Below are 238105 nucleotides of genomic sequence, written 5' to 3'. Positions count from 1 at the left end.
GCCTTCCACATATTTGTTAGACCTTGAGAATGAATGTAAAGTTGTTTGTTCAGATTTAAACTCCACAGTTACCTTTTAATGTAGGGCCCATGATGTCCATTTTATTTCCCCCTAAATACTGTTTTTTATGTATATACTAAAAATGTAGTTAAAATTACGTTTTGTTGTAATTTGTTACATTTTAATTTGATTTCATTTGTTTTATTTTGTCAAGTAAGATGATGCGCAGCAGAACTATATAATTTTTTAAACGTGGGTAAAAAATATATATTGCATGATATTCCTTAGAAATAATATTATTACTTTGAAAAGTTTTAGTAAACAGTAGTGGATATATTTGTCATAATTTCTTCAAGCTAAACCAGACTTTTATTTTGACGGGTTGTCGGGAAAAAGTTTCAGTGCGAATTTGACCCGTTTACTGTCTATGAATTTGACAGTAGTTTTTCTAAAATGGTGAAAAGCTCTTGAACTCATTTCCAGAGCGGCTTTGAGTCACTTCATGTCCACATATTGAGACGCAGATGCTGAAAAGTGAAAACACTTCGAGCGCCATGTGTGTGTGAGCTTGTGTATCGGAGGAAACCGTGCTGTTCGCAGAAATATTTGAATAATTATTAGCGACATGCAAGTTACTGACTAGCTGTTGTCATATTTATTTTTGCTGTGTGATAGATTAATCCATATCGAGTAAAAATATCCAGAGCCTATCATTGTTATCGACGTACATCGATCGTTTATCGCCCAACACTACATTTACGACAACTAACTTTACTTACTAGCCTAAATCTTAATATTTATTTAACAGAATTGACTTAATGAAATATCAATAAACAAAACTTTAAAACATCAAATAGTAGAAATGTAACATTAATTTTATGTGTGAATTATTAAAGGTATAGCGGAGGATCTTTCCAAATTTTAGATAAGACCCGCCTCTCCACTTTTTTAAAAGTTTGATTGATTCACCAGAATGATTGACAATTAGGAGGACCAATAGTATAGGTTACCCACCAGGAAGTAAAACATCCTCCGCTATACCTTTAAACATTTGTATCTATTAGGCGAGTCACAATATATCACAATGCAAAAATGCAACAGTATCGTGGATAGTGACAATCTGTATTGTGAAAAAATTCGGGTTTACAGAGTTTTAGTGCCAGTAGGCTACTATATTAAACTACTATATATATATATATATATATATATATATATATATATAATGTTGATTATAATCTATAATAGTGCAATGGGGGAATATTTGTGGATCCTGATAATGCCAAATGTCTTATGTTACCAATAAAAGGTGGCATACATTATTTTAAAAATATCTAGTCAGTGTCAGAGTGGGACAAATAGTTTAAGTTAAGGACCCAGAAATCTGCAATTTTTTTTACATTTTATATATGTTTTGTACTATTTCTTCTAGGTTTTCTACTATTAAAACATAGGTCAGCCTAACTTGATTCCAGAGCCCCTTCTTTAAGTTATTTTTTTATCTAGAGTTTATGCAACTGGTTCTGCGTCAGAACAAAGGCTTAAACTTTTCGAAGTTGATTGTTAGTTTTGAAGACATTTTGCTGATATTTTTTGAAACGCTTCCCTAACCTCTTCCTCTTCATGAATGAAGTGTGAGAGTCGGCGGACACATCTGCAGAATACTGCATTAACACAGCAGGAAAAACAAGAGACAACCCCACATTTCTCTCTCTCTCTCTCTCTCTCTCGCCAGCTCTGCTGTAAGTTTAATAAGTTTATCAGAGGTCTATGACAGATTGTGACTTTAATGTGTGCTGATGAAAGAGGCTCATGGGTATGTCCTTACATTAGCTCAGAGAGGAGCTGTAAATGCTGATTCACCTCTGATAAATGTAATGCTGCCCTGGGGAGGGTGTCTAAAACACTGCTCATACTTCAGCAATGAGAAATTAAATAATATAATGCTTAGAACCACACACACCCCACTTTCACCTCTAAGTGTCTTCTTGAATCATGGTTTCTATTCATTAATTAAAAATATGCAGTTTTTAAAAAAATCATTTCATGGTCTGCATTAGGATCTAACGATGGAATATTTTCCCATTAGTCTTTGAATGCAAAATATATCCGGTAGCAAATATAATAATTATTATTTTTTAACTCTTTCCCTGCCAGCGCTTTTGAAAGAATTTGCTAGCCAGCACCCCAAAGTTTCATGGCCCCCAGAATATTTTGTTGTATGAGTATCTGAACATGCTATATATCAAAAGAAAGAACAGACCCTCTGCTTAAAAAAAATTAACACCCATCCATAACACCCCCAAAGCTTCACAGTCCTATACCTCGTCCTGGGTCGACATTTTATACAGTAACATTTGGCAGTTTTGATTTATATGCAGTTTTAATGTTGATGATCGTGTTATTTTACATATGCATCTGCTTACATATGCTATCCCTCGTTTCTGCTTCGTCTTTTGATCTGGAGATTCAGAACTCTTTCAGAAGATGCCTATAGCATCTTAATGCCTATGCCTATTGTATGACAGTGAAAACACGGAAAGCCGGAAATTTCCGTCAATGGCAAGGAAAGAGTTAAGTTTTATTTATTATTTTGTCCTCTAATTACATGGCTTATTTGAACATAAGTTCTGATTGGATGAGCTGCATTCAACGTCATTGTAAAATGCTGATTAACACATATGTTAGCATACATGCTATATTAAGAAGTTAGCCTACATAAGCCTACAGGTAAAGGAATAGTTCACTTCAAAATGAAAAATGGAAAAGAAGGTCTTGATGAATGTCGGTAACCAGAAAGTTGATGGCACCCATTGACTTCCATAGTAGGAAAACAAATACTATGGAAGTCAATGGGGTCCATCAACTGTCTGGTTACCAACATTCTTTAAAATATTTTCTTTTATGTTCAGCAGAAGAAAGAAATTCCTACAGGTTTGAAATAATAAAATGATGACAGAATTTTCATTTTGAAGTGAACTAATCCTTTAATGAATTATAATTAATAGATCTATTGACTATATAATTATCTTGAATAAAGTGTTTAGTGAACATTGGGGTGATCTTGTAAACAACATTTTGTGTGCCCAAGTATTTATTAGTGTACACAAGACACTATTTTTGGTTGGAAGAATTTAAGCCATTAAACATCCTCAAACCCACTTATATTATTAAATAACACACATAAATGCACCATAAATTCAGTACTGCAAAATGGTTTAATAGTATCATTCTTTCAGCATCACTCTTATAAAGTCATTTAACAATGAGATTTTCAAAATAATGCGGTTTATAGTACAATGGAAATTGCTTGGATGCCAATAATTCAGTTGTGAAGTGGAGACTGGGACACAGAGACCTTTGAAAACAGGAGTGCAAAATAGGGAGCTTATTGCTTAAGAAGTGATGATGAATGTTTTAAAAATCAAAGTTGAAATATATCATATGAATCATCTGAGTAAGTCCCAACATTCATTTCAGATAGGAACTCATGGCACTCGAGGATGACCTCTCACTGTGGTTTTTACATGCCATAGTTACATTCTAGTGTATGAAGAATTGTGCATCCAACTCCAAAACTTGCAAACAGCAAGATATAAATAGAAGATAACAAGCTCTGTCTGGATGTTGAGTTGAAGGTGGGCACAGAAGGGCTGAATGCACGAGCACTAGCATGCTTGTTATCAGATGTGCCTTCCGAAGTAGTTGATCCTTAAATGATTAATTAAACCCCATGTGGAGTGTAACATGAGGGGACGTTACTGCTGTTTCGGCATGGCAAAGTCCCAGGCAGTATCCTGGGCACACTTCCACATGGCGCGCACCAGCCGGGTGAAACCCATATCCTTGGGCTTCTCCAGCCCACGCATCAGCCGCTGTTTCATGATGGCAATAAACTCCTTATTACTCAGCTCCCCATTTCCTAAAAAAAAAGTGCAAATGAAATAGAGTGTGAGAGAGAAATATGATGGGTAATTATCACAGTCAGTGCCACCCAACTCCATATGCTTCTCAACCCTCAGCACAATTCAAAAGTACTGATTCAGCGGCTCCGATGCTGTGCACATACATTTGTTCAAATACTCCCATACTAAGATATGATACTGTAAAACTCATTTACAACATTTGTTGCATAAATACCACTACACAAAGAAACACAGAGTGGTCCACATTGGAGATATTTCATGGTTAAAGACAAAAAATAAATAAATATATAAATAAAAATGAGTTAGCAAAATCTAAAACTATAAATATGCATTAAAGTATCAATGAAAACTCGATTTTTTTTGTAATCTGTCCGTATCAGTATATTCTGTTTAACAAAACATCAAAAAATAAAGTGAAAACCAATCACAAAAGCAAAACACAACAAAACAAACAAAATAAAAACAAAACAAAAGCAAAACACAACAAAACAAACAAAATGAAAACACAAAACAAAAGCAAAACACAACAAAACAAACAAAATGAAAACACAAAACAAAAGCAAACAAAGCAAAACAAAAACTAACACAAAACGCAACCAACCAAAGCACAAAAACAAAATTTAAAAACAAAACCAAACACAAAACAATACCAAACAGAAACCATAACAACAAAACAAAACACAAAGCAAAAGCAAAACAAACCAAATGAAAAAAAAAAAAATCGAACACGCACCCCCCCACAACTGAAACTGAAAATCAAACACACTGATATATGATATGATGACTAATATGATTGTAATATTTTAAATATTGATGACTAATATGATTGTAATATTTTAAATATTGAAGATTAAATAATGTATTTTGTTTTAATAATACTGAGGTGATTAAACAGTGTGATGTTATTACTAGCATTTTATAGTATATCAGTAAAGAAGGTACTAGTACTCGTCCTCAGTCTCAAGAAATGATCGAGGAACCTGATTAACACACACACACACACTCACCGTCACAGTCGAACAGTGCAAACACCACGTCACACACATGGTCGGACAGCTCCACCTTGGCCACAGTGCGGGCTACCTGCTTCATGGTGGCTGAAGAGAGAGTGAGAGAACAGGGATGAATGAAGACAGAACTGTGTGTCTGAGCTTGATTACTGGTGTCTCGATCAATACTGGACACTCATTCCCTGCTGAGGACATCTCACCAAATAGGAAAAGAAAAAGATGGACAGAAACAGAAGAGGAGGGTGAACTGGAGGCGTGTCCACCCCTAATTAATGTCATTTAGAGATTGAGGAGGGGAAGATTATCAGATGAATCATGTCATTATTTACTCACATCATAATGATAATTACTAAGACTGTCAAGAATTACTGTTAGCGCACATAATTAATTAAATAAAAAACCTCCACCCATCCTCCAAAGACGTCAGCCAATATGAGCCAAAAATGACTGACAGACAGTGTTTCTTATTCAAGCCTTTTTGACCTTTTCTTTTTGCTGTTGACAGAGTCTAGCGCTGTCACTGAGACAGGAGTGATTTCTCACGACACATATTTCACTGATATCTGTCAGGATGCAGGGACATTTGAGCTCTCTTCCAAAACCTGAGCTGCCTTCATAAGCAGCATTTTAAGGCATCATAAGCTGTTTCCATCCACCTATTTTTATGTGCATTTTGGGATTTCGTATAAAAAGTTCTAAAATGCACTCTGAGATGCAAGTCATTTATGATGTAGGATAAAAGAGCGACAGTGGCTTCCCTGATTGCAGCAACTTCCATTTTTATTACAGATATTTTGTGCCAATTTCTAAGGAAGTGACCATTTTGTTCTCTTGAACACATGAGATGGAAACGCTGCTTTATTTGCAAATGTTTTATGCAACATTCCAATTTTGATATTTGACAAAGTTAAATTAGCAATTTTAGATATAAACATTCTAAGACATCATCATATATAATGATATAATTCATTCAATACCAAGAACGATGGGAAAATATATATTATATATATTTAATTTTCATTAAATAATTAAATAAATAAATAAATATAAAAGCTAATTTAAAATATGAATACATACCATAACACTATGTAAACAATATAACAAACTAAAATAACACTGATTAAATTGGACTGTGTGCCAAGTAAATTTTTGAGTGTCATGTCATTCCTTTAGTGTTTCTTGTATTGAATTTCCTGTATTGTTTTTATGCACTTACACGTTACCTGTTCGGATATAGCAAATCAGTTACTTATGAGTTTCCAATTGAATTAGAATAAAAAGGTTGAAGAGCAAGTCTGCTTACTTAGGAAAAAAGTTGTGTAATTTTTCAACCAAATAATATAAAATTATCATCAAAGCCCAGTATATATATATATAGAGACGACCATCACTGGTATAAACATGAATGACAAGTGTCCAGAGCATGTCATTTACACAATCTACCAGCAGGGGCTAAATAATGAACAATTATTTTCATTAAATAAATAATGAATATAATATAAATATTATATAAAAAACTTGCCAAATGCTACCTTCGCAGGTAACTAACTGCTTTAACACACCTAAATGTGATTTTTTTTTGCCTGTTGAAGACGTGGACTAGTCAACTAATCAAACAGACAATCTACTATTAAAGGCACACTATGCAGTTTCCATTTTTCTCAAACAGCGACCCCTAGAGTCGCTGTGGAGTACTTGTATTTAAAGTTACTGTCGTAAACACCACTCAAGCAGAGCCATCTCTGCGCTCTTCCGACCACGCTTTCTTCATTTTCTTCATCGACTCTGCCACGATTCATGTCTGAAATGCGTGCTAGTGTCTTCCATAGAGGCTGCTTCATATGTTGTTGATGTATGTGACGTCGTGCCGTAAAGCAAGTCGTGATTCTCGTGAGATTTGGTGGGGCGCCACCTCTCAAACTTGCATTGCTGGTTTTTGCTAGAGGGATGATTCGCCCCACTACGAGTTCGTTTACCATCGACATGACTTTGAAGCTGTTATATTAAGGTACAAATCTTGCATAGTGTGCCTTTAATAAACAATTCTGTTCATAATTATGAATATGTTGTTTTGCACATCCTAGTGGAAGAGTGAGAAAATGGCCAGCTGGGAACATAAGAGAAGGACATTAGTGGACCCAGGACCAGGAAGTTTGAAGTTTGAACTAGACAAGGCAAAAGACATCCATCAGAGTCAGGCTTACAGTAACCAGCCTTCCAGACACAGCCTTGGCATCAAAATACAGAAGAGAAAAGAGCCATTCTGAAGATGACAACCTCATAAAAGCCTCTTTTGTCTTCATAAGGATCAGTGATTCAGAGTATCTGAGTGTCAGGGGCAAGAGTTCAGAGAAATGTAAGAGAGGTTATCGAGAGACATCATTCTGCAAGAGAGGAATCAATCCTGAGATAAAGACTGTGAGGAAGTGTGCGAGTGTACGGAGGGAAGTGATGTGCTGAAGAGCAGAGACACTGCAGTACTGGATGTTTATTAAACTCAGCATTACGGGTCTTATTGAGACGGATTCATTTGTGCATATATATAAAAAATTTTAAATACATTTTTTAATCAAAATGTCTTAAATTACTCTTCCTGTGATTTAACTGACTCCTCTCTGGTGAAGTATGCAAGGTCATGCAGCAGTTAAGCCACATCACATTCAGATCTGCCTCCATTCCAGTATGCACCGCTCACTTTTCACGATTGACTGACATGTAACGTAACCAATCTGCAACAATGGAGCCACGAATTTCACATACTTTTGCAAATCCAGTGTTTAGTTGATCCTTGTAAGCGCTCATTGTCACAGTTGTAATTACGATGGCGTTCTTCTTCAACGAGGGGGTTTGAGCATCACAGCATTTGTTTCCAGGCGGACCGATAAAGAACGCAACACACACGTCTCCTGGACATCCGGTAGAATTCAAGATATCAGATGACAACTTTGAAACTCCTGAAGTGTTTCCAGAAAAGCTGTATGGATCAGACGTTCAGCCAACGGTCCGAGACGTCTGAGGCTGAGACTACTCTAAGGCCAGCATCACTACTGCTCATGCTTAAAGAAATGGTTTAAAAAGATTTTAAATGAAAATTGTGTCAGATAAGAATTTAATATTGTGATGAAACGGAATTTACAACAGATCTTTTCGTCCATATTGTGAACCATAGAACCAATTCTTTTTTGATAATCTGATGTACAGCCAAGTGTAACAGATTATCAAAAAATAATTGGTTCTATGGTTGCTGGTTGGATCTTGATATGTAGATGTAACACTCAAATTATAAATGGAAAAGTCGGCGCCGATAGCCTCGTGGGCAGCGCCCCGACATATAGCGCTGTTTGTGCATCGTGTGACCCGAGTTTCAATCCCGGCTCGTGGATCTTTCCTGATCCCGTCCCCCATCTCCTTCCCACTCTATACTTTCCTATCTCAATAAAGGCAAAAACCACCAAAAATACATCTTAAAAAAAAAAAATGGAAAAGACAAAATCGCCAATTCCTGATAAATTGCTGATAAATATCACTAAGAAAAATGGAAGTTGATGCAGGAGAAGCCACTGTTTATAATCATTTTCATATAAATATATTACTACTCAGAGCGCGCAGACGAAACACAATAAACATGGTCATGTTATCTTTCTTTCTGAGGCGGATGCCTGGTGTTTGGAACGTTCAGCTCTGGGGGGTAATTATACCGAACCACTTTGACTACAGACTTTGCTCAGGCATTTCAGAACAACCAAAACAGCTTTTCAGATGCTGGTTAGTCCAGTTATGTCATCCCATCGCAGTCACATGTCTTTTTTGATGCGCATCAAGTAAATGTGTTTCCATGGTGGTTTATGCATACGTTTCCTTATTGGATATACAATTTACCCGACTCAGTTGAGCCGAGCGCATATGTTTTTATGCACATTTTTAAAAGAATTTATGCACATCTTGGCGTTTCCATCCAGCATTTTTTTTATGCAATATCTGTGCATAAAAATAGGAGGATGAAACAGCTAGTGAGTACAGTTAAATGGAAAGACTAATGATACCTTAGAGACTTTTTTGGATTGCCTGAAAATCCAGGTAATGTGTGCATGTGAAGAGTCGGTGAGAGAGAAGATTATTAAAGGAAGAGCACCAGCTGCAGTGAAATGGGACGCATCTGGCTGAGTGGCTCTGCTAATGGTAGGAATGAGCGAGAGGGAGGAGACCAGGATGAGCTGATGCAATATGGAAATTACAAATGGGAATTTTTGCATTGCAAAGTAGTCTTGTAGTAGACTCAGAGTCAGCAACATGACCACAAACTGACCCTCTGGAAATCGCAAGCTGCATTTGATTGCTTCAGTCAACTTCTGTCCGCTTCCAAACTAAAGGATTACAAGGAATTGCCTGAGGGATCATGTATTTATGTGTGTGTATGTTTGTACCTTTATCTATAGAGGCGCCCGCCATGTGGTAGAAACTCAATGCAGTGTCGACATCATTGACGTTCTTCAGGAAGGTAAAGAAGTTCTCCACTTCCTCAAACGTGATGCCCTGTGTGCGAGAGAGAAATAGAGAATGCCAAAATGACTCCCACGACTAAAGTAATTCATTACATTGAATTCTTTTATGACAAATCTGGCTATGCAGCTCAGTTAGTAAAGACTGTTGAGAGAGTGAAATAAAAGTGAAATGACATTAGCTCTCTCAAATAGAGCTGAGGAAAACATGCTGTGTTAGCAATGAGCACATAGCCTGTACATATTGTTTTAATATCCTTTTAATAAGAGCATAAAATGACAAAATGAGAGCATTTGAGCGACACATAAACATAAAACAGCTCTACGGAGAGAAAGCTCTTCATATTCCAGCGTGCCGAAGTGCTCTCATGATAATGTATGTCCTGACGAAACAACAATCATACTGAAGACAGACCAACATTTCAGAGAGTATGATGATGCATTTAAACTGTATCCCAATGCATTCTTACTCGCTTTACCAAGTATTCAACTCTGAGCTAAAAATCAGTCTATGGGGTTAATTATATCAAATTATCCATGTGATTGATCCATTTACCTCTGTGAACATCTAAAGACATTGATTAAGCAGAAAAAATCTAAATTAACCCTGGGGCATAGGAAAATTAAAACGGCACTTCAGGTCAAAAAGGCTACTGACCTCTGATGCATATTCATATCATATAATGAGGAATCAAACTTTACTTCAGCCTTGAAATGGTGGGGAGGTCGTTGTCTACTATTAAAAAAAGTACTATAAAACATACTGTAATTTTTCGAACACCAAACTATGGAAGTTTCCCCATGGAATAAAAAATTAAAAAGGTAATTGCGACTTTTTATCTTACTCACAATTGCAAGAAATTAAGTCTGAATTATGAGATAAAAAGTCACAGTTACCTTGTTTAATGGCGAGTTTATATCTCGCAATTCAGACTTTATTTCTCGCAGTTTTAAGGGGGCAGTGATGTGACCAGCTGGACAGAAAAGGAACGGAATAGCATACAGGGGTCTGGAAGCATGTTTTTAAATATTATTATTTTATAATAAGAAGTTATTTTTCATTTTAAAAGCTGTGTTAAAAACACAACACCATGGCAGGACGTTCAAAAAACATCACAAAGGATGATGCAATGCCCAGACACGTCTGTCTGAATGTGTTTGTAGTGGCTGTGCTTTAAACTGGACAAAATGTAAAAACAGAATTTTTCAGGGAATTGTTTTTTGAGAGAGATTCATACTTTTCTTCAGCAAGGATGCATTAAATTGATTTAAAAAAATGAGTTAAGACTTTATATTGAAATTTTACTTTCATCAAAGAATCCTGAAACTTCCAAGTTCCCACAAAAATACTAAGCAGCACAATAATACAACATTTTATTAGTATATTAGAATGATTTCTGAAGATCTTGTGACACTGAAGACTGGTAGCCTGGTTGACACCAGACCCTTCTCAGTCGTAACTGAGAGTGGGTCTGGGTAAGAGCTTCATTCACATCCCATTTCCAAAGGGGCCAACGGACGTCGCTCAAATGCCTCTAGGTGCAATTGGATAGACCTAAAACCAATCAGAGCGATCGTCATCGTGTAAAGCCCGCCTCAACGTTTGTGATTGGTGCCAAGATTTGGAAAGATTGGAAATGGGCTTGAATGGGCTCTTGGCCAGACTGACTAGCAGAGCAAATCTAAATTTGCCAGAAGTTCGTCTAGGTTTTCCCAGGCTAGAAGACTGGAGTAAAGATGCTAAAAATTCAGCTTTGTAATCACAGAAATAAATTACATTTAAAAATATATTCAAATAATAAACAGTTATTTTAAATTGTAATAATATTTCACAATATTACTGTATTTTTTACCAAATATTTTCAAATTGGCTGTAATTTTGTTAATTCTTTCTTCTCTCAGCATACCAGGTTAGGATGCGCATATATTTTAAAAAGAGAGAATGGGAAAAAGAAGAGAAAATATCGCAGACACAGGCACTCAGACACATTGACAGTTGAAAGAGAGAATGAGGACCCACTGTGCTCTTCTTACAGTGACACATCACAAACGCACACAACTTTTTCAGACTGGCGTCTCGCCCACCTGAGCATCCTTGAACATTCTTTTGAGGTTCTTCTGCATCAGTTTGAGTTTGCGAGACTGAACTCCACTGTAGGCCAGCAGCATCCCTCCAAACTGCTTCTCTGTGATCCTGCCGTCCACCGGATCATTCCTCTCAAACTACACACACACAGAGGGGGAATGCTGAGTAATGGGTTCAGAAGGGAATCTTGTGTTCAGCTAGTCAATATCATTTACAATTCATGTTCGGCTGAATACTTAAGCGTGGGCACAGCTGTGCCAGGTCACGAGTCGGAGGATTTAGAGTAGCTGACAGCAAAAGTTGAACAGCTCTCTCTGGTTGGAATGCAATAGGGTTTGACCATTACATTCATTTAAATAAAAGTTTGGCTATTATCTACACAACCATCATGAATGTGAACATGCTGCTATCAATTTCTACAACTGATAACAGTGAACACTCGTTAGAAAACATAAGAAATATAACTTTCCAAAACTGGATCGGCTCCCATTTCAACACGCATGAAAAAAAGAACAGCTGCTAAATATTTCTTTAAAAGGCACACACAGCAAAAATACTTTTCACTTCAATATTAGTGATTGTCAGGACTGTGAGATAGAAAAGTCTCATCTCTGCTTTCTGTAATCTTGGATTTAAATGCTCAGTCCACTGAGGTGAGGCTGCCCTGTGGGTGGGAGCTGTTAACATATAGAGCAGAACAGAGAGCTGCAGCCTCAGCACATCTCAAAGACCAGATAACGAGAGAGAGAGAGAGAGAGAGAGAGAGAGAGAGAGAGAGAGAGAGAGAGAGAGAGAGAGAGAGAGAGAGAGAGAGAGAGAGAGAGAGAGAGAGAGAGAGAGAGAGAGAGAGAGAGAGAGAGAGAGAGAGAGAGAGAGAGATCTAAAGGTGTCTGTGACAGAGGCTGCCTGACACACTGACACTCCGTCAGACCCTAAGGAGGTTACATCACATTCAGTGTCACTCACGCCACACTGCTGCCAACTGCTCTCAAGCCCTCACTGACTCCTATATTACAGGTCGTCTTTCTTTTTTTTATCAAGCAAGTTTTTTTGGACATCTACCATGGTAGTATTATAGTTTACTCTAAAGTACCTCTAAGAGTGGTTGACCTGGTTTTTCCATTGACCAATATCCAAAGAGCAGTGTGGCAGATGACTCATATAATGAGAATATGTTATAAATAAGTCAGATATAAGTGAAATATATCAAACATTTTTATCTAGATCCTTTTATCACTACCTTTGGGTATCTTGTGAGTATTGTTTTCTTTCTTTCTATCGTTTGTTCGTTTGTTCTTTCTTTCTTTTAGTAGTAACTTATGCAGGAGTCTAAGCTTCCATCGGTGACATTGGCTGACAACTTTCAAATTCAATTTATTTCCCTGTCATCTCTCATATGTAATCTGCACTTCTCCATCTTCCTCGAATTCTGTGCCATACCTCGAGTTTAAGCACATCGTGCTGTAATTTCCTCTGGAACTCCAGAAAACTGCCGATGGTGAGTTTGCCCTTCAGGTCAGCCCCGAAAAAGTATGTGGTGAGAGCTGAACTGCAGCCTCCTGTTTTCAGAGTGTTTCCTGTGGTGGAGCGATCTCGGTGTCTCATGCCCATACTGGTCTGAGAACGAATGATACTCTGAACCTGAAAAAAAAAGAAATAATAATTCATGTGAGTGAGTAATTCATTACATTTACAGAGCATTTTTGCCACTCCTCGCATAACACTTGAGGAAAATCTCCTTATCCACCAATGCGCAGCATCCACCCGTATGATACACTGATGGCCAGAGCACACCAGAACACACACCACACTGACTATCAGTAGAGAGAAGAGAGAGAGAGTGATGCAGCCGACTCAGAAGGAGATGGAGAAGCAGAGGAAGGAGAAGGATGTGAAGGACAAAGAAGAGGAGGAGAATGAGAAAAAGAATGAGGAGGAGGAAGGGTAGGAGAACAAGAAGAAAAAGGAGAAAGAGGTGGAGATGGAGAGACGAGGATGAGGAGGAGGAAAAAAAGGAAGGGAAGGAGGAGGAAAAGGACAAGGAGCAGGAGGAGGAGAAAGAGGTGGAAAAGGAGAAGGAGAAGAGGAGAAAATTGAGAATTAGGTGGAGAAGAAGGACAAAAAGGAGGAGAAGATAAAGGAGGAGGAGGAGAAAAGGAGGGGGAGATGGAGACATAAGATGAGGAGGATGAGTAGAAAAAGGAGAAGGGGTGGTAAAGAAGGAGGAGAAAAGGAGGAGGTGGAGAATAAGGACAAATAGAAGCAGAAGAAAAAGGAGGAGAAGACAGAGAAGGAGGAAGAGGAGAAAAAGGAGGTGGGAAGAAGGACAAGGAGGAGGAGAACAGAGAAAGAGGAGTAGGAAGAGGACCTGGATGATTAGGAGGAGAAGCAGGTGGAAGGAGAAAAAGGTAAAAAGAAGGAAGAGGAGGAATGAGGATGGAAGAGGAGAAAAAGGGGAGGTGGAGAAGGACAAGGAGGAGGAGCAAGTGACTATGGAGAAGAAGGAGGAGATGACAAAGGAGGTGGGAAAGAAGGAGAAGGAGGAGGAGAAGAAAATGGAGTTGGAGAAAAAAGGGGGAGGTAGAGACCAAAGGAGGTGGAGAAAAAGGAGGAGGTGGAAAAGAAGGACAAGGAGAAGGAGGAGGAAAATAAAAAGGAGTTGAAGAAAAAGGGGGACATGGAGATCAAAGGCAAGAAGGTGGAGAAAAGGGAGAAGGAGGTGGAGAAGAAAAAGGTGGAGATGGACAAGGCAGAGAAGAAGAAAGGAAGAGGAGGAGGAGGAGGATGGGGACGGGGACGATTAGAAGGAGAAGCAGGTGGAAGGAGAAAAGGGTAAAAAGAAAGAAGAGGAGGAAGGAGGATGGAAGAGGAGAATATGGGGAGAATGAGCACAAGGATATACAGAAGATTACCCTTTTTCTTCTACTGCCTGTCTCTTCTTTTTCTCCTTCTCCACAAAGATATTGAGAAGGAGAATGATGAGTATGAGGAGGAGGAGGACACAGAAAGAATGTCTTCTCTTTCTTTTTCTAAATATCATTCACTGATGGACACTGAACTCCAAAGAAAATTGAAAACCGTGAAGACGACGACGAGCACTGGGAGGAAATCAAGGACTCTTCTCAGGATGACGGTGTAAATGTTCAGTTGTTGAGGGACTGGTGGAGGTTCAGAATAAACTAGGACACTGTCTATTACATCAAGGGTGTTAGTACCAGATGTTTTCTGGGAATAAGGGCAGTGTAGCGTTTAGCAGTGATGTATGTGAGGTTCTGGGACAGCAGATAAACATAAGCATCAATACATCAATAAATGACAGCATAAATACTTCTGCTTAAATCTGTCATTCCAAAAGAGCTGAAATGCTCCTAAAGATCAATCAGTTTTAGACTGATATATCCCCTTAGCATATTAAAAGACTGTAATTGATGTTATGAAAGTTAGAAGAATTTGTTCCCTAAAAATGAATAGCTCTAACCTGGATGATCTGTGATGAACACACATGTGACTGCACATTCTATATTAATTGCCAACATTTAAATAGCCTACATTTAGGATAACGAGCTCCATTTGATGACATAATCAAATTTTGACAATACCATTTTGTGAAGCAACTTCATGAAAAAGAAAATCACTTCAGTTCCTTTTTTATCCATTCCTAACTAAGCTTCTTGAAACACGGGCTGACAAACAAGCAAATATGCAATTCTCTGACCTATTGCATCTGTTGTGGTTTGAATGTCACCCTCTTGCCTGATCTCAGATGTAGATCAATGGACTGATTACTGGAGGTCCCCATCCATGGACAGCAAGTCTATTCCCTGTGATGCGGCTAGTATATTTGCTCGGTATATTTACAGTGTGTTTACCAACGGGTCACTGCATGTACTCCGAATGCTTTGGGAAACTGAAAGACCTGATCCTACCAGGTGAATGACTCATAGTGACTTTGCAAATGAAAGGCAAATGTAGCCTGAGGGTCAAGCACAAACGAAATAAACAGCTGAAAACTGCAACCAAAATACACAAACGGTCTTTACACTGTCAAAAAAATATGTGCAAAAAACCTTTAGGGGTACAACAGCTTGTCACTGAGGCAGTACACTTAAAGGAACAACTTTGCCAACCTTATCAACCTCTAAAAGGTACATATTAGTACCTTAGAGTAGTAATATGTACCTCTACAGTACTGCAATGAACATTTAGGGGTAAAAAAGGTAAAAAGTTGTACCCCTGTGACAAGTGTTACAAAACACTCCTGTGTTTTGCAAAATTCGATAAAAACTAAAGGTGAAATTTCGAATATTCGTCAAATTTAAAATAAAATCCACATTCAAATACAAAAACGGTGCATTCGAATTTTAGGATATGTAAGGCAGCCGTATCAATGGCACACAAGATGACATGATCAAGTAAGAGTTGTTGAGTTTTAATGTTTTTCTTAGCCTATCCAGTTGAACCCACTTGATGCGCCGCTGCTGCGTGCGTTGTTCATTCAAAACATCTATATTTAGAAAGCCATGTAAAGTTAAAAGAAGTTCAACTTTTTTTTTTATTCCATTGCATTTCATGTTTTTAAACACCAAACAGTACGGCTCTTTGTATTAAACTATGCATAAATAAATGATGCCGTTTTGTTCACAATTATTTATGCAATTTACAAAATTATATTTTATTTACAAATGTTAATTTAAATGTTATGCACTTTTTTTGTACAGACAGGCAAGTTATTTCATTGTTTTGAATAAATTTAATGCATTCATTATTATTTTTCCCATTAAGCCCTCTTGTGGCCTCAAGAGACCAGCTAAAAGCTTTTTCAATCTATATGAAATTATGCCTGTTAAATTCTAGCATAATTCTCATATTAGTCAAAATTCGAATTGAGTTTTTCAGCCATTTTGACAGCCCTACTACTTCACAACATGACCTTGTTTCTGCAACGACTTTCTGCAAGTTTCCTACAACGTCTCACAAGTTGAATAGGAATTCAAACCACATATGGATGTAGGTTGACACAGATTTGTAAAAATCACAGTTAACACTTGCTAAATATGATCAGATTCCAAAGGATATGCACAAAAATTTGGTCGGATTTGGTCTGTCTTTTGTGTTCACTTACTTGCTCAAACTCCTCAAGGTCGACTTCTCCGTCTCCATTCAAGTCAAACATCTTGAAAGCAATTTCAAAGTTCCTCTGAGGAGCTGCAGAGAGAAGAAACAGAGGATTGGCAACCCAAAGGTATGACACCACGTACTTTTCACTGACACATCCTCATGGTGGCTGCCATGTTGAAATCACAATGATCAATCAAATTCTGCTCACTTTATCTTTGTAACTAGTTGTCTTTCTAGTTGCGGAATGAACTACTAGTTGACAAATACGCCTGTTAATACTTCTATAATAAAATCAGTAAGTGGACACTTTTGCTTAAATGTGTAAAGATACATCCACACCAATAGGTGTCAGTATTAATTCCAAAAACATTGTATTGGTTAGGCCTGAGACACACTAAATCTTAACCGATTTTAAAACCGTGGGAGACCATAGACACAAGGACAGTTTCAACTGACTGACACACTAGACGATTTGTCCAGACCGAGAGACCACACACCTGCCGATTGTAGAAACGATTTCAGTTCCACAGACACGAGATCTCACAGAAAACTTGTGTGATCAAACGTGACTTCAGAAGAAAAACAAATGAGGAGGACTCGCTTGTTTCATCCAACTCCATTGCAAAATGGGCCCATGCCTTTTCTTTGTTGGCCCTGTTGTGATAGTTCTTGCACTACACATTATACAGGCACTCGTACTCTTGCCATATATGTAAAAGTCGATCTTCTTTCTCAATTTTCCACTTTCGTGACATGTTTGTGGCTGCCATGTTTCAGCTATAGAAGCACGCAACATCCAGAGCCATAGAGAGAGAGAGTTGCGACACTCTTTGATGTCGCCGCTATGGCTGTCACGTGGTTCATGTAAGCCCCAATAGTTCCAAAACGTACGCTGGCTGTCATGTTCTTCTATGGGACAGACAGCAGCGATTGCATTATTGAACGGTAAATATAAAATAAAACACACACCCAAGTACTTTTTCAGCTGTTATTGCATTATTGCATTTTGTTAATGTCAGTTTTGCATTTGGAGATAAGTTTTAGGCTATATTTTTGGAGGGAAAAGCTTAGTGTTCATGTTCGCATGGGTAGTAGCACTGGCTTTAGCGGCTCTAACTTAACTTTTCCATATCATTCATCTGATGATGGACGTCTCATGATATTTATTTTAGCACAACTGGGCTGTATTAGGCTATTGATTCCCGTGATTTTGCTTATACATTTTGATTCAGCCATTAGCCTACCTTCGTGATCACGCAAAGAGGTCTGCCGTGGCGGTCCGTTCAGAATTCGCTTAGAAGCTAGCTCACTCCTTCTGATGAAAGTGGCCACCCCCAGGACCACAACGTGAAACATGATCATGTTAAGACTAAGAATATTATTTTAAGATTAAGGCCATACACATTATCAAAACTATAACAGATTAAAAACGAATTTAAGCATGGCTGATACAAATGAAGGTTTTCAAATAAAATATTTTTTATTAAACAATGACAGACAACAAAAATGTGTGCTTGTGTGTGTGAACAAGAAAAACAAAAACCAGGGGCAGGTGATCCATGAAACAGACAGGACTGGTGATGGCCATAACAATCCTAAAGGTCCAGCATTGTTCTCACAAGCCGCTTCACTCAAGACAATAATAACATAATGAAAAGTTAGTATATCCCAAAAAATTAAATTAAATAAAAGTTGCTATAAAGGTGCAGCGATTCATTACCGAACTCTTACTGTCACAGCTGACGAAGTCGCGCTAGCTAGCAGGCAGTGCTTGAAAATTGGTTGAAACAACCAACATAAAATATAAATAATTACGCTGTGCATATACAAATGAAGACCAGTATAAGCATCGCAAAGGGCCTCTGATACAATATAGACAGTTGACAATTCAAAAGAGGTCGATATTTCAGCAACTTAACTCTGGAACAACTCGACTCGCAGCAATGTAAGTGAATGGTGTCCAACGCCCAAATGACAGTGTTTGGAACTATTCCGATCTTCAAATCCCGGAAGTAGGCGGTTAAAAGCGCCGCCATTATTTACAACGGAGGTCTATGGGAGTGTCGCAACTCTCTCTCTCTATGGCTCTGGCAACATCCAATTGGTGAAGCTTGCTCGCTCTCATTGGCTATTGTGGGTATCCCGTCGAAGGCAGTCTGATCAAGAGTCGTAAATATCAAACATGGGATCGGGGAGGATCCGACTCAATCGGGAGCAGTGAAATAATATTAATGACACCACACAATTGAGGATTTTTGGGACAAAAAGTTAGTTGCGACAAGTCTCGAATCGGGCCACACCCCCTGATCGTTTGGGGGGTGCAAATCAGTCCCAATATCAGGCTTAAAATTCTTCAGGTGTGTGGCCAGTATTAGCAAAACAAAAAGTGATACAAAAGAGATACAGACAGAGAATCAGAGACTTACTGGAGAGGACGGTTGTGAGGAAGATGTAGTCAGAGAAAGAGATGAGTCCACACTCCCCCAGTGTGTAGAAAATGCTGTCCTCGTCTGCAAACTTCTCCCTGTCCTGAGAGATCTTCTGTAGGTGCCCAGAGACAAACAGAGGAGGGAGAGTCAGCAATGCTTCTGTGGAGCACCATATAGTGCATCTGAGTCAGAGAAGCGGATACAAGGGAACTAGCATGCTAACACTGACACTGCACAGTACAATCATGCAAGTGATGCAGAGTCATACAAGACACAAGCAAAAGAGATAACCACATGAAAAGATCATTAAAGCAGACATTTCATAAGTGTCACTTATAGAACAGCACATGAGATAGGCTGTTTCAAAACCTAGAGAGCTGCCTACCTAGACTGCATTTTTTGGCATGGTCAAACAATCAAATCAAGGGGGTCGCCATCGTAGATCTCTCTCAATGTTTAAAACAAGTGGATTGCCTAGTTTAAACAACATATTTGAGGCCAAATGTTTGACCAAAGTAGATTTCCTACCTAAATAGCATTTTTGGTCATTGGAGAAACATTTGAATCAAGGGGTTATGCACATTTTCATAATCACAAATGTTCAAAATTAAGAGAGTTGACCATCTAAAGTGCAGTTCTTAACATCGTAGGTTCATACCTAACAACATGTGATAATGGTGCCTATGATGCTCAACAATGTTGTCTAGGTAACCAGCTCTGATATGATTGAACAACAACACAGTAAACCACTGATTTGGCTTCACAAATCGCAAGATCACACTGTATTTGTCATTTCTGCAGTAAACTGGTTCACATTTTATGAGCATGTGCGAAGGTGACTCCACAGTGGTGTGAACACAGTTTTCTACCTGTTTTTGACATAGAAAGACACAGAAAATGTACTCATTAGGACCCTCAAGTGTGAAAGTACAAACACAAATACTATACGAACACATACAAATAGCATGCCAGAGTTCAGCTTTCTGCCGATTTATTGTTACCTCTGTCTGGGGTGGTTCCCATCAGTGTGTTGTGGGGAAGAGAGAACGGATTAAAACAACCTGACCATTGCGCAGACAATCAGGCCCACCACACACCATATGTGTACCAACACACCATAACATACATCCAATTCCAGCCATTTTCACTTCATGCTAACACACATTTATGCAGCGTCCCACACATACTTCCCACTCTTCCTCTGTGGTAACATGATACATGCCTCCATATTCACCGCAGCATCAGTAATCAAAAACAGAAAATTAGATTTCCCTCTGAAACTCTTATTAGCGGTGTTCGCTAATGCTAGCATTGCTACTGCTAGCATTGCTACTGCTATTACTTAAACCCCTTCACTGAATTTTTGCATGTCTTTGAAATACCATTTCTGAATCGCTAATTTCAACATTATACAAAAATGTTTGACAGATATTTGCAGAATGACACTGTGCTAGTTGTCATTCGTATCACTCTTTCTCACCAAATAATATAATAATTTGAACTCAACTGTTGAAATCACATGACCAACCAAATACCACTCACTTTATCCTAATAAATAAATAGTTATTTTGACCAAAATATTTTAAATGATTTCCACTCACATCAAGCGAATATTCCAGTAATATATCATTGGCCTAATAAAAGCTGTATAATCCTACATAAGGGTGGTCCATCCTCATGGTGGCCGCCATGTTGAAATCACATGACACACCAACCACTGCTGACTTCATCTTTGTAACCCCCCTATTACCGGATTCTTCTAGGTTGCAGAATAAACTACTGGGTGACAAACACACCTGTGAAGAATAAGGTTTTTGCGTGATGCTGCATCCACACCAATATGTCTTAGTATTAAGTCTATTTGAATCAGTATTTCATGTTCATTTGACCTCTTGGAAGGTCAAGCGTGTGCATTGGGGACAAGGAAAACACAGGTTATTTTTGTAACGGCTCTGAAACTAGTCAGAGTGGGAATACGCTCAAGCAGCTAGCAGGTGTGGCGGTTGACGCTGACAAAAGCAAATGTGTGTGTGTGTGTGTGTTTGTGTGGGCTAATAAGCTCCGGGCACACTGTAGGTTGCAGAATAAACTACTGGGTGACAAACACACCTGTGAAGAATAAGGTTTTTGCGTGATGCTGCATCCACACCAATATGTCTTAGTATTAAGTCTATTTGAATCAGTATTTCATGTTCATTTGACCTCTTGGAAGGTCAAGCGTGTGCATTGGGGACAAGGAAAACACAGGTTATTTTTGTAACGGCTCTGAAACTAGTCAGAGTGGGAATACGCTCAAGCAGCTAGCAGGTGTGGCGGTTGACGCTGACAAAAGCAAATGTGTGTGTGTGTGTGTGTTTGTGTGGGCTAATAAGCTCCGGGCACACTGTGTCCCTGCTGTCACCTTCAGAGACACTCAAGAGACGCAGTCTTACCCAACATTAGTAGCGCGGGTGTCAAACACACTGGCACTTCAGTACAAAACTATAACAGCCTTTCTACAGTGTCTGTAATCCACGATCTCAATGTAGACATATTGTCAACATATGAAGAGTTCAGATGCAAAAGCCTCTAAATGCCATCTGAAATTTTCTTCTAGAATGATCATTTTTATCAAGCTTGTATATTTAAGTTCAGTAATTTCATTTAAATGACAATTAATAGGTAATCTTCATTGCCATTTAAGTGAAATTACTGAACTTAAATATACGTGCTTGATAAAAAAAAAGATCATTCTAGAAGAAAATTTCAGATGGCATTTAGAGGCTTTTGCATCTGAACTCTTCATATGTTGATAATGTTTTTTTTTTTTTTGATTGATTTATCTTTTATCCATGATGCCAATGACGTAATTTTCTGGATTTCTGTGTTTCCACTGTTATATGGTAGAGAGCGCTATTATACATCTTCTGAAAGAGTACAGAATCTCTCGATCAAAACATAGGCACAAAAAAACAACAACCCAGAAACAAGTGATAGCAAATGTAAGCAGATGCATGAGTAAAAAAAAAAACCTGCCTAATGTTACTGAATGAAATGTCGACCCAGGATGAGCTATAGGACTTTGGTGGTGTTATGGACTTGATCTACTCCATCTATGTTTTGATCATCATTCTGAATCCGATCTTGATGTAGTATTTGACAAACACGTGATTTTCTCAGCTTTTTGCTCAAAATGTTGCTTTTTTCAAAATGTGATGACTAAAAAATAATACATGAACTTAGAATAAAACGTAAAAAAAAAAAAAAATTTAGTGTTAGTGAGTTCTAACTTACTAGTTTTAACTTAAGTTCTTTCTTTTGATATTTTGCATGTTCAGATACTCGTACAACAAATTATTCTGGGGGCCATGAAACTTTTGTGGAAAAAATCTAAAATGCTGGCTGAAAACTTTTTTGGGAAAAAGTGTTCAATTCCATATTCATTTTTACTGTGATATCAAAAATCGGTATCATGCATGGTGAAATTTCATTGGAATTTCTCCATATTTTTTCAGAATATCATCTGAAATTCTATGGTATCATAACACTATGAAAGGGCGCTCAGCAGGACGCGTGTTTACATCACGCCGAACTCTATGTGCAGAGATGCTATGAGCATGGAGAGGAGAACTGTGAGGTGAACCTTCTCACAGTCGTCTGAATGAAAGAAAGGATGTGGGTGGTGAAGCAAACAAGAGAAAGAAACAGAGCTGTGAAAAGCTTTTAAGCAGTCATCTCCAGCTAGAGAAACAGGAGACATATTCAGAGCTCACATACCTCTCATTGGTGCTCATATCAAACTGGGCATGAAAGGTTTTGTCTAGGCTGCTTCACACCTGATCTGAATTCTTAAATTAACTTGAAGAATTTAAATTAAGGGGCTTAAATTAAAGGGCTTTTTATTAAGGGGCAATAGCTGACACCTAAAGCTAATTTTTATGAGATTTTTGTTTAAGCAATTCTCACCCCTGAGACAGTAAATACAGATATCTGACAGCTGAAGGTCACTGCAGAAGCAAACTAAACGCATAACTAGATTAGAATAGAACATCATGCTATTTTATATGTCAAATATAGCTAACACAAAAACATCAACAACACAGGAATTCACTGCTGGCCTAGGGGATTTTTTGCTCCATATTTTTCCCTAGTTCTTTTAAACAAAGGAGATATTGCCATTATGGAAAGAATTGACTTATTACACTGATTTATTCAAGTTTGTTCTCCAGGTTTAACTACCTAAATAACACTTGATTCGGGTTTTGAGATGCAAAGTATGTGAGCTTTCCAAAGGCCACTTCTGCTAAGACAAGTAACATTTGCTGTTAATCTTATATTGAAATTACAGAAAAGAGTGTGGATGAAGTTTAAATTTTTTTTTTTATCATCAATGATAATAAAGAGGGGTTGCTTTAAGATAAATGAAAGTGCCTATTATGCTCATTTACAGGTTCATAATTCTACTAGAACAGTGGATCCCAACCCTGGTCACGGAGTACCCCCCAACAGTACACATTTTTTACACAACATTTCAGGTCTTGAAGTCTCTAATAATGAGCTGATGAGTTGAATCGAGTGTGTTTGATCAGAGTTGGGGGTACTCCAGGACAAGGGTTGGGAAACACTGTCCTAGAATAGGTTTAAATGATTCAATGTTCAAAAAAACGTTAATTTTATTATGATTGCAGCACCTGTTTTCACCCTCTGTATTAATTTTGGTCTCTTTAAAACCCGCCTTCCGCCACTCCCAGTCAGCCAGCCCAAGTCTGTTGTAATTGGTCTACTACTTGTGAGTGTGCGTCGGGTTTGTAACGTCCATTACCATAACTGCTAAACATCAGGCCCGGATGCTTCATGAGGTGCTGTAAATGCTACTGTAACTACACTAACTGTGGCGTCAGTTTTGCTGTTTCAGTTTGAGCCTGAGTTCAATAATGACAGTCAAGAAGAACAAGCTGATCGACCCAAACCACCTTTGCAACAAAAGGTTGTGGTTATAATGCTGAGGAATAGCGTTTAAAATGTCAACGTAAATGTGGTTTTGGCACAGTGATAAACTCACAGTCAATCGCTGAAAATAAAGGCAGGACTACAGACAAGGCATTTAAAGCAGGTGTTTTCTGTTAGAGAGATTCACTCCGTTTGGCATGGACTTTCTGCTTTGTAACTTTGCAGATCGTTTAATTGCATAAACAGTTATATTACACAATAAAGCAAAGGAGAAAAATACACTATTCCCCTTTAAACAATTTTAATTAAACCATACTGTTGATGTAAATAAATGAAGAAAGTTATATATTAATTTACATGTTATATATTAATGTATAGGGGAGTTATATAATAAATTAATAATGAACTAATAATGTTTTTAGAGGAAAGAAAATCCAGAAAGAGTTGATTCAGCTGATCCAACAACAGTACGTTGGGCATTGATACACTTGAGCTGAAAGAGCTGAACAGCAGTTTGAACCACTTTGCTAATTAGGTTACTCGAATACATCTTATATGATATTAATCAGCCATATCCACAAAATAAATGTACTATTACGAATTGCATTTGCACCAATAATTCAGTGAAAAATGTGCTACACATATTGCAATATGCCAAACAGTCTTTAAAGTGTTAGGAAACTAGTACTAGAAACTTAAGTCTCTAGTAACTTAAAAATGCATGCTTGCAGGACATCACTTGTCCTCATAAATTGTGGTTCCCTTACAAGTGACGCTTGCAAGTTGAGCTGGATTACTTTCAATAGGGAATTGTTCAAAAATCCATATGAGAGTGTCAGGGTAACCAGACATGCCATAATAAGAGTCATCATAGCAAATAAATGTTCCAGTTTCTCCTCAATATGTCTGAGACTCTTGACCCGCCCCCAGCTGCTTCTGATTTGGCTGTCCCATAATTATGTGTCTGCAGTGTGTGTTTTTCTTTTGTTATTTGGTTCATATCAACAGCATTTACAGCGGTAGCTAGGCCTACTGTATATTACTCTGCTGTCACTTTAATACACAGATCTAATTGATCTTACATTCACAGACATAACCGACTGTGTTTATGTGAACTTTGTGTGTTTTTTACATAACCTTGTGTGTATTTGATAGTTTAAGTGCAATAAGACATGAAAGAGAACTTAGTTTAATACTCACAGGAAGCTCCAGCTAACATCCAGCTTTCTGTGTGGATGCTTCGGATGTGTGCGCTCAGAAAACCATATATCAGAAGTTTAAACTAATATGGCTTTAAAATGTTAGTTTTTGGCAGAATATCCAAGGCACGAGACGTAAAGGCTCCACCCTCTTCTGGGTAGTGTGTGGGGAGCAGCAGCTCATTTGAAGAAATGACGTCAGCAGCCATATCACCCTGTAGCCCAAGACTGGTTGCCCACTGAGGCTAAGCAGGGCTGAGCCTGGTTAGTACCTGGATGGGAGACCTTCTGAGAAAACCAGGTTGCTGCTGGAAGAGGTGTTAGTGAGGCCAGCAGGGGGCGCTCACCCTGTGGTCTGTGTGGGTCCTAACGCCCCAGTGTAGTGACGGGGACACTATACTGTCAAAGAGCACCGTCCTTCGGATGAGACGTAAAACCGAGGTCCTGACTCTCTGTGGTCATTAAAAATCCCATGGCACTTCTCGTAAAGAGTAGGGGTGTAACCCCGGTGTCCTGGCCACATTCCACTCATTGGCCCTTACCAATCATGGCCTCCTAATAATCCCCTTACAATGAATTGGCTCTATCACTCTCTCTCCTCTCTCCACCTATAGCTGGTGTGTGGTGAGCGCACTGGCGCCGTTGTACTGTGGCTGCCGTCGCATCATCCAAGTGGATGCTGCACACTGGTGGTGGTTGAGGAGAGATCCCCTGATATGATTGTAAAGCGCTTTGGGTGTACAGTAGTACATATGAAAGCGCTATATAAATGCCTCATTCTATTCTATTCTATTCTATTTGCATATAAAGATACATGCACAAAAACAGCATGTTTTTGCTTTAACTCAACATGGTATAATAAATAAAGCTAAATATTTTTAGCTTAAACCTCACAGACACATTCTGGGGAAGCCTAACACTTATATTACATCTTGTAAAAAGGGGCATAATAGGTCCGCTTTAAAAGGTTACAATCATTTCACTTCAGGCTTCTTTCTTGAAAAGACAGCCTGATTAATTTTCAGTGCCGCCGTTTATGTGGAAAGGACAGAGAGCATCCGAGCACTAGCAAGCAGGCCTGTGGAAAGACTGGGCAGGTCCTCGAGCACAGTCCTGTTAAGGCCCTGATTCACGTCAAGCGGAATCGAAGAACAAACTTCTATGAAGTCATTTTTAACAAAGCCAGGTCAAAACGAGTTTGTTTCAGGAGTTCAAAACAGCTTGCTTAAGTCAACTTTCCAGAAAAGTTTGATGTGGCTGGTAAACACCTTTGAACTAGGCTCCGCCTTTCTCTGATGTGGAAATCTTCTCTGGTTAATTTCTTCAGTTCAGTCCATCAAGATCAGACGTCCACGGGTAAAAACATTTGCTCAAAGTACTGAACACTGCTTCAAAGTATTGAATTGTAATTCTAATTGATAGAGACACAGAAACTATTTTTCATGTTTAATACTGCAAAGCTGCTGGCTTTTAAGCAATCTATTACATAAAGTTCTATATAAATAAATGTGACTTGACATGACTGGAGTTCCGGTGAATTGCAGAACTCATTCAAACACTTCCACATTGCACCTGATGCTTTCTTAACTGCTGTTTTCTCACCACTGTCATTTTTATTTTGTTATTGAGAGGAAATCATGTTACACATATTTACATAATCATCTAAACTGTGCTCTCAAGACGGTGAAGAATGAAAAAGAACTTTACTGTGAGTATATAACTGCTTGTTCCTTTCTTTTTGGAAAAGGCCGTTCTTTCCAAAAGAAAGTTTCACTGCAGAGCTTTAGAACGATTGAAATGTTAGTTGAAAGTAGAACTCATGATAGGGAACATTTCTACATCTTGTTTTTTCTCGCTAGACGGAGCACAACGGAATTGACTGGAGTACACAACGCAGGAGTCATGAGGATCATCAGTTATCCATGAAGTAGGCTAGAAGGAAATACAGTTAGCTCCTTTTTTGGCAGTTGCAGGTTTTAAAAACACTGTCAATGAAGCATAAGAATGGCCCATTACTATTGATTTTCTGGCTCTTGTATTCAACTTTTTTCCTTTCCTATTCCCCCTCTGACATTTTAATAGAGATGTGCATAGCAATTTGCTGTATGAATGTAGTGCTGGAAATAAGATCTTTCAGTGTCTCTGTGGGATTTTGGAATCACTTGACAGGTACCAGTTTCCTACAACACAGGGAAGCTTTGTACTGCCAACCACAGGGACTGAACCGAGTTATGCCACCAACATCCCACAGTACTTTGTGTTAGGTCCAGATATGCTGTGCTATGCACTTTCCTCTCAATGACAAAAACAAACAAAAATGAGAGCAGTGAGAAAACAGCAGTTTAGAAAGCATCTGATCATAGCAACGATGATATGTTTGCATGAGCGTTTATTTATATAGTACGTTTTGCCTTTAAGCAAGCAGAATTACAACTTCAGTTTCTACAGCTCTCCAGTGCTTTCATGTTTTTACTCACATTTGACCTCGACAGACTGAACTAAAGAAAGATATTTTGTACAATGTTAGTAACCAGACAGTTGATGGACCCCATTTACTTAAAAATACTATGGAAATCAATGGGGTACATCAACTGTCTGGTTATTGACATTCTTCAAATTTATCTTCCTTTGGATATTTTGGGGATATTTAATTTAATTTTATCAATCAATAAATTCCTCTTGAAATAAACTTTGTTGTATTATTTAAATTTAATACTGTGAAGCTGCTTTGATACAATCTGTATTGTGAAAAGCGCTATACAAATAAACTTGACTTTGTGCTCAGCAGAAGAAAGAAATTCATACAGGTTTAAAACAACTTGAGGGTGAGTAAATGATGAAAGAAGTTTCATTTTTAAGTGAACTAATCCTTTAAGACAGCTGTTTTGAACTCCTGAAACGAACTCCAAAATGAACTTCGTTTTGGCCTGATTTTGTCTGAAATGTCATCAGATTCTCATTCTTCGATTTTTCTTGAAGTATTATCAGGGCCTTTGGAATGCAATGTAGATAAATACAAGTGTGCACAAAGTTTCTGTGGTACATGTAAAAGGAATAACACAGTAAACTGTCTTCTCTTGAGACACCATTAGAAATGGACACATTCTGGGAAATAATAAAAAAAAAAGGGAAAGAAATGGCCTGAATTCTGAGTGAGTTTGATTCAAGCATTGCTAATTGGTCATCATGGTCATGAGATGATTCATTATGAACTGCTGCAGTTTAAACACAAACCACACTATGTTCATTTCTATCAACAATAAATTCGATTCCTTGCAAAATAAGAATGACATCATCTTTTTACTGATATACATCCGACTTCCCAAAAGTTATGGCCTGTCCTGCAGCCCATCAATCACATGACAGCAGCCAAGCAGGAACAGCCACTAAAACAAAGCCATTCAACAACCTCCTGAAGGGTTTAAAAAAAAAATTCACTCAGTTTACTCTTAAAAATAAAGCTTCTAAATAGGGGATTTTCGCAGCAATGCCACAGAAGAACCATTTTGGTTTCCTAAAATAACCTTTCAAAAATATCTTAAAAAAAACAATGTTCTTTGTGTGAAGAACATTTCAATAATCTGAAGAACCATTTTCCACTATTGTGAAATGGAATGGTTCCATTGATTTTAAAGGTTCTTCATGGAACCATAGATGCCAACAAAGAACCTTTATTTTTAAGAGTGTTGAATTCAAGAGTTCTTCCTATATAACAACAAAAAAAGAAAATATAGCATTTTAGTTAAGACCCAAAGTACCACACAAAACACCAGAGAGACTTCAGAAAAAGGTCACTGTCTACACACACTACACTCATTCATTCATAAATTGCACATGCCCCCCAAAAAGTTATATACTATGTCCAATGAATTAAAAATACACAATTAAATAAGGTAGCTGATCATTTAAATCCATCATGCCAGACTAGAGATGTAAAAACCACTGTGGTAAAAACAGAAATAAGAAAAGAAATGTAATAAATTATAGTCTGACTAAAGTATCTTTTTTCCATGGAACAGAAAAGTGAAGGGATGCTGTCGAGCAAGATTGCCCAGCAACATTGCTCAAAAAGTTGCCCTGTGTATCATCACCTTAAGTCTTCTGAAGTCGTAAGATAAATTGTGCGCCGTTCCTCATGCAAAGCTAAGTATTTTTCAAAAAAAATCCCCCCATCCTAGTTCTCAAATCCCACTTGCCACATGATCAAGACGCATCACTGCAGGTTTGACTGCAATGGCACTACTGATTCTTGCAAGTCTTGCAACTGCACAAGGTTTAAATGTTTGAAAGTACAAATGAGACCTGAGTGCTATGGTAAGCCTAACTTTTGATCTGTTCCTCACACAAATGCATCATACGGCTTCAGAGGACGTCACATGGACTACTTTTAGGAGTTTTTTTATGGTGCTATTTTACACCGTCATTTTATGGAAAAGAGCAACATGCACATTCTTCAAAAATTCTCCTTTTTGTGTTCCAGAGAAGAAGTAAAATGTTTGAGGGTGACTAAATGATCACATAATTTATTGTGTTAACTATCCATTTTAAATGGATCAAATTTAGAATAAAGCGTACATGTATTTACACTTCTTCAATATTGTTCATGGAAGACCCCTACTGAACCTAAAGGTCAAAATAGGGTCAACCACAAGACATCAGACTGGTTTCCATGGTGACAGCCCCATCAGCTTCCCTCACATAGCAGACTCCACGCCCTCCCACCCATCCGTCATGTTCACCATACCCACAAGTGTTTCAGGGATTGTCCAAAATAACATGATCTCTGTCCCAAAGTTAGTCAACTCATGCTGTGTGCTTGGTGTTCATGCAGTTATAGGCCCAGTGAGCAGAGATGTGCTGTGATGTGCTGAGAGAGCATGTGTTCCTGGATCCAGGGTAAAGTGTGGTGTCACCGAGTGCAGGCAGGGGGTGCTACATAATGCCAGCTGTACCCCGTCCCACTAGCAGCCTGTCCTGCAGCCAGTCAATCGCAGGCATTCAGCGCAGGGCATGCACAGAGATCTAAAGCACAGGCACAGGTCTCCGCTTCCATCAGACAGACAGACACAGAGAGAGAGAGAGAGAGAGAGAGGAGGAACATTCGTCTTTTTGAGTTGCCAGAGATAAGATACCGGTAACACTTCATTCCAGAATCAAAAGTAAAAGAAATTACACATACAACTTTTCATATTTTCTTTTTTATCATTATAATTTCTTTTTTTACTATTTTAAGAACCGTTGAGATTTATGAGAATAAAACATAATTTACACCTAAATGCAACCGGACATCACAGAGGGGATTTTTTTTTTTTTTTTTTGTAAAAAAAAAAAAAAAAAATGTTTTTATGTTTTTCTTAAAGTCAGCAAAAAGGCAGTGCAACAACCACGACAACATAATGAATAAATATGATACAAATAATAAGAAATTCTTCTTGTGAAAATTTCACAATCCAAACAAATCTTAATGGTCCTAAAAACGTTTTTATGCAGAATATTTATATATTGTTCAGTTGATTTTAAAATGAAAAACAACCCATACTTCTTGTCAAGTCTTGTGAGATCTACTTGATAACTCTTTCCTATGAGACAAAAAAAGATGTCTTCCTCTAGGGGGCGCATACTGACCGAGTCCAATCCTCAAATCTAAAGACATTTCTCATCTTATTGTCTATTAATTACAAGAATTATCATTCTGAAATCTTTATCAAATGATAAAAATTTTTTTTTTAAATCCTTGTTCAGTAATCACAAATGATTGTGATTGTTTCTTCTTGACTGTGCAAAGAAAAGTAACAGGTACTATGTAACTAGGCTGTCTATGTGATTCAACAGCAGCAATCATTTACTTCCAAATAATGATACTGAGGCAATTCAATTAGCCACTGAACTGAAACTATACAAATAAATTAGAATATTGATCATTTAAAGGGATACTTCACCGATTAGCATTAAGCTTTTTATCAGTAGAAACCCGGTAGTATTTTCGAATGGCCGTGCTTCCCTCCCTCATGTCCCCTGGAGACGAAAGATTTCTGTATTGTGTGTCTGGAAAAAAACCTCAGATCGGAGGCTTTTTTGTCCAGAGGCGAGAGACTACAGCCAGTAGTAGGAGCTCGTTCCGCATGTTTTCAACCCGCCCATAGGGGGATAGGGGGATCTCACGATAAAACGCCGTCTTTTCAGTTTCGAGTCAACTAGTAGCCTAGTTGTATCATTTCCTCCGATACTGCCCTCTGTAACCGGTAGGCGTGGCTTGGGAGTGGCCTCCTCATAGGGCAGCGAAGCAAGTGCATTCTGGGAGTTGTTGTCTTTCATCCACATGAGCCAAAAATACATTTTCTGGCTTTTCTTAGTCTAGAAGGCACCAACTTCTAAAATAATTTCACATTTCTACTCCATAAATGACCCAATTTAAATACACATTCATCTTTCCAGCGTTGAAATATCCCTTTAAACCTATTATTCCAGACTCCTGATGTAAACTGTATATAGTACTTCAGTGTCAGGTTAATATGTACAACAAATAAATTCTAGTCAGTCTACAGTACCAAGTCAATTCAAAACCTGAGTGCTAAATATATAAAGTTAAGTCAGCTGCCAAAAAACTGGTGTGTGCCTATAACAACAACAACAACAACAACTAGTAATCTCCAGAAAGATTGGCAAGCAAGTTAATAATTGGCAAGCAAGTAGGCTAGTTAATAAACTGTAAAATACAGATCATTATAACCTACTACATGCATCTGTGAATGCTCTATGTTTTAGATCCCTGTTTCTGTCATTTTTGTAAAATACAATATTTGTAATAACAAGAAGTTTTGCTAGAATTATTATAGTTTTTAATATATATATATATATATATATATGAAGAGTTCAGATGCAAAAGCCTTTAAGTGCCATCTGAAATTTTCTTCTAGAATGATCATTTTTATCAAGCTCGTATTTTTAAGTTCAGTAATTTCACTTAAATGGCAATGAAAATTACCTATTAATTGTCATTTAAGTGAAATTACTGAACTTAAAAATACGAGCTTGATAAAAATGATCAATCTAGAAGAAAATTTCAGATGGCACTTAAAGGCTTTTGCATCTGAACTCTTCATATATATATATATTTTACAGTGTCCTTATGTTAAATGTAGTTCTTAAAATGCAGTGTAACCTAATTTGAATATATAAGTGTAACTTATAATATAATTGTATCTTAATATTATTTATATATTTTTTTATGTTATCTAGTCAAATTTAGTTACGAAAATTTACGCCGATATTTTTATTATTATTATCTTATAAATTATATTGTACATAAAGAACATTATTTTTTTGTTCTCTTGATTTATTTCTTCTGATGCTTGAAACTAGTTTTGACTGTTTACTTTAATAAACTTTAATAATAATGTGAAAAACATATTTACTCTATTGCTTTCAATTGACTTTGTTCTTTACAATTTTATTATTAGCCGTTTACGTGATTAATAGTTAAACTATTTCAAGCAATATTTGTTTAAAAATTTAAATATTTAAAGGTTCTATACAAGCTTCATTTAATTAGTTAATATGTACTGTTTATAATCAAAGTTATATAGATTGGTTGGTTTATTATTTTTGCTGTGGTTTCCATTTGGGTATAAATTGTGAAGTTTACTGGTATTGTTTTTGATAACTGAAATGTTGGTATTATGACAACAACACTACACTTGACAAATTAACAGCAATGGCAAAATTTAGGCAAAGAAGAACGTAACTATGGGTGAATAACTGACTTGAATTGAACTGAATTGAAACAAACTTTGTTGTATTATTTTAATTTAATACTGTGAAGCTGCTTTGACACAATCTGTATTGTGAAAAGCGCTATACAAATAAACTTGACTTGACTTGAATAATCCCCTATTATACACACTTGCATGATATCTGAAGATCTGGATCTACCAACAGACCTGAGTCAGGGTGGACGGCATATTGAATTTTACACCGATGAAAACGAGGCTGTGAAAAATGTACAATGGCTTGCACTCTATAAAGATCGAATAACTTTCAAAACTCAAATTGTTTTATGGAGTTTTTGCCTAATGAACTTGAAAAATGTTTCTCAAGCTGAACAATTGCCATGCTGGTAGATAAAAGTACAATCCACTGAACACACTGTACTTCCAACCCTCACAGCCTCATTTTATTCCCGTTGGAAATCAAAAATGGCATTATCCTGACTAAGGTCTATGGCTGACTGGTCTGATCCCCAGTGCTGCATTATTCATGCACATGAGCATTTGCACATGCATGCACATAACACACTCTTGCTTTCTCTGTGCAGCACAAAGAAGAGTATCTACGCTCAATAATTCAGCAGGGAGAGACAGCTGGCCTCCCTCAATGCTATTCCATAACAGACTCTACTGCACATGTGCACACGCTAGACCTTGAGTGTGTGTGTGTGTGTGTGTGTGTGTGTGTGTGTGGTTGGGGGGTGGTATAAAGTGTGTGGGCGTCAGCAGAATGGAGTGGCAGAATCTTCTAGATCAATTCAGATTAATTCAAAGTCCTTTAGCACTGCCTTGATGTCCCAGGCAGGTCCTGTGCAAACTGGGGTGTGACGCATAGTGGTGTGTCAGTGTGCATATTTGTGTTTTCCTGTCTAGATTGGTCTGAACATGCTTTATGTGTGTGATCTAAACATTGAGCAATGGTCACCACCGCCCACTTTACAAATAACACAAAGTCTTAAAGGTGAAGCATGTCATTTGACAATGTGAAAATATCAGTTTAATATGCAGAGCATGTAAGTAAGCCATTGACTAATTGTGTAAATATTGTGGCGGTTGCTGGAGCGGTTTGCCATGCCGGCTTCTGGTTCAACCAGTGGACTGGGACTACCAGTTTGATCAAACAACGGCAGAGGAGGGGAGTGATTAGGAAAGTTGTTTGGAAACAGTCATTAGTAGTGTTCGCTAAAGCATGTGTACTCATGCTTGAGGTTAGACATTTGAATTTCCCTATGGTATAAAACTGGTGCAGAAGTGTTTGTGCTACAGACTTGAAAGATATCTTTAATTGTGTGGCTTAATGGGGAGAGGTGAGCTAATTCACTGATAAATGATTTTGTGGTGAAGTAAATACTACAGAAAAAAACAATGTAATTTACATTAAAAAGTTAGTTCAGGCAAGAATAAAAAAAAACCAAGTAAAAATCTATATTAGTACTCAATTCAAGCGTGTAGAAATGAAAGCGTAAATATCAACATAATAAAATTAATTAAAATTACTCAACTTTTCTGATACTGGTGCTCCCATCATGCACTGGGCCTTGAATAATTAATTAGGTTGATTTCTCACTGTTTTCCAGCTGTTTTTACACTGTTTCATCATTGCTTTTGTTGTTAGGATTAGTAACTTGCCATTTTGTGACATTTGGAGTTAATTTTCTACTCAAAATGACATATTCAAACACAAAAACGATCCATCAAATGTTACCGTCATTGTGTATTGTCTACCAAGTATTGTCGTTCACGTAACGCGTAACTTATGAAATGTAGATATTGTGTCTCACGCAATATCTATTATATTATTCACTTAGTTGTTTCTAAGTAAAGCATATACTTTAAAAGTGTGGTTTAATTCAATGTTATATTGTCTGAGTGAAATGTCTTGCAAAGGAAACTTCAACTATATAGATATTACTCAGCCTTTTACTAGCAAAGTTAAAATGACTTATTTTTTGTCACTTTCACTTAAAGGGATAGTTCACTTTGAAATAAATTTTTGGTATGTTTTAGCTTACCTCAAGGGCATCCAAGATGTAGGTGTCTTTTTTTCCGCAGTAGTTTCAATTTTGATATTTTTAGGTCAAACCGTTCTTGTCTGTCAGTCATATAATGCAGGTCTATGGTCATTATCTCAAAGAGCATGCACAGAGTCCAAATTAAAACAATTCCCCGTCGTCCAAATTAAACAATTCCCCATCGTAAGTACACATTGATGGCCTAAGACACGAAACGAGCGGTTTGTGTGAGAAAACTAACAGTATTTATATCGTTTTTACCTCTTATACGCAGCCATGTCCGAGTGATCTGATCTGACGTGTACGCAGACTGGTGCATAGATATATACACTAGATGTCGCCTTAAAGACATTCGTTCCAATGAACTGCCGTAGACAAGGCGACATCTAGTGTATATATCTATGCACCAGTCTGCGCACACGTCAGATCAGATCACTCGGACATGGCTGTGTATAAGAGGTAAAAACGATATAAATACTGTTCGTTTTCTCACACAAACCGCTCGTTTCGTGTCTTAGGCCATCAATGTGTACTTACGATGGGGAATTGTTTAATTTGGACGACGGGGAATTGTTTTAATTTGGACTCTGTGCTTGTGTTTTGAGACAGTGACCATCGACCTGCATTATATGACTGACAGACAAGAACGGTTTGACCTAAAAATATAAAAATTTAAACTACTGCGGAAAAAAAGACACCTAGATCTTGGATGCCCTTGAGGTAAGCTAAAACATAGCAAAAATTAATTTCAAAGTAAACTATCCCTTTAACTTAGTCAAGTAGAGTTTACTTAATTCCATATGTGAAATTTACTTTAAAAATATGCGTGTGAAATTTACTTAAAAAATATTCGTGCAAAAACTTGCCAAAGAAAAATTAAGTCATTTTTACTTATTGTTTTTCATGGTTTTCATCTGGCTGATGATAAACTGGCATTAAAATAGACATACACTGAGGGAGGGAGCTGAGCCAAATCTACATATCTGAATGTAATAAAGGGCTTTTTTTGATTCAGCCTAGTAACCACCCAGAACACCCTAGAAACTACCAATATAGAAACATCCTGGCAACACCACTAACAGATTCTTTAAATCATTTAGTAATTTTTTTTCAAATCAGTTCGGTGCCACAATCACCACAGAACAAACAGCTGCAAGCATTTGCAAGCATGGCAAATAACTACACTGTCCAAAAAGTACGCCTAGTTTTAGATTTCAAAAACATGCCACTGTATACTAAAGAAAAACTTTAAAACTTAAACTGTTGAAAACGGGTGTCCATGTGGTGATGTTTATGTCGATTTAATTTTTTAAATATTTTTTATTGAGCAAGGATGCATTAAATTGATCAAAATGTGACAGTAAAGACTTTGCATTGTCACAAAGCAAATTATATTTCAAATATTCTTTTATTAAACTTTCCATCCATTAAAAAAATCCCCCCAAAATTATGATTTTTACAAAAATATTAAGCAGCAGAGTTTTCAACATACACTAGATATAATGTTTCTTGAGCAGCAAATCAGCATATTAAAATCATTTCTGAAGGATCATGTGTCACTGAAAACTAATGTAATGATGCTGAAAATTCAGCTTTGCCATCACAGGAATAAATTACATTAAAATAAATATTGAAATAGAAAACTGTTATTTTAAACCATAACAATATTTCGCGATATTACTGTTTTACTGTTGTATGTTTGATCAAATAAATGCAGCCTCGATGTAACAGAAAACACCCCAAATGCTACAATGTGGCCATAAGATATGTGATCCAGCGTAATGTTCGCTCCAGTAGCACAAACACTATTAGCCTCTCAACTCAGCTCTCCTGGAAAATGCACTGTCAATAACTTCACTCCTCCTTTGCTGTAGTCATACTATTCAAATCCCTCTTTTCTGCTGAGCTAATGCTCTTCTGCTCGTCTGGCTGGGGTTTATTACCCATCCAATGATTTTTAATGAAATGTAGAGGCTTTTAATGCATTGTTTGGCCAGAGCTCCACATCTGGGAACTTATGCTGATTTTCTCTCTGACAACTCAAGGAGAAGAAGGAGAGAGAGAGAGAGAGAGAGAGAGAGAGCGAGAGAGACCGAGAAGGATGGATTAGGAGGTCTAGTGAAATTTTCAGTAGACCCGCTACAGAGGCTAAATCACGCATACACACACACACACGCAGTCCCATGCAGCTTGGCACTCGCCCCATACCTGCCAGAAGTCCTGCAGAGAGGGAGGGGCGCACGGAAAGGGAGGGGATGGAGAAGTAAAAAGATGGCAGAGAAGAGAATGATGGGGTTTATTGGTTAGATGGACACAGGAAGAGCCGGAAGAGCACAAATTAATAACAGTCACCACAAACGCAACAAAACTATCATATACTTAAATAAAAACAAAACAAATGTAGGACATCTTGATGCCTGGAGGAACAATGATTTCATGTGTTAAAAGAGATTGATCACAGATATACAGTTAAATGTTCATACAGATAAATACATATCAGTGTTGGGGAGTAATTAGATACAAGTAGTGATGCTACTCTGGTTGGGAACCAAGAGCCACTTAATGCAAAAGTCTGATAAATCTAGTCTCGAACTCATGAGTTATTGGTTTGAATTGGTGTAATGATTCACTCACTGAATCAAAAAGAGCAGATATTTTAAAATGAACCACAAGTCTTTCATTTCATCACACCAACTCAAAATAATCTGATATTGTGAATCCGAACCAGAATCATGAAACTCATTATGATTCTCATTTCTGTACACTACTACTGTAAGTTAGTAGTGTGACAGTAGTTAACAAGCAATGTTTTCAACAATTAGTAGGGTTTTTATGCCAAATTCATACATCGCTACATGCTAAGTGACATTTTTATACGATAAATGTATACATTTCTTGACAGATATATCATATAGATAAGAGCAGCTTGGATTGTAGTTGTAGCTGTAACTGTAGTGGCAACAATTACTTTAGGTAGTAGTTGTACATGTAACGTGATAAACTACAGTTTCAAAGTATCTTCCCCAACACTGATGTCATATTGTTGGAAAACATATATAGTGTTTGCAAAACACCTGTGCGCATTAAAAGTGGGCTGAGTGGAACACACACATTCTCTCTCACACACACACACGCAACCCGTTTTAGATGTGAAAGTCACACTTGCAAAGCACCAGCTGCGATGTCCTGCAAATTACTGTTGATGTATGACGAACAAGAAGGTTAAAAGTGCTGGTGTGTTCACACATTTGCAGAGAGCAAAACAATTACACAAGAGTGTTTATTAGCATAGTGCACCCATGCGTTAACTGCAGAAAATACCGTTTCTGGAATTTCGTTATTGCCATCCTGGATTTAGTGGCATTGGCGACATGAGGAAGTGTGTAAGAAGAAGAGAGGGAGAGGGATCCAGCAGTCCTGCCGTGAGCCCGTATGGAGCAAACCAGGCACGAGATTTGACAGAAATATGGAAATGAAAAATAATAAGACAATGTCCACATCCCTCAGGCTGCACACTGGCCGACAATCCCCAGAAAAACAATTCGAGAACGAAAAAGAGATAGAGGGAAATGGAAATGGAAAGTGGGCATATTTCACACAATGTGGAAATCGAATTTAGCTGGTAAATAACACACAAAAAAAGCTATAGATCTAAGACATGTTAACGTATGTATCTTTACAGACTGAGGTACAACGCGCAGGATTTTAGCATGGTTCGCATAAACTGCTATAGTTACTACAATTATTGTTACTACCATAAAACTGTAATTACTTATGTGATCTCTTTCAGACAATACAAGCTCACACAATCTTTTTGTATGGAGTGGTAGCCACAGTATTGTGCTAATAATAATGTCACAGTTTTAAGGTGGAAAAGGATCAACCAATGACGTGGGTTTGGGGGTGGGACTATCAACAGTATTTTCTTGGGAGACCCATTTAAAACGGGTTTTATTTTTCCAATTCCATTTGAATGGCAGAAATTAGACTCACTCAAATCATTGTATTCTTGAGCAACTGACCAAGAGCTACTTCCTTCACTTTATCAGCTGTGCAGGAAAATTAAACAAAAACAAAGCTGATCTTGCGTAATACAGAGCAACTGTGCGTGTTTCAGTGTACTGAACCGCTATGCATCTTGCATGTACAGATGATACTAAAAAAAACCTGGCGCGGTTAGCTGTGAGGTTTCATTGCGAAACTGAAGAGTGATTTATCACCATCTGACTTGAGAATGATTCACCAATTCAATACTACTAATGTCGAAAACAAATATGCCTAGATAAAGTGTGCGTGTGAACAGCACAACAGTACACACAGACATTAGGTGACCCAACCCAGTCCAGAGATCAGCCAGTTCAAGGTGCACCAGTACCGTAACAGCTGCTCTCTGACTGGGTCATTTGACAAATGTTCCCTCTTAATGACTATGGAGACAGGAGACTGTTTCCTGTACAAGGTAAATGGGACCTGAAACCACAAACAACCCTGAAGAAAACAGAGCCAACCATCTGCTGAAGATGGCTGACTTGTTGTACCGTTGGTGGTTAGTTCACCCAAGTAATAATAGTTCACCCAAGTATGACATTTTGGCATCATTTACTTTCTTCCATCAAACAAGTCTGGATCTGAGGGTTTCTGATCTTCTGTTTTCCATATAATCAAAATGAGTGGTGATTTACACAGCTAAGCTCCAAAAAGCACAAAAAACACCATACAAAGTTCACGCGCTAAGACTTCTGAAGCCATACAATAGTTCAACAGTTTGACCAAAATTTAAGTCACTGACACTGATTAAAATTTTTGGGAGAACTATTTCTTTAAATAGCCTAGTTGGGACAAACAGGCTTCAACTGAACCTTTTTATGGCGAATAGCAAGGCTATGCTGGTTAGGGTTAGGGTTGGGTAGTTTAGTGATTCCGATTCCAATTCTGCTTCTGCTTATCGATTCTGCTTCTTAACGATTCCCAGTTTCAATTCCAATATTGATAAAAAAAAGTCAAACATTTAGATATCAAACATATTTATCTCCATCTTTTTGCAAAGCATTCTGTTGCAGCTGAATACCATGAACAAAAATCAGCAGCCTAAAGAACAACTAAAACTAGACTAATCTACTTTATATATTAATCCTTATTAAAGTTAGATAAGTTATTCAGTCAAGATCAGTGAGTGATTTTCTTTGTCTTTTGTTCTTCGATTAACAGTAACTACACAGACAGCAGCAGGTTTATTAGGCTGCTGTCACTTTAAGACAATGCATGGATCCAATATACTGATATACATGTGTTTTCTCTTTCTCAACTGTTTATGTTCACTTAAGATATTTGACAAAGTTTTCAAGAATCTTCTTGAAAACTTTGTCAAATATCTTAAGTGAACAAACCTCAATTCAGTATTCATGCACTATATGAGAGACAGATTTTTGTGTACGCCCACTGGATGTGCCCACAGAAAATAGCGCGCGAGTGCCAAATTGAGTTCTCTTTTGTGTCTTCTTGCACTTGAATGGTTTAAAATTAAATTAAAATGTGCACACTAGAATCGATAAGCAGAATCGAAATGCAAATTTTATAATAAGCATTCGATTCCAGAATCGGAATCGATTTTCGATTCCCAATCCTAATGCCGGACCAGCACTAAACAACATAAACCAGCCAGTCTAAAGGCGGCCGCACACCGGACGCGCAGCTCAGCGCCGCGCCGCGCCACGTCTAGGACAACTGTCACCTGAAAATCCGATTACATCAGCAATTTTCTGATTTCTGTAAATAAATATAAAACTAAATGTATATTGCAGCACATGGTGAAGTCCGTATATACATTAACTACGATTTGAGACACATAAATGTAAATTTAATATAAAACTATGTAAATGGCGCTCTGTGGCGCAGCAGGATTTTGAACACGGTCCTGAGCCGCCGCGGACAGACGCCGAAAGGCGCCGCCGGTGTGTGTACTCTCATAGAGAATAATGTGTTCGAATTTAAAAGACGTGGCGCTGCGCGGCGCGCCGCCGAGCTGCGCGTCCGGTGTGCGACCCCCTTAAGGGTAAGTTTACACGACAACGATGTACTAAAAACGGAAAAGTACAGACGACAATGCTGTCAAAACGATCCCTGTTCACACGGATTTGTACTTTTTTAAGAAACACTATGCGCCTTTAGACTGAACATGTAATATGCATGTGCGTCACGTTACTGTTTTCACAAATTTGTGTTTTTGTAGTTTACACAGCAACGATAACTAGCGTTTTTAAAAACTTGAACTTTGAAACCCATTTTCAAAATTTCGCTTTTTTAGGCGCCCGAAATGCCGTTGTCGTTTAAATTAGTCTTTAGTCTAATTGCATGATTTGTATAATCTTAGAACTGTACATTTCTGAAATATGGACATTACTTGGACACAGTCACCTCTGATAACAGATCATTTTAAATTGTAATGTAGTAAAGTTGTAGTAAAGTTGTTTTTGATACGATACGTATTGTGAAAAGCGCTATACAAATAAATGTGAATTGACTGAACTTGACCATTTATTTTATTTTAAATTGAGTACATTATTTATAATATTGGAAATGACATTTGTTATCAACCATCTCTAAAATTAATAATTGGTTTTGACCAAAATGACTATATCTGTGCCTTTCTAGTACTAACAAAAGAACTAAACAGAGAGCCCAAGCATCTGAGGCAAGGATAGACATGTATAAGACAGACAGAGGTGTGTTTAAAGAGGTTAGTCTAGAGACATTAAAAACAACGAGATCAGTCTTTTGTAAATTACAAAAAAAAACATGACAAAATAATGACAACAAATGTCCCTGATGACAATGTACAACTTTTCATGCAGATTTGTTCAAGTGTGCAATGAGGTTTTTAGATTGTACAAGAGAGAATGTTTTAAAGCATGCTCACGATTGAGCTGTAGATGAGTTTCTGTGGAGAGAGAGTGAAAGATTTTTATGAAGAGTGAATGAGAACAAACGTCTCCATCCTGCGTCATCCTGTCGAGCTGCACAATGGCAAAGTAACTATTCGGTTCCCACTCACTCGCCCACATATGCACACGCACACAGATCTCGCTGCTTACCTTTCCATCATAGCGTTTCACCACAAACTGATCCAGACCAAGGTCTAAGAGAGACAGAGACAGAGAGAGAGAAACAATCAAACACGGTGGCTCTGCTCCAAAACATAGCAAATATTGGAGAAAATAGCCAATTTTAATCACACTGAACAAAATTTTTCATACTGAATGAATAAGTAAACTTCCGATCAAAGTATTTTTAAATGTTTTATAAGTCTCGTATGCTCACCAAGGATGCATTTATTTGATCAAATGTTGTAAAAACAGGAAGATTTAAAATAACAGTTCTGAATATATTTTTTTATATAAAATGTAATTTATTCATGTGATGCAAAGCTGAATTTTCAAAATCATTCCTCCAGTCACATGATCCTTCAGAAATCATTATGCAGATTTTCTGCTCAAGAAACATTTCTTATAACTATCAATGTTGAAAACATATGATTTGTGGAAATGCATTAAATTTGATCAAAAGTGACATTAAAGACATAACGTTACAAAATATTTTTATTTCAAATAAATGTTGTTAATTGGGATTTCTATTCAACAAAGAATACTGAAAAGAAAAAAAGATCATGGTATTTTAAAAATAATATTAAGCAGCACAACCGTTTTCAAAACTGATAATAAAAAAAAAAATTATTGAGCACCAATTGATGGATGATTTTTGAGTTTGTCCCAATACACTCAGGGATCATTTTCTCTTTAAAAGATAAATGTGACGGTGCTTTAGAATGTGGTCAAAATACATGATCATGTCGTCTACCTTTTAGAACGGCTTTCGCTGTGAGAAATGCTGACTAAATAGAATTAATAAATAGAATAAAGAGATTTTTTATCACACTTAAACAAGCCTATTTGTATAAGCATCTTTGACTCCCAGTAGTCATTTACATTTATAGATGTCACTACAGGAACTGGGCGATTACTGACGTGTACGAATGATTAATATAAGCTATTAAGGCTCATTTCCATGTTCCAGAAGTTTCAAATAAATGTCATAGTCGTTCAGCACCGAATCATTTCTCCATTAATCTAGTGTAACTGAATGCAGTACAGAGCCGAATGTGACAGAGTCTGCTGATCTAGGGTCAGCTTCATGAGCCAAGACTTCATCCATTGTACAATCCATTAAAGGAGCTTTCGGGGTCAATACAAGCTAAGATCGAATAACACTGAAAATAATTGACTCTTGTAAAAGATTGTGTTTAAAGTAATGCATTTACAATGGAAGTCTATGGAATGGAAGAAGTCTCATGCACTCATTTGATCAAAAATACAGTAAAAACAGTAATATTGTGAAATATTATTACAATTTAAAATAACTGATTTTCCATATTAATAAAATGTAATTTATTCCTGTGATGCAAAGCTGAATTTTTCAGCATCATTACTCCAGTCTTCAGTGTCACATGATCCTTCAGAAATCATTCTAATATGCTAATAATAACATTTCTTGTTATTATCCATGCTGAAACAGTTGTGCTGCCTGATATTTTTGTGGAAAGCGTGATACATTTTATTCAGGATTCTTTGATGCATAAAAAGTTCAATATATCAGCATTTATTTGAAACAGATTTTTTTTTACATTATAAGCGTCTTTACTGTCAACTTTGATAAATTTAATGTGTCCTTGGTGAATAAAAATAAATAAAATAAAAATAAAATAAAAATAAAGATTTGTACCAACTCTAAACTTTTGCATGGAAGTGTACATTATATTTATATTTTTATATTTTTATATAAACATGGCAGATATCTAAATCATTATGACTAATCATATCTTTTGGTTTCTTTCTATCAAATTCCAAAGATTAAACAGCACCTTTAAACATACCTTTTATTTAGTATTTAATAATATTAAATTAGAAAAATTATATTGCGATATATTTTGTTACCTTCATATAAAATTGCTCACACCAAAAACTGCGTTAATTACACATGAAAATGATAAAGAGACGTGAAATGTGAAAATACAGATCGGGACACGTCCATAGACAAGTCAAGAGTTTTAGTTATGAAGGGGTGTTTTTTTTTTTTTTAATCAATGTCATGAAATTAAATACATTTTTGTCTTTTTGTTTTTAAATAAACCTTTGACTCAAACTATTCATTTATATTTGTATTGATCATACCTCCAGCACTAGATGTTCAACCCTAGTTAGTCAAGTTAGTCAAACATTTGAGTGACAGGTGAGTGACAGGTGAGGTCACGGCAGAGATTTCGATTGAAAAACCGGGCCTAACTCCTGTTTAAAGCCTGGATGGCCTTTGAGCCGAGCGTATCTCTCTAATTCTGCTGCTGAAACAGGATGAATTATGGAACAGCTTTCCTCGCAGCCAGATGAATAATGAATTTTATGTTCACTTCCACGCTCCCTCTCTTCACAACCACTCTTCTCTCCCTAAAGAAAAGCCCAACTCTTTAAACTAACTTAAATGACATCCCACACTGCTCTGGCATGCCGTGGGTCTGTGAAAAGAGAAAGAAACATATTTTACAGCGAGAGACTTTCTGAATGACTGCTGGTTGCAGGTATATTTCACACTAGATAAATGTCAGCTAACAGAATCTCAACGCAAACACTCTTTAGTCAAACAGTCAGCATTTCTCGGTCTGGATGTCAGACGGTCTCGGTTATAAATATATCAAACCTTCGTGTTTATCACAAATGACAAAAGGGCTCAGTGAAAATGGAGACTTTATCATAATGGGTGCCACACATAATTCAAGACCTCTTCCAGCAAACAATTACTTATTCACTATGTTTACATGCAGGAGCCTTCTTAGTGAGTCAGGAAAACAATGAGGGGAAAAAAAGAAAACACTTTGTCTGGACCCAATGAGGCACTAAACTAATAAAGCTGGTGAAACTGTTCTTTGTAATTACGGTCACAGGGCATTTGGCTAAGAGGAGAACGGAGGAAGCGTTTCGTACTAATTTGTGGCGTTTCCCACTCTATAAGGAAACTGAAGACAGGAGTAATGGCGGCTGAAAATTCAGCTTTGCCATCACAGATAAACGACATAGATTACATTAGAAAAAATATTAAAATCAAATAAACGCAGCCTTGGTGAGCATGAGATAATCCTTTAAACAACATTAAAAAATCTTAATTATTCCAAACTTTTAACCTGTGGTGTATATGTCATTTAATGTACTGTTCCAGTACTCCTGAGTCTAGAGCAATGTCAAGGTCACAGGTTCGATTCCCAAGGAATATGGGTGTGAACATAAACTCTTGAAATAAATAAAAGTCACTTTGGATAAAAGCATCTGCCTAATGCATAAACGTAAATGTAAGAAGAAAATATAATAATAGGGGTGGGCGGTGTGGTGGTATACAAGGGGCAATGGGTGATGTAGAGACTTTGTAATATAATTTACTATGTATTGCACAGCAGGCAGGACTGTGTTATTTACACTTGAGAATGATGAAGGGACATGAAGTGATGTAAAAATATAGATTGGGACACGTCCATGAATAAGTCAAGAGTTTTTAGTTATTAAGTGGTGTTTTGAAATTAAATACATGTTTGTTTGTTTGTTTGTTTGTTTCTTTTTTTTAAATAAACCTTTGACTCAAATTATTATAATATAATTTGTAATGACAAATTTCACATTAAATTAGAAAAATAGTGGTCTCAGACATTTGGAACGCTCTACAGACTTCAATTAATGTGTAGTAATGTGTGTGTATATGGCTATTTTACAATGGCTTCAAACATGCCTCAACCAGTCAGAAGCCTCAGAATTTAATCTGTTTTATAATATTTGTTTTCATTTTTGCTTGGTTTTTAACTCAGAAGTTATATCATTTGAAGGAGGCGGGAGAAACCATGATCTCTGATATTTTGAGTTTGACTGCAGTACCTGTTTCGTCCACTATACATACCACATCATTCTTACATACTGCACCTTTAACATTAGATAACTACTTTAGTTAACATGAACTAAGAATGAGCAATACTTCTACAGCATTTAATCTTAGTTAATGTTCATTTTAAAATCAAATGTTGTATTTGTTAACATTAGTTGATGCACTGTGAACTAACATGAACAAACAATGAGCAGCTAGACTTTAACTAACAAAGATTAATAAACACTGTTACAAATGTATTGCTCATTGTTATTTCATGTTAGTTAATGCATTAACTAATGTTAACTAATGAGACCTTATTGTAAAGTGTTACCAAAATATTAAAGAACCTTCCATTAGTAATCTGTTTAATTAATTGTATTATATAAAAAGATGGTTATTTATAATTGCCCAGCTAAAATGACTATACTGTGATATATACTGTTACTGTGATAAATTAATGATAGTCTATGGGTGAAATTTTTATCATACCACCCACCATCATGCTGGTAGAGCAATGCTTATAATAAAAGGAAAATAAATAAGGAGCTGGACAAGAAGAGAGCAGGAGAAAGCGATTAAAAGCTGTGGAGGTGTGTGTCATGCGTCTCAGAGGACTGCTGAGGTGGGCTGTATGGACACAGAGCTGGTCACTGCCATCATTTAGAGTCCAACAAAAGAGGATAAAGAGAAAGACTCAGCCACGCTTACAAGTGAACAGTGAATACTGTACTTTCATTTAGTGATTGCAGTCAAATTTGTGCTTAAAGTGCAAATTTACTATCCACTTTGCTTTAATAGTGGCCATTTTTCTTAGCATGGTCTTACTGACACAGCCCTGTGATTAAAGCGCATCTGAATGTATTACATTACAGAAGCGCCCAAGCTGTCAGACCGTGGCACAGAGCGAAGTGCACTTCTTTTGCACAAGTTTCGTCAGGGTTATGTCCTCTACTGTCTTGTACATAAGTGCTAAAAAGCCTTATATATATGTGTGTGTGTGTGTGTGCGTGTGTGTGTGTTTTGTTATTTGAAGAACCTATAGGCGGGTCCACAACGCGCGTACACTCTTAAACACACAGGGACGCACAGCAGCCCACAAACATGCCAAATATTTAAAATAAAAGGATTACAATGTAAAAGTTTATTATTGTGTACATAAAGATATGGTGGAATCCGGCTTGTCCCGAAGATGGTCTGCTTGCTCGCTTTAACCTCGCACACAAGCAGTTCCGTTTGCGCTCTGGAGAAGCGTTCAGTCTTTCCGCTTGCAAATTCCATCATGTAAATAGTAGGGCTGTCAACTTTAGTCGTTAAGTCGACTAATCGGTCGATGCCGTCTTGGTCGACTGACATTCTCATTGGTCGACCAGTTGCATAATTTTTTATTTTTTTTTCCAATAAAGAAATTTTCATTGATTTACTCCTTGATATTTATTCCTTTATAAGCAGTTATATATTACTGTATTCTAAATATAATTAGCCTATGTTTTATCCCCAACTTTAAATGCTTAATTTAGGCTATTTTGTAACAGCGCCACAGTTTAGCGCACCACGTAGAACACTCGGGAACCGCACCTGTGGCTGGCTGCACTGCTGCTTCGCGCTCAGTAAGGAATATAGGTAGTTTTGCTGTATTCATTCAGTTAGAACGCTACTTGTTTTGGCTTTAGTCGACAAAATGTCCAAGAAATCTAAATCTTTTGTCTGGCTGCATTTTACAAAAAAAAGACGACAAGACTGTGGAGTGCAAGCTATGCGGCCTAAAGCTAACTTACCATAGCTCAACGACCAATATGACCTATCACCTAAAAGCGGTAAGCGAGATATACATGACGCGTTTGAAAATAGGCTAAATAATGTAACAAAACGAAAATAAACCTATAGGCCTTCCTACTATACAGTCTATTATTATTAGGATTGTTTTTTAGGCTATTTGGGTTTTTTGTGTGTTTGTTTTGAAACGTCTAGATCGGCTGGACAAAAGTTAACCCATAGCTTTGAAAGTAAAGAAGAATATACAGCCTGTATAAACGAGAGCTTTTGTTAGGATTTTCATTTTATTTGGCAGTTTTAGCAGTTATATTTTTTGTAGCGTGTGGTGTGGTCAGGTGCGCGATTGTGACTGTCACTATAGACCTAGGACAGAGCTCCTCACTTTGCAGTTAAAAAAATCACTTAATTTTCAAAGAATTGTATTATTATATTAGTTTTATGTATTATTGAAGTTTTTCATTGTTGTTTTATAAATGCTCTATGACAATTGTTTAATAAATGTTCAATCAAAATGCAAAACATCGCGTCTTTTTTTTCTTCTTTTTTTTTTTGTCGACTGATCGTTGCGCAGGACAGGACTTTGGTCGACTAAGCATTTCTTTGGTTGACTACAGCCCTAGTAAATAGCGAATCCGCCATGGCGTGAGCGCAACTGGCTTTTAAAGGGAATGGGAGATGAGACTGTTTTTTTTTGTTGCATGTTACACCCAAAATACACCCATTACTCATTAAGAGAATAGAGACAACCCTTTTAGACCATGTCCCAGGTGCGCAGACCGTTTTTCCCGTCGTTAAACTAGCAAAAGTGGATTCGGACATGGCCTAAGTGAACTTGAGTCGTGCGCTTTAGACCATGAGCTTAGATCGTTAATATAGGGCCCATTGTATGTATGTTTCTGTTCCTCACCCAAAACTATAATGTGACTTCAAAACACTTTTTGAGCAGATATGGTCGCTACAAATGGTTATTTATTGTATGAAGAATCTTCCTCTGTGATCCACAGAAGAAAAAAAATGCAGCATGCAGGTTTGGAACAACATGAGCTTGCGTACATTTTTTTTTTTTGATAAACCCTAAATAGGCAGTGATTTGTTGACAAGAATGCTGTTCCAGGACCAATAAAGCATGTTGTAACAGGAGCATTTCCAACTTGTGTAAATCACATTACAAGCATTTTCAGACCTGTAGATCGTTTGCTTTGTTCTGAAACTGGGATTAAAATAGTTACAATTTCTTCTTGGTGTGGACTTGCTTTCACAAGGCAACATTTCTAAACGGACCAAAATTAGTTAAAGTCCCCCTGTAGTCAATAATTTTATCCCTTAAAACTCATCTTTGATCACCAAAATGACATCTTAATAAAAAATTATTCATGCTTTAAAATAGCTTGAATTTAAAGGACAACTCCATTGAAAAATGAATTTGTAGGGACCCTCATTATGCTACCGTGTTAGTGTGAGGCTATTTTGAGCCTTGTTAGTGGTATTAACTTGCGATTTGTTTTTACTAACACTCTGCCCCATATACTAGTGTTACGAGCTAATCTGTTTTTATAAATAAAACTCTTTACATTCGATTATCATGAAAACGCACCCCAGGGAACGATCGACTCGGTAACCATGTGTTAATTACCCCAAGGTTCATTTTTCACTGGAGTTGTCCTTTAACTCTACACCCTTGCTTAATTTAGTATACCCGATTCTATGAATTTGCAAATTAGCCCCGCCTCCAGTCACTCGCACCCGCTCAGAGATCCACTCGTTGACGATCGATCACACATTGACCTGATTGGTCAACAAGGTAGTAAACACCAGCGATTTCAAACCGGGTTTTTGAGACTTTGGTTCACTGCAGATTTAAGGAGAAAATACTCTGCAATTGTTTTGACTTTGACGTTGAGTCAGTCACAGGCGATCCACACTACAATCCAAAAGAGGGCAAAAGAGAACACTGTTAGCTACCAGTAAAAAGCGCAGAAGAAGAAGAGATGATCGATCGATATGTTTACATCTCTCAACCAGTGTATCAACTGCAGAAAGATATCAATAAAACAGCTTAATTCATTCTTCATTCATTTAGTGTAGAGTCGACAGCAGGTTAGTTCGCTAAAGGAATTAACTCTAGAGAGAAACATTTCGTAAATGCACTACATTAGCTATATTACATTATATTAACCCACTCATTATATTTACTTTAAATATTTAAAGGGGGGGTTGTTGAAAGCTTGAATCTGATTGGTTGACAAACGTTCTAAGGTGTACAAATATTTTCAGGGAAACGCACAGCTAAAGTAGTTCCAGGCCGGTCTTGACCACATTACAGAGCCATATCACTTTGCGTAGTTAACTGTAATAACTGAAAAAAAGGATACAATTCATAACAAGAAATAAAATGACAGACAATTGTGCTCTATCTGCCATTTTTAATGTCTAACTTCATAATCAATGGAAACATGCAGTTTAATTTGAATAGTAGTCCAGTCATTTTAAGCCAAAATGGGGGTCAACCTTGAACAAATTTCAACAGAAGCAAACTCAACTGATTTTGTATCCTCAATATGTCATGAGTAAGGGAGAAAAAGTCCAGAAGAATCCCATTAGGGGAAAGTTTCGAAAAAGACCAAAATATAGCCTATTCATTCTTTTTCTTACGTGAATTGGGTAACATTTTTAACCTTTAGATATCACCAAGAAAATTACTGAGTTGATTACTTACATCAAGACAAAAAAAAATGTATTACAAGTTTTTTGAAATTGTTTGTTAACATGGACAAACGGTGCACAATCTAATTACGTATGTGCTAATTGGGTATAGCCAGGTGAAAATGTCTAGTTGAATCTTGTTGACATACAACAGTAAAATACTTGATGTTAAGGTCTGAATGGAACCCATTCAATTAAACTGAATATATAAATAAATTGATACTCCTGCTGCACGGGTTTTCGTTATTATAGTAGATAATATAACAAATAAATAAATATTGATAGGCCTACTTGTTAAAAGGGCTTTGTGTTTCATTTATTAGGCTAGCCTACTGTCCATAATTGAAAAAAAGAATTAACGAATTAACAAATTAATTAAAATGAAACGGTTTTTCTTCATGGAAGTTTTGCATTTGGTGAGCTAATAAAATATTAAAACTCAGTCAAATCAATATTTTGTGTACAGTTATTTAATTATGCCATTCAGTACGGTGGACTCTCTCTCTCGTTCCATCCGCTTCAGGTCGGGGTCCTCATCTGCCTGTCGGGGGTTTATAATCTGAGATAACAACCGGCTGGGTGTACATTATCCCTTACTTAACCTGTTAGTACTTTAGTCTTGATTATTTAATGAATGTTTAAATAACTTTGTCATGAAAACAAGTTATGACAGCCACAGTGTAAAAGATTATATTTAAAAAATGAATTGGAGTAGAAAATTTTATTTATAATTAGATTTAGAAGTTAATGCAAAACCAGCCTTATGTGCAATGTGTTTATTATTATTATTATTATTATATCTAAAAATAAAAAGCAACTGAATTTAATAATTTGGTATCTGTTGTTAATTGTAACCTTTAATATAATAGTAATGTGCAAGTAAGGGCTCCCTATATAGTTTACAGCATTACCTAAGATTAGCTAAAACTTAAATTATAACTGAATTTATTTAAACACAGAGACACATTTGTTAAAAAACAAACAAACAAAAAAAACAGTGTAATAAATAAAAGATTCAGCAATTTTATGTTTAGCACCAGGTGAAACAAACGCTCCAAACGTGTCAGGTGTGAAAACGTCTAAGGCTAGAGTACCAAAATGTGTGACCTCATAACAGTCCATCATCTAATTCATTAATCTAACATTTACTGTCCAAAATGACAAATCGTTATGTATAATGCAGACTGGTCTGAAAATGTTCTTTTGGCTGTGAACGCAAAGTCCAAATGCATTTACACATACGAATACACACATTTGCAGCCATCAGCACATCTATCGGTTATTCATGGCCAGTGATCAAATATCTTGCATCAGCTCGGCCTCTGGGTGAGTGTCTTTCATTCTACCATGCTAATTCATTTACCAAGCAACGTCACACGCGCACACACTCGATGAGCTGGGCTTCACTGTGGCATTCCCTCCTATAAAAGCCTCTGATCGGTTTGCCATCTCTTTACACGCAACAGCTATTTTCCTAGCTCAGCTGTCATGGTATCATGTGAGGGGTGGAATCGGGAACCATGGGGAACTAAGATGACCCATGAGGGAGGTGTGCAAAATTCAAGCCCCCATCAAAATGCTAATGCCAAGATGTTGCTGATAAAGTAAATAATGTAAAAAGCCATTATTAAACACTACGTGAAAGCAGATAATATGATAAAATTATTTAAAATTGACCGTCTAATGAACAAAACCAAAGCCACTTCATCTTGGTAATGCCCCAGGCAGCGGTTTTCCAGTCACACATCTCCTGTCTGCTTCAATGGAGAAAAACTGCAGGCTAAGCTTAGAGTTCAGCAAAGGTATTTCAATTAAATCTGACACGCACAAAAAATGTATAGCTTCTTTAGCTCAAATTGTGCTAAAAAGCTGTATTTCCTCAGGTTGGTCTAGCTAATGTGCATGCGTGTCTCTTTTAACTGAAAGGTGGATCTCTTATTTAGAGGTCTTCCACTTGGATCCGAAAACCGGAGGTCCAACCCGAGACCCGAGCAGGTCCAAGGTTATTATAGTTTTGCATTTTTAAATGAGTTTTTGTTTTAATATAATTTAAGAATTAACTTCCTATAAATTTCAGTTTAGTTTTCGTTAGTTTCATTAATGGTTTTGTTAGTTTTAGTTTAGTTTTTATTTTGTGAATATTTCTATTTAGTTTTAGTTAATCAGTCAGAGTTAACAAAACACTTCCAGTTAAAGACATTTCATTTCAGCAAAGTTTAATGTTTGCAGTTTACAGTTAACTCTTGTGCAAACCTCTCAATATTAAAAAATGTAATAATTGTTTGAGATTGAACAAAGCAGCAAACAAATGCAACTTAAAAGTAAAAATTATTCATTCATACTCATTCATATTAAAGATGAAACGTGGTGTATAAGAAAAAATAATAAAACATGCGTATGATTATTATGATTTTGCTTTTTGTCTATTACATCTTTTAATATAATATACTGATAGTTATACTCATATTCATGTGTTCTATTCAGACCAGACATTTAGTTTACTTCTACTCTGACAAATGTACGTCTATTTACGGGTTAGTAGACATGCTATTTGTTTTTTCCGTTTTCTGCTCAGTGTGGTGTCCTGTCTATTACACGTGTTATCTTGTTTAGTTTCACATGAGATGGTTATCTTATTAATCTTATCTGTATTTGCTGTATTTACAGGCTTTGAAAAAGCGAGACGCGGGCAGTGGAATGTGTAAAAAGCGCAAGGTCTCGAGACACATATTTTAAAAGTTGAACTTATTTTAACTTGAGTGCCTCGTTTTTAGAACATCGTGTCATGCACGAGACGCTGCAAAAGACGGCGTTGAAAAATAAAGTAGCGCAGTGGAATGGAAAAACGTGATTTCAGTTAGTTTTCAGTAACTGTTGTTAGTTTCGTTTAGTTTTGTGTAAAAAAAATCTATTTTATTTCAGTTTACGAAAATGTTTTTTTGACCAATAGTTTTAGTCTTAGTTTCAGTTTTCGTTTACGAAAATAAGGTTCACGTCCAAAACCTTGAAGAGTGCCTCGGACAATGGTCGAGTATAATATTAGTATTGGTAGCCTCTGGTCTTGGGTAATTTTAAATAAATGTGCTTTTACTGAATGGACCCGAGAAGACCCAGATTCTTAAAAAAAAAAAAGTACTTTCCATTTCACAATACACTGAGGGGCAAATAGTATCTACCACTATTTAAGTAAACATAGCATCTAACACTATATAAACTTTAGCCTGAATCCTCTGCCTAAAAAAAGTTAGTATATTTTGATAGTTACTACATAAAATATGTCAGAATATTATCAAAAAAGCCAATACAGTTGTTTAGTGCTTCATCTTGTTCATGAGACGCAGGCAAGTCAGCGAGTGAAGGGCATAGATACTGGAAGTAGAACGCAGCCAAGGTTTGGCTGAAAAGCATGACCCTGTCAGTTCCCGCTGGTTGATGGGGGTTCAAATTGTAACAACTGTTTAAATTTCACATGACAGCGATAGTTTGCAGTTTGTTTCACAGCTACATCAAGAGTATGACAGGTCAAAACCCCATGACTTAGAGTAACTGCATTTCATTGCCTCAGCCCTCAGAGGAATATTATAGACTCAGATTAGAGCACAGGAAATGATCGAGGAAGTCCGTCAGCTGCATAGGCTATAGTGGCTATTGGTGTATTTATGACTTAGAGCTGTTTACAGATACAGAAAGAAGCTGAGCATGAAGTTACATGACTTCGGAGTCGGGCTGCCCCAGACTAAAGATTTTTCTAGTTGACTAGTAAGTTGTTCATTTAAGCCATTAGTCGACTAATTGCACGATTATATACATTTAATTACTTAAATATATATTGAGGAGAATACTAAACCATAATGGGCGATTAATATATAAAGGCATAATATAGCCTATTTCGCGCCTCAAGTGATTATTATGAAAAGTGAACAGCATGAGTAAGATAGGATCTTAAGATGAGCAATATATCGGGAGACATGATATATCACGACATATCGTGGATCAGACATGATTTTGACCACTTCATTAAGTTTTGTTTTGTAGAAAACCATGAATATCGTTTTGTATAAATTGTATCTTAATTTTAATCAATGTTTCATCAATCAATTGCCTGGATTTAATAAATAAGAAGCAAATAGGCTATAGCAGACAACATAATCAGGGCATGGAGGTGCCGGCGTGATCACTTACATTGCAGGTAAACAAGCTCGTCTCATAAATGAACCGAAACTCAGTGTATAGGCTACTTGCCTCACAGACATGAGAAATATATCAGACCAGACCAATCTCTGCTTATGTAATCCGAATGAAATGTGCATTTCTCTCTATAGGCGCGTTCACAACACTGCGAAGATCGCGAGTCAGCATTCTCAAATTCTTTGCAGCCGACACTGACACAGAAAATGCTAGTTTATTAATAAACAATTAAAATGTCTCCTTGCTATATTTGACACATTCATAATCATTACTTTTGCCAGTTCTTTGTGGCAAGCTTTTTGCGTGCTCTTGAGTGCGGAGTACTCTGAGTACTCAGCAGTATATATTTAAGTAATTAAATTAATACAAATATGCGATAAGACTAATGGCTAACATGAACAACTACTAATCGACAAGAAAAAACTTCAGTAGGGGGCAAGCCTACTTATTTACACATTTTTGAACCAGCATATCACAAAGGGCATTCTGGGTTGAGCGAGCGGCGCTGAGCAGAATGAGCGAGCAGAGTGGAATATTCAGAAAGGCATTCTCTGCTTTAGAGGAAATATTACCACTCCGGTCACATGCTCTGGTGTGAGACAATGTGTATCTTATTCTGTTGTCTGAGAGTTGATTGACAGCTTTTAGGTGCGTTATTGGCAGCGTCACCCTCTGGTTACATGAACACATCACCACCGCATCAGCAACGAAAACACTGGGATTTTGTTAAGACAATAATCGCACAACCTATTAGATATTCTACAATTAAATCAACTAATCGAATATTCGAAAATCGTGACTCATCCCTACTCCGCAGTATAGTGACCGTGCCTATAGAGAGAAATGCACATTTCATATGGATTACATAAGCATATAGTATTTATTTTCTATTAGAATTGGTTCGTTTAAAAGTAGACATTTCAGGCTTTCCATAGATATATTTCTCATGTCTGTGAGGCAAGTATACGCTACGTGTCATGACCTGTAATTTTCACTTTTCCACGAGAATCAATGTATGTTATGATTGCCTAACGATTATACACTGGCCGGGAAGCCAATATTTAAAAGGTAAGCGTTTGTTTACCCCTGGGTTCGTAAACCAGCCCACGTGCACGCGCACTCAAATACGAGATTTTAATTTCTGCCCCGACTTGACGTCAAGACGGGGCAGGATATACCATATATGGACACCGCAGACCTATGCTGCAGGAAGCCCGCCCTGCCCCTCTCCCCCTCATATTCAGTCGCGAAAGATGCAGAAACGTAGTGCACACGTGAGTTGCTCTGTTGTTGACTGCCAGAATCAACATGTAACTTAAATGTGTTTTCTCTCCCAAGAACGGACCAAGCTGTCAGGGACCAGTGGATTAAATTCATTTTTAATGACGCGGTTCCTACAACCCTTCCCACTGGCTTAACGTTACGTGTCTGTGCTAATCATTTTACGCCGGAATCGTTCACAAATTTGAATGTCTAAAAAACCACAACGTGAAACAAGGCAAAAACACCACATGATAGCAAACGTTGATCTCAATAACCACTGTAAGCTGATAAAAAAAAGTAACTACATCTCCGTTAATGTAATCTACATTAAATAAAAGGTATAATGTATGTCTCAGTCAAAATGATTGTCTTTACCATTCAGAGACATCTTGATGTAGACGTCCTTCCATCGACTCTACATATTCCCTTTCCAGCTCAGGTTCAGAGTCTGGCTCGTGCATTTAAGGCTGAATTCCGTAGGTCGCGGCCAGGTCGGGTTCATTCACAACTTGCGCCATGATGTCATTTTGGAATGATATGCTGAAGTTACCTGCGGTGCAGGTGCCTCTCTCTATGGCTCTGCTGCGGTGTCAACCCCCCTCCTTCCTGCCACCAATCAACGTGCCCCTCATTTGCATTATTAAAATGACCGTCCACGACAGCCAAAATATCGCATCAGATCTCGCGAGACAATAATGCCTTCAGAAATAAGGGTCAGAGGAGCTCTGTGTTTATTTTTTTTCCACTTTTCTTTTTTAGAAGGGCCTGAAAGACTATAATAGAGCGTGGGTATCCAAGGTAATACTAGGTTATGACTCCTTTCAAATTAATTTATGTGACACGCTTTAGTTCACAGTGTTTAGAAAGCGCATCCTGTTTGTTTTCTTTAATTCACAAAGGCACAACATTTTCTTGTTATTGTGAGTTAATACCCTTTACAGTTGATTGAACTCTTATCTGTATGACCAAAAATGACGTAGTAGTATTTTAAGTTGTTTCCACTGTTGTCAGGAAAAAATGCAAGTGAGCGTGTCATGCAGTAAAGATCGCTATATTTTGGCTTCCACAAGCCATGACCATGGCATCCACTATCCAGTGGGCCATCCTCTGCTTAGACACAGCCTTTCCCTTCTGCCGGCCTCCATAACAGACAAAGAGCTGGTCTGGATTCCTGAAGCTCTGCGTTCTGTCCACATACCGGCACAAAGCACGGACAGGACAAAGCAAAGCAATGGCTGGGTCTGCCTCCTCCAGGGGCAGCGCTTGCAGGTTCACCACCTGGTCCCCGAAAGGAGTGGTGGTAACCTTAGGCACATATCTGGGCCGGGGTCTCAGAAAAACATAAGAGTAGGCCGGCCCGAATTCCAGGTACGATTTGTTGACCGAAAATGCTTGCAAGTCTCCTACCCTCTTGATGGAAGCCAGTGCAGCCCGGAGCACTGTCTTCATTTTTCAGGATTTTCAGCTCAGTTGACCACAGCGGTTCGAAGGGGGCTCTCCGTAATGCTGTCAGCACCAAAGAGAGATCCCAAGAGGGTATGGGGTGAGAGGGAGGAGGATTTAGCCTTCTCACACCCCTCAGGAACGTGATGATCAGTTCGTGCTTCCCCACAGATTTACCATATATTGGAAGATGATGTGCGGCAATAGCGGCAACATACACTTTCAGGGTGGTAGCAGACAGCCTTTTCTCCAACCCTTTTTTTTTTTTTTTTACCCTTCCTGCAGGAAGGAAAGCACAGTTCTGATCGGGGATCTCCGGGGGTCTTTCCAGTGAGAAGTATGCCACTCAATGAACAGGTTCCACTTCAGAGCGTAAGCACGCCTCGTAGACGGTGCTCTCGCCAAAGTGATGGTGTCTACGACCACCTGGGGTAGATCACCGAAGTCCTCCGCATCCCGTCTAGAGACCTCACGTGGAGGTTCCAGAGGTCTGGAGTGTCACAGGGTGCAATTGGTACAAAGGGTCCCAAAGTGTGCCAAGAAACTATCCACAACACCATTACACCAGCAGCAACCTGAAACGTTGATACAAGGCACGATGGATCCATGCCTTCATGTTGTTTACACCAAATTCTGACCCTACACATCTGTATGTCACAGCAGAAATCGAGACTAATCGGACCAGGCAACGTTTTTCCAATCTTCCATTGTACAATTTTGGTGAGCCTGTGCAAATTGTAGCCTCAGTTTCCTGTTCTTATCTGACAGGAGTGGCACACGGTGTTGTCTTCTGCTGCTGTAGCTCGTCTGCTTCAAGGTTCGACTTGTTGTGCATTCAGAGATGCTCTTCTGCAGACCTCAGCAGATCATCTTCCTGCCATGCAATTGGCTGATTAGATATTTGCATTAACGAGCAGTTGAACTGGTGTTAAGCAATAAAGTGGCCAGTGAGTGTATGTATGTACACATTAGGAGTAGAGGGTAGTGAACACACTGCAAACTGTGGACACACACCTGTGGCGCCAGGGGAGTGATTGGAGGTTAGATACCTTGCTCATTTCCTGCCGGTATTGAACCCGCAACCTTCGGGTCACGACTGCCCCACGACTGCCCCAATGTTACTGACAGCCTCCATGACCTTTATTCTCTTGTCTTCTCACCAATTTTCTCATCAATTCACCCTGTTTTGATAATGTCACTGTTGTGCCGTACTTTCTCCACTTGTTGATGACTGTCTTCACGGTGTTCCATGGTATGCTGTTTTGTAGCCACATGCCACAAATCACAGCCACATGCCCAGTTATAACAGGGTGTGCATACTTATGCAGCTAGGATATTGTAAGTTTGTATTTTTTCTCAGAAATGTGTCACTTTGGTTTTCAGTGGTTCCATCAGTGTGATTTCATCTATCACACGACATTAAAGAGCATCAAAACATTCAGGGGCAGATTTACTAAACAGGGTAAATTAGCTTGAGAGCGCAATTCCAAAACAGTGCCGATGGGAGTGGAAAGTTCTGGGCGTGATCTAAATTAAAGAACACAGGCACAGTCGAATAATTTCCATAATGACCAACGCAATCTACCAGGTAGCATATGGTGTAAGACATGCTTTTTTTGGCGGAAAATAATGGCGCAAAGACCAATACATTGATGAGCGCAAACCTTAGTAAATCACCTTACATGATTCATTTAAATACTCCCCTCCATATTTTGCACCTGAAAGGGAAACAAATGCATATGCAATAAGGTCAGCTGCAAAAATAACTGTCCACACCTTTTCAGCGCAAATTTTTCACTGCATGTCTTTAATAAATCCTGTTTAATAAATCCTTTTATAAAAGTAGTTTTTTTAATGCCAAAAGAGGGTTTGCGCTGGCGCAAGCTGTTAGTAAATCTGGCCCTTATTGTTTGAATTTTGTTATAAAATTGACAGAATTTGAAAGCTGACACTTAGTTTCATATCAGAAGTAACAAAGCACAGAGCTTATTGCGATTATTGGATCATAGCCGTGATCAAATAAATTTTAGTTACGTTTTTTTGTTCATGCATCAACTGAAAACAGGAAGATCGATTAAAAACGACAAATCGATATTGTCAACCCAGCCCTAGCATCCACACATCTTTACTGTACCTGTTGTAGCCTATTAACATTGTGTGCACGAACCAGACATTGACATGTAGTGTATGGACTGCATCACGATGACCGATTCAGTTCTAAGCTTCAGAAAGCTTTTAACCTTTTTGGACTACTTCATGTAAATCACAGGCCTAGCGCCGATGAGTCTGGATCAAATTGCCCCAATGTCACTTAAGTGGCCTGGCAGAGGCTAAACAGAAACACCTCGAAGCTCCTTCGTGAGGTTCAAAAAGATCTTAATCAACTCCACCTCCCTCCCATAGCAGGAACGAAAGGCCATGTGGCATGGACATGAGAAATGCAGTCAATATAAATATACACAGACATTTTTTCCATTTAACTCATAATTAAGACATCCCAGAATGTATATGATATATTCATGCGTGTACATATGTCCCCTACCTTATATTAGCCTAGTTGCGACTTTTTAGTTGTGTTAGTTAAACTAAGTGCTTATATTCAAGTGTGAGAAAGTATCTCTACTTTTATTTCTTCCAGCCATACCTTCCTTGGTATCGAAATACTCCCCATCCTTTGGAGTAAAAATGACCAATTCTGACACCATCATAAAACATGCAAATTAGGCTGTCAGAAGGAGACGGTCATTTCACCCAAAATAAGAACGCCTCAGGCTCATGAACAACGCAACGAGGATCTACACACACACACACACACACACACACACACACACACACACACACACACACACACACACACACACACACACACACACACACACACACACACACACACCCATTCTTGCTCAGCACCAAAGATCCATGCTAGTATTATTTCTAGTGATATTTGCCATTCTTTGATCTTCTCGCTCTATCTTTCTCTACTTCTCGTTATTCTGTATATATGTATTCTTTGTTTAAGTATAGTCGTATGTATTTGTATTTCATTTATTAAAAACCATTATACGCTTGATTGTCTCTGTTGCTGCTCATCGATCAGTCACTTAAATGTTTGATCTTTAGCTACAAGCTTTTATACTGTTGAGTACTTTAGTTAGTAATCTAATAGAACAGAAAAGTTATTCTTCATGACCAGAAGAATAACCTTTTCTGAGAGTTGATAAGAAGAAGAATCTTTCTTGAGAGTTGATAAGAAGATCGTACTGTTGGACGAACAGATTAATCGATGTGAAATTAAATATGTTAAAAGTTATTCTGAAAACCTATCCTATTTATATATTCATAATTAATTATAATCCGTTGTAATTAACTATCCATATATATATTATTCTTTTTTTTTTATAGGTACAAATACATGGGATATGTATTCCCTTTTTTGGGCAATTTAAATATTTAGGCAATAATTGATCATAACGAGTTATGATTATATATATAATTTATATATATATATATAAAAAAAAAATATATATATATAATCATAACTCGTGTGTATATATATATTTTTTTTTCTTTTGAGCTAATTTGCTACAGACAAAATCAAAACGCATCATCAGAAAGCATCAATTTTGGTCAATGATTTTGGCCCTTCAAAACTGCTTTAGCCAAAACCGAAAATTCATTTTCAGCTGAATAAATTTCAGTGCTTCACTGCTCAAAATAACTTTAATTAATAATAAAAGATTCTCTGTTGTTTGACTGTTGAATTTCTTTTCAATTCTGTAAATTCTTCTTCCTGTCATTCCAGTTCAACATCCTTTCTGATGTGGTCAATTACAATATCAAATTCAGAATTTTGCCCAACCCTGGTCAAGAAAGACTGAAACTCACTCTCTGGCTGTTTCTCATTGGGTGTGATGGAGCGTACAAAGTCCTGTGGCGTCATGTACACCTCGGCATCTCCGTGCTCACTGATGATCTTCAGGGTGGCAAAGTAGCGAAATATCTTGTCTGGGGTGGAGTAAGCTCTGATCCGGTTCTCATACTCCATCACCTGTATCAAACAAACAGAAAAACACACTTAGCAAACACAGAAAATATCAATTCTGGGAACTACTTCATTTTTTCCTTTTGTCTTAATTTTCAACTAAATAAACTACATTTTTACCAGGGTGACAGCATTTCAGGTGTTTTTATAGTAACATGCAACTTTATCCAAGTAGCTTTATGGCACAACCAAATGCTATAATGCCATTTTCATCAAACTGTATTGTTGTGCTGCGTTTACCCATGTCCAGTTTCTCTCATATAGGATTGGAATGATTCATAATAATGAATGAATTTGAATCAAAATTCAGTTGTTGTGGCGCAAGTACTTTGCTTTTTTTTTTTTACTCGAATTAATTTGGGAAAGAAACCACTGTGTGTTGCTGCTGTGGCTTTGTTTGTAACTATTCTCATTGTCAAGATAAAGCAAAAACAGACAATATTGTGTCGAAAATTTAAGTAATTTAATATTAACTTCTTGTTTACTGAATTGTTGTATAGTCAATTTCACATTTAAACATGAAAATGCACCCATAAATGTGAAAATGATCCACACTCATGGGTCTATATACAAGCAATAGTATGCATTTTTGAGGAATGTATAGGTGTGCATGCAGCATGGGGCCCCAAAGCGTTAAAGCCCCAGGGCCTCTGATTGAGTTAATGCAGCCCTGTTGTTTTCGGTGCAAGGGCGGGACATCTTGTCACTCACAAGATCACAGCAATAGCAATACACAACGATCCAACGTTATGAGTTATGAGTCAAAAACAGCCTAAAAGTAATTCATAGCCTGAAGCGACATGGCATACACAACTGAAAAATCATCCATTGCAGGTTGGCTATTGAACAAAGTAAAACTGTATAGCAGCATTTCCACCGCAGGGACTTTCCCCAGGAACAAGGGACTTTGGGGTGTTACTCCGTGTGTTTCGACCGCAGGAAACAGGGTCTAAACGAAGTTCCGGGTAAAAATATCCCGCTCAGAATGTCTCTGCTTGCGAGGTAGAACTTTTGCAGGAAGTTCAGGAACTTTCGGGGGTGGGACTTGGGTGCTGAACATGCTAATTGGTTGGTTGGTTGGTTGGTTGGTTGGTTGGGGGGGGGTTCCTGGGACAAATTGTTTCAGGTAATTGCAGTGGAAACGCGGTAATTTAAATATGTGAATAAATATTTCAGATACATAAACTGGACGTTTTCAGACTACATTTATTAACAGCGTAACGTGATCAATCACCTTGGACAGACTGACAAATTGAATTGAACGGATTGCTGTGGACTCTGGGCTTATTATCAATGATATGAAACACAATATATTTTTCTCTAATGCCACTTTTGTGTGATGTCTATTAAATGATTTTTTGGCCTCAATAATGTGATTAAACTATCGTAATTTGGGGATATTTATTCAGCATATCATGTAACTCATTCCATTAAAATGTTTAATTGATTGACAGCCATTAATGGAGACAAATTAACTGTTAAATAAGAGCAATTACTGCAGTTTGTGTCTCTTAGTGTGTTGGATATGTCTGTATTTTTCATCAAAGATCATCAAAATGAGTAGTAATAGAGGTCAGTTTTATCATTCTCATCCAGCCTTTGTTGATGTTTTCTTTTCCTCTATCTGGCCATCTTTAGCAAATGCCCATTTTGCGACTCATTATGCAGCCTACTGTATGCTAATTTACGCAATTTCTATGCTAATTGATTGTCAGTTTGCATGCTGCTATTAGACAAGAGAAGTGATTGTAATTGCAAGATGAAATGATGAGGATTTGGAGTTCAGGATCCTGCCTGAATGCATGATGTGCAGTAAGTGATGTTTGTAATGTGAAACTGTACTTGTCAAACACTGAGATTCAAGAGGTCACTGCGCGCTACAGCTTATTTTTAATTTTTAGTTTATACTTGTGTCAGATCATAGACATACTTGGTCATTGCATTGTGCCTCACCGTTATTTCAAGATTTTGCACCATAAGTATTGTATTTTTAACACGCCATGTCAAGCTAAAAATATAAAAATTTCAAGTTCTAAAAACACATTCAGAGACCTTTGCCTTTATTCAGTTGCACTCAGTTTTGCTGTGAACACACTCCAATTATAAAGGTTGAGTGATGTTGACTTTCTTATTTCTTTGAAACAAAAAAGATATTTAGAAAATTGTGTTTTTTTTTTTTTTCATATAATAAAATTTAAAGGGGTCCAGTGGTGTTTTGGAGCCCATTGACTTTCATTACAAAAATAGTCAAAACATTCCCAAAATATCTTCTGTATTCTGCAGAAAAAAGTTATACAGGTTTGGAATGGCATACAGGGCTCTTTTCAAATTTTACGTGAATTCATATTCAACAGATTTTGCATACGATATATAGGGAACTACACATAATAACATTTGCTATTAATTTGCTCACACAAATTTGATAAAAAAAAACAAGAAATGCACTGACTGAATTATTATGACAAAGTCTGCAAAGCAACTCTAAGGTGATTTACAAAAAAAAACTAAACAAAAAAAACTAAAACCTGAACTACACTTTCCTGTTGCTGCCTTGCAAGTACTGATATTTCCTTCAGAAAATGCAAATGTAGTTTTTCTTTTAAAGTGATCTTGATACTTGGTTCTGAAATATTAAAGCTCACAATTACATGAGTTGGCATAAGAGAATTTAATTTAATATCATAAAATAAACCCTCTTCCAGCACGTGAGCGATTGCTGTGTGACCATCTGTCTTGCACATAAGAAGCCCTAACAATAAAAGAAAAAGCTGCAAACTGATCCAGGCAGAAATTGAAGGCGACGGTTCAGATGTCTATGATAATAATAATAGGACAACGCATGTTGTCTTTTTAATGAGAGCAACTGTACACAACATTCACAAAGGTCACTCTTTGCATCACTAACTGCCATCTCCATGACATCGTTCATACAGAAAGAGGCTTGTTTGTGTTTGTGTTTGTGTGTGTGTGTGTGTGTGTGTGTGTGTGTGTGTGTGTGTGTGTGTGTGTGTGTGTGTGTGTGTGCGTGTACAGGTTTGGCTATACTTGTGACAGCCAAATGTCCTCATTTATCTATTGAAACATTATGACTGACTATCGAGGACATTTTACTGGTCCTGGCACCAACAGTGGGCTGGCAGTGATTCCAGCTGACATTGGCACACCAAGAAAGGGTGGAGACAAAGTACACACAAGTACCAAAGCAAGGACATACCTAGAGGCATACATCACACACACATAAACATAAAAAACACTTTCCTTGATCTTTTGAGAGCTCACTGTGCTATAAAACACCGTCTATCTCAAACCTATGCCTTGCTAAGGAAATGGAATCACATAAGTGATTGCAAACCCTCTACCAAAGAAGCTACATAATGCATCATCCAAATAGTATTAAGTGTCAAGGATACATGTGTTGCGGTTTTAAAAAAATTGGTTAAAACAAGGTATCTTAGGAGCATAATTATGGAGGCTGTAGGGTATTGCTAAACAGCAGTAGAACTAACAATAAAATGCTGCCAAACTTCATGCCGTTTCTGGTTGTGTAGCACCCACTGCTCTGCAGTTCCTCCTGAACGATTCCAACATAAGAAACAAACGGCTGAAGTTTATTTTTTACAAGTTGCGTGATCATTTTAGTCTGATTATTTTATGAATCTGTGATGATGTAATACTACCATTGTAAAGAGGAATTATTATTTGTATGGCGACTTGCAAGAGCTGTTCCTCATTTCATATGCAAAAAGGGAATTTACTGTACATATGGGTCATTGACGAATAAGGTTTTTAAAAGTGTAAAAAAATAGAATGGAGATATAACTATATTTGAAACCATTTTTTAGTTTACCTAGGTGTTAACAATACGATTTTGTGGTTTGTACAATCAATTAACACTGTTTTTGTCATTTTTTACAAGATGGACAAAATTTGTCACCAAAAAAGTCATTCGGTTTAACCATGAATATATCTAAAATTATTAATTTGCAGATAATTATTCATGAAAAAAACTGATTTGACATTGATGTTGAGATAGTATATAGTGTGTACCACAGAAGAAATATTAAATAAAATTATCACTGATCTCATAAATATAATAATTTTATTGGACTACTCTAAACACTCCAACATATTCAAGTAAAACATTGCACAGGGAAAGGAGAAAAGGGGACGTGTAAAAAAAAAGAAAAAAAAAGCCTTATCTGCTTTATATTTGTAGTTCCTTTAGTTATTAAAAACAATATTATTCCATTTAAATATTTACTATATCGGTTTTACCGAATGACCAAGGCCGGTTATACCGAATGACCATGTCTGCTGCCCTTGACATTATGTCCCATTATGGAAGATATCCCTCTCTGTTTTGGTTGCTAGGGTGCTCTTAATGGTTGCTAGGGAGTGGTTTGACAGCTTCACACTGATCCTGAGAGACTAATTGGTTGCCTGAGTAAAATTAGCCCACCTCCTTGTCTCTATGACACTGTGCTGCAAAGATATCCTTCTGGGCCTTTTATAATGGCAGTCTATGTAAACAGTTACTAGGGTGCTCTTAATGGTCGCTAGGGTGTGGCTTAATAGCTTCATGATGATCTTGAAAGACTGATTGATTGATTGATTGCCTGAGTAAAATGAGCCCACCCCCTTGTCTCTATGACACTGTGCTGCAAAATTATGTTCAATACAAAATCCCTATGCAGTTTACCATAGTAGGATAAACACGCACGATCCAGGTTTTTTGGGCATTCCCTTCACCATAGTATGTCTATGGGGTACTTGCAGGCACCTATATTATTGAATACAATAATCTAAATTATAAAAACAAATGATACCTTTCCCTTCTTTTGGCGAGCATCTGTTCTTTTTTAACGGGATCAGCATTGATCCTTGCCCAGAAGTGATATAATTATAAATCTATAAAAAGGTCAAAATTCTGTCAAAATTATTTTTTACATTTTATAATATTATACTCTGCACATTTTCTATTAATAAAATTTTGTATTTATTTATTCCAGATATGTACAAATATGACCAACATACATTGCTGTCATTCGATACAACCAGTAAGTCATTCGTTATAACCAAAATTTTGGTTTAACCGAATGACTCTTTTGGTTATAACGAATGACAAAATCTTCATTCAGTGCTAACAGGCTGATATCTAGCTGCCTAGCTTGTTAGTTAGCTAGCTAGCTACCAAAAGGACAATACAACATTTTATATTTAGTAAAAGTTTTTAAAATATTACAACATTATCCATGTTTTATAGCGGTTGTACCGAATGACCTGATATTTGGGGACATGTGTATGAGCAAGTGAAAACATGAATTTTTCTAATAGTTAAGAGAGAGTTAATTACTTTGCTTCACAACCATGCGGTCCTTTGCAGGTGTCTGAATGATGTCACATCCTGTCACATAATATTGACCACATGACTTGATCCAAAATGGAGCCCTTTATATTGGTTACTCTGAATGACATCAATGAAAATCATTTTTCCGGACATTCTTTCTCATAACAAAGCAACGACTTCTACAGATAATTTTAATACCATTTTGCACTATGTTGATATATAATGTTACAAAATCATGCCAGAATAAAAAATATATAAATGTATTAAATTTTAAGATATTTTAATCACAAATGAAATTGCTGTATTGGCCTTCGGACGGTTAAACCGAATGACCTTTTGACACTTCAAAATCTTTGAAATACCTTTATATGTAGTAAAATATAATTTAAACCTTTTGGATTCAGTAAAAGAGATCAAGTTGTACTACCTTACATACTTTGGATGTTATATATTTGTTTTTTTATTATTATTAAGGCCTTTGGACAAAAAAAATGACCCGTCACGTCATTGACCCATATACGTCTTAAAGTGTATAGCAAAAGGGTGCAAAATGGTCTTGTAAAACTCAACTATGTTTTTGTTACGGTGTATTTTATAAATATAATTTATAGCACCCCCTATATGATACCCCTGCATACACACAATCCTTTATTTATTTTAATTAGTTTATTCATGTCATTTCTGATATATTTTATATTCATTATGATTTTTTTTTTCTACTTTGCTGTTTTGTTGTTTTTGCACTGTGGGACGAGAAACTAGAGAAAAACATTTCACAACATTACATCACATGCAAAAATAAAGAACCTTGAACTCTATATTTATACAACCCCTCTAAAAATGTGATCCTGTGGTCCTCTGCATAATCAGAAAAACTCAAATGTGTAATTTAAACACCAAACGCCAAGTTTTCAAATAGGTTTCTTGACCTATTGCATATCTAACAGATGCCCCTGAAACAACCTCCTGACATTGGAATCAATGTTGCTGTGTCAGGCAGGTCAGATCCTCAAAGAAACAGAGTAATGTTTTGATAGAACCACGAAAACACAATGTAATTTCGGGAGAATCAATCTAAGATTGGTTTACTGAACGCCATCTATGAATATCTATGGATAAAAACACTATAGCCTTTCATAATGTCAACATAATGTGATACAACTGGAAAAATGCATGCATCTGAATGCATTAATCTCCATTATTATTTTTCTGTCGGCTGTTAATGGAGCCATGGCCCAAACTTTAATTAGGACAAAGGAAAATATCCATTACAGAAAACATCAATTCAGCTAAAGATTAAAAGTTCATCTCAAACAAAGCATCAAACTTGAGAAGACTTTAAATCTGTGCAGAATGTGACGAGACATCCATTATCAGCAAAAATTTAGATACGCGCACTAAATGGATCGATACTCCTTCGGAAAGACATGGTTCAACTTTGAAACTGATTCAAAGAAAATGGGAGTTTTGAGTGAGACGTATTTTGGGACAGGGATGGAGGAGAGGAAAGGGATGAGATAGAATGATTGGCACTCGTCAAAAAGCATTTGCTTATTAGTTTTTTCTTATAATATTCCAATTTCAGAGTCCTTTAAGAAGATTACCAATATGACACTTTAAAATGAATCGGATTTTGATGGGAACATTCAAAATGACCCAGATAAGACTGAAAACTCACCAAAACACAACACAAAGCGCATGTCAAAAAATAAACAGAGGTCCTCATTTATGAAATAAGCGTGGAATTCATTTCAGCAGAAATCACGCATAAAACTATTAGAACAATTTGTTTTATAAGGGGTGGGCAGTTTGAACAAAATCTTAGTATTAAGGTATTTATGTTGGAATTAAAAAAATTATAATATTCCATACATTTTTATGAGTGGTCACAGGTCAGCCTCCTTATACTCTCTTTGCACCTGTGCAAATATGGCTACGACTAGGGCTGTGTGATTAATCGTAATAAAATTGTGATGTGAGCATGTGCGATTTCTAAACCTCTTTGTATAAATCTAGTGCGAGAACAGAACAGAGCTGGTTTACTGTTACGACTTGGAAGAAAGCACAGAAACAGGTAAGGTAAAATCGGGGCAGAAAAAGGACTTGGCCAACAAACAAAAAAACAAAAAAATCTAAATCCATGGTTTGGGAATATTTTGAATACAGGAGAGATGATGTAAGTAAATTTGCAAGACCTGTCAAACTATAGCTGTGGCAAAACAGAGTAGGGGACATTAACACAAAAAGTGTTTTTGCAGTTGAAAACACAAGATACATGTCTAGAAATTAGCTTTTTAAAAGTTGAACTTGTTTTTACCTTGAGCACCGCAAAGGATACAGTGTCATGCGTGAGATGTGCAATGGTAAAAGACGTCCGTCTAGTGTGTGTTTACTTAGAAAAACAATGGCACATTTCGTACCAAGGGCCGGATTCACGAAAATCTTCTTAAGAAAGAAGTTAAGTAAATTCTTAAGATAAATTCTAAGAAGTTTGTAAGAATGTTGGTAAGAAGGACCAGCTGACCTTCACAGACCACATTTCAAAGACAGCTCGATCATGCAGGTTTGCACTGCACAACATCAGGAAGATCAGGCCTTTCCTAACTGAGCATTCAACACAACTTCTCGTCCAGGCCCTGGTCATATCTAGGCTTGATTACTGCAATGCTCTTCTGGCTGGACTTCCATCATGTGCAACTAAACCTCTACAAATGATTCAGAATGCTGCAGCTCGTCTTGTCTTCAACGAGCCAAAAAGGGCCCACGTCACTCCTCTGTTCATCTCTCTGCACTGGCTACCACTCGCTGCTCGCATCAAGATCAAAGCATTGACGCTTGCTTACAGATCTATCACAGGCTCAGCTCCCTCCTACTTTCACTCACTCCTACGAGTCTACATCCCTACCAGAGGTCTACGATCGGTCAATGAGCGACGGCTCGTGGTTCCATCACAGAAAGCCACAAAATCACTTTCCAGAACATTCTCATTCATGGTTTCATGCTGGTGGAATGCTCTCCCCACCGGCATCCGGAATGCAGAATCCCTGACAACATTCAAAAGACAACTGAAAACTCATATCTTCCGTGAGCACTTAACCTCACACAAAATCCTTTCCTATTATAATCCTCCTTTATCGGGCTTATGCTACTCTGAACAATTAATGCCTGACCTTTGTATTTTGAGCACTTCTTTCGTTGTTTTTGCCTCTTCACGATGACTCGCTTAACTTAGTCCTAAATTGTAAGTCGCTTTGACAAAAGCGTCTGCTAAATGACTAAATGTTAATGTAAAATGTTCCTAAGTGCAATTCGTAAAAAAATCCTATAAGTTCTCAAATATTTTCTTAAGAAAATGACAGGCTTTGGTGGTGTTTGATTGAAAAAAGCGTATTGCTGAAGACTCGCTGACTGAAAAACACTTCAACGCCCGTCTTTTTGCACTGCCTGTAGATTACTGTAGATATCATAATAAGTGTGCAGACTATTTTCGTCGCGACTGGTTTCGCAGGAGGCAAAGTGTTTTTAATGCACCGTGTCAAGTTAAAATAGTTATTCTATAAGAGCCAGTCTCAAGGAGATGCTATTATAAGGAGATAATATCATTTTTAGCTAGCTAGTGTTATTGTAATGCTTAATATTTGAAACAACTCAAATTCATTAAACATTTGGTTATTTAAGACGGGTTGGAGGTTATCCTAACTTTAAGAAGTTATTTACGATGATTTTTAAGAACATTCTTTTCGGGAATATGAATACTTCTTAAATTTTATCCTAAGAACAATCTTAAGAAAAAAAGATAAGAACATTCTTAAGTTTTAGGGAATACAAAATATTACCTTTTTTCTTTTTCTTAAAGTGTCATGAACACACATCAGTTTAACACAGAAAGAGCATAGTTACTTTTTTGTCCATTGTTCTTTGAATTTTCTGTGTATCTACTTCTGTGTATCAGAATAATTCATCGTGTCATTGCGTTCATGATCAGATGTATCAGTATGAGTGTATCAGTGTCCTCATTTGCACATATATTTAATTTAAAGACAACGTGATTAAATATATGTGCATACACGGTGCTGCTGGTTCATGTTCAGAACACTACAGTAAATGAAGTATATCCATTAAAACTTGAAACATGCTTACTTGAGTCCATGTGTGCAATGATCCGCATTGCGAGCGTTGTTAAACTCATCGCTGCGTTCCGCGCAGAAACCGCTCTCATGCAAGCTCCCGCATGTTGTAACATAGGCATACTAAATATTGTTACAGTCATATTTTCGTTGTGTTGGTAGTCAAACTCCAGCTCTGACAGTATCGGAAAATGAAACAACACTTTTTTGCTACTGTGCAGAGGAAACATACACTTATTACATTGTGCCTGAATGCAACGCTGAACTGGCAGAGGTGAAAAAACTGCTGAAATTTGTTTTCAGTGATGTAGCCTACATATCCGTTCACATCTAAAAAAAATTGGGGGGGTTTCATGGCCATTTAAGTTAAAAAATATAAAGAAAATGGCAGTTAAGAAATGTTTTATATATTTATGTTTTGTGAATCCCGACCCCAGGTGAACAAAGATTGATAATAGTGGCATTTCTATATAGGCGCCATCATGTTTGATTTATTCAAAGATATGGTGCCTGCAAATATCGTCAATAAAGCCGCTTCCAAAAATTATACAGACAAATATGTGTGTGAGGAAATATCGTTTCAAAATTGTGCTTAAAATCGAAATCGAGCATATCGCACTTCCTTAGTTACGATGGTAATCGCACAACTCTACCACTACACATTTCTGCTGTTGCACATGTTTATACACCTCTTAGTCCACAAATGATCTACACACAAATTAGTTTTGTTTGCATTTCATGAATGAGGCCTATTGGTTGGAGAAGTGGCCTGGAGGGCAGAGCTCGCGTAAACGGAGACAGCCATTTAATGTACCCCACTGCGTGATGAATGGCCTCATCCATCAAAGGCAGAGCTCCACCATCCTACAACAAATCAACTTCGCTTTTAATGTGCTGCTGGTTTGATGTATGCTGTTTATTTTAATACTGCATCCATATGTCAGAGAATACCTACATTCTCTCCCTTTTTCTCGGCTTGTGAAGATTAGGTTCTAAACAAAAAGGTCTGAACCACTTCTGCCGCGCCTCGCTATTTTAGGACGCAGGGTAGCAAAAATAAATCATCCTGACAAATTCTCTCCTTTTTTAAAGAACACATACACACAAAAAGCACAAGACATCGCCAAAGTAGCCATGTTGAGAAATTCAATTATTGAACAGCCATGATCCAACAAAGATGTGTAAAAGCCAAAGCTAATTGTGGTGATGAATAGATCCATCTTCAGCAGGGCCTACATAGTGCTTTACAGCATACAGCACAATTAAAATCAAAATCAAATAAAAACATTAAACGTTTAGCAAACACAAATAAAAGTGGTGCCACTGGACAGTTCTGATTGTTCGAGGGGGTTCCTCTCTGACTGTGACAGTGTCCTCCAGTACAGCATCTGTTTAAAGTAAGCAATAAGGTACGAGAGGCTGTGCTGTATCGTGAATAAGTCACGGCTGAAGGGCGCTGTTAGGCACGACGCGAAGCGGAGTACCTTATTGCTTTTATAAAACGGTTACCACACAATACAAACATTAAAGCCGAAAAATATGCATCTATGCAACTTTCATGAAGTAAAATCACCCACCTTCCTTCTGCTGGAAAAAATAGTCCCTGACCGTAAACAGCAACAGAAGTTACATACATTAGATGGCGGCAGAGACTGTCTTTATGAGTGAGCCCGTTAGTAGAGAAGACTTTTATATTGAAAGGACTCAAACTTGTGATCATGGAGAAGGAAGACGTAACTGACAGATGACTATAGGGCAAGGGAAAACCCCTTAACTGTTAAAAGGACAAGATATCGCAGGGGACATTCAAACAGATTTTTTTATTCTGAATATAGGACTGACCTGAAGGAAAATGCTATGTTTACTGTAAATGCAGTTACACTCGCTTACTCGATCTCTCACGATACTCTACTATAGCTTCAATGAACAATATCAATGAGATCAAACATGTGTTTAAGTTGCTAAGAGTGATTGCTAGGGATGTTCTGTAGTGATACATAGAACTGTGGGGTGAAGCGGTCATAGCCGTGTTTTATCGTGAATATTGACGTGAAGCTATTGACCGATCAGAATCAAGGATTGGAACTGACCGTTTTATAAGGGAATATGTTGTACACTCTTGTAGTATCCACTTATGAAGTCAAATTTTCTTGTACCAACAACTGTTATATAAACAGGATTGCTATTTTTCTGTCATCATTTCCTCACCTTCATTTGGTTCCAAACCCATAAACCTTTCATTACTTTTCAAAATACAAATGAATATATTTTTAATAAAACATGAGAGATTTCTGTACCTCCAGTCCATTTACCCAAATTTTTCATGCTTCAAAAACTTGCGGCAAACATAATCTATATGAATCGAGTGGTTGAATCTAAGTATTTTGAAAGGATATGATCTCTTTATATAATGAAAAGACTTAGTTTAGGGTTGTATTCAATATAAACAGTGATCAGTGCACATAAATAGAGCACATGAAATATGGTCAATTGAATCTCAACCGTACTTGCCTGACACACAAGATTTAACCTACTGTAAATGGTTCTTGTGGAAGCTCAAACATGCTTGTGCAACATGCGAGAACAATCCTCGCTGGTTCTCTGCATAATTTTTTGGTGAACTATCCCTTTAAGACTTTTTTTAGTCAGCATGAAACAAAAGTTCTAATTGAAATGACTTCTTGAATGAGAAAATAAATGTAGTGTGGGACTTGATTTTGTCCATCAGGAATTGATTGGATTTTTGGAACGTTATGGTTTGCAATAGATTGCATCAATCGGGTTCCAGGAGTAAATTCTCCAAAGGGAAATAGATTTTTAGCAATAACTTAAAGACAGCCCTACTGTGAGCTAAGAGGTTGTTAATCAATAGTATTTGTTTCTGTTGAAGCCTCCAGCCTGCATTATTTCAACTTAGTTTTAAAATAATCGTGTTTCACAGCTGAATTCATGGTGAAAAACTACATTACCCATGATGCCATAAAGAAAAATCCACCAATCAGAGAGTCAGAACAAGCAAATCAAGCCAAAAGCGCAATTGACGAAATCAAGTCAGTCTATTTGATTATATGAATATTTTGCAATAAACTTAATATACTGTTTAAATATATATTAATTTGGTCATGCTGTTCGCAATGCTTCATGGGATTGTAGTTCCTTCCCTCATTGAATTTTAGTGACATTTTCCAATACTTTTTTGATTCAAATCAAAGTTTGTAAGATTAAGATTCACCAGGCTGGTTGGCCTGGTTCATGGCTAATAACACTTTAACAAAAAAATACTTCCGGAACCAACGTCGCTGAAAAAGTGGGCGGGCGGTGTTTCACTCTACTGCTGTGACCTCATGTGAGTGACAGGTTGCCCTGCCAATAAATATGTCATCAGAGACGAGAAAAGATCCTGCCGCGAGGAAGACAGGAAGTTATTTTGATTAAAGATTACGAGGGCACATTAAAAAACATTCATCATAACAATGGTAATATTCCATAAAAAATAAGAATTGTCCATTTTGATTTCAAGGTGACTTTTACAACCATCCACATTGCGAGGACATCACTTGCATATGCAACTAAATTTTGTGCTAGGTAACTAAATAATGTCTGTTATTAGCCATTAGCTAAAAAACTTTTAGATTTCACTTGCCAGTGATTGAGTTAGAAACTAAGAATAAGTTAAGAACATATTTATTTTCATGGTGTGTTATACGTTATGATCGCTTTCCACTAGAATTCTCTAACTGATCTATTTATAGAAAAGAATGTGTAAGCTTGTTCATGAGGCCGTAGAAACAGGCGTTCTAAATTTGAATTAGGTTGGAAAACAGCGAATTGGACCACAGTGTTCCCTCCAGGGCCGGCCCGAGGCATAAGCGAACTAAGCGGCTGCTTGGGGCCCCCTCGCCACCAGGGGGCCCCCTATCGAGTTTTTTTTTTTTTTTTTTTACATATTAATTAACTTAAACAAGTGACATAAATGAATAAAAGGATTAATAATTGAAGACAAGAAAATTCTGATTTCATGATCAATATACCTGCTTACAACTGCTGCTGTGTCTGCCAGTGTTTGAGTCATGCGCATAACCTCGCGTTCATAGACAACTCGTGCGCAAAGTCACGGTAATGTTAAGTCATGTCACAAAAATTTGATTTGATCAATGATTTATCCTTTAAATGTAATGATATTCAGAACAGAACAAGAATAAAAAAATAACTATGAACAAGCCAAAACGAAATAATTTAAAGCGAAAGTGAAAGTAAGCGGCGTTGGGCTCACGTATCTCTCTCATTAGAATCAAAATGTTTCAACATTCGCGATGGATTTGGATGGTAAAATAAAAACATACTCCGTCATGTTCATACAAGACATCATTCAAACTGCAAAGTGTTGCAAAACGTTGGAGGACATTTTGCAAATATATTTTTTTTATATGTTTTGTGACAGTTTGTTTTCAGAAGTTTCCAAGAGTTAGTAAAAGAGTAAAGAAAAAGTTAATACTTTAAGTATCTAATTTTTATTAAGTATTTATTTTTTATTAATACATAACCTCATTGTATTAATTTATAATGTAACATTATAGCGTGAAATTTTGTCAATAATCGTCAAGCACAGGTGACTCTGCGTGGTGGGAGGGGGCCCCCAAATCAAATTCTGCTTAGGGCCCCCAAAAGGCTCGGGCCGGCACTGGTTCCCTCGCATTTACAGGGCACTATTCCTCTATTGATATCAACGGATTCACAACGTTCTCTGATGGGACTGTAATCTATTGTGTGTGAACGCTCTTCCTCACCGTCACTTTGCTAATGATATCACATAAAATGTATATTTGTAAAAGACACAAGCTGTGTGTGTGTGTGTGTGTGTGTGTGTGTGTGTGTGTTTGTGTGTGTGTGTGTGTGTGTGTGTGTGTGTGTGTGTGTGTGTGTGTGTGTGTGTGTGTGTGTGTGTGTGTGTGTGTGTGTGTGTGTGTGTGTAGTCTGGCAATATTGAATACTGTCAAACTCTATTAGGAAAAGTATTTTTTGTGCCTCCTTTAAAGGAAACAAATCAACTACTGAGAAAAACAAACTGTTATTTATTTCCCTATTTTCTCTTATCATTTCTCCTCTTTCCCTTTAATCAGTAAGTCCCACACTTGCCTGTCCCAGATGCTGCTTTAATAATCACATTTCCCCCACAGTTAAAGTCAGCTGCAATTCATTAACTCTGCTATTGTCGCTCTGCCACATTCCCACTGCTGGCATTTCGGATGAAACCCGGTTGATTTTATGACTGTGGATTTGCATGTTTATTAGACGTGACGGCTTCACATTTCATCTGCACATGGTGTAGTCAGACGGATCATCAGATAATGACTGGATGACACTGACCTCATCATGATGCGATTAAGATGATGTGCACGTGCATTGATCACCTTGCGGTCACGGAAGCCGACTCTCTGTTTCTTTTTCTTCCCATCCGATCCCGCCTCATCTTCCTCCTCCCCGCCACTGGACTCGAGAGCGCCGTCTGACACCTCCTCCTGCACCACATCATTCAGAGGCTCCTCCTCCTGCATCTGCTCCTCATGCTTCACTGAAGACGCTGCTTCAGCATATGCTCTGCCGGGTAGGAGAGAGTATGCACATCAGTCACACTGAAAATATACAGTAGTAATACTGTACATCTTAAATAGTCTCTTGCGCTCATTAAGGCTGCATTTATTTGATAAAAAAATACAGTCAAAACTGCAATATTGTGAAATACGTTTTCTATTTCAAAAAGTTATTTATTACTGTGATGCAAAGCTGAATTTTCAGCATCATTCAGCCTCAATTTTTCAGTGTCACATGATAATCAGAAATCATAATAATATGATGATTTGCTGCTCCATAATCATTTATAACGGTACTAATCCGTACTGAAATGATCAATAATGATGTTATCAATGTTTTTGCTGCTTAATCTTTTTGTGGATACACTACTATTCAAAAGTTTGGGATTTTATAAAGAAAGAAAGAAATTGATACTTTTATCCAGCAAGGATGCATTAAATTGATCAAAAGTGACAGTAAAGACTTTTATAATGTTACAAAAGAAAAATTCTGTTCTTTCAACATTATATTCATCAGAGAATCCTGAAAAAAAATCCACAAAAATATTAAGCAGCAAAAACATTTTCAACAATGATATATAATAAGAACCATTAATAACAACTGAGCACCAAATCAGCATATAAAAGACTTCTGGAGGACACTGAAGACTGGAGTACTGATGCTGAAAATTCAGTTTTGCATCACAAAAATAAACTCAATTTTAAAATATATTAAAATAGAAAGCAGTTCTTTTAAATTGTAATAATATTTCACAATATTACTGTTGTTACTGTATTTTGATCAAATAAATGCAGCCTTGGCGAGCATAGAGACTTCTTTCAAAAACATTAATCAATCTAAATTATTACAAATTTAACCAGTAGTTTAATCTAGCAAACTGTGCCTTAATCCAAGGCCTTAATCCTTAGTCTAGCAAACTGTCCACAGTTTTTGTCATCTGTCCTCATACCATTCCTTTTAAGCAATCACACTTATACTTTCTGGCAGATATAATAAAATATCATTGATTAAACTGAAGCAATTTTGACTTGGGCCAGCTAGCAACAACCCAGGATACCCTAGCAACACCATAGCAATGTGCTAAAAACCACTCTGAACACCTTAGCAACACCCTGACATGATGGTTTTGAGTTTTGCGTAGGTAAACACCTCTCATTTTTTCTTCAAAAAAATTTAAAAATCTAGTTTACTCCGCATTACACATGGGAACCAATGTTGTCAAGCTGTCTGTGTGTGTATCTCTAGATGTGTGCCTCATACTAAAAGTCATTGAAGAGTGCAAGGAGGTCAATATCTTCAGGACACAAAGCAGTAATTGGAAAAAAGGCCTGCCGTTGTGTTGATGGGACGTGTGTTTGAAGGTGTGTTCAATAACTCAATATAATGTGACACAGGGAAAATGACTGCACAGACTGAGAACTAAAATGCCACCTTGTCCCATAACTCCTTCATTCTATAGATCACGTCCCAGATGCATTTCTCTATTTTGCTGACATATCAGATCCTCTATTCATACACACAGGACCCTGCATTGGACTGGCCTTCACCCAGACTGCAGATGAATCTCTGCAGATATGGGCTCCATAAGGACACTTCTATTACAACACTTTCTCCTATCCCAGTTTAATATAGCTATATGTTAGCCATTCATAGGAAGACTTCTCCAACAACTGGTGAATCTCACAAAAAAATGAACATTTTAAAGTCATATTTCTCTGGATGCACCACCAAATATTAAAATTATGGCCTATACTGATAAAGCGATGTTATGGCTGATAACTGATATTAGGCTAATATTAAAATGATATAGTAAACTATAAAAAAAAAGAAGTATAGTTTTAAGCGCTACAAGTGAATTTAGGAAACACAGCAGTTTGAAAAATGGAAAGATCTAGTGTATTTAAGAACAGTGCAATTCAATTAGCAATTCTATTTAAGATTAACTTTAATGGGGTCTTATTATGCCCTTTTAAGAAGTCTTGATTTTGTTCTTGGGGTGTACTAGAATATGTTTTCATGCTTGATTGTTCAAAAAACATTATTTTTCACACACTTTACAATATTACAGAACCTCTCTCCCCAGTATGGCTTCAACATACCAATTTCGATTAAGCCCCTCCTTCCGAAATACGAAATGTGCTGTGATTGGTTAGCTGGCCTAGTGTGTTGTGATTGGCACCGCTTAGGGCGTGTTCTGGAAATGTCCCGCCCCTCCAAAACTGCGAGTTCTTCGCTAGTGTAAATATGAATAAGGACGGCGTCAATTTCAAAACAATTCAAGCTCGATTCAGACCCTGACAATGTTAACGAACAAAAGGACTGTGCAGAATGGATGTCATGCAAAGACTTTGCAAGTACGGATTTCACAGCATGTTTCAGAGTGGTATTTCTTTTTGTAATTTTCTTATACATTATAGATACAATGTCATCCACCATTTAATCGTGATATTTGTCAGAAAACTAAGGTAATACAAACAGATAACAAAACCATGGTAAATTTTCCTAAAAAGCGGTGAACCGTCTTACAAAAGAGAGAGCATACAAAAGCAACAGAAAACAAGCGGTTCTCCATAAACTGTGCAGGCAGAGATTAACCCTTTGGTTTTAATGTTCAGTAACAGTATTTAAAATAAATTCTAACCGCTGTCCACTGTTCGTCAGCCAAATGAGTTTAGTTTTAGAAACGATGTGGGAAAAACAGTGTCTCATTGACATAGTGACAACACTGTCTTCTCTAATGCAGTTCTCAACCAAGCCTCATTCCATTTTTTGCGTTCAGACTGAGGTCGCATTGCAAAACATCTGACCTGTATCGAATCTAGTACCACATATGGAAGTGGCCCAAATCAGAATTGAAAAGATCAGATTCCATGTGGTTTATGCCCTTTCACAGTCTTGAGAAAAACAGACCTGAGTCACATGTGAGCAAAAACATGGATTTGGGCCACATTTACCTGCAGTCTGAACGTACGTAGCATAAGTTATGTGCTAGTCAGAATGTGTAACTCCTGTTGTAGATGCACTCTTCCCGTAACAACATTCTGAACGGCAACTAAACCCTAAGAATTCACAACGTTTTATTACAATAGTGTTCTCTTTATAACGTTATGTGACAGTCCCAATCATACTTATTAATAGGGGTGTAACGATACATCGTTATATCGAGATATTGCGATATAAAAATTTGACGACATGTATTATCCAAGGCTCAGCTTACTGTATTTATAAAGGTATAAATTCACCCAAAAATGTAAATTCTGTCATCATGTACTCACCCTCATGTCGTTTAAAACGACAAAAGATTTTCGTTTAACTTCCAAACACAAATGGAGATATTTTTTATGAAACCTGAGAGATTTCTGTCCCTCCATTTAAAGTCCATTCCTCTAAAACTTAAAGCAACACTAAGGAACTTTTCCTCTTCGGTCGCCCTACAGGTTGGAAGCGGAATTGTCCATTACCGCTGTCGTAAATAATTTGGCTTGAGAAAGCCGGACCAGATAGTTTGAAGAAGTTTTAAAAGTTTGAAGTTTAAAGTAGTTTGAAGTTTAAAGTAGTTTGAAGTTTAAAGTGATTAGATAGATAGATAGATAGATAGATAGATAGATAGATAGATAGATAGATAGATAGATAGATAGATAGATAGATAGATAGATAGATAGATAGATAGATAGATAGATAGATAGATAGATAGATAGATAGATAGATAGATAGATAGATAGATAGATAGAATTTTTTTTAAATTTTCACACACACACACAAAAAAAACATAATATTACAACTTACAATTGCACAAAGGCTGTGAATGCACAAAGCAAACTTATAGTTATGAAGGTGTAACTCCGTTGTGGATGCGGTCTTCCCGTAACAACGCACTAAAACACAGGCGTACAAAGAACTCACAACATTCATTTACAGTAGTTTTCTCATTATAATTTTATGTAGTTTATATGCCAGACTAGCACGTTTCACTCAACTGTATTTTCCTTTTCAAATTGATTCCAATCATATTGATAATTCAAAACCATAATGGCGGACACTGCGCAATTGAAGTGTCTCAGCTGAAGGAAATAACCTAACATATCAGTGGACAAGTATATGGTGAGAAAGTCTAAGTGTCCACAGTGGTCCATACCTCGTCCACAATAGTCCAGCGCTGGCTGAGATACCCGTCACCCCCGCCAGGGCGGCCAACATCAGTCTACGCCGCTGATGAGAACGGAAGGCACCGGTATGATGCCTCCTTGACAACTGCACCATCCCGACGGATGCAGCCGTCAGTGCCCGCAAGCGGTACATACTGCAAGAAGATGGAAAGAGAGAGTGATTATTATGCAAATAATACTTTTAATACAGAATGAGAATCACATTCATATGCAAATATCTCCAGGAGTGACACAAATGACACCATTTCAAATATATAATCAGGGCAGTGAACTAGCGTTATAAACTATCAAGCTAAATGAAATTCATCCAACGTCGAACAGGCCCATTCCGCCTCCCTTTCATCAGGAGATTTGGGCCAATCCTAAATGGCAAGATATAATGTGATTCTGTCTGAAATTAAAACTGTAAATGGGGGTTCTGGATCCTTCCAGAACACAGCATGGATTATGCTGAATCCCTGCACTAGCACATCTCCCACAACCCTGAGCTTGCACTCCCAAAAAACTAATTATACAGCAGTGCAGGAACAAGCCAGATTTTTAACAATAGACTTAAGAAAGCCATGAAATGAAATGGGGCTTTGAGGCTTTTAGTCCATGTCTTTTTTATTTTTATTTGAGGTCATCTTTAAGCAAATGCACTCTTAAAAATTTACAAAACAAACTTTTATGAGATGCAAGTATATCAAATGTAATTTTTTTGTCGTCTGGGCAAATAGTGCAAAAAATGTAAGTGAATGTAAAAAGTCAAATCACATTTGAAGTGATCACCATCAAATTGGTTTTGATGGATCACATCACGTACTTAAGTATTTATAAGAAAAAAGTAGGGGTGTGACAAGATCTTGTGACGATATTTCTCGTCGAGGTGAAAATCTGTCTCGAGATATCAGCATGAGGGAGTCGAGTTTGTGGCAAACCTTGCTGTTTGTTTGGAATTTTACACTACTATGGCCAACTGTCCTTATAAAAAAAAAAAAATCTATTGCCTTAAAAATAAATAAAAGTCATTGGACAACATTACTTGCGTATAAAGAATCAAAATGCACCTGCCATGGATAAATAAAATTGAATAGCCTCCGCACAGACAGTTCATGAAATGATTTTAATTAAACAATATTGTTGATTAAATAATAAGAGTGCGCTATATTATTAATAATGCATAATTTTTTTTTAAAGAAACATCTAAAATGAATATTACCGTTTCAAATAATGGCATTGAGCTGAAGAACTGAATGAACACCGGGAAACTGAAGGGCTTTGTAAGCAGGTTAATTAACTCAACGAAATGCATCATAAACTAGATAAACCAGGTATTTATACAACATAAACATTATATTACAACTTAATGACACGAATGCACAAGTGAACTTGAAGTAATGTGCTAGTCAGACTGTGTAATCCTGTTGTGGATGTGCTAATCCCGTAACAATGCACTAAAACATCAACTAAACCCAATTCACAGCTCACTCTCTATAATTTTATGTACATGACAGTCTCAATTATAGTTATAAATGTTGTGCATTGCTCTTAGAACTGAGTGCACTGCACTACACCAGTCAACTGAAGGGCTTTGCAGGTGGATTATTTAATTCAACAAAACGCGTGAGATAAATCAGATATTTACACAACATAAACATAATATTACAACTTTAAGATATTTGACCAATAACATTAAAAATGAACATGTATCGACAAATATGGTGGCCAAAATATATTATGCATCCCTATTTATTATCGCCTCATTGTTATTTGTATTTTAAGTCATTTTAAATGCTATTGTTCTATTTTTATTACCACAAAATTATCCAATTACTCGATTAATCATCTGATTATCTAACCAACTGATTATACTCAATTACCAAAATACTCGTTAGTGTCAGCACTAGATTAGTTAAAGCATATCTAAATGCACCTGTATTGTTTTGCATTTTTGATCGTCACACCCCTAGTGAAGTAAACTAATGCAGGGAGGAGATCCAGTCAGATGATTAATTCAAATTTTATTTCTTAACAGCAGACAGTCAAATAATAAATGAAGAGTAAAATTCATTCATTCATAATCAGGATTACATTTTTTATTAAGAACCATAAATGAACAGTTAAAATCACTTCGAATATTTCTAAGTAAAATATAATTAAAAAACTTTGGGTATAATATTCTTGCCTAAAGATAAGTAAGTTGTTTAAGAGATCTCTTTTTGAAAGGACAGGTTGCGAAGGAGCAAGGTCTGAGTGCAAGGTAACACTCACCTGTACAGAAACTGATCTCCCTATTATACAGTTTCTAATAGGAAGAGAGCAAAGTTCCTCTTATCATAGTATATCGCATCGAAGCAGACACACAAGACACAAACACATCTAGTTCTCATGTTTTCACACACTGAGGTGTTAGCCCGTACACTGCAAGATGTTTAGCCAAGATAACATTCGTTTACAATTCTGAGACATTCGAGCATTTGTGGTCTGTCTATCGGAAACATATAGATTTTTGCCCTCATCTAAACAGCAAAAGTTTACCCAAAGTCAATCAGCTACATTTGAGGCATAAAGATTAATAAAAGAAAGGCATTAAACATACATTTCAAATGATAATAATGGTAAACATCAAAATTATAATAATGATTTCTTAAAATATGATGATTTTATTTGATTAAATGATATTTTAGAGCTAAATGATTAAATGATACAACATAAGCAAATGATAAACATAAGATAGATAGATATATTTCTTTTTCTGCTTCATCATAAAAAAAAATTCTTAGCTTTAGAAATAGACAGATAAAACCAAGATCTAATCTGTTTAGATCTAAATATTAGCAACTAGCTAATTTTTATCTTACCTGTTCGGCATCTAAAATTCTCAGAATTACACTTAAGTACAGTAACAACAACCAATTAATTAAGCGCTTTACATCCCTGTTAACAAAGTTATATCAGAGTTTTAAAACAGGATATATGCATTTTTTTAAACTGACAAAATGGAGGAACAGTGGGGAGCTGCTTTACATCTGACCAGACAATTTTCAGCCTTTATCAAATCATATCACAGCACCTACTGTAACCATTAGCTTAATATGGTATGATGCTATTTAGGTTAGCGATGGACTTACGAATATAACGTTATTCAAGCTCTTCTGGAACTGCTATATCTGAAATAATAGACCAAACAATATGAGGACACCGTTAGTGTGTCAAACCTACAATGTGTCTAAATGCACCGTATTTGATTCAAGGGCTACAGAACTGTTCATATTTGTATATTCACCACACAATGCTACTAAATAGCTTCAGAAAAGATAGGCACACAAGACGTCTGGACCATTTAGGATACTTTTATGGTGCTTTGTACGTGTTTTTCGAGCAAAGCGGCATCCATCTCCATTCACTCTTATTATATGGAAAAAATAAGACATTTTTCAAAAGTCCACCTTTCAAAACAAATTTCACAATCACAACATGTGTCTGGGTATATGATGACTCATGACTTTTCATTTTTGGGTGAACTGCTCCTTTTACGGGAATGACATATTGCAGTCAAACAGTGTACATACAACAACTTTTGATTGAAGCTGCAGGATAGCTCTTGAGACTTGTGATTTTCAATTTTCTATGCCAATTTTGTCAGACTCCCCCACATAAACAATCCAGCATCTGTTCATTTTTCTTTGAAATGGGCTACTTATGTCATCCACATCTTTTGACATCCAAGTGTAGGCAAAGAGGGACTGGTAAAATCTCCCTATGTGCTCTGCCTCGTTCGTAGGAAGGCAAAAGCTCCGTAGAGGCTAGAAGAGCCACCTGTCCGTTTTCCAATATTGACTGTAGTTTGATTGAGGTCCTGATTCAGCAGAACATAATGAGAGTGGGAGCGCTACATGCTAATTGGAGTGAGCGCTAGTGCGTGACATTGCAGACTGATGGCACTGGTCTCTGGGGAGGAGGACTTTGGGGCCGCGCAAAACTCTTCAAACGGAGCGGATACTGCATTAGCCCAATAAACACCCTAGTGGGTTCTATCAGAGTGAAAGCAACTGGTTTAAGCCTTCCTGAAGAACACTTATGTGCGGCTTCACATTGCAAGGATTTGGTTATGGCCATTACTATGTTATTAATGTAATATTTGCACAGTTTAATTGTAATTACAATGAGCTTTTTATTAAAATGTTACTTCCAATGGGAGTCGAAGGTGGAGTAGACAAACCATTTGGACAGACAATTAACCAAGTGTGATTACTAGTTAAAAATAATTGATAAAATCTCAAAATATTTATAAATCAGAATTGGAGTTTTGTAGCCTATTAGCCTCAAAGCCATCCTGTACTCCTAAAAGTTGAAAAATTTACTTTTCATGGGTCAATGATGTGATTATCTTTTTTCTATCCGAAAAAAATAATTTATTCAAACAACTCTCTACAATGCGAGTAAATCACTCGCATGTGCGACTAAATCTTCACTCTGGGAGACTAAATGTCTATAGCCATTGGCTAATAAATTGTTATTCTTACTCGCCATTGTATGTGTTGTAGGGCTAAGTATAAGTTAAGCATAGATATATTTTCACACGCTGAACACTGAATGACTGAGCGCTTGAGAGTTTCTAATAAAAGTTATATAGTTAAAAAGTGCTTGATTATCATTATAATGCCTGATTGATGTTAACATATGTCAGATATTTTAAAAGCTTTGCCATTTTACCAAGATAAGCTGATTTGGTGTAATCATATATATATATATATATATATATATATATATATATATATATATTACACACACACACCTACATGCGATACGAGAATCGATACGCTGGCGCCAAATATCAATATTTTAATTAATAAAATAAGGCGCTCTAAACAGATTTCCCTGCTCCCAGTGTCACTACTTCGTGGCTCCTCGAGGTGGCGCTCAAAACATGAATGAGGGAAACGTGAACATGAGTTAACTAGCCAAAGGCCCCGATCACACCTAACGCGTTTTTCAGGTTCGAAAACGCGAGGCACACAGCACTTTTACCATCACACAGAACGAGCAGTGCGCTGCGTTTTTTATGTTGCTAGGCAACCACTGAAACAACTGTCCTGTCAGTCAAGTAAACGTCAAATCAGCCTTTTATTAACTTTATTTACTTTCTGTTCACATTGTGGTAGTTACGGTTCGTGAACTCGTTAAGCTCCTGGTAACCCGCGAGAGCACCACAAGTTTATCCTCCATCATCGCACTCTCCGGGCGTTCAGGCAACTGTAGCTTTCATCACTAAAACGGAAATCCCGCCTCTCCATTCATTCGATTGGACAGTGGAAAAAACCGCGATAGGAGTTGCTTTTTTTTCAACTTCAAAAACGCGAGGCGCAGCAGGCAAAAACGCGTCAGGTGTGATCGGCCTCTAAGGGGGTTTTAACGGGATGGCGGACAGCAGTGCGAGTTGAATAATAGATGCCCCATCCACATTTAAGTCCAAAGTCTGGACGCACCTCAGCTTTCATAACATTGATGGTACAAACAAAATCGACAAAGAAGAACTGCCTTTTCACTGTCATTTTGTTTTCATAGTTATACAGATATCATGATGTATCATTACAGGATTGTCTTGCAATATATTGATTATCGCAGAATTGCTGTATCGTGATGGTATCGAAAAGTATTGTGAGGAAACCTGTGATTCCCACCCCTAATAGAGAAGACTCCTGCAGACATTTATGACTGAGTGTCAAGATCAATAGGCCTTGAAATATAACATATTATAATTTTTTTTAATGACAAGACAAGGTTGTACAATGTGATGTGGTGCGGCTCCCAAAAAAAAAATCATTATTGGTCAACTTTTTACCTTGAAAAACATTTAAAACAATCGTATAGTTCATTGACCTCTAGGGATGCACCGATACCACTTTTTCCAGACCGAGTCCGATACCGATACTTTCATTTTTGGTACTCGCCGATACCGTAACCGATACCTGTATTTTTAATTTTCAATTAATTTTTAATTCATGCATTTGTAATTTTTTTAAATGTATTGGTAGAGAAACCAAAAGCATATCAATCATATTAGTTGTTTATTAAATTTAAACTTAATTTGTTCATCAACTATATATTTAATGCACTGCATATTCATTACTGTATAAATTAAATATAGATGGATCTTTTTGTAAAGTTAAAAAAAGGTAGCCTATTTAGTCAAGAGCAGTGAGTAATTTATTTGTCCTTTGTTTGATTAACATTAAAACACAGCAGCAGATTAATTAAACTGCTGCACCTTTAAGACCGAACGCACGGACCCCATTTGAATTATACCAGAGACAATTTACTGTCTACGTTCACTTGAGATATAACAGACTTTGTTTACTAGGATACTCCCCAACAGTGAAAAATGAATTCATCCGTACAAGCGCAAGACGTGAAAGACTTTCATTCAGTATCGCGCGCTGTCTGAGGCGATGGTTTTCGGGCGCGCGCATTGGATGTTTGAAGTTCATGTAACTTCTTGACCTGCAAATGTCCTGTAATAATGTAGGCAACCACTCGTTAAATATAAATAAGGTAACAGTTCATGTTTTACTTACATATTATACAATTTAGTTTTAATCCAAATAACACGTGCTGAGTGAACGATCAGCAATCAAGAGCATTCAACAGAAGTGCTCTCTCTCTCTCGCTCTCTCTCTCTCTCTCTCTCTGGTCAGTTAACGTTAATAATAAGCTACATGCCTCGTTTTACTTTCTTTGCCATTGACATCCGACTGAACGACAAACTTTCCACTGACGTCTGATGCGCTCGACCAGCTCGCGCGTCTGTGCCGCTTGCGCGCTCAATCCACTGCGTGTTTTTCTCTTATCAGCTCGCGCACCACAGGCGTTACTATATTCTGTTTAATATTTCACTAATAAGATATATTTACCTCATAGACAGCCTTCTTTTTTTATCCCCATTATAATTTCTGTTGTCAGTGTTTCTTTGTCTGGACACAAACACCGTACACACGCTGCCTGGTATCGGTTGTTGGTATCGGGGCATTTTTACGAGTACGAGTACGAGTACATGAGCTCAGTATCGGCCCGATACCCGATACTGGTATCGGTATCGGTGCATCCCTATTGACCTCGACACATGCATTTAAATTCGACAAGTTTCTCTTTCTGGAAAACTGACCAAAAATATTGACGACTCAAGTTGGACTAACAAATACTGTAGTCCAATCAAAAGCTCTCTCGAATGAGAATGTCCTTCCCTGTGAACATAACTATAAATTACATCATGGTTAAATAGGTACAACAAAGGTTTCATTATCAACACAATGAAGGTTTCTGATGAAGGACAAACTGGCAAATTGTGTAAGATAATACAGTATATGAAATGCCATGCCAAGTGCCTCATTTAGACAGATTACCATTGCTTTCCTTAACATTAACCTTCACAGTTCATGGAGATTCAATTGAGTGGTGAATGTGATAATACAAGTTAGTCAAAAAGTTATATGCAATGCAAAGCCTTTACACTTTAAAATATAAGATTAACTAACAGAACATCAGCATTCTTTTCAGAAAGCTGAATTATCCACAAGTGATGTCCTATGAAACAGAAAATTTGATTCTTAGTCGGCTCCATTACAGTTGCTCTGTCTTTCCAAAATAGCTTAAAACTTGTAAGCTAGGTTGTATTTTGGACAGTAATTCAACTTGAGGGTGAGTAAATGATGACAGAATTATAATTTTTGGGTGAACTATCCCTTTAACTAAAATATACAAATGTATCTATAGCCTTGTTCAGACTATCAGTCCCAAATTAGGGCTTCACGATTAATTGCAAATTAACATGAAATCGCACTTAAACCGATTTGGCGTATTGCAATTATTAGCAAAGGCTGCGATTATTTTCAATGCGTAGCTTGTCAGTAAAGCACAGCTCTGTGATCAGTAGTAAATGCTGCTCTATCTGAGAGTCGCTTATAACGTGCATTTGAAAAAGCAACACGCGTCAAAAATCTTTCCAAACATGAGAAGCATTTATGAACCTCTTGTCCAACAAAAGACAACATTTACAAACATGTTTTTACTCCAAACTCACTTCATAACGACAGTTGAGCTCATCCTTCTGTGAGATGATGTGGCTTCTTACACAGATAAGGCAGTCGTGTGTTTATTAGTCATGTTCAACCAAAGCGTTTCAATCTTCTGTTTATTCAGCTACTGATAGTATGATGCCCATAGGGATTTCCTGGAATGATGTGTTATTTACTTCTGCAGGGTATATTTGGAGATTATGTTGTGAGCCTTTGCCAAATCGCATTCGGTTTCATTTCGATTAATCGTGCAGCCCAAGTCCAATTTTTTTGTGCATATCCAATTGAAATCCAATCAGATTTAGCAAGTGTGAACTTGCTAAATGGTGAATGGATTTTTTTTTTACAAATCCATTTCAAGCTACATTCATATGTGGTTTGAAATCTTATTAAAATCACATTTCTGGAAATCAGTTTCAGTCTGACCACTCAGATTAGATTTCGCATGGTTTGTGTGACTTAGTGTCACGCCACATAAAATGTAAAGTCAGACATTGTTATAGGAAACATGTCACAGAAGAAAGGTTGTGTTGTTGCAAAGTGCCAGACAAGTAGAAAATGATAATATAACGGAGACCTGTTTTGAAACCGGCAGAGACGACAGCACAGAAAAAGCCACGCATACCAGCCTCCTGCGTTTCTGCCGCTGCCTCATAAGACGAAGTAGTCCAGCGCAGAGGCTACACATTGTTATGTTGTAAATAAGACAACATCAGTTCTGCAAACCCCTCCATATTGCAGTTTTTGTAATATTATTATATTCTGGAAAACGAAAGAGTGGCATGTATGATTTACTCACTCTCCTATCATTCCAAACCCATATGTCATTTTTTTTCTTCAATTACAAAAGATGAAAATTAGCTTTAAAAGAGTAAGATATGGACTACTCTGAAGATACTTTCATGGTATTTTATGTTTATTTTTTTAAATGGATCTCTTGTGAAAAAGAAGTGTGCTTAATTGTATTGAATGTGCGCCTGTGGTGTACTTCAAATGAAAAGTATAGTAAAAAAAAAAAAATTATAATTCCAGAGAAGATAATTGAAAAAAGGCCACTAAAGTGAACTTAAAGAGAGTACAATATCACTGGAAAAAGAACGGTTATGATTAGGCAAGAGCTTTCGGACCAGCGTTAATATTAGGAAAGCGTTTCAGCACTGGAGAGATCTAAGCAGGAAGGCCTGAAAACAGACGGAAAGGTTGTTTCTGCTCCATAAATGAGTAAGATTGGTTTTGCGGTTTCACAGAACCAAGATATGCTGTTGTTGTAATGTTAGATATAGTAACAGTTTTGAGTGTCATTGAAGCATTATTTTGATAGATTATTTTATGATAAAGAGACATCCACTATTGCATTGCATTTTGGGGGCAGAGCAATGCAGTGTGTTTGTTTTTTTTCAAATAGTAAGTGTTTCTCAGAATTTTGTTTCTTCTGTGAATCACCAAAGAATATATTTTGAAAACCAGTGGAGTCTAAACAATATTGTACCACACTCACTTTCTTTGTACTAACAAAACGCAATTTTTTTGTGTTTCACAGAAGGAAATTTGGCCGATTAGTAAGGCCAATTATCTCAATATTTTAAAAAGCAGCCTGAACATTCAACAAAACATCTCTTTTTCTGTCCCACAGAAGAAATAAAGTTACAGGGGATTGGAAGCACACCAGCCCACTGACAGGAAAAACTGCAGTTATTGTGCGCCCAATTGGTTGAGCATAATTCCTCCATGTGTTTGAAACTTTGAGATTCCCAAACTGTTCTATTCAAAGAGAACTCTTTAACCTTGCTTCTCTGCAATCTACAACAGAAAACAGACTGCAGCAGTCTGGATTTCACATATCTAGTGGCAATCTGGTATCAGCTTCTCTCTATGCACCAGTGAACAGCCACAAGCCTCTCAGATAAGGTTCTGCCAGGGATTGCACCAACAGGAGACATCAGGGCCAACTTCACAGGCAGCCGAGGACTAACTTGACTAAGGACCAACATTGTTCCCTGTGTTAAGTGTTAAGCCACATTTCGTCTGTCTCCAAGCATTGCATGGATAAGTGCAGAGAGAGTTCCCCCGGGCACTTTAGTAAAAAGTGCTAAAGACTTCCTCTAAAAGAGCAAAACACAGAGCGTGTTTTTTTAAAGATGCCATTCTGCCTGTGTTTCTGGATGCAGTCGATATCTTTCAGCCTCAGATGGTCTCAAGTGCTTGGGTCTCAGCCACACTGAGACAGCATTTGTGGATGGCACATGTCCTCATTGCGAGAACATGACAATGGCATCGTTGCCGGATGGAATCTTCCCAGACTCCCGTCCATGACCTATAAATTCACTTTGTCTCTAACGGCGAAGGCTTACAGTGCAGCTGTACGAGGCTAGTCCTGAGCCAGGATTGATGCAGGAACTGCAATCGACTTCACTCTCAGAGCGACGCAGGTCACGTCCTATAGTGAACGTCATGTGTCCACCACGGTGGTCCAGGATCGCATCTCAGGAGTGCCACCTACAGGCCACTGAGGTCATCGTCTGCTCGTCGCCGAGGGTGTCCGTTTCACCGCCCCACTGCAGGTACCTCAAAAATGATCACTTCGCACTGACTGGTTCATCAAGACAGGTTCAGCGGCATAATCTTTACCTCAGTGGCAGGCAAAGACGCCCCTGTCCTGTGTGCGGAAATTGCAGTCTTATTGGCGAAGGACGCAATAGAGCCTGTCCCTCCAGCTGAGATGAAGAAGGGTTTCGACAGCCCTTACTTTATCGCACTAAAGAAAGGCAGTGGGTTGTGACCAATCTTATACCTGGACTTTTGAAACAAGCCTTGCACAAGCTCCTGTATAAGATGTTAACGCAGAAACACATTCTAACATGCGTTCGCCAACAGGATTGGTTCATAGCAACAGACCTGAAGGATGCGTATTTCCATGTCTCGATTTTGCCTCGACACCAAACGTTTCTTCGGTTCGCTTTCGAGGGTAAGGCATACCAGTACAAGGTCCTCCCTTTCGGACTGTCCCTGTCACCTCGTGTCTTCATGAAAGTCACAGAGGCTACTCTTGCCCTGTTGGCAAGTGGGCATTTGCATCCTAGCTCACAACTTGACGCCAGGCCAAGTACTCGTGATGCATGCTCTTTTTAGTTCAGCCCAGAGCCATAGAGAGAGAGAGTTGCGACACTCTTTGATGTCGCCGCTATGGCTGTCACGTGGTTCATGTAAGCCCCAATAGTTCCAAACCGTACGCTGGCTGTCATGTTCTTCTATGGGACAGACAGCAGCGATTGCATTATTGAACGGTAAAAATAAAATAAAACACACACCCAAGTACTTTTTCAGCTGTTATTGCATTATTGCATTTTGTTAATGTCAGTTTTGCATTTGGAGATAAGTTTTAGGCTATATTTTTGGAGGGAAAAGCTTAGTGTTCATGTTCGCATGGGTAGTAGCACTGGCTTTAGCGGCTCTAACTTAACTTTTCCATATCATTCATCTGATGATGGACGTCTCATGATATTTATTTTAGCACAACTGGGCTGTATTAGGCTATTGATTCCCGTGATTTTGCTTATAAATTTTGATTCAGCCATTAGCCTACCTTCATGATCACGCAAGAGGTCTGCCGTGGCGGTCCGTTCAGAATTCGCTTAGAAGCTAGCTCACTTCTTCTGATGAAAGTGGCCACCCCCAGGACCACAACGTGAAACATGATCATGTTAAGACTAAGAATATTATTTTAAGATTAAGGCCATACACATTATCAAAACTATAAGAGATTAAAAACGAATTTAAGCATGGCTGATACAAATGAAGGTTTTCAAATAAAATATTTTTTATTAAACAATGACAGACAACAAAAATGTGTGCTTGTGTGTGTGAACAAGAAAAACAAAAACCAGGGGCAGGTGATCCATGAAACAGACAGGACTGGTGATGGCCATAACAATCCTAAAGGTCCAGCATTGTTCTCACAAGCCGCTTCACTCAAGACAATAATAACATAATGAAAAGTTAGTATATCCCAAAAAATTTAATTAAATAAAAGTTGCTATAAAGGTGGTAGCGATTCATTACCGAACTCTTAGCTGACGAAGTCGCGCTAGCTAACTAACGTTAGCTAGCAGGCAGTGCTTGAAAATTGGTTGAAACAACCAACATAAAATATAAATAATTACGCTGTGCATGTACAAATGAAGACCAGTATAAGCATCGCAAAGGGCCTCTGATACAATATAGACAGTTGACAATTCAAAAGAGGTCGATATTTCGGCAACTTAACTCTGGAACAACTCGACGCGCAGCAATGTAAGTGAATGGTGTCCAACGCCCACATGACAGTGTTTGGAACTATTCCGATCTTCATATCCCGGAAGTAGGCGGTTAAAAGCGCCGCCATTATTTACAACGGAGGTCTATGGGAGTGTCGCAACTCTCTCTCTCTATGGCACTGGTTCAGCCCATATACTTGGGCAAAGTGCACCATATGTAGTGATTCCCTGATGGTAATCCCATGTGATGTATTGTCCCTAACGGTAAACCTGTGTCTTCCCCTAGGCAGAGCTCCATATAGGAGAAAGAGGCTTCGCATATAGGCTTCCCCAACGCTAATTTTGGTTTGCACAGCTGTGAATTTCTCTTTTTTTTTATAAAATAAAAAGTTAAAAAAGACCAGCTGAATCAGCTTATTCCCATGATAAGAAATGTCCCTGACTCCCCTCTGTCCCCACATAATACAAAGGACTACACAGCATACGGCCCGAATGGGAGAAAATAGAAGAACAGCGATGTGGGGTATTTTGAGCTGAAACTTCCGACACATTCTGGGGATACCTGACACTTATATTACATCTTGTAAAAAGGGGCACAATAGATCCCCTTTAATGTTCAAAAAACACATAATTTTTTCATATACTGTATTACTGCAGCACCTCTATTCCCAGTCTTTCTGAAATGCTCTGATTTCTACATAGCCCTACTTTCAAAAAGCCCAGAGTGCTCTGATTGACCAGCAGAACACATTAAACATACGTCAGAAATATAATGCCTTCACTATAATCATAAGCTTCATCTTCCAAGGCATCTCAAGCATCTGTAAACACAGTCAATAATGACATTGGTTTTACTATCAGTTCAAGCCCGAGTCGGATTATAAAAATGCAGATGATCAAGCCAATCGATCGGAACCACCTTTGCAAGCATGACATGACATGAGCAGAGTACAGTGGTAAGTAGCCTTTGTATAGCTGGGGTTGTACTCTCCCAGGTTCAAGAAGCTGTCCTCTGTAAAATGTGCTGTGCACAAGCAAACATTTGGGTTGTACTGCTCAGGACCAGCTTTATAAATAAATCTTAATCATTGATTCCTAATTTCATTCATTTTCAGAAGGCCAAACAAAGGGGTTTTGATTTAGCATTGAAACCAAAAACCAAAACCAAAAAAAAAACAGGTAACAAAAGTGCATAAAACTGTAAGTGCACTTCAACAGCGTAATGTAACGTTACTACATGAACACAAAATAGCAAACTGCCATTCAGAAACAATCCACTTCTACTAACTACACATCTACATATTGTTCATCAAAAACACCCAGACAGACAACTTGATCTGCAGCGAGTGCTGAGCGCTTTTTGTTGACAATGTTTCCAGCTGATGAAAACACACGCTCAGCTCTGACCGATGTGTCAGGTATGGTCACGTACGCTATGTCTTTGCAAGCTGCGCAATATGTACATACACTTTTTTTAAGATGTTTTGGTGTAAGCAAGATTCTCTCCGACCCAGACTCCTCACTCTCTTTTTCCGCCATCTGTCAAATTAACAACGTAGCCGCACCACACTGTATACTGGATAAACGAACAAAAACAAACCGCGTCAGTTACGTCATTATTAGGGGTGGGAATCTCTAGGCACTTCACGATTCGATTACGATTCAGAGGGCTGCGATGCGATGCTAAAACAATTATCGATGCATATTTTTTTGTGTGTGTGTGACTACTTGATACTTTTAAAGCAAAGTATTTATAATGACCCATAAATAATTTACTTCCAATATATTTGATCAATAAAACAAATGGAAGTGATTTGGCAAGTCAACTGTAAGGTTACATTTGCCAGCATATGTCCCAACATTGCAATGAACCAACAGGAAAAGAAATGTGTGCCTGTACTAGCAGCAGTTAATGAATACAAACTTCAACATATATTCTGAATCTCTAACATAAAATAATAGACTTCTATCCATCCTCCCGTTAAGTGCAATGAGCAATATAATCCTTCAGACAAAAAAAAAACAACAACAAAAAACAAACATTTCGCTGTAGCAAATCACAAACAGCTTTCATACAAAAAAATATAGAGTATTGTACCAGAAGCTCTCATATAAACATAATGCTTGTGGACTTGCGCATTTTCTGAATAATTTGTAACATACAAAGGCTGCTCTTAAACACAAATAAATAATAAAAAGTCTAAGACTTATGACTTGAAATTGTTGCTGTATACCACAATCAAAAACAGCAAACAAAAAAAGTACATGAACATCTGCAGAGAGCACAGTCAAAATGTAACTTTATGTGACTGGCATTGCACTGATACACACTGTGACTGTGGAGGGCCGTACAGTAAATCTACGTAAAACGTATGTATAACAGATCTGTTTACAGTATATTGATGTGAAACCTAAACAATACATAAAGCAGCTCTCATACAAAAATACAAAATAGTCCACAATGAAATTATGCCTATTTTCCATATGTTAGCTTTTAACAAAGAGGGTGCCGTTCGGATTTCGTGCTCAGCCATCTTGCGTCTGTTATGTGCACGCCACAGACTGGCCGGGCACTGCACTTCTGCGCTTCAGAGTTCTGCCTTTTACATTCCATCAATATTACATTTTATTGTTATTATTGTTAGAAAGAAAGAAAAAAAAAACATTTAGAAAATCGATTTTTGACATTTGTGAATCGATTCAGAATCGTCCACGTCCGCATCGCCATGCATCTAAGAATCTATTCCCCCCCACCCCCCCTAGTCATTATCATGTCCCTAAATTCTTAGACACCAAAAATTCGAATGCACGGTTTTTGCATTTGAATGTGCTTTTTATTTTATTTTATTTTATTTGATGAATAATCGAAATTCGAATTTTTATTTGACAACCCTAGTCTCCTCAACATGACAACAACACTATAATTCACTGAAGCATAATCTTTCTTTGCATATGCCTTTGGATGGGAACTAATATATTGGATATTGGAGCTAATATGCAACATTGTGATTTGTGACGTAGATGTTTGCGGAAGTAATATCCGGACTTCGATCGAGGCGGTTTAGGGAGGTCTGGAGCTGTTCTCGGTTAGATAGAATAAATCCCTTTGTGGGAGATAGATGCGCATAAATGCTTCTCATGTTTGGAAAGATGTTTGACGCGTGTTGCCTTTTCAAATGCCTTTTCAAATGCACGTTATAGGTAACTCTAACTCACAGTGCTTTCAGATGGAGCAGCGTTTATTACTGATCACAGAGCCGTACATCAATGACAAGCTGCACATACAAAATAATCTCAGCCTTTGCGATTTCAAAATCGCGATAAGCCATGTAAATTGCGATTAATCATGCAGCCCTAGTGGGAGACTATGAGCTCTGTAACTTTGTAGATCTTATGTATGCACTTACATGTATTTATACATTACACTAAAAGAAAATATATTAAAAAGCATCACCTGACCCCTTTAGTAGTGAATTGCTTACTATAAATTGTATTCATTATATTTAAATAACTTTGGGCTTCAATTATATCAAAGCCAAATCAGGATGGCTTAAAGAAGCTGAATGAAATTAGTTTAGATAAAGTTAAAACAGTTTAGTTAAAGTTAAAACTGGGTCATAGACTAATCAGTCAAGCTGATTGATTAGCTGCTATGTTGGTGTTATTGCATGTGCTAATAACTGACAAACAGTAGCCTAGTCAATGGATAGGCTAGTTAACAGTTTTTGGAATTTTGAGTACATTTTAATAAGCATTTATAGCATCTCAGTTTTTTGGGGGGTTTTTTTGTACATCACAAAACACTACTCAATGATACCCCTGATCTCTTCACTGAATATCATAACATATTGGAAAGCACTTCATAACTTTAAAAAGCTAAATTTTAATAACTTACTTGTAAGGATGCATACTGCATTATAACAGGGCAGGATAACATATAGTAGTATTGTGTTCAAGTTTTAGCTACATTATGACAGTAAAGGAAAACATAATAACATAACAGACTATAATTTTCGACTGATAAAATAAAAAATATATATGTCATTTTCTATCTGAGAAAGTATCTCATGACATTTATCATTTGACCCTAAAGTCGTTAACTTGTGGCAATGAGTTCACCAACACAAAAGTTATTGTAGAACCTCTCAAATACAACGTAAACAAACCCAACACATAACTGTAAACACAAAAAAGAAAAAAGTAACATGGCATTACCACGAGATATGATATTCACAGAAATGTCAGCACTATCTGAACAAAAATGCGTTTGTTAAACAACGACGACACAGCTTTACAAGAACATAAACAGGGTCATAGGCAAATATTAGTCTCTCATTAACATGAACACATTATAGGAGCTTTAAAATAACGAGAGTTTGCAAAATATGAGACAGAGTTTATGTTGAGCTTTAGCAAGTGGAAGAGCAGAGGCGCTGCGCAGCTGGAGCATTAGCATCAGCTACACAACGACTGCAGCTAACTGCTTTCTTTTCAGCGATAAACTGTAAGACGTCAAGCGACTGCATGACTATTTGTAATTATGCACCTTTCAATTGTAGTATGGTCACGCAGGTAAGTTACGATTAGTCACGTACAGACATCCCACCTATCTGAAGACAGACTGACTCTGGCTATATTCGCTAACCTCTGTCGCTGTCTGTCTCTGTCAGTGGTGTTAAAGTGATCGGGTCTGATCATATACTCACTCTGACACTTCAGGCGATCTCAGATAAAGTCCTTTAAGGAAGATGTTTTCAGTGAACGCTTCAGGTTCCCCTCCGATTCTCCTTTAACGTGAGTAGCGTCCAAATTTCTAATGAAGTTCCGCGTCTACGGAGGCCGAACACAAACATAACCCAACATAAACGTTAAAAGAGCCTCCTCCTTCTCTCGTCTCCTTGGCTGGATCTCTCTTCTGTTTGTAAACACAGGTTCTCATGGGCGAGGTCAAAAGGCTTATGCGTTTTTGTGTAAATGTTATATAATTAGAGTTTTGGGGAGTAGATAAATGTTCATACAGTTGTCTATCTTTCATATCAAAGTGTAAAATATACACTTTTTGATAATTATAGATCGCAAAGTATTTGTGCAATCGTATTCTTCGTGGTGACAATGTATGTGAATGTGGCAGGCTAATCATACAGTACCATGTCAAAATACATAAAACAATGTCTACCAACAATACCAAAATGTTGAGGTTTTGTACATAATGTAGCCTACAAACTACAGAAAACAGTTTTACATTTATTTGAACATTTTCAAAAAACAAAACATAATTTAGTATGATAAACTCTTTTCCTCATGGTGTCAAAAATATTAGGTCCCCCCACAATTTGGGAATACATGCACCACACACACATATATTTGTGTCACTTAGTGAGGACATTGCATAGACTTCTATTTGTTTATACACATACTATAGGGTTTGAAATTAAATTTCACTCACTGGCCATTCAGAACTTCTACTAACAAAAAAGAGAAATGAACCAAATTAACTCTGTCATAGCTTGCATACATACACACACACACACACACACACACACACACACACACACACACACACACACACACACACACACACACACACACACACACACACACACACACACACACACACACACACACACACACACACACACACACACACACACACACACACACACACACACACACACACACACACATATATATATATATATTAAGGTGGCCCTTATTTTTCAAGTTTTGATTTATAATTGTCTGACCCCCTCAAGTTGTTCCAATACATGAACAAATATTTCAGGCAAAATATGAGCTCATTTGAACAATATTTAGAGGTGGCTCGATGACGTTGAAGTTTTGTATAATCAGTTATTATGCTCAATTTGTGATAATTACCACTTGCCTAATTTTATCTCAACTATTTAAATTATATACTTGCTTATTTAATGGCAATTCTGAATTTACACTTATTTTGCACAAAAGATATTCTATGCATTTCTTGCAGAAGCATAAATTCTGTTATTTTGCCACTTTTGACTTATTTCAAGTATTTGTCATTACTGGCTGTGATTTACGGTCGTCGGCACTTAAGCACTTCACAAGCAGCAGAGGAGCCCAATGGCGACGGGAGGGACAACTTTGTCTCGAAGTCCAGCAGAAACCTGTTTTCAATGCTGGGTATACCTGATGCATTCCTGTCTGAAGATCCCGAATACAATTTCCAGATGCCAAGAAATCAACACTGCTTGGTGTTAAGAAACTCTGAACTATTGACTTTGAACTGTGCAAACTGTGGAAAGATGCGTATCATCAGTTATCTTACAATAGTCAAATGTATGTTGTATAAGATATATTTGGTTAAATAATTAATTTTGTACTCACATTGAACTGTGATCAAGTAATAGGCTACGTGATTTGATGCATTCTGCAAACTGTATATTGAATACAATTCTCAATGCTAAACGTTTTAGAATGAAGAATTTTGCTGACTTGTAGAATTGCCTACAAAAACAGCAAACTTTGATGTGCTTGAGCTACCTCTAAATATTAATATTTTTGCCCCATTTTTTTTCTGGGGTGTTTTTAGCATAAATGGAACAACTCTGGGGGGTCAGGCTGCAGAAAAACAGAAAAAAATTTTTTTCCCACACTTAAGGGCCACCCTAATATATATATATATAAACACTATTTGGATTTCATACATTAATTTCTTATTCAGACAAAATCATGTTATCAGCCATCTCCTCTCTTCCCCCTTGGACAGATCAATACACTAAAGAACAAAAAAACAAAAACAAAAAAGTAGTAGGATGTTGGAAAATACCAATGTCTTTTCTGTTAACCACATGCCTTTTAATCTCCGCTATTGCTTCAATACAAATGAACAAGCGTGCCGTTATTTGTTGCGTAATGTGCATGTTCAAATAAGCCAGATATGCGCAGATTCTGTTTTGGCCAAAGGGAATGTGCGGTGAAGGGATGGTGATGGGAGGACGACGAAACCCCTGCAGCGATGATGGTAGATGCCCACTGACGCAGACCCAAAGCACAGCAGGCATGACAGCCCACGGTGAAGTCGAGAGAGGAACCAAGGTGTGGCTGACGACATCCTGGTGACGTCCGACGGAGTTGGAGCCGATGGATCCCAGGGTGCAGACGGAGAGCTGATGGACTGAAGCGACACCACTGGCACTGGAGACCTAGGCAGAGTCGCATCAACGGGCATCTGGGGCGGAGCCAGAGTGCCCGAGGACTGAGGTGGAGCCAGAGGGAAGGAGGAAGCCGCTGGAGACGCAGGGGTGGAGAGACTGAGCACAGGGGAAGGCTCACAAATCCGTGGGGGAAGTAGAGTAACGACTGACCAAGGGGGAGCCGGTGGGACGAGGGAACGCAATGGAGCCTCTCGCAAAGTCTCCGTGGTTGAGGGTCTCCGTGGTTTCCTGGATCGAGGAAAGACGCTCTCCAGAGGGTGGTGTTAGTTGGCTCTGATCCAGAACAGCGATTTGAGGGTCTTGTCATTGTAGGGGCAGTTGACAGAAAGACGGCAGAATAGTTCAGTGAAAACAAAAAGGTTACCATCCTTTCGGGCAATCGCTGCAATCTTTGTTGCGTAATCCATTTTTACGTCCAGTCAAGACCAAACAAACACTTCTTCTCTGAGATGTATGGCGGGTCGCAACCAACTTGTTCAGGTGCATACCGCCACCTACTGTACCGGAATGTGTAATATCAAGGTTTTACTACTTCAGGTTACAGATTCAGTGAAACCACAAAGTAAATAAATAAATAGAAAACAAAACAATAATAATAATACAAATAATAATAATAAAAAAAATATATATATATGTTATGGTCTAATCCTGTAGATTTGAGAAAATTAAAGAGAGCTTTGCAGCACTCCCTTGTTTCCTCACTCATCCATAAAATCCCTTCTAAATTCCATCCCCGTCTTAATTCATATATCTTGTCACATAAGATGTTCCTCTCAGAATCATATTTACTACACTTCATGATGACATGCTCGACATTTTCAGGAACATTACAAACCTCACATTTATCAGACACACATTTTGCCATTAAAGGGAAACTCCACTTTTTTTGGAAATAGGCTCATTTTACAACTCCCCCAGAGTTAAACAGTTGAGTTTTACCGTTTTCGAATCCATTCAGCCGATCTCCGGGTCTGGCGGTACCACTTTTAGCATAGCTTAGCATAGATCATTGAATCGGACAGGACCATTAGCGTCTCTCTCAAAAAATGACCAAAGAGTTTCGATATTTTTCCTATTTAAAACTTGACTCTTCTGTAGTTACATGGTGTACTTAGACCGACGGAAAATTAAAAGTTGTGATTTTCTAGGCTGATATGGCTAGGAACTATGCTCTCATTCCTGCGTAATAATCAAGAAACTTTGCTGCCGTACCATGGGTGCAGCAGGCGTAATGATATGACACAGCGCCTGAAAATAGGTCTAATAGGTTAGACAAACTTAGTCCCGGTCACGTTGGAAGTTACCGAGCTGGGGACTATTTTCAGGCGCTGCGTCATATCATTACGCCTGCTGGACTCATGGTAATGCAGCAAAGTTTACTTTGATTACATTTTCACGATGTAACTAAAGAAGAGTCAAGTTTTAAATAGGAAAAATATCGAAACTCTTCTGTCATTTTTTTGAGAGAGATGCTAATGGTCCTGTCCGATTCAATGATCTATGCTAAGCTATGCTAAAAGTGGTACCGCCAGACCCGGAGTTCGGCTGAATGGATTCGAAAACGGTAAGACTCAACTGTTTAACTCTGGGGGAGTTGTAAAATGAGCCTATTTCCAAAAAAAAGTGGAGTATCCCTTTAAATAAAGCATTGATCCAAACAAACACTGAGTGAAGGTGATGAACTTAAATACACATGGTGATGAACTAAATGATGAACAGCTGTGATGATTAGTGTCCATGGAAACTGATAATTGGGGAAACTCAAACAAAGGAACACATGCGACTAATGAAAACAACCTAAAAGTCTATAAAAACTAAACTAAGGGTACGTTTACACAACAACGATATGCTTAATACTGATAGGTTTTTCCTTTGAGTTTTCCGCATACCGATGACTTCATTGGCAAAATTATCCCCATTCACACGGATCCACGAAAACTACTAAAAACGCTATATTCTGCTACCAGGCCATTAGATAGCGATGAAACACTCTAGACTGAACACGTAATACACATATGCATGACGTCATCGTCTTCGGAGATGCGCGTTTTTGTTGTTTACATGGAGACCGTTTTCAAGAACTTGCACTTTAAAAACTGTTTTCAAAAGTTTTCTTTTTCAGGCACCCAAAACGCCGTTGTCGGCCAAAACGGCCAAAACGCATACAAAGTTTACGTTTTTAGTTGAATAAACACAACTGAATAAGTGTGACACCTATAGACTAACTTGTCTGTAAAACCATGTTTTTTGTTTTTGTCTTTGTTGTATTGTCATAAAAGGTCCATCACCCTGCTGAAAAATCCAGCTAAACCAGCTTCGGATGGTTGCTACGTGGCTTTTAACTGGTTAAAGCTGTTTGTAGTCACTGGGTACATAATAGGTGGATCAACTGGACAATCAGCCAAAGGAGCCCAAGTCAAGCTGGGTAAAGCTAGACCACCAAAGTCAATGGAGCTAGTTAGCATGTTCTAAAATACAGCCTTGATTAGTTGAACAGCTTGACAACTTTAGTATGGTTTGACTTGACCTTTCCAGCTGGGTCTGGACATAAACACTTAATTTTTTATGTTCACATGGTGTTGAGATTGATATTTGATTCAGCTGACTGATTTAATTTTCTCTTCAAGACGTCTGGCAGCCTCAGCGCAGCTGGAGATGGCTCAATATCAAAAGTGTATGCCCAAAGCACACAACACAAGGGCTGGAGACCCGAAATAGGCCACATTTTTTAAAGTTATTCTCCCTACATGTTTGAACTTGCTGAGTTCTATTAATTCCTCTTTCTCCACCCCTCCTCTTTTTCTCTCTCCCTTATTTCTTCCCTGCTTCTCGATATATAATTTGTATCACACACACACTCCCTCTGCAAACTAGATCGTCTTTGGCAAATTTCCTCTCTGGATCAACCAACCGTGAAACAGGATCTGCGCAGGCTTAGGTGCATAGAGGATCAATCTGCAAACTATTCTATTTTGGATGGTCTTGAATCTTTTGAAGTTAAACGTGGGTCTATAATTTAGTCTGTGTGACGCTTGGCTTTGTCACCAGGTTATAATTGTTGCCATTGCACGCTAAATAATTAGCCACTGTTAGCATGCAAGATCCAGTTACGTCAAGTATTATATATACAAGTTAAACACAGGAGCAGCAACAACTGCAGGTCCATTAATCTAATAATGCTTGTCAAATGATAAATCAACATTTTTATCCATGTCTATTAGTACTGAAGTGCACGATTTTATCCCCTCTAACCAGTTACGGTTAAACCCCGCCCCGTAGATGATTCTAAAAATGTAATCGGTGGGGTCAATCACTGTGCTGACCCCAATTATAGTCTTCTTCTAAAAGCTGGTTTGTTTAGCAGATACACTATTTTTAAATCTCTCTCCTTGAAAATTAGCCAAAAATACTGATACAATTTGATTATGCAAATGTTTGTCCATTAAGAAGCTCTCTGGAATGAGAATCTCCATCTAATACTTCACTCTGCCTAGCAATAGCAAGTCACAAATCTTTGTTTTGCCAGGGTTTTTTGACCTAAACTTTGACCTTTCTACGTCACCTAGCAACTTCCTTTGTCAGTAGTAAATAAAGCAACACAAGAAATAAATGAGCATTCATTAAACAATGCCATGGAGTATTTAAGAAACCTTTCATATTATTATCAAGGTTGAAAACAGTTGTTCTGCCTAATAGTTTTGTGCATTTTTTTTCTCAGGATTCTTTTAGTACAGTATTTCATCGCCAGCTAGAGTCAGCAGTGGTACAGTCGTTCATGATGTGTAAAAGTGAGTAACTTACAGCAATATTTCAATTCAAGTCTATTTCAGTCTATCAGAAATGTCATTGATCTGTTAAGTGCTCTGCATAGCATATCCAATTTCTCTGCTGTCAGATTGTCAGAATCTCTCTCCTTATCATCGAGGGCTTCTAAATGGCTACTATAAGTCAGAATAAAACATCATGTTTTATTGTTCACTGAAAGAAAAACTAAAATAATCTGCACGCAAATCCATCTTTATTACAATAGACCTATTCAGATCATACGCCTACAGCATGACCGAACTAGCCATATTGGCGGCATATGTGTCCTCATCTCTTTTGTTTTTTTATCCCTTTCAATGTTTTTTTTATATATCACAGGAAAATGCGTGACAACAATGACAGTATCATGTCTGTTTAATTTCTGAATGTAAATAAAGGATATGTCAGTGTTTGAGGACGTTACTTCGAAACTGTAGCTTGCCAAGCCACTAATTTCATCCACAATGAAAAAAGTAGATGTTAACTATGGAAGCTGGTTTCTTCCTCAAAATAAAAAGGTAGAGTAATAATGACTTTATATTTCACAATTCTGACTTTTTTCTCACAATTGCAAATTTATATCTCACAATTCAAACTTTTTTCCTCACAGCTGCAAGTTTTATATTTCACAAATGCAATTACGTTTTATATTTTAAAGGTAATTTTTTTCTTGAATTTGCGAGTTTATATATTGCAATTCTGTTTATGTCTCTAATTTTTGTGTTGTAGTGCTAAAAAGTTATATAAATTCAGAATTGCAAGGGGAAAAAAGTCAGAATTTTGAGATAAAAAGTCTCAGTTGCATTTTACATTTTTTTATTCTGTGACGAAAACAAGCTTCCATAGTTAACAAAACATAGGTAAACTATACATTCTTTCGACTTGGGCCAAAAGATAAGTAAGTAACCACCTAGCAGAACACCCTAGCAACCACCCAGAAAACCTTAGAAACCGTCATGCACTGAAACATCATAGAACACCTTAACCGCATAGTAATGACCACAACACTGTGGCATTGTGGCAGTGACTTTGGCATCAATTACAATTTCTTTCAGAAAATCTAGTTTCTAAATTATTTATTTTTAACCATTATTATTTAACAGTTTGTTTTGAAGCTATCGTAACATTGACAATATGGATTATTTTTGTTGTTGCCCTAAAAGACAGATGAAGTGCACAGAAACATATTGTAAACTCACATGGACAAAATTACGCACACACACTTTTACCGCCACCCCCGATAATGGTCAAAATACTTTGTTCTGTTTTCCTGGAAGAGAAATATCTGCATGAGAAAAAAAATCTAATTTAGAGGAAATGGCCATTAAAGATATGTACTGAAACTGAAATTTAGATGCAGATAGATAAAGAGTAATGAAAGAAATCTGGTTTAAATATAAATAAAAAAAAACAATGGTTTTGCCTGTAGTGTCCTGCCTTTAACGGAGCTAGAATTTATCCCTTCACAATTGAAAACCCTGAAAAGGCAGAGCTCTGCAGATACTGGTGTCATAGAAGTCGAGACGATGTTGATGCTGTGGCTATCTGTCATCTGTGTGTGTGCATGAATGAAAGAAATGGACTCAGGTTACAAACTGTTAATCAGGTGTGTGTGTGATAGTTCCAACAGAACGAGTAATGCTGGTTCAGATTTCTGCTTATCTTGTCCAGTCGTGTGTGTGTGTGTGTGTGTGTGTGTGTGTGTGTGTGTGTGTGTGTGTGTGTGTGTACTTGTACAACTATCTTTGTGAGGACCAGTTTGAGTTTTCGACCATTGGAGTGAGGACAAAGAGAGTAAAGGGAGGACATTTTGGCCGGTCCTCACTTTCTGAGACCCCTTTAAAGGCCTGTTTGAGGGTCAAGACTTGGTTTTAGGGATAAGGTTATAATTAGGTTAAGGGTAGGTTTAGGGTAAGGGGTCGGGTTAGGCACTTAGTTGTGATGGGTAAGGTTAGGGTAAGCGGCTAGAGATTGCATTGTGTCAATGAATCTCCTCATAAAGATAGATGTACTGTGTGTGTGTGTGTGTGTGTGTGTGTGTGTGTGTGTGTGTGTGTGTGTGTAATATTCTGCCATGCACGAGTCATCAGGTGTGGAGTCCATTCGACTATGAGGAGTGGTGCATACATCAGGAACTGACAAATGTTTCCGTGTCATATTGGTTACCAGTCCTTATGTCCTCTCCTTAGACATGACTGCATTCCTGCAACATGTCCATGAAATGGGCTTTGTTTATTAATTTAAATTATATTAAATATTCCTTTAAAACATTACATTTTTCTTCTTCTTCTTCTTCTTCACAATTTTAAGCAATTCATTAATCCAAACCGCTTTGCCTCAGGTGTTCTATCTATCACTTGGGCCTACCTGAAACTTTAATTTATAAAGTTTCCTTGCAAGCACCACTGTTTCCTTCAGGAAATGCAAGTTCTTCTAATTCTTCTTCTCCACAATTAATTAACTCAAACATATTAACAAACAGACTCCACTCGAACTTTGTTTTGTAGATCATTTCAACCTTCTACTCTTCACACAGGACGTGTTCTTGCGTTCCATCTGCAAATTTGTTTTATTGTAAAGTCACAGTTGCACTAGTCATCATCATGCACCAATCACTTCCATTCATGCGCACTTAAACACGGAAGATAAGAAAAAGATAAGAAATGTGACCAGTAATCAGAGACTGACCTCTTGAACTCTTGGATGAATTCAAAGGGCACACAAACTTAAAGTGAAATCAAAATTTAAGTTTTTAAGCTCTTAGGATGAATATGTTAGGCTTAATGTTATGAATAAGCTGGTGTGTTCCAAAACAATGACAAAATTCACATTTAGGAGATATAAGCATTCAAAACTTACAGTCTCTCACTTTCGATAAAATAGATCACAGATTTTTATGACGTCACCGCAGACTTCGGCTTCTCATCACATCTTCTGTCCAATCAAATGCGCTCTAGAATCTAAAGTGTCCCGCCCCCTATGCTATAAATACCACCTGGCCAAAGCGACCGTGGCTGTAGTCTAACTGACTGTACGTTCGGTAGTAAACGCATGCTCAGTGCCAGCTGCTCGTGCTCATCAGTTCCATCTGTTAACTGTCGGAGTTACTGGAGTAACATACTCCGGGATATTGTTTATTTCGAGTCGGACTGTCAGGCACGTCTGAAAGCGAGTAACTTTAGAAAACTGGATCAGCGCTGACTCTGTTTTGAACGATTCAGTTCGATTTGGTGAACTGGTTCGACTGTTTCACAAAAAAGAACCGGTTCAAAGCTGCACGTTTCAAGGCACTTCAGTGGGCCTTTAAAGTCCCTCTGTAGTCAGTAATTGTATCCCTTAAAACTCATCTTTGATCACCAAAATGACATATTTAAATGTTTTTTTTTCTCCTTGAAAACAAATGTCTTCATGCCTTAAAATAGCTTGAATGTAACCCTACAGCCTTGCCTCATGTTGTTTTATGAATATGCAAAATACATCCACTTACTCACACCAGCTCAGAGATCCACTCATTGACGATCACATGTTGATCTGATTGGTTACAAGGTAGTTTGTGATGTCAGAAACACCAGCGATTTCAAACCACGTTTTTGAGACTGTCTTTGGTTCACTGCAGTTTTAAGGAGAAAATACTGCAATGGTGTTGACTATGAATTTGGACATGGTTTGTCTTAAAGCATATTAAAAACACCACATAGACATATAAACAACATTAAAAGCTTGGTTTTCACCACAGGGGGATTAAATCCAATTGATTTGCTGTTCAATTCCAAAGCATGGAATATTAGCTATTTTTGGTTTTAAAAAATTTCCATAAACTTTCAGTAAAATATTACAATGAGAAAAATAGCGTCATGCATCTCAGCTAATTGACGACATTGTTAAAATATTTACATGCAGAATTGACATTTTGGCTATGTCCGAAATCACCCCCTAAACCCTTAAATAGTCAAGTCACATTTATTTATAGCGCTTTTTACAATACAGATAAAGCAGCTTTACATAGATAACAGGAAAATAATGCAACAAAGTTTGTTTCCAGAAGAAAATAGCATCACAGTCCAGCTTAAGTAAGTTCAGTGATGTTTCATTTTGTTGAAAAAAAAAAGTTATTAATTTAGTTCATTTATATATATAGCCGCTCAGGAGAAAACTGTGAGAGGACAGCCATTTGTCCTGAGCACTGCCATCAGCTAACATGCTTTCTTTTGTTCTAACCAACCCACTTCCTTTAGTCCTAAAGTTCATGAATACTGGCTGTAGCTATACCTTTGGACTTAGTGTCAGCTAAATCAAACCCCTACACGTGACTGAAGCACTCCGGTCCAGATTGTCAAGTTAAGAACAGAGCTTTTGTTTGGTTTTGACTTATCTGTCGGAGTTCATTTGAATCGCCTGTGATTCTGCGTGCAGATTCACTGATAAGACTCCTCAGTATTTTTGAGAAGAACAAATATGTGCCTGATTATCCCCCATGGCAACAAAGGAGCGACTCAGAGAGAGGCAGAGAATCAGGATGTCATCCATGTTTTCAGGCTGGTGTCATTGTTAGAAATGGGCCTTTAGGGGTCTGTGACTCAGCAACAGGTGTGAAAAAAAGGAGCCTCAATCACATGGCTCAAGTTAACGAATTACATAAGCCTTACAGCTGTTGAACGCACATGTTGTCCTAAAAACTAATGACCATCTGGACCATGAGTCGAGGATTTGGTAAGTAGATATTCTTAAATAGTCCAGATTTGCTTGGACCAATGTCACAAACTAACAAAATGTCAAGCATTTAACACTTTAATTACACTTTTAATCATTTATAAAACATCTATATTACATAGTTTGAAGTAAAACATATAATTTAATATGACAAAATAAACGTAACTATAGGTTATACCAACAAAAGTTATTTTAAAAGGGGACCTATTATGCCAAATTCTTGCGAAATGTATTCTTAGTATAGCTACTAAGTTATTCAGAGAGTGATTTTCTGGTTTTCTACTGTATATTACGCTGCTTTCACTTTTATAGGCTACACAGATCTAATATACACATGCAATTTCTTTACTTGCTGTTTACATTCACAGACATAACCGACTGTGTTTATGTGAACTTTGTGTGTTTTTGACATAAACGTGTGTGTATTTTATATGTGTGATAATTTAATGCAATAAGATGTGAAAGAGAACTTAGATGTGTGCGCACAGAAAACCATATAAGAAGTTTAGACTGATATGGCTTTAAAACGCATGCAGATAATAAACTTTCATGATGAAAAAGAACGGCAAGGTCATGTGAACGTGACCGCAATAGAGATGATAAACAAAACCAAACAGATGTTTTGTTAGTTTTTGGCAGAGTGTCTGAGGCACGAGATGTAAAGGCTGTGCCCTCTTCTGGAAAGCGGGTGTGGGAGCAGCAGCTCATTTGCATTTAGAGAATTATGCACGAAAACAGCATGTGTTTCGTTCCACTTAAAAATGGTCATTTACAACATGGTATAATAAATGATCTGTGGGGTATATTGAGCTTAAACTTCACCGACATATTCTACGGACACCTGAGACTTAAATCACATCTTGTAAAAATGGACATAACAGGTCCCCTTTAAGGGTGAGGTCAGGTAGAGAGGTTTTTAACTGAATATTCCTTGTAAAACAATTACAGCAGGGAAAAAATATTCCAGCTTGAAAAGTGAATTCATTAATATTGACCAAATTCTACCAGATGTGATTTTGAGCTAAAAAAACAACTCTATTGGAATAGTCTTTAGTCTCTTTGCTAAGTTGCCAGGGGAAAAAGAATCAATTAGAACAATGTAGATTCCCAAACAATTGCGAAAGTATGTTAGATTTATCCAAAAAAAAAATCATATGTATAAAATAAGAAGTTAACCTAGTCACCTAACCTGGCAAAAAAATCCCATAAACAGACTAGGCTAGGCAGACTATAGCAGATTAGGCTATATTAGATATACTAGGTATCTTAGTAACACATTATGCAAGTAATCTAGTCAGGTAGATATATTATTAAATGTATTTATATTTTACACTTAGCTGAAATAAAGACAAAAGGTATTTATCTGTTAAGTTGTGGTGCACATGATTTAAATCCATTCTTGTTTCTGTCAGAGTTCTGTCACTTCATTCTGTTCATTCTTGGTCTGGTGACAGAGCTCTGACACACTCCTATTGTCTTGTCATGGTGAGCGTGAGATTTCGAGTTTGCTCGGGCTGTGCGCTCCTCTGTCCATGTGAGTTGTCGAACTAATTTGGTTTCGGTTCTGTTTTCTCCAAATACTGAAGTCGGATTTATTCACTTTTTTTGCAGCTGCACAAACCAATGGCATTTCAGCCCGCCAAAATTGGCGGAGCCGATTGCCAACTCACAGTCCTCCTATTCAGACTGTCTCTGGCTCCACGCACTTTTACCAAGTGCACGGGAATTTGCGTCATGAACTACCTCGACATCTGGCTGGTGTTGGCTCGGTTGGAGCACGAGATTGCTGTTCCTTAGCCACATGGAGCATTTTGGGCTCAGAGTCAATTCAGCCAAGAGCTTTCTGTCTCCCAGCAAGCGAGTCGCTTTTCTGGGGGCAGTTATCGACTCGGCTCGGATGCAGGCCTTGATCATGCTGGAACGATCACTAAGTATTCAGCGGCTAGCGGCATCTTTCAAAGAAGGGGCTGTCTTTCCCCTCAAAGCTTTCCAGAGGTTTCTCAGCCTGATGACAGCCGCCTCCTCTGTAGAACCGCTGGGCCTGTTCCACATGCAGTTCCTGCAGTATTGGCTGAAAGCCTGAGTCCCGTCCCACTCTTGGCTTCAGGGACATTTGCACCTCAGAGTGGACCACAGGCATTTTATTGGGACTGACCTCTAGATGCAAGGTTGTCACGACAGATGCCTTCAACTCGGGTTGGGAAGTTCTGTGCGAGGGCAAGCCGGCGTTCGGCTCCTCGTCCAGCCTGGAGCAATGCCTGCATATTAATGGCCTCGAAATTATGGTGGTTTTCTGGATCTCAAAACCTTCCTGCCAGCCCTACAGGGACACCACGTCCTTGTCCGTTTGGACAACATTACGGTGGTAGCCTTCATAAATCGCCAGGGCAGCCTCAGGTTGTGGTCTCTTTCCAAGATAGCGAGACGCCTCCTCCTATGAGCCCAGTGCAACCTGGGCTCTTTGAGAGCGGTGCACGTGCCGAGAATGGCCTCCTCCTGGGCTTGGTCCATCTGAGTCTCCATTGGGGTTATTTGTGCGGCAGCCGGCTGGTCTTCGCCGTCTATCTTCGATAGGTTTTATAACATGGACGTCCCTGCCCTTCAGGCACGGATATTGTCTGCTTGATTGTCCTGCACACAAAATAGTGGTCCGGACTATCTTTGCTCAGGCTCCAGCCCCGTGGCCTGAGCCTCAATAGTTAGCCTATGTTGCCTAGGGCCCTTGTGGTAGAGCCAAAGCCAGGGAATGTGAAACACGTCTTATTGCGCTTGAAAATTATTTAAAATCACAATTGAAATATGCACGAAGGAATCGAAATTTAAGTTTCCAATTCTTGACCTTAAGGATCAGATTTATTCCCAATCCGATTGTATAACAGTGATTTTAAAATGTTTATCTAAAATGAAAAGATACATTACAGGCCACAGTTCAGGTTTATTTATTGAGAGCTTTTATCAATTGTGGTCATAAAAATGCAGGCAAAGAAAGCAGTAAACCACTCCTTAAGGGCGGGGAAGGAAACCGTGGGTGGAACCAAAGCTCAAAGGTAACACAAATCCCATCTGACCAGCCTTGTAGAGTTAGTCCTGGGAAAAGAAGTTGTTCAGAGATGTTCACATATAAATAGTAGAGTATAAAGATTTATTTTAAATATTTTAACATCAGCAGAGATTCAAGTAAGATGTAATGATCTTTCTAACATAAGTGTATATGAAAAAATTGTTAAATCCCACAATAAAACAAGACATCTGTCACTGTGTAATCTAAACAGTGGCACTGGTTCAGATCAATGCTAAACTAATCCCTTATATTGATGAATGATCTTTTGGAATACTAATGGAGTTGCTGTGTGTACGCATTAGAGTCATACGTTGAAGACGCGCACACAGTCAATCATAGGTTGAACTCTGGAATGTGTTAGAAACAGTTTGAGCAACAGGGTGTGACCTACCATGCAACCCTTGAACAGACAAAACATATATTTAAAAGCCTCAATTGTATTTGGCTGCTTAGTGATCTTTTTGAGATTAGAAACAACAAGACCTACACCGGGACTCAGAGAAACACCATATGCATATACCAGATTGAATATCAATGAGTGTAAATTGTGATGCTATTTCTTTAAGTGTATTAGGTGTCTTAATAAAGTATATTAAATGCGGTTTGGCATTTTCATGTCCCCTGACTCCAAAGAACTGTTTGAAGGACAGACTAATAATAGAGACATAATTATATAATGGACAGGATGGACCAGTTGCCAAGAGTCAAGAATGAATGACAGTGGAAAAGCAGGTTTAAGAAATATAGGTTACTCTTTTTATTGAATGTTTATTGAATTTAGTTTCTTTAAAGTGATGGTTCACCCAGTAATGAAAAATATGTCATCACTTGCTCTCCCCATAGTCGTTTCATTTGTGTATGATTTTCTTTCTTCTGCGGAACACAAAAGAAAATATTTTGAAGAATGTTAGTTACCATTGACTTGCATTGTATGAACTAAAAGAACACTGAGACAGTTCTAAAATAATAGGCAATATTTTTTTATATTCCACAGAAGAAAGAAAGTCATACAGTTTTGGAATTGTAAATAATGACAGAATGTAAATTTTTGGGAGAACTATCCCTTTAACAAAATGTTTATATCTGATCTGAACTTTATAATTGATTTTTTTTGGTTCAATCCACATAGTTTGGTTAATTCAGTTAAAAATTAAAAATATGTTACTAATTCATTTAAATGTGTGTGTGATGGAGCAATATACAATGTGATTCAAATATCTATTTTGATCATCCACCATGTTAAAAATAGGAAGTGTAGTGAGTATGTAGACAAGTAGACCTATCCATAATAGGATTGTGTTGTTTATGCCAATTTTTAAGGCAGCACTGTTTTCTGAGTGAAACGGCTTCTCATACAAGAAAAAATGTAGGATGGGACTTGATTTTGTGCATTGGGAATTGATTGGATCATTAGATCATTGTCATTTTCTCTTGCTGCAATCACAAGTGAGTGACAGGTTGTCCTGCCCTCGTGCCAGTAAACATCATCATAAGTCATCAGAGAAGAGAAGTTTCTGCAAGAGGGAGGGGAAATTATTTTAAAAAAAAGGTAAAAAAAAAGGTAAAAAAGGTAAAAAAAAAGATGTGCATGGATAAATAATTTTTAATAAATACTGCAATATTCCATGGAAAATAAGAATTTGATTTCATTGTGACTTTAACATTGCTGTCAAAACTGGTAATGCACCAGTAGCCTACCTTTGGCATCCCTATACTGTCTTTGCAGTGAACAGACGTGTGACTCTCTCAAAATACATAATTTCGGAAATAAAATATTAAGGATTTTACTTAGTGGTTTAATATTGTATAATAATATATATTCAATATAAACTTTTTTTTTCTCTCACAGAGAGAGAACACAAGCGTGCCAGCGTCCCGCGTTCTCTGATTGGCTGAGCTGGCGTTCTCTTCAAGTTGCCAAAACTACAGAGCTGCGCCTCTTCTCATTGGACGAAAAGAGTTCCAAGCAGTGCCAGCAGGTAACCGCTCGGCCAATCAAAACTCTCCCTTCATGTTGTCCTAGAGACCGTGTCTACGACTTCCTTATACTGACATTTCAGAATGTGTCATGAGATATAACATTCTAACTGTCTCAGAGTTTCACCCATTAGAAATACTTTGCTTCGAACGCGGAACAACAGTATGCTTCTTTTGAAACATTTGTTGTGTAGGCAATACGTGTGTGTGTAGTGTTGCGTGTGTGTGTATGAAATATTAGCCCAGCCCAGCAGCCCTTCCTATTTCCCCTCCCTTTCCTCCAACAGTCTCAGTCGGTTCGCCCGCAGCTCTTGCGTTCTCTCGGCCGGGGATTCATTTCAGAGATGGCTGCGAAAGTGTGTAGATCGGTCCTCCTCCTGTCCCGGAGCAGCGGAGCCGTAGCCTCTTCCGCTTTCCCCGCATTCGGTGTCTCCTCACAGCGACAGCATCAGAGCAAAAGAACGGTGAGTTCCTGGAATGGAAACCGAACATGGGTGCTGCTACTACCGCTGCTGCTGCTGGACAAGGGGAGGGTTGTAATGGGAGAGATAAGGGGGCTGGGTTCCTCTTTCTGGGGAGGATTAGATAAAAACAACCCGCGAAGGAAGTGTTTTGGGACGTTGCTGTCCGCATTGAGTGTTGTCGTGTATTGTACAGTGATGATCAGCAGTGCTGCATCATTATCCAGTGCACTTTCAGTCTAGCTATACAAGACGTCCCGTTTACTGGAGGCGTTTACACATGTGCAGTCTGTGTCTTGGCTTGACTCATGTATGAACATTACATTTCAAGTTTGCATGCATGCTTGAGAATTGCACGCGAGCGAGCGGATGCGCTTTTGGCGCATTGGCTCCGTGCAATCCGTTCCTGGATAACCTTGAAAGCAACAGTGGTCTCAACTTTAACGCTGACTGCACGGACAACTCTGAGGCATCATGCGCTCTCCGTGATTGATTACGTGGCATTGGACCGTTTCACTGATTTCAAGCATGCAACGTGTTCTTTCAAGCTTTGCCGAACTGGACGGACCGTATGAGTGTGTTTGATCCACTGCAGTGTCCGATTGTGTGTGTGTGTGTACAATGCGAACAGAGAGAGAGAGTGACAGTGCGGCAGGACTCCTGCGTTCTCACAGGACGTTGCGTTTAAACGTTCTCGAGACGCGTTTTTCAAAAGTTGAACTATTCTTAACTTGACGCGCCGCCTAAAAACGCAACGTAACGCCCGTCTGACGCATGCGTACTCAGAATAAAAATAAATAAAAAAAAACGCAAGAATGCGTACAGTGAGAACGCCCCCTGCTCGTCTGAGCACTGTCATTGTTGGGGGGGAAATGATTAGACTCTTTCTCTCTCTGGCAAAGCATGTTCAGTTCTTCGTTTAATTATGCCACTCCTCCTCTTTACTCCCACACACCTCCCTTTCTTCCTGCGGGTGTTTCCCGTTTCCATGGGCAAGCCTCTGGGTTTTCCTTTGAGCGAACTCCAGTGCGCATTGCTCAATGGCGCTCTAGCATGTTTTGGAAGCTCGTCAGCTGGAGAAAAAACATGCGGCCAGTCCCTGAGACACCACCACCATCATAGCTTTTGATGTGTTCCCCCTCGATGACTTTCTAGTCAAAACGAGAAGAATGTAAAGAGGAAGGCCAGGAGTTCCCTTTCAGGAACTGTGGCATTACCATGGGAATATAGCCTGATTTTGGACGCTAACACATTTGATATACAGCTTAATTTTCCACATTTACTAAAAGTACATATTTGTAAACAAAGTGCTGGTAGTTCCATATTTTCTGGGCAATATTATTGTGGTACTACCATGGTATTTTTTGTTTTTGTTTTGAAAAACCTTATAGTACAATAGATAATCGCCTACTTTATACGTATACTTCATTTCCCACATTAGCAAAAGCATGTTATGCTATGTTTTTTTTTGGACAAAGGATAGCATATAAAAAACACGTTTTGGTACACTGGCATATTGCTAATACAGTGATATTTGATAGCTTACAGTACCATATTTTATTGTCCATACTTAAAAACGTACTTTTTACTTATGTTTTTGGACAAGTTGGGAGTTTGGACCAGTTTTGTATATAAACAATGATTTTTCAACCCAGGGTTACAAGAAAAAAGTGCCTTTGTCGACATGTGCAAACGATACATCGTTGCTTCGTGAATGTGAATCTGGCTACGTTTTTCTTACGTTGCTTCACAGCAGTTCAGAAATGAAATGTCCAGTCAGTGGTGCTAAAAGGTCTATCGCATTAACCTTCCCCATACACCAAACCCTACCCTAAATCTAACCAATTGTGTTAACAAAGTAAACGTGATGAGATGAATGCATTTTTAACAAATGTTTTATCATGACTCGTGTTTAAGGGGACTCGTATCTGAGTGCACCACACGATGCTGAACCAGTTCAGCTTCCAAGCAAGTTTACTACATCAGAAAAGCCATACATATGGAGCTTATTATGTGATGCAAACATAGTTTACAGATAATGCTAGTCATGACAGCATTTTGCAAGGAACCTACAAAAATAGATCTTTATTATCAACAATCTGCCCATTTAATCATAATTTGTGTGAAAAGGAATTAAAGTTGTTGGTGTTTTATTGCCACTCGTGTTCATTTGAGTTGTGTATAAGGTATGGATTCGGATTTTCAATAAATGTAGGTAGAGGCATGTTTTTCCTATGAGTTTAGGTTGTGATTTTGAATTATTCAAAACTACCACTGTGACAATAAAGTGATATTCTTTTAAGTTCCTCATGGTACACTGTGGATTAAGCAATCCCATCATGAATTTCTTGTGTTGTTTGTTTGTTTCTCTCTGGGCAGGAATATTTGTGGCTCTGCTGGCATTTATAGTATTTTCCAAACCAAGCCGTGGCCTCTTACGGTGCTCGGCACAGACCTGTCAGGCTGAGACACGGCAGTGACAGGTCTCTGACAGAAAGGCCACGCTGCCTGAGCATCAAGTCTCAAAGCACCGTTTTATCATAAACATCCGAAGCACAGCTGTGAGGTGTTTAACGAATTGATACAGCACAACGTTTTCCCGAAGGACTGTGCAGTTCAGTAGAAATAATAAGGCTTTGAGTGTCTAAAAACACTTTGATTCTTAGCTGGACACGAGCAGTGGAGAGTGCTAATGCTAAAAAACGTCCTCTTGGATCACGAGCTGAAACGCCAGTCTCAGTGTCAGATATTAATCCTGACTCTGATGTCAGACCCCTGAGATATGCACTTAACTCTTGTTAGCTCCCTATTGACTCAACTGTTCAATAAAAGCATCCATTTTTGAATGTGGACAAGTACAGAGACTGCTGAAAAACAAAGTAGGCTATACTGATAAGAAGTAGATCACCCTGTGATCTCTGTGGTCCACTCCAGTGGCTTTCTGCCATGTCTTTTTAAGGGTCATCAATCTGGGCCGTGAATTGTTGAGTTTACTCTGTTTCTTCAAGCATATGCAGAGTGTATGCAGAGGGTGAGCTAGCTTCAGGGTAACGCTATGAATTCTGGGAGGTGTGTCCCTCTACATACCTTAGAGATGTTAAAAGAAACATGCAGCATTAATTGCCAACCATCTGGAGTCATGCATTCCTCACCAAAGATTTTTTTTCGGTCTTATTAGCCATTTTACAATGTTTATGCTCCATTCAAAACACATTAGATGAATCGCTTGTGGGGTCAATTATTGGTATTTATTTACACAGACGATTAAATATTAGTGATGACATCATATTGAAGCGACTCAAGCAAGCATGCATGGAGTGTTTTCCCATCGGCATGGCAGGAAACCTGTTGAACCTGGCCTATCAACTTGAAAACATTTTGGAAGGAGTGACAATCCAAAAAGTTTGGTTGCATATCAATTTAAAGGGGTCATATGATGCGTTTTCATTGTTTCCTATTTTGTTAGTGCGTTATGCAGCTGTTTGTGAATGAAAAAGGTCTGCACATTTACAAAGCTCAAAGTTTCCCACAAAAAGATTTGTTGTATCTAAAAGAGAAGGCAGATCCAGACCTAGCTAAAATGCTTCGATCGAATCCTCCCTCATGACCTACGTCACTAGGTGGAAATATATGCATAATGCCACCCAAATGCATATGTAAAGAAAGAGGGCGTGGCTTCAGTTATCGTAGTTGTCGCCGCCATGTCGTGAGGCGCTTTGTATGCGAGAGCAAAAGCACTTTATTTGGCCTTCCGAAAGTGGATGCAATTAGGTGATCTTTGAAAATAGCATCATGTGACCTCTTCAAATGGGTATATTTTTGTCATTTTAAAATGAAATATTATATACTGGATACATTTGTATATTTACTGCTGTGTCACTCTCTTTGTGATCACGAACATCATGAAATCATTTGGTTCCAGTATTTTTTTTTTTTAAGTGAACGGTTTTGAATTATAACCCTGCCCAGTGCCTGTTTATCCAATTTGGATTTAAGTGGCCCGGTTAACTGCTGTCGTGATTGACTGAGCGGCTTCAGTGATCTAGAGTAGCAGGAGAAGAGGAAGATTGGTCTCTAGACAGAGATTGCAAATCTCATTGTCTGTTTTGACAGCCAATGGTGAGACAACAACTCAGAACCGAATCCCAGTTTGTGATCGTCCTGAATTATGCTCCAGGTTGTTTTGGCTATCTAAACTATCTAAAAGGACAATGCTTGATGAGTAACATAACATGACTGATGTGTTCCTGTGGCTTTATATTTGTTTAATTTATATGGTTTTATGATACTTGTCTGCCTGTCTCTCTCAGTGAATGTCTCAATAAAGCATTCTCTTATCTCTTATATAAGCTCTATATGTTTTCAGATTGCTGTTGGCACACAACTATCCTTTGTGTTGATAAAAGAGAGCACCGCTGTGACTAGAATGCTGACAAGTTAAAATGTGCTTAGATGCATGATCGTATTAACAATTAACAAGATTTTTTGCATTTCATCCCCACTAAAGCACTGTTGCCAAAGCCATACACAGTAAATGGGACACTATTTTAGAGCATCCTGCCACAAGCACTTTAAAAAGTGGACAAACCAGCCTAATCATACTGGGATAGTTCACCAAAAAAGATAGTTGTGTCGTAAATGACTCATGTTGTTTTGGACCTTTGACACAAAATAAGATTTATTTATTTTAAATAGATTTCTTAGTCTTTTTTTCTCTCCATACAATAAAGATTAATTAGGTCCATGTTGTTTTGGACCCCATGGTATGGACAAAAACATTCCTCAATATATCTTCTTTGGTGTTGATGATTTATGGAGCTTTGCACATTGCTACCATTTATGGTTGCATGAATAGTCATAGTAATGCTTGCCTTTGCAAACACACCTAATCAATATATGGATGCTGATTAGATCGATTAGGATTTTAAGAATGAGTAGTCTTTTAAATAGAGGTCTCTCTCTATGTTTTAGCAATGGAGCGTGTCATTTATTCAGCCTTCAGGAATGTCAGAAAGGGCAAACTCTGGGCTGAATAATAAGCTCAAAATTATGCAATACTCTTCCTTTATGTCTCATAAAAAGATGATCCATTGGTTCTGTGTTCATGGTTGTGCACCTAATTATGACTTGGTACAGTTGTGCCTTTAATCATTCTAAATCCTTAGATGCAGTTTTGTAATTGACCATTACTATTGCATGCATTTGGGTAGGCTCAACATTGTGTCCCTGTGTATCTTTCCCCACTGAAGTATAAACACAAAATGCATAAAAATAAATAGAGGGATTGACAACATCATAAACAGAAGCTTTTCTTCCAGCTGTATCTCATACTGTGCATAAAAATATACTTACTTCCTTACTCTTTAGGAGGCGAAAAGCAGTACATGGATTGAGTAGAATGTGTGAATTCATAGCATTCATAAAACAGTAGGTGAAAAGTTCCTCACTTCTGCAAGATACTGATGTATGCATCCAGTGAATCACATGTGGCCACATAAGAGGAGATATGAATGGCAGAACATATTTGTTTAAAAAATGCTAAGTTCGTTCCTCAAATGTTGTACTATTAGACAGTATGTGATTTAGGAACTAGCTATATTTGATGCCAGTGACTGTTCCAAAGCCTAGTGAGCTGACTTCTGCCAGTCTACTACATTCCTGAGTATCTTCTGTATGCAGTGTCATTTGCAACTCCCTAAATGGGCAGCAACCCTGCTGTGTTTGCGTCTTCCAAATACTATGCCTCATGCATGGAAGACTTGATCTCAGTACAAATGATACAATGAATCACAAATTATATTAATAGAGTTTGGCTTTTGCATATTGCTAAGCTAACAGTGCAGTACTTTAATAAGCATAGTTTAGCCAAAAGTATAGTCCTCTTTAATTAGATTTTTTTTATTTTTTATATTGAATAAATTTCTCTTGCTTTCAGCATTTTGGATGATTTTTTCACCCACATTGCATGATATTTCAAGGATGCATAAAATGTTGCCTTAGAGAATTCGGTTAAAATAAGGTGACTTTCTTGGAACAGCCTTTGTCCCTGTTGCATGCCTATGATGTCTTAACTAGGTTTTGGAACAGAGCCTTTAAAATTTCTGTCAAATCACACAATTTATGCCAAACATAAAATTCAGCTTTAAATGAAGACCTTTTCACTTATCCTCATTTGCAATATTGTGTCTTATAGCCATCTTCTATCTGTACTTAATCAGTTCAAGTAGGCAAAAATTAAGTGGTTCTTGAGTGTGGAGAGGACAGGCTAGTATTTAGCATTTTAGGTGACAATATTAAAGGTTATTAGAGCTGCTTTTAGTATAAGTGCCCTTACATGAAGGCTTGACCTCCTCCGTGGTACTAGGCAGCTTGCTGTGCTTTTCTGTTGCCCATAGGTGCAAGTCATGCTTAATGCGGGCTCTAATGGAGGCCTGTGAGAGTAATATGATGATGGATGAGGAGATGGTTGGTTACCCCTTCTGCTCTGATGTTTCTTCTAGATTCTGATACTGTTATGAAGCCTGGCCCTCTCATTGGTTAGTGAATATTGGATGCATCACAATGTCATTACTTTTGACAGGAAAACAAATCTCTCTCTCCATTGAGGATCTGCATCAGCTTGGTAAATTAGGCTTTTAGACGAAGGTCATCCGAGCTGAGATTCCGGTCGGACGGATGCAGCATGTTAACTATTGGGTGTGATGCTGAATGAATGCGTGATTGGATTGATAATTGTTTCTACATGTGCTTTTACATATCAAGTGCTTCATGATGTGCTACAAATATGTATGTTTAATGAGTTTCAGGTATGCATATTTTCAGTCGTTGAGGGTCATATTTCAAACCTGTGTGCCAACAGTACTCTGCTTTTATCACTTCTACATTTCTTTCAGTCTTCTTTTTCTTTCTGGATGTCGTTATTAACCTTCTTCCGCTCCGTTTCATTATTCAGCTTTTATTTAATTGCACAGAAGTGAATGAAATCTGCCTTATTTTGAGCACCTCGCTGGAAACCCATGAGCTCAGGGTGGAAAAACATCATCCTACACAAATTGTAAGAGATTGCTTGCCTGGCATACTCAAGACCCTGTCATTTGTAGTCAGTGTAGGAAATAGTAAGCCTGGGATTTTCTTATATATATTTTTTTATACGTTTTTATTGGATGGAATTGTGGAATATATTAATGGAATATGAATGATATTAAAATAAAAGGAGGAAACGGGCAATAAAGAAATAGGAAAGACTTATGAATATATTTCTAAGATGTCTAAGTTATAAGATGTTATTGTCATGCTTCTCAGAATTTCCATGCTTGATACAAATGGAAATAAAATGTTGATACCTTTGCAAAAACTAATATCCACTCTTTAGTTTTAAAAGTCAAATATTATGAGCCTTATATAGCATGTAGCCTTCAATTATTTCTCAATGACGTAATTATTTAATGCAAGTAACACACATACAAATATACAAGTGGAGTAAACAGTGTTTGAAGTGCAAAATATTAGATCTGTGCAAAGTCTAATGCATTTTTGAGACACAAATTTGTGTTACTTTGCATTCATTTGTTAGGAATGGCGTTTTGGACCAAGAAGCAAATTTGACACATTCAGCCACATTACCGAATGGGACGAATCAAAGTACCAGTACTTTTGAAATCCCTACCTTTGCATTTAAATATATAAGATAGTGTTTGTCAGTTAGACTGCATATAGCATAAGGAAATTAGCAGGTTTTGCATTGCACTGAGGTTTGGGGTGAGATTATTTTATTTGCATTTCCAGCCCTTGTCATTCTTATCAGTGGATTTTCATGGCTGCCTTTTATCTTGCACTGCTTAGGAACCACAGAATAATACTTCACAACAGGAGTGGAGCCACTATCTATCTTTTCAAAAACCCATGGCAACCTCCACCTTTTACTTTTCCCTACTTTTTTGGTTTATTGTGGCCCATGTGGAACTAAAGCCGCGTTTCCACCGCAGGAACTTTCCCCAGAATCTAGGGACTTTGGGGTATAGTACTTGGTGTGTTTTGACCACAGGAACCAGGGTCTAAATAGCCTGGGAAAACCCAGACAACTTCCGGCAAATTTAGATTTGCTCTGCAAGTAGTCTGGCAAAGAGCTCATTCAAGCCCATTTCTAATCCGTCGAAATCGCGGCACCAATCAGAAACGTTGAGGCGGGCTTTACACGATGACGATCGCTCTGATTGGTTTTAGGTCTATCCAATTGCACCCAGAGGCATTTGAGCGACGTCCGTTGGTGAAGCGCACCAACTTTTAAATGCATTATTATATTCAAATTGCAAACACATGAGGACAGTCTCCATGAAAGACCCACTGGCAGATGAACGTGCTACTACATTTCTCTCCGAAACGGTAGGAAATTAAATTAGATTTAATAGAGGATTTTAACTGTGACAAGATGATTGACAGGGCAGTTTACTTGACAGAATGCACGCGACAGATCCGTCCGATAAAGATGACGAAATAGTATGTCCCAAAGCTTGCCTACTTTTTTGCTACACATTCAAAAGTAAATACCTTTTCTTCACAAAAAGAGTACATACTTTTATGGCGTAGTGTAACTTAGGCGAATTGGGACGCAGCATATGGCTTTACACGATGACGATCGCTCTGATTGGTTTTAGGTCTATCCAATTGTGCCCGAGGGCATTTGAGCGACGTCCGTTGGTGACGCCCCTTTTGAAATGAGTTATTAATGAAGCTTTGCCAGACCATAACTCAGTTACTACTGAGAATGGTCTGGTTTTAACCAGGCTAGGGTCTAAATGAAGTTCTGGGTAAACATTTTCCCCTCAGAAAGTCCCTGCTTACAAGGTAGTACTTTTTCAAAATTCAGGAACTTTCGGGGGTGGGACTTGGGTGCTGAATATGCTGATTGGTTGACTTCATGCAGCATTTTGATTGGTTTACACCATGTAGCATTTTATTTCAACCACCATTTGTAAAAGTCTTTTGCGGTGCATGCAGTAAGAGATGTTTGCTATTGGAATCAATGGAGTTCAAACCATTTGCCTAATCTTCACGGTACTTTAGACCGCAATGGAAACGCAGACAGCAACAGATCTGGGGGAAAACTTTCAGTGGAAACGCGCCTTAAATGGGGTGGATTTATTTTGTAAGAATTTTTGTTCGTCCCAAAAAAAAAAGTTGTTTTCTTTCTTAGTGTTGTTTGAGTTCTTAACTTGTGAGAGGCTCCCTGTGCATGGTTGATCGATGTGCAGGGCACTGGCATTTGTAGGCTTGAAATGTTTGTTTTGTAGCTGAAAGTTTAAAGGAGACATACAGTAGGTCTATAGAGCATTCTGGGCTGAGTTTGCAGTTAGTACCTTAAAACTGTTGTCAGAGGTCGTTAAGGGGAACTGAGTGGAGAAGTGATAAGTTGTGACCTTGCTATGGTTTTGTGGTGGATCTGTTGCAATGTCAACAGTTCATGTTGTATGAAATACTTCTGCCTTGTATTTCAAATACCTAGGCCACATGTAACTCTCAAAGGGCAGACAGAAAGACGTAACCGAATTCATGTTAAAGATTTAAATTTACTCATCCTTATGTCATTTCAAACCTTTACGACTTACTTCCACACAAAAGGAGAAACACTGAAGAAGTAGTTACTTTTGTTCTCTTCCATGTAATACTTTCATTATGAGGATGAGAATGAGGATCTGGGGCTCGTTCTTCGTACGTTGCTTATTACATCCGAGATCAAATGACACATCCAAGATAATATCATCGTGCTAATCATGATCTGGCTAACTCGGTTCTTCGAACACACTTGCCGGATAGGATTAGTATCGCTGGATTGAGTTATCTGAGATAATTGCGCGTTCATGCGCTGGTTTAAAAGGGGATATGTATCGATAGTAGAAACATTGATCAGCAACGCTGCTATTGGCTGTTCAGCATGGCCAAAGAGCGCGCACAGTTTTTCTCCGCAGCAGAGCAAGAACTAATAGTCGAAGTTTATTCGGAATTTTAATGTTTTAATGCAAAACGCCAGGGAACACCTCAAAGTCTGCAAAAGCCAGGAGAGAGGGCTGGCAAAAAGTAGCAGACAATTTAAATCCGTTAGAAGTGGCCATGTTAGATGTTTTTTTATCACTTATTAGCCTATATTTTTGTATTTGAATAATTGCATAATTACTTTGTTCATTGTAATGTCAGAGTCACCACACTAGAACATGGGAACAAACAAAAGTGAAGTACAAAAATATTCTACATAATGGTAATTTTTTTGTTATATTATAGTCTCTTTTATAAAAGACACTGTTAAATAAATGGTTGGCTGTTTATAAAAGCAACCAAGAAAAAGGCTGAGCAAAAAAAAAAAAAGGAGAAAAGATCTTAGTAGCCTACACTGTAAAATAATTTTTGCTGCATTAAATTAAGGCTGTATAGTCATTTCAACTGTTAAATCTTGAGTAATGATGAATTGCTTTGACTTGTGAAAGTGTAAACTAATAAACTTATATTAATGTAAAAATATTTTTCCAGAGTGTAGTTAATATAATGACATTGTGTTTTCCTCTTTTGTGCACTTTTACATAATACACCAACACTTGTATCTGTTCCCAAGAAAGTGGTGGCTGAAATATGTGCAGTAAGTGGACATTTTTTTTATAACTTTCCAAAGGAAAGAAAGTATAAGACTTTGTAATGTCCATTTGTTTCCATTTCACTGGACAGTGAATAAACCCTCTCAGATAACTGTCATATGGAGGAACTAGCCTACCTGCAAGTGCATAAATAACTTTACTTAATTTATACTTGTATGCTTTATGGCAGCAATATAAGTTGCAGGATTCCACATCTCCAGAAAGGCCTACAGAAGAGTCTGCACAGACAGAGGAGACATAGGCCTACAGGTGGGCAGTGGATAGCCAACTTTTCCTTTTTATTTGTTGCATGAGGCATGTGTCTAATATCTCTTGTTGCAGGCACTTGAACACTGGCTTTTCTTTACAAAGAACAATTGAAATAAAACTCAAGGAACTAAGTATATTGGTCTTTTATTAAACTTTTCATTATATTATAATGAAAAGTTTTTTGTTTGTTTTTTTGGGCAATGTTGTGTAATATGGCACATGCAGCTATGTCACAGGCCCTGTCAGGTGTGCAAACCTCAGACTTATCAGACACTGAAATCTTCCCTTTAGTTAGCCAAAGTTCATTTCATTGTGTCCCCTTGTCCTGGCTAGAGCTGCATTGTAACTGGTTTGGGTCAGGGAATGGGGTCATAAAACACCTGTCTGCAGGCAGGAACATGTCATAATCACCTATGAAAAAATGCAGTTCTGTTAGTATCAGCATAAGTGTATGTAATACAGTGAGCTTGATATTTAATTGTGGAACTTTCCTTACCACTTTCAAATAATGTGCATAAATGTGAATCTCTGAAAATTCTTAAGTCATGCACAGATCCTGGCCATTTTGCTTTCACATTTGTGATATGGAAGATTTTAGTCAACTGACTTTTTTTATTTGATATAATATTATTAATCTGGAATATTAAGACTCCCAATAGTAACTGGGCTGCACATTTACATTGTGAACCCCCTTTCTGTTCACATAATCCCCTTCATTGAGGCCTTGATGGCAGTGACAGTCTATGGAAGCCTATAGTCTATGGTACCAATCACGTTAGTGAAGCCTGAGTGACATACTGTAATCGGCATGGTCATGATTGCATGATCTTCATAAAAAATGATAGCCAAAAAAAAAAAAAAAAAAAACTGCTTTAAAAAAACTGCTTTACAACATTGGGTCTTAAAAACCTAAAACTGTTTTTTAAACCTAAAAGCGCCAGGTAAACTCCGAATGACACGACAGACAGCACTTTCCATCAAGTTCTCTGCTCCAATAGTGTAAAGGAAAGAGCCACTCGCAAATAATCATAGGGCAATGCAAACAGTTTGTGCTGTAGTTAAAGCCCGACTCCGACAAGTCGAAAATAATGTGCGTTTCCAACAAATTAATAATGTAAACGACAATCTCACGAGTCACGAGAAAAAAATTTCAATCTCAGAAAGTGCACTATCGCGCTGCGCTGGACTTCCCGTATCAGCTCCGCTTATGAAGCCGGGATCTAATCCTGTTTACATGAAATAAGCCTGCTCCCGAGCAGGTTCAAGTTTGCGCACCTGTTGCTATGACAGCAAGTCCAGGATGAGCGTCGAAGAACCAAACAATCCAAGATCATGCCAAATCGTCAACAATCAAATCCAGCTAACTGAGTTAGCGACGTACGAAGAACGAGCCCCTGGTCTGTTGAGCTCCAAAGTAAAATAAATAAATATATATATAAAAATATAATGCATTTGGTCCATATAACTAGTGTACTATATTCCTCTTCTAAGGGTGCTTTCACATCTGTAGGTCGGTTCATTTGGTCCGGACCAAGGGCGAAAAATGACACATTGTAGCATTTTTCAGGCGTTTTTGTACCGTTTCACACCACACTGATCGCTCTGGTCCGAATCAGTTTATGAGTTGATAAAATGAACCAAAATGCAGTCACGTGACCGCATCCACATCACTCGTTGGCCAGATGTGTCTTGTACGCATTCCCATAACTGCACTTCGATTGGTCAGAATTAACGTGCGGGAAAATTCCAACAGAACTCCCAGAAGTAAACAAAGAGGTGGAACATCCGGCAGACAGAAAACATGCCGCTGTTTACTATGGAGAGACGACTGCGTGGGCTGATTGTGTCCCTGGTCATATTTTATTATATAGTTTGTCTACACCACTTTAGACAAACAATAATATTTGAGAATGAAGCGATATGCGGCTCGAAAATAATGTGTTAATGCACTGCACGTGGAGAAGGCACTTCAGGAGGAGGCGTGCATTAATGTTGCTAAACAGTGACATGCTCATCATCCAAATTTTTTTCCAACGATCCATCAGATAATGTTGTGCCCTTTCTCTCTTTAAAATTGTTTTTGACAGTTGGGACATATGGTCATCAAACCAAAATTTCTATCAGGCTCCGCACCTCCTCACAACTCAAGTTTGTCCGCGAGCTGCCATGCTTAAAGTGCAAACTGTCAACAAACATTTCTCCTCATCCCATAATCACAGCACAGCTGACTACGGCAACTGGTTTAGTCCAAAAATGCGCAGTTCTTTGGCAGTTGGTTCTGTTCGAGGTCGGATCTCGTTCTCACCACAAACGAACCGCTCCAGAGTTCGTTTGAAAGCGTACGAGACCACCTCTTCGAGGAGGTCTCGGTACGCTTGTTTGGTCTGCTTTTGGTGCGCACCCGAGTGCGATTGCCGCGTTCACACCTGCCCAAACGAACCGCACCAATGGGGAAAACGAACTCTAGTGCGGTTCAACCGAACTAAATGAGGCAGGTGTGAAAGCACCCTAACAATACCTTTGTACCTTTGAGAAATAGACCCTAATATAAGTTCACTTCAGTTATCCCAAGCTATTCTTTAGCTTGGATATCGCAAATTCGTAGTTTGATTGGTTACAACAATGCATGTTACCATTTTTATTACATGACAAGAGCAGCTGTTACATTCTTCAAAATCTATGCTTTTGTGTTCCAACGAAGAAAAAGTCCTAAAGGTTTGGAATGACATAAGGGTGAATAAAATGATGACAGGGTTTGGGTGAACTGTCCCTTTAATGTTTTACTCTTCAGTGAAGCATGCAAATGGCTTTAAAAACTTCCACAGTAAGTCACCTTCATCATCCTGTCTTAGTTAATTGAGAATACAATGACAAAGGTTGTGCGCTTAAAAATGAATAGTCATTAATGGAGGAGTTAGTGGAAATCTTTACTTGCATATTATACTGGCTAATTAGTGCAATTAAAATGCCACAAACCAGCCTGGGCGTCCACACAATGACCTGAAATCTGTGTTTACACTGTAATGAGTTACCACAACAACAGCGCTCTGCTAGATTTACCATAGAGCACTCTGAGAACGGCATAAACAAACAATCCAGCTCCAACTGGCTCAACAGCTGCCATGTTGTTTTTCTAGTCGATTACCTCGATTGCCCATTTCTTCTGCATACAATAGACAAACAGAACCAGTCATACTGGCTATCTGATCAGTTTGTGATTTTGGTTTAAAGATGTGTGCGAATGTATTTGACCCAGATATTCCAAGGACACAGTTGTTCTGCAAGCTCCCATCTGACTTCCTCGTCCTGCCAGGCCTGTCGCGGAGCTCTCGGTGGGCTGTCTGCACCGTAACCTCCCCCCCCCTTTGCATGAAGAGAGAATGGGAGGGGAGACGGACTCTGTGGGGCTTGATCTCGTCCACTTAAGCTCTGTATCACAACAGGAAATCGATATAATTACACAAAAGCTAAGCATGTTGTGGAACAGGAGGTTGTGCAGGATAATGGTGACTGAAGGAATAAAAAGAAAAGGAAGGAATGAAAAGAATGAGGGAAATTTTCCTTAGTGGAAAAACTAGAAAAGCAACCCATCCTTCAAACTGATCTGTTAACCTTTGGGGCTTGATTTTATTAAATGTAACAAAGCAGCCTCACACACTGGCCTCCTCTGGGTGGGGTTGAGATTTTGGAAAACCAAAGCTTGGACAACAACATTCCGATCCGGTTTTCTCAGAGATGTGCTTTCGCATGCCTTAGCTTTGCAAATTAGACTTGGTAGGGGACTAGAGTTTTGATCCATATCTTAAACTGAGAATCAGGACAGATCATTCTGGCTTCCCATGATTTTCAGTCGCAATGTGTGGCTTTTATGTAGTCAGTAGAAAAAAAAGAAAAAAAGATTCATTGCTTTGGTCAGATCTGATCCAAAACTTTCCTTTTAATTCACTCTATTACGGTTCACGTGGTGCTCCTGTTTTTATTTTGGCGAGCTTCTAGTGACTAGGAATAGGAGGACAATGTCAAAGGCAGTTACAAACAGTCGGTAAGTGTTTACCAAAATCTAGTTAAGTCACGTAGCGAGATCTTGTGAGATAGTGAGATATCCTCTTGATATGATACAGATTGTGAATCATTAGTCACAATTCATTAAAATGCATCTTGGTATAATAATTAAGTGTAGTTGAAACTGTGCCAAACTTGTGAGATACTAAAATTAATCTACCAGATCCATTTCAACATCTGCTGGATGATTCTCTGCACAATATACTGCTTCAAATGGGCTTTTCACAGTGCTAGAAACACCAGTTTATCATCTTTTTAAACCCCACTTTTAACACCGATTATGCAGCATTTCACACTTGTAATTTTGAATGGTGGTTAGTATCGCTTTTTAACCTAGAGCAGGAAGAAAGTTTTCCTCATTTTTTTTATTTTTTATCTGTAAACTTTAAGAGGAAAATCTAAATCTCAAACCGTGATGTAAAGCGTGTTAATTGGATTGAAGAGGAGACCACTTTATTTAAGTAGTGTGGTGTGGTGGTAAAAATTTTTATCGAATCATTGGCCAATTACAGTAATGATCAGAATATCTCTTCTGCTGTCTCTAAAAATGTTCTAAATTTTACATTTTCTTGTGAACACTCTTTTTAAGTGCTGTTAAATCAACTAAGTGACTACAGAACATTGAAAACATACATAACCAGAAACTAGCAAGCCACAATATTAAAAACAGAGGTGCATCACAAAGCTGATATAGCAAGTAGTCCATTGAGGTGACAGAATCCAACATGGATGCAAAGAATCCAAATCATCCAATGTGGAGTCGAGTTCGTCATGTACAGCAATGCTACACTGTCCCAAGAGACCACAGAAGAAAAGCTTTTAATTCGCCTGGTGTCAGTAAGACAGACATGGTGGTTTCGTTATTCTACATTACAGGGCTTGTTTTAGGTCACTGCGGTTGGTTAAAAGTGTTTAGAAAGATGGAGATTTTCCACATTTCCTAATTGTCAGACATGTGGGTTAGCTGTTGAACTGTCATATGAGCCTTTCCAGAGGAGTAATTGTATGTGATGTCCATGTAGCCGAAAGTTAACTGTTCTGTTGGAAGGCGTTCTGTCCATTGGGCTCTGCTGGACTCCACATGACTTTCACTACTATCCCTCTAATCTCTCTATTGTACTGTATGTTAAATAAGCAGTCATGAGAGTGAATGCTGCAACAAGCTCTCATGGTTGAACCAAAGTTTGTGAGATAATGAGGGCAGTTGTGCGGCTCTCTCATCCTTAATTCAGCATGTGCCGCTGTGTCTGTGCTGAGTAATGGTGGTCCTGATGTAGATGACTCAGCTTCCCGCTGTTTCATTACTCCGTAGCCGCACGATGCCCCTAAGTGGATACAGCCAATGTTCCCATGGTGCCTGTGGGTCAGTGTCCCACTGCAGAATCCTTTAGGAAATGCTGCTACACATCGCGCCTCATTTAAGTGTTTAGAACAATTTCTGTAAAATATTCATGAAACCATTCTTAAATAAACAACTGTTTAAGAAAGAATGTTTTTTTTTACAAACAATTTACACATTTGCTCTGCTTTCGTTCCATGGAGGAAGAATCAGTCACATTTACTCTTTCAAAATTTTGTAGGTGAAGAAGACCGGACCAGATTTAAAGCAAGTGCCTTGTCCATTGTATGGAATGTACGAAGCACCACCCACAAAGAGGTCACCTCTGAACTTGTTATTGGTCACTGTAATTATGTTAAATTTCAATTCAGTGAATTCGATTCAATCCAACTGGCATACGAAAACCTCAAGAAAGAGCGACAAATTCTCTGTTTATTGCTTTTTATTTATTTTTCTTTCACTACCATTTGCTCAACAAAAGTTAAATGGTTAGTTCACCCAAAAATGAAAATTATCCCATAATTATGGTTTATAAAGTTATAAATATGGATATTTTTCTTAAATGCATCGCTTTGCTTCAGAAGGTCTTTATTAACCACCTGGAGTCATATGGCTTACTTTTATGGTAAATGGATGCGCTATTTGGAGCTTCAAAAACTCTATTCACTCCCATTATAACGCTTGAAGAGCCGGGATATTTTTTAATATAACTCTACTTGTGTTTGGCAGTCATATAGACCTAGGATGGCTTGAGGGGGAGTCAATTATGGGATCATTTCAATTTGTGGGTGAACTAAACCTTTAAAGTTGTGTTTAAAATTGAGCATCTTTGCAGGAAACAGATGTCTGGGAAATAAAGGTTGGCGATTAGACCAAGATAAGTGCGATAACCAAAATCTTATATCCGCATTCAAAGCTGTTGTATATGGACACCTGTGACCTCACATAATTTGAATTCTATGTTAATGCTAGCCAACTGAAACAACTAAACTTTACTTCACAATTTCGCCCTTTAGTGACAAGGTCTTCTCGTCTTGACTTGTTTGGGATGCATCCCAATTTATTCCTTCTTACTGTGTGCAAGTATACTGCAATATGAATGTAGCAGGAAAATCTTTAAAAACTCATTTCCACGTCAAACAGTATATTGTCATTCCACCTTGACCTAGTCGATAGTAGTTCATTCAGAGGTGAGGATCATGTCAACCTGTTTAGTTATTGGCCTTGTTAATATTTTCACCTGCACATAAAACAATTGATTTGTTTGATGATGCGTTAAGTTGTCGAAACCCCACATGACCATGCAATGAACCCTAACTGGAAACCAAACCAGGCATTATAATTGCAAGGACGAATGTGAGCTTAAGTTGTTTGTTGACTTGGCAAGTAGGGGGTTAAGGCACAATTGTGTGTGTGTTGTTTGTGAGTCTTGTGGGAAAAACTCTTGTTTGATGGGGGAGTTTGCTGTGGATCAGTCTGTCAGCCTCGGCTCTTGAGCAGGAGATTTGCAGCCCTGCTCTAGCTATAGGCAGTCAAAGTGATACAGGTTTACCCGCTATAAACACTCACTTTTCCTTCTGCATGCTTATGCCGTTTCATCAGACCGTGAGTAATTTTGCTGTGGCATATAGTATTTATCATTTAAAGTATCATTAAAGCACATCCCCTAATTTGAGTCTTTAACATGATGCAAGGTTAATTTCACCGTCAAAGTAAGTCCTTCAGCTTCTGTAAATAGAAATATTAACACTCACATGCGCACACACACTAGGATTACTCTTCTTGTTCTACCATTAGTCGATGCTTTGGGGTCGACAAGTTGTGAATTTTATGACTTGAGTTTGTGTTTTATATGGCATTCATTGGCCGACCAGTTGACTAATGTTGTGGACGACTAATTGACTTCTAAAAAAGTAGTTGTGCCAGCTTTAGCAGCTGGCAGTTTTTTGTTCACAAACAGAATTTGCAGTGCGTGTGCCACAAGGGAAATAAGACAATAGAAAAAACAAAGGAAAACCTTGACGCACTCGATAACTCTCAGAGGAGTTTAGTAGGCAGAGGAGCGTGTGTGAGGGTCACCCTGGTTAAAGAATTACATCAGGTCTCCTTGGCAACTGATAAAACCACCAGACTGTTGTAATATAATGCGACCTGCTTTCTAAAACTGAGGATATAAATGTAGAATTATTATTATTATTTTTTTTTTATTAAAAATAGATTTTTTAAATTTGGGTCATCTGAGGAGTTCAGTGAAACTTTACACATTGGCTAAGGCACAGAGGCTAAAATGAGTTGAACAACCATTGTATTTTTAGACTTTTGCACAAAATATCTGTACTATATCGCTCATATTAGAGACCACTCTTTTTTTTGTTCTTTTTTTTTGACATGTTCTTTTTTTTTTTTTACACTTATTTACCTTTTGTCTGATTCTCTAACGCTCACTTCAAGTTAATAAGTATTAATTTCTCATACTGTGCATAATTTTACGATGCCTAAATTCATTTATAATTATTCAGACAAAATAGTACTGGTTTTAATATCAGACATTTATCGCTATCGTTGTTATATCATATGTAAATATAATTTGCTTGGTCTGCAATGCAAGCAAACCTAGGAAACGTAAAATAATGTTATATGAAAAAACAAACATTGGTAACTTTATTAAACAAGGGTGAAACTGCAGATGTTTTTTGTACTGTAATTTTTTGATATGTAAGTGATATGTAATCTAACCTTGATTCACAACGATCACCTTAGGACAGGACAGGTCTCAGGACAGGAGACCAAATGACCATTGACAGAAGATACAGTTTTAAACTGCAGACCAACAGTGGGCCACTGTAACCCAGCAGGCTGGGTAGTTTGTGAGAAGGTGCATAATTTCTACTGTCAGTGAAACTTAACCCAGTAGTGGGTTGCACAAAACTACCTAACACTGTGACAATAACCCAAGAAAATTACCCAACAGGCTGAACCTAGCGGTCTGGGTAAAAAGCCAGTTTTAGATAGTAGTCAAATGATATGCAGCCATCTTTAGTCCATGAGGGTTGCAATAGACCACTGTTCACCAGTGCACCATATCCTCAAAGTCTGTATCACGTTTTAAGTTTGTTCAAGTTGGTTTCAAGTTCTGAGCTGAGAAAATGATTATTCTTGATAGCTCTTCAGTCTTGATTGGTCATTTTTTTTCCTTCTAGAAGAGGAACAAAAGGAAAAATGAAAGTTGTAGTAAAACGAGAAGAACAACTGAGAGTTAATCAATAGCCAGGCTCATTGCTGCTGATATATCCCTCAGTGCCCGAATCTCCGGTTCACCAGGGTATCCTTGAGGATTCCCTCTTATTACCCAGAGCAATAGGGAGAGGTACTTAAAAGGCAAGCGACTGGTTTATAAGGATTTCCATTTTCTTCTTGCACAGAAAACAGACATGCACACAAAAGATTTGTTTCACTGGCAAATTGCCGCGACGTGTGAGCCTGCGGCGACTCCACAAAGGCATGTAAATCTAGACTGAGGTGTTCCACGCGCAGCTCAAGAGAAAGCATGAACATTCAGGGCAAGCTGCTTTTATACAGGCAGGGAGTGAAGAGATGGCATTCACAGCACATATGACCTCACACTTTTCCCAGTCACCATGGAGTTGCTGTGGAAACGCTGCACTTTTTTCAGGAAGTTCCAATTCAGCCTACTGAAATGCGCCCACTCCGACACACTCCGTTCATTTACTGTATGTGTGATCTGTGCAATATTACGTTCAGCTGGTCGACACTAACACCTTGCATTAAGAGCACTGGCTGTTAGCCTCTCAGGTTTAAACAGAGTTGTTGTCAAGGTGTACATGCTGATGTTGTGTTAGTCCCAGACTAATATGCTCTTGTATTGACTCACTAAGCCCATATCAAATTTCTTTTCAGAGTGATTTGATTGTGTGGCCTTGCATCAATACAGCTCTGTGGTTCACGGAGTCTTGTAAAGGCGGTATCCTCACAACTATGTTCCTTTTTAGAAAGAAATTATATCTGCGAGGATTTTCAGTCAGGATTTAGACTGTACCATAGTACTGAGACTGCTCTCATTAGAGTTACAAATTATTTGCTCTTATCATCCGATCGTGGTTGTATCTCGCTATTAGTGTTACTCGATCTTAGTGCTGCATTTGATACTATTGACCACAACATTCTTTAAAATAGACTCTAAAATTATGTTGGCATTAGTGGAATTGCATTAGCATGGTTTAAATCATACTTATCTGACCGTTATCAGTTTGTAGCAGTACATTAAGAGATGTCTCATCGATCACAAGTTCAGTATGGCGTACCACAAGGCTCAGTACTAGGACCGTTGCTGTTCACTCTGTACATGCTACCCTTGGGAGATATCAAATATACCAAAACGCAGCAGCTCGAGTTCTCACCAGAACCAGGAAGTATGACCATATTAGCCCCGTTCTGTCAACACTGCACTGGCTCCCTATTAAACATTGTATACATTTTAAAATATTGCTGTTTACTTACAAAGCACTAAATGGTTTAGCTCCGCAGTTCTTGAGCGAGCTGTTAACGCATTCTAGTCCGTCACGTCTATTGCGATCTCAAAATTCTGGCCAGTTGATATTACCTAGAATATCAAAATACTGCTGGCGGTAGATCCTTTTCCTATTTAGCACTTAACTTTGGAACATCTTCCTAACATTGTCCGGGAAGCAGACACACTCAGTCAGTTCAAAGCTAGACTAAAAACACATCTCTTCGAACTAGCATACACACAACACATTATAGACTTCTATGATTCAATGTTAGGCTGCGTGGATTAGGTCAGCCGGAACCGGGAATACTTCCCATAAATCCTGATGTGCTCGTTACATCATAAGAAGAATGGCGTCTACGCTAATATTAGTCTCTCTATTTATCCCGAGATTTACTGCAGTCTGCCATATCCAGATCTGATGAAGGACCTGTGCCTGGACGCGACGACAACGCAGGCCTGAAGTGTCAACTAGTCTCTCCCCTGTGAAGGCCTCCCTCCCTCCCTTTACCTCTGTACAGATAAAGCGTTGTCAGGATGATTCCGGTTCGCGTGGCTATGCGGAAGCGATACAAATTCTGCATTATAAATTTTAAGGCCAGACAAGTAGTTTGTTGAGGGTTGGTTTGTAGGGAAGGACTACACGCCTGCGCACATATATTCAAATGGTGTCGTGTTAGCGGCCCCTAAGTTAATAACTAATGATCGTTGCGAAGGAAGTGGATCAATCAAAACTAACTTTAGCTGGACAATAACTTTATTCTAGAGCCGCTATAAAGCCAAAACAATCTCTGCTACTTTAATTTCCTATTATCACTGTAAAGCCGCTTTGGAACAATCTACATTGTTAAAAGCGCTATATAAATGAAGACGACTTGACTTGACTTGTTCTATAGAAATACCCATAGTGTTGATCAAGTGTTCTTCAAAAGACATGGACTTTGTCTTTCTATGTAAATGCTATGCACAGATACCTTTTACATTTTGTAAGCTTTGTTCGAAATTAATGAATCCTCTTGTGTGGAAAGAAAATGGCATCTGTAACAATAATTAATTAAGATCTAGATTTTTCAAGCATGGGGTCTATGAAGGAGCCTGGAGGTACCTGTTAAAAACAGATGTGTTGCTGTCACTTAGAATAAATGTTTGTTGAGGAGTAGTAGACTGTGTGTGTGTAGACACTGTGGGTAAATCTCAAGGAAGAGTGCGGGTTGGCTTCTCTGGTAAGCACTATCAGTGACCAGTAATATATGCAAAGCTCTTTGCAGTGCAAGACTAATGACCAACTCTAATGAAGGTGGTGGGTGTCATAAAACACCTCTTCTCCACTGTAAACCACAACCAAATGACCATCACCATCCTTATGGGGCTTGTCAGGGTCAGATGTCAGTGAGTATAGGCCGTTTTCACAAGCTGAGATGATTTGATCACTGATACACAAACATGTACATTCCGATTGAGGACAATTCCGAATCTTAAGATTTGGGTTCCCACATTTCATTATTTGGAATGTAAATTAAATTGAAAACATCCCAAACACACGTAAAAAAAAAAAGAAAGAAAATAATGTTTGACTTGTGCCTATTAAGGCCACGTTCACACAGCAGCAAATCACACCCCTCAATATTCTCACAGCTGCTTTCTCTGGAAAGCCGCACTGTGTAAACGGAACCGGACTGAACAACTATGTGTGGTTTCAGTAACTTACAGTGATGGAGATATGAGCTGCGTGTCATCTGAAGGTTTTAGATCTAAACCCTGTTCTTTTCTTTAGCAGAGCTGAAGTTCTACGAGTGCCTCAAATGCTCTGCTCTGTAGTGATGGGTCGATCATGAACGATTCATTCATTTTGAACAAATCTTTAATATGACTCTGGAACAACGAGTTGTCTCAGAGAGGGATTCATTAATTTTGTGTTAACCGTACATGCGCAACATCCTATAGGTTCTGTACAGGAAACAGAAATGATTAGTTCACCTTTCGGGTCTGAGTTGTTGGTTCATCTCGTGACAGCCCTATAGGCTATAAGGTTATGCAGTCAGTACCGGAAACAGAAATTATTAGTTCACCTGACAAGTCTTCGGGTTTAAGTCGTTCATTCTTTAGTTGTGTGACGTGACAGACGTATTGGATACAAATGCCCAACCTTCCTTACAAACAAGTGCGTAGTTAGTTTTTCCTTAACTCTTACAGTAATTTGATGTGTTTCTGGTCTCAAATTGTTAATGTGTGAATTTCTGTCATGATGGTTCTTTTCCATAACATTAAATGTGGTAAAAAAGAGATGGTTAATGCTTTAAACTTTATCCGTATGATGGAGAAAATAACTTCGATAAAGCAAAGATAACTAAATATAATATAACATGCAGTCAATTATACTAACATAACGCTGTATTTGTTGTAAGATACTGAGCCGGGAAGGGGTCACGTGACAAAAAAAACCGAACGACTCCGACCCGAAGACTCGGGAGGTGAACTGATCATTTCTGTTTCCAGTACAGACTGCATAGCTTCAGACTGGGGATGTGATGAGACCAACAAAAGTAGTAGATGTGTTTGGGGATTTGGCTATTAACATGTAACATTTTAATTGTATTCTGCTGAAATTAACGAAATGACTTCATTTTGACCCGAGTCTGTAAAATGATCCGAACTTCCATCACTACTGCTCTCCACACAGATATAAAAAGCTGCTTTCGGTTAATGAAGATTTGATGGACGAACTCTCGCCAAAAGTGATAAGACATAATTTTTTTGGACTTCGCCATCTTTGATATTATTTTGGTCACTGTTGCTATGGTTACTGATAAGAGAATACAGACGTGACTCCCTTTACACGTTCGTACAGGCAGTATTTGAGATGCTGTAAGTTGCTGTGTGAATTTCACAGACTCAGACCTGTAAGTAAATACGTTTGTCAGTCCCCAAAACTGACATTTTTGTCTACGTGTGAATGTAGCCTAAGTGTTTTTCTATCATGGTCTTTATAAAATGATATATATAACTTTGATTTAATGAAACTAGCTGCTTTCTCTAATCATGCTTGAAGCAGCTAGCTGCAGGATATGTTCTTGTGAGGGAACAACTTCAGCCTTAAGAAAGCGATCTGCTAATAGATGTGGATGAGAGAGGGTGAAAGAAAATGAGATGGTAAAGAGGCTCTCAGGGGGCAACTGTCAAATTCCCCGTTTAGCAACCAGCAGAGCTGCTCTTTGCTGTCAGACGGTTTACCAGCGCTCATCTCTCCACCATCTGTGTTCGTCCGCTCTTTCCTAATACGTCTGTATGTCTGTCTCACTCTCACCCCCACACACCTACACCATCAGCATTTCTCCTGATATTCACCGTGATCTCCTTTCCACATGACCTGCTTTGTGAAGGTGCAAAAATTGGTGAGGGTGCAAAACTTCCTGGCAACAATCTGTTTTTTTCTTGATTTTTCCCAGTTTAAAAGGGCATACTTATAAAATGTCAGGAGAACAGTTAGAAAAACGTAGATCAAGAGAAAGGCCAGATGAGAGAGTATGCAAGTAAAAGGTAATTTGCTCCAATAAACAGAGGTGTAGTTTTCAAGTGCTGTAAAATCCCTCATGTTTACAGAGCTCTTGCTCGATATGTTTATATTTTAGTGACCGTAGCTCCACAGCATACGTGCACTTTTTCCCACTTTGAGAGAATTTTAGTGTGAACACCAGCTGTAATATGTGTACATATCTGGTTTTGATATCCTTCCACAACATTACTAGAATTTGTGACTAGAATTTGCACTTTCTCTCTGTGCCTCTTTTTGTTGGGCTGCCATATTGAAGGTCTTTATAAATTAATAAAATCAAAGTAATTCGTCTCTGTTTCTTCATAGTATAGTATCCCATAGTACCCTAATATATAAACCACCTTAGACTTCTTATTTGATTGACTGGCATCTGTACAATTTATGGTCATTGGGGTGTAATAATTACTATAATACTATAACTTCTGTGCAATTATTGGATTTTTTATTTATTTGACTTCCAGTGTGGAATCAAGTATTTCTGACCAACCTGTTTTAAACCGTACATGCAAACAAAACGGGTTCAAAAGTAGATGGTTCTTGAACCATATTACACCTATGCTGCCCGTTTGGGACAAAGGCACTGCCTTTTTAAATTGTTATCTTGAGAAAGGATGGCCAAACCTGTCTCTAGAGGACCACCTTCCTGCAGAGTTTGGTTTCAGTATGCTCCAACACACCTGCATTACCTGGTTCAGGTGTGTTTCATTTTGGTTGTACTTGAGCTTTGCAGGTAGGTGGTATTCCAAGAACAAAATTGGACAACCTTGGTCTTGAGATCCTATTTCTGTGGTGTCCGGCTACAACACTTGCTGTTGTTGTTTGTCCATGGATTCTTTTTTTTTTTAAAGACCTACATTTTGCTTAAATTAACATTTTCAGGTACACAACTTTTTGGCATGGACATATTAAAAACAAGGCTGTGGGGCTGTTTTAAAAAATATGGCATCCATTCTGACACTTGTCTATTGGTTGCCTCAGTTACCCAGTTTTGTCCTTGGCAGAGATTACGCACCTGATGTTGGTCCAGAATAGATGAGATGGACGTGTGTGTGTGTGTGTGTGTGTGTGTGTGTGACTGAGTGCGTCAGCTGCTGCACATTCTCACATAGCCACTGTCTGACATATCGGTTTACTTCGCTCATGTGTTCCTCCAAGCACACTAATATGGCTCATTAGATTGGGATTCCTTTCATTTCCAAATCAGCACAAGATCTCATGTCTCCCCCTCACGACTCCTGCCACATAATTTTTCTGAGCTAAGTTGAGTAATTTGAGCTAAGTCACATGTACACACATTCTCCTTCACTGAATGCATTGTAAAAGAGCCTGATTCTTGCAAGAACACACCTCATCACCTTCTAGTCAGTCTAACCTGTTCTCCATACATCCCCTGCCTTTCTTAACCTCTCCTTTCATGTCCCTTTGGGTCATTTGGTGAGTAGTAAGACCATGTTGAATGCACAGATGCTTTCGTGTGTGTGTGTGTCTTCAAGAGATGATGTTTTATGTGTCTTAAGCCAGTTATGGGATTCAGAGTGGGTTTCTGAAGGAGCACATGATATGCAGTTGTGGTCTTTAGAATTTGTGATAAGTATTGTGTGCGTGTTTCCATAAAGTCTGCAAATTTGTGGAGTGTCCCATTTGTCAATTTAGATTTAAGAAGGACTGTCACAAGCACCTGCAAACATTTGCCCAGTCCATACTGGAACAGACTTCTTCTTGAGAGTTAGCAAGAAGTTGGTTTCTAGGGTGTTACCCAGCAAACACATTTACATTGTGGCAACGTCTGTGGCACGTTGCATTTCTACTGTGGCAACGTCGCTGTCTACGTGCTCGCAACATTGTAACAACATAGAATTTTAAGTTGTTTAACGTTGTTGCATTCAGCAACTGAGAGATGTCTTTCTGACAAGTATTTTTTTTATGGTATAGATATATCCCCCATTTAGTTATGTTATGTTTTCTGGTTAAGTTTTTAATTAGTCAATTAAAGTTAGATAATTTAGATCTCTAGTTAGATCTCTAGTTAGATAATTAGAGTATATACTTTTAAAATAAATATTTTTTATCCTTATTATTATTTATGGGCCTAACAGTAAATTAATTATCAACACCTGCAAGTGTTCACTTTGAAGAGTAAAAATGACATAGAAGGTTAGCTAGTATAATATAGGTTAGCTTTATTAAAACTGCATATGGTAATCAGATGGCACTTCCAAAAGTCATACATTTGTAAAAAAAAATAAACGAATATACACATTTCTTTTAAGTTTAATAAATAAAACATAAAAAGCAAAGGCAGATCAGAACATTTAATGAACAAAACCGGGTTCTGTACATGGCAGACAGGGGAGCGTAGTCGAAAGCCGGACGATAAAGGTCGGTAACCGGAATCAGTCCAGGAAATATCCACAAATCCAGAGGAGCAAAGAAACGATTTAGACTAAATAGCAGACAAATCAAAGGAAAAACTAAACGGGTGTGCAAGCGGTTAAAACATTTTTTTCTACGGTGCGTTTCCAAAAAAGGAAAAAAACAAAGTCGCTGTCCGTTCAATGAGTGCTGAAATGTCATTTACTCATCATTAAAGTAATTTTGGATTCATTATGGCCTATAAATTTTGGCATGAAGTTAAAATATGTCTTACCTGACCACAAGATGTTGGATTTAAAGGATGAATACTAAAAGAAATATAGCTAACGTTAGCATACACTGTAATTTACACAAGATCGCAAACTCCATGAATTATCAACTAACGTTATTCTGTCCCTTCAGTAAGACTGAACAAATAAATGTCACATTAGACAAGGAATTAAACGCAATCCTCTCGTATCCTTGCTCGATGAAGGCCAACGGGCGGTTGAAATTTAAAAGGCTGATTCGCGCTTCAGGGCAGTGACGAGTACATATGTCGTTCAGTGGTTGTCCAGACACCATAGGCACAACCTTAAGAAATGGCCCTGAACGGTGGTTCAATGTCAACACTGTGACAACGCTGTAACAACCTTCACCACACAGCGTAGTTATAGCAACCTTTTGGCCATGTTGTTAAAACGTTGTTAGAAGGTTGGGTACGTGTGCCAACGTTCTGTGTTTGACCTCACAGCCTGACTCCATGTGAAACTGATTCAATCCACTTGATATCTTGTCAATCCTTTATTTACTTGAGATTTGAATCCTTTGGACAGTGAGCGTCATCAAGCCTTGTTTTTGTTCAGCCACCAAAGTGAACTATTTATCCATTAAAGTTTAGGTGCATCCTTCAGACCTGTCATCCAGGAGTATATCCAAACACTTATAGCAGTGTTTCCCCAACCCTGTTCCTGGAGGCACACCAGCAATACACATTTTCTTCCCAATGAAACAAACCTGATTCAACTTTCCAGCTCATTAGTAATCATTAGACTCCAAGAGCTGGGCAACCTTGACAATTGAGATCCATTTTCCTGCAGAATTTAGGGTACGTTTACACAACAATGAAATGCTTAAAACGGAGGAGTTTTTTCTTTGAGTTTTCCGTGTACAGGTGTCATCATTGTCAAAAACGATCCCCAAACACACGGATCCGTGAAAACGACTAAAAACGCTGTATTCTGCTGCCAGGCCTGCCGTTATATGTCATATTTTCAAAAGTTTGCGTTTTCTGCCACCAAAAGGCTGTTGTCCTGTAAATGAACGGCCAAAACGCATAAAAAGTTTTGCGTTTTTAGTTGAAAACGGTGTCGTGTAAACAGCCCCTTAGCTCTAACCCTGATCAAACTCACCTGTCTGTAGCTTTCTAGTGATCCTGAAGACCTTGATTAGCTTGTTCAGGGGTGTTTGATTGGGGTTGGAGATGAACTCTGCAGGAGATTGGATCTTGAGGGCCAGAATTCCTGCAGCAAGACCTGAAATGGATGGACCAGTTAAGGGAGACATCCAAAAAGTGTCCTGTTGGTGTGCCTCCAGAATATGGGTTGGGAAACACTAATAGGCTATTCACAGACTGTGAGTAGAGGTGACAAAGCAACCAGGAGTCTTTCTAGCAACATGAGCAACAGCAATCTTTTCCGATGCAACACATTTGACTTGCACTAGTTATTTAATTGCTGTTAGTGTGAACCCCCTTTTGAAAAAAGCCACAAACTACCAGATTTGGGGTGTAATGGCACAAGCACTTCAGGACAAGCTGCACACCAAAGTTTAAAACGTAGTATTTAGAGGTTTGTTTTTCTCCTATACAGTATGTCCTATAGTAATAGTGATGCTTGACATAGAAACAATGGCTAATAAAAAGAAAGGGTTCGAAAAGAGCCTAATATCTATAAGGGCCTTTCATCATTCCACCAAAGCATACCTTCCTTCTGATCCCATATCATTACATTTACACACTCAAGCTGTGAATGCTGCTTTTATCCTCATTCAAGCAGCAGTCATTGATTTTTGTAGTCTTTGTTCCAGCAGCTGTCTAAAGCGAGATTGCTTTGGATGTGAGAGAAGTCTTACACACACACACACACACACACACACACACACACACACACACACACACACACACACACACACACACACACACACACACACACACACACACACACACACACACACACACACACACACACACACACACACACACACACACACACACACACACACACACACACACACACACACACACACACACACACACACACACACACACACACGGTCTCAAGCCATATGATCAGCCGTTTTGGACATGACATTTGCAGTCAAAACATAAAAATTTAACTTCTCAGTGAAAGTACTAACTACAAACTAACTTGTTTGTATTTATAATGCAATTTGTTGAAAGCTTATTTATTTATTTTTTGCAGTTTTGATTGGGAAATTATTCTAAGCCCTTATTCACTATTTCAGTGCCCATATTAAAGGTTACAGTTTTACTGAGCCTTTTGTTAGTACATACTGAAGCACAATGAGCAATGAAAGTTTATAAATATTGATCTATAACTTTGCAATATAGGTGACATGAACATCAAATAATGGAATGTACTACTCACACAATGTTGTAAGGTATGTCTGTCGGGCTTGATGCAAGGTTTTGTAATCTGCGGTGTAGATTAATTATGCTTTGGATGTATATATGTGGTGTTATTCGTGTCCTTCAAATTACATCTCAGTATGATCAAGTTTGTATAATTCTCATTAACTAACTCTTGATAGCTATTTATAATCTATGGCTTCTTTTTTTCAAGAAGTACTCAATGTAGTGACCCAGAAATCACTTTAGGCTATTTTCTGTAGAGAGCTGGTTTCAAAGCTTTACAAAGAATCTGTTCTGTTAGGATCATCAGTTTAACTGACTAAATTGAACCAAATCTGTAGGACCATATAAATAAAATGGAAATAATTATTTTGTTTGAAATTATGGCTATAAATGATGTAAGCATAAGTCCGCTTTGGACAAAGTTATATGTTGTTGACCTATAAAATGTTAAAGATGTGATATTACTGAAATGCAGTGCCTTTATAAATGTATAATTTTTATACATATTGTTTGTCTGGAAAATTCTTATTGATAATTGAGAGTAAGGAGTCCTCTGCTCCCCATTTTGAAACCATAAAATATGAAAAGGTTGTTTTAGTATTGTTGCACACAACTTATGTGTGGTGGATAAATGATGCAGTTAACTTCATAAATCTATTATAGCACATCATTATAGTGAAATACAGGCCCAAATTAAGAATCTAAAACTTTTGCTCCTTTTCTAAAGTCTTGATTTTTTTTTTTTTTTTTTTTTGGTTGACATTTCTGTGTAATTGCCAAATGGAGGGCAAAGTTAATTAGATTTTTTGCTGAGAACTCCCAGATATACTCTTCAAGACTGAGGTCTGTTCACACCTTGCTATACTAAGTACAATTAATGCATAGTACAGCTCTTTCCAGGATGTCTCCTGTGTCATGCTGTAGGCCTGTAAGCCTCTTTGGGTGTTTAGTTTGCGTGTAAGACTTTATTTACCTCGTACTCCAGTTTCTCTCAGCCATCTGTCTGTATTTAGAACTGCTGCACTCTGGTCTTGTGTATCACGGGGGCCTCATTACCACTTGCTCGAGTTTGTATGTCAGGTCATATATTAACTCTAGGTCTGTTACTGATTTCTAAACCAGAGAAGAACTTCATAGGGAATCTCATTAGGAAAAGGTGTTCTTTAAAACTGTGAGGAGAGAGTATTAGGACTACGTCAGAGCATATTTGTTAAAGAGGTCCTATTATACCCTTTTACAAATTCTTGATTTTGTTTTTGGGGTGTAATAGAATTGTTTTGTGCTTGATTTTTCTTCACATACGGTACTTTACATTATTGCAGAACTTCTCTTCCCAGTCTGTCTCAAATGCTCTGTTTAGTTCCTGTTTCGATGAAGCCCCTCCTCTGCAAATATAAAATGTGCTCTGATTATTTAGCTGGCCCAGTGTGTTGTGATTGGCAAACCGCTTCGAGCGTGTTCCAGTAATGTCATGCCCCTTACCATAACTGCGAGTTTCATTGGCTCAGGTGTAAATATTAACAATGATTCAACACGATTCAGAACCTGAGAATGTTAATGAACAAGAGGATCGTGCAGAACCTTTTCAGAGTGGGAAGTTCCTAATGATCAGTGAACAGTCTTATAAAAGTGAGATCCCCATAGTTAAATTCTATATCAACACTGTAAGGCCCTGTTTACACCTAGTATTAAGACGTGTTTTAATCCGTCTCTTTTGTCCACTTTCTTCTGATTTCTTCGAGGGGAGGGTCTATGGGCAGGTAAATTTATGTTTTTTTTTTTTTTTAGATCTTTCAAATTAATGGACAAAATAAACTTGCGAAATTTACACATGAAGGTGCCCGAAGACGACTGAAAATCACACGGAGAGCAGTAGCTTTCGTTTCTGCTCTGACAGCCTCAAGACTAGCTGAACGCTGTGTGTGTGTGCTAGAAATCAGAATGGTGAGAAAACGTTGTGCTTGGTTTGTTTTTTGTCTTCTAGCACACTTCCCATAATATTTACACATTAGGTGATCCTTTGTGGCTGTTCGAACACATTCGACCACATGAACTAGGGGTGTAACGATACCCTCATGTCACGATTCGATACATATCATAATACTGAACTCACGATACGATGTTATTGGTATTCTCAAAGACATATGCTAAAAGGTTAACAAAAAATGTACTGTTGATTTAAAATGCTAAATTTGATATTACATTGTGGGTGGGTGTAAATGAATAGGCTTGGACTTGGGGCTGGTAACCCAATTCACAGGACAATGGTGACACCAGAATAAAAGTATTCATGATTCTGAAGCTAAAAATACAGAATTATTTTAGATGATCCAATCGACCAGGGCCTTATGTTAGCTAGCAGGCTAGTGGAGCCAAAAGACTTTGCCCTTTGTTTACATCTTAACAACAACATAACATTTATAATTGAAACTGTTAATATAAAACACAAGAAGTAATTAAACATACTTGCAGGTTGTGATCCATAAACAACTGGTTGTTCCGACAAAGTGGGAGCTCAGAAGCTTTTGTATGTAGCCGGCATTGTATTCTCTTAGGTTCTGGAAGCCGTCCTCTGTAAAACGTGCAGCACACAGATAAAGGATGGGGTTATAATTCAATTCAATTCTATTCAATTCAACTCAACTTTATTCCTGACTCATGGTCCAATATAGATACAAGACACACACACACACACACACACCAAATAGAAAAAAACAACAATTTAAATAGGCATTTTAAAAAGACAGCTGTACCAGTGCCTCCACAGCTTGGACTGGTAGCGGACTGCACTAAATCTAATATTTGTTAGTGACATAGGCCTAATTATTTCATTCTCAGATTTATTTAACCTACAGATAAAGCTATACATAACTTTCGCAAAGTTGCTTGTAGAGTGTTAATTTGAACTGTGACAAACATTTCACTCGCACTAGTCCATCTTGGTCACTTTAAAAGCATACGACAAATGGTAAATGGTAAATGGACTGCATTTATATAGCGCTTTCACAGACCTGTGGCCACCAAAGCGCTTTACATAGCCTCACATTCACCCATTCACTCACTCATTCACACACCGACGGCGATGTCAGCCATGCAAGGCGCCATCCAGCTCGTCGGGAGCAGCTGGGGTTAGGTGTCTTGCTTATGGACACCTCGACACTTGGTCAGGTGGAACCAGGGATTGAACCACCAACCTTTCGGTTTGTAGACAACCTACATGAACCACTGAGCCACTGCCGCCCCTAAAGCATCATTGTAGGCCACCTGCAGCCTTTGCAGACTGGCTTTTTTATAGTTAGTCCAAAGATGGGCCGTGTACAGAGATGTACAATGTCTTAAACAGAGTCATCTTAACATTGTCGGTACAGTGTCCAAACTTGTGTGCGAGAGTATTAGCCTGGGCATACAAAGTTCTACATTGTCTAAAAATGTCTTCATCATCAGACATGTCCTCTGTGAAGATATGTCCAAGGTACTTGATTTTCCTTGTGACTTCAAGCACAACATTTGACAGAAAGAAGTCCGGAAATTTCATAAACTTTTCTTGGTCCTACAGATCATGACGACACTCTTAGTTGCATTATACTGTATGTCATGTTCTAATCTAGACCACAGACTAGTAACTGCTGTAGCCCAGCAGTGCTCGGACTAAACACTACAAGTATTACACACAACCTGTATTACACGCTCTGAGCCTTGTTGACAGTTCATCCAAATACAAGTTAAAAAGAACTGGGGACAAGATTCCCCCTTTTCTCACCCCATTGCTAACTTTGAATGGAGCAGACACACTGTTCCCCCAGTTGATCTGCATTGTTTGCTGTGCATACCAGTAGGTTAACATACGTACTACATATTTGGGTACACCTTTTTGGATTAATTTAATAAATAATTTTCCGTGGTTTACTCTGTCGAATGCTTTATATGCATCTAAGAAACACATAAAAATGGAGGAGCTCTGGTTTTTATATTTAGCAATTATCTCTTTAAGAGCATATATAAAAATGTCTGTGCCCAGCATAGCTTTAAAACCAAACTGGTTATCCGTAGATTTAATTTTTGACACTATGCTGGCCAATGCTATTGGTCTGTAATTGTCAGAACTGCCGACTTTCCCAGTTTTGTCTTTGACCACAGGAACTAACAAGACAGTTAACATTGAGTCAGATAAAAAACCATGTTCAAGAAAAGCAGTAAAACAGATAGAAAGCAGTGGAGCCAACCTCGCAACTGCAAACTTTAAATGCACAGCAGCAACACCATCCAACCCACCAGCTTTATTATTAGACATGTTGCAAATTGCTTTAAAAACTTCAAGTGACAGAATTATATCTGTGCTGTCAACTTAACTCACTCTTAACACAATTAAACAAACTACTGTAGTGTTGTCGCCAAAGTTCTAAGTATTATCAGTACCTGACATGCCATCAACCACACATGGTAGTGACATCCTTCCAGAAGTCATGCGTGTTGTTAGAAAAAAGTTTCCTGGCCATTGAATCAGCCCTCATGGCTCTCTCATTTTTACCAATAAAACGTACAGCGTACTTATATCGGGCATTGGTGACCCTTTTTTTGCTCAAAAACAGGCCCACATCTTGGTCTACCTGCAAGTATCCACTCTTTGGAAGCTTCTCGTGCCTGATCATAAGAGTCAGCTACATTAGTATTCCAGCCTGGTTTCACTTGCTTTTTGGTTTTTATTATTTGTGAGAGCTCACTTGAATCAACCAGTGCTTTAACTATATCATCATACATAGAACAAATTTCTGATCTGTGTCTCGAGTTTTTACAGTTAGAATCTCTACACAAGGCAGCCTCCTTTGGCAGGTAGATATCTTTTGGCAAGTTATCCGTTTTCATAGAATATGATATTTCTTCTTTTGAAAGAGTGCTCCAATCCAAATAAGAAACACTACTTTCATTTTCGAAACTTTGTGTCAAAGGTAAGAATTCATAGTTTATTTGCATCTCTAATTGAATATGATCAGCAGTTGAAAACTCATATAGAATTTTCATGTCTGTTAATGAGGTGTGTGCATCTGCTGTAGCTATACAATGATCCAGCCACGAGGTTGTATGCCATGCTTACCGTATGTGGGCAAAAGCGCTTTCATTGACAGGATTAGCCCATTGTTTTCACAAAACTGGTTCAAGTGATTTAGCAAAAATTGATTTACTGTCAGTTATATCTGAATTCATATCACCAACAACAAACACATTAGATAATTTATTGCCCTGTATAAATTAATTTATAAAAGCAAGTCTGTTAAGATATTCAGTTTCATTAAGTTGACACACTCATAAGGGGTGTACACATTCAAAATAACATATTCCTTGCCATTTTGTTTTAAGTGTATAGTTATACACCAGTCCACTTCAAGTCTTATGTTAATGCAGGAGTCAAGTTTAATAATGTTCAGGAACCGTGTTAAAAATCAACTTTAACCACTGTTTTCTAAGTTCGTCTGCCTAAGGAAGACCCAACAAAAGGGTTTTGGAGCAGAGTGGAAAAAATCTCTTCAGCATGGCAACAACATGCTACTAAAGCAGGTCTTCTTCATCTTCTTTAGTAGAGCTAAACCAGGCCTTGCTCCCTTTTTTTTTGCATATTCCGTTGGCTGGGATTATTTTAATGAGTGACATTGTGACTTCACAAGATCTGGCAAAAGCATGTTGTAGTCCCAATGAGCCATTTGTTGTAGTTCTTGAAAAGTGGATTCTGTTAAAGAGAATATCTTCCTGCGGAGTGGACTTTGAGCTTTGTAACCTTGCAGATCTTTTTTATGCTCACACAGCAACATTAAACACTAAAGTTGAAAAAGTGAAAAATCATAATAGGACCCCTTTAATAATTTTTTTTACTGACAAGCTCTTCAAAATCTACCATATCCCTTATCTCTGAAACATGACAACATTAGTTTCCTCCTTGTTTTATTTTCAGCTAATATGTCAGTTTATAATCTCAAAATCATTAAAGTCATTTTTTTTTTATGATGTTTGTCTATGCAGTGTTTAATATGCATTAAGACAAACCATGTGCAAATTCATAAGTCAACACCATTGCTGAGTGTTTTCTCCTGAAAAATACAATTAAAAAAAAGTCTGTCTCGAAAACGTGGTTTGAAATTGCCGGTTTAGCATATCATTAACTGCTGCGAAGCCGGGGAGTCTCAAGAAGCCAGGTTATTTTGGTATATTTTTCCGTTAATATGAAAAATCGTACTTTTATCTTACTAAAATTTTTACTTTTATTACAGTAAAGTTGACCGAGTGGATCTCTGAGCTGGTGTGATTGACTGACTGGAGGCGGGGCTAATTTGCATATTCATAGATCCACATACTAAATTAAACAGAATTATAGTCAAGCTATTTAAAGGCATTAAAAAAATTCACATGAAAAAACAATTGAGAAGAGTTCAGGGTGTATTTCCTCCGCCCTTATTCAGTTTGGTGTATTGAGGACCTAAGCAAATGTCCTTGCAATATGTATGATATCCTTGCAAATGTCTCACAGCTTGGTCCTTGTCAATTCATGATGTGCTCATCCCTAATTAGTCTGCAAATCAATATTTAACCAGTTGCTGAGGCAATATTTGCGACTTCATATTTTGTCACTTTAAACTGTGACTTTCCTGTGGTTTAAGCTTCCCACAGTGTTTTTGACATAACTGTCAACAACTGACCATTTTTTCCCCTGCCTTTGATAGCCAACGTTTTAGTTACGGTTACAAAAATATATTTTAGCTGTTCAAAACCCCCTAAGACCATTTTCTTTAGGCCTATGTTTAGTCTGCACATTTTGAATCTGTCAGCCTGTGCTCATGGTCACTGTGTCTACAGGACTCAAGATATGAAATGTCCATAAAACCGCTGTCATTGTGCTGACAGAAGAAAACCAGACAGCTGGATTGTTGTTCTTTTGATCTTTGGGGAGAAACTTGTCATGGTGCCGTTAACAATGACTGGCTAATAAACTGGAATACACGTGGTTGCTTTATGACAGTTCTGCAGTTTGGCAAGATGACAGCACTCTGCAGGGCAAAATTCAAAAGCCAGTGACCATGACATGATATTTCATCCCTTCGCAGAGAGATAACTTCATAACTTTGCGTTTCTTGGAAATCCCCACCCAGCATCAAAGGATGCGAGCTGTTCCAGCAGTCTCAGGCGGTGATAAGGAGAACTGCTGTGTGAAGATATCTGGTCGTAAACACACAGGAGGAAGAGCGGCTCTGTTTTTGCTAGATCAACATGACTTAAGAGGTGGCAGATTCTTTTTCTATTTTGTGAACAATTTTAACTTGTTTATTATCCTAAGTCGAACCTCTGAACCACTGTTCTTTTTAATCTTCTCGCATTTGAATCCACGGGGTACAATTAACAAATTACACTAAGCATGCACTTTTAACCTCAGGTCATCGTAAACAATTACCGCCAGTGTACTGGATTAATTGAAGTCTCACAGCTGAGCACAACACTGGCTTTCCAGCAGACCTCTTACTTCATCTGAATGGCTGGCACAATAGATTCACCACATAAACATGCTCTGTAACCTTTCATGCAACATTAAACCTTTGAGTTGTCAATAGGACTTCAGCTTTCATTGTCCCAGCATATTTGTCTTCTAATGGCGGTTTAATGTCATACAAGCAGAAGTACTGTATAGACCTTATATAGCTGCACTCATTGCGTTCTGTCTTCCGGTTTGTATTTCCACAGCATAAAGGTAAGATCTTACGGATTTATGAATGAACCGCTCGTTTAAAATTCTTCCCGGTTTACTGAATTTTGTTATGACGTCTGCTTCAAACATTACAATGCTTATGATAACTTTCGCTAACTCTACAATAAGTAAATCCACTTCACCAGCTAATTACTCTTCGACGGCGATGCTATAGAAATATAAGAAGTTCAAAGACGAAATTCGAATGGATTCTCTGGCACATAAGGTCTATATAACAACAGCGCTTCTACAAGTATTTCTTTCCTCTCTTATTACTTTCCACCTCTACTGCAACTGCAATAAAACTACAGGGTGGGCCATTTATATGGATACACCGTGGTGGCATGGGAGTGGTTGGTGATATTGAGGTCCTGTTTGTGGCACATTAGTATATGTCATGGTCACCACCCATCTTGAGGAGTTTGCCCCCTCACATGTACTGGTGTGCCACAAACGGGACTTTGGTGTCACCAGCCATTCCCATGTTGTTGCGGTGTATCCATATAAATGGCCCACCCTGTATAACTAGTTTACTCATAGTTGCAAAGTTACTTAGTCAACAGAATATTCAAATTATAACATATAAATGACCTCTGTTATGTCAACTAACTGTCATTAGAGTATTAGTAGACTGTCTGCTTAATATCTGCTAACACTTTATTTTGATGCTCCCCAACAGACACTCTCTTGACTATAAGTAACTTTGCAACTACATCAACATATTCTAACCCTAACCCTACCAGTCTACTAATACTCTAATAACACTCTAATGAGAGTTAGTAGACATGTAGGTGCAATGTTACTTATAGTCAACAGAATGTGTTGAAAGCACCATCAAAATAAAGTGAAACCTAATGTTTTTGTGCATAATCCACAGATACATTTTATAAGTATTTTTTTTTTTTACTGATTATTTATTTAGCATCACTCCCAGGTGTCTGAAATGACCAATTTAACGTTGGCATGAAACGGAGCTTGCGATTAGTCTTTTCTTCCCTATAGTGATGTATATCCGAGTGAAACAGCTTCTTGAAAAAGAACAAATGTAAGTCTGGACTTAATTTTGTCCACTGGGAATTAACTGGATCGTTGTCATTTACTATTGCTGTGATATCATGTGAGTCAAGTGAATTTGAATTTGAATTTGAATTTGAATTTGAATTTGAATTTAAATTTGTTCAACCAGGATGGTAAATGATGTCACGCAGGTGGTGGGGTAATAACTAGTTTTAATGAAGCTGTTTGAGATCGAATTAATGTTAGATGTTTTGCTATGAATTACGGACATGGCATCTGAGGACTATTTCTCCTTTGTCTCAGTTATTGTTCTTTATTTCCAGATTCAATCTAGGCTCGTTAATATGCACTATAGAGCACGTTCGCACATGCACACTCTTCAAAAACTGTGCTTTAAATCTTGACAAACTAAAAGATGTAAATCACATTTTTTTATGCATTCTAAATGTCAGCTTTTTTTTGTTAGTTTTTTTGCTCAAGATAAGGATTTATTGAGTCCTCATGTCTTGCAAACAAGAAACTATGCTTCTAACCACAGGTTGAGATCTGTCGTTCCAATCACACTTTGAGATTGTACGTTGGAACTATGGTTTCGGGAAACACCGACTCGTTGAACTATGCTGATAACGACGGAACTTGTGACCATAGTTGGCTGATGATGCTTTCGGGAAACGCACCCCAGATTCGTGCTTGGCAGATTGAGAGAGTGCTTGCCATTTTTGAGTGCAGTATGCAATCAGATGGTCCGTGAAAAAGACTGCAAGTATGATGCCTAATTGTTGAGACTACAAGAAACTCCTTGACTATTATATTATAAGTGGATGTTGCAAAAGTAATGGAGATTTTGATGAGACGATTTGAAAGAGGGATATCCTCGTAGCCTTCAAAGGGCAGGGATAATTGGCGCTGTCATGGATGAGTGGCTGAGAGGTTCACTCATGCTTGAGACTGTGTCAGTTCAACAAAATGATTAAGTTTCTCGCATTGACTGTCCTGTCAGGACTCCCTGCTTAAACACTGGTGAGACAGCGTGTTTTAAATTCCATCTCTGGCTATGCATACACAGGCCTATTATTTTCTCTCTATTACTTTCTTCTCGTTCCTGAGGTGATGGACATGACACCTTTTATCTATCACTCTGGGAGATGTACAAATGCACTGCAGAAGTCGAGAGTGAGATCTATGGGCTCGGCGCCTGCATTAACTTAAGATAAGAGCTTTGCAGACATTTGAGTCCTTGACCCTGCTCAACCCGTGCTACACCTCGCCTACATATTCCCTCACATCCACACTCTGTCCCCTGCTGCTTTCTGCCTCTTTGATGCGACATACCACCTGCATCTGTCTGTATTGCTGAGCTTTTGCATTATTAATTTGTAATGTGTATAACTGGCTGTAATTTGATAGGGAACAGCTGCTAAATGTTGAGTAAAATGAAAGGAGGTGTATATGCTATGGTTGTAATAGTTCAAATTTCAGTTTGGATCAGAAAATACTTGGTACATTGCAGCAATTTGTCACAATGATATTGTAGATATTTATTTTTCCAAGAGCCTATTTTTCTACACTTAAAAAAAAGACACTTTAAAATGACAGACACAAAATTATCTTTCTCTGAATTTTTTTTCTGTTCTCTCTCTCTCTCTCTATAGTGCTGCAGTGATGACATATTATTGTTGGCCAACCCGGAAGTAGCATTTTTGCCCCTCAATAAAATAAAATACAAAAAGACTTTTTCATTCGTTTTGGATTGCTGCAGAAAATAAGCTCTGCAACCAACAAAAGTTTGATTCATACATCATAAATGTTCGTTTATGTTCGTCATGATAATTTTCACAAATGAACACAATTTTGAATCCTTGAATTTTTTATGTTAATTTCATAGAATATATTTTTGAGCTTTACTGAAATAACTGAAACTTCAGTCAGGCTTTTGTTAGTCTTACGTAGCCAGATTATCGATACCGATCCCTTGACTTCGATACCGGTTCCTGAACGTTACTTTTTCCGATTCCAATTTCATTAAATCTGTTTAAACAAGATTACAGTACATATGACCTAAAAAAAAAAAAATTTGGGTTTATTTTTTCACTTTGTTGACTATTATTTTTTTTTTTTTTACATACTCAAAGATTCATATAGACCACTGGGGGGCGGAATAAGATTGGCGCAAAGCACTGGCAAAAGTAGCCTAATGATTATGAATGTGTCGGGAAAAAAGAGCAAGGAGTCATTTTAATTGTTTATTAATAAACAAGTGTTTGGAGTCAGTGGTTCATCTCAGCAGTATAGCGCCTATGGAGAGAAATGCACCTTTCATTTGGATTACATAATCAGAGAGTATAGTTTTCGATTTGAATTGGTGCGCTTAAAAGTAGACATTTCAAGCTTTCTATATGCCTATTTCTCATGTCTGTGAGGCAAGTAGCCTATACGGCGAGTTTCAGTTCATTTGTGACGCGCTCCAGTTCTTCTTGCAGTCGAAGATGGAGCAACTTTCTGAATCTGCTCGTAAGTTTATTCCGTGCACTGTCAAGTGCTTCAGCAGATTTGTCGTGTTGTCGGTCTTGGCAGCAATTATCTTGTCGCAAATATTGCATCACACGCTGTTGGCATAGAGCCTGGTGAAATGTAGCCACACTTTTGATTTTTTTCCACATCTTTATCATCAATGGGGGTTGGGACGCTTTACACACTACAGCCTCACGTATGAGCCACGTCTCTGAGCGTAACCGGCGTAAACTAGCGTTTTTCCTTGATGCCTCGTCACAGTCAACCATGCTGCATGCTTATTGGCTCACTGACATTGACGAGATTAACCCCTTAGGTATTGAAATTTGGTACCAAACAACAAGACAGTTGTTGGTACTCGATGGTATCAGACTGACCGCAGAAGGACTGGACTCGCAGCTTTCATTGGCCAAGGACCTCCCAGAGGCGCCCAATGGAACGTTTTGTTCCGCGTCATGTTTAGGGGCGTAAAAATATAACATTGATGTCCCTACAATAACATGCCTGTGTGTAACACTCTTGGATGTATTTTAAAGAGTCTATGTTGCAAAATGTACACACTTCACATACTTTTGAAAATCCATCTTGATAAGTGATTGTCACAGTTGTAAACACGACGGCTTTCTTCCATGATGGGGTTTGGCGTCACAGCATCTTTGTTTCTTACCGATAAAGAATGCGGCACGCGCGTCTCCCGGAAATCCTGTAGAATTCAACCAATCAGATGATGACTTTGAAACTCCTGAATTCAAAATGATGAAATTGATCCATTTCTATCACTTATTTATACATGGTTACTTGCTTTCCACTCACCGGTTTCTACTGTATAGATTTCTGTTAATATGATGTTATCTTATAAAACAGTGTTCCACAGTATTTCAAATCAATATTCCCCTTCCAACCTCACATCTCAGCAATTCATGTATTGTATAGAATTTCATGTTTCCCACCTGTGAATACAGCTTTCCACTTGAAGGGCACATTATTATTTTATTATAATTTCTTGTACTTGAATGTCACATTTTCAAAGACTGATATTCTATATTTCCTCCTTTCCTGCAGGAGGCGCTGTCCATTTCCCTTGGAAGTCACCAGACTGTCAGGAGAGCACACGGTCTGAGAACAGGTGCCAGGTCTGCTCTCTTCTGCCACCCCAGTGCCACTCTGACAGCCCAGGTGAGTGTTTCACACATTGTGATTTATTCACAGTCTGAGCTAAGGTGTGATGCTTGAGAAATGTTCCAAATGCTGACCATAAGCCCTCTCAGTCTCTACAGTACATTTATGATTTAACATCATATACACATACACAGAACTTGGTTCAGAATACAGAACTTGGAGGGCGCATAACGAATGCAAAATGTGTGCTCCTTTACCTTTCTTCTGAACCACCTGCAGTGTTGTGGACTTCACACACTGGCCTTCAATATCAGGCTGCAAATCCATATCAAGTGCACAATTTCTGAATGTTTCCCCAGGGGGTGACATCTCCTGTTTCTTTCTCCAGCTTATTTATTTGCTCCAGCCCAAAAAGAAGCATTTAAAACTCTATAATTTAGTATTTTTGTTGAAGCTATTACAGGCTTTACTAATATAGACAAAAGGGTCACACTTTAGTTTAGGGTTCAATTATCACTATTACGAACTATTAACTATGACTTTTGCCTCAAACTCCTAATTACTGCTTATTAATAGTTAGTAAGGTAGTTGTTAAGTTTAGGTATTGCTAAGTGTAGGATTAAGAGATGCAGAATAAGGCGTTACAATGTGTTTTAGAAGTACTAATGAATGGCCAAAATCCTAGTAATATACATTATAATATGCAACTTGTTAATAGTGAGAATTGGACTCTAAACCAAAGTGTTACCGACAAAAGTTAACTAATTTTTCCTTTTGAGATGAAACTTTTTTCCCCTGTGGAGGAGCAGCTGGTTAGGCGTTGACGGTGCAGTTTAAAGAGCTCAGATCCATGTAAAGACTAGTTGCATAACGTTGCATCATAGTTGCATCATTTCCTTTCCATTCATTTCCCTTTCTGATCTTCTCATGCAGTCGTTGTATATTATATACAAATGTTTAAAATGTACATTTATTATTCATTATTTCCAGGTTGTTTTTACGAACAACTTTATGAAGGACCGAAAAGAACGACTACAATTCTTGGTAGTAAACAGCATGTCACAGATGCAGTTCATAGACTGTACTTTCCTGCTCTTATTATGCTCAATCCATCAGTGCCTGTTATTCCAAAGAAAAATAATGGTCTTTCATCAAAATATGAAGCCAAAGTAGCCTTTCAAAGGATTCTCCATTTGATGGTGTGCATTAACACAGGAACTCGCCGGTTGTTCACTCGCGAACAACAACCCTAGCTAGTGTTGTGCAAAAAATTCAAGGCTCGTGTGTGAGCTGAGTATACTGAGTATAAGCCCAAAGTATACTTCGGTTTTTTTTTATGCGTACATTAGGATATGCATACAGTGCGTGCGAGACAAATTTCACCATGTGCATGTGTTGAATGCTAAGCATTTGTGTCGAAACTGCATGCAGTAAGCGCATACTGTGCTGATGATGACACGCACTGTACCCGTACCCTAGCATACGCTTAAGAAACAAAGTACACAACAACTTGCTCCACCCCTAAAATTATGACACTTTCCTCATTGGATGACATCATCAAGCCATTTTTTTTACAATTCAGTCAATTCCTGATCAACTCCCCTCAAACATTTGTAAAATTTGGTGCAAGTTGACTTCATGTTAATAACAAACTGTAATATTAATTCCAAGGTTTGTGTTTATCTCTAATGAATTATGATTCATATTAGTGATTCAGACTCCCAGAGGCTTTTTATTTTGCCATGTTCATGAAGAGCAATCCAAGCATAATCGAATTGATGTCTCCTGTAGCATGATCATTTTATCCTGGTTTTTACTCATTGTTATTCCCATTGGCAGGAGATCAATTCAGCATCTGCCCCGAGAAACATTAGGATTGTTTTTTCCTTCAACTCTAGTTTGGTTTGCAAAACCAGTGAGGCTTAAACACATGATATTAAAACATCCCTGTAAGGGAAAGTGTTCACATCTTTCAAATAGGGATGCGTATAATCTTCCTGCCAGTGTCTGTGACATGAAAAATGTATGATCAGAGGAGGATATTTGTTGTGTGAGTGCTCGACGTGCTTCTTGCTGGTGCATTAGTATGATTCTTTCTCGGTGTGTGTGTGTGTGTGTGTGTGTGTTTTGTTTATTGAAATGGGAAGAAAGTGTGACCTTTAGAAAAGTCCCATTTTCAAAGTGTTGAGTGTGAAATGGAGGCGTTCTCTTTCCTACCCGAGGGATTTGATGAAGGAATAGATTATAGCATTATCAACCTCTTTAGGATAGTAGAGAGAGAGTGCCAAGACTTTCTCTTTCTCTCCTTTCACCTTTTTATCTCTAGCTGTGTCTTTACTGCTGCAGAGTGTGTGTTTTTTATAGAAAGAAAAGAGCATGTGTGAATGCCAGCTGTAAACCTCTTTAAAGTCGGTTAAACCCATTTTAGTTCTGTAATCTGATGTATTTCCAGGTGAAGCAGGATATCAGAGACTGTATAAAGGCCCCGAAATCCTCACTGCTTTTTCGCTCTTCTGTTTGGGATAAAAAGAAGTCCGAAATACGTGAGCAGGGATATACTGTTAGTGAACATCCTGGCGTCGGCCGCGCTGCTGAGTGTGATGTTTAGATGAATATGTAAATATGTGCTGCACGCTTTACTCTCAATAACAAAATGAACTCGCAACAAAAATGACTGGCGTGAGATAACAGCAGTTCAGAAAGCATCTGATCATAGTGATGTTGATGTTTGCACTAGCTCTGCAACTCAACACTCCAGTAAAGCCACGTAACGTTTATTTATATACCACTGTATACAATAGATTGTTGAAAGCAAGCAGCTTTACTGTATTAAACATGGAAAAACAGTCTGTCTTTTCAATTAGAATTGAAACTGCATTTTCTACTATAAAGTGGCTCTCCAGTGGTTGTTTTTTCATGATTTCCACATTAAAGAAGGCGGAGCCACAGAGCCACACCTACATATTATGTAATCTCTAAGGACCAATGGTAGTTCGTAGGTTTATTTAACCGCCAGAGCAAACATTTCCAGAAAGTTCGCTTTGGCAAGCTGTTTTGAATTGATGAAACGAATACAAAACAAACACAAAACGAACTTTGTTTTGGCCTGATTTGGTTCAAAATGACATCACACCAGATTTAGCTTGAAGTATATTAGGGCCTTAAGACAGAGATGGTCCACCCGTGCATATGGGATGAATCGTAAAGTTATGCTAAAGTTCTACAAATGTATCTATCTAGTAGTTACTCATGTAGTTACTCATGAACGTGTGTGCGCATTGACTGGAGCAGCCTGAAAAAGTTGTGTGATTTGTGCTTAAAAAGCACTGTTTTGATACTGTTACTGTTCTGATACTATATGTGTGTGTGTGTGTGTATATGTGTATATATATTGCAAACTGTATGTATGTGAAATGCACTGTTGTTTTGCATTAGCAAAGAAATGGATAAGTACATAATAAAACTGATAAAATTTTTTTTTTTTTTTTTAAAACCTTGTTCAAAATACTCAGTGACTGATGCAAACTTAGTCATGGAATATATGGAATATAAATACACTTGTTTGTTCACACAGTTCACAGTTTGAATGTTCTTTTGAGTTCTTTTCAAGATCTTAAAAGATGTCCATTGTCGCTTTCATTGTCTATTAAAGTTATGCACAGTGTTGTACAAACTCAAAAGAAACCATTGTAATATCATACAAAACATAATCAGTACCTGAGCTGTCAGCTGTGACGTGGCAGAAATAGAAACCATCCCAAAAATAGAATCCCCTGTCTCTCATCGTGTAACGCTGTTGCTTTTGGTTAGGACAAAAACTCTGATTAACATAGAAAAGATACGTTTTATCGTGCGCTGCGTCTGGTTACGATACAGTGTAAAATATACAGGAGGAATTGTTTAAAAGTTGGGTTAGATTTTGGTGATTGGAGGTGAGGAGGTGAAACATGTTAGGATATGATATGATTGGGTAATAGTATGTTTCCTCGCTGTTACATCAGCAGAAAAGATTAAACCAATCGGATGGTTGCAGCTTAACCAGTGGCATGAGACTCTTTGCAAATAGTCATGATTTTTGCATAGAAATTATGCATGGTACCTTTACTTTAACTTGCTCCATAAGATGTTCTTTACATTGTTGTTCTGAGAGTAGTTTACCTAAAACGGTAGAAGTACAACCACTCTAGTGCCTCTTGCTGCAACACTGAGAATACAACACATTTGTGCTCGGATGTTTCAGAACAATAATGTGTGAAATAGAGTTTGCATGGCTAGAGGGTTTTGCGTTTAAATTGCTGAGTAGATGATAGGCTCAGGGGTTTGTTCAAATGAAAGCTGTCGTGGAGTTATTTTCCTTGTCTGTAAAATCATGCAAAAATTGTTTGGAGCTTGTTCAAATGTATAAACTTGGTTGTTCCACAGTGTATTTTCCTATTAAACAATATCAAAAGATTAGGCAATATTTTGACAACTTATTTTCCAGTACACTGTATAACCTAATTAATAAATCTCTTCTAGGCTGCATGTCTCGCTCGGTGTCTCTGCCTCTCTCTCTCTCTCTCTCTCTCTCTCTCTCTCTCTCTCTCTCTCTCTCTCTCTCTCTCTCTCTCTCTCTCTCTCTCTCTCTCTCTCTCTCTCTCTCTGCAGCTCTCTTCCTCCACTGACAGGTTATCTCTCAGAGAGAGAGAGAGAGAGCTGTGCTCAGCATTATTCTCATATGGACGTGATTAATCTCTCTCACTTTCTCTCACACACGCACACGCACACGCACACGCACACGCACACGCACACGCACACGCACACGCACAAACAGATCAGGAATTACCCCAACAAACAACACGTCACTTTGAGAGAGATGCCGGATAGGTTAACTGACACAGCCAGAAAGATGAGGGGAATAACTGCATTAAGAAAATGGACCTTTCGCTTAGACCCACCCTAATGGCACTGACCATTAAGAGCCTTAGTATCTGTTGCTTTCTGACATTTTCTTGATGTTACTCTTATCTAATGTATGTTAATTGAAGTCTTGTGGATTCTTTAAAAAAAAGTTTTTTTTTGAGAAATCATGCCTACACATCAATGCTAGGTTAAAAACTATATATTTTGGGTAATTCAGATAACCCATCTTTAGATTGGGTTAAAATGTTAAATGCTGGGCTAAATTTTTTTAATTAATACAAAAAATCACTTGCACATGCGGAATGACTAGGCAACAGTAATAATCAAAAGATTAAGAACACCTAAAAATGGACAAAAATATAAGTAAACGTAAAAAAATCCATACTCACCAGTGTTTGCTGCAATTGCATGTCATGCTGAGAAGGACCTATTTCTATTGGACCTTTTAGCCACCCGAGTAAAAACACCCCATCCACCCCATCCTGGACTGTGTTTCTCAAAAGTATCATAAGCCCAAGTAGATCATAGAGACCATTGATGCCAAAGGTTCTACGAACAACTTGGCTCACAATGCTTTTTCTATTATTAAGTAAAGAATGTGACAATATTTACGTGTGCCAAATACAAAATAACCAGAAGAAAGAAATATATACTAACAGCCAACATTACAAATCCATTACAATAACTCTGGTGTGTGTGTGTGTGTGTGTGTGTGTACATCAATCTTGTGAATGTAATGCAGTCTTTCCTAAGAGTTTTAGTTCAATTTTAGTTCCATATTAAAAAGCAGTGAACATGCAAATGGGTTGTAGTCGAAGTGCCATCCATTCGTTTCGCTCTGATTCAACGCATTCAAACATTCCGGTCTGCTTTTTCTTCTTTTTTCTGTCTTTAGGGAAGCTATATCAGAAATGTGCAGCTGCACACACATGCGGCTTAGAGAGACCACTGCTCTCTTCAGCCATATCTAGCACTCTCTCCACAAGCCTGTTTTTCTACACTCGATTGTTATCGTTCTTATACGTGCAGGCAGGCACTCTGCCTAACAAGAGAATAGCAACTCTTGCTTGAAATGAATTAGCCTCTCATAAGTATATGCCGTGAGCATACATGCTGCTGTCCAGAGAGCCCTATCAGAAACACCATTTAATAAGATTGCTCTCATTGTCGCTACTGCTTGTATCAGAAACGGTACTAGTTTATAGTCAGATCAGTTCATATGATCAAATGTTTTTTATGGAAAAACAAAGTGCAGCACAACAGAGGTTTAGAGCCCTGTCATACAACCTTTGCAATGCAGTGCCAGGCGCAAGTTTTTTTTTGACAGTGTCAGCCCGACGCAGTTATCATTTTCACGTCCTGCACCACGTTGTTTAAATAGCAAATGCATTTGCGCCCAGTTGTTCGCCCATGGGTGTCAGGTCTGAAAATGAGGTGTGTTCAGGCACATTGTTGGCATGTTGCTATTTTGAGGAACTGAAATAGACTACTCCATTGACCAACTGAAACCTGTCTAAAGTCAATGGTGCAATTTTTATTTTTTTTGTTATTTAAAGAGTGTGTTACTAATATAGGCGGGTCCACAATGCGCATATGTAAACTTTGTCCTGTAGATGGTTACTCATTAAAAGCACACATTACTCATTAAGAGAATAGGGACAACCCTTTTAGACCATGCGCCGGGCGAACCGACCATTTTTCCCATTGTTAAACTAGCAAATGTGGATTCGTACGACCTAACTGCACTTGCGCTTAGATTTTTAAAATAGGGCCCTCACAGTTGAAATTAAATAAATGATAACACGGATGAAAAAATATGTAATGTTATGTGACTGGGTGAAGTGACTCTCAGAGCAGCTCTGGAGATGAAGTTCCCAGGGAAAGCATGTCAAGATAAAAAGCATACCTTAAATGCTATGTAAATCACTTTGGATAAAAGCGTCTGCCAAGTGCATAAATGTAAATATTTTACATTGATGTGCATGTCTTGATTTTTAATCCCAGACATGTCTGTGTTGTCCTCGCACACCTTTCAGGATCAAGTAATATTAGTGTCCTCTGAGGAATCTAATCCCATTCAGATAGGAAGTTGGAATTGTGGTATATTGCTTTTTCACAATGATCTCATTTATTCTGACCTTCGGCAAACTGCACACTATCTAAAGCTGAATTTCTTCTGCTCCCTCTGTTATGGATTATACCTTTTGAAAATACTGAAGAAGAGAATAATTCACAAAACTTTAATAATTCAATAATTTATTTAAATTTTAACAATAGTACTTCCCTATGAAATGTTTTATTTTTTTCAGAAACTCTGTGTTGTCTGATCTAAATTCTGTTTTATAATTTAATACAAATACATTATTAAAAAAGGTTTTAATAAAATAAATTCAAACAAAATTGAATTATTATTTTAAAAAGTAATCAAATAAAATTGGAAAAATGCTTCTTCTTTTTTTTGCCCAATAAAGTGCTGTGAGGTACAAAGTACAGTTTAAATTAAAAGAGACTAAAAAAGTGTTATTTCTTAATAAAGGGTGAAATGCTGGTAAAGCGACACTCAGAGCAGCTCTGGAGATGAAATTCATGTATTCATATCCTCATAATATTGAAATGGCAGATGCTGAAAACTTCAGCATGTGTAAAACATGCAGACTTCATACTAAATAGCAGTCTTTTTGCATTTTAACATTCACAGGCACCAGTCCATATTGCAATTTGATTAAATGTACAGCCCTATTCATTCATCCAAATTTTGCCAAATTCCTCACCATTCCACAGTATACAGTAAATTCCACTTTTATGACTGGATTCATCTTTGCTTTCTGCATCACAGAAAATCTAGGGCTCTATATTTTAAATAGATTGTTCTTCTATCTTTCACAGACACATTTTGTAGTGTGAACTTCTCCTGTTCTTGTTTCAGAGATGCTAGCAGGGCCCAGAAGTTGAAAAGCCCCATTTTAGAAACTGCTGTTTTGGCAGTCAGGTCTTTTTTCGGCCTCTCAGTCCCGTCTAACCTTTCCTGTCTTAAAGAACAGCTTTCTGTAGAACTGAGGAAATCAAGTTACTACTGCAGAGCGAAATGAGAACACAGACAATCCAGTTCCTCGTGGTAATTTCTCCATCTGCCTCAATTAGATTAGTCTGAGACATGTCACATGGAGAAAGTGTTGTTTAAAGGTGCCCTGAATTCCTAAGACGTAATGCTTAAATAATGTGTGATACACTAGAGGAGGACATTTGGAGTGTGGGAGTGTGTAAAGAGATGCATCACATTCTGTCTGTCACTGTATCATACTGTACAGTATTGTAAATCAAGAACTGGTTTCATCTCTTTATAAATATTGGAAGGAACATTTTGGTTCTGTTCATGTTTTTTCAACATATGCAGTCTTCTTTGCATGAAAATACTCTGGCAGTGTTTCCTGCTAGCAGTGTTAAATTTAGGAGTGAATTATAATTTTTTCAGTGAATGAAGCCCAAGCGGTTCCAAAACAATTGACTCTTATGAACCTGTTCTTTTTAATGAATCTGTCAATGACTCAAGTCAATCTCCAACTCTAGTTTGATGACTCTCTCACTGATTGAATCAGTTGGAGCGGTTAGTGATTTACCATTTGACTCAATCACTCAATCACAGGCCATTGGGTTTGACCATATTCAACTCGAAATGAACCAAGAACTGCTACTGTGTTCAGCATGAAATCTATTTTTCTAAATGCATTTTATCTATTTTATTGTGAATAATTCCGAATGTCCTTAATCAAAATGTCATATCTCTATATTCCAGAGAAATTACATACTTCTCTCTGGTGACATTTGCCAGACCTTTCCAATCATTTAATCCACTTAAAACCTCGCCCTTTCTTACAATCGACTGCATTCAGATCTCTCTCCATCCATTCAACAATGGGTGTATTGAACCAGGTCCCCTCCCTAATTTTTTTTATTTTTAGATAATTTGTTTAACTGAGATGTACATCACAATATGGAAGAAAAGATGTCTCACTACTTCCGTTTCATCCCTGCTTCAAACCAGTATAATTTGTAAGAAAAAAAAAAAAGAAAGAAATTTGAAAAGTATTTTTTGTAATCTATTAAAATGTTTGTTGTATAGTAAATGGCCATGGGGAGAGTTGGCGGGTAAATTATGCATGGATCAATGATATGGTTACGATTTCCCTATTGTACATCCAAATTATGGGTCAATCAAACAACAAAGCACACTGTTGTAGCTTGCATTCTCAATCGTATGTTGCAAATCAGCAGCAGCTGGCAAACCTTCATTCACTCTCTATTACCAGACAGAACACCTGGTTATTGACACCCGCTTTTTCATTCAAATGGTCTCTTTGTTATATATAATGTACTGTTATAGATATTGTCTAACCACAGCTGCTGAAATCAGTAACAGATTGTGGTACAGTTCCTCAGGAATCAGCCCATGATGCAACACAACAGCAACTAACTAAGCAGCAGAGTTAAGCCCAGATAGTGTGAGCACAAGGTTTTATAATGTTGTGTGTGTTCAGTGTGTATGCCAGCTGCCAGACCTCCCTGAGCCCAGAGCGAGGATCCTCTTTTCCAAGGGGCATGAGGTCTGGCGCACACATCTGGCTCATTTCTGGTTGCATGCAGTCTTTCTTTGCCTGGGATGATGGTGTCCAATTTACAAACACATCATTCTGTTGAGCCAGCTTGTTTAATGATTCGCTACAGAGATGCAAATCATTCCACTGTAACGCAACATCTTAACCAGGAGTGACACTATAAAACTACAAGAGTTTTTCATCCTTAGCAATTCTTTCTTCAGCTTTCATTGTTTCCTGATTAAAAAATATGTATAAAGGCATATTTTGTTGTGGATTTATGCATTTGTTTGTATTTGAAGACATGTTCATGTGTATTCCTAGATTTAGTTTTTTATTTGGTGTTACTGTAGTGATTTTGAAATGATTTCACAACTGGCCTATGAGGGTAGGGGATACAATAAGAATAATCGTTAAGGAATCAGAATGTGAATCACTGATGTGTTTTTTTATGGTACAATACTTAATCCCAGTTTAATGCTAGAGAGAACTATAATTTCATTCGGCAATCTCACCCTGTCAAAGTTTGATTACTTTATTAGAGATGTGAAAAAAACAAAACATTTAAAAGTGGTAAATGCTTTCTCAGAGCGTTAAAGTGTTTTTGTGGTGGTGAAGGCAACCGTGTATTTTAGGCTCTGTTTGTGATACTGAAGCTGCCTGGAGATTTTCTTTTTCCCTGTGGAAAACTGGAAGATAATGTTTTTTGGCCCCATGTGATCTGAAAACCCATCAGAGCCTACAGGTAGACGGCACACACGTGTTTAACAGCACACATACACAAACATTAGACTTAACTGTGTTTGCTAGTGTTTATATCACGATGTGCTGTACATCAGATGAGTGAAGTTTGGTGAAAACCAGCATCATGACCAACAGTCTCCATAGGAAAGGAGCCTATGAAGTGGAACCATCTCACTTTTAAACTCAGTCCGGATGAGGTAAATGTGTGTTTTGCAAGCATACTTCGTGATTTGAATCCCGTCCGAACACCCATCTTTGCTTTTCTCTCACTCTAACAATGGATTAAATGACCTATTGTTTTTCAGCTTTTAACTCCTCTGAGAATTAGAATAGAAATAGTTAGAAATGATGGAATAGATATATAGATAGATAGATAGATAGATAGATAGATATTTTTTTCAGTTGTATTATGTTCCTTTTATTTTGACCATAACTAAATTAATTTCTCATTACACTTGACTATAGATTTAGTCAACTCATCATAGACTTTTTTGCAAACTTTTTGTGTAAAATAAGTTACATTTGGTGCTGTTGCTGTGTAACATTAAAATAAACATTATAATTAATAAGTAGAGTTTGTATATATGTATTTATTATGTATTCTTATTTCCATGACCAGAAGTGTCCGAATAATTGTAAAGAGGAAGACTGTTTGAGCACTTGAATTGAGTCTTTCCCTTCGGTTAAGGCTCAAATCTTTATGTGATCTCCTGGGAGGCGTGTGTGCCGGAGAGGAACGGCATCATTAACAGAAATGGACCGCAACTGTGAATTGAAAAGATAAGATTTGATTTTAATGGCACCACATTTTAGTGATGTTACAGTGGAAAGTTTTTTTTGTCTGTTTTTTAGATAGATAACCATGAACCCGGTCAATACAGAGTAAATCCATTTGCAGTCGTTCAACCGTGCAAAATCTTTGCAGTGAAAGAGTGAAGCTGAAGTATTGGACAAATATTGATTCAGCCTCTTGTCTCTTAGGAAAATGAATGGGTCATGGCATTTTAATCTTTGATCCTGGTTTCAGTGAGCTTGCAAAAAACAACAACAACAAAAAAGTCATGAAGACCTATCCCTGATTGCTCTTGGCCGATGAAACCCATGTGACTGTATGATCATTGATTTGCTTCAGTGAATCATATTTTTAATTGTTTCTCATCTCTCCAAGGAGCTTATGTTTAGTTTGTGTGTGGTTGTTAATTGGAAACTCTACAGATTGCATTAACTATAAGTAATACATTTGCAACTGTTGTGATAAGGGTGGGTTTACAATGAGTTAAAGCTTTCACAAACATAAACACAAAACCGGTGTCCAAAATCACACACTGTATATTACATTTGGTTTGAAACTTTTTTTGTGACTGTTAAAAAAGTATGTTCTATATATAATGAATGTGTGGAGTGTTAAATGATTAGTTCACTTCTGAAAAAAAATTCCCTGATAGTTTACTCACCCCCACGTCATCCACGGTGTTTATGTCTGTCTGTCTTCAGTCAAAAAGAAATGAAGGTTTTTGAGGATAACATTCCAGGATTTTTATGGACTTATTGGATGGTTATCAACGGTTTAAAGGTCCAAATTGCAGCTTCAAAGGGTTCTACACGATCCCAGCCGAGGAATAATGGTCTTATCTAGCCAAACGATCGGCCTTTCAACGTGATTACGTAATGCGCGGCGCATCACAGCTGGTTCAAGACGAGCATTTTTGGTTAAAAAGTATATAAATGTTTCTTTTTTTAATAAAATGACTGATGGTTTGGCTAGATAAGACCCTCATTCCTCGGCTGGGATCGTGTAGAGCCCTTTGAAGCTGCATTGAAACTGCAATTCGGACCTTCAACCCGCTGATAACTGTTGAAGTCCTCTATATGGAGAAAAATCCTGGAATGTTTTCCTCAAAAACCTTAATTTCTTTTTGACTGAAGAAAGAAAGACATGAATATCTTGGATGATGTGGTGGTGGGTAAATCATCAAGACATTTTAATTCTGAAGTGAACGAATCCTTTAATGAAATTAAGATGTTCTACATCCGCCATGTCGTCACTGTCACATGACCTACGCCGTCAGTTGCGTCGCTTCACCGCCGTTAACAAATCCTCTCCCGTTGCCTCATGGGAGAGTAAAGTGTCCATTGAATTCACCTACTGTTTTTCAAATACTATCTATTTGGTCATACTTCTCTGTTGGCAGACAGTTTTTCACAATCTATCTAGTAGCGAAGTATTTGATTTTGGATGCAGCGAATGTCTTCCATAGCTTAATTAAAAAGAAATCATATTTCACACTTGAATCACTTGAATTAAATTTTTTTTTTTAGGCTGACTGTTCGAAGTGCAAGTTAATTTGTTGCCAGATTTTGCTGGAACATTCACATTAATTGTCTTAGTATTCAGGCAAAATTGAATTAGTTCACTATGCATGAGACTTTAGCAATGGAGCAGATGTGGCATTAATGCATGTGCAGGAATCACAATCGTGGGAAACATGTATTGTCTTCTTGAATGCTACTGTGTATTTTTGACAGTATTGCGGATTGTCATGACGACTGCAAAGTTCAAAGTGCTGCTCCTGATTTCAGCCACTGAGGAGTATTTTACATCAGCTGTAATGTGTGATTTAAACCTTTTTTCTTTTCTTTTCAAGTGCATGTGTGTTTTATTTATTGTAAGCCATCCTCAGACACCATTACTCCAGTCCATTGACATGAACATTAAATTACTACAGCTTTGGGAATGAATTATGAGACTTCTGTAAAACTCCACAAACGCACATTGTTAGTCATGTCCAAGCCTTTGGCTCATTTTTATTAATAACTATTTAATAAGTCTTTTGGCTGGGTGATATGTTAAATATTCATGATGTATTCGCAATGATTTTGCTCATGTTATAAAATTAAGCAAAATGATGAATATCTAAATGATTTAATGAGCTATTTATTGGCCATTAGTTTTCCTAAAGAGTGGTTTCACAATCCTTTATCTCATGAGTATAAGATATGAGAGTGAGCGTTAAAGCGGAGATGTTTTTGTAGCGTCTCTAATTTAAATTTCAATAAGAAAAATGGTCTTAGAGCTGGTAAGTTGAATTTTATTTCTATGAATCAATTTAATGATTTTCTAAAACTGACCGTTTAAACAGTCCCTTTCTGACATGTATTTACATTTTTTTTTTGTAAAATTGCACTTTATTTATTTTTTTCTGTGTATTGGTGCATATAAATTAAAACAATTGAATATAATTTTTTACTTCTTTATATTAATCATTACTTGGCTATAGTTGTATTTTTGATCTAAATGTCTTTTCTTCTGATATTTATTGTTAAAAAAATCATCCTTTAAAGTTGTTTCTGAGCGGATAAATGCATTCCAAAATACTTATCGGATGTCAAAAGGCTTAAAGAGATTTTATAGAGATTTTTTGCTGTATCACCCAGCCATACTAGATCCACACTGAGGACATGAGCCACAGAGAGAAGGCAGACAAGCAGCGGAAACTTTGACAAAGGGGAAAGCAAGGGCTAATTCTCTTCCTCCCAGCCCAGTTGCGCCCCCTAGCCTAGCAGACCCTGCCTTGGCACTGGAGACGCCAGCATTCAGAGACATAAGCCATCAGCATTTCCACAAGCAAATATCATTCCTGCAGAGGAAAGCTTAGCTGCAGGTCTCCAGGATAGGAGGCCATTGTTGTAGGAGCCAACCTGATCTCGCTGAAAAGCGAAACAATGTTACGAGGTGACATGACCAGCATGAAGGCCCACCCCTAAACATACCCATCACTGGCCGTAAGCAGATCGAATGAAAACATATGAATAAGATTGTACAAATTCATTCGAATTATCCACCAATTCACCAAAACGTGAAACAGTTATGATTTGCCGTGAGGTTGTGTTGTAGGATCCCAAGATCCTCCAGTGAGTCTGTTGCTTGGGTTTGTGTGCACATATTTGCACAACTGTCACTGAGAATTCTCCAGCGAGTCATGTGTGAGGTTTGTGTGGTCGGGTTACTCGCTCTACTCTGAAGCGTATGACCATCTGTCTCCATATGACTCATTGGGTCGGCAGTGCGCTCATTTCAACATGGAGAACAAATACATGAAGGCGGTGGCGGCTGGTGGGGGTGGGGTGGGGGTGGGGTGGGGTGGGGTGGGGGGGTGGGTGGGGGGTGGGGGGGGGGTTATACTTCTCTCTGTGGTTATACTCAGTGATGGGTATGTTTAGGGGTGGGCCTTCATGCTTGCAGTTTGTTTGCGGGCGGAAACAAACTGAATTATTAATACAGAACTGAATGTAGGCTAATTGTTAAATAACCATTTAACAGTGATAATAATGTATCATTACTGCTTAGCTAAAAATGGAAAATTCTGCATTTAAAGCATAAGGTATGGTTGAGCAATAGCCAATCAGAATTTTTCGGATAAATGGCAATGGATGGTATAATCTCAGTATTTACATTTTTTGTTCCCAATTCTTAAAGTAATGATTTTTAATGCACAATACGAGATACCGGCCAATTAGGATATTTATTTATTTATTTATTCTTTTTGGCATCGATTGATATTGGATGTTTAATTGTGCATGCTCATTTGAAGTTAATATAAAAAAACAACAACTTATAAATCAGTAACACTGTTAAATGTAATCTTAAGAAAATAAAATAAGTTTTTCATTCTTTACATATAATGTTGTGATGCCTAAATTCACTTGTAGCATTTTTTTATTTTTTTTTATTTCAGCAGTAACACTTAAAATAATTATCAACCTGTCAATTTCAGCCAGAACTTTTAATATCTGTGTATCCCTAGTAATTGAACATTCAGGGTACGTTCGCACGACAACAATGTACTAAAAACGGAAACGTTTTTCACACAGATCTGCCAAAACGATTACTTTTTTTTATTATTCTACCAGGCCACTAGTTAGTGATGTCAGTTTGTAAAGAAACACTACACGTCTATAGACTGAACAAGTAACGTGTATGCATATGATGTCTCCGCTTTCACAAATTTGCGTTTTTCTAGTTTTCACAGAGACGATTATGTTATGTTTTTAAAAACTAGCACACTTTGAGACATTGTCAAAAGAAAGGAACCCAAAATCTGAAAAAAGATACTTTTTTTTTATTGGTTGAATGATCTGCTATATTAAAAGTGAAGCTTTTGCGTGTCACAAACGGTCACGCCTTTTAGGAGGAACAGTTGGATTTAAATGCAGGAATAAGCCCTCTAAATTGTGTTTGTACAGGATACAGAAGTCACTCCTGAAATTGTGATAGTTGTTTAGTTTGGCTCTGCACAATCTAGGCTGCTTGGATTGAATGTAAATTTGGTTGTCGCTGTCTGATCAGAAATTCCAGTCAGAAATTGTAGAATGTGATTGTCCTGTAAAAGACCAAACCCTAAATACATATTGAACCTTGCTTTGTTCTGTACACACAAAGGATAGACAACCGGTTTGGTCGTATGTGTGTGTGTGTGTGTGTGTGTGTGTCTGTCTGTCTGGTGTATGTGTGTGTGTGCCAATGTTGGGAAGTAACTAACAGAAGTAACAAGGCTACAACTGGGCATCTTTCAGTAGCGTGACATCTGTTTGAAAATTTGCAGCTTTTTCAAAGCTGTTCATTTCTAACAAGTGCCAATATGCGAGATGCTACACTGCTGGTGATATATTATGCACAAAATAATTTTACGTTTCTCTGGAAATGACTTTTGATGCAGCCTAGTCATCACAGCTTCACATGGTAAAGAGCTGAAGTCGTAGTTTAAGTGTTTTTACTATGTTCGGTGTAAAAATGTATTCAGTTCAGTGAAGTGCAGTGTGGGTGGGTGCTATTTGTGAAACTGTAGTACTGATGACGATTTGTAAATAGAGTAGAGCTCTTCAGAAACATGATTCTGGCTTCACATTTCCCTAAACATCGCAAACATTTATGACATCATTCTGAGTTTATAAATATCTGTCTGGTTTAGTGTGTCTCCCTGCACTGAGAAGCGGGTGTAAAACATTGACCCAGTTTAACCCAAACAGGATGATTCAACAGTTATTAATAAGTAATTTCTTGCGATTTTAATTTGATATATTAAGGAATTGTCTTTATTTCTTGGTATTGCAAACTATTTTTTTCTTAATTTCAACTTCATTTCTCGGAATTGACTATAATGTCTTACTGTTGTGAGTATTTCTCATAACTGCTGCTATTTTTCATAAATGTGACTATCTCACGATTTATAATTGCATCTTTATATTGCAGAATTGTGAGTTTCTAGTTATTGTGAATTTATATCTCACTTGGTTTATTATTTTAAAGTGCCCCTCTTATGCTATATTAAAGGTTCCTAATTTTGTTTTGGAGGTCTCCTACAACAGGTTTACAAGGTCAAGAAACGCTTTAATTTTCTCATAACATTGCAGCATCACCTCTTTTCTCACGGTGCCTGAAATGGTTTGATCAAGGATTCAGTCTCTCTAAATCCCGCCTTTCCGAGTGCCTACTTTGCTCTGATTGGTCAGATACCCAGTCTGTTGTGATTGGTCGACTGATCAATTTGAGCCCGAGTCCTAACCCTTTTGAAGTGCATGCAAAGTCTTCTCAACATGTCGACAACACGAACCAAACTCTTCTAGGCCTAGGCTACAATTACAGTGTTTGAGGGCAGTCAAAGTAGGCGTTGTTTGCTGGCAGCCAATAGCTATGTATCTGTTACCCTGTTTTTATGCGCATTTTGAAGCATCACATCAGAAACGAGACGGAAACGGCAAATTTCAAAAGGAAAAACTATTAATTTGAAAAAAAGTTTTTACGCTTGCTTGAGGTGGTTTTTGAAAAAGAGTTCATGCGAATAATGGGAGATGGAAACACATTTGACGAATAAATTCTGACGTAGCGAACATTAAACACACGTGACTAATTTGCTGTTTCCTCATGATGGGAATTCCTATTCCCTAAAAAGAGCTGGATCATTTGGCTCAGCTCAGCAATAGAGTTTACTTTTGTTTACGGTTTGTGTGTATATATCGTATACAGCTCTCAGACGGGAAACGACTCTCACAGTTCACTTAAAGGAGTCGGCTCATAGATTCACTGTTTCCGCTGATGGTGTTTTATTTACTGTTGGTTACTAGGTTACCAATACCACTGTCGTCCGCTTGAACAAGCTGATTGGAATGCACATATTTAGCTTTTTTCTTTTGCGAACTTAGAAAATATTTGCTTCACGTTTGGATGGAAACCCAGATAATGAAGACCATTGTCTAGCATTATACAAATTTGTCAGAAACCTCGGTTGGTTCGTGCAGGAAGTAAGACTGGAATTACTGACAACTTTGTTTCAGGCAGTTCAGAATTGGTTCTTTCTTTTGGGAAACAACAACTTTGTTAATCTTTGAAACTTTGCAGACTTTTACTTTCAAAAACAGCTATATTACACACTAGGTAATATCTGAGAAAGCATATGGGGTACATTAAACTTTATTTCACTGTTACTTGAATAATTTTTTTACTCAGGAAACAGGCATAGTTAAAGGTAGGTCACCCAAAAATGTAAATTCAGTTATTTGCTTGCTTTGACCTTTCTTTTTTTAGACCACAATAGGAGATTTTTTAAAAGTGCCCTGCTCGTGCTTGTCCATATAATGGTAGTGCATCTTAAATTGTGAAAATGTTTTAATAAAATAAAATAAATGTGATTGTGTCTTTTAAGGGGTAGGGTGTGACTGTAAGTAATGTGTAAATATCATTAGCTTAATTTAAGTACAACAGATTTTAATGGAAGCCTCGCACAAATATTATAATATTATAAGCATGTTATGCCCATCTCATGCTCCTAATGGACGTGTTCATAACAAGCACCATTCAGTGAATCATGTGTGGCTATTGTGTGCTGTGTGAGAAAGACCCAGATGGGTGTGATTTTCTGCAGTAATACTACAAAGTGCTGCAGCACACACTGATTAATGTTACGGGCATTAGAGTGTGTAGACGTGTTAAGGTGTTTTATTAACACCGCTTGTGCTCTTGTGTTTTGCACTAGCCACATCCTGTGTCGAAATCCTCACGTGCACGTGCATGCGGTGTGAAATGCATTGTGTTGAGCTGTTTCAGCACAGTGCGGGGGTAGCGGGGGTGTTATTACATATCAAACAGGGAAACACTAGGATTCAGAGAGAGAGAGAGGGAGGGAGGGCGGGCGAGGGATGCCTGCGAGAGGAGAGGCGAGGGGTAACCCTCCTTTCCAGGCAAGGGATTCCACCACTGCAGTAATCATGTTTCCTGCAGTCTCTCTGTGCCGATGCAGATTTCCCACGTGCACACGCTCTTACAAACGTGTTCCCCCAGAAATCCTTTCATCTGACTCCAGTCATCACGACGCTCTCTCCTTCTGTCTGTACTGAACCGCTCGGGTTCAGACACAAGAGCTGCTATTTTTTGCTTTCAATGTGAAATAGATTGTTCCCCATAATAGTTTGTATACACCCGTAAATTATAAAACATTTCATTTCAAAATGATTTGCTTTTATGGGAGTTGATACTCTTTAACCAGGGTTATTATTGTTGGCTAAAACTAAAAGTATAAAAATACATTTCCATTGCTTGAAATAAAATAAATATTAACTGAAATAAAATAAAATATATTTTTGTAAACTATTTTATTTTAGCAAGTTGCCAAGGTAATAGGGGTGGGTGATATACCAGTAGACATAATTAACCAGTATAATTTTGAACTATGATCTCTATCGCGGTCAGTGTTGGGGTAACGCATTACAAGTAAACTCGAGTTATGTAATCAGATTACTTTTTTAAACTAGTAACTGGTAAAGTAACTCATTAATTTTTCAAATAAGTAACGCAAGTTACTTTGTTTTCCCATTTATTCACTGAGGTGCAGAGGCGTTGAGTGCGCTGTGCGAACATGATGGTTATTTTAGTTCTAGACTAAATGTGAGCATGCATTTACTTTTGCATATACTTACTATTGCACAAAAAAGATTCAGTATTCCTCAAAATAAATAAAATCAGTGAAATGCAAAATCAGAATACTATGTAAACCACCAATAATTAAATGTGTTAAATAAATAAAAAATGTATGCATTTAATCTAACTTTATTGACCAATGTACTTGCTGCTGACCTTCGATGATTTAAAAGGAACCGTATGTAAGATTGTGGCCAAAACTGGTACTGCAATCACTTTCAAAATACTGTAGAGCGGTGTATCCCCTCCCCCTCCCCCTGACTCGAGGTTGCCAGTTAGGCTGCAGGATCCAGCAGGAACGTAGGCTGCTACAAGGAGCTTCCAATGGCAAGTGAAGAGTCCTACACAGTACGTTTTTTTTCGGACTTTGTCACGACGTATTTCGGATTCATAACAAGGTCTTTTAGGTTTCGTAATATTAGACATTTTTTATCCATTTAGTAAAATTTAGTCTAGAATTTAGTCTAGAATTTATTATACTGGTTTGTAGCTGCAGCTGGGGTAACTAGAGCAGAGCTGGCAACCCGGATGCCGAAACATTACTGACTTCGTGATTGGTAGATAGGTGGAGGGTGGAGCATCAGGCCAAAACACAAGATGACAACATCAACATCAGTTGAGGGCTGCAACTTCACTTTTAAATAACAATATCCTGTCCGGACTACTGTTGTCAGTGATATAAGTATTTGAAATGAACATGATTTCTTAATGTCTAGTGACATATCAGGGCCATTTTATGATTAATTGAAATACATTTCTTATATACGGTTCCTTTAATTAAACCATAAGCAAAAATTACTTTAGATTTTTATTGTTTTTTATTGGTGAAGTAAGTGTTAAACTTTCTTCTCCTGCATTCCATTTTTCTGCAATCCAGAATGTCAGCACAGCTGAAAGGTTTGTTTGAGCTGCGCCCTCTACTGTACACGTGTGAATTCGCATTTTCTTCAGCCTTATTATTAAAATTTTGTTGTGAAAGTCCTTTACATTTGCCCCAAAATACAACTTTTTTGTTATTAAAAGAAAAACAAGCCCAGCCCAGGTGAGAAAAGTAACTGTTTCTTAAAGTAACTAAGTAACGCAATTAGTTACTTTTTAAGGGAGTAACGCAATATTGTATTGCATTACTTTTCAAAGTAACTTTCCCCAACACTGATCGTGTTTACGCTCACGTGACGTTACTCTGCTGCGTGGTCACAAATGTTCCATTTGTTTTCAAGCAGCAAAAGACTGCTCATTTCGCTATTTGCACACACTGTCAGAGATGGTTCTGAGAGACGCGTGCACATGAACCCGCTGCTCATCGAGCGCGCGAGAACAGAGTTCTTTTTGCCGCCTAATTTTGCATGAACGGTTAAATACAGATACTTACAGTAAGTGTCAAACTGCCCGTATTCACAAGTATCCTCGTAAACAGTCATTTGTCTTAAGTGAAACACAATCATTTTTGTCTTAAGTGAACATAAACAGAGTATTATAGTATAACAGTATATTAGATTTGTGCATTTGGTCTTAAAGTGACAGCAGCCTAATAAACCTGCTGCTGTCTTTGCCATTAATGTCATTACCGTCTAATGTGTACAATAGAATGAAATCGTCACAAAGAAATTTAAGCTAAATAGTGGCTTTCCCAGTGACTACATCTTGCATATTTCTGTGACTTTTTTTATTGAAGGGATAGTTCTGTCATAATTTCCTCACCCTCCTCATGTCACTCCAAACCTGTATGAAAGAAGGCATTTTGAGAAATGTATCAGTGTTTATTTTTGTCCATACAGGGGAAGTCAATTGGCTCCAATGTTCAAAATATCGTTATGCATAAGAAAGTCATACAGGTTTGAAACAATATGAGAGTGAGTAAATGATGACAGAACTTTCATTTTTGGGTGATCTATCCCCTTCATTGTGATATCACTTGAGGTTTAGATTAAACTTTGTGTTCTGAGAGGTAACAGTAGAACATTTCTTCTCTGATTGAATTATTCAGTCACATTACTTCTTTGATGAACATCTAGGAATTTATTCAGTAAATGTTTCCATCGTAGTTGATGTGCAGTGAGCGAGTGGCTACGTTTTTTTTCCAACACATTTTGGAAATTTTATTCACATCTTGCTGTTTTCATTCCACATTTTTCATTCCAAATTTTGCATGGAAACCCAGCAAGTGAGGTCAGAGATATTAAGCAGGAAGTGAGGTCAGGGATATTAAGCAGGAAGTGAGGTCAGGGATATTAAGCAGGAAGTGAGGTCAGAGATATTAAGCAGGAAGTGAGGTCAGGGATATTAAGCAGGAAGTGAGGTCAGGGATATTAAGCAGGAAGTGAGGTCAGGGATATTAAGCAGGATATGTAAGAGTATGTAAGTGGGATTTGCATACTAGGATAGTGCGATTGAGGGAATAGACGGGTTGTGTGAAAGATGATCAAGATATTCAAATTCATATAAGATATTTTTCCATTTGGAATAGCATGCACAAATGAATCGTTCACAGTAAGACCAGGAACATTAAATGGTGAATTTTAATTTCCTATTGATTTCAACTTTTAAACCAAGCACTCATGACATGAGGCGCTGAAAATCAGCAAGATGTGACACAACGGCTAGAAAAACATTCGTCTGGCACAGTTGTACATTGACCAACAAATAAAAAATAGCACAGAGGGAATGCTCAATGTATTGTTGGTCCTCTCACTTGTGCTTCTTTATTTCGGTCTCTCACATTCTCTCTCCTTCTCTAGCTGCCTGAATGACATTGATTCTACGGGTGCTGTGCTATTGACTAGCCCTCTGTTGAATATTTCAGCCGCTGTGTGAGCGTGCAGGGGGACGGGAGGGGTTTTCTGGTTCCCCGTCTTCATTACATACCACTGTGAATGCAGTGCCATTCATTTAATCCCACACAAGCTGCTCTCCTCTAATAACCAACTGACACAACGTACAGTGACTCCTTGCAGTGCATGATGTGTTGTTTTTTGTGTTATTTGGCGGCATGAATCTTCTTTCTCATATTCAATTCATAATGCAACCTGACAACTCAGAAAATATATGATTTATTTTACTGAGACCTGATTCAGTGGCATGTTCGGTGTTTTAATTCTCTTTCCGCAAAAGACATTTAAGAGCAGCAGTGGTACCAGTTCAGAATAAGAACCAGTTCTCGATTCTTGTTCTGTATGTGGTCTTGCTGCAGAGCAGTGCTTTGTGTTATTCCCTGAGCTGAAAGGAGGACCTGATATAAAAACAGTGGTAGCGGTCATTAGTGCTGACAAATCGTAAAGAAGTGTAAGTGTGTGGGTGTAACTGTTATGATTTTATTGTCTCTTACTGCAGCATCTGATCACGACACTAATCTAACCATAGTTTGGGCTTCACTTCATGCTGACTAGCTATTACAGGTACCGTACATTATGAGAGTACACACTGCTGTGTGTGTGTGTGTGGTATTACCTCCGTTGTAATGACAAAATCCGCACAAAGGTGTCAATATCCGAAATCCTTGTACCAATTTTTGGTAACCATTAAGAAAACAAATAATACTAAGTGATGTTTTAGAAACTGTAAAAATGCAGAAAAAGTTTCTGTGATGGTTGGGGTATAGAATATACAGTTTGTACTGTATAAAAATCATTGTCTATGGAAAAACCCAATTAAACATGAAAAATTAACGTGTGTGTGTCTAGTGTGAGCCAATGGGATATTATGCTGAAGTGCTTAGTGTCTGAAGCAGCAGTGTTATTTCAGTATACGATCATAGTATTTATATTTTGAATTAGCTTGTATTTTAAATTTTTCAGTTTATTTTAATTTAAGTTTATTCATTTTGTGCTTTTTTTTTTTTTTTTTTTACTAGATTTTATTTTTTATATTTCTATTTAGCTTTAATTTATTTTTATTTCAGTTTTAGGAATTTTAGTACTTCAAATTTTGAACTTTTTTTCTGTTAGTTTCAAAAGGAAGTTATCATCTATTATTTTATTTTATTTAATGAGAACCATTTTTAAGAGTTAGTTTTAGTGGACAGGGCTGCAGTGTTGTCTATTTGGGTCCTCAGTTAAAGCCAATACAGGCTTGACTGACTGGTAAGGGCAGGAATGAAGTCAACATTGCTGACAGCTGACTGGCACAGTCCTGAGAAGGAAAGAGCAGCACGGAGAAGAGTTAAGGTGATCAGAGATGCACTGTAAACGTGGACTGTACTGCAGTGTTCAAGAATAAGGATGGCCTGGGGCCAGTGTCCGAGTTTCAGCCACATGCCCTGTTGGGTCAGTGATTTATGATAATGTACTGTACATGCATTTCTATTCCTAGCAAACTTTCTCCTTGCTCATAAACCTATCTGCTAGGACAGAGGTTTGGAACAAAATTGATTTGTTGTTCAGAAAGCATGATAGTCTTAGCAGCGTCAGTAAAGGTCCTTTGCACACTGAGTCCGAAATTCTCGTATGCGTTTTTTCGTATTTGTCGTTCGGTGGCTCTGAATTGTCAAAACACCTCTCAAAATACTTGTTACGAATGCGAAAAACGCAGAAAATCGAACCTGATCCGAATTTTTTTATGGCGAAGTTATTATGACGAAAGTTTCGGAGGCAGTGTGTAAACGTGATTGATACAACGTGAGGTCGTATTTATTTGTTAACATACCAGAATTTTGGACTCCGTGTGCAAGGACCTTAAAGGGGTCATCGGATGCCCATTTTCCACAAGTTGGTATCATACTTTAGGGTCTTCATGTAAAGTTTGTCACACACTTTGGTTAAAATTCCTCAATGGTTGTGTAAAACAACACGCTTATTACCTCCTCAAAAACAGCTCTGATCACAGCGACCCATTGCGGTGCATGTCTCTTTAAATGCTAATGAGCAACTGCTCACCCCCCCAAAAAAAATATATGGTAATACGGCACAGTCCATCTTTGATCGTGGGCGGAGCATGAGCAATATCAAATGTTAGAACTGAGCTGGGGAAAAAGGCGTTTAACTTTGCTGCTCCCTCTGCATGGAACAAGTTACAGAAAAATTTGAAACTTAATAAGCTTGTCTCATTGGTTACTTTTAAGAGGATATTAACTGACTTGGAAGCAGCCACATCTGGCTGTAGTTGTTCTGCATGATATGCTAAGGATTTGTGGTTGATGTATCTGCTATTTTAGTTGTTTTATGTTATTGTGTATTCTGTGTTGTATGTATGGTTGTACTGCTGCCTATCTTGGCCAGGACACTCTTGAAAAAGAGATTTTTAATCTCAACGAGTACTTTCCTGGTTAAATAAAGGTTAAAAAAAAAAAAAAAAAAAAAAAAAAAAAAAAAAAAAAAAAAAAAAAAAAAAAATATGATGTCATATTGCTCAGAAAATTCTTACGATTTGATTATTGAGTGTGTTTAGGCTTTTTGAGGATTAATTGATTTTAATGGATTTTTAAATGGATTTTTATCATTGGATGGTGGTTGTACGACACATTTATATTGCATCTGATGACCCCTTTAAGAATGAGCTAAAAAATTGATGAAAAGTAATGATTTTCCATATATGTCATAATTTTCCAGCAAATCTTTATGAATTTACTGCTACCTTGGAGTTTCATTATACCAACTAATTATTGCAAATTTACCTTGAAAATACTATGGAAGTCAATGGGGTCCATCAACTGTTTGTTTATCGACATTCTTCAAAATATCTTGTTTTGTGTTCATCAGAAGAGAGGTTTGGATCAACTTGAGGGCGAGTAAATAATGGGTGAATACCCACCATTTTTGGGTGAACTATTCGTTAAATGTTGAGTTTGGTGCCTTGTTGGTGTCTTCCTCAGTGGATTTGTCCAGATAGATCTTTACACAAGGACTGACGTTTCTGCGTCAGTGATAATTGTTTGTTAAATAGCAAGTCAATAATTGCTTCACAGCTGAGCCTCCTCTTGAATTAACAAATTAAAACCAAACTGTGTGGACTAAAACTCCAGCAGGATCTCCTACACTAACAATCCATTCTCAGTTCTTTCTTTAGCAACCGACACGCAGCTCTTGGCTAGCAACAGCGACCAAAATTGAGCTACAGAAATAAAGCAAGCAACACCACAATCTATTGTAGACTCCAAGTGACAAATCGCTGCTGCTCAATCTCTGCTATCTCTTCAGTAAATAATTGAAGGTCATCAACTTGCTGTCGACTTCAGTTTCGAACTGCAGGCGGATCTGTGATTGTCTTAATTATAGGGACACTTAATATTCAACATTATTATTGATCTCGGACTATACTGACGCTGTTGTATGAGAACTGAACTGAGCCGGACAATAATTTTTTGCAAAGCTGCTTTATAGATGAAATTAACTAATTTAATAATTGATGATTTTTACAATGGAACTGAATCAACACTGAACTGACTTCAGCTGAACAACAGCCTAAATGCATTATTTTCCTGTTATCACTGTAAAGCTGCTTTGAAACTATCTGAATTGTATAAAGCGCTATATAAATAAAGGTGACTTGACTTGATTTTCTTCACTCCTGTTGGTAGTTTCCACATTGCATCGCTTCTCATTTGCACAAAGCCAAATGTTGCTCAACTTTATCAAACTTTGTGGCCAGTGTCGCATACGCCACCTTAATTCGTTACCTCTCATTGAAAAGTTATGGCTTCTGGTCTCTGCTAATCACTGTGAACACCACTTTAGACAAAGTCTGAGGAACCACAGTGCATTTATGAGCGAGTTAATCAGAAAATGGAGAAGGGGAATTAGAGGGTATGCGTTGACGTTACTTTCCTACCAGGACACGCCGCCTCAGCCAGACTGAGTGGCAACATATCCTTAAACATGACTGGATTTAATAGGGGAAAGTGTGAAACTAGCTGCTTCTCTTGAAGCTCTCATTGCAGCAGCTTGGAAACATTGTTTCCTGACAGGCCCTTGTTCTCCTTGACGCTCAGAAAGTGCAGATGCCAGTTCAATATGATTGGATCAGATGCTTTATGCTGGCTCTTGCCATTTTTATGTGCAGAATGCATCAGACGGTGTATGAGCTGTTGTTGTGTGTGAATCCGACACTTCTCTTTGTTTGTTTTGGTAAAGCCTGTTGTTTTTGTCTAAAGCCCCCTGACACCTTTTCACATTTTCAGTCGTAATAATGAAAGCACACATCACCCTCTAGTGTAAAGGGATTGACTCGTTATCTCTTCATTACTAATTAATGACTTTCCTCGTCTGAAATTTGCACTTAAACAGCTGTCACAGAACTATAGTCTCTTTCCCCCCTCAGGATCGGCCCTTTCACTTATTGAACTCCTGCAGGCCTCTGGGCTGTCTGTCACCTGTCATTTGCCATGTCAGATCTGCTCTCATCAATGTGTGTCTGATTGGCACTGGCGTTGTATTTGGACATACCGTGGTGTTTTATCGACATGTGACATTCAAACATTGTGTTTGCGATGACAGTTAGGGCTTTAGATCTGGTAAACCAATGACTTTTACACTAGTCCAGTGAACAGTAAACGCTCCAAATGGACCTTCATCAGTTGCATGGTATCTCAGTGCCACTTTAGTGTTAGTGTGAATCTTTAATTAAATCAATACAAATCGATATTTTTCCCACAGATTGAATTCTAATAAATTAGCCTTCATTTGGTGGTACATTGGTAGAGGCTCATGAATAATTAATTTGTATTGAATCCCACTAAACTCTGCCCCTGATTCCAAACAGCTTCAAACTGTGGGGGTTTTGTTGTTCTTGTGTTTTTTTTTAGATCTGTTTAAAAAAAAAAGTTGTCGCACAGTATGGAGAGATTTTAATAAATTGGTCTGTTCTTACGACAGATTGAAAACCTTGGCTAATAGACAAATTATTTTCTGACTAATTGGGGTGTTCAAACTTGGCATGTTTGATTGAATTGAAACGAACCCTGGTGAGATTGCTCTGTTAGTGCGGTTCATTTGAATAAGTTTGAAAGCTGCCATCTGAACCCTGGTCCCTGGAGACCGCTGTGTCACACACACAAAAACTCTATAAAGTGTAATTTATGTGGTCTGCATGACTTGTTTGCTATATTCCAAATCTTCTGAAGCCACAACAAAGAGATTGAAAAAGTAAGGGTTGTTACTAATCTTCTGGTTCTTGACTGTTAACAGCATCATCAGGTCAGAACTCAAGAATCAGATCTGTCCAAAAGCACCATTCAGGCAGATTGTGTATACTATGGACTAGATTCATGATACTTTTTAATCACATATTGAACATGCTTTTGGTCATTTCCCATTCACTTCCGTTGTACTGAAAAGAGTGACCAGGGTGTTCTTCACAAATTCATCTTTCGTGTTCCACTGAAGAAAAAGAAATTCATGTAGGTTTGGAAAAATGTGAGGATTAAATAATGCCAAGATCTTCATTGTGAACTCTTTCTTTTAAAGCTGTGGTTCTGAACATGATTAACTAACAAGTGGTCCATCATATCATCTGTTAGTCCAGCTGATCATCATCATCATAAACTAGCCTGGACTTTCATACTTGCCCTTGAAATTTCAGGAATGTTTGAACATTGTTTGTGTGTATAGATACACCAACTGGCAGCTGGGGTAGTGCAATAATTATCCTTTCACAGATCTGGATCCTACGGTTGCACCAGCCGTTCATAAGTTCTTAAATAAATTGGAACATAAAGTTCACACTAGAGGCTTAGGGCCAGATACTGCAAATTAGTGTGAGAACGCAATTCCCAAAAAGCGCAGATGGGGGTAGAAAGTTCTGTGCCTGATCTACTGACGACACGCAAATTAAAGAACACAGTGCCAGGATCATTTCCATTATGACCAACGCAATCTACCAAGAGCAGCACAAATTAGCGTCTGGTTTAAGACTCAGTTAAAGAATGACTCAAATACCAGTAAATTGACTAGCGTAAATCTTAGGAAATCACCTTGCATGATTCATTTAAATACTCTCCTCTCATAAATTTTGTGTCTGAAAGGAAAACTCCTACAAATGCCTATGCAATAAGGCTGGCTGCAAAAATAACTGTCCACGCCATTCCAGCGCTAATTTTTCATTGTGTGTCTTTAGTAAATCCTGACAGTAGTTTTTTTTTTAATGCCAAAAGAGGGTTTGGCGCTGGCTCAAGCTGTTATTAAATCTGGCCCTTAGTAACTACTAGCTAGTTTGTAACTAACTCTGTACTTTATTCAGTAGCACCATTTACTCTTAAGGCAGAACATAACTAGTAGCTCATAAGCACTCCATAAAGTAATGTCTATAACATGACATTTACCATGGGTTATCCAGTAGCTGCCTTCAAATACGTGAGCAGCATTGTGTTAAAATGATGTGAATGTCAATTTATCAGTGATTCTAACTTTTTTTGCCTCACGTAACTATTGGTACCAATGCTTCCATTCAAATACAATAAAGCATGAATGACATACAGCAATTGGTAAATAACATTCAGAAACTGTATTCAAAATTAATAAGGCCCAATTAATAATTACTGAAACAAAAAAACATGATTTTTTTTGTTTTTGTTTTGTTTCTTCAAAACAATGACAAGAAATGGCATAATATTCTCTGTCTTAAAATGTGAATGAGTGTAAATGTCATGTCTAAATGCCTGTCAGGTAAAAACAAGAGTTTACTGATGCATTTCAGTCAATCTGCTGTTTTATTCCAACCGTTACTCCTGGTCAGAGGTTTCTGTATTCGTTTAGTTTATATGTACAGTAAACTAAAGTTACATTTCAACTAAGATTAAGGGTCCAACGCAAAAATATTTAATATTGCGTAAGGTGTAACTAAGTGCCCCTTTACGTCAAAACTAGGCTTGTGTGTAACTTACAAACAGCTGGATCAACTGGTCCCTTGTGTTTTGCATCTAACCATGTAGGTCATGGTGTTATAGTAGAGTGAGTCATTTGCTTACAGTAGGAGCAAGTAAACAGTCGCTTTTAGCTAAAGCGAATCTACTAAAGGGACAGTCCACCTGGAGCAACCAAGTGCTCAAGGGCACAGTGCTGATAGTTAATGACTTGTTCCACACTTGTTCCATGTTTGAACAAGCAACCATCCCATTACAAGCCCTGAGGTTTGACTGCTGCACCCCAAGTGGCTCAACGCGAGTAAATCCGCTGTGCGTATAAATGCTGTCAGGTTAGTGGGGCTCTGTGTGTGGGAGGAGAGTCCGTGTGTAGATGCGTGATGCGTGGGAGGAAATGTCGAGAGCTCTATTTCAGGAAGACATGGAGCGGCTTGCGAAACACGCTGACAGAAGAGTATGGAACAGACCAGTTCACCTCAACACTAGTCGGACACCAGGTGCACGCCAAAACAACCAAACTGCACATCTCCGGACATTCTACACCCAAACACACTGCTGCTGTTAACTCCGCAAACTGTGTGTTTGCTCGTAATGCCGTGTGTGGCAAAGGTCCCTTGAATTCACATGATCTCAATATAGAATCTCCATTCAATTTGGCCACTACCCCCTCTCTCTCTGCTCTCTTTCTCTCTATATTTGTCTCGCTCGTTGTGGTAATTGTGCTCTCCAGAGGCACAGTGGAAAATGTGATGCATTTTCCCTGGATTCAAAGCATGTGGTTCCCTTCTGGCTGCCTTTCACTTCAGAAACTTCAGTTGCCTTCCAACTGCTGGTTTGAGACAGGGAATTGTTCGGACCAGTTAGGTGGACTGGATCAGTTGATTCATTGAATAGATCTGACTCAGATTGTCAAAATTAACAGTGAATAATGACTGGCTTCAGTCAGTTTCTCACACAATGCTATCATATGAAGACTTGGATATATAGTGCAAAATGTCATATGGGCCACTTGTATGATACTTTTATAGATACTTATATTTTCGTCACTTTGGAGAATAGCAACCCCTGTTCCCTTCCACTCCCATTATACTGGAAAGAGTGATCTGAATATTCTATAAAAATTAACTTTTTGTGTTCTACAGAAAAGAAGTCATACAGGTTTGGAATGACATTAAAGAGTAAACAATAACCAAATTTCCATTTTGGGTGAACTATTCCCTGAACTATTCCCTATTCCCTGCTTACTGTTGTTGTTTCATTTATCCAGTAGTATGGACCTCACTTCGCTTTTGTTCTTTATCGCACCTGTTCTTTGTCAGTCTTAAAAATAAGAACTCAAAATGGTTTAAGAGCTTCACATTTTCCATGATTCAGTGGTTCCTGCCGCCTCAGTGTTTGTGTGTATCCTTTGTGTACATGTTCAATACCAGTGTGTTCCTCAGTGCCAACCCGCATCACATTTCCAAGACAAAACATTTCCATTTATCCCCTAAAGGATTGTTTTAGATCAGACACACACTGTTACGCATGCAGCAACTACTCAAAATGAAAAAAGCCCATCTGTGATCTCAGTACCGTCATATCTCACACTCTGCAGTCAGACAAGCCTGGACGAATGGGGAATGTCTACGATCATTTAAACAGAGTAGATTGTGCACGCAGTTAAGTAAGAATGTTTGTGTAGCTGTACTGCTTACTAAGATTCAACAGCAAATTACCTCCTTTTCTCTCTCTCTCTTGTTGTAGGGCTGGAAGGGCTCCCCCTCATGGCAGGGTCAAAGACTACTGTGTTCATCCTCTTCTACAGAAGGTGAGTGTTCATGTTCTTGTTGTTTATTTAAAGACATGCTAATACATGTGGGTTTTTGCATCACTGAGATTTTCACTTAGGTTTACAAACTAGTGCTCTGCTGTAACCGCCTACTTATGGGTCTCAGAAGCATGTTTTCCATCGGTTTTCTCTTAAGACATTTCAGAAAATGGTTTAATAAAGAGTTCAAAGCCTTGAACCAAACCCATCAGCTAGCTCTGAGAACTTACCGTATACTCAACAAATAATAATTAAAATTAAGTAAATATTTGAACATCTGGGAGAAAAGACAAAGAGTAACTTAAAGGTGGTATCAGTGATTTCAGGCCCAAAAATATTTTTATCACATTCATCTAATCTTTCCTAACGATCCGCTAGCTGCCCGCCCCATAAGCATACCGTCAAAAAAACGCGTCTCTGTAGGCAGCCTAGGCTCTGAGATCTACACACAAAAACAAATGGTTTCACCAAACACTCAAAACCAAAACAAATAGTGTTCCAACCAATCACCGACAGGGGGAGGGTGTTGTGAGGTTTTGTGCTCGTGCACGGCTGCACGCGAAGTCAGAGCTGAAGAAAAAGCTGGCTCAAAACCTCACAACACCCTCCCCCTGTCGGTGATTGGTTGGAACACTATTTGTTTTGGTTTTGAGTGTTTGGTGAAACCATTTGTTTTTGTGTTCACCTTCATTCACCAAATGAAGAGCCTAGGCTGCCTACAGAGACGCGTTTTTTAGACGGCATGCTTATGGGGCGGGCAGCTAGCGGATCGTTAGGAAAGATTGGATGAATTTGATAAAAATATTTTTGGGCCTGAAATCACTGATACCACCTTTAATGTAACATACTTAATTGTATCAAGTGGAAGTGTAATCAAATTGAGTCTAAGTTTTTATATCTACTACTGTCTTTTATGCTCTACATATCCCAAAATGCTTTTCTAACTAGTTAGCTAGCTAGCTAATGTTATGCCGGGTTCAGACTACACAATATCAAGTAAATTTTCTTCGCGTCTAGTGTGTCGGTGGACAACAACAATGTCACGACAGAAAGACTAGCATGTTTAATATTTTTTACGTCCTCCACGCTGGGTTCCATCACATCTGTGAAGTTGAACAATAGGAGCACAGAAGCTCCACCGTACACACCTTTCAAATATTGTGAAACGAAAGAGAGAGTTGGTATTGGTTGCTATTAAGTGGAATTATGCAATTATGCCTTTATGATGTTTCCTCGAGTGGAAACATCACACAACAGAGTGAAAAAAGATAAATGCTGGCGTACAATAGCAGAGGTGCTTCAGCAACCTGGGGAAAACTGGATTTAGCATTAAGATAACATGTCGCTCATTGCACACATCGTTAAAGATGAAAAGTGATGATTAGTCGGGAAACAGCGTGTAGTCTAACATGTTTAAGAGTCAAAATCGCATAATCTGACTCAGTGACTAGCGTAACAGACAAAAATATTGTGTAGTCTGAACCTGGCATTGATCGACTCTACTGTAGAGTCTGAAGCAATTCCCATTTCTACATAGGATCTAGCTTCAGGATTGTAGGCCTGTATCAGAGCCCTGCACGACAGTCCCGACGGGTGAACCGCTAATAGTTGATGTTGCGGATGGAAACATTTTTACGTTGTCATTTGCGGTACGGGTCGGAAAGAAAATAGGCACGGGCGGACTGTGGCCCTGTATAGTTGAATAAAGGATGCTATGCAATGCTAGCATTGTTCTGATCATTTACTGTCCCTGCATCCCAATGTCCATACTATCCATCATAAATAGTATGTGAGATTAGAATAAGTGTATCCCAAAGCATAGTATGTTGAAAAGAGTATGTCAAAAGTCCCCAGATGGTCTACTATTTCCGGTGGATTTTCGAAGTGTGGATCCGTGCACACTCTAAAGGCTAATATTTCCCACTACCCTATTGTGCTTTGGAGGATGATTCTTTTCAGAACTACAAAAAAAACCTACAAAACATGGCGGATATGCGCGACTGGCGGTGAGGTTTGAGTGACTAATAATCAAAGTTTAACCTGATAAAAAATATTTATTTATTGTCATCTGTGTTATATTTCATCTGCAATAACAATGTGGATTTTTATAATGATCCGTTTGGCTATTAACTTTTAAATACATCATTATGCATTAATATTAAAGAGTTCTCAAATGAAATGCGGAGGATTTTAACTGTGACAAGATGATTGACTGGCCAGTTTACAGAGATGAGAAGCGACAGAGAAACCGTTAAAGACGCAATTGTATGACGTGACAGTATGTCCCAAAGTATGCCTACTCTTCTGCGACACACTCAAAATAATGTCTTTTTTCTTCACAAAAAGAGTACATACTTTTATGGTGTAGTATAAGTAGGCGAATTGGGACACAGCATGTTTTACACACCTGTCTCTGCAAACGTTTTCCAAACAGGTTTTATCAGTATGTAATATAGGAAATTTGCTTTTACATGCACCCAAATCACCCAGATTAGCCGCTTTTCCACCGTCAGGCCAAACCGTTTTTGTCGCTTAAGTCGTGCCGATCCGACCTAGTCGGTAGGGATGTGGTTTTATTCTCCACTGTGGGGAAAATCTTTGGAATGTAATACAAATGCATCAGTCATTGCTTGTGTAACGCAAGAGTTTACAGATGGTATGAGATGTAAAAAGCGACCACGTTATAGAGGATGATCAGATGTTTCTTTTAATTTTATTATTAACTTGCGTTATCTCCGCTCAAATAGCTCGCTTAGCCAATGTACAGAGAAACTGGCAGCCAGGCAACAGACAAGTGACAAATCCTGAGTGGCGATGTCACTATACACGCGGGTATGGCCAACCGCGCTAAGAAGTCCAGGCCGAGAACGGTTGGTAATAACCAAACCAAGCTCAAAATATAACTGAAACCATTTCTTGCAGTTCTCAGAACCGTTCAGCCTGACGATGGAAATGAGGCTATTGATCGAATCCATAATCAGATTGATGGCTCAATCAGACTGAAAGCCTTCAGGTAAACACCTCAGTCAATCCAACTTAGGTCAATCCAAATAAAATTTCGATCGGATTGAAATGGGTGTTGTAGACCTGAAATAATCTGATCAACAGCAAATAAATCAAGCATGTAAAGGCTTGAATTGGACTATTTTCTCAATCAGATTCAAAAATACCTTGCACACTTATGAACATGCATATGTTTATTTACGTCTTGTGTCTTACAAACTGGCCAGTGGCGGAGACTGAATATTTACTGTTTGCTAAAAAAGCTCTTCTGACATAAATGTCAGCTTTCTTTTTAGAAAAGGCTGAAACTGCATTTATGCTTACGGTAGCTCCGGTGACATTATCACGGGTTGCCTTCTCTGATTCTGTACGCCATGACTGGAATACATGTAATGCACAAGTAAATAATACATGAATCGGATTGCAAAAGTTTAGGGTGTTCATATAACCAAAACTTTCAGAATCTGAAATCGGATTAAATTCATTCATTCAGATTAAAATTACTGCATGTAAACAGGATTTTATTTGCTTAACTTTTTATGTCATCTTTCTGGATGACATATACCCACATCTCAGCAGTAGATCTGACATTTTCACAAGTTTCTAATTTTGGAAATGTGATTTCACTTGGCATTCTCTTGCATTTTCCAAAAAGGACTTCTGACTTTCGGAGTTAGAATGGAATGCAAGTTTTGGCTAGTTCAGTTAACCCCATGCTGTTAAATGCCATAACTTAGCCGTTATTTGAATATAAATGCTGTTCACCATTTATGATTATTCAAAAATAGATATGTGTTATGATTACTGTCATTAAGATGAATGAGAAGGCTAATAAATAGCTCTCTCTACCTCCTTGAACTCAGCACGGCTCCAAGGCAGTGTTCGTAGTGCTTTGTGGGTAATGTAGTTCTGTTGCCACAAGTACAATGCTTTAGAGTAGATCTGACTGGATGTGTGACGGGGTCAGTCTGCATGAAGAGAGCAATGAATCTCTGTGGCACTTAGATATATTATACCCAGCAGGTCAGGAGAGGTGAACACATAGAGAGGAGTATGAAAGCAGTCTGTTAAATCTGTGCACTGAAGAGAGAGTGATTTACCTCACAGAGGATTTTAATAACAGTTGGATCATGACACGCTGCATCAGAGCTGCTGATTCAAAGCCTTAATGCTGTCTGGGATCTTCTGTACTTCAGCTGGCTCACTAAAGACTCAATACACGTAAATCCTGACCAGTGTTGAAGAAGATAACTGTAACTCACCAGGCTACAAAATACTTGTCACTTGACAAAATGTCATTCAAGCTGTGTGATTATTTATTTTTATTTATTTAGTTTATTTTATTTTATTTACAAATAGAATTACCTAATTTAGTCTTTTTAATTAAATTGTCTAAAATCAGAGCAGCACAATCTCAATTAGGGGAATTGCATCTTACTAGAAGACACACTGTCAATACAGCTAATAAAACAGAAAAGGTCCTGAGTGATCATTGAAATAAACCTTTTGAATGAACCAATTTGCTAAAATGAATCTTCCAATATTAAAGTTGGTTTAAAGCTTTTCCCTGAAACTCATCCTGAATAAAATAAGGCCTTATGGAGTCCCCCCCAAACAAAATGCTGCACAACAGAGGTTCACCCAAAAATGTATATTCTGTCACCATTTTCTCACTTCTATGGAAGTCAACGGAGCCCATCAACTGTTTAGTTACCCCTATTCTTCAAAATATCATCTTTTGTGTTCAGCCGAAGAAATACATTCATAAAGGTTTGGAACGACTTGAGAGTAAATGATGACAGAATTGTCATGTTGGGGTGAACTATCCCTTTAAGTTTTCTTGAGTATGAGTTGTAGACAAAATTGTGCAGCTCATTCACACAGAAACACGCAAAAACATTCAGACTTCATATTTAAATAGTCTTTTATATTAATAGTATTCACAGAAACAGACACTAGTGTATATCTCAATTTAAATACATGCATAGCCCTACTTTCGATTTATTCATTCCTTTTTTATGATTGGATTCCGCAATTCCATCCGCATTTTCTGCATAGTGGAAATCATAGGGTCCGAATGAAAGTACAGCCCTGCATATGCCCCTGACAAATGCTCTTTGAGTCATGGTGCCAAAGCCGCTGACCCATCTTTCGTCGCGCTCATTTCGATGTGAAAAGGCAGTTCTGAGAAAGAAAGAAAATGGCTCTGCGCAAGCCCCTTTAACCGCTCTCAAACCAGGAATTCATTCTGGCCAAGCTGCATATTACTAGTTTGCTCCCATTATAATCAGTGAAGCTGTCTGCACTTGAAATGTGTTCAGTTGACACATCCAGTTCATAATATGATATCACATCACACAGAGGCTCCAGCCACTTTATTTTCCCAGTCTGTCTAAAATGAAGTAATTTTATTTAGATTTAGGAAGAGTAGGATCCATCACCATGAGGGGGCTGAGTGATGACTCCAGTCTTCATCATCCAGACATCAGATCTCACTGCAGAGCATCACGGACCCCCTCAGACTCCGTAAACGTAACGACCTTAGGAATGAGGCAGTATACAGTATAATGGGACGCTGCAAGCCCCTTGGCAAATACGGCTTACAAAGGGCTCTGTACTGTCTACGGGACAGCTCGAAGGGACAGGAGATGCACTGACAATAAACTGTGATTTACAATGACATCTAATGACACCACAGTGGCCGGCTTTGCTGTTCTTCTCTGGAGATCGACATAACTTGACTGGCAGGACCGTTGTAATGCTGCAGTCGTGTGGTGAAAACTCCCATCATTCAACAAGGCCCTGTTGTTCCCCCTTACTGTCACTACAATACTGCCCCCTGCTGGCCATCAACTCCTCTATGGTCCCTTACACACTCCCATACACACTCTCAGCACTCCAAATCTTTCTTTTGGCATTTAAAGGTCTAAGAAACTTGCTTGGCAGTTGTTCTTTCGGTGGCGCAGTTCAAAATAATCCAAAGGCTCTAGCCCGACACCTGATAGCTAAGCAAGGGATACATAAAATGCTTGTGTGATTTGGTTACTACACATCTAATGGCCATTTCTTTGGCTATTGTGTCCGCAGACGTTACGGTGGTGTATCAGAACGGATTGCCGGTGATATCCATATGTCTGCCGTCCCGACGAGAACGCTGCCAGTTCACCCTCAAACCCTTGAGCGACACAGTGGGTGTTTTCCTTCAGCAGCTGCAGGCCGAGGACAGGGGCATCGATAGAGTCGCCATCTACTCTGAAGGTACAGTACATCTCTGACACTACTGTGGTTTTCTTTCCATTATAAGCTGATTTGTCTGTGGATACTGTGTATACAAGTACAGCAAAACTCTAATAACTGCCTCAAATCAGCTTGTAATATTTTAAGGGGCAGATTTGCTAAACAGGGCAAATTAGCGTGAGAACGTAATTCCACAACAGCACTGATGGGAGTGGAAAGTTCTGCGTAAATTAAAGAACACAATCGACCAACGCAATCTACCTGGTAGCGTCTGGTTTAAGACTTAATACTTGGCTTTTTTGGGGCGGTACATTGTACATTGACGAGCGCAAACCTTAGTAAATCAAGGTGATGATTCATTTAAATACTCTCCTCCCATAAATGTTGCGTTTGAAAGGGAAACTCCTACAAATGCATATGGAATAATGTCATCCGCAAAAATAACCCTGTCAACTGTGCTTTTCAGCGCTCATTTTGCACTGCGTGTCTTTTTTAATGCTAAAAGAGGGTTTGCGCTGGTACAAGCTGTTAGTAAATCTGGCCCTAGATCTTTACTGTCACATCAATTTAAAGCACCCCTACTCCCTAAAAGCATTCCTCTAACGTAAGTGTACAGACAATACAATGATAACAGAATTTTCACTTCTGGGTGAACTATCCCTTTTAAAATAGTTAATGTAGTATTGTGCATGTAAATACTGTCATTGTTCGCAGTTCTATGGGCAAAATTAAATTAAGTTTCCGTTTTGTAGTCTAATCCACAAATCGCAGATGAACTTGTGGCTTTAGATGAAGTGTTTAATTGTTAGTACATCTTTAATCTAATTGAGGAACATGAATCATTTTTTCTCTGTGCAAACTGCATGTCTGCTCTGTTTCAAGCTCAATTATTCCCGCGTGAGAGGTGCTTGAGCTTTCTCTTGCCTGTAGATGAGTGAGAGAGGTTATCCGCTGTCTTTCACCTCAGATTGGAAATGCTTCTCTTCCTGATGAGCATACTAACGCACAGCAGGAAACCTTTGTGATAAGCATTTAGATTGGCTCTCGTATTTCACAACTATTTCAGAGAGAGGATTGCGGTTAAAGAGACTGTACACTTTCACTCACCTCTAATTTCCCTCTCTTTCTCTCTCTTTAGATGGAGCAAGGATAGCGTCCTCTACAGGGATTGACATTTTACTAATGGACAGCTTTAAGCTAGTCATAAATGACACAACACACCTGGTGCAGCCACCCAGGAAAGGTGAGTGTCCCCTGCTGCATTCTGGGTCATTATTTGCAAAACTTTGCAGAGGTCCAGAAGAGTTTTTGATATTCTGTTGGCATCCATTGCAGATCTGCTACCTCACGAGGATACAGAACGATTGAACGACGTCAAGCTCTTGGTGCAGCAGCTCTACAGCGCTCTGCGCATAGAGGAGCATCAGCTCACCAAAGAGAGAGAGCTGATTGGACGACTGGAGGACCTCAACTCGCAGCTCCAGCCCTTGGAGAAGGTATGTTGTTTGGGTTAATGTCACGTTATATGTCAAAATATGTCATGTTGACATAAAAAACGGGACTAATTTATTGGCCTCATTCTGAAAGTAATTTTTTTTTTTTTTACAGTTTTAGTCTATTTTGCACAAAAAGAACGTAGGCACACACGGGTGTCCTGTGGAAGTCGTTTCCACCTCAAATTAAGTAAACAAATTAAAAAGGTAACGGTATGAAAGTAGCAATTTTAGGAAATGAAGTTGCATTACGGAAAAAGCCACATTGCAAGATATAAAGTTACAATTACAAGAAACAAAAGCCCTATTCAGACGGTAATTGTTTCTCATGGGGACGTAAGGTATTTGCAACATTTACAGGGGTTAGTCAGTGATTTTATTGTCTGAATACAAAATCGCTGTTTTCTCCCACCACCCGCATAAAAATCCCTGGCTGAATTACCTATTGTTTTTTGACACACTCCAAGGTCATGTGATAATTTAAATTGCCGTCCACATCCACATCTCTGAATTTGCAAGAAGGGATCGATTCAAAATTCCCAATTTAAATCCTTTTTGACCACTGCCGAGCACCGTACGCACGCACTTAACTATTGCGCTTTGTGGAAGTTTGCATTTTAAAGATGTACACTTTTATTAGAGTAACTGAAATGCTGGAAAGTACAACCCCATTTCCAGAAAAGTTTGGACATTTTCTAAATTCCAATAAAATCAAGAATCTGTGATTTTGTTAATTCTCTTGAACCTTTATTTAACTGACGAAAGTACAAAGAAAAGATTTCCAATGTTCTCACTGACCAACTTAATTGCATTTTGTAAATAGAAACAAATTTAGATTTTGATGGCTGCAACACACTCCAAAAAAGTGGGGATAGAGGCAAAATAAAAGTGAAAAGATTATTGAATATTCAAATTAAGCTGTTTTGAAACAGTCCACAATTATCAGGAGAATTGGTAACCGGTGAGGGTGTCGTGATTGGGTGTAAAAGGAGCATCCACCAAGGGCAAGCAAAGATGGGTCAAGGCTCAGCACATTTGTGGCAAATTTTGTGAGAGAATTGTCAAACAAAACAAAATCACATTTCTCAATGCAAGATTGAATAGAATTTGTCTTTCACCATCTACCATACATAATATTGTGAAAAAATTCAGGGATTCCAGAGAAACCTCAGTCTGTGTAGGGCAAGGCAGGAGACCTCTGTTGAATATGCGTGACCTCAGACGGCACTGCATGAGAAACCGTCATGCTGGTGTGTTATATATTAATGCAGAACTCTCTGGGCCAGAGCTCACCTCAGATCTTACTATTTAAAATATATTATGTAGTTATATACATTAAAAATATAAACGAAGCAGCTTTAGGTTTAGCTTGTGTAAATATGAGGTTGCATTAACTTTCCATATTCCACATTCATAAATTCATCATTGTGCGACTATTTTCCTATTTTTAAACGAGATTTAAAGGCACATTATGTACGATTTTTGCATTATAATATCCAAAAACCACTAGCAGTGTGTTATATATTTTGTTGACTTGTATACTTATATAAGCCCAAATGTTTCCAACAATGTTTAAATCCATAGAAATTCAACCAGATTAATGTTCCTCCTCACTGTGTCGCCTGAATGACATCATGTCCGTGTTATGCTCTGTTTCCATTAATTACTGCCGTAGAAACCAAGAAAACAGTTAGTCTCTTGAAAAAAATGCAGAAGTAATAGTTGTAGCATGTAGTACACCACTCTGTTGTTGTTTCACACATGGACCACTATTATTCGTTATGGTTTGCAGCAGGTTCTGTTGCCAAAGATGACTCCAAGAAATGTAAACGTACGAGGGAATCAAATACCCAAGAAGAGTTTTGGACGAGAGGGAAAATTTACGAGGAACAATTTCGGTGTGGCATTTTCTAACACGGTTTAACAAGTCTGATGAACAAGTCTACAGCAGTCTAATTAAATACAGCATGTGTTATATATAAATAGTAAGTATTAATAGTAAGTATAACTATTTAACGGATCTTCTGTTATTTAACGGATCTTCTGTTATTTAACGGATCTTCTGTCGCCCTACAATCCACCCTACAATCCATCGCGCTCTTTAAGATCACTAAATTCAAGGCTTTTGGTCATACCTTGGATATTCAGAACCACCAAAGGAGGGAGAACATTTTCACATTTGGCTCCAAAACTCTGGAATAGTCTTCCTGATACTGTTCGTTGCTCAGACTCGCTCTCCCAGTTTAAAACTAGATTAAAGTCGCATCTCTTCAGCCAGGCATTCATATAATCCCACAGTTCAAACTACAATCCGGCCTCTAGCTCATAAATGCCAGAGGAGAACTGGCCCCCGACTGAGCCTGGGTTCTCCCAAGGTTTTTTTTCTCCATTAGGTCACCTGATGGAGTTTTAGGACACCATTAGGTCACTTGATGGAGTTTTTCGGTTCCTTGCCACTGTTGCCTTTGGCTTGCTCAGTTGGGGATATTTTGGGGATATTTAATTTAAATTTATCAATCAATAAATTCCTCTTGAAACAAACTTTGTTGTATTATTTAAATTTAATACTGTGAAGCTGCTTTGATACAATCTGTATTGTGAAAAGCGCTATACAAATAAACTTGACTTGACTTGACTTGACTAGTAAGTCAGCCTTTTTGCAAATGCTGTGAGTACGTTCAAATGTACTTTTAGAATGATTGATTTGAAGATGTAAAAATGCGCTGCTACCCCACCATTTAATTTTACAAATAAATTGTAATTTAGCATTAAACATTACATTATACTACATTACATTTCTCAAATGTAAAATTTATTTCATTACCTTGATTGTTTTCCATCGGCAGTGGAGAAGACGACAACTCCCATCATTCCCTGCTCCTTCACAGCCTCACCTAGCTACGCTTTTGTTATTGTTTTGAATTACATACTGTGCCTTTAAATAATCAAATAAGAAATGAAATTTTCCTATTACATTAAATATGAATTTATTCTTATTATTCCCAGTATATGCCGTTTTATTTGCAGCTGACAACCATGTGACTGAGCAGCGGGTTCGTAGGATCACAGAACTCGCTCCTCATCCGTAAATAAATGACCATCTGAATTCATCAGTTTTATCACTGAGGCGCCATGCTAGTTTTTACAGACGTCCACAAGAAACAATCACCGTCAGAATAGGGCTATAGTCACAATTTCAAAAGTCATATTTAGTCACAGGGAGAATGATATAAAGTCGCAGTCACGAGAAACAATTACAGCTGCAAGATATACAGTATGTGTCGCCGTAATAGTTGTTAATAGCAATGTGCGATATAAAGTCACAGATATGTTTTGTACTCTTTGGCAGCTTCAGGCTTCCATTTGTATCCAGCAATGCTACACAGTTAAGACAAGTGTAACTTTATGCAAATGAGCATAAATGTGATGCGACAGCTGAAGTGTAGACAGTGGAGCTCTCGTGATTCATCTTCTGTCAAAGAAAATGGAGAAGTTAATGTGACTGTAAGCACTTTCCCTGCATTCGTCTCTGCCCACATGCAGAGATATAATAAGAAGTCATACATGCATTATAAACTGCTGATGTTTGTGTCCCTGCATTATGTAAATTTACAGTATAGTGGCAAGATCAACCAACAACCACCAAGATCACCATTTGTGATCAGATTTTCAAAAGCTTTGGCCAGTGGTAGTTTATCAATAACCTAATAGCATCCAGTAGTTGAACAGCCAGTATGATCAAGAACACAGCCAAAACTTCAAAAAGTTGCATTCATCTGAGGAGACGAGCACAGAACCAGAACCAGAACCAGAACCAGTGTACATGCGCTGCTGTTTGGATCAGTGGATGGTACACTGGTTCTGTGGTTGTCTCCTCAGATGAATGCCACTTTTTGAAGTTTGCAGGCATGTCTGGATTTTGGCTGTTGGTAATGAACATCTAAAAATGTATGTAAAAATTTGACATTTATGCATTTATATTCTCCATTTCTTATTAGTTTCACCAACCGCTGAAGCGATTGTGGGATATCACTGGCAGGAAACATCTAAGTGATACTAACACACATTATCTGATCACAGCTGATGACAGCTGATAATTAAGCTGAGAGTCTAATTGCACAGTAGATTGATTGTGGAATAGAGGCTTTTTACACACTGAGAGCTGCATAAATACTGCTAATTTTATAATTGCAAAGTTCTGCTCAAGTCAACTGAGACTTGCTTTCGGGTTTTTTGTTTGGTTGTTTTTTTGTTGTTCCAGCATTAGAAGTGAGCGAAACTAATCTAATAACCTAATAATGCAAACAACAACTTCATTGAAGCATTGAAGCTCCACTGACTTTTAAATGGACTACAGTTTCTTTTGCATTGTATGATTTTTTTTCTGCAAGGATAGCAAATCAAAAAGATGTATTTAGTCTTAAAAAGGAGGGCACAAAATAGACTAAAATAGCAACAAACAAAAAATGCTTCCAGTTTGAGGAAATTAACATGACATATTTTGGATTTACATGTACCTATTTGGTAACACTTTAATAAGTACAGTAATAAAGTATTTACATATCATTTTAAACTATTAGTTTATAGTTAATTTATAGTTAATAAATATATAGTGGTATATATTAATAGGCTAAATACAAATAGTGAGTTCTTCATTCATTGTCATTGTAATTAACACAGTAATTATGGTTTAATTAGCTCATATTTAATAAGATAATATGTTAGATAATGGGATCATGGAAAATGGGGGGAAATGTCGGGGATAGAGTATAGAGTTATAGTATAAAAACCCTTACATCAGTCCCTGTAAATCACAAGTGTGTGTGTGTGTGTGTGTGTGTGTGTGTGTGTGTGTTCTTAAACATTTTAAGGAACACTGAATATGAATGCAATTCATGTCCAATAAAGTTTGATTTAAAGCACTTAATGACATTTTCCCATTTTCCGTGACCTAATTTGTAGTGAGAAATATTTACTATTAACAACCAATTAACAATTCCTTTCCTATGAGCTGATTAAACAATAATTATTGTCTTAATTACAGTGTCAATGAATGAAGAACTCACTATTTGTATGTAGCCTATTAATATATTAACAATGCAGAGACTAAAATATATAAACAATGAATAAACTAATAGTTTGTTAATGATTCATAAGTACTTTATTACTGTATACCTATTATAGAGTGTTACCCTATATTTTTCTGAAACTTGTCTAATATATTAATATGTATACTGGTGGTCAAAAGTTTGTGCATCTTTAAATATTTTTGAAAGTGTCTTCGGCTCACCAAGGTTGTTTATTTAATCAAGAATACAGTAAAAGCAGTAATATTGTGAAATATTATTGCAAGTTAAAACAACTGTTTTCTGTGTGATTGTATTTTAAAATGTAATTTATTCCTTTGATGGGAAAGCTGCATTTTCAGCATCATTACTCCAGTCTTCAGTGTCACATGATCCTTCAGAAGGTCCTTCAGCTGCTCAAGAAACATTTATTATTAATATCAATGTAAAAAACTGTAGTGTTGCGCTGCTTCATAGTGTTTATGAAAACCATGATAAACTATTATTTAAAAGCTTGGGGTAAACAAGATTTTTTTTAAAAGTAAAGAAATTAATACTTGTATTCAACAGGGACGCATTAAATAGTTGCAAGTGACAGTAAAGTAATATTACTGTATATTATATATTAATATTAAATGTATATTGTTACAAAAGATTTCCAATTCAAACAGATACTGTTCTTTAGAATTTTCTATTCATCAAATAATTAATCACAGTTTACACAAAAGTGTTAAGCAGCACAACTGTTTTAACATTGATAATAATAATAATAACCATTATTATTAAATTATCACTATTAATAATTCATAATACCAGTTATTGAGCATTTAATCAGCATATAAGAATGATTTCTGAAAGATCATGTGACGCTGAAGACTGGAGTAATGATGCTGAAAATTCAGCCTTGCCATCACGGAAATATATTTTACATATAAATATATATAATCTATTTTATATATAAATATACATAATCCCATGTTGTTAATAAGGTGCAAAGAAAAGCACTTAAAATGTATAAAGTTTTAAACATAAGCCATAAGAAATTCTTGTTAATGATTTGTCATTTTACTTTTCAACATGTAGCAAAACATAGCAAAAATCTTAGCTGAGGACCACTGTACTGTAATGCTAAAATCGTATTTTTTAGATGTTTGTAAAATCTAATGTAATCTCCTTTCTCAGGTTAAAGAAGAACTGTGTAAGAAAGCAGAGCGCAGGACTACGTGGGTGCTGTGGGGTGGGATGGCTTACATGGCCACACAATTTGGCATTCTGGCACGGCTGACCTGGTGGGAGTACTCATGGGACATCATGGAGCCCGTCACGTATTTTATCACCTACGGCACTGCCATGGCTATGTATGCTTACTTCGTGCTGACACGTCAGGTGAGCAGCTCCAGCTCTTTATCTCTAGATCAGTGGAACTTCATAAGGTCCCTGTGAATAAACAGCAGGTGGAGATCCGTCTGACCTCTCTGCCGTTGTTCTCGCACACAGGAATATCTTTACCCAGACGCCAGGGACAGACAGTATCTGCTGTTCTTTCATAAGGGAGCGAAGAGAACACGCTTTGACATTGAGAAGTACAACAAGCTGAAGGATGCGATTGCTGATGTAAGCCGGTGCACAAACAAACATCACTCTTTTCAGTCATTATGTACTCACTAGACATTGGTAATCTGGTTTGTCACAGTAATTAATATTTACAATTTGGTATGGTGGACAATTAATAACACAGTGAATCAGTAAGGGATAATGTACATCCAGCTGGTTGTTATTGCAGAATAAACCCTAACCAAATAAATAAATAATTAGACACGAAATATTGACTTGAGTTGAAATATTTTATTAGGTCTTTAAGCGCAAAACTTCTGCGAAGAAAGCGGTTGCTAGCAAGAGGCAAGTTCAAACTAGTCGGACATTTAAGGGATACGGTACAGTCATGCAGAGCCTAAACGTATTACACGGCATTTTGCCACATAAATTATTATGGGGATAAGAGATATTAATTTGAGATGAAACTGATTATGAAACTCTTTTAAAATCTTACCAATTTCTTATCTTATAATCCATTACAGTGTACAAAACAATCATTGCAAAATGGAAGCAGCTGCATTTATACGAAACAAGAGAGCGAGTCCGCGATACCCGGATGACATAATAAAATGATTGTACACAAAATATTGATTTGAGTTTTAAAATTTTAGTAGCTCACCAAACATAAAAGGTCTACGAAGAAAAAACATTCCTGGCAGTCCGTCAGTTACCCGGATAAGCGTGTGTTATCAGTTTTTAGCGGTTGTTATCGGGGGATAACATACCGCTGGATGGCGCAATTGACCAATAAGAATCAAGTATTCCACAGAGCTGTGTAATAATTCTAGATAAGCTTTTGTTTATACTTCTCTGAACTCATAGTAGCTTAATCAACTCACATTTGTATGAAATGTGTGAATATAAACAATAGAGAAAGACAAGGCATGTGTACAGGATCAGGATATTGGATCCATGCATTAAGTCTAATAGCAGGCTAATACTCCTGTTGCTGCTCTTGTCACTTACTGCTCTTACTGCTCACTTACTGCTCTTGTCTGAATAAGTTTTGTAACTTTAACAAGGATTAGTCTTTATTTAATTTATCCAGTGAAGATTATATGCAGTGTTATCTTACATTTGATTACTTTAATCAATTTCTTGGTCTGAAAAGTACTGTTAGACCTACATGAAAAGCACTGTTTATTTTTATTTGTATCTTTGCTCTATTGTATTTATGTGTGCTATTCCTTGTTGTTGGATTATTTGTTTTTATTTTCTTTATTTTTATTTGACAGTAGTCCTTTTTCCCCCTGAACATAGCACACACCGAACCGAACTGAAACAGTGAATGTAAAACAGTGATACAAACCAAACTGTGAGTAATTTGAACCGTTACACCCCAAACTGATCATAAGAATCATTATTAATAACTGAGCATCAAATCAGTATATTAGAATGAATTCTGAACGAACATGTAACACTGCATAGTCTTCACTGTATAAATTAAGCATAGATTAATCCTCATTAAAGTTACAAAAGTTCAATCAAAGGCAGTGAGTAATTTTCTCAGGGTAGATGGCAGCAGGTATATATTAGGCTGCTGTCACTTTAAGAGCTAACGCGCAGATCCAATATACTGATGCACACATGCATTTTCTTTCTCAACTGTTTATGTGCACTTAAGGCATAACTGACTATGTTTATGTGGATACTCGCCAATACAGGCATTTTTAAGCGCAGGAAGACATTAAAGAGAGTTAAATTCTGTCTTGAGATGCTGATTTCTGGGCGTGTGCTTCGGATGTTTGCGCACAGAAAACTTCCCACACAGCGAGTAACGAATTGAGTTCACTTTTACGTCTTCTTGTGCTTGAATAATTCAATTAAACTTCATTTAAACTTTAACTTAAACTTAAACTTTCGCTACGATGCAGCACTGGCCTGTCAACTGTCCCAAGCTTCAAGTTCTCACAAAATTAAGATATTATAAATATATATTAAAGATATCATAAAGATATTACCAGCCAACTGGCGAATGACACCGTTTCATAAGCTGCGTTTCCACCGAAATTACCCCGAACAATTTTTCCCAGGAATTTTTTTCCCCCAGACCTGTTGCTTTTTGCATTTCCACTGCGGTTTTAAGTACCGTGAAGATTAGGCAAATTACTCCAGTGACGTAGGACTGCATGCACCGCAACAGATTTTTAAAAATAGTGGTTGAAATGAAATTATCAAACTGCGTCATGAACTCAATCTATCAGAGTGTTCAGTGCCAAAGTCCCAGCCCTGAAAGTTCCTGAACTTTTGAAAAAGTACTACCTCGCAAGCAGGGACTTTCTGAGGGGGAAATTTTTACCCGGAACTTCATTTAGACCCTGGTTCCTGCGGTCGAAACACACTAGGGGCTTTAGCACCGGAGGAACCTTTACTTAGTTCCTAGAACTATTGGCAGAAGTACCCGGATTTTGGCGTGTTCGCACCGCAGGAAAAAGGAACGATTTTAGTTCTTTTGGAGGAACTCATTTAGCTCCTACTTCAGAGTAGGGTCTAAACCAGCACTATAGGAACTGCCAGTGACGTTTGTGTACGCTGATTGGCCGAACGCATTCGAAACACCAGCACCCGCCATTTAAAAAAAAAGCTGTGTAAACACTCCAGAAACTAACTCTACGAACATGGAAAACAGTGATAGATGGGCCTTTCAACCTTTACGCTGAGGAGAAAATCCAACGCAACTTTGAGGGGACCAAGCGAAACATGATTATGTATTTCTCAGCTAGCAACACTGGATATAAACCAGACGGCATATGCTAATACCTTTTCAGCGTGGGATTCATACATTTTGGGGCATCTCGCCCGGGGGGCGGGGTTACGTCCTGCGTCACATCTCTCATGCGGGTTCTCGTCGACCAGGGTCAGACCATAGCGCACATAGGCAGGCACAGAACTAGCTAGCGAACCTAGGTCTTAAATCTAATAAGTTATATTTTTTACAACACGTTTTTTGATGGAAAAGTGATGTTTAATTTCCATAGTCTTTGTTTAAGTTATGTTTTTTACAACACGTTTTTTGATGGAAAAGTGATTTTTATTTTCCATAGTCTTTGTTTAGTGAGCGAAAGCGAAATCAGGAATTGCGGTCTTTCAGTTTGTTTATCGTTACCTAGCTACCAAGGGTTTAAGTTGTACAAGATGTGCTGTAGCCTTAATTACAATGGCCAAGTCGCGTTTCATATTAACAGATGAATAGACTTCGCTCAGTTTATTAAATACATCCAACCTGAAATGTCTCTTACAAACTATGAAGGGACAATGAATCAATACACTGACATGGCAATGCTAGACAGATAGCCTACTTTGTTTGCACTGTCCCACCGTGATTTTGTCACTCTTCTCTCCACTCCTAGACCTATGTCTGGTGACAGCGGGGAAACTTTTACCTCGATAAAGTTAGGCCTACTTATTGTGTTGCAGAAAAGAAAAGTAAACTTCCAGTAAACTCCAGTTAACCAGTTCATGTTTCTTCTTTAGGTGATTCAAGCAGTAACGACTAATTAGACTCAATACTGCTATTACAGGTGGAATTATGAAATAGAAACAGGCCTTAATGCAAGATTTTAATCATGTCAATACACAATAAATAGAACATTTAATTAATAAATTAATCAATAAGTCAGGACAGCCCATTCATGCAGGTAGTGAAATAGTTAAATCAAATACAAATACACAGTAAAAAAAAAAAGGTTCTTAATCTTAACCCGTTATCAAGTCAATTAAAAAATATATTGCATGGTGTGTTAATTGTTTGTGTATGGTGTGTATGTGTTTTTTTTATTAATTTTTTTATTTTTATGAAATGTTTACAACATTGGGAAATATATACAGCATTTGTCAAATTTTCCCTTAACCCCCCCACCCCCACCCCCAATCCCTTACCAACAACACATGGATCAGCATTAGTCAGCAGAGTACAAATACATGTGTGAAGTAATCATACAAAATAAACACACACAAAAAAAGAAAGAAACAAAAAAAGAAAAGAAAAAGAAACACCTATTTACAAAGCAACTCTTGTGTGTATGTCTGTTGATTGTTTTAGAAATGCTGTATATATTTCCCTATGTTGAAAACATTGCATTAAAAAAAACAAACAAAAAAAAAAAAACACATACAATTAACACACCATGCACACCATGAAATATATTTTTTAATTGACTTGATAACGGGTTAAGGTTAACAACCTTTTTTTTTTTACTGTGTATTTGTATTTGATTTAACTATTTCACTACCTGCATGAATGGGCTGTCCTGACTTATTGATTAATTTATTAATTAAATGTTCTATTTATTGTGTATTGACATGATTAAAATCTTGCATTAAGGCCTGTTTCTATTTCATAATTCCACCTGTAATAGCAGTATTGAGTCTAATTAGTCGTTACTGCTTGAATCACCTAAAGAAGAAACATGAACTGGTTAACTGGAGTTTACTGGAAGTTTACTTTTCTTTTCTGCAACACAATAAGTAGGCCTAACTTTATCGAGGTAAAAGTTTCCCCGCTGTCACCAGACATAGGTCTAGGAGTGGAGAGAAGAGTGACAAAATCACGGTGGGACAGTGCAAACAAAGTAGGCTATCTGTCTAGCATTGCCATGTCAGTGTATTGATTCATTGTCCCTTCATAGTTTGTAAGAGACATTTCAGGTTGGATGTATTTAATAAACTGAGCGAAGTCTATTCATCTGTTAATATGAAACGCGACTTGGCCATTGTAATTAAGGCTACAGCACATCTTGTACAACTTAAACCCTTGGTAGCTAGGTAACGATAAACAAACTGAAAGACCGCAATTCCTGATTTCGCTTTCGTTCACTAAACAAAGACTATGGAAATGAAACATCACTTTTCCATCAAAAAACGTGTTGTAAAAAACATAACTTATTAGATTTAAGACCTAGGTTCGCTAGCTAGTTCTGTGCCTGCCTGTGTGCGCTATGGTGCGCGCTGACCCTGGTCGACGAGAACCCGCATGAGAGATGCGACGCAGGACGTAACCCCGCCCCCCGGGCGAGATGCCCCAAAATTTATGAATCCCTTCTCGGCGTCGTCAAAATAAAAGGCACAACAACAAAGCCGGCTTACGTCACTTCAGAGTTCCTACTGGCGGTGCGAATGCAACCAGGAAAATGTTCCTAAGGGAACCATTTGCTCTCGGGGAACCACCCTGGTGGATAGTTCCTAGAACTACCTGGTGCGAAAGCCACCCCAAAGTTCCTAGTTCCTGGGGAAAGTTCCTGCAGTGGAAAAACTGCTATTTACTCCAACTTTTACATATACAACTCCAATTTTACACTCATTTGGAGTTTGGCTAGTGTTCATTTTAGGCCCTGTTTTGTCATCTGTCTGTTTTTGTTGTGCGGAAAAGAGCAGTGTGAACATTTTCTCCAACATCTTTTCCCCAGGCGGAGTTGGATCTAAAGCGTCTACGAGACCCGCTGCAGTTGCACCTCCCTGTCCAGCAAATCAATCCCAGCGAGGACTGATGAGAACGTGAAGCCCTTTCTGCCTCTCGCTCTTATTTCATTCACTTCTGCCTCTTTGTGTTTAGTTTTCTGTCTGTCTTTTTGTGTTTTGTTTTATCTCTACAACCTCAATGAAAAACCATATCCACAGCAAGCTTCTGAGATTTATTATTATCCTTTTTGTTGTTTTCTTTAATTTGGTAAGTCTATGCAGAGGAGAAGAGATACAATTAAATGAAATGGCTAAGTGCATCCATGACAGATGCTTGCGGATCAGGCGCCCTCATAACGCTACAGGACCACACAGAGAAACACAGCTACTTCAGACAGGAAGTTGGTTGACTGGGATTCAAACAGTACATTGCTATGAGACAATGACCCCACGTCTTGCATGGGACACAGACTCTGAGGTTTGAACAGTTTTTCTTCCACATTGGAGTACTGCTGATATCCCTAACTCTGACACTTTGCAGAAGAGATTTCGGGATGTGTTGCTCTTTTCCATCTCGGAAAAGATCCGTTTACCATCGAACCAGTCCTCTTGTGGCTGAAACGCTGCATTTACACCTGTGCCCAAGAGCCTAAGCTAAACCGTCTTGATTTACTTTCTCGCTTCCTGTACGGACATGTTAAGAGCTGAAGACAGACCTAACAGCTAAAATATCACTGTGTGTTCTATTATTCCAAAAAGAAAAAAGAATCAAAGAAATGTTGGCACTTTTTTTAAAAGCCATATTATGTTTATTATAATGATGAAAAAAAAGAAAGAAATGAGTAGAAACCTTTTCTTTTACTCATTATTAGATGATTTTATTTGTATTTTAACCATGCCACCAGACATTACACACCTGCAGATGCTCTGATACTTTATTTTCCGAGATTCCCATCATCAGACGACGCTCAAATAGTTCATCTCTAACGCTCTGAGCTTTCTTTCTTTAGAAATATGATGTACACACTCCATCGGTTTACATTGTGATGGGAAACGCACATACACATGCTCGCTTGGCAGATGGATCCTTTTTTCAAAAGGTCGGCTCTTTTCTCTATAAATCTTCTTTGGAACATCATCAAATGGCATTTTCCCACAGTGCCTCACAGCATCTGCTGCAGCGTGCTTGTTACTAAACACCTGTTTATCAGACGCAATTACTCATCGAACGGTCTTAAGGCAGGTCACTGTGTAAAATGCGATTTCTTTTTCTTGAAAAAAGGTTCTGGACGCAATCAATTTCTCATCAGTCATGTGGCGTTTTTAGCTGCATATATCTGCCTCGATATGCCAAGTCTTCGGGAACGTGCGGAGAATGTGTAATATTTTAGATCTAGAATTAGCGTGTGTTTTGCACACTTCGTGGCATGCTATAGAGAGAGATCGTCGCATCCTTTGTCTATATGTGCTATCTTTAGCCGACAGGCCTTAGCAATGATTCTGGCTGGGTTGAGCTGATCTTCAACATCATTTATATATTAATACAATTATGAAAACAAAGTTTTCCTGTTTCGACAGAGGTGGTCACCCAGACTGTTTGAATCTGAGGGATGTGAAATCAACTTGACCCTTGTTGTTCTCAAAAAAAAAGTATTTTTAGGCCAGTATCCTGACCCATAATCTTGTTGTCTCTTAAGGGTATTCCCTACGCACTCAGACCCCATCAGAGAAATAGCTCTGTGATTCTCTAGCAGAAGTCCATCCATTATGTCAAACTGTCCATGTTTGTGCTTATGGTCGTCATCATGCGTTTTTGAAGCCATGTTTGTGTTCTGTTCGTGTCTCTAGAGGCGGATAGGGCACATAAGAGTTTCAAATCCCCAGAAGAAGCAGCATGTCTTCATTCTTGCTGTGTGTTAAAATATTACAGGGTGAGACTCCAGCCTACAGCTTTGAAAGAAAGAACATTAAAAAGATAGTTCATCCAAAAATGTTCTTTGAAACTAAAAAAGAAATACTACACTCTATACACTGCAGTGATGAAGTATTTGTGTATGATAACCCGGAAGTAAGCATCACCTTCGTTGACTCGACAAAAACTTTCGTGATGACGTGTGATGTCCCTGACAACCTCAACATTGTTAGAGATGTTGGGTTAGGCTTAGTTCACCAAAAAATGAAAATTATGTCCTTGTTAACTCACCCTCATGTCTGAAGATATTTTTGATGAAATCTGAGAGATTTCTGTCCCTCCTTTGACAGTCTACACATCTACCATTTTGATACTTCAAAAAGTCCATAAAGAGATCGTAAAACGAATCCATATGAATCGAGTGGTTTAGTCCAAATTTTCTGAAGAGGCTCGATCGCTTTATGTGATGAACAGATTGAATTTAAGCTTTTATTCACATATAAAAACTGATCAGCAAACATAAACAGAAGCTCAACCGTACCTCGAGAACAAACCTCATTGGTTCTTGCTGAAGCTCAAACGTGCTGCATAACACGAGAATGAACCTCATTGGTTCTCGCATGTCCATCAAACATGTTTGAGCTTCCGTTTACCATATCTAATGTGTGGGTTGATGAATGATCAATGATATGTGAATAAAAGACTAAATTAAATCTGTTCATCATATAAACTGTTCATGGCTCTTCAGGAATTGGACTAAACTGCTTCAGAGAAGAACTTACAGATTTAGGACAACATGAGGGTTATAAATAATGCGAGAATTATCACTTTTGGGTGAACCAGCCCTTTAATCTATATCAGCAATACCCCTTATGTCGGAAAATAAAACGTAAAAATGTTTTGAGTTTGTGTTCACCACAGACTATATTCCAGGCATTTAACGAAAACCCCATTCAAAAAACCCATTGACTTTGGGACAGTGGAACTGGAAGTGCTAAAATGCTAACTCGTTTCTGGGATTTGACCCACAAAATACGTCACCCCTGCAGCACTCAATTCCAAGTCTTCTGAAGCCATACATTACAACAATTCTGAGGAACAGAATTCAATCTTTTCCCTTCACCCAAAGCTCTAAAATTTCAGTCATGTTCTGATTCAAACACTGATGTTAGTTGACCCAAAAATGAATATTTTTACTTATGTACTCACCCTCATGTCATTCCAAACCTTTTCATCTGCGAAACACTTATGATTGTTAATATTCTCTCACAATTTTTGTCCATTCATTGAAAGTTCCTGCAACCAGAACTTTGATGCATCATTCAGGCTTTTATTAATATATACAGCACACAAACATGGGACGTGAATTAAATCACTTGATTCATATTGATTACCATTTTTTTGTACTTTGATGCAGCAAAGTTTTTGTTGTGTGGACATTTAAGGGATTGATAAAAATGCTATCCTCATTTGTTTAAAATATTTGGATGTTTGGAACGACATGATGGTGATGTCAGAAGTTAAATTTTTGGGTGAACTAACTTTTTAAGTCAGTTCCTCACACTAAGCTGTTGTATGACTTCAGGAGACCTGGAATATAGTGTTTGAGTCATATGAACTACTTTCATAATGTTCTTTTTGGAGCTTGACAGACATGATCACAATGAACTGTGGTTTAATGGAAAAGAGCTACATCAACTCTGACAATTCTTCAAAATTTCTCTATTTTGTATTAAAAATAATAATAACAGCCTATGGCTTTAAATGTGACATTGTTAAATAATTTCCATTTCACTATTCCTTTAAACAGAATTTTTTGGGAGGGAAAGCACAATCCAGTTATTATAAACCAAACTGTGGTTTGTGGATTTTGCACATCTGGCTAAAAGTGCAAGTGTTGTGATGGAGGCCCTTCAGCAGTGATTTTTTGTCTTTGGTGAGGAGTTCAGGTCAATGGGATTTACCCAGCATGCTTGGCTGGATTACGCTGTAATTTAACACAGCAAGACCTGAGCTCTAGGTGGTTATTTTAAGGACGACACAGCCTTATAATTGCATTATATGCAACCCAGCTGGTTTCAACGGAGCTGCTTCTCTCTTTTACCCGAGTTTGTGTTTTAATTGGGTTTATCAGATAATAAACTGAAGTTTAAACTGTTTCCATCACTCTTGTAGCTAATGAGTAGAGGATACTTGCACATCTACCATTAGTCCTGGAACAACTTTGTGGTGTATTGCTGACCCTAAGCATTAATTGCCCAATAGGAAACAATCGACTAATTACATAAATCCTAAACCTTAAAATCTGACCGGTTGAATGTGATGTCATTACAGGAACAATGAGGATGTTGATGGAAGTCAGAATCAAGATCACTGTGCACGTTTGTGACAATTAAAACAATGAAAGTTGAGCATTTGGTGCGAACATCTCGTCTCATGATGACGTTCATTAATTTTATATTCGTGCATAATCTTCGTCCATAGCAGTCCAAATCATTGAATCCATCATAAGCCAAAAATACATCCATTCTGCCTCACTTATGTGATCAACAGTCTTAAATTCAACCCGATACACACTCCGAACTGTTATTGTAGGGCAAAAACCCATCTCCTGCTCAAATAAGCCCAGTACACTGACATCCCTTGACCGTCTAAGAGGTCTTGGGCCTGGTCTTTATCTAATACGTTGATTTAAAAAATATATATATATATTTTATTTGTAGGGTTTCTTTTTGTTTCAGGGTTTTTAAAAAAAATATATCCAATATATGGAATCTATTCTAAAGCGGGTGTTGCATGAATGTATGTTTACATGGGGAAATTATATATAAATGAATCAAAAAAGCAAAGATTATTATGAATGCTGATTGCCGATTAACAGACTCCTGGTTCATCAAGAGTTTAGTTTTTAATCCTAGTCCCTGGCCCTCCATGACCTCATCTGCTGCAAAGGCTCTGATTGGTCAAGGTTCTCTCCTACATTGTCTTGTTTTAGCCTGTCTTTGCTCTCTCTCTCTCCCTCTCTCTCAGTCTCGATGCTGCTGCTCAATCACTGCAGTGCTGCCTTTATTCTAAACACTGACCTGAGAACAGAGTATGAAAGACCTGAGCGCACTATATAGTCTCCTTCTCTAACACCCCTTGCTCCGCCCATTTGCCCCTCTTTCTTTAGCTCCTCATTATACTCTCACACTGATTATGTTTTAGATACGTGCATTATTTTAAAGTTTTCTTCATGTGCACTTACAATGATAATTATATTTCGGGGGAAAAAGGAAATGGGTGACTTTGAATGAAAAACGTTTTTTTTCAATCATATTCTTTATTTGTTGGTTTTGTCATTGGCATCGGATGCTGTAATGTTAGAAGACTTTAAAAATGACAATGTAAAATCCTGTATCATTTATGAAATGTGTATAAAAGAGAAATGTAATTCAATTATCAATAAATACTTATCCAGTTTTGAATCCGGTATTGATTGATTGATTGATTGATTGATTTAAATACCAAGCTATTTATAGGACAACATATAGTATGTGGCCTGTCATGTTAATATACTGTACATGTAGGGTAAGATGGATGTCCCCAAACATAATTTTTTAATCTAGACCGCACAAAATCTCAACACTTTTGATGAACACTATGCTCTGCTATGAATGGCCTGCTATTCATCTGAATATTCATCTTCTTGCCCCAGTTAGGGGACCATCTTGCTTGAGTAGTGGGGTAAAATGGCCTCTTTGAATATTTTTGTAAATTAAAAGTCAATGCACATTGTTCACAAGGGTGCCATCTTCCCCTATATATTACAATTCAAAATGTTGGATTTCCTATTATGCATTCATGTCTGCAGTGCAACATGGTATAATTTGTCTAAAACTACATAAATTAAGAGTCTACATGGATATATTTTACTTTTAATTCATTTGTGACACCACAGGACTATACAAGTGTACTGCGGAAGAAATTGTGACCAGTTAGGACATATACACTTTCATTTACAAGGGCGGGTGGGTCTAGATGTCACAAGGGATTTTTTTCTGTAATTATAATTAATTAAATGTCCAAAAACACACTAGCATACAAGAGTGACGTATATAATCAAGGCTGAAAGGTTCGACTGTGTCCATTTTTTTATTTTACTTTACTTACTTTAATGTCAGGTCAGGGCAAGTGTCACATGTTTTATACTGTTATACAATGTATTATCTAACTGGCCAAAACAACGGTTGGTGTATTTATTTATTTCCAATGCCAGTCTTGCTTTTTTAAATTTTTGCAATTTACCCTATATAGTATAACCAAAAGGTTAGCATTTGTTAAATAACCATGCATCTTTATTTCCCTGCAATAACTTTTTTTCATGGTCAAGATGTTAAGGTACTTGTAGAAACAACAGATTTTCAAATCTAAACCTATTTTTATGAGAAATAGTCGCTTGAGTAAAAAGCCCTGGTCTCCACAATGGGGTCCATAAGTTTAGAGCCACTAATTTAAGATATTTCTATTCAGTTACAAATTGTAGTATTACCATTTAAGTAAAAATGTTCAAATATTTTTTCCTTCACTAAGAAAATGGACAATGCCAAGACAACTGTTGCAACATACATTCTCCACCACTAAAACACGATGCTCAGCCAATCAAATGACTGGATCTATCAGTTTCCATGTGGTATCGTAACAGTAAACGGTTTGTTTCTACACTGTAAAAAATTTCTAACCCTCCCAAATCAAAAATTTCAAGTGACCGATAACATCTACATTTTTCAATTGGCCCAAGTGAAATTCTTGTTGCAATAGTCTGTTAACATTGGCTCAATAAGAAATAATACGTCAAGACTAATTGAAAATTTTAGATGTTATCGGTCACTTGAAATTTTTGACTTGGGGATGTAAATTTTTTTTTTACAGTGTAAATGAGCTGCAGCATTTGTTTTAGAGTCATATTTACCTCAACAACACCTTGACCTGCTCAACTCCTCAGTTCTTCCCACATTTAGCTGGACTTCCTACCAGATAGGAGGCTTCTGTTTGTACACACTGTACCAGCAGCATACTCTAAACATTAATATCCAATCAAATGCCCTTAAAGATGGTTCTTCCCTTCCTAAGCAAAGAAAACCAGATAGTTGTTCTCCCATGATTCTGTTCTTGCAGAGTCTGCATTTACTCTGTGACTGATCTTAAGCAACTTGACACATTCCAGCCCATTTCCCTTCTTTACTTAAATGAGAGGGGGGGAAAAAAGCTCTGACCAAATTGACACATCCATGCCTGTTAAGCTCTAAGACTTGAAAAGACCAGCAACAGCTCTCCAATTTGTCAATCTCCTCTAGACTTTTCCGTTTCTGTGATAACCTTCAGACACTTTCCTCTACTCTGTGCTAATGATACCAATGATTAGCACAGTGTCCTGCCTTTCCTGGGCTGCCGAGAAGGACAAAGGAAAGACGACAAACTTGACAAAGTACAAAGCAAAGTCGGACTGATTACTGACTAATAAATGGCTTAAAGAAATAGTTCACTTCAAATTGACCCCTTGCAACATAAAAGCAACCTAAAAGTATGATAAAATGACTTTCTTTAAAACTGATTTAGCACTGATTTGTGATTTAGTAATTGTTAAATGATTGGTTAAACATATAACAATAAAATAATACATTAATGACTAAGTTTTAAATTTTAAACTTAAATCTTTCATAAAGCTACTGTATGGCTTCACAAAGCATGGAATGCAAGTCATGTGAACTACTTTTATCTATAGAAAGATATATATATATATATATATATATATATACACACACACACGCATGCACGCACGCACGCACGCACGCACGTATGTATGTACACAATATATCACAAATGTTTTGCGAATTTTTTTGCGATGGAAAGCAAAGTTTCTTGGTGGAGTGCAAAATATATGCGAGAGAACGCAAAACCATTGACTTATTATATTTCCTCCCATTTCATATTTTTTCCACCACCATCTGTACAAACTCCATACAAACCCAATGGTTGGGTTTCAAATTTTAATTACAAATGTTAAAGCAGTGGTTAGGTTTTATCCATATTTGACCCAAACATGGGTTGAGACAACCCAGCATTTTTTAGAGTGTATGTTTAGAGTGTGTATGTATGTGTATGAAGCTAAGTGTTGAGCTTCCTTAGATACCGTCTGACTTATAGGCCAATAACACCTGTAGGAAGTTCTACAGAGAGCAGAAGATGAATCTCCGCCTGAATTTCCTAACACACTGTCTACTAGAATGCATCACATCTTCTAATGTAGGCGGTTGACTGGTGTTGGGTCGGATGATAAAGGACTCTGGATGATGTATCAGGGTGGGATGGATAAGCCAGACTCCAGTAACAATGAGAGGATGGTCCTGTCTCTATCCGGACGGGTGGGTTTTCATAGACGGGGGACATTAGGACAGGAGAAGGGGTCAAGGTGAGATCGATGTCCTGTCCATGGGAAGACAACAAACAAATTATTTACAGTCATTGTGTTAGACACATCCCTCATAATGACAGAGATAACAGACTCCACTATTAAACCACAAAGCTCTTCCACAAACTGAAGTGTCAAGACTGGGATGACAAGGTGTACGTCTGTGATTTTCTCACCAAATAAAATCCTCTCTACCACTGGACATGCTTTTCACTTTGGTTGTTCTTTTACAAGCTGTGAGTACTGCACAGGCCATAGGTAAGCACTTGTTGTTTTACACTGCTTCTTATTTTTAATATAATGTGATTATTACTTGAGCTTCAGTCTAAAGGATGCCATTTTTTTATTGCATTGATATAACCACATTTTTCTGAAGGACATGTGAGTGGTGCTTGTGCAAAAGTCATGACCATCATGATAGAGTGTTGCGGGTGGTTGTTAGGGTGTTGCAATGCAGTTGCTAAGGTGTTCTTAGTGGTTTCACTGTGTTACTATGTGGTTGCTAGGAGGTATTATCTTATACTGGTCCTTCCTCAAGCCTTTATGATTTTCTGGTCTCTAAGGTTCAGATAACTCCTTCAATAAAAATCATAAATCGAAAAGTATCGTACTGTAGTTATTGAGTTATGTTCAATATGAGCAACAGTAATAATGATGTTTTCCTTGGCAAAAACATTTAATAACAATGTGAAAGATATGGCTGACTAACATTGAATGGGTTAATCCTCACACATGACATCTAAATTAGTTTACACTTTATTTTAAGGTGACATTGTTACAGTGTAATTGCATAAATAAGAACTGAGGGTAACACTTTATTTTACAGTGTCCTTGTTACACACGTTACATGTAGTTACTTTAGTAATAACTATAAATTATGCATAGTTACATGCAAATAACCTTACAACAAACCTAATCCTAACCCTACCCTATGTGTGCTATCTGGGTCAGGGTTAAGGTTGGGTTTAGTGTTAGTTGCTTGTGATTATACCTAATTTACTGTTATTACTGTAGTAAGTATGTAACCTGTGTAACTATGTCACCTTAAAATAAAGTGTTATGTACAGTGATTATTGAACTGTAGCTGTAAAGATTTTTGTTAAAGATTTAAAGATTTTTTCTCTCTTGATCAGTAGAGTTAAAAGGAGGAAATACTTTTGCCTCAGTTAATATTCTATTCTATTCAAATTTTTAATCGGTAACACTATTTTAAGGTGACGTAGTTACACATTACTACATGTATACTGTAGTAATAACAGTAAAGGATGCATAATTACAAGTAGGTAATTAATATTACTCAGTACTAATTTGAGTTAGTACAATGTAACTACGTCACCTTAAAATAAAGTGTAACATTTAAATCTTCTTTAAGAAATATCCTTAATTTCAGCATTGTTTAATATACCGAAAGATACCCAAGAAATCAGCAATGTTTGAAGTGATAAAGAGCTCTGTGTGTGTAAGTGGATAAGCAGCAGATGTGAAAGAGGACATGATATATTATAGCGGTGTCCAGGAATACAGTGTTTACAGCAAACATTCTTGACCTGAACATCCGTTTCTCCTTGACCTCCAGCTGTTCTTGTATCAACTGAACATGCCTAATAGATAACCCTATCTACAGTCTGCCTGTGCTGATAGAAATACACTATTATTTACATTCAAAAAGATTTTGAGAAATTAGTCTTTACTGCTATTTTCTAAGGCAATATTACAATAAACCATGGGCGTCGGAAGCAAAAAAAAAGTGGGTGGGTCCTCCCCCAGAAAAATGTTACTTACACCATTTCATGTATTCTGATGCCTTTTAATTAAACAAGTAAACTAAACTCGCATCTACGTCGTGCATTACATGCACAGCTATCCGTTGATTAACCTGCTGATACCATGGTAATTTGCCAGCATTGACAACTTAAAGTTGTTATTGATGTTTGCAACGCAATATTTGACTGGAAGAGTACAACGGGCGTTTTTTCGTCAGTTGCGGCTCGTTGAGAAATATAATGTAGCTATTTCAGCGGAAATGGAGTTTAATTCATTAGGGCATTCCTCAAGTGGAATGGATTTGACTGACGACGCTCTGAAAAGCGAACAGCTATGCGCTGAATGTAAAAGTAAGCGGGTCCAATATCATTGGTCTTAAAAAGTGGGTGGGTCTTGTCCCACCCATATACAATGGTTCCGACGCCCATGCAATAAACCTCTAACCCTAACTACCAAACTTTGATGCAAGCTTGTTTGAATCAGGGATGAATGATACCACAAATCAACGGACATGTAATGAGGGGGTGTTTCATATCCGAATATCAGAGACTGGTGGGGCTCTTTTGCTTCAGGCTAGTAAACAATCTCCTGCAACCATTATGGACACCCAGAAAACACTCAGAATACCTTAGTAAACAAACGGCAACGTCCTGGCATCATGGTGGTCATTTCCTTCAGAAAATGCAAAATTCACATTTAAATAAATACATCATGTGTGGAAGGCAAATGTCCGACTACTTGAAGGTGTTCGAGTTTGCACAGAAAGCTCTCCAAATCACCAGAAATCATCTGTGATGATTTGGAGATATGGCCAGGGAGAGTTGATTCTATCATGTATAAACTCCCCATGAACCAGGGAACAGTGTGTTGTTGCCAATTTTTATTTGAACTGAGTTGATAATTCACTGTGGAAAGGATTCTCCCTCTATGCCTCATCAAGCGGCTGACGCTTCCTGACTAATGGTCATTTACACTTTATGCTGCTTCAATTTTCATCTCCACATGGTCCAGCAGCCCAACTTCATATAAAGACCTAACTCATTTGTGGGGAGTGTTAGGGAGAGCGCAGCGGTGCAGTGCGGAGTATTGATTAGACACCTTTTGAAATCTACCAACCAACTGAAGGAAAATAGTTTTGCACTGACAGATTTTAACAAGCGGTTTCATATTCTCACCATAGAGTGCAAGCCTTCCTCAGTACTGCTTTAGTCATCTTGCTCTGATTAAAAACACATTCCTTGCTTTCCTCAAACCACTTCTGAAAATACCTGCTTAAACCAGCATAAATTTCCATGATGGTCCTGAATGGTTAATCCCTGTTATTGTTAGTTGATGGTGGTCTAGCATGTGCAATAAAACTTAACTTGTAAAGCTTGTTGATCAGCTCGTCTTTTAAGTGAAGCTTGCTGGTTAAGTTATAGGTTAAGTGTGTGATTTCTTGCCTCTAGCATCAGCAAATAATAAACATAGATTTTTCAGTAACACTTTCTATGAAGACCATGCTTATAATGAATTATAGCTCCATTTATAAGTAACTATTAATATTTTATAAATACATTTATAAAGACTCATTACAACCTATACTGCATTATGAGAACAATTATAGTTGCATTTATATTATTTTTTATAATTATAAGTCATGCATTTGCGTTTTCAATGCACATGCTCATAATCCATTATACACTAATGTATAAGTATTATTAGTCAGTCGTATGGTTCCATGAATGTATTTATAAAGATGCAGCCTGCATTGCTTTAATGTTATTATATTATAGTTGCAAGTGAATACGTTTTTATTATTAGCTGTGTTGTGTTCTTATAAATACTTATTGTGAGTGATAATGCAGTTACTAAGCTCTATAAATGCATCATTGATGGCTATAAGTAAAGTCAAAACAAAGAATGCAATTGTCCTATGTTAAGCAAATGTAAAAAAATCATGAAGATGTGCTTATCGTACATTTTAGATCGTTTATTTGTTAATGTAACTAATGAACAATAATTCCTGTAATAAAAAAAACATAAATTATTAATACAAAGAGTTGAAAACAATATATCTTTTTCAATGTTACATTCATTGACAAAAAACTGCAACAATATTTTTTCAAGTATAATTCCAAACGGCTATAAGCAATATCATGCATATGGTTGAGGAGATATAGATTTTAACAAATCATAATTACTATTCGTGACCTCTAATGCAAACATTAGACATTAAATACATAATTGCTAACTAATTGGTACAGCAAACAAGGGTCTCTGCATGGAACTATTTTATATTTGATCATTTATAAATCGGTGTATGTTATGAGCATGCGCATTGAAAAAGCAAATGCATGACATAAGTAATTTTAAAAATAATATAAATGTAACTATAACTGTTCTTACAATGCAGTATAGGTCTTAATGAGTCTTTATAAATAGATTTATAGAATAGTAATACTTATAAATAAGTATAAATGGGGCTATAATTCATTATAAGCATGGACTTGATAGAAAGTGTTACCGATTATTCTGTTAATCGCATTCTTAATTTGAATGATCCTGATATCAGTTCTTAAAATCACTTACTGGTGAAGTATGCAAATGCTTATTAACACGACCCCGATCTACCTTACTTATAGTTGTCTCCTGCATATTTTCCTCTCTTCCAAATTAATATGCAGTGTCACCAGCGTGTAACAGATAATCTGTTCTGACCAATTGTTACCTGTCTCTGTCATTGGTCAGCCCTAGATCCCTGCTCAGCGTATATCACTCTGAACGAACCATGGCGGAATACAGACTACCATGTCAACAACTCTGCAGGAGTCCCTCTGTGCGACCGGCACGTGGCGGGGGAATGGTATCGCTTTACAGGAATGGCAGGGGATGCTATGCCAACCTTCTGTATCAATGAGAACCACTGTGGTACCCATGCCCCCATTTGGCTGAATGGCAGTCACCCTCGGCCTAGTGATGGCATTGTTACCCTACATGCTTGTGCTAGCTTCAATAATAACTGCTGTCACTGGACAGCTAGTGTGGACGTAAAGGCCTGTGCTAAGGGTTACTACGTCTACCGCCTACCCCGACCCTCGGTCTGCTTCCACGTCTACTGCGGCCGTAAGTCTTCCTACTGCCTCATTAGGTCTTTCTGACATGTTGGTTAAGAATTGACTTCCATCAGACGGTTTCGTTATGTGTGTCGCCATAGATTTCTATGACATATGCGATGAGGTTGAGTGTAATGGAGCAGACTGCCCTATCGAGCCAGAATGCCGCTGTTCTGAGGGGACGGTTCTAGGCCCTGATGCGCAGACATGTCTGGGTGAGTAACAGTGTGGTCCAGGCCTGGGCAAGAGAAATGCTTATAGAGCAGAAGAGTTATATTGCGATAAGAATGAGAGAGGGCTTTTGCAGTGATGGGAAAGAGACCACAGGACTGTTGAGAAACAATCCACTAATGTACAAAGGCAGCCAGCAAAATCAATGCCTTTAAAGATAAAAAAAAAAGAGCAGAGTGCAAATTATCCAGCAATTTTCAGGGTGTCTACATTTTTAAAGGATTTTCTGTTGGTAAAATTAAGGACACAATCGGTTGAAATTTGTCTTGCAGAACCCAAGTTGTTTATTTGCTCCCAATTGGTACAGTTGCTATGGTTACTGTACATCTCAGAATGAACGTAACTTATGTTCACAAGTCTATCTTTTAAGGATATGCAGTTGTTACAAGAACAGCCAGAGGCCAGGGGTAAAATTGGATGTTTAAGACCGTAGGGCATTGGTGTCCAATCCTGCTTCTGGAGGGCCACTGTCCTGCAGAGTTTCGCTCGATCCCTGATCAAACACATCTAAACCAGCTGATCAAGGTCTTCAGGATTATTCTAAAATTCCAGGCTGATGGGTTGGAGCATGTTAGACCTAAACTCTGCAGGACATTGGCCCATAGGAGCAGGATTGGATACCTGTGGTGTAGGGTCAAGTATCCTGACACAATCTGACCCATTTGAAACATTGTTAAAATCTATACTTAAAAAGAAAATGTACTTTAAAGATACTCCAAACTTCCGTTTTTACTTATCTTGGGGATTCAAGCCTTAATTTGAGGAGTCAGCCTCATCAAATCCTTCCTTTATTTGCATAATGAACACATTGCATGAAGTAGTTCTGCTTCATAAGCTGGTAAGAGAAAGTGTCAACTTTAAATGCTGTATTGAAGGGCAAAGATTTAGTAGGACAAAAATGAGTAAATGGAATAAGTGAAAACAATTAGATTTAATTTAATGTGTTCATTAACTGGATTGGATGTAATTAAGGACATCAAGCCCTCTGTCCCCTCATTGATCTTCTTCTCTCTCTGTCTTTCAGTCTTTTCCGTTAGCATTTAATTACCTTTTTATACGGTGGCCGAGAGGGCTCAACGTACTGCAACTGAAGAAATCACATGCAAATAGAAAAAAACACCAGCAAATTAAGAAAACATCCTCATCAGTTTGACAACACATGTGCTGCAACTACTCACAATGCAACCAAACACAGAAACACACTGCAAATTCTCTCAACGCACATACGATCAGGATGTTAAAATAAACAAAACAAAACTCACCTTTCAGGTCATCGACAACAGCACTGACGGGTAGACATTGAACTATAAGCATGTCTCAGCCAAGTTTGTCACTTGTTGGGGTCCCCTGGAAACATTCTGTGCTATTATTTGGTTGCATTGTTGTCAAACTGATGAAGACGTTTTCTTAATGCATGGAGTTTTTCTAAATGCATTTGCTTTCTTCAACTTTAGCGCACTGAGCCCTCTTGGTCTAGGACACCGTATTTTTACCCTCCACAAACAACTCAACTAATCACTGTCTATTCCAATGCCAGAAGAACATAAATGACTGGCTTTGTTGCAAAACAGTGATCTCCGTACAGAGGGAGCATGTTAAGGCAGAATTTTGTTGCTCCTGACACAAATATTGTTCCGATAAAGTATACAAACAAAGTCTAATGTAGCATTGCATGTATCCTTCGTATAGAAGGCAATCCCTCGTGTTCCAAATCAGTCTTTTTCAGTTAGGCATGTAGACAGCAGGGGCAACTAGGTTTTAGAACAGAGCCACAGCTCCATCTGTTTCTATCCCACATTCAAGTATCTGTTTTAACTGTGATCTGGTGTGTTATGTGTAAGATGTAAACGAATGCGAGAAAGGGAATGGAGGATGTGCAGAAGTGTGCATCAACACCAAGGGCTCTCGTCGATGTGAGTGTGGACGAGGTAAAGTGCTGGACGTAGACGGGAAGAGCTGTAAAGGTAAGAACGTGGTAAGACAGAGCATCCTGAATATGGGCAGACTTTCATTTAAGTCATGCATTGTGGTTTTTGTGGTTCTGTGTAGAGACTGAAGGATGTGACAATGTGAATGGAGGCTGTAGCCATGGATGCTCCTCAGAGGACGACTCCTATTACTGTCACTGTCCCCGGGGTCTGATGCTGGGAGAGGACAAACAGACCTGTCAGGGTGAGCTGAACATCTCTCCCTTTTTCTGTCAGGGTTTGTGGACTTCACTTTGACATTTGTTTTTGTGTGTAGTCCCTGTGCAGTGTGATCCTAGTTCCATAGAGGTCTCGGTTCCCAAAGACCTGGTTGGAGGACTTGAGCTCTTCCTGTCTAACACTTCCTGCCGTGGCATTTCCAATGGCACTCACATTAACCTCCACTTTAGTCTGAAGACCTGTGGCACTGTGGTCCAGGTAAAAATTATTATGGATCTATCAAGCTTTGATTTGAAAGTCAACGTGAAATCTAGAATGACCCTGTTTACAACCGTAATGCATATTTCTGGTGTTATTGTACATGATTAAAAAGTTTACGTTAGTCCAAATAAAAATAAAACGTTTGTATTTGTAATCTAATTACATTACAATTAAGTCATGTGACATTCTCCTCTTATCCATCATATTTATGACCTTGAGAGGGGAAAAGTAACGCCTGTAACTTTACTTTGCCCCACTGATGGTAATAAATATGGCAGATGAGCAGAAATGTCACATGACTAAAACGGATTAGTTTTGTGGATAACAAAGTAATTTAATGTTGGTGTTGTTAATGCAATAACACCAAATAAAGCTAGAGTCAATAAAAAAAGCCTTATAGTTACACCGCTCCAGAATATGAACTTGACCTTCAGCCTCCATATCCTGGTCAAAAAGTCAAGTCAAATTTATTTGTATAGTGCTTTTCCCAATGTGTATTATTTCAAAGTGGCTTTACAGAGAGTCGTACTGTTATGTCAATAACGCCTTACCATGATTTATCATAGAGCAAGCTTTAGGGCTGGACCCTAAAAAAGTCTCATCAAAAGTACAGTACTTGCAAGTGGTGTTTCTTGAAAAACCACAGCAAGCTCGCATTCAGGTCTGGTTCCATTAATTTTCACATTCCAGCCCTAATGGATAAAACGCCAGCCAACATTTTTTTCCTCACTGTCACATTACTGAGGTAAAATAGATGGCAAACGGTATTACACGTTGACTTATAAAATACTTGATAGTTCTCTGCGAATGTAGTGGAAAATCCTTTCCCTTTCTCTCTGCTTCAGGTGATTGATGACAAAATCGTTGGCACCAACTTGGTGACAGGGTTGCCCCGGTCTAGTCCCAGCAATAATGGTGATTTGATTGTGCGCACCAGTAAACTACTGCTGCCAATCACGTGTGAGTTTCCGCGGCAGTACGAAGTGTCAGATGGATACCTGCCGAGTCTGAGCAAAACAGCGCTGGAGTTAGCGGGACACAGCGAAGGAATATTCCCCTTCAGTTTGGAGCTGTTTAAAAGTGCAGAATTTTCTGAACCGTACAACCAACCTCCTCAACTGCGGTTGCGTGACTCGTTGTACTTCGGCGTTGAGCCTCGAGAGCGGGTGGATGGCCTTGCTGCCTTTGTTGAAAGCTGTTTTGCCACACCTGGTCCCAAGGCTGACCAGGCCTTAAAATATTACCTCATCAAAGATGGGTAGGTATTCAGAATAATTCAAATATGAAGGGATACTGTTCTGTATGCTCACAATACCATACTGTATACTCCATGACTGGTGCTATAAGTCATTTTACTACACGGCTCTGTGGAATGCTTGATTCTGATTGGTCAATCGCACCATTCAGTGATATGTTATTCCCAGATAACAACCGCTCAAAACAGAAACACAGGCTCATCCGGGTGACTGAAGTCAGCAGCGCTATACGCTTGCTAGGAACGTTTTTTCTTAGTGGAAGTTTTGCATTTGTTTAGCAAATAAAATATAAAAACTCAGTCGAATCAATATTTTGTGTACAGCTATTAAACTATGCCATCCAGTATCGTGGACTCGCTCTCTCGTTTCATACAAACGCAGCTGCTGCCATTTTGTGACTATTGTTTTGTACACTTTTGGATTATGAGATACAAACACTATGATTTTAAAACAGTTTAATCTGAAATCAATATTTCTTATCTCCATAATTATTTATGTGGCGAAATGCTGTGCGAAATGCGAAATGCTAATAAGTGGTATGACTGTATCTCTTAAATGTCCGTCTAGTTTGAACTTGTCGCTTACAACTGCTCTCTCCACAGAAGCTTTGCGTTTAAAGACCTAATAAAATATTTCAACTCAGATCAATATTTCGTGTTTAATTATTTACTTACAGTATGTGGCAAGTAGCGGTGTAATAAGCGGGATAATGTGCGTTATCCCTTACTTAGCCATTTTGCTAACTTCAACTAGCCACTGAATTAGACCGTCCTATCTCTTCTACCACAAGATCCCTCTCCAAAACCTGAATACTTTAGCAAACCTGACACATAAAAGGCAGAGTATGATGGTGTTTTCTGAATTGCTTAAAAATAATTTTTAGCTGTTTTTTAGAGCCTACACCTCTCACAGAGCGAGGACACCTGAGTGTTATGTCATATCTATCGGTATAATTTATGTGTGATATTTTGAGGAAAGATTGCTTACAGCACCTTTACACAAAGGCAGAGTCTATATTTAGAGACTGTTGTGCTTTAATGGCCTTATGTTTCCCAGCTGCATTTCAGACGAAACAGTGCGTCAGCTTTCGGCTAAAGACCAACTTTCCAAACACTACCAGGTCCCGGTCTTCAAGTTCATCGGCAAGGACAACCGAGTGAGTAGGGAACAGGTTCATGCTGGGAAATTCAGCTGTGTCCGATGCATGTGTTTTTGTGTGCTAATGAGGTAGCTATAATGAGTGTTTGTGAGAATGAGTGGGTCATTAAATCAGTTATTTTATGCGTACTGTGTGTGTTAGGAGGTGTTCCTGCATTGCCGTGTGCTGGTGTGTGGGCAGGCACAAGGGGAATCTCGCTGTACGCAGGGTTGCAGAAAGCGCTTGAGGCGACATCTCTGGACAGACCAGCACCAAGAGCAAGACGTTCTGTCCAGCGGACCCATTCGGATACTACCAGACCCATGAGACCACACACGTCTATAACATCTCTTACCTACATAAAGAAAACAACGCCATCTACAGGCTACTTTACCGTATTTAAATACATGCATACTGTATATCTACAGTAATCTTACATTTATGAGTAATATAAGGAGCATATGTTAAAGTCTCGTCTCACTTGCTTCCTTCCACTGCTTCTGACACTATATTAACATAAACATCTTCTACCAGACCAAAAATATGCATTTACTGTAGACGATGTGTGTGCAATTAACAGTATAAGTCTGAACATTTCAATAAAGCTTAGGACATGAAACTGAGTGCTGGCATTTTACAATCTTGAATAATTTGCATTTATATTCAATACTGTTTTACTAATGGGGGAAATAAAATGATTTTACAGCAAATAAAGGTATTTTTCACAGTCTGTAGTCACATTGTCTCTCACAGGGCAATAAACATTCCTGTGTAATACTGTTCAACACTGATTCTACATTTAATTACATTTAAAACAAAAAGCCAAATTTAACTATTTGGTTTAGGTTAACATTTCAGTTTTCAGCATATGATATTCAGAAAGTTAAACTATTGTCTAAATATCAAATATCACTATTTGCATTAGTGAGGTAAAAAAAACATACTATTTTGATTATGCCAAAACAAACTTAAATTTAGTTTGGAACATTGTTTATTAATAGTACAATACATTGATACAAATATATTGTGGGACGTTTGTATTGCAATTTTCCTGTTCTCTATATTTTAATGAGCTCTTTATTTAAATCTTTAGCATTAATTTGAACAAATATCTTTTTTTTATTGTACATATTAAATTGAGACTATATTTTTATGGATATTTTCTTCCTATATAATAAACCCATACACAAGCACACACACTACAAATTTATGGGACACTTTTACACATGCGATATAAAATCTTTTGTGTTTATTTAACTAAATTGGATCCATTAAGCACCAGGGTTACTGGGTGAATCTCATGATCATGTCAAGAACATGTAATGGTCATATTTCACCCCAAAAAGTTAAAAAATCTCTTGCTGCAATGCAAAGAAAATAAAGATACATAAATTAAATAACATATGTTTTATTAGTAGTATTTATACGACACAATAGTATGATAAATATTATAATAATATAATAATTAGAATTTAGAATGAAAATATGCCTAATTTCTTTGAATTTTTGTGGTGAAATGTGACCTGGGTGTGTTTTAATGAGATTCATCATAATACTGACCCATTGTGTGGAGTAGTTTAAACCTGTAAAGTGTTTATATGTGTTGAATGTGGTGTGTTTCTGTGGTTTGTAGGTCTTCACAGCTCATCCTTCTCTTCTCCTTCACAATAGCAGGATGCCCTCTGGCCGTTCATGAAGGGCCTGCAGCCCAAAGTCCACACAGTGTTATACATAGTGTCCGCAAAGGTCTCGCATGCTAGAGAGAGAGAGAGAGAAGGGAAAAGAGGTTGAGGGGTTTTGTCCAGTTTGTTATTACAAATGACAATCCATATTGTGTTTTTATATCTCTGCACTGTTTGTTTTTGATTTCCTATAGTTTAAGATGTTTTTTTTTTTTTTCTAGGTCATAATAGAAAATAGCTCTGTTCCAATAAGACAAGAGATCAGAGACCATTCCTCCATACAGAATCTCTCCAGATCCTTCAGATTCCCAGATCCATGTCGGCGCTTCTTCTGTTCAGTTCAGGGCTAGGGACTGGGATGGCCATTGACATGATCCAAACATGGCCCGTTATAAGATTTCTAGCACAGGCTGTCAGGTTCTGATTTTTTATCTGTTGGTATTTGATCGAATCCATGATGCCATGTCTCTGAACAAGATGTCCACGACCTCCAGCAGAAAATTAGGCCCACAGCATTAAATATACAGCAGAGTATTTCATTTTACACACGGGGTACTTTTTTATCCCTGTGTGCACCAAACCCATATTAAGTTACCCACTTTTTCTTTTTCTTTTTTTTTCTGCTGGAGGTCCTGGACATCTTGTTCAGATACATGGCATCACTGATTCGATAAAATACCAACAGATAAAAAATCTGACAGCCTGTGCTAGAAATCCTATATCAGGCCATGTTTGGATCTTCCAACAGGACAGTGATCCAAAAACAAACATCAAAATCAACACAAAAATGTGTCACTGAGCACAAAACCAAGCATCTGCAATGGCCATCCCAGTCCCAGACCTGAACCCTATAGAAGAGGAGTGGGATGAACTGAAGAGGAGAAGCGCCAACATGGATCTGGGAATCTGAAGGATCTGGAGAGATTCTGTATGGAGGAATGGTCTCTGATCTCTTGTCCGGTGTTCTCCAAACTCATCAGGCATTATAGGAGAAGACTCAGAGCTGTTATCTTGGAAAAAGGAGGTTCCAAAAAGTATTTAATAAAAGGGGGCAAATAATTGTTCCCAATGTGTTTTGGAGAAAAACATTTATTTCATAATGTGATTTCCCCCCACTTTCAATCTTTTCCTTCAAAGAAAGGTTAGATTTTTGCACATTTTTAAAATAAAATATCAAAAGGATTTACAATGCAGATTTATTTTTTACAGCCATCTTTGATCATATTTACCAAGGGGGCAAATAATTCTGACCAGCACTCTCTCTCTCTATATATACTTATCTTATGTCTTAGGCTATGTCTTATGTTGTATGTATACAACGGGGCTAAAGGCACACCTTTAGAAAAAAAAATGCTTTTCACTATTCCCATAGTGTATGATTGCAAAAAAAATAAATAAAAAATTATTGAATATTTATGGACCAACAGATTTTGTGTGAAAATAAATCATAAAAGTGGTTTATTATGTTTAAAAATCTTATAAATGTATAATAAGGTGGCAAGACTCACCAGCATGGGGCAAAAGGCACATAGTATTGATACAAATAGTTAAGCTAAAATAATGTGTTTTTAATCATTTCTAAGTTTATACTAGTTCAAAGTTAGCAAAGTTTGCACTATTTTCTGTTTATTTGGATAAATAAAATAATGAATTGTTATGAACTTTCGCCCCAACAGCAGGGGCGCTTTTTACGTTATTAAAAAAACTGTTGCTTTAATTAGCTTGAACAAAACTGAAAATCATTAACAAGACCTTTGTCTCAAAATATATTCATTAATTTGACTGATTCTCATTTGCTACTTAAATCTACAATGTTTTAAAAAACATAAAAAATTAGATCAAAGTAGCGCAGAATCAACTTTGCATTGCTGCCCATAATCGCATCAAGGATCAGTCAAAAATCCACGTGCATCTTGAAAAGCAGATGTTTTGGAAAGTGCTGCAGCAAGTTTGTGTGCCATCTAGTGGTTTAGAGGAAAATAATATCAAAGGAGTCTTTAACCCCGTTGTACCCTATATAGTTCAGTCTTCTGAGAAGCTGATTGGTTCTCTTAAAGCCGACTGCTTTGGCCAATCAATCTGTTTGTTCTATCTACAACACCTATTTATTTCCGTCCCATATCGGCTCAACTCGCCATGGGAATTTCCCTAGCCCTCCACCCTCCCCAGCACCACCTGCCTAGATGTTCTCCCTACTTTCCTTGCAGCAGTTCACATTCTATTCACTGTATTTATATGCATGTTTCAGCAGTAGCCTTCGCTCGTGTCCATTATAGTCCGTTTTGGATGGATGTTTTTCAATGAGATTGTCACTCTGCATTATGGGATTGGCTTCTGCTTTAGAACTGTTCAGGGACCTTTTGGAATAGCTTCTGTGTCTCAGCTCACTAGGTTTTGTAACAGGGTTGAAGTGTGTGTTGCATGTGAGTATTTCGCACCTTCAACCTTTGACATGAGGCCCAGGCTCTTCTTCAGGTCACCACAGATGCTATGGAGGCACCAGCGGAATTTGGTGTCACAGCGGTACTTGTTAGAGCCACAGGTTTCATAGCAAATGTCTAGCTGGTTACAACATTTGGTCATAGCTGGAACACCCATATCAAACTGTGGAGTAACAGCACATTACACAACATGCGCATTAGAACTTTTACAATAATAAATAAACCAATTAACTAAAAACAACCATTGGTATTACTGTTGTACTAAAACCAGAGTAATACACTACAGTGCTGTCTATTAAATAAGAGAGGAATATGCAGTATAAGGAAAATAGGTTAAGATTTTAGTTGTACTGTTAACAAACAAACACACACAAGTGCAGACACACAAAGAACTCGTTAGTCACAAAAAAATGGAACACCCTGTACACCCTTTCAATGCCCAACTCAAATTATATTGTAATGTATTTTAAGTCTATACATGTCAAGTCAAGTCACATTTATTTATAGTGCTTTTTACAATACCGATTGTTTCAAAGCAGCTTTACAGAGATAACAGGAAAATAATGCAACAAAGTTGGTTTCCAAAAGAAAATAGCGTCACAGTCCAGCTTAAGTATGTTCAGTGATGTTTCATTATTGTTGTAATAAAGTTATTGAATAATACATTTATTATTAAGTTATTAAGTTGTAATAAAGTTAGTTCATTTATAAATAGCTGCTCTGGAGAAAACCTTGATGTCATTGTCCAGCTCAGTTCAGTTCTCATATAATGGTGTCAAAGCAGGCAGATCAATAATATTGTTGAATATTAAATTAAATGTCCCAAACTAAGCAAGCCAAAAGCCAATAGCAACAAAGGTGAAAAAAGGTGACAAAGGCGACAGTGGCACTGTTACATCGGTAATGATTATTTACTTTATAATGTAATTATATAAAATTATGCAATTTTACTTGCTTTGCAATCTAAGCAAAGACTGCAAATATACTGTATTATGGTGCTACGCATGTTCGTTTTGTGCCAGGCTTAAAATAAATCACAAAATTTCAATATCAAGCAAGGAGTTCCTGCTCCATCTTTGGTGTGAAAAGGATGAAAACTCTTGATTTGGTTATAGCCATGGTTATTTAAGGGATGCTACAATGGTGGTTAGACTCGCAGGATATATATATATATATATATATATATATATATTGGATACAGATATATTGCCTTTAAAATTGCTTTCTAAATGGACATCTTAAACTTCATAATTATGAAAAAAGTCAGAAATTACATAGAGGGCTGTCCATGAGTCTTGTATTTGGCACAAATGCCTTCCTCTTTCCTGACAGCAATCTCATCAGCGCTTTGACTGGATGCCAAACTTAACTGTCCAGAACCTGTTGGATGTTCACTCTCTCTTCAGAGTCCTTGCTATTCTCTCAGGTTTAGGAGCCACATATTTGAAATTTTGTCAGGCCTTTAACTTAATGCTATAACTCAAGGTCTGGTCCACATAGCAACTTATATGGCCAAGAACCACCCAGTTAGAAAGGAAGAGACAGTCTAATTAAGTCTAATGTAAAGTAACCAAACTCAGTTTTTCGAAGTTAGGGGTTTCCTTGAAATATATAATCATAGTATTAGTTGTGAAAACATAGAAACATACTCAGATTTTTTTATATATCTAGTTTACTTGTTACTAAGTGCCACAAATGATTATTATTATTATTTTATTTTTTAATTTGATGCCATTAACCTGGCAGCTTCTCTAAAGGCCAACGCTTTATATAAGTCACTGTACTTTGAATCCCAAATCATTGATCAGTGACTTGTTTCCATTTAAACAAGCAGGGCCACCTTTATGTTATCAGATACACATTGCACAAAATGATCTAATTTTCTCTTCTGTCTAACTCAAACATGTAAACATTAACAGGTTGATTTTGATGGATCCTTTAATTATAAGTTTGATTGATTTGTTGACCAGTACACACTTCATAGGCCGGACTCCCACAGGTCATTCATGGAGATGGTTCTTAACAAAGCTTCAAGGCGGCTGGCCACTGGTTAATGTTAGTAGAGATAAAGGGACACATACACTGTTCGGTACCTGGAAACCAAGAAGTGAGGTGCTACAACCATCAGGTTCTGGCATCTGATAGCCAACACGAGGCTGAGGAGCTTTACCTGCAAAAAAAAAATGATACATTAGAATATAGAATATATCATATATTTAATAAAAAAAAAACAATATATAATATTGTTAATGATCTTCATTAGAATACATTTCACATAACAGTGGTTTTAAGAATTTTGCTTACAAATCTGATGAAAATCTAAAGCAGATATATATTGTTGTGTGGACCCCTGAGATCCACTAAAATTAAAGGTTGCAAAAGTTATTATTATTATTATTATTATATAATTTTTGCAGTGATGCCATAGAATAACCATTTTGGGTTCCCTAAAGAACCTTCCAGTAAACAATTAGTAAAATAACCACTTTCTGAGTGGGAAGAACATTTAAAGTTCCCTGGATATGAAAGGTTATTCATGAAACAATAAATGCCAATAAAGAAGATTTATTTTTAAAAGTGTATAATGAACCTAAAACATTATTTGGCTTCACAATGTTTCTTGAGTCGTACACAACTTTGTCAGCTTTTATTAAATAAGGAACAATGCTAAAAGCAGAATCTTAACAAGTAACACCATGTTGTGTATTACAGATTTAACATTTGAAACCAAAGATGCATTTTTGTCCAGCAAATTCCTTTTTAGAATTTCTGTACCCACTACCATTAATTCAATCTTATTCAGTATTATTAAATTTTAAGACGTCTATTGAGAAATATCTAACATGGAGTTGTGATCTTCAGATGAATTAGAAGGGTACAGTTGTGTATCGCTTGCATAGCTATAGAAAAAAAGAAGCTATGAAAAAAACAAATTCCTGAAAACATTACCTAAATGTAACAAATGGAATTAAAACAGCAGAGGTCCTAAAACGGAGCCCTGGGGAATTCCAATGTCAATAAAATATCTGTGATCAGTTTTGTCCAAAGCAACAAACCACTGTCTAAATAAAGCAAGATTGAAGTAATTGTTTTCTCTGTAACCATTTTAATTGCCTGATTAATTACAGAGAAATCTAACATATATGGTAGACATGTATGCATTAATTTATACATGGAGCATTCCAATTGACTGCATGGTGCAACAGTATAAAACATTTCCATGTTTGGTATTCAGAACATGATCTTTATCAATGCAAAAGAAGGTGACGCTGTCCATGGAATATTAGTTTCATTATAAGATTAGACACTACAACTACTCTATTATCTTAGCTTTAGCATTTAGTCAAGGCTCAATTACCAAATGTTCAGTATGACTTTTGAACCCTCATTAAGTATTATGCAATTATTTTGCTAAAACTGTACATAGGCGGATACTGACAAATTTTACTGTGAGTGAATAAAATACACTCACTACCCTTCTTAGGTAACATTAAACATTTAAGAATATTGAAAATTTGCACTTTCTCACATCGCTAATTAGCTCAATGTATGGATTTGTTCTGGCTGCATTAAGTTATATTAATTTGCATTCTGTTAACACTTTTTTTTTTTTAACTAAGCAAAGAGTGCAAGTCTGTCATTCTGAAACCAGAAAAGTAATACAAAGGAGTCAAGATATAAAATAACTACATTCTCTTATTCATAGGCATATGAAATATTCTGTTTCATCAGTGTTTTCTGTAGAGTGGTGTGATCTACTTGCCCAATGCCACACTGTGTCTTTCAACATGAGGACTTAGGACAGATCAGTGAGGGCATGTTTCAGATGTTTCAGCTTATCAACAAAATGAATTCTGTTTTTCATTAGTATCACACATTAGTTAATATTCAACTCTGATGAAGTTTTACTAGCTAAACTTATATGCAGTTCATCCAAATATTATTATGAAATCATTATTTATTCACCTTCTTTACTCTCCTATTTTTAATGGAACACAAAATGAGAAGTTTTGAAGAATGTACACACTCTTCTTTAACATTCAATGACAGTTCATGGTGAACACATTTATCAAGATCCAAAAAGGACATAGAAGTGTCATAAAAACAGTCAGTATGACCCCTTTTGGAAATCTACAGTCTTCTCTTTTTGTGTTCCACAGAAGATAGAAAGTAATACAAGTTTGGAACAACGTGAGGGTGATATAATTTTATATTTTATTATAAGTAAATAATTTTAGGGTGAACTGTTTTATTGTTACCGTCTTTGTCAAAAGCATATAATCTCAGATCTGAGAAGTGTCATCCGATGTGCACTGACAGGCAGCACACTATTTCACTTACCATGTCTACAGCGGTACTGGCATACACCATCCCGGCCTCCCATCAGCTCCAGTATAGAGTCAAAATACCCATTCACTGCCTGGAAACTCCCTCTGATAGAACCGAAGCCCCACTCCGAATCATCCTCAGATTCTTGTGTGGTACTCTGGGTCTCTGCAGGTTTTCCCTCAACAGGGGCATCTGCCATCAAGATGTGTTCTGCTTGGTACTCCCCATTAACCAGAACATCTGGGGTATCACCAGCTTGAGCTTCAGGTAAAACAGACCCGTCAGCAGGCGAATCCTCTGCCGCCCCATCAACAGAGGCCTGGATAAGTGTGGCAGCCAAGCATGTGGAGATACACAGCAGAAGCAACGGCAGCGCACGTGGAAACATGATTTGACAACAGGTCCTTGGAGGTCTGTAGGCTCCAAGGAGAAGGGAAGACAGATAAAGTCAAAGCGCTTAGAGGAAAAGAGTGAGCAGCACAAACAGACACTGTTGATAGTGCTTCGTGGAAGGGACTTTGACCTGTGATTAGATCAAGCAGACAGCAAAGCATTGATTGGTGCTAAGGTTAAAGGTAAGGTCCAATCTCTTGCTGAGGCTTGCTCTCTCAGTGAATTACAGCCACACTAACCCTGTGTAATCGACTCTTGGCTTTCATTATCTGCAGTCCACACTTCACCTGCAATATGATCTCCTGACACACACAGTCATTTTACCTGTCACACACAGTCATTTTATCTATAGAGCTCTCGTGTTTCAACTATTTTTGCTATTGACACACTGTTGGTAATCTCAAGGGCCTATGTCTTGATTTGGTCATGCGTAATTAGTATGAGTCATGGTGATTGCAGGTATGAAGTAAAAAAATATTTCTAATTACACTTGAATACACTGTATAACAAACATGTTTTTTTATTTTCTGGATTTAAATTAATTTGGATCTTTCTTTTTTTTAAAGAATTAAGTAAAAAATATCTGTGATAGTTCTGTTACTTTAGTCAGAAAAGACTGGCTGAAGGAGCAGGCAGAATTATTATTTTTTTTAAATAAAAAATTATTTATTTATATTTATATTTGGGGATTTTGATTTAGAACCCTAAAAAAAGTTTGTACATTATGTATGTGTGATTGACAAAGTCAACATACCAGACAGCAACATAGTGTCGGCCCAGATCCGGCCCACATCTGGTACGCATGGAATCCACATGCACCAGATGTGGCCCGGATCTGGGCCGACACTCTTTCCCTGTCTGGGGTACTATGTTAATGTTAATATTTAATAGTTATTAGAAAGGTGTGTCTGTCGTTGAATGTGCAGTTGTTCACACAGTTTCTTATCATATGGAATGATAAGCAGTCTCTCCCAGTTCTCTCCAGTCTCTCTCTGTTTACTGAAATCAGCTGGACCCCAGCCGTATCCAGATCAGATGGTGGACCTGCACCTGGACCCATCCATAATGCATCCCTGAAGTGCCATCCTCATCAGCCCTGTGAAGGCCTCATCGACACGACCAATCTGACTTCTGACCTGTAATGCTGCCTGGATCATAATCATACACTGTTCGCTCGTTGGCCAGAGGAGAACTGGCCCGACTGAGCCTAGGCTCTCCCAAGGTTTTTTTGTCCATTCTGTCACCTGATGGAGTTTTGGTTCCTTGGCACTGTCGCCTTGGCTTTTGGCTTGCTTAGTTGGGGACATTTATTCAACAATATTATTGATCTGCCTTACTTAGGTTTGGACGATGACGTAATTTTCTTCTAGAAACAAACTTTGTTGTATTATTTTCATGTTATCAATGTGAAGCTGCTTTGATACAATCTGTATTGTAAAAAGCGCTATATAAATAAAGGTGACTTGACTTGACTTGACAATGTCCCTTATTTCAGACGTGCACTGAGTAGGAACATGTTCTGGTTGATAACAATAAGTGGAGACGTACAGTTATGAGCTTTCACCTCTATTACTACAAATAGATAAAAAAAATTAATCATAATATTTATAGTAAACATGAACACACAACATAGTTAATATATACTTATAGCGAACATGATGTAATGCATTACTATCATGCACCACAATAGTAGGGGTATAATGATAGTAGGGTAAAACGGGGCTAAAGGTAAACCGGGGTAAAAGGCGCATTTGATTTTATTCTCTTTTAAAACACAAGATGGCACAAAAATTCAGCTTAGCACTTTTCTTAACATCCGCTTTTGATGGTGCACGTGGAAATTTGGCTGATCCTTGACACAATCGCGGACAGCAACGCAAAGTTGATTCTGCACTAATTTGATCTGATATTTAAATTAATGTCTATATTTTGAGGTTTTGTTAATGATTTTCAGTTTTGTTCAAGGTAAAAAAAAGTTCAAAACGGAATAAAGCCATAACGAAAGAATATGTAAAAGTTTGGTATTTGGGGTAAAAGGCACATCTTGCCATCTTATACATTTATAGGATTTTTAAACAAACAAACCCCTTTTATGATTTATTTTCACACAAAATTTGTTGCTCCATCAATGTTCAATAAAAACATATATTTTGTCTGCAATCATATGGGAGTATTGAAAAGCACATTTGCTTAGGGTGTGCCCTGTTGTACCCTACCATGCAAGTAATTTATTTTGTGTTTAAAATAAGTATCCCCAAAATGGAAGAAAAATCAATGTATGAAAAATTGAGGGTTTTCCTGTTGAGCAACAGGCACGTACACTTAGGGGTTAGTACACTTACTCCCAAATAACGCGTTTTTTCCATTCCAATGGTCAATACTTTTCCATTGTTTTTCTAAACGCGCTATACAGACGTGTATGTCTCACATCTTTTGCAGCGTTTTGCACGAGAGCCGCGTTTTTAAGACGTCGTGTCAAGTTAAAAGAATTTCAACTTTTACATGCAGCGCTGCTCATCAATATTAGTTCCATAGCCAGTGCAATTTTCATTTTTCCACGTCAAAAATAATAGCTACAGTATCTTTTGTGCTGTTTGGCCATTTGGCCAAACATGAATTGGCTCAGGTCAGGAAGCAGACAGACTGGCTAAACTGACGTCCCAAGTCACTGAGGTCAGATGACTATCTGTTCTGTATAGTTAGAGACTATTTCACTTAGATATCATCATATAGAGACTGTGTCTGTTACCCGAAGTAGGAAATACAAAAAACTCCCAAACCCATTAAAGGGTAATAATTTAATTGATGTTCAACAAACAAAAAACAGATATAATACAGATGAACAAATGATAAAGCTCGGGTTGCTGAATATTCGTTCCCTTACTTCAAAAGCACTTATTGTTAATGATATGATTACAGATTATAATCTAGATTCTAGACGTGTTGTGTTTGACAGAAACCTGGCTAAAACCAAACGATTACATGACTTTAAATGAGTCCACCCCCCCAAGATTACTGTTATAAACATGAACCTCGTCTGAAAGGCAAAGGGGGAGGTGTTGCTGTAATTTATAGTAATATCTTCAGAATTACTAAGAAGTATAGTTTCAAATATAATTCTTTTGAAGTGTTGGTGCTTAATGTAACAATATATAGTGTAAATGATAAATCACGTTTGAGATTTGTGCTGGCTACTGTTTACAGGCCACCAGGGCACCATACACACTTTATCAAAGAATTTGCTGATTTTCTATCAGAGTTAGACTGCAGATAAAGTACTAATTGTTGGTGATTTTAATATACACATAGATAATGAAAAAGATGCATTGGGATTGGCATTTAAAGACAATCTAAACTCTATTGGAGTTAGACAACACGTGTCAGGACCTACTCATTGTCTAAATCATACTTTAGATCTAATATTATCTCATGGAATCAATGTTGATGCTGTTGAAATTCTGCAGCAGAGCGATGACATCTCAGATCATTATCTGGTCTCGTGTAAACTTCATTTAGCCAAGGCTGCAAAGCTGTGTTACAAATAGCTATGTTAGACCTATCACTTCTGCCACTAAAGATTGCTTTATTAATAATCTTCCTGATCAGTTTCATCATCTCAGTATCCCAGATAGCTTAGAAGAACTCGATATTGCAACAGAAACTTTTAACTCTCTCTTTTCCAGCACTTTAGACACAGTTGCTCCGATGTGCTTAAAGAAGATTAAAGAAAATAGTCCAACGCTGTGGTACAACAAGCACACTCAGGCCCTTAAGAGAGCAATGGAGTGCAACTGGAAGAAAACAAAATAGAGGTATTTTGCATTTCATGGAAAGAGAGCTCGATTGCATAAAGAGAGGCATTAAAAACTGCTAAATCTGCTTATTTTTCAACATTAGAAGAAAATGAACAAAACCCTAGGTACTTATTTGAAACAGTGGCTAAACTAACGAAAAATAAAGCTTCAAGCCTAGATGTTTCCAGCAGCACAGCAGTACAGGGGCGTGGGAAGTGGGGGTGCTGGGGGGGCTTGGACACGTCAGTGCTGATGCCGGGGGTGCATCAGGGGGTGCAATGCAGGGGGTGCAGGCTTGGTGCCAGCACCCCCTGTTTTCACAAATGTTTGCTCTTTAACATTTATTCGCCGGAAGAAGTAGATCATCCAGCTACTTTTTGCCTACTCTTTTATGTGTATGGCCCAATGACGTGACGTGCAATTTTGATGTCCAAACCCCTTTATGAAGTCAAAATAAGGAAATGTTTAATAAAAAGCACATTTATTGAATCTATTGATCTCTGTTTATCAAATGATATAAACATATATTGAGGGTATTACAAAGTGTAAGAATTATTAGACATTATAGTCACATAATGTCATACCGGATAACTGTCTGGACCTTAGAGTGACATACAAAAAAGCCAAACAAACTGTAAAAAATCTAATAAACCCTAACATCTCTGCCACAGGCATTATTGTATGAGTCTTGACAACAATATATTTAAATATTACAAAGAATATGACATCCAGTTGATTGTTATGCTTTGGAGCATTCTGTCCCAAAACTGG

The 238105-nt window shown here is 37.8% G+C and overlaps 4 protein-coding genes across 7 annotated transcripts; 2 read left to right on the top strand and 2 right to left on the bottom strand.

Annotated features, from left to right (window-relative positions):
- Positions 1–3196: 3196 nt before the first annotated feature.
- micu1 (mitochondrial calcium uptake 1) lies at positions 3197–97773 on the bottom strand. 3 transcript variants are annotated; one of them, XM_082154502.1, is made up of 13 exons: positions 97585–97773; positions 80538–80702; positions 76222–76408; positions 61180–61342; positions 42063–42106; positions 41888–41908; positions 19063–19177; positions 16641–16723; positions 12959–13159; positions 11518–11655; positions 9358–9466; positions 4931–5020; positions 3197–3919 (listed from the first exon to the last, which is right to left on the bottom strand). In XM_082154502.1, exons 2-13 carry the CDS (start codon positions 80699–80701, stop codon positions 3756–3758), a joined length of 1479 nt encoding a protein of 492 aa, XP_082010628.1. In that variant the 5' UTR covers position 80702; positions 97585–97773; the 3' UTR covers positions 3197–3755. The 3 variants fall into 3 exon arrangements, with proteins under 3 accessions (XP_082010628.1, XP_082010629.1, XP_082010630.1); XM_082154503.1 differs by lacking the exon at positions 41888–41908 and having other exon boundaries at positions 42045–42106; XM_082154504.1 differs by lacking the exon at positions 41888–41908 and having other exon boundaries at positions 97585–97771.
- Positions 97774–113885: 16112 nt separating this feature from the next.
- Positions 113886–211819, top strand: mcu (mitochondrial calcium uniporter). The gene is made up of 9 exons (XM_082154520.1): positions 113886–114087; positions 155783–155896; positions 186585–186648; positions 192739–192909; positions 194027–194131; positions 194224–194384; positions 200630–200833; positions 200945–201061; positions 206449–211819. Exons 1-9 carry the CDS (start codon positions 113968–113970, stop codon positions 206527–206529), a joined length of 1137 nt encoding a protein of 378 aa, XP_082010646.1. The 5' UTR covers positions 113886–113967; the 3' UTR covers positions 206530–211819.
- Positions 211820–214732: 2913 nt separating this feature from the next.
- oit3 (oncoprotein induced transcript 3) lies at positions 214733–225318 on the top strand. Its single transcript, XM_082154488.1, has 9 exons — positions 214733–215061; positions 219298–219672; positions 219764–219877; positions 221735–221857; positions 221943–222065; positions 222138–222298; positions 223147–223559; positions 224614–224713; positions 224858–225318. Exons 1-9 carry the CDS (start codon positions 215007–215009, stop codon positions 225020–225022), a joined length of 1629 nt encoding a protein of 542 aa, XP_082010614.1. The 5' UTR covers positions 214733–215006; the 3' UTR covers positions 225023–225318.
- A 350-nt stretch (positions 225319–225668) lies between these two features.
- pla2g12b (phospholipase A2, group XIIB) lies at positions 225669–233969 on the bottom strand. Of its 2 annotated transcripts, none has more exons than XM_082154554.1 (4): positions 233160–233969; positions 230912–230988; positions 228816–228981; positions 225669–226451 (listed from the first exon to the last, which is right to left on the bottom strand). In XM_082154554.1, the coding sequence occupies exons 1-4, from the start codon at positions 233533–233535 to the stop codon at positions 226333–226335; spliced, it is 738 nt and encodes a 245-aa protein (XP_082010680.1). In that variant the 5' UTR covers positions 233536–233969; the 3' UTR covers positions 225669–226332. The 2 variants fall into 2 exon arrangements, with proteins under 2 accessions (XP_082010680.1, XP_082010679.1); XM_082154553.1 differs by having other exon boundaries at positions 230900–230988; positions 233160–233905.
- Positions 233970–238105: the final 4136 nt, after the last annotated feature.

Source organism: Leuciscus leuciscus, assembly GCF_965113295.1.
Source record: "Leuciscus leuciscus genome assembly, chromosome: 22".
Classification (NCBI taxonomy): Eukaryota; Metazoa; Chordata; class Actinopteri; order Cypriniformes; family Leuciscidae; genus Leuciscus; species Leuciscus leuciscus.
Note: the sequence above shows the minus strand (reverse complement) of the source record. Positions and strands in the feature narration are given on the sequence as shown.

What these genes read in the sequence shown, in the direction of transcription:
- pla2g12b (XM_082154553.1), bottom strand. Translation starts at nt 233,535, where the DNA reads ATGTTTCCACGTGCGCTGCCGTTGCTTCTGCTGTGTATCTCCACATGC. An exon ending in CCAGTACCGCTGTAGACATG is followed by an intron (nt 230,989 to 233,159) that starts GTAAGTGAAATA and finishes TTTTTTTTGCAG; the next exon opens with GTAAAGCTCCTCAGCCTCGT. An exon ending in GTTTCCAGGTACCGAACAGT is followed by an intron (nt 228,982 to 230,899) that starts GTATGTGTCCCT and finishes GTTACTCCACAG; the next exon opens with TTTGATATGGGTGTTCCAGC.
- mcu (XM_082154520.1), top strand. Translation starts at nt 113,968, where the DNA reads ATGGCTGCGAAAGTGTGTAGATCGGTCCTCCTCCTGTCCCGGAGCAGC. An exon ending in AGCATCAGAGCAAAAGAACG is followed by an intron (nt 114,088 to 155,782) that starts GTGAGTTCCTGG and finishes CCTTTCCTGCAG; the next exon opens with GAGGCGCTGTCCATTTCCCT. An exon ending in AGTCGCCATCTACTCTGAAG is followed by an intron (nt 192,910 to 194,026) that starts GTACAGTACATC and finishes CTCTCTCTTTAG; the next exon opens with ATGGAGCAAGGATAGCGTCC.
- oit3 (XM_082154488.1), top strand. Translation starts at nt 215,007, where the DNA reads ATGCTTTTCACTTTGGTTGTTCTTTTACAAGCTGTGAGTACTGCACAG. An exon ending in GAGTACTGCACAGGCCATAG is followed by an intron (nt 215,062 to 219,297) that starts GTAAGCACTTGT and finishes GTCATTGGTCAG; the next exon opens with CCCTAGATCCCTGCTCAGCG. An exon ending in TCATCGGCAAGGACAACCGA is followed by an intron (nt 224,714 to 224,857) that starts GTGAGTAGGGAA and finishes TGTGTGTGTTAG; the next exon opens with GAGGTGTTCCTGCATTGCCG.
- micu1 (XM_082154502.1), bottom strand. Translation starts at nt 80,701, where the DNA reads ATGTACCGCTTGCGGGCACTGACGGCTGCATCCGTCGGGATGGTGCAG. An exon ending in ACCTTGAGGAGTTTGAGCAA is followed by an intron (nt 13,160 to 16,640) that starts GTAAGTGAACAC and finishes TTTTTTTTTCAG; the next exon opens with GTTCAGAGTATCATTCGTTC. An exon ending in GGGCGCCTCTATAGATAAAG is followed by an intron (nt 5,021 to 9,357) that starts GTACAAACATAC and finishes CTCTCTCTTCAG; the next exon opens with CCACCATGAAGCAGGTAGCC.